Source organism: Oncorhynchus gorbuscha, linkage group LG10 (assembly GCF_021184085.1).
Source record: "Oncorhynchus gorbuscha isolate QuinsamMale2020 ecotype Even-year linkage group LG10, OgorEven_v1.0, whole genome shotgun sequence".
Taxonomy (NCBI): Eukaryota; Metazoa; Chordata; class Actinopteri; order Salmoniformes; family Salmonidae; genus Oncorhynchus; species Oncorhynchus gorbuscha.
This window is the reverse complement of record NC_060182.1, coordinates 44,090,913-44,379,270: the sequence shown is the minus strand read 5'-3', so window position 1 is coordinate 44,379,270 and position 288,358 is coordinate 44,090,913. Positions and strand designations below refer to the sequence as shown.

The 288,358-nt window shown below is 44.4% G+C and overlaps 3 protein-coding genes across 9 annotated transcripts in view; 2 read left to right on the top strand and 1 right to left on the bottom strand.

The window, feature by feature from the left end:
• The window catches only part of LOC124046166 (sterile alpha motif domain-containing protein 11-like), a 114,390-nt gene extending 62,715 nt beyond the window's left edge, over positions 1 to 51,675 (bottom strand). The window contains exons 1-4 of one of the 6 annotated variants that reach the window (XM_046366244.1): positions 50,737 to 51,675; positions 48,990 to 49,081; positions 32,162 to 32,337; positions 883 to 992 (exon numbers count right to left, since the gene is read on the bottom strand). In XM_046366244.1, coding sequence (XP_046222200.1) covers positions 883 to 992; positions 32,162 to 32,337; positions 48,990 to 49,081; positions 50,737 to 51,202 — 844 coding nt within the window. In that variant the 5' untranslated portion in view covers positions 51,203 to 51,675. Of the gene's footprint in view, positions 1 to 882; positions 993 to 9,877; positions 10,214 to 16,259; positions 16,448 to 32,161; positions 32,338 to 48,989; positions 49,082 to 50,455; positions 50,514 to 50,736 lie in introns of those variants that run through there. The other 5 variants (XM_046366243.1, XM_046366242.1, XM_046366245.1 and 2 more) reach the window with 5 other exon arrangements.
• Positions 51,676 to 162,422: 110,747 nt separating this feature from the next.
• On the top strand, positions 162,423 to 260,414 carry LOC124046164 (forkhead box protein J3-like). Of its 2 annotated transcripts, XM_046366240.1 has the most exons (13): positions 162,423 to 162,684; positions 193,239 to 193,342; positions 196,676 to 197,091; positions 215,047 to 215,121; positions 229,150 to 229,233; positions 233,902 to 233,994; positions 234,136 to 234,255; positions 246,153 to 246,345; positions 248,262 to 248,570; positions 251,621 to 251,722; positions 257,209 to 257,397; positions 257,673 to 257,774; positions 257,873 to 260,414. In XM_046366240.1, the coding sequence occupies exons 3-13, from the start codon at positions 196,774 to 196,776 to the stop codon at positions 257,983 to 257,985; spliced, it is 1,698 nt and encodes a 565-aa protein (XP_046222196.1). In that variant the 5' UTR covers positions 162,423 to 162,684; positions 193,239 to 193,342; positions 196,676 to 196,773; the 3' UTR covers positions 257,986 to 260,414. The 2 variants fall into 2 exon arrangements, with proteins under 2 accessions (XP_046222196.1, XP_046222197.1); XM_046366241.1 differs by lacking the exon at positions 193,239 to 193,342.
• Positions 260,415 to 267,513: 7,099 nt separating this feature from the next.
• On the top strand, positions 267,514 to 277,659 carry LOC124046163 (cytochrome c1-like). The gene is made up of 4 exons (XM_046366239.1): positions 267,514 to 267,935; positions 273,445 to 273,780; positions 273,993 to 274,101; positions 276,153 to 277,659. The coding sequence occupies exons 1-4, from the start codon at positions 267,869 to 267,871 to the stop codon at positions 276,157 to 276,159; spliced, it is 519 nt and encodes a 172-aa protein (XP_046222195.1). The 5' UTR covers positions 267,514 to 267,868; the 3' UTR covers positions 276,160 to 277,659.
• The last annotated feature ends 10,699 nt before the right edge of the window (positions 277,660 to 288,358 follow it).

Below are 288,358 nucleotides of genomic sequence, written 5' to 3'. Positions count from 1 at the left end.
CCCGAGTCGCGCAGTGGTCTAAGGTGCTGCATCTCAGTGCAAGAGGCATCACCTGGTTTGATTCCAGGCTGTCTCACAACCAGCTGTGATTGGGAGTCCCATAGGGCGGCGCACAATTGGCCCAGCGTCGTCCGAGTTAGGGGTTTGGCCGGGGTAGGCCGTCATTGTAACTAATTTGTGGGCAACTGACTTAAAGGTTAAATAAAGGTAACATAAAACATTTAAATGACTCAATATACCTTTGATGAAACACATACGTATGCATGGGCACAGATCACAATATACAAGGACGCAAATGAGAAAAGTTATCATCAGAATACCAAATCCACTCTATCACTTCATGTTATACAGGAATATACCTGAAAGTATAACATTCCAACATTCAGTCTAATTCTGAACGAAAACAGTTTTGATTCACTACTAAAACTGATGAAACAGTGGCTGGTGTTTTTAGGGCGTTTAACTGTCGGGCTGTAAACTGTCAGAAGGCTCTTACTGTAGCTTAACACACACCATGGTGTCCTTTACGCCCATGAAACTGGATTAATGGCAAACAAAGCTATTTATTTAGTGGTAATTTAAAACAGGGGGCTAAGGAAAAACCTGGAGTGCAATAGAATAGGCACACAAGAACCTGAGGTAATCGACTTGAGAGCCACCTTCAGGAATCAGTAATAAGCTGACAGTAAGTTCCCCAATCAAACTAATTACAGCAAATGAAGGGACGAATGCATAATGGTGATGAATTACTCATGTTGATGTAAAGAAAACGGAACCTTATCGCAAATTGGTGGAACACAGGGAGAAAAAGGAAGAAATACACAGACATATAGAAACACACACAACACCCAATCCCCCATCGCAGGTCTTGTAGTATCTTACCTGTCTGTCCTGTGTTGGTGCTGAGGTCAGTGGCTGGCGGGTCCTCGGGCATGCCGTGCTGTCTTGTGTGGTGGAGGTTGGAGATGATTTTAGAGAGGTCACTGTCACGACTGAAACACACAGAGTCAGGGGGTTAGAAACTAACACCCTGCTTTATATGGCACGTTATTAAGACACAACAAGGCACAAACACATAGTAACAAAAGGATAGCAAAAAAGACACAGAACATGAACCATGACGAAGGCACAGTGATGCCGAAACGTTGGTAAATACCCAAGAAATGACTGGAAGTTGATATATGGAGTGTGGGACTCTCTTTATTTTGATAGTAAAAAGACAAAACATAACATAACACAACATAACACATAACATAAGACAACATAACATAACACAACATAACACATAACATAAGACAAAATAACATAACACAACATAACACATAACATAAGACAACATAACACGTAACATAAGACAACATAACATAACACAACATAAAACGTAACATAACACAACATAACACATAAAATAAGACAACATAACATAACACAACATAAAACATAACATAACACATAAAATAACACATAAAATAAGACAACATAACATAACACAACATAACACATAAAATAAGACAACATAACATAACACAACATAAAACGTAACATAACACAACATAAAACATAACATAACACAACATAACACATAAAATAAGACAACATAACACATAACATAAGACAACATAACACGTAACATAAGACAACATAACATAACACAACATAAAACGTAACATAACACAACATAAAACATAACATAACACAACATAACACATAACACAACATAACACATAAAATAAGACAACATAACACATAACATAAGACAAAATAACATAACACAACATAACACATAACATAAGACAACATAACACATAACATAAGACAACATAACATAACACAACATAAAACATAACATAACACAACATAAAACATAACATAACACAACATAACACATAACACAACATAACACATAACACAACATAACACATAAAATAAGACAACATAACACATAACATAAGACAAAATAACATAACACAACATAACACATAACATAAGACAACATAACACATAACATAAGACAACATAACATAACACAACATAAAACATAACATAACACAACATAAAACATAACATAACACAACATAACACATAACACAACATAACACATAAAATAAGACAACATAACACATAACATAAGACAAAATAACATAACACAACATAACACATAACATAACACAACATAAAACATAACATAACACAACATAACACATAACATAAGACAACATAACATAACACAACATAAAACATAACATAACACAACATAAAACATAACATAACACAACATAACACATAACATAAGACAACATAACACATAACATAAGACAACATAACATAACACAACATAAAACACAACATAACACAACATAAAACATAACATAACACAACATAACACATAACATAACACAGCATAACACATAACATAAGACAACATAACACAACATAACATAACACAGCATAACACATAACATAACACAACATAACATAACACAACATAACACATAACATAACACAACATAACACATAACATAACACAACATAACATAACACAACATAACACATAACACAACATAACACAACATAACACATAACACAACATAACATAACACATAACATAACACAACATAACACAACATAACACATAACATAACACAACATAACACATAACATAAGACAACATAACATAACACAACATAACACATAACATAAGACAAAATAACATAACACATAACATAAGACAACATAACACATAACATAAGACAACATAACATAACACAACATAACACATAACACAACATAACACATAAAATAAGACAACATAACACATAACATAAGACAAAATAACATAACACAACATAACACATAACATAACACAACATAACACATAACATAACACAACATAACACATAACACAACATAACACATAACACAACATAACACATAACATAAGACAACATAACACATAACATAAGACAAAATAACATAACACAACATAACACATAACATAACACAACATAAAACATAACATAACACAACATAACACATAACATAAGACAAAATAACATAACACAACATAACACATAACATAACACAACATAACACATAACATAACACAACATAACACATAACACAACATAACACATAACACAACATAACACATAAAATAAGACAACATAACACATAACATAAGACAACATAACACAACATAACACAAAACATAACGTAACACAATATATCACAACAAAACATAACACATAACATAAAACAACATAACATAACACAGCATAACACATAACATAATATGACACATCATAACATAAACACAACATAACACAATATAACACATAACATAACATGACACAACATAACACATAACATAACACAATATAACACAACATAACACATAACATAAGACAACATAACATAACACATAACATAAAACAACATAAAACAACATAACATAACATAACACACAACATAACACATAACATAAAACAACATAAAACAACATAACATAACAAAACATAATACATAACATGACACAATATAACACATAACATAACACAAAACATAACATTACACATAACATAAGACAACATAACATAACACAGCATAACACATAACATAACACAGCATAACACATAACATAACACAGCATAACACATAACATAACACAGCATAACACATAACATAACACAACATAACACATAACACAACATAACACAACATAACACAATATAACACATAACACAACATAACACATAACATAACACAACATAACACATAACACATAACATAACACAACATAACACAACATAACACATAACACATAACATAACACAACATAACACATAACACAACATAACACATAACATAACACAACATAACACATAACACAACATAACACAACATAACACAATATAACACATAACACAACATAACACATAACATAACACAACATAACACATAACACATAACATAACACAACATAACACAACATAACACATAACACATAACATAACACAACATAACATTCATAACATTCGAGGTTAGCTAGCCAGCTATTTTTCGTCCTTAACGTAGGTGACTCTGCTAGCTAGCCAACGCTAGCCAACGTCTTCTGTATAGAACTCAACTACCCGGTCGCATTCACAGGTAGTATCACATTTTCACTTCATTTCATTACAGTACAACGGTTTGATTTGTTTGATCGTAGCTAGCTACTTAGCTAGCTACATAGCCGTCTTTGTATCAAAGATAATTGTGTAGTCTAGAGCGATTTTCTAGGTTCGCTAGCCATCTATTGTCGTTCTTTTAACGCAACGTAACGTAAACAACACTGCTAGCTAGCCTGCTAGCCCCCGAATAGCAACACTGCAGAAACTATTACACTCAACGGAACGACTTGATTAGTGTAGTGTCAACAACTGCCAGCTGGCCTACTTCAGCAGTACTGTATCATTTTAATCATTTTAGTCAATAAGATTCTTGCTACGTAGCTTAACTTTCTGAACATTCGAGACGTGTAGTCCACTTGTCATTCCAATCTCCTTTGCATTAGCGTAGCCTCTTCTGTAGCCTGTCAACTATGTGTCTGTTTATCCCTGTTCTCTCCTCTCTGCACAGACCATACAAACGCTCCTCACCGCGTGGCCGCGGCCACCCTACTCTGGTGGTCCCAGCGCGCACGACCCACGTGGAGTTCCAGGTCTCCGGTAGCCTCTGGAACTGCCAATCTGCGGTCAACAAGGCAGAGTTCATCTCAGCCTATGCCTCCCTCCAGTCCCTCGACTTCTTGGCACTGACGGAAACATGGATCACCACAGACAACACTGCTACTCCTACTGCTCTCTCTTCGTCCGCCCACGTGTTCTCGCACACCCTGAGAGCGTCTGGTCAGCGGGGTGGTGGCACCAGGATCCTCATCTCTCCCAAGTGGTCATTCTCTCTTTCTCCCCTTACCCATCTGTCTATCGCCTCCTTTGAATTCCATGCTGTCACAGTTACTAGCCCTTTCAAGCTTAACATCCTTATCATTTATCGCCCTCCAGGTTCCCTCGGAGAGTTCATCAATGAGCTTGATGCCTTGATAAGCTCCTTTCCTGAGGACGGCTCACCTCTCACAGTTCTGGGCGACTTTAACCTCCCCACGTCTACCTTTGACTCTTTCCTCTCTGCCTCCTTCTTTCCACTCCTCTCCTCTTTTGACCTCACCCTCTCACCTTCCCCCCTACTCACAAGGCAGGCAATACGCTCGACCTCATCTTTACTAGATGCTGTTCTTCCACTAACCTCATTGCAACTCCCCTCCAAGTCTCCGACCACTGCCTTGTATCCTTTTCCCTCTCGCTCTCATCCAACACCTCCCACACTGCCCCTACTCGGATGGTATCGCGCCGTCCCAACCTTCGCTCTCTCTCCCCCGCTACTCTCTCCTCTTCCATCCTATCATCTCTTCCCTCCGCTCAAACCTTCTCCCACCTATCTCCTGATTCTGCCTCCTCAACCCTCCTCTCCTCCCTCTCTGCATCCCTTGACTCTCTATGTCCCCTATCCTCCAGGCCGGCTCGGTCCTCCCCTCCCGCTCCGTGGCTCGATGACTCATTGCGAGCTCACAGAACAGGGCTCCGGGCAGCCGAGCGGAAATGGAGGAAAACTCGCCTCCCTGCGGACCTGGCATCCTTTCACTCCCTCCTCTCTACATTTTCCTCCTCTGTCTCTGCTGCTAAAGCCACTTTCTACCACGCTGAATTCCAAGCATCTGCCTCTAACCCTAGGAAGCTCTTTGCCACCTTCTCCTCCCTCCTGAATCCTCCGCCCCCTCCCCCCTCCTCCCTCTCTGCAGATGACTTCGTCAACCATTTTGAAAAGAAGGTCGACGACATCCGATCCTCGTTTGCTAAGTCAAACGACACCGCTGGTTCTGCTCACACTGCCCTACCCTGTGCTCTGACCTCTTTCTCCCCTCTCTCTCCAGATGAAATCTCGCGTCTTGTGACGGCCGGCCGCCCAACAACCTGCCCGCTTGACCCTATCCCCTCCTCTCTTCTCCAGACCATTTCCGGAGACCTTCTCCCTTACCTCACCTCGCTCATCAACTCATCCCTGACCGCTGGCTACGTCCCTTCCGTCTTCAAGAGAGCGAGAGTTGCACCCCTTCTGAAAAAACCTACACTTGATCCCTCTGATGTCAACAATTACAGACCAGTATCCCTTCTTTCTTTTCTCTCCAAAACTCTTGAACGTGCCGTCCTTGGCCAGCTCTCCCGCTATCTCTCTCTGAATGACCTTCTTGATCCAAATCAGTCAGGTTTCAAGACTAGTCATTCAACTGAGACTGCTCTCCTCTGTATCACGGAGGCGCTCCGCACTGCTAAAGCTAACTCTCTCTCCTCTGCTCTCATCCTTCTAGATCTATCGGCTGCCTTCGATACTGTGAACCATCAGATCCTCCTCTCCACCCTCTCCGAGTTGGGCATCTCCGGCGCGGCCCACGCTTGGATTGCGTCCTACCTGACAGGTCGCTCCTACCAGGTGGCGTGGCGAGAATCTGTCTCCTCACCACGCTCTCTCACCACTGGTGTCCCCCCAGGGCTCTGTTCTTGGCCCTCTCCTATTCTCGCTATACACCAAGTCACTTGGCTCTGTCATAACCTCACATGGTCTCTCTTATCATTGCTATGCAGACGACACACAATTAATCTTCTCCTTTCCCCCTTCTGATGACCAGGTGGCGAATCGCATCTCTGCATGTCTGGCAGACATATCAGTGTGGATGACGGATCACCACCTCAAGCTGAACCTCGGCAAGACGGAGCTGCTCTTCCTCCCGGGGAAGGACTGCCCGTTCCATGATCTCGCCATCACGGTTGACAACTCCATTGTGTCCTCCACCCAGAGCGCCAAGAACCTTGGTGTGATCCTGGACAACACCCTGTCGTTCTCAACCAACATCAAGGCGGTGGCCCGTTCCTGTAGGTTCATGCTCTACAACATCCGCAGAGTACGACCCTGCCTCACACAGGAAGCGGCGCAGGTCCTAATCCAGGCACTTGTCATCTCCCGTCTGGATTACTGCAACTCGCTGTTGGCTGGGCTCCCTGCCTGTGCCATTAAACCCCTTCAACTCATCCAGAACGCCGCAGCCCGTCTGGTGTTCAACCTTCCCAAGTTCTCTCACGTCACCCCGCTCCTCCGTTCTCTCCACTGGCTTCCAGTTGAAGCTCGCATCCGCTACAAGACCATGGTGCTTGCCTACGGAGCTGTGAGGGGAACGGCACCTCAGTACCTCCAGGCTCTGATCAGGCCCTACACCCAAACAAGGGCACTGCGTTCATCCACCTCTGGCCTGCTCGCCTCCCTACCACTGAGGAAGTACAGCTCCCGCTCAGCCCAGTCAAAACTGTTCGCTGCCCTGGCCCCCCAATGGTGGAACAAACTCCCTCACGACGCCAGGACAGCGGAGTCAATCACCACCTTCCGGAGACACCTGAAACCCCACCTCTTTAAGGAATACCTAGGATAGGATAAGTAATCCCTCTCACCCCACCCCCCCTAAGTTTTAGATGCACTATTGTTAAGTGACTGTCCCACTGGATGTCATAAGGTGAATGCACCAATTTGTAAGTCGCTCTGGATAAGAGCGTCTGCTAAATGACTTAAATGTAAATGTAAATAACACATAACACATAACACAACATAACACATAACATAACACAACATAACACATAACACATAACATAACACAACATAACACAACATAACACAACATAACACATAACACATAACATAACATAACACAACATAACACATAACACATAACATAACATAACACAACATAACCCATAACACATAACATAACACATAACATAAAACAACATAAAACAACATAACATAACACAACATAACACATAACATAACACAATATAACACATAACATAACATAAAACATAGCATAACACAACACAACATAACATAACATGACAAAACATAATACATAACATGTCACAATATAACATAACACAAAACATAACATTACACATAACATAAGACAACATAACATGACACAGCATAATACATAACATAACACATAACATAAACAAAACATAACACAATATAACACAACATAACACATAACATAAGACAACATAACACATAACATAAGATAACATGTTGTTCTTCTCAGACCATTTTGAAATTATATATATATTTTAAATGTGGTATATGATCACACTGATCATTTACCCTGAGCATCCTGCCCAGTTGCATCACCGCCTGGTATGGCAACTGCTCGGCATCTGACCGTAAGGCGCTACAGAGGGTAGTGCGTACGGCCCAGTATATCACTGGGGCCAAGCTTCCTGCAATTCAGGACCTATATAATAGGCAGTGTCAGAGGAAAGCCCGTAAAATTGTCAGAGACACCAGTCACCCACGTCATAGACTGTTTTCTTTGCTACCGCACGACAAGCTCCAAGTCTAGAACCAAAAGGCTTCTTAACAGCTTCTACCCCCAAGCCATATGACTGCTGAACAATGAATCAAATGGCCACCGGACTATTATATTGACCACTGGACATTTTGTACACTGCTGCTACTCGCTGGTTATTATCTACGTGTAGTCACTTCACTACCTACATGTACAAATGACCTCAACTAACCCATGCCCCCTGCACACTGACTCGGTACCGGTATCCCCTGTATGTAGCCTCGTTATTGTTATGTTATTGTGTTACTTTTTATTATTTTTTATATTCTACTTTAGTTTATTTGGTAAATACCTTCTTAACTCTTCTTGAACTGCACTGTTGGTTCAGGACTTGTAAGTAAGTATTTCACCGTAAAGTCTATACTTGTTGTGCATGTGACAAATAAAGTTGGATTGGATTGAATTTGTTATATTAGCCTACTAGCGAGGCCCAGCTGAGTGGATGGCCGCCATTTGATGGTCAGTCTGGGGGGAGGGAGCAGCAGTGAGGCTGCCGCTCACCCAACGTATCGTCCCTCAGCTCTCCCTCCTCTGAGAAAAGGGGACACAGTCTTCCAGCTGATTTGGCGAAACTCACGTCGCGCTGCATTGTTCTGCCTCACGCACCAATTCATGTTGTTACTCCTATGACTTGAGAAAGTGAAATACTCCTCGGAATGAAAAAAAGACCCAAGCTGCTAATAATAACAACGCTATCTTATCTGAACACTTTGCTGTACTCATTCATTGCATCTGCAGTGCTGGTTGTAGCGCGAGTGGAAGTAGGGAGAATGCACGTTTTATGGCTTTGAACAAAGTGATGACAGTGCTTAATAACAGCTTAAACATGAATTTATTCATTAAAATAGCAGCTCTTTGCTGTATTCATTAAGTCTCTCTCTAGTCATGGTTTTAAAAGTCTTGAAATCTCACAGTATCAACTTTGTTGTGTGTTTGAGGCTTCTTTTTACATTCTATGGCTCGTGGAAACTGGGCAGACACAGTGATCTGAGCTATCTGATTGGCCAATGGTAGGCCAATAGGTGCTCTTGATTTGCTCTCTGGGCCTGCCGAGTAGGCGGAGTTCTACCTTCAGACACATGAACTGGTTAAAAATGGGAAGAATTTGCCTTGCTGGTGCTAGGGCTGCTAAATGAAGCGTGCTTACCGCCAACAGCTGCATTCATTAGTTTTATTAACAAATGTCAATAAAAAATGAAGGTCAGCAACAACCTGATAAAAACAAATTTATATGAATGCTGTAAGTACAGAAATTGTTAGCTCACTGGGATATGAATATCCAACTAGTCAGTGACAACTGTGCAGAGTTTGTGACAGCAACTATGTGAGCTTATTACAGTATTACCGACACTATGTCCTGATACTTCCTATGATCTTCTATGTAGAAGAACCCCTTACCTTCTAACGACTCTTGTGTCACTTGTCAGCGTCATAGAGCAAAACATTTACATGTGCGTGTTCATGAGAGCCTCAGCTTTTCATAGATACGTTTGTAGCTCAAACCAGACTTTACAGACGTTTTTGCAAAAAGATCCGGCCTCGGGCACCTTCTCATAAACACCACTCTAGCTCAGCCCCGGTTAATCACACAGACTAATGGTTGGTATCTACAGATGCAAAAGAAATATATTAATCCAATGGTACAACCCAAAAGTTGGTTCATTTTCAACTGTAGTCCCTGGACTTTAAAGCCCTCTCTCCCACTGTGACACCACTGCCCTCGCCTCTCTTCAAGGCCAAACCATAGGAGGGTTTTAGAGATTAGGGCTTGGATCTGCCTGCCATGCACAGCTCCCTCTAATCCAGCAGCAGCAACTACGGACACAACTGTGTCATGGAGTTACTTCAACGCAATCTGATTAGCGCTCTGATCGCATTAAGCGGCATAACGATGGAAAATAGGCGCTTATTCATTTTGAGGGAATATCACAGACGAATCTCTCCGTCACTATATGGCTATGGGGCCATACGGTCGAAAAGGTTTGGTTTATTGAATGTTAAATTCTGCAAAAGTTATGCCTCAAGTCTTATTTTATTGCAGAAAACACAAAACACACATAAGGAAGATATGAATGAATGTCATTACATGTAATAGTTTTCCCCTGTTTCCTTAAATTTGGAGTATCAAGGTCAACTGAATATGTTCAAATCAAGTTTGGTGAACATACTAGTTGTCTTACATAAGAACAGGATCCAGAATTTCCCCCATATGTTCAGGGAACATTATTGCTAACCAGGAAGGGACAGTGGAGGGAGTCAAGGTGACAAGGCATAGTGGCTGGGGATGGTTCTGATTGGCCACCACTCTGAGGAGGCCACATGGTTTGCGGCTGCTGGATTCTGGATTTTTACAGCACTATGATTATAGGCTCTAGCTCCGTAATGCCAGGCTGCCGTTGCTCCGAGCTGTTTTCCAAATTGTACGGAACAGATGCGGGGGAATTTATTTTGTCTGATTCTGACCACGTTGGGATACCAGTTGCTTGTCAGTCAACGGGAATCAATGAGTCAAACTTAAAACAAGACAGAACGCAGAGAAAATAAGTCCTGCCTAGTTGCTAAGCGACAAATCATGCTTTAGTTGTGTCATGACGTCACACTTTCGGTGACACTACTCCAACCAAGCCCTAGACCTCAATCAAAATACAACCTGTAAAGAAGTTGAAAATCTCATTTCTATGATGTTTTTGCTACACGCAATTCAGGTCTACTTTGTTAAGGTTCATAGTCATACGGGCTAATTTAGATTACATCATGCAGAAAATCACAGATCCACAAAATTGAGATCCGCTAGCAACTAAACCCCCTGACCCTACCCGCTCCCTATCATTGAAAGTGATCGTCATAATGCTACTCTGAACATCTCACTGAGGCTACGGGGTCATTATCACATGGCAATGTTGCGGTGCTAAGCTGTGGTGAACAAGGACATCATTAGCGCTGGTAATTAGCACACTTTTCATGCGCAGTCCCTGCATGGTTGGCTAAAGAGGGAAGCTCCTCCCCCCTGCATGGGTGGCCAGGCCAAGGTCATAATCTGTGCTTGGGCTACAGGGGATGTGGGATGTGTGTGTGTGTGGAGGGGGGTTAAGTCCTAGCCGCCTGACTCAGCTCTCCCTCACGAGTTGGGTAGGTGGGTGGGGGGGGGGGCATAGGGTAAGGGAAGGGGGGTAGCGATTGGATGTGGTGGTGACAGCTAAGAAGAACATGAGATTCTGTCTTATGGCCTAGGCTGCACACCGAAGACAATCATCTCATCCTCGGGCTCATCCCTAAACTGATCAATACCACCCTCATCATCCCCAGTTGGTCTAGTCCACAGGACAGACTAACTGACAGACTGATAGAGATGCCATGACCCAGATGCTACTACTTTATTAGCCAGGCTCTAATGCAGGGTAACGTTGCCACGGATTGAGAATCAGAAACATGATCCATTCAATCCAATGAGCTCCAAATTCTACTCACCCATAACATAGAAAATATCAAACTTTTAGAGGAGAACATTGCTGATAGATGGTTTGTGAATATATTTCTAAAAAGACCCATCGTAAATCAGTAAAGTGTTCAGACAACTGACAATTTGGAGGCTATTTCTGAATCAGTTAAGGAGAAAAGAGTAAAATAACTAATGTACACTGCATCTCATTATCACATTGAAAGGAAACTAGTGGGTCCAGTCACATTTTTCACAGTTCCATTGACTCTCAGAGAGTGATTACCAAACTCAGTCTTTAGTTCGGTGTATAGAGGGGAGAAAAAAACCAGATGCGTGGGCCGGGCTGGTATTGATGACCATTAGACCAGAGAGACATTCCTGGTATCACTGTTTATGAAGTACATACATATAATGCAATAACATCCTTTACAAAGCCTTATAATACACATACAGAGCCTTCAGAAAATATTCACATCGCTTGACTTTTTCCACATGATGTTGTGTTTGTGTCACTGGCCTACACACAATACCCCATAATTTAAAAGTGGAATTATGTTTTTTAAATTAATAAAGAAATGAAAAGCTGAAATGTCTTGAGTCAGTAAGTATTCAACCCCTTTGTTATGGCAAGCGTAAGTTAGTTCAGGAGTAAAAAGGTGCTTAACAAGTCACACAATAAGCTGCATGGACTGTGTGCAATAACAGTGTTTAAGATGATTTTTGAACGATTGGCCCATCTCTGTACCCCACACAATTATCTATATTATCAGTCGAGCAATGAATTTCAAAACCAGATTAAACAAAAAAGACCTTGGAGGTTTTAAAAAGTCTCACAAAGGGCACCTATTGGTAGATGGGTAAAAAAAAACAGACATTGAATATCCCTTGGATCATGGTGAAGTTATTAATTGCACTTTGGATGGTGTATCAATACACCCTGTCACTACAAAGATACAGGCGTCCTTCCTAACTCAGTTGCCAGAGAGGAAAGAAACCACTCAGGGATTTCACCATGAGGCCAATGGTGACTTTAAAAGAGTTAGAGAATTTATTGGCTGTGATAGGAGAAAACTGAGGATGGATAAATAACATTGTACAGTACTAACCTAATTGACAGAGTAAAAAGGAGGACAGTAAAAAATATAATATTCCAAAATATGCATTCTGTTTGCAATTCACTTTTTGTTCTGAGTTCAAAGTGTTATGTTTGGGGCAAATATGATACATTACTGAGTACCACTCTCCATATTTTCAAGCATAGTTGTGGCTGCATCATGTTATGGGTATGCTTGTAATCGTTAAGGAATGGGGAGTTTTTCAGGAGAAAAAAAGAAATGGAACGGCAGAATCCTAGAGGAAAACCTGGTTCAGCTGATGTAAAAAGGGCTTTATATATACAATTGATTGATTCAGTCTGCTTCCAACAGACACTGGGAGATTTATTGACCTTTCAGCAGGACAATAACCTAAACCACAGAGCCAAATCTACACCGGAGTTGCTTACCAAGAAGAGCGTGAATGTTACCGTTTTTTCTTAAATCTGCTTGAAAATCTATGGCAAGACCTGAAAATGGTTGTCTGGCAATGATCAACAACCAATTTGACAGAGCTTGAAGAATTTTGAAAGGAATAATGCCCTTCGAGACTTACCCAAAAAGATTCACAGCGCTAATTGCTTCCAAAAGGTGCTTCTACAAAGTATTGATTCAGGGGTGTGAAAATGTAGGTAAATAAGATATTTCTGTATTTCACGTTCATTAAATGTGCAACATTTTTGTCATTATGGGGCATTGTGTGTAGATGGGTGAGAACCCCAAAAAACATGAACTCCATTTTGAATTCAGCCTGTAGCGCAACACAATATGTAATAAGGGGTACGAATACTGCATACTTTCTGGAGACACTGTATAATGTGTTGTGACACTGTCTATTAGTGTCCATAATAACTCACAAGTGACTATAAAACTTTCCTGAAACTACAGCGGCACTCAAACAGAAAATAGCCCCTACAGAAAAGGCTCACTGGGAAAGTTGCTGGAACTTCAACCAAAGGGAGTTAGCAGCTGCTGTTCCGACATTACCAAAGGAGAAACAAATGAGACTCTCCAAATGCCATGAAAAACATCTTCTCCTGGCATGGGAACAAAATAGCAGAGGGCAACCCCGCAGTGCCCTGCAGTGACATTGGCAAAGAGGAGCTGGACAAAGCTGGAGCTCATAGTGTGAGCTGACACTGGCTTGCACGGGTTGGCAGCCTGGGCACCCCGATGCCATGTCTGACACCACAGCTGACACTGCACTGACAGACAGGGGGACAGAGGGGACAATGGGAGATAGGCAGCTGCCATGGCGGGGCCATGGAGGTGTCATGCAGGTGTAGAGGGAGTTTGCATCCCAAATAGCACCCTATTCCCTATATAGTGCAACGCTTTTAACCAGTGCCCAATCTGGTCAAGAGTAGTACATTATATAGGGAGTAGCGTGCCATTTGGGATGCACCCAGAGAGATGACAGCCTGCTTGGAACACCTGCTGCCTGCAGCTATAGCGCTACTGCAGAGCCCTCCCTCCTACTCCGACCTCAAAACAAAAAAAACAGACCACACAGCTGGCTACAACCTGCACCTGCAGGTGATCCACATCCTTTTCTATAGATAGGCCTGACTCGAGTTCAAATGACCATCTGATATGGGCTCATGCGAATAAACAGCGGCAGTTAGAAAAAAGGATTTAATTACCATTGCTGAGTGATATCTTCGTTCTCTAGACCAAAATGTAATTATGTAAGGTCTTTTGGTGAGAAAAATAAATAATTGTCAAAAAACAAAGGCTTAATGCAAAGACATGGATTTCGACATACTTCGTGTTTTGTTGTGTTTTCAGACAAAGACTTGTGTTCCGTGTGCCATTCACATTTGGATGGAAAGACAGCCTGCAACTGGGGCCCGAGCAAAGCAGAGGGAGTCATAAATAAATCCATAAATAAATCCATAAATAAATAAGAACAGCCCGGGATATCTCTTGGGCTTTCCCTGTTGTTCCTTCCTTACAAAAGCTGATGTGGGGCCGATATGGCTGCAGAGGGAAGGAAAAGTACAATGAAATAAAAGATACGTCTGCCTCATGGAGACTTGGTAAGGTTCTCTCTAACTAAACCACTACACTGAGCCAGAAGATGGTGTCAGAATCCAATCTTGGAGATGTGAGTATGTTTAGTAATGGATCGATCCAAATATTCTCCCAAATGTCAAATGTCAGATCTCAGTATCTGATCTCAGATATTTGATCTATTATCATCTGTTATCTAATAGTCTCATTGCGTATTATCTATTGTCTCATTGCGTTGCCGCTCTCTGCAGAGGTGATATTGAGTTTTAGGAAGTAAATTACCAATAATAATTTGGGATTAAATTAAGCAATTCTTCAAACCAGGGACCGAGATTCAAAAGAGGACTTCAACTCTAAGAAAGGTAGGTTTCCTATAGTGCATAATCCAACAGCACTTTGGAACAGTACCCTGTTTAAAATGCAACCCTCCAAATGTTTTCATGGAGAGACAGTGACATCGTGAGCAATCTTTACTAGACCCTCCATGCAAAAGTCATCTTTTGCACAGAAAGAAGACAAATTCCACACTTCCGTGTATGTGGAAAACTGGATTCTTGCTGCAAGTACCTCCTAACCTGTTGCCATGGAGAAGCGTGTGAAAGTAGCAAATAGGTATTCAGCCTTTTTTTCCAGAAAGCTCAAATAGCTCCGTATTCAATAATTATAACTTTAGGAGAAAGTCCTTTCCAAAGAATTCCTCTGTCGCCATGATGCTTGCTGGCTCTAAGTTAAAGACACAATCTCACCAAAACCAGAAGTAAGAGAAAGGTTCTTGTTTTATTAACGTAGGTTTATCATACACGATCAAATGTAAATATAAAAAATATAGTACTATTATAATAGTAACTTATATCCATTGTTTAAACGGAAAGATTGCCGTCTATAAGGAGAGAACGACTGAGACACACAGGCCAACCTTAATTCTTGGACTAAAAAACGAAACTCAAGAAAACTGTCTGGACAATTTTAAGACAATTCTATGAATTAGTATTGGGCTCCTACCCATTCCTCCACTACACAACTGTAAACAAACATCTTTCAGACTTACCTCCTTAGCATAAAACCTCGAACAAACTTTGCCTCTGCTGAGCTGAGGTTTTTCCCTCAGCGAACATTACTATTGCATCAATATAAATAAATACACAACTTACATTATCTATTTCTACAGTACTAAAAACTGACTTAAGACAAAATGCTAATTTACACAGATCATAAATTCTACTCCAGTACATACCAGCATTGATAGAGTGAGGTATCGTGATTCTAGCAGAAATTGTGCGAGTTGGCCTCCACTGGGTTCAGCCTCTAGCATCTCTGCTTCCTAGAGAGGGGCTGGACACCTTGCAGGGACTACTTTCAGATACACAGAGCAATGTTGTGGTTGCTATGTTAGCGTCCAGCGGTGCCCAGTGGAAATAGGAATGGCTGCTTTGCACAGCACACCTCTCGCTTTGTCCCACAGAAGGGTCTACTACCAGCACCCTTGTGACAACCTCCCTCCTCCCATTTCAGACATGTAATCTACTTAGACTGTTATACTACACAAGCAATATTGCTATTTCCCCTTCCATAAGAAATATGGGAAACATTTTGCTTTTGAAAAGGAAACATTTTATGGTTGAGTACATGAAATAGAAAAATATGACATAAATGCTTGAATTAGTGAGTTTTCTAAGGCTATAAACGTATGTGTTGTGTGGCGTTTTTCCACAGGGTGCTCCTTAAAAGCCCAACGTCTGCAGGTGGAACTTATATAATCCGTGGTGGTTGCTCGGTAATTACCCAGACTCTCTGTCAGCACTTTGGAATCAAAGCCTTGTTATCTACACAACGTCAAACTCAAACAACACTCAGGTAGGCTTTGTTTTGCCCTTGAGTATAAGACACTAAACATATGCTACCACCGTCAAATATTTAGCCAGTATGATGGATTCCGGTAGCACTTTTCATAACTCCATGTAAGAAAACATTTATAAACATTTATAATGGATTAGTAGATAGTTTACTGAAAATGTATTAATCATTACTCACACATTTGTAAATGTTAGCAACCTAGTTATTCGCACATTTATAAACAACTTTCAAAGTATTTAATAATGATTCATAAGATCATTCATAATATGTTTAACCAGTTGAAGCTAGGAGGGGCGCTATTTCATTATTGGATTAAAAAAAACGTGCCCGTTTTAAGCGCAATATTATGTCACAAAAAGATGCTCGACTATGCATATAATTGCCAGCTTTGGAAAGAAAACACTCTGACGTTTTCAAAACTGCAAAGATATTATCTGTGGGTGCCCCAGAACTGATCTTACAGGCGATACCAAGATGCAACTTCAAACAGGAAATGAGCAGTATTTTTGAGGCTCTGTTTTCCATTGTCTCCTTATATGGCTGTGAAAGCGCCACGAATTAGCCTGCCCTTTCTATCGTTTCTCCAAGTTGTCTGCAGCATTGTGACGTATTTGTAGGCATATCATTGGAAGTGTCCTTTGTTGAAATTGTTGCGTAATCTCCAAGCTGCTCGCATTCATCCATGTGATTGAGACAGAGAGGAGACTTCCAGGAATGATATATCATGAAGAGATATGTGAAAAACACCTTGAAGATTGATTCTAAACAACGTTTACCATGTTTCAGTCGATATTATGGAGTTAATCGAAAAAAAGACCCAATAGTATAATATGGGACATCTAGGAGTGCCAACAAAGAAGATGGTCAAAGGTAATGAATGTTTTATATTTTATTTGTGCGGTTTGTGTAGCGCCGACTATGCTAATTATTTTGTTTACGTCCCCTGGGGGTCTTTTGGGGTGTTACATGCTATCAGATAATAGCTTCTCATGCTTTCGCCGAAAAGCATTTTAAAAATCTGACTTGTTGCCTGGATTCCCAACGAGTGTAGCTTTAATTCAATACCCTGCATGTGTATTTTAATGAATGTTTGAGTTTTAACTAATACTATTAGCATTTAGCGTAGCGCATTTGCATTTCCAGAGCTCTAGATGGGACGCCTGCGTGCCAGGTAGGAGCAAGAGGTTAATGTGGAAGAAAGTTTGGCGTTTGGATGAATAAATTTTCGATATTTTTTGGTAGCCAAACATGACGCAGAAAACCGATTTCTCCTGCACAACTAATCTTTCAGGAAAACTGAACATTTGCTATGTAACTGAGTCTCCTCATTGAAAACATCCGAAGTTCTTCAAAGGTAAATGATTTATTGAATGTTTTTGCTGGTTTTTGTGAAAATGTTGCTTGCTAATGCTAACGCTAAATGCTAATGCTAAATGCTAACGCTAAATGCTAAATGCTAGTTTGCTATGGTTGAGAAGCATATTTTGAAAATCTGAGATGACAGTGTTGTTAACAAAAGGCTAAGCTTGAGAGCAAATAGATTCATTTCATTTCATTTGCGATTTTCATGAATAGTTAACGTTGCGTTTATGGTAATGAGCTTGAGGCTGTATTCACGATCCCGGATCCGGGATGGCTCGACGCAAGAAGTTAATGTAGGTCCTTATAAACCATTTCCCAAGATGGACATGCAATTGGAAGACATTCCAGCATTCCAGACATTCCAGCAGTACATGATGCTTCTTAAAGGGATATTTCAGGATTTTGGCAATGAGGCCCTTTATCTACTTCCCCAAAGTCAGATAAACTCGTGGATATCATTTTTATGTTTCTGCGTGCAGTTTGAAGGAAGTTGCTAACTAGCGCTAGTGCAATTGCTAACTAGCGTTAGCATAATGACTGGAGATCTATTGTGTCTGCGAGCATGTTAGCATTGGCTCACGAAACTACCTCTAACTTCCTTCCAGTATGGACAAAGAAACATAAAAATGGTATCCATGAGTTCATCTGTAGATGAAGGGCTTCATTGTCAAAATCCCAAAGTAGCCATTCAAGGTCTCAAATGGCCTCTAGAACATATCAATGGTTAAACAATAGGCACACAATAGGCATACAGAGGATTTTTTGGAAAATATATTTATTCCAAAACTGTCACACTGTTGTAATAGTGTGATGTGTAAGTGTGTGATGGTGTCCCATGTAGCTCAGTCGATAGAGCGTGGCACTTGCAACGCCAGGATTGTGGGTTTGATTTCCATGGGGGACCAGTATGAAAATGTATGCATTCACCACTGTAAGTAACTCTGGATAAGAGCATCTGCTAAATGACTCAAATTCACTTTCGACACACTCTATGCTGAGTTAAATAATGATTTTAGTCTGAAAATGCCAAGCATCTCTCGGCAGTGGCTTTTCTACCAAAACCAAAGTGTGGATTGCAGTCAGTCCTTGTAGCGTTCTAATCTCGATTAACCCAAAACTAAAATCTTGCATAATTTGGTCAGCTGTGTGATCAAATTTTGGGTCCATAGGTGTTAGAAATTTGGAGTTGCGGTTTGCGAATTCTTCATCCTCGAAAAAGAAAACTCTCAGACAAAGCTAATTTCAGTCAAAGTTTAAGCACTGCCATTGCCCAATCCTGATACAGTGGTTCCTCCTTTAAAAATTGCAGCATATTGCATGATATTTAAGTATGAAACACTGGTACCATTAATGCTGGTTAGTGCTAGTTTGACCACCAGAGGGCATTGTTGAGAAGCATTTGATAGCCTTCAATAATGGCTGTAATAGAGAATGCAGGCATGTGTGAGACCGGTGTTCAATTCTCTGACGGGGAGGAAGGAGTAGGCTGTCCTTGTAAATAAGAATTTGTTCTTAATTGGTTCCATATGTGTTATTTCATAGTTGTGACGTCTTCACTATTATTCTACAATGTAGAAATTAGTAAAACTAAAGAAAAACCCTGGAATAAGTAGGTGTGTCCAAACTTTGATTGGTACTTGCTTAATTAATTAGATTAATATTATGATGTTTATATTCCAATGAAAATGAAAAACCCTCTGGGTTTCCGTGAGGATGGAATGGAAAATATGGTGCTGTACAACGTGAAGATCGGGAGTACAGGACTGGGCTATTTAGCTAAAGAATCCAGTGTCCTGAGGGCATGTGGGAGACTTGGGTTCAGTTCCCCAACAGGGAGGAAAGAGTAGACTATCCTTGTAAACAATAATTTGTTCTTAACTGACTTGCCTAGTTAAATAACAGTTACGCTAACAGCATAACATTTCTACACTCTAATTCTAGTCTAACTAATACCCAAATGGAGATTCAGTGAAAATAAAAATCTTGTTGATTTATCAAGACCATGCTTGTTTCAGAGCAGTGTAAAACGGTGCTAAAATAGTTGTAGGCGTAACCGATGTGAAATTGTTAGCTAGTTAGCGGTGGTGCGCGCTAATAGCGTTTCAATCGGTGACGTCACTCGCTTTGAGACCTTGAAGTAGTGGTTCCCCTTGCTCTGAAAGGGCTGCGGCTTTTGTGGACAGATGGGTAACGATGCTTTGAGGTTGACTGTTGATGTGTGCAGAGGGTCCCTGGTTCGAGGCGAGGAGAGGGACAGAAGCTATACTGTTACATAGGCTATTGCTTCAAATCCTACTGCTTCTAACTTCAATATGCTATTTAAATAAATAAGACCTACAGCACTTTTAACAGCACATTAATCAACATGAGACTCATGTTGCCTACGGTAGGCCTACAGTATATCGAAAAATATTATGTGACTGTCCTCCAATAATTACATTTAGAGAATTGAAGGATTGGAGGATATTACTGTAATTCAGTGATATTTATTCTCATAGTAATTCGTTATGAATCCATAACTACATAAACATTGTCATTTTGAAAGAGTATTTTTATCATTATTTTATTAATGACAGCATATATATGCCATTATTAGCTACATTGTTTTAGTTTGAACGTACAGACTGGCACTAAGAACAGAACAGCGGGAACGTTTCTCTAGTCAGCGCCATTATTAGTGCAATGCCCCTTAAAGTGTAATAAATCATAAAAACATCATAAAAACCTTAGCGGAACAACAGTTTTAGTAAGTAATATTGAAGTTATCAATTATCAGTTTCTATTTAGGTTTATGTCGCCCATTCAGTGTCAGTTTGAGACACAGTAGGACCCAAAAGCATAATCAGTGCTCTAACTCCCCCTTGCGCTGGTCTGGAGCAATGAGGTGCTGACGCAGGGTACCGTACTAAACCACAAATGACCTGAAAGTCCCGTGGCGTAAGCTCACAACTTTTAAAGGAGGAACCTCTGTATGTCCAAATAATCAATCAAAACCCAAACACCAGAACTACTGCTGCTCCGTATCTTATGCATTCCATCCCATTGAAACTGATGCTTCAGTTTACGCACAGAATTTGTCCACGAGAGATTAAGAGCAGTCCATAGACACATTTCTGAATAGATTATTTCACTGACCGACTACATACGTTTGAAGAGTTGAAGAGTTGCTACCTTTAAAGGCCCAGTAAATATGTCACCAAGCAAAGCCAGGGTGTAAAAATGGTCTGCGGTTAAAAGACTAAAGCACTGGAAATATTTAAAGGTTATATAGTACATGTAACGTTTCTACTTGTAAATCATACATGTACGTTATTCACATATCAATAGTAATGAAGGAATAAAGAAGGAAAAACTATCCGTTCCGTTTTATGATGAGCAACACATTTACAACTCTTCGTTAAGAGTGTTTGTGAATAAAATGTTTGATAATGTTTGACATATTTCCTGCAGTCAAACACGTGATTATCCTGTGTTTCATATAGTTCTACACTATGAGGTTGGAACAATACTTTGAAATGGTGAAAGTTATGATAATGCACTTGCAGTTTAAGAGCTGTTTATGAAGACAGCCTGAAAAGTTAATAGACCAATAAGAAAGATAGCTCCAAACCTCTCTGCCAATAACAGCTAGTTTTCAGTGTTTGCCTCATCACCCAGACCACTCAATCACAGTAAGATGATTGTTACCCAGAAAAGATTTGATATTGTGATAAAAACAACTGCATTGAACCTTTAACATCCTTATTTTGAGACGTTAAGCATGTCCATCGTTTTGTGAGAAGTTACACTGGTCACTCAAAAGATTTCTACATGATTTATAATGTATAAATAGCCCTCACTTTACATGAGGCCAAACAAAAAGACTTAACTAATTATTGGTAAATGGTTTATAAGGACTGACACTACACAACCAAAAGTATATGTACACCTGCTTGTCGAACATCTTATTCCAAAATCATGGACATTAGTATGGAGTTGGTCCCCCCTTTTGCTGCTATAAAAGCATCCACTCTTCTGAGGAAGGCTTTCCACTAGATGTTGGAACATTGCTGTGGGGACTTGCTTCCATTCGTCCACAAGAGCATTAGTGAGGTCAGGCACTGATGTTGGGTGATTAGGCCTGGCTCGCAGTCGGTGTTCCAATTCATCACAAAGGTGTTTGATGGGGATGAGGTCAGGGCTCTGTGCAGGCCAGTCAAGCTCTTCCACACCGATCTCGACAAACCATTTCCCAAACTGTTGCCACAAAGTTGGAGGCACAAAATCGTCTAGAATGTCATTGTATGTTGTAGCGTTAAGATTTCCCTTCACTGGATCTAAGGGGCCTAGACCAAACCATGAAAACAGCCCCAGACCATTATTCCTCCTCCACCAAACTTTACAGTTGGCACTATGCATTCGGGCAGGTAGAATTCTCCTGGCTTCCGCCATACTCAGATTTGTCTGCCGGACTGCCAGTTGGTGATGCGTGATTTATCACTTCAGAGAAAGTGTTTCCACCGTTTCCAATGATGGCGAGTTTTACGTGGTGTAAAGCCGACGCTTGGCATTGCGCATGGTGATCTTAGGCTTGTGTGCGGCTGCTCGGCCATGGAAACCCATTTCATGAAGTTCCCGATGAACAGTTCTTGTGCTGATGTTGCTTCCAGAGGCAGTTTGGAACTCGGCAGTGAGTGTTTATGCGCTATGTGCGTTATGCGCTCGGTAGTGAGTGTTATGATTTTTACACGCTATGTGCTTAATAAGCATTCTGCACTCTGTGAGCTAGTGTGGCCTACCACTTCGTGGCTGAGCCGTTGTTGCTCCTAGACGTATACACTTTTCAACAGTACTTACAGTTGACCTGGGCAGCTCTAGCAGTGCAGAAATTTGACGAACTGACTTGTTGGAAAGGTGGCATTCTATCACAGTGCCACGTTGAAAGTCACTGAGCTCTTCATTAAGGCCATTCTACTGCCAATTTTTGTCTATGGAGATTGCATAGCTATGTTCTCAATTTTATAAACCTGTCAGGAAACGGGTGTGGCTGAAATAGCCTAATCCACTAATTTGAAAGGGTGTCCACATACTTTTATATATATATAGTGTAAATTAAACATCTTAGGAATGGAGTAATGATCAATAAATGATTAATAAACTATTTACTAATCCATTAGACATGCTTTATTATGTGGAGTTATTATAAAGTGCTATCTGGATTCCGTACGTCACTTACCTATTGTCTCAATAGACTTGCAAACCACTCCAGGCTAAGAGAAAACGATTGGATATCTGGACTCTTATCATAAGATACCTTTATTTTTGCAGTATTGGAAGTTACTATTTGATTTCCTTTCAGATCACGATCTCGTCTCCTCCTTACTCCCTGGTTGTGTCTACACAGTTTGAGTAAAGGGAGAGGGACTACCCAACACATCAACACATCTTTAACTCCTGTTCCAAATGTGCCGTCTTTGTGACAACAGACCATTCATCATTTTCTTGGTTCTACCAGGTTTTTGTACCGGTTCTATCAAGCATTTGCCATGTTCCCCTTCGGCCCGGGCACTCTTTGCTTAATCAGCAGGAATGATACGCATCTCTCCTCACTGTTCTGGTGGCCTACTGAACTAATCACCCGTAAAGCCGTTGGCCATTAACATTAATCTGGTTAAAAGATATAGAGCCCTCTAATGAACTTGACAAGTCCTCTTTAAGGATGACAACACCTCCGAGGACCTTTCTGACAACTACGAAATCATGTTACCATGTAGACACAGTACCTGAGGCTGATCCAAGAGCCTATTACTCTGTGTTACAGCACATCCATGCGGTCATTTTAAAAGTGCTACAACAATAGCTGATCGTTCAAAATACTTTAGTTGTTTTGAAGGGAAAATTGAACGAATTTAACGTTAAATGGGTCTAGATCTAGGGTATTACAGTCTTGTATTCTTTCAACCTTCAATAATTAACTTTGGGTGACAGAGTTGAGCTCACATAAACAGTCAACTCCTAGTGAAAACCTAAATTGATGTAAATTGAAGCCTGCCAGCTTAGTGGAGTCTGCCACTAGCACAGTCAGTGTAGTCAGCTCAGCTATCACCATTGAGACCGTGTCTGTGCTTCGAACTAGGTTGGGCAAAACTAAACGTGCCCTTAGCAATCTCACTGGAATAAAGACTAATCACTGATCATAATCTTGATGTGACCATATCCCCCATGCATCCCACAAAGGTGGAGGTGTTGCTAACATTTACGATAGCTAATTTCAATTTACAAAACAAAAAGATGACGTTTTCCTCTTTTAAGCTTCTCGTCATGAAATCTATGCAGCCGACTCAATCACTTTTTATAGTTACTGTTTTACAGGCCTCCTAGGCCATATACAGCGTTCCTCACTGAGTTCCCTGAATTCCTATCGGACATTGTAGTCATGGAAGATAATACTCAAATATTTGGTGACTTTAATATTCACATGGAAAAGTCCACAGACCCACTCCAAAAGGCTTTCGGAGCCATCATCGACTCAGTGGGTTTTGTCCAACATGTCTCCAGACCTACTCACTGCCACAGTCATACTCTGGACCTAGTTTTGTCCCGTGGAATAAATGTTGTGGATCTTAATGTTTTTCCTCCTAATCCTGGACCACCATTTTATTACATTTGCAATCGCAACAAATAATCTGCTCAGACCCCAAACAAGGATCATCAAAAGTCACGCTATAAATTCTCAGACAACCAAAAGATTCCTAGATGCCCTTCCAGACTCCCTCTGCCTACGCAAGGACGTCAGAGTACAAATCTCAGTTAACCACCTAACTGGGGAACTCAATTTAACCTTGCGCAATACCCTAGAAGAAGTCGCACCCCTATTATCAAAAAATATTTGTCATAAGAAACTTGCTCCCTGGTACACAGAAAATACCTGAGCTCTGAAGCAAGCAACCAGAAAATTGGAACGCAAATGGCGCTACACGAAACTGGAAGTCTTCCGACTAGCTTGGAAAACAGTACAGTGCAGTATCGAAGAGCCCTCACTGCTGCTCTATCATCCTATTTTTCCAACTTAATTGAGGAAGATAGGAACAATCCAAAATGTAGTTTTGATACTGTCGCAAAGCTCACTAAAACCAGCATTCCCTAAGAGAGGATGGCTTTCACTTCAACAGTGATAAATTCATGAACTTCTTAGAGAAAAAGGTAATGATCGTTAGAAAGCAAATTACGGACTCCTCTTTAAATCTGCGTATTCCTCAAAAGCTCAGTTGTCCTGAGTCTGCACAACTCTGCCAGGACCTAGGATCAAGGGAGACACTTGAGTTGTTTAATACTATATCTCTTGACACATTGATGAAAACATAGATCACCATAGATCACCACATTCTTTTGGAGAGATTGGAAACCCAAATTGGTCTACACGGACAAGTTCTGGCCTGGTTTAGATCGAAACATGGTGAAGCTCCAAAATGAAACTCTATGGAAGCCTGCGTTTCAGACATAAGGAAGTGGGTGGCGGCAAATGTTCAACATTTAAACTCGGACAAAACAGAGATGCTTGTTCTAGGTCCCAAGAAACAAAGAGATCTGTTGAATCTGACAATTACTATTGATGGTTGTACAGTCGTCTCAAATAAAACTGTGAAGGACCTCAGCGTTACTCTGGATCCTGATATCTCTATTGACAAACAAATCAAGACTGTTTCAAGGACAGCTTTTTCCATCTACGCAACATTGCAAATATCAGAAACTTTCTGTCCAAAAATGTTTTATCACTTCTAGGTTAGACTACTGCAATGCACTACTTTCCGGCTACCCGGATAAAGCACTAAATAAACTTCAGTTAGTGCTAAACACGGCTGCTAGAATCTTGACTAGAACCAACATTTTGTATTATATTACTCCAGTGCTAGCCTCTCTTTACTGGCTTCCTGTTAAGGCAAGAACTGATTTCAAGGTTTTACTGCTAACCTACAAAGCATTACATGGGCTTGCTCCTACCTATCTTTCCAATTTGGTCCTGCCGTACATACCTACATGTACGCTACGGTCACAAGACGCAGGCCTCCTTACTGTCCCTAGAATTATTAAGCAAACACCTCGAGGCAGGGCTTTCTCCTATGTGAGAGACGCAGACTCGGTTTCAACTTTTAAGTCTTCATTGAAGACTCATCTCTTCAGTAGGTCCTATGATCGAGTGTAGTCTGGCCCATGAATGTGAAGATGAACAGAAAGGCACTGGAGCAACGAACCGCCCATGCTGTCTCTGCCTGGCTGGTTCCCCTCTCTCCACTGGGATTCTCTGCCACTAACCCTATTACAGGGGCTGAGTCACTGGCTTACTGGTGCTCTTCCATGCCGTCCCTAGGAGGGGTGCATGACTTGAGTGGGTAGAGTCACTGACGTGATCTTCCTGTCCGGGTTGGCGCCCCCACCCCCTCGGGTTGTGGGCTATACTCAGGCTTGTCTCAGGATGGTAAGTTGGTGGTTGAAGATATCCCTCTAGTGGTGTGGAGGCTGTGCTTTGACAAAGTGTGTGGGGTTATATCCTTCCTGTTTGGCCCTGTCAGGGGGTATCGTCGAACGGGGCTACAGCGTCTCCCGACCCCTCCTGTCTCAGCCTCCAGTATTTATGCTGCAGTAGTTTGTGTCGGGGGGCTAGGGTCAGTCTGTTATATCTGGAGTTTTCCCCCTGTCTTATCCGGTGTCCTGTGTGAATTTAAGTATGCTCTCTCTAATTCTCTCATTCTATCTTTCTTTCTTTCTCTCTTTCTTTCTTTCTTTCTCTCTGTCGGAGGACCTGAGCTGTAGGACCATGCCTCAGGACTACCTGGCCTGATGACTCCTTGCTGTCCCCAGTCCACCTGGCCTTGCTGCTACTCCAGTTTCCACTGTTCTGCCTGCCGCTATGGAACCCTGACCTGTTCACCGGAAGTGCTACCTGTCCCAGACCTGCTGTTTTCAACTCTCTAGAGACAGCGGGAGCGGTAGCGATACTCTGAATTATTGGCTATGAAAAGCCAACTGAGATTTATTCCTGAGGTGCTGACCTGTTGCACCATCGACAACTATAGTGATTATTATTATCATCTAGTTCCTCTCTAGGTTTCTTCCTGGGTTATGGCCTTTCTAGGGAGTTTTTCCTAGCTGCCGTGCTTCTACACCTGCATTGCTTGCTGTTTGGGGTTTTAGGCTGGGTTTCTGTAAAGCACTTTGTGACATCAGCTGATGTTAGAAGGGCTTCATAAATACATTTGATTGATTGATGTAGAAGTGGACCATAACACAACAATGTTTTTAATTGAATCAGGTATTTTTCTGCATCACGATGAGAATGACACAGTATAATTATCACAATGGAATTTTTTTGGCAGGAAGTAGCAAAGTGTGATGTGACACAATGCTAGCGAGAATCCTGATGATGTGTCGAGGAGGTAGAGAATAGACACACACCCATATATACAGCATCCCATCTTTTTCACCATCCATTGACCAAATCCAATTTGTTAAGACCCATCTACGACTCACTTACTGGGTCTGTGGTCAATAGAAATCAGATTTCCCTGATTGGACATCCCACTATCCCTTTCGCTCAGACCCATTGCATTTGGGTAAAGTAGGGCTGAGATGGATGCCCGGGACAGAGCGGAGCTGTGGCTCCAGCGAGTCCGCCGCCTTTTAAAGGGTAAAAGCCTGACATATTAGTCATAAGTGTTCTTTAAATTCATTATCATCTTAACACATGAGCGCCGCAAGTGTCAGTGGGGAAAGTAATTTAATGAGGTTAGTGGATCCATTTACAACTTTACAGTTGCTGTGCTGTCCTCCATGTCACAACCAGTCTTGAGACAGCACGCACGCACACACACACACACACACACACACACACACACACACACACACACACACACACACACACACACACACACACACACACACACACACACACACACACACACACACACACACACACACACACACACACACACACACACACGGACATGGATATGTTCGAAACAGGATATTGGGAGATTTTAATGCCCAATTCCTTTGATCATTTTTTACTAATACACACAAAAGTGGATTATGTCATCAGAGCCTCATCCTCATTTGAGCTCATTTGGTTAATCTTTTGTTCAATCACCGTGGCAAACTTTTCAGATGTAAGTGGTATATTTTCAAAACTCTAAATACAAAACAATTAACTGGTAACACGTGTAATCAGGGCTCTAAATTAAAAAATGTCATTGGTAGCACTGGTACGCCCAGCAAAAAAATGTTTCACTGAAAATTGTACACTGTCTCTTTAAAAATGTAAGGTTTGTGATGAGGACGTACAAAATATCTGTCACGCCTTGGTCATTGTAATTTGTGTTTTTGTTATATGTTTGGGTAGGCCAGGGTGTGACATGGGTTTATATGTTGTATTCGTATTGGGGTTTGTATTATTTGGGATTGTGGCTGATTAGGGGTGTGTCTAGTTAGGCTTGGCTGCCTGGGGCGATTCTCAATCAGAGTCAGGTGCTTGTCGTTGTCTCTGATTGAGAACCGTATTTAGTCAGCCTGACTTTCGCTTTGTATTTTGTGGGTGTTTGTTCCTGTCTCTGTGCTGTAGTCACCAGATAGGCTGTAATTAGTTTCACGTTTCGTTGTTGTTTTCTTATATCAGTTATTTCATGTACCGCGATACTTTCATTAAAGTCATGAGTAACCTACACGCTGCATTTCGGTCTGACTCTCTTCATACAACAGACGAACGTCGTTACAATATCTGTCAATCATTCATTATTATGATCATTGATCTCCTGAAGAAGCTATCTCTTTTCCTTTCTTTCTGTGCCCCCAACTATTTGCATATACTGGTAGGTTGTTAGGTAGCAAGCCAAAGAGGTAACATGACTGAACAAAGTGTAAACAAATCAACACACGAGTAGTTTTAGAACAGCCCACAACATGGTTTATGAATAAAATATGGTCCTGGCGAGCCACGATAGGAAGATGGAAATGTTGCGCTGGTAATATGGGTCAGATCTTCTGACCTGGTTGGTCTAGAAGCAAGCCGTTTTCGCTGTAGTAATGGTGCGACCATGATGCTACCGAATCTGCACTCGGAAACAACTGTACAGTGAAGTCTTATCATTACAACAATTACTATCTAGGATATTTTTTTTCTGCTCCCAAAACAAAATTCCTGCTCCTGGACCAAATTGATTGCACTTTAGACCCCTGCTTGTAATGCCCCCTATCTTATGTTTAGAACCTTTGATTGTGTATTCATTGGAGTTTAACACATATTTCACCCCTCATTCATTCATGCAAAGTTTTCCATCAAGTTTAGTCACCAAATCATTAGATAATGATAGGCTCACAATTGAGTCATTTAATTCAATAGCAAAAAATACAACATACAAATGTCAAAACTGTTCTTTTTGAAGTGCTAAATAAAAAGAATAGTAGATGGTAAATATTATGTTCCATACCATATTTGACTAGTAACTTGACATACAATTTTTTAAAATGAATTTTTATCCAATGACAAGTTATGAGCATGTTGAGAAATATGTCAGTGTTACAGTTTTCTTATCCTTATACGGTACAAACGTAGAACAACTCATCAGACATAGGGGTATTGCATAGCAGTTGGTTGCTGTAAAAACATAGCACCGTGTTGTATACCTTTTATGCCACGTAAGATTGGAAAAGATCACATTGTCTACGTGACTTGTCAACTGATACAGTATCGACTGTCTCTCTGCTCATCAGCTCATAGTGTATCAATGAAATTCAGATAAAGAGTGAAATATATTACTATTTATAAACGGGGTGGTTTGAGCCATGAATGCTGATTGGCTGAAAGCTGTGGTATATTTAAGCAATAAGGCCCGGGGGAGGGGGGTGGTATATGGCCAATATAAAGGCTGTTTTTATGCACTACGCGACACGGAGTGCCTGGACACAGCCCTTAGCCGTGGTATATTGGCCATATATCACAAACCCCCAAAGTGCCTTAATGCTATTATAAACTGGTTACCAACATAATTAGATCATTAAAAAAGCATGTTTTGTCATACTCTTGGTATTAGGTCTGCTATACTGATTGCTGTCAGCCAATCAGCATTCAGGGCTTGAACCACCCAGTTGTAATAGACCGTATACCACGGGTATGACAAAACATTTATTTTTACATTTATTACAATTACGTTGGTAATCAGTTTATAATGTCAACAAACCTTGGGGGTTTATGGTATTTGGCCACCTCCATGTTGCTTCGTGCAGAAGAACAGCCCTTAGCCGTGGCCACCCCCTCAGGCCTTATTGCTTAAATTACAACCTAGGTATTTCAGTTCTGCGTACACTACACTATCATTTCAAATGGTAGAACATACGAGTGAATCTTTCCACTTTGTCCTATTGAAGCACACTGGCTGATGGTGAATGATGATGTAGTATTTACAGCCACATCCATATATGATTTGGTTTTACCATACAACATAAGTTGATGTCAAATGAATACATTTACAAGGTAAAAATATAGAAATGTACAGTGTTCCGCAGTAATCAAACCAGTACATATACGTTACCTAGATACTACATCATTTGGGTTCAGTAGTCATCAGTTTGGAGCAGATGCTTAGATTGAATATGCATCCAAATTGAATGCTTGATTTGGTGCAGTGAACAAGTGACTTTGTGAATTAGTTTGTTGTACTCAGTCAATTGAAAATGTGCTTAGAGTTTTGAAACATTAACCATTTTGATTTTCTGTTTAGATTGTTGTGCTTAAGAGTTGTGAAAATGTACCACATACTTGTGAAAATTGCACCAAAGTGATTGAAAAAACTTGAATGGGATGACCTTGCCACGACCGTAACTATGTGTGTGTGTGTGTGTGTTTGTATGTGTGTGTGTCTATGGATGCGCGTGTGTACACGTGCAAATGCATGCATGTTTCCACATTTCTTACTGGATTATCTCATCACTTTCTACCCGGTCCAGGCATGAGTTGAAATGAGAGGGATGTAGAGCTTTGGAGCCAGGAAGAAAATCCCTGGCACACAACGATTTCACTAAGGTGAAACTACTCATGACGCCTGTTTAAGGCGACTGTCTGACTGTTATCTGAAGCTTGTAGGTAGGCTACTCAAACCTGAAACACATCGCATGGCAATGGTATTCAGTCTTCTAGCTTTTAGAAGAGATGGCTTGACAGAAGTATTTTTCACATAATGTACATGGTCCTCTGACATCAGAATCAATGCATTATCATGCTCTCATAAGCAGTGACAGCTACTACATCAGAGCATGTTTCAGCCTGTTTTTTTCTCTCCTTCAAGCCCTCATTTACCATTCTAATGAGAACCTAAATAAACTCACACAACGGCACGGACTGCATGTGTCTGTGTGTGCGCGTGCGTGCATGTAATGTCCACAGATGAGCTGACATTGACTTTGTGGACAGTGGAGTGCTACTCTTGCGAGTTGTGGTATCCATGTAACCCGGCAACTGTTGTCGTGTAAAAGACCACACCTTCTCTATCAGAACGTAGTGCGTGGTCTCGATGTTAATTATTTTATTGCACTTGTTTTATCCTGCACTTTACATTATTAGTATTTTGGTCCTCGCATAGTTGAATACACTTAAGGCTACTTTAATACTATTATAAAGAATATTCTTCTGTATGGGGCGGGGGGAGCTGTGTTTCAGTGACTCACAGAGTGCAGTGTAGACTGAACAAAGACGATAAGCAAGAAAACATGAATTTCTTATATGTTAGCACATAACATGTACACTTAATGTAAGCACAGAGCTTGTACACCTCTACACCACACAAAGCCAACAACCAGAGACATGTTGGGAATGAGGGTGAATAGATACTGTAGGTGATGATTTATTTGTATTGACAAATATAAATCAGATTAAGAAGTTCTCCCAGGCCTTACCCCTTTCTCATGATACTGTAATGCAGCTCGTCTTCCTGCTTGATGTGGGCATGGTCTCCGCTCGCGCGGTCGCTACCCTCGCTGTCGTCACTGCTGAAGGCGGAGGCCAGCTCCCTCTTGGGCACGCGGTTGGGGGGCAGGGGGATGGTCCGCTTCTCTGCCAAACGACCGCGGTTCTACAACAAATGGGGAGAAGAAGCTCTTAGAAACATGTCTCTCCATTTGCCAATGGCATTTTAATGCTAACATGCTAATGCTAAGAGCCTGCTAACACAAAATATGTGCTAAATTTGCTAACACTAAGCATGTGCTAACATGCTAATGCTAATGCTAAGGATGTGATAAGATGCTAATAGCTAGCGTTAGAAGCTCTCCACCACTCTAAACAGCAATCTTTGTGTGCAGTGAACACCCTAATATTCCCAATCAGTCATACACAGAATTCAATGCTGCTGCTGTAATTGGGGCATACATTTATATTAAAATGAGTGATCATTACATGAGATTAATTCATTCTACAACACATAATTTGTTCTAAACAGCATTTAGCATTATTCAGAGGCAACACTAAGAACATAGAAAGTTCCCACATAGGCTCAAGCTCCATAGCAAATTCAGCTTTCATTGGTCAGTTGTACTGACAGGAATAATGAAACATACTAATATTGAGGGAATTTATGAAACACAATACCACAGGAAAATGAACAACCACATTTAGACTGAATCAAGATGGAAACAAAGCATAAGAAAGTAAAACATTGCTATCTAATATGGGTGTCAATAAGTATTTACTTGTCTAGTGGGGAAAACAATTGAAAAATGTAATATGTAGTACTAATAAGTAGTATTTAGGAAGTTTTAGCACAAATATGATTGTACTGTTAGCCAGTAATTCAATTGAAATGGGAAACATGACAAGTGTGACCAACGATCCTGGCGATGTGTTTGAGAGAGGAAGCCATTTCTAGTGCTCTAGCCCACTTAAATGGGCTCAACCAACGAAGGCTGGACTCTGGCCTGGATTTCGACCATACAGGAAACACAGGAAAACATTTATGATCCAAAATGACATGCTGAAGAATAGGCTACATGTCCCGGCTGAGACAAGGCTGATACATGTAGGACTACTGTTCTATAGCGTTTATAACTATAGATGTGAGTAATTACATAGTACACGTTTGAATTTACATTCAACTCCCATACAGACATAATTATCGAATTTACCACAGCAATCATAATAGGGGAATCGACTAAAGAACCATAGTTTACCATTGCCAGAGTTCTGAGTGATAAGGTGGTCATGGAACGGGAGGACAGGAAATAATTCTGGTTGGTGTATTCAGTGTTTTTTTGCCACAAAGCTCTAACGAGCAGAGTGAAAGGAAAAGAAAGGAGGAGTGTGGCCCTAAGGGGTTCTGCGAGTGAAGCTGGGCGACCTTTAATGTGACCTGAAGAGGAGGCGTTTGGGAAGAGGTCACTGCAGATTAACATGGCTCTATGGAGAGAAAAATCAGGGGATGGAGATAAAGGGAGAGGGGGGATAAAGAGAGGATGAGACAGAGAGGCAGAGAGAGAGAATAGGAGGAAAGGAGGGAGAGAAACAGAAGAGGAACGAAATTGAGATAGAGAGAGAGAGTGAGGGAACTGAATTTGAGTACGAGGAGACACAGCAATGGAGAGAAAAAAGTATGGGGGTGGGGGCAATACAAAAACACTCTCGCAGTGCCTACATCTCCGCTCTGCTCTCCCTGACGCCTCTGAGCCCTCCAGCTATCCCTTCCACCACACGCACACCCCCTCCCTCTCTCCCTCCATCCCTCCATCCCATGAGGAGTGGCGGCATGAGTGGCAGGGGGGGGCAGAGGCGCCTAGCCAAGAGGCAAACAGGTGCAGCCCTTCTGGAGGCTCTCAAGTGGCAGACATTAAAACTAGGGAGGGGGGGGGGGGGGAGATGAAAACATCCCTCAGGATGAGCAGGGCCACATAGTTCTGCACATTCTTTCTCTTTTTCTGTCTTAACGAAATATGATTTTTCCTTTCTTCTTTCCACAGGCAGATCTGTGGAGAGCAGTCGCTTTGTATAAGTTATTCTCAACTGTGTGAGGACAGTGGAGGAGTTGCTGCTACTTCCACTCTACTCCCTCGGACTTAGCTACTTGGACTAGAAGTATACAGCATGCTCTCTCTCAGTTGCTCTCACTGTAAGACACACACACCTTTCATATTTACACACACACACCTGCTCTTGAATAATAATTCCCCTGCATGTGAAGATGGTGTTTTACTTAGCAGAAAAGCATTGTGTGCTGGTCTACTGCAATAGTCTGCCCAGGAAGAAGCACAGAGATTGTGGCTTGGTGTGTAGACAACCACCCACATGGCCCTGACATACCCAGGCCGCCAGCCCCCCCTACTACCCCCCTCTCCTCCCGGAAACCCCCCCTTTCCTTTCTTTAACACCACTGGCGCAGAACTAGGGGTGGGGGCTCCCAACGTTTCTGGCAACACTTCCGCAGCACGGACGGCTCTCCAAAACAAAACATGAAACAATACATACCCCTGGGAGCCCACGTAGGGTAAAAAGAAGAAGTACACACACACACACACACACAAACACACACACACACGCGCACACACATTGAAGGCAACCTTCCTGTGCGGTCAGCCCTCAGTCAGCCATTGAAAAAAGTATCTTATAATCATTCCTCTGAAAGCACCTCTATGAATATCCCCTCCTACACATTCTGTCTGACAGTCAGGGTCCGCCAGCCAGGAAAAATATCTGTATTTCACATTTACACACAAATAACACACAACACCCACAAACACAGATACACAGACACACACACACACTCACACACACACACACACCAATACAGTCTTAGTCAAGCATGATTCAGATGGGTTCCGTTAAATTAGAATGGCGACTTTAGTCAAGAGAGGCAACCCAAATGTTCAAACCACATGACATTTAGAATCATCATTGATTGCACCAATACCACAAGGTAATTGATTTCTGTAATGTTGCTTTAATGATTTTGTAATATTGACAAATGTACAACCATTCAATACATATTGGGCTCTTTAACATTGTTTCGTTGACACAACGACTATCTAGGTTACCCCATCAATTGTTCATCTCTATCAACTACAAACATAATGAAATGACACTTTCGCAAATCAAATGAAACTCACACGTAAAGATACACATCACTGATAATGACAGCATTTGAGATAACATGTGATGGTAGTATGAGAAGTGGCCATGGACCTGTCCCAAATGGCCCATATTCCCCGTATAGTCCAGAACCCTATGTGCTCTATGGGACACCAGTAACTTCAGTAGCATATGGCCTCTACATTCATTAAGGATAGAAGATTTGCTTTAAATCTGCAGACAAAAAAGCAGTTGTTGTTGTTCTGTAAAAATCACAGGACTGTATTTAATGCCAAACAATACTGGCAAACACAAATATTGTATTTTTAACATCAGCTAAGATTATTGAAGAAGCATTATTTTACTAAGCTTGTTCCAGACCTTAAATGAAGCCTCTGTGGAAAAGGATAGTAATGTGTTTTCTTCTCTCTGCCTTATTTCCTGAAAGGTGCAGTACCCTGCCGCTGGCTCACACACACACACACACACACACACACACACACACACACACACACACACACACACACACACACACACACACACACACACACACACACACACACACACACACACACACACACACACACACACACACACACACACACACACACACACACACACACACACACACACACACACACACACCCAGCAGTAGCCGCCCGTGACATTCCTGCAGCTGCGGCGCTCTCTCTCTCTTGCACGCGCCCCCCCAGCGTTCTCCCTGGGGGACGAATGCCTAATGAGTCACGCGCCTGTCTGCCGTTACCTCTCAGCGTGTGTGTGCGTATGTGTGCGGAGGCGGCATGGCGGGCCGACTTGGCGCGAACATTAGCGGAGGGGGAGGGGGAGTTGAGACGACAGGGGGAGAGAGGGAGAGAGAGTGAAGGGGGAGGGAAGGGGGCCGTCATTGCCACACTCACATAGGGCCAGTGAGAAGAATAAAAAAGAGTTAAAACCCCAGTGTGTTCGCGTGCGCTTGAGAAACACTCCACTATCCTTCTTATTTATGCCCCACGATCTCTTACTCACGTTCTCACCCGCTAAGACACTCTGACATTTCTATAAATGAATTCGTCTACAATTCTATACTTTAGATGTTAGAGGGGGGATTTCAAATTTTGCAACCCTTCCCACCACAACTGAATGAATCGATCAATAAAGAAGCATTCGCATTTTAGTTTCAGATAACAACCTCCTTGTCACCATATTGTACACCTGTACAAAACATTAACATTAGACTGACCAGGTGAATCCAGGTGAACGATATGATCCCTTATTGATGTCACTTGTTAAATCCACTTCAATCAGTGTAGATGAAGGGGAGGAGACATGGTTAAAGGAGGAATTTTAAGCCTTTAGACAATTGAGACATGGATTGTGTATCTGTGCCATTCAGAGGTTGAATGGGCAAGACAAAGATGTGCCTTTGAACAGGGTCTGGTAGTAACTGCCAGGCGCACTGGTCTGTTTCAAGAACTGCAACTCTGTTGTGTTTTTCATGCTCAACAGTTTCCTTTGTGTCAAGAATGGTCCACCACCACCCAGCCAACTTGACACAACTGTGGGAAGCATTGCAGTCAACATGAGCCAGCATCCCTGTGGAAAGCTTTTGACACCTTGTAGAGTCCATACCTTGACGAAGTGAGGCTGTTCTGAGAGCAAAAGTGGGGGCATCTCAATATTAGGAAGGTGTCCTTAATGGGAATATATAATGACAAGGCAACACTAAGGTTTTTCATTTGCCAGGAGATGTGAGAAAAACATTTGAGGGAAGGACAGGCATGCAACCAGGCGCGCCCCTTTCTCCGCCACATCCCTCAAACACACACCGCCCTCTCTGCCCCCACCCCACAAGCTGAGCTGAGCGGGCGGTTGCGGCCCAGTGGAGCGGCGCAGGGTGAGGGACAGGAGGGGGGGGGGGGCAGCGCTGGGAGGTCAGTGGTAGTGCAGCCAGGCATGCCAGCACCTCTCTTTTTCTCTCTCTCTCTCTTTCTCTCCGTGTGTGTTTGGATAGGCCCGCCAAGGAAGCCGCAGGAGAGCTTTATGGACAGGTAATGACTCCGCCATTCTCTCCCCAGACAAAAACAGAGGGAGGGTGGGTAGGAGGGAGAGGCTAACAGTGAGAGGGAGAGAGATGGAAGAAAGTGCAGCAAGGGTTTTGAGTTTTGCAGGATAAAACGAAAAGATGCCACTGAGAAGGTCTCATATCAGCATCAACGTCTGGAAATAATATTTTTGTATACAAACAAATTTACCCAAACCTGTATATTCATGTGTGTTTTTCTTCTAGCATGATATCTTCCATTCAATCACACTACTCTGCCATCTGTCATTTGAGAAACACTGAGTTGAGTGAGTAAAACACTCCCTCCCTCTCTCTCTCACACAGACACACATACACACGTGCACACACACGCACACAGTGTGTAAAGAGGCGACAGAGAAAGAGGATGATATCACTCGACCACTCTGCTATCAGATGAGGTCAGAAGTCTGCACACACACTGGAAGGAGAGAGTAGTTCCATAATTCTCTCTGCTGATAGACAGGCAGTCCACCTTATTTAGCTAACTCCCACAGTCCCACCCCAACAGATGCACAGACATTTGCACACACAAACATACACAAACACATCAATACTAAAAGTACAACTTATTGGCAAGTTTACACATAGTGTAACACAATCCGTCCCTCTCTCACACAGACGCACACAGCATAGCCTGTGTGTGTGTGTGTGTGTGTGTGTGTGTGTGTGTGTGTGTGTGTGTGTGTGTGTGTGTGTGTGTGTGTGTGTGTGTGTGTGTGTGTGTGTGTGTGTGTGTGTGTGTGTGTGTGTGTGTGTGTGTGTGTGTGTGTGTGTGTGTGTGTGTGTGTGTGTGTGTGTGTGTGTGTTGTGTATTGTCTGTGTTTGTGTGAGAGAGGGAGGAATTGCGTTACAGTATGTGTAACCTTGCCAATAAGTTGTACTTTTAATATTGATTCCTAGCACTGTGGCCACCCAAAGTGCAAGACTCCTAGTAGATAAGTAAATCATTAAAGATTCAGTCATTCTCTAATTTGGCCAATTCACTAAGAAACACACTAGAGTATAGAACCACGCATCGCTTCTGCCCTGAAAACAGATCCTGTGGTTGCCATGGTAGTATAGCCTCAGTGCCATGTGGGACACACACAGGGACTCACACACACTGCACACAGCAAAAGCACCTACACACACTCAAAAAAAATACATACACATGTTTGTGCATACACATGCTTGCACACACACACACGCACACACACCCACACATACCAGGGTTTCCATTAAACGGCAATAGCCGGCTTTTGGCCGCTAAAAAAATATTAAAGGCCGATGAATAAAATTGCCGCTGGCCAATTGCCTGGTAGAAGAAGAGAAAATCCCATTGCGAAATTATGCTTTTTAGCCAATTCGTTAATGGAAGTACCAGTCGATTAAAATATATTTGATTATTAGTCTATTGGTTAATTAAAACATTTAGTGGAATTAAATTGTCAGGTGTTTACAGTATATTCGTTATGTATCTTACTTATTACATGCGTACAGCTTACAGATACAGAGCCTTTGAGCTGAAAATCTGTCAGACAGTGCGAGACACATCACACCACTTTGCAATGATGTGGTGTGCATCTTGAAAACCTATACTTAATTGTTTAAAACCTGAACATTTGAATACATATTATGAGGCATGTCTTACCTTGCTTCAAAATAGCCTAGCCAAAATCAGACCATTTACAGTTTATATAAACTTTCTTTCATTGTCCAGTAGCCAAAAGCACAATCCTAGTCACATTTGCAACCCATGCTAGTGTCTGCATATTAGTTGCTGCATATCTCTCGTCTTTAAAAATTCCGAACTGACATTTTCATCTCTATCACATGAAACTGATCCCATGTGTGCGGTACCTTTTTGACAATGGTGTTTTCCGCTCATTTAACTATGGAGCGAACATTTGCGATTAGCGTACTGTCTTGTGTACATTGCTGCGCTTAGAATGTGGAAAAATGATATTTTATCAACATATTAAGCTAAACGACCTGATCTGTTTCATCAGGCTCATTGCTTTTTAACCTTTTTTTAATGTAGTCTAGGCCTTCTGGTTGTATGAATTTGGAATCTATCGTCCCACAACTCTGTAAGAGTCTGTTTAGAATAGGCTATTTCTTTATCGACAAGCTGACCAATAGAATAGGTCAACTTTTCATACTATGAGGGATAGTGGATTGACATAGGCTTGTGATTTTGCTGTTCGTTAGGCTACTCATGTCTTCAAAGTGCACATCAGAACATGGTAAAAATGACCTCACATAGTTGCATCCTTGACTTGCAAATTCTGTTAATATGAATGACCATAATCAAAATGTGATTTCTGCCATTCTGAGCACTGTGGGTGGACGGTGCAGGTTACGTACCAATGCATATGGGTCCGGTAAATGAAAATACTGCCGGTAAAATGTCCGGCGCCACATTTTCCAAACGGAAACCGTGACACACACAGATACATAGACACACACACTCTAACCCCCTGCGGAGACTGAGCTGTTGAGAGACACAGAGGCGTCAGCCCCCCAGCCCTGCTTATCCCCCTCATCACAGTGGCACTCAGCCAGTAGCAAGTCCCAACAAATAGCCACATCAACTCAGTAACCAGCTCTATGCAATATCTATAGCAATTTACTTACATTGCTACTGTACTGGTAACTTCCCATTCACTTGTCCATAAGCAAGGCACTAATATAGATTACTCCCTTATAACTACTGACTAGTCCAGATATCAATTGAAAGTCTACTGCTATGGCTTGGCAGAGTCACACGGGGTTACAATGTTAAATATATTGAAATCAACACTAAAATCAAACAGGAAATTTGATTTTGAAAAAGGAACCTATGGTTCTTTTAGTTTTCAACCACTCCAAATGACTGGTGGTAAAATAGATTCCTAGGCAGGGATGTATATGTAATAATAGTAAGAGAAATCTCCCACAGTCCCTAACATGGAGATGTGCGTGTGTTAGTTTGTGTGTGTACATCTGCGTGCCTGTGTGCATGTGTGTGTGTGTTGTTCATTCTCTCTCTGTGGTCAGGATGCAGGAGAGGGGGAGCCCCCTGATTGGAGGAGATCTTTACGAGCCGGAGGAGGAGAGTGTAATTTCCTGCCGGCCTCCTTTGGTTCCGCTGGAATAACACAGCGGAGGAAGCCCGGCTCTCCCGGGAGCACACACACACACACACAAGCTCAGACACACGCTCTCTCTCTCACACACACAGTCAGCCTGCCTGGCCGAGTGGCTTAAAGGGACATACACACGATTTACTACCCCTCTCTCACACATCGACCACACACACCGGAGCATGAAGAGCATGCTTTATTAACATGTTCTATTGTTCTATTTTATTTATGTTCATGTCCTAATCATGAATTCAAATCATGTCATACCTCAACACTACAACACACACAATATCATATACAAGCAGACAAACCAAACATATGTCATACCAGACACACTTTTGTCACATCTACACACACAGTGTTTCCATGCACATAGCTGTGGACGTATTACTTCATCACTCAATCACTAGTATCCTAACTCAACGTTAAGTCGGCCAGCATTACTGTTACAGGACACCACTGTTGAATGTAATCTAAGGGAGAGGCCTGCAGGTCCAGACAGAGATCATTGCGGAGCGGTCTGCATTTTTCATGCTACGGGCGAGAGCAGGCGGTCAGACCGGCAATTTGGGGATGAAAATATTGCTTTGTCCCGCAGCTGATTTGGAAACGGTCGTCTCCTGCTTTGTATCTATTGTATTAAAATCGCATTATTCATACACTTTCATTATTCGCTGATTCCAGTTAAGTAGCCTATTACCTCTCCTCTCCTAGTTAGGAATGCGAGGTCAAAGTGCGTCTATAGGCTATTTGTGTGGTCTCAATTAAATGCATGGGCGGAGAAGCACAGTGCAGTTATATTTCCAAGGGAATGAACTCAAATATGATTAGGCAACAGTACTACAGTGTCCATAAATAAATAATATCGTCTGCACTCAACCAACGTGAATTGTGCTGCAATCAAAACATTTGACTATGACTGGAAAGGAAAAGGCATAACGCCCGCATACCATGGTGTGCTAAACGTTATGACTTTTCAATAAATATGGATTATCCATTTATTTGTCTCTGCCTGCAAATCGTGCCCACTCCTAAAAGGTAGGCTATATCCTATATGCAAAATGTAGCTCCAGAGAAAGTGTGTCAGCCCTCATCATTCTGGGTGCTTCAATTTCTGTAGCCATACAACTCCTCTAGTTGGTCGTGCGAGACCAGGTGCACGTGTGATCTCAATTAAAAAGACTAGGCTATAGCCTTCATGGGCAGAGAAGCACGGGGCAGTTATCTTTCCCAGGAAATTCACTTCCTAAATATGACTAAGCTATAGTTTACTACATTGCCTAGAAATACATATTGATCAGCCATATTTGTCTGTTTGAAAATCATTCCGCTCCTAAAAAGTAGGCTATAAGTCAAATGTAGATCAATAGAAAGTGCAAGTGTCTGCTCTTGCTCCAACTCTGCTCTCTTCAAACTAAGTCTCTGCCGACACCGATAGCCTAATATAATGGGTCATGTGAGAATCTCTGGTAATTTAAACAGATACTTTGGGGTTTTGACCATGAGCATGCTAGCATATTCCCATAAACTTCCAGTCATTGCGCTAATGCTAGTTAGCATTGGCTCACGAAACTACCTCTAACTTCCTTCATACTGGACACAGAGACATAAAAAATAGTATCCAAGAGTTCATTTGACTCTGGAGAAGTAGATACATTGACTCATTTCCAAAATCCCAAAGTATCTCTTTAACCTATTTCTTAGGTTATTTTGCTCATTTTTATATTTCTTATAAGGCGCTACATTTCTGGGAACACAGCTAGCTAGCTCAAGGGCTCTGGCTACAGTTAGCCAGCTGGGTAGAAGGATGAAGTTAGAAAGTAGCGTTAAACAGAGCCTGACCTCAGCAGGAATAGTTGACTGAAATGAAGATACTATAAGCTCTCAGAACAAAATAACTAGTGAGTAGTGAGACAGACAGTGATGAGGAAGGCTGCAATGCAGGAAGCAAAGGAGACACACAGCGAGAGGAAGCTAGCAGAGAGAGAGGTTAGTGGTACAGTGGTTTAAATGGGGTCCCCTGAGAGAATCTGTAATCTTATCAAACACATGTTAGTCACTAGTGTACTTTAGTAGTTTACAACACAGAAAACTGCATTGCAGTGCAGCTCACATAAGATACTAAGAACATGAATATAATTGACAAGATATCACAGTTCAATATAAATATAAATGTTTTCAATATTTTGGGAGAGAGGACCTGATGTGCATTTTGTGTCATTTTTAACTATAGAAAAGGTACATTTGCCATTCCCTATAGACCTGCATGAAAATGCAATCAAACAATACAGTTCTAATCTTGATCGCCAAAATGGGGTTCATAGTTTACCCCATTTTTTTTTTCACCACTCATGGGTTTCAACCTGTGCCACTTTGTGCAACTTTCTGCTACTTGAATACCAAACAGGAGGCTATCTACAATGGATTGCCTTCTGTTGTGCCACAGATGACATAAATCAGATGATACGAGGTACGTGAGCTACAGGTAGACAGACCAACAACGTGTTTTTCTGCCAGTAATTTCAGGTTTGTTAAAATCACAGCCTTCCTTCGTGACAACAATTCACCGGAACCCGCACTGCTCACCAGGCAGTAGATAGAAGACAAGAAACCATCAGACAAGCAAGCACGTCTGTGGAGAGAAGAGCCTGCCACTTCTGGCTAAGCAAACAACAGGCACAGGCAACAATGGGGTGTGCACACGGCAACGAACAATAACATTACTATAGGCTTTTGTGTCAGGTCTCAGAAGGGAAACTCATGACAAGGTTCTTGAGTCATGTCACTCTATGACTGTACATTCAGCTGTCAGTAAAAATGACATACATTTAGAAAATGAAAAGACAATTTGCAGACAAACCTAACAATATATATTGTGCCTCTGTTTAACTGCAGCAGCATCTACATATTTAGCCAACAGAGTGAAGCCAACATGCTATAACTTCAGTATACCTAGTATATCCATATCTGAAAATGATATATGTTGAATTTCCCCAAAACTCATCTATTTCTATATTCTCCGCATTTTTTGGGCCAATGCATCCCATTTGAAATGTATTTTCTATGAACCCTATGTGGAGGTGTATATCTGTATTCTTGGCTTTGAAAAGCGTCCCCGGTTTACCTGTATCACTCAAACACCTCCGGCTTATCTAAACCGCCTTTGCCTTGCGTGCTTCGCACACTTTAATCACCAGTAGCCACGCTCAGTAGCTCGCTAAGCTTCTTACGCCCTTCCCTCAAGATTAGTGGTTGGGAACGACGACAGATGCGCTCCGTAGCGATAAATAAACCACACACACACACACTGCGCACCTGTGTGAACAGATTCACCGCCGGTGAAGAACTCACTCCAAGCTGGCACACTGGCACAGACGCCATGCCTGTGACGCCTGTGACGCATGGCATGATGTCGTTAGCTCAGCCAAACGGGCACCGCAGGGCAAACACAGCCCGGTGCAACAGCTAGGTGAGGGACAGCAGCAAAGGACATTAGAGCCATGACAATTAGATCAATCTAGCAAGGGGAGCCTGGCTAGTCACCCATTCATATTACTTATTAACTTTGTCTAGAATTGTCCTATTCATTCTGTGCTTCATGTAGTAATTTGAGCCAGTATTGATGTCAATGTTGTCTTAGCATCTGTGAGGAATGACAGAATGAATTTATATTGAACAGCGTTGTAGTCCAACTAGTAATTTCCATTTTGCAGTACTTGGTGATAGTTTAACTAAATGCCAGTTGAATAAAAACCTTGTATACACTAATTTTGACTTGAGTTTCTGTATATGACATGCTGTCGGGAATATATGATATGAAACTATCGGGACTCATCGCCAAAGCATTGAGCATTTAAGACCAATATTCTGAATAAGTTATGTCACAAAAGGCAGATCAGAATGGATCATCGAGTATATATTGATTGCACACTCATGCAGGCACACTCCCTCTAAACCAATGGTTCCCAAACTGTGGGTCGTGAGGGGTCGGCAGGAACAAACATATAAACACAACATGTAAAGTGTTGGTCCCATGTTTCATGAACTGAAATAAAAGATCCCGGAAATGTTCCAAAAAAGCTCACAAATATTGTGCACACATTTGTATACATTTCTGTTAGTGAGCATTTCTCCTTTGCCAAGAAAATCCATCCACCTTACAGGTGTGGCATAACAAGAAGCTGATTAAACAGCATGATCATTACACAGGTGCACCTTGTGCTGGGGACAATAAAAGGCCACTCTAAAATGTGCATTCTCGTCACACAACAAAATGCCACATATCTCTCAAGTTTTGAGGGAGCGTGCAATTGGCATGCTGACTGCAGGAATGTCCATCAAAGCTTTGAGCAGAGATTGCATACGCAGCCTCCAATGTAATTTTTGTGAATTTGGCAGTACGTCCAACCGGCCTCAAAACCGCAGACCACGTGTGACCACTCCAGCCCAGGACCTCCACATCAGACTTCTTCACCTGGACAGCCACCTGGACAGTTGATGAAACTGTGGGTTTGCACAACCGAAGAATTTCTGCACATACTGTCAGAAACCATCTCAGGGAAGCTCATCTGCACGCACATCGTCCTCACCAAGGTCTTGACCTGACTGCAATTCAGAGTCGTAACTGACTCCAGTTGGCAAATGCTCACCTTCGAGGGCCACTGGCACGCTGGAGAAGTGTGCTTTCACGGATGAATCCCGGTTTCTACTGTACAGATGGCAGACAGCGTGTATGGTGTCAGTGGGCGAGTGGTTTGCTGATGTCAACGTTGTGAACAGAGTGCCTCATGGTGGCGGTGGGGTTATGGTATGGGTAGGCATAAGCTTCGGACAACGAACACAATTATATTTTATCGATGGCAATTTGAATGCACAGAGATATCGGGATGGGATCCTGAGGCCCATTGTCATGACAATCATCCACCGTCATCACTTCATGTTTCAGCATGATAATGCATGGCCCCATATCGCAAGGATCTGTACACAATTCCTGGAAGTTGAACATTTTCCAGTTCTTACATGACCTGCATACTCAGCAGACATGTCAACCATTGAGCATGTTTGGGATGCTCTGGATCAACGTGTACGCAAGCCTTTCCAGTTCCTACCAACATCCAGCAACATTCCACAAGCCACAATCAACAGCCTGATGAATTCTATTCGAAGGAGATTTGCTGTTTTGCATGAGGCAAATGGTGGGCACACCAGATACTGACTGGTTTTCTGATCCACGCCCCTACCTTTTTTAAGGCATATGTGACCAACAGATGCATATCTGTATTCCCAGTCATGTTAAGTCAATAGATTAGGGACAAATGACTTTATTTCAATTGACTGATTTCCTTCAATGAACTGAAACTCAGTAAAATCTCTGAAGTTGTTGCATGTTGCGCTTATATTTTTGTTCAGTATATATGTATATTTATAAACTGGGTGGTTTGAGTCCTGAATGCTGATTGCTAACTGCCGTGGTATATCAGACCGTATAGCACTGGTATGACAAAACATGTATTTTTACTGCTCTAATTACGTTGGTAACCAGTATAGCAGCAATTCGACCATGAAGGCCTGATTGACGCAGTCTCTGCTGAACAGTTGATGTTGAGATGTGTCTGTTACTTGAACTCTGTGAAGCATTTATTTGGGGTGCAATCTAAGATGCAGTTAACTCTAATGAACTTGTCCTCTTTAGCAGAGGTAATTCTGTGTCTTCCTTTCCTGTGGCGGTCCTCATGAGAGCCAGTTTCATCATAGCGCTGGATGGTTTTTGCGATTGCATATGAATAAACTTTCAAAGTTCTTGAAATGTTCTGGATTGACAGACTTTCAAGTCTTAAAGTAATGATGGACTGTCATTTCTCTTAGTTTATTTGAGCTGTTCTTGCCATAATATGGACTTGGTCTATCACCAAATAGGGCTATCTTCTATATACTACCCCTACCTTGTCACAACACAACTGGTTGGCTCATTAAGAAAGAAAGAAGTTCCACAAATTAACGTTTAAGAAGGCACACCTGTGAATTGAAATGTATTCAAGGTGACTACCTCATGAAGCTGGTTGAGAGAATGCCAAGAGTGTGTAAAGCAGTCATCAAGGCAAAGGGTAGCTACGTTGAAGAATCTCAAATTTCTTCACACTTTTTTGATTACTAAATGATTCCATGTGTGCTATTTCATAGTTTGATGTCTTCACTATTATTCTACACTGTACAAATAAAGAAAACCACTTGAATGAGAAGGTATGTCTAAACATTTGACTGGTGCTGCAGATATATATACACTGTAAAGGGAACACTTAAACAACAAATGGTCAATCACATAGAAATCAAACTGTCCACTTAGGAAGCAACACTGATTGAAATTATGCTGTTGTGCAAATGGAATAGACAACAGGTGGAAATTATAGGCAATTAGCAAGACACGCCCAAAAAAGGAGTGGTTCTGCAAGTGGGGACCACAGACCACTTCTCAGTTCCTATGCTTCCTGGCTGGTGTTTTGGTCACTTCTGAATGCTGGTGGTGCTTTCACTCTAGTGGTAGCATGAGATGGAGTCTACAACCCACACAAGTGGCTCAGGTAGTGCAGCTCATCCAGGATGGCACATCAATGCGAGCTGTGGCAAGAAGGTTTGCTGTGTCTGTCAGCGTAGTGTCCAGAGCATGGAGGCGCTACCAGGAGCAGGCCAGTACATCAGGAGATGTGGAGGAGGCCGTAGGAGGGCAACAACCCAGCAGCAGTACCGCTACTTCCGTCTTTGTGCAAGGAGGAGCACTGCCAGAGCCCTGCAAAATGACCTCCAGCAGGCCACAAATGTGCATGTGTTTGCTCAAACGGTCAGAAACAGACTCCATGAGGGTGGTATGAGGGCCCGACGTCCACAGGTGGGGGTTGTGCTTACAGCCCAACACCGTGCAGGACGTTTGGCATTTGCCAGAGAACACCAAGATTGGCAAATTTGCCACTGTGGCCCTGTGCTCTTCACAGATGAAAGCAGGTTCACACTGAGCACATGTGACAGACATGACAGAGTCTGGAGACGCCGTGGAGAATGTTCTGCTGCCTTCAACATCCTCCAGCATAAACCGGTTTGGCAGAGGGTCAGTCATGGTGTGGGGTGGCATTTCTTTGGGGGGCCGCACAGCCCTCCATGTGCTCGCCAGAGATAGCCTGACTGCCATTAGGTACCGAGATGAGATCCTCTGACCCCTTGTGAGACCATATACCTCATGTGGCTGGAGTGTGTCAGCAGTTCCTGCAAAAGAAAGGCATTGATGCTATGGACTAGCCCGCCCGTTCCCCAGACCTGAATCCAATTGAGAACATCTGGGACATCATGTCTCGCTCCATCCACCAACGCCACGTTGCACCACAGACTGTCCAGGAGTTGGCGGATGCTTTAGTCCAGGTCTGGGAGGAGATCCCTCAAGAGACCATCCGCCACCCCATCGGGAGCATGCCCAGGCGTTGTGGGGAGGTCATACAGGCACGTGGAGGCCACACACACTACTGAGGCTCATTTTGACTTGTTTTAAGGACATTAAATCAAAGTCGGACCAGCCTGTAGTGTGGTTTTCCGCTTTAATTTTGAGTGTGACTCCAAATCCAGACCTCCATGGGTTGATAAATTTGATTTACATTGATAATTTTTGTGTGATTTTGTTGTCAGCACATTCAACTATGTAAAGAAAAAAGTATTTAATAAGAATATTTCATTCATTCAGATCTAGGATGTTATTTTTTTTATTTTTTTTTGAGCAGTGTATATATATATCAGTCCAGCTTTCAATTTACTCTTGAAAGTTTTAATAATAGAATGCACAATGTGCAATTTCAAAATTGGGTCGTGCATCATCAGTTCTCCTCTTGTCATGTCAGTCATTGCATACCATAGAGAGCAATTTATAACCTGTAAGAGATGTCCAGATCAACTGGCCCACGTCAGCTAATGTTTTTTAGTTCGATTTTTTAGCCCACAGATTTTATTGTAATGTTTTAGTCACTCAAATATCACAAGAATAAACATTAGACATGGCAAAATGTATGGAATTGCAAGAAAATTAAATGTAATGTAAATGTAAAATTAGCTTTAAAACTGAAACATTTTCTCCGCACCTCATGACAAAATGTGTATAATTGCTGGAAATCATGTGTGCCCACAGAAATATATGTGGTGTGTGTGTATGTGGGGGCTGCTCTAGAGCGCCTTTTAACTGTCAACAAATAACTCTATTTTCATTTAATAAGAGCTTATATCCTCTTTCCTTTTCCCTCTACTAACTATCAATAAAACAAGTTTAAAAAGAGCAATGCTGCTTACTCTGTGTCTTCAATTCAAATAAAACACAGCTGAGAGCAATCTTTTAGCCCATTCGTCAACACAGCCAATTGAGTTCAGCATGGCAACATACACATTTGAAACCAATGATGAATCAAGAAAACAGATGTAAGAATTGAAAGGCTGATGGAACCATAATCTTACCACTGGAGACGAAATTCGACACCCAGGGCAATCACAGATTGGAGGATGTACCTGTAAGATTCCTTTGGACATAAGGGTCTTCAAACTTTTCCCTGAGAGAGAGAGAGAGAGAGAGAGAGAGAGAGAGAGAGAGAGAGAGAGAGAGAGAGAGAGAGAGAGAGAGAGAGAGAGAGAGAGAGAGAGAGAGAGAGAGAGAGAGAGAGAGAGAGAGAGAGAGAGAGAGAGAGAGAGAGAGAGAGAGAGAGAATAAGCAATGAGAAAAAAAAGACTGTACTCATACAGCACCCACTGAATTCCGCAGCTGTAAATCAATTATACTATGGAGGTGATTATAAAATGACTCGATCTTCAGTAGCCTTAACTATATTTGTATAGTGAATTTAAGACTATGTTATCAGAGTCTACACCTGAAATGTACACAAAGGGAAATAGAAAAAACTTTTTAAATTTTTTTTTATTGTGCAACACTAAACTTGGGTCATTGTTGAATGATCACAACTCCAAAGCAAAACATGACATAAACATTACTTTTGGTATTGCCAGCTTGTCAAACCAAATGACCTTATTAGTTTTACTGATGAGTTCTAGTTGAGCCCCGTGTGGTAAAATAGGTCTACATATGTATACATAGGCTAGTGTCACTGTATCTAAAGTCATATGAAACTATCCATTATTGGGCTCATATCATTTTTACACCATCATCCAACAGAACTTGGGGCAATGCGTGTCAATTCCGTATGAGTAACCTCGGCTAAGGTGGGGTTCAAAAACAATTGTGTGTGCAGCCAGCGCAATAACACGTAATTAGTCAAAATAGGCCCATAATAAGTAAACAGCTAAAGCATTCATTATTCGTATTATAAATAATTTCATAAACATCTACTGATAACTGTCTTTAGCCTGAGCCACTGTAAAACTTTTCAAACCAAAATAGTAGCCAACTAATAATATCAAACATGTCATAGACCTACTCATTTGAGCGTCCCGGATTTTAGTTGACTATGTTACGTCTACCCCTGAGTCCAGGTTAATATTTTGGATAGTTGCAACTCATCCATAATCAACCTGAAATAACCAAAAGGGTCAGGGATAGGCTTCAACTTCGAGTAGAGTAGCCTAAAAATCATTAAATTCCCTGCATTCAACAGCATTATATTATATTGAGGCAGCGACACCCTTTTAATTTACTATGATACGTCTACCACTGGGACTAGGTTGATATCTCGGATAGTTGCAAATCAACCATAATCCACCTGAAATAACCAAAAGACTATGGAATAGGGTACAACTTCTAGTAGCCTAAAATAATTTAATTCCCTGCCAACATCATTCTATTCTGTTGAGCTGTCAACTGCCTTTTCGCCTGCTGTTACTCTCAACACTCAACAGAATGATACCCCCCAACGTCCACCAACTGTCATATAATGTTTTAACATTACTGAACCCTAAATATGAACGTTTTTCACCTGAGTCCACGACTCCTGACGCCCCGTTGTGAGAATGGTCGCTGCCTGTGAAGATACAGCGATGTATGCGCCTTTTCTCATCTCTCCTTACGCACGGTAGTTGGTGTATATTGCTGAGTATAACCCTTTAACTACAAAACGCAGAACCAACCCATGGAAACAGAATTTCCACTCACCAAAACAATGACAAAAACCTTCAATTAGGTATCACCCTTTAAAATAAATATAGGCCTACTGTAAAAAAAAAAAAACATTTAAATATGATATTTGCTGTTGCCTACCTTTGTGCCTTATACTTCGTTTCCAATCTTTGGCGGTCTCCCTTCCACTGACAAACTGGAACTCGTTCGGGGTGAGCCACTCGCCCCGGTATTTGATTGAAGGTCCCTTACTACCCTGGCACAGTTTGTTAATGTATAGCAAAGCCTTGTTCTCCCCGCATTCCACCTCGATGCATGGTTCCCCGTTGTCAAAAAATGGCTGAAAGTCGGGGATTGAAGAAAACCTCTCCAGCATTAAGTCGTCCGGGTGATGGTGAAGGTGCTGCTGCTGGTGATGGTGATGCAGCGCCGAGTCGCGGAGCCCCAAATACGCACGGTGATGGGCGAATAAATGGTCATATTGCGGTGGATGCGGGGTCACCACGGGGATAGTGGTGGCATTTAAAGGAGCCAGGTATTCGCTCTGGTTGAAGGCAGCCAATGCCATATCGTCCCCATCCAGTCTCTCCTTTTTGATGGCAGGCATGTTACTGGGAGCGAAGCGCCGGTAACAAGTGATTAACAGCTAGTCTGACCCAACTTGTGTGTCCTCTTTTCGGAGTTGGTCAGTCGCCCCAATCTTGAAGAAGCGCCACTTTGCTTTACGCAGGGCTCCGGTGTTGCTCTGTGACAGTGGTCTGTTGAACTTCCCCGAGAGATTGCCATTCACTAGTTAACAGCTCTTTTAGCCGCGGCGTTCTCATCCGCCACACTCACAGCTCCACTCGCATGGGGTTCTCGCAGTGCTCCTGCCTACCACACTTAATCGGACTCGCGCCACTAATACCTGACATGTTGGAGTGACCAGTCCTTAGCCGTGGACATCACATTATGTCGTTATCCACAATGATCATTGACACACTCCCATGTGCTCTTCAGTTTATTTTATTTTTAAACGGTATTGTTATGATGTTGGTATCTCTTGTTTGAACTTCCTTTATTTATTCATGTTTACAGTTGCTGTTGTCCTCCGTGCCTTCCACTGGGCTGATATTACGCAACACTTTCTACTTGAATTAATAGCCTGAACAACACAGGCAATAATGTATTGTATTGTTTATTAGCTGTGCTTGACTTGGGCATGTGCTCAACCGAGCTGAGTAGGCCTACCGGTACCACAAACGTTCTACTGCTTGAGCTCCGGTTCCTCTCAAATGTATTGTGAAACTCCTGTTGCTAAATATAAACAGTACTGTCACCCAAAATCGCTGTTATTCTTTGTGGTTAATTTGCTAGACTATTGTTGAATATGGGTCGTCTCATCACTTATACCATGCCTATTTCAAGTCTATAGTTCTAGAAAATATGAATTTATTTTAGAATATAATCACTATTTCAGTGCAAGTCAAGCACTGTTTATTGGAATATAGGTCTACATGAAGATAGTGTTTTCAACTATCTTATTAATTAACCAGCCACAGAACTAGGCTAGGCTATCTGAACATTGCAAAATGCCCTTTTTTCAAGATATTTCAAAGTATTTGCGTGGAACAAATTCAGCTGATGGGACTTTTGAAATAGTTGTTTTTAACCCTGTGTAGGCTATATCGTTAAAGTCACGCTGAAGTTCATAGAACCAGACCAAATAAGATTTGCACTCTCCACCGCTTCTCTACTTGGCCCATTTAAACAGCCGAGGCTTTGCGAACCCGAAAACTTGAAGGGGGGTACACGACGGACGTCATCATTAAGCAACAATTTAAACACAGTCACATATCCCTGAAACATATTCTAATATTTCCCTCTTCTATTATTATTCTATTTTTTTACACGTTGTATACAGAAATAAGAAGTATTGATACAACAAAAGACAATATCAGTCAATGGTTAGGCCTACACAGCTGCAGATAAAGTAGGTTCTAATCAAGTCTGTGCCTTCGTTAACAAAACAAAAATAAAAAATAATAACTTTAAAAACAACAACAGCAAATATGATATTGTATTATATTCCTTTAAATTCAACAATAGCTTTGAACCTGGATATGATCATCATTGTATTTGGTCTTTGCTCATAGATCTATCTGCTAGGACCTCTGAAGTTCAGAATGAAGTGGGCGTTGATGTTTGTATACTTTTTCTATGTTTTGCCCTCTGTGCTTGAAGTCAACCTTTTGTAATCATCCTCCCACTCCTGTAACGGTCACTCTCGTTTTCAGAAACCTAGCCGTCTATCCTAAACGTTTTAAAACTATCTACACAGCTACATTAGCAAACATGTGCATGACTTGCGCGCTCGCACACACATTTAGCGCCTGCGCACACACACACACACGCACACACGCACACACACACACACGCACACACACACACACACACACACACACACACACACACACACACACACACACACACACACACACACACACACACACACACACACACACACACACACACACACACACACACACACACACGCTAGCACACAAATGTCCACACAGACACACACAATGTACTCCCCTCACTGACATGATCTGGTCCATTCATGTCAATGAATCAGGGTGAATGAGGGGATGAGCAGCATTGGAGCTTTCATGACATTGGTGGAAGGAGACTAATTCTCTGCAGTGGCTCAAGTAAGCTGAAGTTAACAGTGACTTTCAAAGTAAATCTGAACCACGGATGGATCATGAATAGATCCCTTATCTGGTCTTTGAAGACTGTACATATCAGGCAATGGTTCGTAGCAACATCACAATATGATGTGGTCATTTCCCCACTGTCTCTAAATCTAAATAATAGTCAGTAACAGGCAGGAACAAAACCCTGCACGAATAACAGACCACGACCAACGACGGGAACTCCTGCGGTAGAATGAACAACTGTTTCTAAAGAAGGTGACGTTTTGATAGGTGTACATGTATTCTTCGTCCCCGTCGCCACACAAATACCTTGGTGGAAATGTTGTGCTCTTGTGTCGATGCGTAGGTGATGGGGCGCACCTTTAGGAAAGCCTTGGCGAGCCCTATCATCACTGTCAGAATGGGGATACCCCTGCCCCCCCTCACACCCTGTGACTCATGGGGCTCCATAGCAGTACTTCACCCAGACACCCACCATGGAGGGGTTCCCCCAAACTCTGACTGACATGACAACATCACTGCAACCTCCAGAAGTTCTCTGAAGAGGGTTGGCTGTTATTGGGTGTATGGTTTCGCTATTCTCCTACCACCACCACCCTCTTATTCTTTCTCTTTCATCCTATGTTGATGTGTGGGTGGAACCTGTTATTTTTTTTAAATCTCACATTTGATTTCATGTGCTATGAGGATACCCTCATTTTTCACAGAACCCCTCCGTCCACCTACACACGTGCACAAACACTTGCCTCAATATACAATCAGTGAGGAAAATATTGTTTTACCTGTATAGGGCTATATATTTAACATTATATTTTCTATAAAAAAACATTGTTCATATAAGATCTTTCAGTGCAACATTGAACAAAAGTGAAATTCATTTTTTGTTGTTGTTGTGAAGTCACATTAGTTGAAGTGGAAATACAAGTGTACAGACAATCCTGTGTGTTTCAGCAAGTTATTCAGTGAAGGGCGTTTTGTTTATCCCCTCAACGTCGGCCGTAGAGGGCCCCCCTGATGACGCTCCCGCCTCGGCGCGGTTGTTGGCAGCGGCCCCGGAGCCGCAGCGCTGCCGGCGGGGGAGAGAGGTAATAAATAACCCGGGGAGAGGAGAGGAGACCGCCGGGCGGTGCACAGTCTGACCTGACAAATACTCACTGGAAAACCATCAGAGACCGAGAGCCCACCCCTAATGCTTGGAGCCAGCCTTTCAAACACGAACTGCAAAATATAGCCTATGGGCCTGCTACCCTTATTGGAAAAAGCGGCGTCTCTTCCTCGGTCTCTCTCTGCTCTCTCGATATCCTGTCGGAGGCAAGGCGGGAAAGATTAACTATTTAGAGGAAATGTTTGAATTTCTTGCTTACACGATTTTAGCAGGCTCATATCTTATTGATGAAAACATTGTTTTGGTTTTTGAAAAGCCCCACCAAATTGTGTCCCCCAGACTTCTGCACCAATTTCTGCTGGATACCTCCATGGCCTACCTCAAAATTAGGCAAGGCCATAATAGTACTAGTTGATGACTTTATTCTCATCCAATGTATTTTCCACGTTGATTCCACATCACAATACCAATACCAGTGGGAAGTGTCCACAGTGGGAAGTGTCTCCAGTGGGAAGTGTCCCCAGTGGGAAGTGTCACCAGTGGGAAGTGTCCCCAGTGGGAAGTGTCCCCACAAGGTAAACTATTAGTGCAAGAAGAGTTCTAATTATAATGAACAAAAAATAAAAACTCAATATGCAACAATTTCAACGATTTTACTGAGTTACCGTTCATCAGTCAATTGAAATAAGTTCATTAGGCCCAATCTACAGATTTCACATAACTGGGCAGAGGCGCAGCCATGGTGTGGGCCTGGGAGGGCATAGCCATACCCACTTAGGAGTCAGACCCACCTACTGGGGAGCAAGGCCCAGTCAATCAGAATACGTTTTTCCTACATAAAAGCTTTATTACAGACAGAAATACTCCTCAGTTTCCTCAGCTGTCCGGGTTGCTGGTCTCAGACGATGCTGCAGGTGAAGAAGCCAGATGTGGAGATTTTACATTTACATTTTACATTTAAGTCATTTAGCAGACGCTCTTATCCAGAGCGACTTACAAATTGGTGCATTCACCTTATGACATCCAGTGGGACAGTCACTTAACAATAGTGCATCTAAAACTTAGGGGGGGGGTGGGGTGAGAGGGATTACTTAACCTATCCTAGGTATTCCTTAAAGAGGTGGGGTTTCAGGTGTCTCCGGAAGGTGGTGATTGACTCCGCTGTCCTGGCGTCGTGAGGGAGTTTGTTCCACCATTGGGGGGCCAGGGCAGCGAACAGTTTTGACTGGGCTGAGCGGGAGCTGTACTTCCTCAGTGGTAGGGAGGCGAGCAGGCCAGAGGTGGATGAACGCAGTGCCCTTGTTTGGGTGTAGGGCCTGATCAGAGCCTGGAGGTACTGAGGTGCCGTTCCCCTCACAGCTCCGTAGGCAAGCACCATGGTCTTGTAGCGGATGCGAGCTTCAACTGGAAGCCAGTGGAGAGAACGGAGGAGCGGGGTGACGTGAGAGAACTTGGGAAGGTTGAACACCAGACGGGCTGCGGCGTTCTGGATGAGTTGAAGGGGTTTAATGGCACAGGCAGGGAGCCCAGCCAACAGCGAGTTGCAGTAATCCAGACGGGAGATGACAAGTGCCTGGATTAGGACCTGCGCCGCTTCCTGTGTGAGGCAGGGTCGTACTCTGCGGATGTTGTAGAGCATGAACCTACAGGAACGGGCCACCGCCTTGATGTTAGTTGAGAACGACAGGGTGTTGTCCAGGATCACACCAAGGTTCTTGGCGCTCTGGGAGGAGGACACAGTGGAGTTGTCAACCGTGATGGCGAGATCATGGAACGGGCAGTCCTTCCCCGGGAGGAAGAGCAGCTCCGTCTTGCCGAGGTTCAGCTTGAGGTGGTGATCCGTCATCCACACTGATATGTCTGCCAGACATGCAGAGATGCGATTCGCCACCTGGTCATCAGAAGGGGGAAAGGAGAAGATTAATTGTGTGTCGTCTGCATAGCAATGATAAGAGAGACCATGTGAGGTTATGACAGAGCCAAGTGACTTGGTGTATAGCGAGAATAGGAGAGGGCCAAGAACAGAGCCCTGGGGGACACCAGTGGTGAGAGCGCGTGGTGAGGAGACAGATTCTCGCCACGCCACCTGGTAGGAGCGACCTGTCAGGTAGGACGCAATCCAAGCGTGGGCCGCGCCGGAGATGCCCAACTCGGAGAGGGTGGAGAGGAGGATCTGATGGTTCACAGTATCGAAGGCAGCCGATAGATCTAGAAGGATGAGAGCAGAGGAGAGAGAGTTAGCTTTAGCAGTGCGGAGCGCCTCCGTGATACAGAGGAGAGCAGTCTCAGTTGAATGACTAGTCTTGAAACCTGACTGATTTGGATCAAGAAGGTCATTCAGAGAGAGATAGCGGGAGAGCTGGCCAAGGACGGCACGTTCAAGAGTTTTGGAGAGAAAAGAAAGAAGGGATACTGGTCTGTAATTGTTGACATCGGAGGGATCGAGTGTAGGTTTTTTCAGAAGGGGTGCAACTCTCGCTCTCTTGAAGACGGAAGGGACGTAGCCAACGGTCAGGGATGAGTTGATGAGCGAGGTGAGGTAAGGGAGAAGGTCTCCGGAAATGGTCTGGAGAAGAGAGGAGGGGATAGGGTCAAGCGGGCAGGTTGTTGGGCGGCCGGCCGTCACAAGACGCGAGATTTCATCTGAGAGAGAGGGGAGAAAGAGGTCAGAGCATAGGGTAGGGCAGTGTGAGCAGAACCAGCGGTGTCGTTTGACTTAGCAAACGAGGATCGGATGTCGTCGACCTTCTTTTCAAAATGGTTGACGAAGTCATCTGCAGAGAGGGAGGAGGGGGGGAGGGGGCGGAGGATTCAGGAGGGAGGAGAAGGTGGCAAAGAGCTTCCTAGGGTTAGAGGCAGAAGCTTGGAATTTAGCGTGGTAGAAAGTGGCTTTAGCAGCAGAGACAGAGGAGGAAAATGTAGAGAGGAGGGAGTGAAAGGATGCCAGGTCCGCAGGGAGGCGAGTTTTCCTCCATTTCCGCTCGGCTGCCCGGAGCCCTGTTCTGTGAGCTCGCAATGAGTCATCGAGCCACGGAGCGGGAGGGGAGGACCGAGCCGGCCTGGAGGATAGGGGACATAGAGAGTCAAGGGATGCAGAGAGGGAGGAGAGGAGGGTTGAGGAGGCAGAATCAGGAGATAGGTGGGAGAAGGTTTGAGCGGAGGGAAGAGATGATAGGATGGAAGAGGAGAGAGTAGCGGGGGAGAGAGAGCGAAGGTTGGGACGGCGCGATACCATCCGAGTAGGGGCAGTGTGGGAGGTGTTGGATGAGAGCGAGAGGGAAAAGGATACAAGGCAGTGGTCGGAGACTTGGAGGGGAGTTGCAATGAGGTTAGTGGAAGAACAGCATCTAGTAAAGATGAGGTCGAGCGTATTGCCTGCCTTGTGAGTAGGGGGAAGGTGAGAGGGTGAGGTCAAAAGAGGAGAGGAGTGGAAAGAAGGAGGCAGAGAGGAAAGAGTCAAAGGTAGACGTGGGGAGGTTAAAGTCGCCCAGAACTGTGAGAGGTGAGCCGTCCTCAGGAAAGGAGCTTATCAAGGCATCAAGCTCATTGATGAACTCTCCGAGGGAACCTGGAGGGCGATAAATGATAAGGATGTTAAGCTTGAAAGGGCTAGTGACTGTGACAGCATGGAATTCAAAGGAGGCGATAGACAGATGGGTAAGGGGAGAAAGAGAGAATGACCACTTGGGAGAGATGAGGATCCCGGTGCCACCACCCCGCTGACCAGACGCTCTCGGGGTGTGCGAGAACACGTGGGCGGACGAAGAGAGAGCAGTAGGAGTAGCAGTGTTGTCTGTGGTGATCCATGTTTCCGTCAGGGCCAAGAAGTCGAGGGACTGGAGGGAGGCATGGGCTGAGATGAACTCTGCCTTGTTGACCGCAGATTGGCAGTTCCAGAGGCTACCGGAGACCTGGAACTCCACGTGGGTCGTGCGCGCTGGGACCACCAGAGTAGGGTGGCCGCGGCCACGCGGTGAGGAGCGTTTGTATGGTCTGTGCAGAGAGGAGAGAACAGGGATAAACCGACACATAGTTGACAGGCTACAGAAGAGGCTACGCTAATGCAAAGGAGATTGGAATGACAAGTGGACTACACGTCTCGAATGTTCAGAAAGTTAAGCTACGTAGCAAGAATCTTATTGACCAAAATGATTAAAATGATACAGTACTGCTGAAGTAGGCCAGCTGGCAGTGGGTGCGTTGTTGACACTACACTAATCAAGTCGTTCCGTTGAGTGTAATAGTTTCTGCAGTGTTGCTATTCGGGGGCTAGCAGGCTAGCTAGCAGTGTTGTTTACGTTACGTTGCGTTAAAAGAACGACAATAGATGGCTAGCGAACCTAGAAAATCGCTCTAGACTACACAATTATCTTTGATACAAAGACGGCTATGTAGCTAGCTAAGTAGCTAGCTACGATCAAACAAATCAAACCGTTGTACTGTAATGAAAATGAAGTGAAAATGTGATACAACCTGTGAATGCGACCGGGTAGTTGAGTTCTATACAGAAGACGTTGGCTAGCGTTGGCTAGCTGTTGGCTAGCTAGCAGAGTCACCTACGTTAAGGACGACAAATAGCTGGCTAGCTAACCTCGGTAAATTAAGATAATCACTCTAAGACTACACACTCTAAACCTAAACAACACAATTATCTTGGATACGATGATACGATGATACGAAGACAGCAAAGACAGCTATGTAGCTAGCTGACACTAAACTAATCAAGTCGTTCAGTTGAGTGTAACAGTTTCTCCAGTGCAGCTAATCAGTGGACGTTAGCTAGCTGGCTAGTGAAGACTAGTGAAGACTACGTTAGGACGGCGAAATACGATAATTGCGCAATTATCTTTTGATACAAAGACGGCTATGTAGCTAGCTGAGAAGAAATTGCTAAGATAAGACAAATCAAACCGTTGTGATATAATGAAATATAATGAAAAAGTTATACTACCCGTTGGAGCGACGTGCAGATGCGACCACTCGCTCCAACCGGAACCGGAACAAGATAGAGTGGTTACACGTGGTCTGCTGTTGTGAGGCCGTTTGGAAGTACTGCCAAATTCTCTAAAACGACATTGGAGGTGGCTTATGGTAGAGAAATAATATTTGATTCTCTGGCAGCAGCTCTGGTGGACATTCCTGCAGTCAGCATGTCAATTGCACACTCCCTCAAAACTGGAGACCAAATCAAATCAAAGTTTATTTGTCACGTGCGCCGAATACAACAGGTGTAGACCTTACAGTGAAATACATATTTACAGGCTCTAACCAATAGTGTGGAGAAGGGAAAAAGGTATGTGTGTGTGTGTAGGTAAGTAAAGAAATAAAACAATAGTAAAAAGACATTTGAAAATAAGAGTAGCAAGGCTATATACTGGTCAGTCAGGCTTATTGAGATAGTATGTACATGTGGGTGTGGTTGAAGTGAAGTGATGAACAATGCAGATAGCTTGGTAAGCCAATGTGCGGGAGCACTGGTTGGTCGGGCCAATTGAGGTAGTATGTACATGAATGTATAGTTATTGTGATTATGCATATATGATGAACAGAGAGTAGCAGCAGCGTAAAAGAGGGGTTGGGGGGGCACACAATGTAAATAGTCAGGGTAACCATTTGGTTACCTGTTCATGAGTCTTGTGGCTTGGGGGTAAAAACTGTTGAGAAGCCTTTTTGTCCTAGACTTGGTACTCCGGTACCGCTTGCCATGCGGTAGTAGAGAGAACAGTCTATGACTGGGGTGGCTGGGGTCTTTGACAATTTTCAGGGCCTTCCTCTGACACCGCCTGGTGTAGAGGTCCTGGATGGCAGGCAGCTTTTCCCCAGTGATGTACTGGGCCGTACGCACTACCCTCTGACGTGCCTTGCGGTCGGAGGCCGAGCAATTGCCGTACCAGGCAGTGATGCAACCGGTCAGGATGCTCTGGAGATATCTGTGGCATTGTGTTTTGTGACAAAACTACACATTTTAGAGTGTCCTTTAATTGTCCCCAGCACAAAGTGCACCTGTGTAATAATAATGCTGTTTAATTAGCTTCTTGATATGCCGCACCTGTCAGGCGGATGGATTATATTGGCAATGGAGAAATGCTCACTAACAGGGATGTAAACAAATTTCAGCCCAAAATGTTAGAAAAACAATATTTTTGTGCATATGGAACATTTCTTGGATCTTTTACTTCAGCTCATAAAACACGAGACCAACAGTTGTTGCGTTTATATTTTTGCTCAGTATATTTCTCCAGTGGAGAAATGTGACAACAAACACTTCATGTTCCCTTTCCTACTAGAAGTAGTATTGTTGACCAATCTCCGGCAAAGGCGCTTAGACTTCGGCAACCAAATTTCGACTTGCCTCAAGAAAAAACCTGTCCAAGATCAAAAACGAACAAAAGCGTCACACAATTTCGACATAACATATATGCACAAACTGTTTCGACTGGGAAGAATACGGTAAGCTGAAGGGTTCAGATGGCTGTCTGTTGTCCCACATGATGGCTCTTCCACATTTTCCCGGCATTGACAGCATCTGTAACTGTCAACGCTGACAGAGACGAACGGACACCTGATCCCGTGTATCGTCCCTACAAACTCCCTTTTCCCCCTGGACCCCCCTCCTCCCTTCACTGTAACACGCAACCACACACACATACATACACACGTGTGTGCAAGACACAGACACACTCAGGCATGCGCAAGAACACACACACAGACACTCAAGCATGCGTGCAAGAGCGCACACACTCAAGCATGTGTGCATGATTACACACACCAACCACAAACACATGTGCATGCAAGTATGCATGCAAGAACACATACACCAAACATACAAAAGTATCTGAACAGCCCTTCAAATGAGTGAATTCAGCTATTTCATCCACACCGTTACTGACAGGTGTATAAAACTGAGCACAGAGCCATGCAATCTTTATAGACAAAAAAACAAACATTTGCAGCAGAATGTTTCCATGTTCGAACATTCACACACACGCCTAAGATCACCATGCGCAAAGCCAAGCATTGGGTGGAGTGGTGTAAAGCTCGCCACCATTGGACTCTGGAGCAGTGGAAACGTGTTCTTTGGAGAGATGAATCACGTTTCACCATCTGGTGCATAGCGCCATCTGGAAAGTTTGGTGGAGGAGGAATAATGGTCTAGGGCAGTTTTCTAATGGTTTGGGATTGGCCCCTTTAGTTCCAGTGAAGGGAAATCTTAATGCTACAGCATACAATGACATTCTATATGATTCTGTTTCCAAATTTGTGGCAACAGTTTGAGGAAGGCCCTTTCCTGTTTCAGCATGACAGTGCACAAAGCGAGGTCCATACAGAAATGGTTTGTCGAGGTCGTTGTGAAAGAACTTTACTGGCCTGCACAGAGCCCTGACCTCAACCCCATCGAACACCTTTGTGATGAATTGGAACACCGACTGCGAGCCAGGCCTAATCGCCCAACATCAGTGCCTGACCTTACTAATGCTCTTGTGTCTGAATGGAAGAAAGTCCCCGCAGCAATGTTCAACTCCAATCATATAATTGAACAGGGAAGTTCAGACAAAAACATACATAAGATGCTTCACTAAATTCTTTAAGGCATTAAAGTAGATAATCTACTCAATGATCAAAATAGCAATAATTTGTTCTATGATTAGAAAATGTGATCGTTCCATAATGGCCTCATAACTGTTCTTCAACCAGCCTTCCACCTCAGTAGCAGCTCCATTAATCATTTGTGCAGTAAAAGATAGCGTGCCTCTCTTAGTTTGTGGGAGTTATTGGCACAACGTTTCTCACCATATTTGTGCAAAGCAGTGATATGAACATAAATTATTTCTTATCTCTTCCGCAATCCATTTTTCAAAGGGGTCACCGTGTTTGAAGGGTAGCAGCGCCAACAGCCAAATCAAGATGATAGTAGGCGCTATTATCCTTTAAGAGATTCCACTTACAGATTTGAAATGAAATGCTATTTCAAACAATGGAATAACCCTCAATAAAATGGTCAGCCTACCTCATCAACCACTAAAACCAAAGGAAGGTTATAGCAAACAAACATGCAATGTCTTGCTTGTTTCAAATGCCTATGAACGGTTGCCAGGATAGCCAATCAACACTGAAGGTCTTTGATCTACTTCCGGCGCCGACTGAGATGGCCGCCTCGCTTCGCGTTCCTAGGAAACTATGCAGTTTTTTGTTTTTTTACGTGTTATTTCTTACATTAGTACCCCAGGTCATCTTAGGTTTCATTACATACAGTCGAGAAGAACTACTGAATATAAGATCAGCGTCAACTCACCATCAGTACGACCAAGAATATGTTTTCCGCGACGCGGATCCTGTGATCTGCCTTACAAACAGGACAACGGAATGGATCGCATGCAGCGACCCAAGGAAACGACTCCGAAAAAGAGGGAAACGCGGCGGTGTTCTGGTCAGACTCCGAAAAAGGGCACATCGCATACCACTTCCCAGTATTCTTCTTGCCAATGTCCAGTCTCTCGACAACAAGGTTGATGAAATCCGAGCAAGGGTGGCATTCCAGAGGGACATCAGAGACTGCAACGTTCTTTGCTTTACGGAGACATGGCTTACTGGGAAAACGCTATCCAGGGCGGTGCAGCCAACGGGTTTCTCCACGCATCGCGCCGACAGAAACAAACATCTCTCTGGTAAGAAGAGTGGCGGGGGCGTATGCCTCATGACTAACGGGACATGGTGTGATGAAGGAAACATACAGGAACTCAAATCCTTCTGTTCACCTGATTTAGAATTCCTCACAATCAAATGTAGACCGCATTATCTTCCAAGAGAATTCTCTTTGATTATAATCACAGCCGTATATATCCCCCAAGCAGACACATCGATGGCTCTGAACGAACTTTATTTAACTCTTTGCAAACTGGAAAACATTTATCCGGAGGCTGCATTCATTGTAGCTGGGGATTTTAACAAAGCCAATCTGAAAACAAGACTCCCTAAATTTTATCAGCATATCGATTGCGCAACCAGGGGTGGTAAAACCTTGGATCATTGTTACTCTAACTTCCGCGACGCATATAAGGCCCTGCCCCGCCCCCCTTTCGGAAAAGCTGACCACGACTCCATTTTGCTGATCCCTGCCTACAGGCAGAAATTAAAACAAGAGGCTCCCACGCTGAGGTCTGTCCAACGCTGGTCAGACCAAGCTGACTCCACACTCCAAGACTGCTTCCATCACGTGGACTGGGACATGTTTCGTATTGCGTCAGATGGGAATATTGACGAATACGCTGATTCGGTGTGTGAGTTCATTAGAACGTGCGTCGAAGATGTCGTTCCCATAGCAACGATAAAAACATTCCCTAACCAGAAACCGTGGATTGATGGCAGCATTCGCGTGAAACTGAAAGCGCGAACCACTGCTTTTAATCAGGGCAAGGTGTCTGGCAACATGACTGAATACAAACAGTGCAGCTATTCCCTCCGTAAGGCTATTAAACAAGCTAAGCGTCAGTACAGAGACAAAGTGGAATCTCAATTCAATGGCTCAGACACAAGAGGCATGTGGCAGGGTCTACAGTCAATCACGGACTACAAGATGAAATCCAGCCCAGTCACGGACCAGGATGTCTTGCTCCCAGGCAGACTAAATAACTTTTTGCCCGCTTTGAGGACAATACAGTGCCACTGACACGGCCTGCAACGGAAACATGCGGTCTCTCCTTCACTGCAGCCGAGGTGAGTAAGACATTTAAACGTGTTAACCCTCGCAAGGCTGCAGGCCCAGACGGCATCCCCAGCCGCGCCCTCAGAGCATGCGCAGACCAGCTGGCCGGTGTGTTTACGGACATATTCAATCAATCCCTATACCAGTCTGCTGTTCCCACATGCTTCAAGAGGGCCACCATTGTTCCTGTTCCCAAGAAAGCTAAGGTAACTGAGCTAAACGACTACCGCCCCGTAGCACTCACTTCCGTCATCATGAAGTGCTTTGAGAGACTAGTCAAGGACCATATCACCTCCACCCTACCTGACACCCTAGACCCACTCCAATTTGCTTACCGCCCAAATAGGTCCACAGACGATGCAATCTCAACCACACTGCACACTGCCCTAACCCACCTGGACAAGAGGAATACCTATGTGAGAATGCTGTTCATCGACTACAGCTCGGCATTCAACACCATCGTACCCTCCAAGCTCGTCATCAAGCTCGAGACCCTGGGTCTCGACCCCGCCCTGTGCAACTGGGTACTGGACTTCCTGACGGGCCGCCCCCAGGTGGTGAGGGTAGTCAACAACATCTCCTCCCCGCTGATCCTCAACACGGGGGGCCCCACAAGGGTGCGTTCTGAGCCCTCTCCTGTACTCCCTGTTCACCCACGACTGTGTGGCCACGCACGCCTCCAACTCAATCATCAAGTTTGTGGACGACACAACAGTGGTAGGCTTGATTACCAACAACGACGAGACGGCCTACAGGGAGGAGGTGAGGGCCCTCGGAGTGTGGTGTCAGGAAAATAACCTCACACTCAACGTCAACAAAACTAAGGAGATGATTGTGGACTTCAGGAAACAGCAGAGGGAACACCCCCCCTATCCACATCGATGGAACAGTAGTGGAGAGGGTAGCTAGTTTTAAGTTCCTCGGCATACACATCACAGACAAACTGAATTGGTCCACTCACACTGACAGCGTCGTGAAGAAGGCGCAGCAGCGCCTATTCAACCTCAGGAGGCTGAAGAAATTCGGCTTGTCACCAAAAGCACTCACAAACTTCTACAGATGCACAATCGAGAGCATCCTGGCGGGCTGTATCACCGCCTGGTACGGCAACTGCTCCGCCCTCAACCGTAAGGCTCTCCAGAGGGTAGTGAGGACTGCACAACGCATCACCGGGGGCAAACTACCTGCCCTCCAGGACACCTACACCACCCGTTGTTACAGGAAGGCCATAAAGATCATCAAGGACATCAACCACCCGAACCACTGCCTGTTCACCCCGCTATCATCCAGAAGGCGAGGTCAGTACAGGTGCATCAAAGCTGGGACCGAGAGACTGAAGAACAGCTTCTATCTCAAGGCCATCAGACTGTTAAACAGCCACCACTAACACTGAGTGGCTGCTGCCAACACACTGTCATTGACACTGACCCAACTCCAGCCATTTTAATAATGGGAATTGATGGGAAATGATGTAAATATATCACTAGCCACTTTAAACAATGCTACCTTATATAATGTTACTTACCCTACATTATTCATCTCATATGCATATGTATATACTGTACTCTACATCATCGACTGCATCCTTATGTAACACATGTATCACTAGCCACTTTAACTATGCCACTTTGTTTACTTTGTCTACACACTCATCTCATATGTATATACTGTACTCGATACCATCTACTGTATGCTGCTCTGTACCATCACTCATTCATATATCCTTATGTACATGTTCCTTATCCCCTTACACTGTGTATAAGACAGTAGTTTTGGAATTGTTAGTTAGATTACTTGTTGGTTATCACTGCATTGTCGGAACTAGAAGCACAAGCATTTCGCTACACTCGCATTAACATCTGCTAACCATGTGTATGTGACAAATAAAATTTGATTTGATTTGATTTAGAAAGGTTGTGTGGAAGGCACTTAGTCTTTTGGGTCATTTCACAAAAAGTGTGCCTTTTGCATCCCTTTGATATTTTAGGGAGAAATTGTGGACCAATATTGCATGTTAGAAGCCTATTATATAAAAACAAGTGCCCTTTAAAGCTGCAATATGTAACTATTTGGGTGACCTGGCAAAATTTGCATAGAAATATGCATTATAGATCTTCTCATTGAAAGCATATCTAAGACGCGGTAGATATGTTCTATGTGCACTATTTCTATGCGTCCCGTGCTTAAGTTTCGTTTTTGCACCTCTTACTTTCAGTTTTGTATACCAGCTTCAAACAGCTGAACATAAAATATTTTTCGGCATTGAAAATATATTTCACAGCGATTAAGATGGTACAATGATTCTTTACACTTGCCTATTTTGTTACATAAACTGGGATTAGGCAAACTATAAAAATTTTAGCAACGAAGAAATGGCGGAGGGATTTGTGCATATTGCACTTTTAATATAGACCACATAGACAATTCAATAAATCAGATACATTTTTGTATACAAAAACTTGCTAAAGTGCCAAAAATTCAACTTTGAACATGTCCATCCATGCACCCTCTGTGACTTCTAGGGAGGTCCCTCCATGCACCCTCTGTGACTTCTAGGGAGGTCCCTCCATGCACCCTCTGTGACTTCTAGGGAGACCCCTCCATGCACCCTCTGTGACTTCTAGGGAGATCCCTCCATGCACCATCTGTGACTTCTAGGGAGGTCCCTCCATGCACCCTCTGTGACTTCTAGGGAGACCCCTCCATGCACCCTCTGTGACTTCTAGGGAGGTCCCTCCATGCACCCTCTGTGACTTCTAGGGAGATCCCTCCATGCACCCTCTGTGACTTCTAGGGAGGTCCCTCCATGCACCCTCTGTGACTTCTAGGGAGGTCCCTCCATGCCCCCTCTGTGACTTCTAGGGAGATCCCTCCATGCACCCTCTGTGACTTCTAGGGAGGTCCCTCCATGCACCCTCTGTGACTTCTAGGGAGGTCCCTCCATGCACCCTCTGTGACTTCTAGGGAGATCCCTCCATGCACCATCTGTGACTTCTAGGGAGGTCCCTCCATGCACCCTCTGTGACTTCTAGGGAGACCCCTCCATGCACCCTCTGTGACTTCTAGGGAGGTCCCTCCATGCACCCTCTGTGACTTCTAGGGAGATCCCTCCATGCACCCTCTGTGACTTCTAGGGAGGCCCCTCCATGCACCCTCTGTGACTTCTAGGGAGGTCCCTCCATGCACCCTCTGTGACTTCTAGGGAGATCCCTCCATGCACCCTCTGTGACTTCTAGGGAGGTCCCTCCATGCACCCTCTGTGACTTCTAGGGAGATCCCTCCATGCACCCTCTGTGACTTCTAGGGAGGTCCCTCCATGCACCCTCTGTGACTTCTAGGGAGGTCCCTCCATGCACCCTCTGTGACTTCTAGGGAGGTTCCTCCATGCACCCTTTGTGACTTCTAGGGAGATCCCTCCATGCACCCTTTGTGACTTCTAGGGAGATTTGAACCCAGCTAACCACAACATTTCTCCAAGTTTTCACCATTACTATAAAGCCCTAGTTAAATTGTTGCATTGACAAAATCATTTCTGAAGATGATTATTTATTTAATGTGATTAGTGATACGTTTATGTCTATCAATCATTTTAAGGTCAACAATGTTACGTGAACTGAACTCTCGTTTTAAAACGGTGAAACTATTCCTTAAAAAAAAGAAAGAAAGAAACATTGAACATCTAATAATAAAATCACAATGTAAAGCAGGTGAGCTGCTGCTCACTTAGCACTTCTTTTTGGCCATTTCCTGGTGTTTTGTGGTGGATAAGTGAGTGGGTTGAGCATAACACATCGACCCTGTTAGCCATAGACAGACAGGCTAGAATGTTTTTTTTTTGTGATGCTTGCATGCAATTGCCACTCCCTGTTACACACAACAAGCTTTAATTCCCCTGTCACAAGAGGATTCATGTCTGATTTAAGATGTTATGGTCAATCCTCTTACTTTATTTGGCACAGGTTCTTACTATGGTCATTATTTAATTCAACCTCTTGATGTGGGAAAACCATGTGCTCTTTATGACAGAATGTTGTGAAAAAAATGATGTGAAATCAAAGTTATATTTGACCAAGTTACACTACCCAAAAGGTAGAATTGGAACACCCTTTTACTGTCAATCGTAGTGGGCCCACAACCAAGCATCTCCATAACGCTTGTCTGACTAAAATATAGGCTAGCCCTGACTGTAATACAATATGCTTCAAACTCACGGACTGCATCCATTAGGTTAAAACAGGAATTAAAGGGATTAAAGGGATTAAAGGGAACATATACAAATGTAAAATCACTGAACTATCCCTTTAAGGACTGTGTCTTAAAATGAGACAACATCTTTAATGTTGTTCAATGCGCACACTACTAGTGTCATAAATGTATTGTCCCTACTTGAGCACCTCTCCAACCACCAACAAACATCAAACTGGCTTTGTAAAGAGTTCATATCTGCTTGCAAAGAATAAATCCCCTGATCTCCCGGCCCCTATTGATTTTTGTTCCGTGTGATGTGAAACCAGCAATCAGCACTGCAGTTTGAAATAGCCCTGAAACCAGAGCCAAGCAGTTGATGAGTCGCCGACATATTTCAATTAGCGAGCCACCTTGGCCGATCTGTCCCCCGGGACAGTCACACCTCATACCAACTCCACACTAGAAGGAGTTTGGTAATAATTGGTTAAATGATACCTGTGTTTTTATTTATACATTTAAAATTGTAGTAATTTAGCACACGCTCTTATCCAGAGTGACTTAGACGTCATAGGAAGATGGGCGGGGACTCAGATTTGGGTGTAGGGCTTGAGCTTAGCCTGAAGGTAGGGAGGGGCAGTTCCCCTTGCTGCTCCATAGGCAAGAACCATGGTCTTATAGTCGCTGCCCACTTCGACTGTTGTTCTCAAAACAATGCTATAAGATTCATTTAATTGTCAAAAGATGGAGGAATGGTTGCTTTTTGGCAGTGCGGGGGATCCTTTTTAATCCACATTAATTACAAAGTGGGCTAATAAGAGCCTCTGAATATTCCTATTGGCATTAATGAAAACACTCTTATACCATTAACAGACAGAATTTACTATATTTTGCCTGTAAAAAAAAAGAGAATGTTTTTTTAGAATCCAATTCATACAGTCCCATTTTTACCACTTCATTGCCGGGTAAGCGTTTTATATCCCCCCCGGCACATGCCGGCAAGTTTAGGCATGGGAGTAGATATGGGCTGATGTGGGTGGACGTCTATTTGAATAAATCCATTGAATGCACCATCACTAAGACATTCCTTATGAATTCATTTTAGGCAGGTCCCCTGGAAACATTATAAGACTAATAAAATACAATTTCAAAAGAATAGAATGGAATATTTTGAGTTTAACTATCTTACTGGTCTGTGCAGCCCATAGGCTACATGGCTTTGCTAAGCACATTAAATCAATTGCTATTTTGTTTTTAAACAGACAAGACACACTAAAGGAAACCCTGTTCATAGTCAGTTGTCATACAAAAGTGAATGAAATAGTTCATCATTCTTCAACCTCAAATGAAGGGGATGATTACGCAATCATTGCAAGAGTCTGATTTCATTGGTAGCAACTCACGGCTCAGACACTTCATTCAGGATAAGTTAAGTTATCCTAGTCTGGGTAACAGTCTCTACAGCAAATCTACTCCCTGTACTCCATGTCATGTGCCAAAGAGACTGGCCTTTCTGCCATCTTCTAATATAAACATTGTATCATTAATGAGCTCAAGGAACAGGGATTTGAATCCTGATTCGACTACCCTCACAGCTATCCTCCAATCACAATGAATATGCAAATAATGGAACTCTATCACTTTTTTCTCTCCACAGAACACATTGGTATCCGATTGCTAAGCAACCTCTTTCTGTTTGTCCAAATGAAACCAGTTTATCAAAAGTTGCTAGCTCACATCTAAATACATACTGCAATTCCAACCACAAAACGTCTTAGTTTAGATTATTTTAAGGCTCAAAATACAACATCTTACATAGCTAACAGCTAAATGTTTATTTTTAACTTTGTTATAAGTGTAATTTTGCACTACATGACCAATGCTCGTTGTACAGCTCATTCCAAAATAATGTGCATTAATATGGAGTTGGTCCCACCCTTTGCTGCTATAACAGCTTCCACTTTTCTGGGAAGGCTTTGCACTAGATGTAGAGGTTAGCAGTTATGATATAAAGGTTTGGCTGTGGGGACTTGCATCCATTCTGCCACAAGAGCATTAGTAAGGTCAGGCACTGATGTTGGGCGATTGGGCATGGCTCACAGTCAGTGTTCCAATTCATCACAAAGGTGTTTGATGGGGATGAGGTCAGGGCTCTGTGCAGGCCAGTCAAATTCTTCCACACCGATCTCGACAAACCATTTCTTTATGGACCTCACTTTGTGCACAGGGGCATTGGGGCGGCAGGTAGCCTAGTGATTAGAGCGTTGGGCGAGTAACCAAAAGGTTGCTTGATTGAATCCCCGAGCTGACAAGGTAAAAATCGGTTGTTCTGCCCCTGAACAAGGCAGTTAACCCACTGTTCCTAGGCTGTCATTGTAAATAAGAATTTGTTCTTAACTGACTTGTCTAGTAAAATTAAAATATACATTTACATGACTAAAAGGTGAGCCACATTCATATGACTGGTTATCCCGAGTTGAACTCAGAGTTGACCAAAGTTCCCATGCTGAATACGGCCTCCATAAACCAAAATATTGAACTAATATGATATAATATTATCACATTAGAAACGAAAGCGTATTCTTTAAACAGGGGCAGGCAAATGACAGGTCAAGGCAGGCAGGGGTAAATAATCCAGAGAGGGTGTAATGCACCGGAACAGCAGGTGGGCTCAGGGTCATGTCAGGCAGAGGTCGGTAATCCAGAGTAGTGGGGCAAAGGTACAGGACGGCAGGCAGGCTCAGGGTCAGGGCAGGCAGGAATGGTCAAAACCGGGAAACTAGAAAACAGGCACTTAAGAACAGACAGAAGCAAGGGAAAAATGATGGTAGGTATGAACGAACGAAGCGAACTGGCAGCAAACAAACAGAGAACACAGGTATAAATACACAGGGGATAACGGGGAAGTTGGGCAACACCTGGAGGGAGGTGGAGACAAGCACAAAGACAGGTGAAATGGAACAAATATGCCTAATCTTGTATGTTAACGTACATTTAGCATGGATGCTGTGTTTGCTGTCATGATGGAATCAGTTAGGGGGAATGGGGAATTTCAGTATTTTACAAATTAAAAGGGAAGTTCAGTTCCTCACCCTGAAAGTAGTCTATAGGCAAGGATAAACTGTAATTCATGGTTAGGTTTTCTTTAAACAGCCACTCTAAACGTCAGCTAACTTTAGCCACTACTAGCAAAAAATCAATGGGAGTGATGGGGGCATACGATGCCTGTTAAATCAGGCAACCCATCATTCTTCATTTATCAGAATGAATAAATAATATTGACAGTAATAAAAGGTATGTATCTGAACTCATTGTGTTCATTTATTTTGTGTGTTCATTTATTTACAACTCTAGAACACAGACGCTGACGCACACACACACTGTACACACACACGCTCGCACGCACTATGCGCAGACAACACACACAGTAAGGTACCTCGACAGTGAGTGCTGTATTGGGTTTTCTCCAGGAAGTGCGTCTCCTTCAAAGCTCTGGTCAGATGAAAGGTGAAGAGCCGTATCGATCAGCCAGTGGGGACGGGGACGTTGAGGATATGGGGGGAGCAGCATCTGCGGTGAGCCTGATGCAGGGCTGCCATCCAGCCAAGGAGCGGGAGGCCAGAGGCGAAGGTGGGGATTCAGGCGGTGAGGGTAAGGGAGATGTCACTTAGCCCCCATGGCTCCCTTGTGACTCACCGGTAACCACCTCAGCCCCCGTTGCATTCTTCTCCACAGTGGGCAGTCTACTGTTGTTGATGAGGACTGTCAGAGCCATGCAACATGGCTCAGGGTCAGCAAGGGGGCTGACCCCAAGGCTGCCTCACATCCATATTTACACACCTTGCACTACCGTTCAAAAGTTTGGGGTCTCTTAGAAATGTCCTTGTTTTCCATGAAAGTATACATGAAATGACGTTGACAAGGTTATAAAAAATAAGGATTTTTTAATTGAAATAATAATTGTGTCCTTAAAAATGTGCTTTTGTCAAAGAATCCTCCATTTGCAGCAATTACAGGCTTGCAGACCTTGAGTATTCTAGTTGTCAATTTGTTGAGGGAGTCTGAAGAGATTTCACTCCATGCTTCCTGAAGCACGTCCCGCAAGTTGGATTGGCTTGATGGGCACTTCTTACGTACCATACGGTCAAGCTCCTCCCACAACAGCTCAATATGGTTGAGATCCGGTGACTGTGCTGGTCACTCCATTATATACAGAATACCAGCTGACTGCTTCTTCCCTAAATAGTTATTGCATAGTTTGGAGCTGTGATTTGGGTCATTGTCCTGTTGTAGGAGGAAATTGGCTCCAATTAAACGTTGTTGCAAAATGGAGTGATAGCCTTCCTTGGTCAAAATCATTTTTACCCTGTTCCCACTTTACCAGCAGCAAAGCACACCCAGACCATCACATTGCTTCAACCATGCTTGACAGATGGTGTGAAGCACTCCTCCAGTATCCTTTCATTTTTTCTGCAGTCTTACGAATGTTCTTCTTTGTGAACACCTCAAACTTAGATTTGTCCGTCCATAACACTTTATTCCAATCTTCCTCTGTCCAGTGTCTGTGTTCTTTAGCCCATCTTAATTTTTTATTTTTATTGGCCAGTCTGAGATATGGCTTTTCTTTTGCAATTCTGCCTAGAGGGCCAACATCCCGGAATCGCTTCTTCACGGTTAACTTTGAGACTGGTGTTTTGCGGGTACTATTTAATGAAGCTGCCACTTGAGGACTTGTGAGGTGTCTGTTTCCCAAACTAGACACTCTAATGTACTTGTCCTCTAGCTCAGTTGTGCACCGGGGCCTCCCACTCCTCTTTCTATTCTGGTTAGAGCCCGTTTGGGAGTAGGGAGTAGGAGGGAGTAGTACACAGCGTTGTACGAGATCTTCAGTTTCTTGACAATTTTTTTGCATGGAATAGCCTTCATTTCTCAGAACAAGAATAGACTGACGTGTTTCAGAAGAAAGTTCTTTGTTTCTGGCCATTTTGAGCTTGTAATCGAACCCACAAATGCTGATGCTGCAGATACTCAACTAGTCTAATGAAGGCCAGTTTTATTGCTTCTTTAATCAGGACAACTGTTTTCAGCTGTGCTGAAATAATTGCAAAAAGGTTTTCTAATGATCAATTAGCCTTTCAAAATTATTAACTTGGATTAGCTAACACAACGTGCCATTGGAAGACAGGAGTGATGGTTGCTGATAATGGGCCTCTGTACGCCTATGTAGATATTCCATAAAAAATCTGCCGTTTCCAGCTACAATAGCAATTTACAACATTAACAATGTCTACACTGTATTTCCGATCAATTTAATTGTAATTTTAATGGACAAAAAAAATGATTTTCTTAAAAAAAGGACATTTCTAAGTGACCCCAAACTTTTGAACGTACATAGGCTAAACATAAAAACACACACACACCACACAAATCAAATCAAATGTTATTGGCCGCATACAAATATTGGTATTGCGGTTGTAGCGAAATGCTTGTGTTCTTAGCTCCAACTGTGCAGTAATATCTAACCATATACAGCAATACACACAAATCTAAATGTAAATGAATAGAAGTGAGAAATACAGAAATATTAGGACAAGCAATTTCAGAGTCTGGCGTTTACAGTGCATTTGGAAAGTATTCAGACCCCTTCCCTTTTTCCACATTATGTAACATTACATCCTTATTCTAAAATTGAATGAATTATGTTTTCCCTCATCAATCCACACACATTACCCCATAATGAACAAAGTGAAAACAGATTTTTAGAAACGTTTGCAAATGTATTAAAAGTAAAAACATAAATAGCTTATTTACTTAAGTATTCAGACCCTTTGCTATGAGATTCAAAATTGAGTTCAGGTGCATCCTGTTTCCATTGGCCATCCTTGCGATGTTTCTACAACTTGATGGGAGTCCACCTGTGGTAAATTCCATTGATTGAACTTGGAAAGGCACACTCTTGTCTATAGAAGGTTCCAGAGTTGACAGTGCAAGTCAGAGCAAAAACCAAACCATGAGGTTGAAGGAATTGTCCGAAGAGCTCAGAGACAGGATTTTGTCGAGGCACTGATCTGGAGAAGGGTACCAAAAAATGCCTGCAGCATTGAAGGTCCACAGGAATATAGTGGCCTCCATCATTCTTAAATGGAAGAAGTTTGGAACCACCAAGACTCTTCCTAGAGCTGGCCGCTCAGTCAAACTGAGCAATCAGGGGAGAAGGGCCTTGCTCAGGGAGGTGACCAAGAATCCGGTGGTCGCTCTGACAGAGCTCCAGAGTTCCTCTGTAGAGATGGGAGAACCTTCCAGAAGGACAACCATCTCTGCAGCACTCCACCAATCAGGCCTTTATGGTAGAGTGGCCAGATGGAAGCCACTCCTCAGTGAAAGGCACATGACAGCCCGCTTGGAGTTTGAACTCTTTGGCTTGAATGCCAAGTGTCACATCTGGAGGAAACCTGGCACCATCCCTACGGTGAAGCATGGTGGTGGTAGCGTCATGCTGTGGGGATGTTTTTCAGCAGCTGGTACTGGGAGACTAGTCAGGATCGAGGGAAAGCTGAACGGAGCAAAGTACACAGAGATCATTGATGAAAACCTGCTCCAGAGCGCTCAGTACCTCAGACTGGGGCGAAGGTTCACATTCCAAAAGGACAATGACCCTAAGCACACAGCCAAGACAATGCAGGAGTGGCTTTGGGACACGTCTCTGAATGTCCTTGAGTGGCCGATCGAATCTCTGGAGAGACCTGGAAATAGCTGTGCAGTGAGGCTCCCCATCCAACCTGACAGAGCTTGAGAGGATTTGCAGAAAACAATGAGAGAAACTCCCCAAATACAGGTGTGTCAAGTTTGTAGCGTCATACCCAAGAAGACTTGAGGCTGTAATCGCTGCCTAAGGTGCTTCAACAAAGTATTGAGTAAAGCGTATGTATAGTTATGTAAATGTGATATATATATTTTTTTAAATTTGCAAACATTTCTAAAAACCTGTTTTTGCTTTGTCATTATGGGGTATTGTGTGTAGATAGATGACAAAAAAAAACATTTAATCAATTTTAGAATAAGGCTGTAACTTAAGAAAATGTGGAAAAAGTCAAGGGATCTGAATACTTTCCGAATTCACCGTATATGTGATGGATGTATGGACATTATGGACGGCATGTGGATAGAATATGTAGTATATCTGAAGAATACGTGGATAGAATAGTATATGTACAGAAATAGTTGAATAGGGTGGCATTGACTACAATGCAGCATATGAAATGGGTAAAACAGTATGTAAACATTATTAAAGCGACCAGTGTTCCATTATTATAGTGACCAGTGTTCCATGTCTATGTACATAGGGCAGCAGCCTCTAAGGTGCAGGGATGAGTAACCCGGTGGTAACCGGCTAGTGACAGTGACTAAGTTCAGAGTAGGGTACTGGGTGGAGGCCGGCTACTGATGGCCTTGAGATAGAATCTGTTTTTCAGTCTCCAGGTCCCAGTTTTGATGTACTTGTACTGACCTCGCCTTTTGGATGATAGTGGGGTGAACAGACCGTGGCTCAGGTGGCTGAGGTCCTTGATGATCCTCTTGGCCTTCTGTAAAAGGCCAATATCATCAGAAAATATGGGTGAACCAATATATCGATAGGGCTCTACTAGCTAGTTATCTAGCTAGTTACAGCCAAATTACTTTCTACAATTTCTAGCTGGGTGGCTAGCAACATAAGTGAAGCTAGCTGCGCAGTCACATTGGCTAAATAGCAACATTACATAATTTCTCAATTCTGGAGGCATTGGAAATGCAATTTCAGCTAGCCCACCAAGGCCAGCCCAACCCGGGTTGACTTCAAAGTGCCAATGGAAACAAGTCTTTATTCATTCCACAGACAACCTAAGCTTAGCAGGCTAATACAGTATTGTGTATGGTCTCATTGTGTATGGTCATCTAATATTGTATTTGAGTATATATTGTATTTTGTACTGTATAACGGTTTAATGTTTATGTTTTGTACTCAGGTCTCATTCGAAAAAGAGATCAATATGATATCCTGAATAAAACATATGCTTAAAAAATAGTAGCAGTGTTACCAAAAAAACATGCTGTTCAATAATAAGGAATTTCCCTCTCAGGTACCTCTGGTACCTTCATACTATACTGGGTATATTCGTTTTTCTCTCAGAGAAGTTCACCGTTAGTTAAAGATCCTTCTCATAAATAGTCCAAAGCTGGAGAGACAGCATAATCCATCTCTCTTCTCTACTCCTGCATCCCCTGCAGTTTCCTGACTCTTGTTTGGCCATTCCTAGCCCTACCTTCCTGTATTAAAAGACACAGACTGAGCCTTTTCACTGTACAGCCAAAGTGCTAAACAGGGGGGACTGAATTGGTCGGGTCATATAGGGGTCAGGTATAAACTAACCAAGGAACGTTCTTCTGAGGAACGTTCTTCTGAGGAAATCGGGAAAACGCACACTTCTGCAGGCTGGAAGAACAAAACATGTAGGTCCCAAATGGTACCTTATTCACTATATAGTGTAATGCACTATATAAGGAATAGGGTGCCATTTGCGACACAGACTGAGAAAGCCTATTGCTCTAATGCAATATATTTATTACAGTAATTAGCTAAGCTGTCTTTACCAGGGTTTCTCATAAACCAAAAAACAACCACAGGGAACTAGGGCAACACTAGCTGCAGTAACCCATGGGGAGGTGGTCACACTCGGACATTCAGAGAGGGGGTATATCATTGTGGCCATGGTGGCACAAAATCAAAGGTCTGACTGCATGGAGATGCTTGGGAATATGGTCAATACGGGGGACCATGTGTGGGTGTTTAAGGGTTTCAGGGAAAGGGGGTATATCTGACCTCCATCACCTAGGACGTGACAATGATTAATCAAATCTCCTCCATTTTTGACCATTTTGTTGCTTAGTTTTGCAGGCCTTCTCATACAGCTGCAACTGTATATGCATTCGTAAATCAAGACCTTTCTTGAGTTGGGCTCTGGGATGGTGCAACTGTTGAGAATCTGAGTATATTGTTGTTGTGGGGGAAAGGGGTTGAGTGTGTATGAGTGTGTGTGAGTGTGTATGAATGAGTGTGCGTGTGTGTGTGTGCGCGTGCATGCGTGTGTGTGTGTGTGTGTGTGTGTGTGTGTGTGTGTGTGTGTGTGTGTGTGTGTGTGTGTGTGTGTGTGTGTGTGTGTGTGTGTGTGTGTGTGTGTGTGTGTGTGTGTGTGTGTGTGTGTGTGTGTGTGTGTGTGTGTGTGTATCCCACAACTGTTGGGAGGGAGTAAAATATGTTAGCGACAATATAGGATGAATCACAATAATTGCTTGCCATAATGTAATTTTGGTAATAGCGAGACTCGTGAGAGGTTAAAATCAATTGCATAAACTGCCTACATTACGACAAATATTAATAGCTAAATATGGTAAATAAGATAAACAGGATTATTCAAATATATATATATATACAGTTGAAGTGGGAAGTTTACATACACTTGGAGTCATTAAAACTCATTTTTCAACCACTCCGCAAATTTCTTGTTCACAGCTAAAGTTTTAGCAAGTTGGTTATTGGAAGCAACAATTCATCCTCAATATTAAAGCTGTTCCACCCCCAGAAAAAAATACATAAATATATAATAAATAAAAAACTAGGGTTAATCGCAATTGAAAGAGCTCTGTGCTGAATCTGTATATTTGTAAAATATAACTGAAATCCCATGGTTTTGAGTTAACATCATGGCCTTGTATCCTGCTCTTTATATAAAATGAGGAGATAGGTCCCTCTGGGTCCTGTCTGGCTCATTTGGTAGAGCATGGTGCTTGCAACATCAGGGTCATGGGTTCAATTCCTGCATCAGCCATATATACAGAAATATTTGTATGCACTGCTGTTGCTTTGATAACAGCGTCTGCTAAAGGACATATATCTTCAGTTACTGTTAAGCTGTTTCTGTGTGGGAAAGGCTGTAAACATATACACACACACCACCTCAAGGAGAAACTCAACTAAAACTCAGGATGCTGTCCAAACAGTTGTTTAGTCTGCCCAGAGCGGAGCAACCCATTGCCTCTTGTTTTTATTGGCTGCCCTGAATCCCCGCCTTTCCCGTAACCGTAAAGTCTCCGTCGTGTGGGTCGGCTCTTTCCATCCCACACGGCAGCACAGAGATGGGGCGGTAGCAGTGGAAGGGACAAGAAGGAGGAGGAAGGGTGGATGGAGGGCCACAGCTGCCAGACCCATGGGGACCAACCGAGCCCTGTCCGGTCCTATAAACATGATGCAGTGTGGCCATCAGGGACTCATCTTGAAAAACATCTCTCTGGAAAAAGTCTGCAACAGAGTGACTCACCCTCCGAAGAGGAGAGAGACTGTGAGGGGAAACCGTCCCAAACATTTCCAGACAATCCAAAATAGACACGGTTTGTCCCTGACTGATGGTAACCAAATGTCGAATTAAGGGGAGCGTTTTTCGCTGCTGAAATGTCTTACGTTGCCGGGGAAGAAAATCAGAGCTACTTTATGAGTTCCATCCCATGACCAGATTCAATAAATGTGTAATGAACATGTTTATTCAGCATTTAAGTACCCTGTGAGTTGGTCAGGGGACGGGATGGGATTTCATTGGAGTGTGTAGGTGGGGGTTCTTGTGTGAGTATGCGCCTGTGTGTTTGTAAGAAGAAGGAGAATTCGTGCCCATCACTCCTCTCAAAAATAATACTGACAACCGGCTGCCAGTCACATGAACACCAACTAATGGAGCTAAAAACACATAGCTAATTCTGTACACTAGTGAGAGAAGGTCAGTGGGAAGAAATGGCCCTAAACAGCATGTGGAATCCAATCAAGACAAGATGCCAGCAAGTACGATGCAGACACTTTAGTGAACTAGTCACAAAGATATTTACAAAATATATAAAGGTAGGAGCAGATCAGCATATTATGTTACAGCAGGTAGCCTTTTCTGTAGGCTGCTTGGTACACAGAGCCAGACGTCACCCTTGCTAACTCCAGCCAGTATATGTCAGATGTGAGTTAAGGACCTTGGTTCTCCCTGCGGTAAACGGGGAGTGGTCCAGGAATGCTCGGTGGGGCCGCTGCCTTGGCAGGTATATGAAGTGTGGATCACGCGGGGCGGTGTGGGGGTGATTAATGCACGAGAGAAAGCACTGGAAAGAAAACAGCGCCATAAATCAGCCTGCCCAGCAGTCATGCTAATTGTAATTGAAATGAATGTCTGCCGCCCGGTGCCGGGACTTGCAATTGGTATTGACCAGAAAAGGTCCACCGGTGGTCATGGGAAATGAAACAGTGACTGTGTCTCAAATGGAAAGCTGTTTCCTCGATCACGTCGAGAAAGTTGACCCATACCTTTGCAGTCTTAAATTGTGACTGCCTTAAAATTCAAACTAAAAAGGGATTACTTAAAAAAAAAAATATCCTACAGATCTACACAACCTACTCCACAGCTGTGAATAATTTTGAATAAGATTCTCTCAACTTTGCACAACTCTTAGAGTAAAATATATCCACTGTTTTTGTCAAAATTGCTCAAGATCAGTAAATATGGTTGGGAATCATTGATGGACAGCAATATTCAAACCTTCCCTGATTTTCAAGCAAATTTAAGTCAGGACTGGGACTAGACCACACAGGAACACTCAACACCTCCTGTCTTTGGCATTAATTTGTGTTATTAAAATAAAATTCTATCCCAGGGTTAGGTTTTCAGAAGAATGAGGCCAGTTTTCCTCTAACTTTTTACCTGGGCTTTGCTCCTTTCATATTTATTTTCATCCTGACAAACTCCCTAGTCCCTGCCGGTGACAAGCATACCCAAGCCTATGGGTCAGTAGCTTCAACCCCGCAGTACACACACAAACTTACACACACCAACTGAATGCTGAATGTTTTTTTCTCTCTTGCTTTGTTTGTTATTTTCCATATTATTTCTATCTCTGATAAGCTACACAGGAAAGGGCTGAAAATAGCCCATATTAATATATGGAGCCTTAGAAATAAGGTTTATGAAATCGCTAACTTTGAGATAACATTCATATATTAGCCAATTCTGAGACTCCCTTAGATCATTCATTTTATGATAGAGAAGTAGCAATAAAAGGATATAACATATATAGAAGAGACAGGAAAGCTTATGGCAGAGGTGTTGCTGTATATTTTCAGAGCCATATCATTGTGATGCTTAGAGAAGATCTCATGTCAAGTGTTATTGAAGTATTGTGGATGCAGGTTCACCTGCCTCTTCTAAAGCCTATTCTTTTTGGGGTCTTGCTATGGGCCACCAAGTGCTAACAGTAGGTATCTAAATAATGTGTGTGAAATGTTTGATAGTGTATGCAATGTAAAAGAGACGTCTACTTTCTGGGGACCTGAATATTAACAGGTTTTCATCAAGCTGTCTGCCCTAGAGGAAGCTTCTAACCAGTGCCTGTAATCTGGTTCAGGTTATTAATCAACCTACCAGGGTGTTTACAAACACTACAGGAACAAGATCATCCACATGTATCGATCACATTTTTATTAGTACTGTAGAACTTTGTTCTAGAGCTGTATCCGTACCCATTGGATGCAGTGATCACAGTATAGTGGCTATATCCAGGAAAGCCAAAGTTCCAAAAGCTGGGCCTAAAATAATGTATAAGAGATCATACAAAATATGTTGCTGTAAATCTTGTAAATGATAGTTATCAATCAATAATGACAAACCTCTTGGCATTGTCAACTTAGATGGAAAGCTCCTGAGGATGGTAGCTGACTCTATAGTACCTCCTATATGTGTTATATCTTTAAACTGAGCCTATACGACAGTGTTTGACCAATACGATGCTATTTCTCTGTAAACAAATTTAACAACAGACATTCAGCATGCATATAGAGAAGCACACTCAACATGTACTGCACTGATACAAATAACTGATGATTGGGTGAAAGAAATTGATAATAAGGAGATTGTGAGAGCTGTACTTTTAAATGTCAGTGTAGCCGTTGATATCATTGACCGTAACCTGTTGTTGAGAAAACGTATGTGTTATGGCTTTTCAAACTCTGCCATATCGTCTATTCAGAGTTATTTATCTAATAGAACTCAGAGGGTTTTCATTATTGGAAGCTTCTCTTATGTCAAACATGTCGAGTGTGGTGTACCGCAGGGTAGCTCTCTAGACCCTCTACTCGTTTCTATTTTTAACAATGACTTGCCACTGGTATTAAACAAAGCCTGTGTGTCCATGTATGCTGATGATTCAACCCTACACCTGTCAGAAACCACAGCTAATGAAGTCACAGTTACACTTAACAAAGAGTTGCAGTCAGTTTTGGAATGGGTGGCCAGTAATAAACTGGTCCTGAAAATCTCTAAACTAAGAGCATTGTATTTGGTGCAAAACCATTCCCTAAGTTTTAGACCTCAGTTGAATCTGGTAATGAATGGTGTGGCTGTTGAACAAGTTGTGGAGACTAAATTACTTGATAGTACCTTAGATTGTAAACTGTCATGGTCAAAACATTTAGATTTAATGGTTGTATGGATGGGGAGAGATCTGTCTGTGATAAAGAGATGTTCTGCTTTTCTTTTCTTTTTTTCACACCACACTCCACAAGCAAGTTTCAAGATTTAATGTCACATGCACAAGTACAGTGAAATGCCTTTCTCAAAATGCAATAATCAATAACAATATATTACTAGAAAAAATCACATAACAAATAAAAGTAGGAAATATGAAATACACAATAAAGTAATTAAGTAAGTAATTACAGGAAATATTTAAAAAGTCTGATCCAAAACCAAATGTACATGTGCAGGGACACTGGAGTGATGGAGGTAGATATGTATAGGGGAGAGAGGACTAGGCAACAGGATATAAGATAAACAAAGTAGCAGCAGCTTGAATGTGAGTGGGAGAGTCAGTATAAAATGTATGTGCATATTATGTGTGAGTAAGAAAATGATGGAGTGAGTGTTTGTGTGTGTTGGAGTGACAGTGAGTGTGTGTGTAGGGCCCTGTGAGTGTACATAGAGACAGTGCAAATACTGAAATAAAAGGTCAATAAAGATACAAGGTAAACTCAGTCCGTGTAGCTAATTTGTTAGCTATTTATCAGTTGTATTTATCACACCCTGATCTGTTTCAACTGTCCTTGTGATTGTCTCCAACCCCCTCCAGGTGTTGCCCATCTTTCCCATTATCCCATGTGTATTTACACCTGTATTCTCCGTTTGTCCGTTGCCAGTTTGTCTTATTTGTCCAGTCAACCAGCGTTTTTCTCGGCTCCTGCTTTTTCCCAGTCTCTCTTTTTCTCGCCCCCCTGGTTTTGAACGTTACCTGTCCTGTCTCTGAGTCCGCCTGTGAACTACTCTGCCTGTCCTGACCCTGAGCCTGCCTGCCGTCCTGTACCTTTACCCCTATACTCTGGATTATCGACCCCTGCCTGCCTGCCTTGACCTGTCGTTGCCTGCCCCTGTTGCTATAATAAACATTGTTACTTTGACAGTCTGCATCTGGGTCTTACCTTGATTCCTGATAGTATTGCTTGGGGATAGAAGCTGATAAAAAGCCTATTGGTGTCAGACTTGATGCACCGGTACCTCTTGACGTGCGGCAACAGAGAAAGTAGTCTATGGCTTAGGTGGTTGGGGTCTTTGACGAAGCCTGATGTCGAGGTCATGGATGGCAGGGAGTTCAGCCCCAATGACGTTGAGCGGGAGGTTGTTGCTCCGGCACCACACTGCTAGGTCACTGACCTCCTCCCTGTAGGCTGACTCATCGCCGCTGGTGATCAGGCCTACACCGTCGTTTCGTCAGCGAACTTGATAATGTTGCGAGTCTTGCGTGGCCACACAGCTGTGGGTGAACATGGAGTACGGGAGGAGACTATATGCATATATTGTGTTTTATACATCTATTGCATCTTGCCTATTGCCTATTTACTTAGACTTGTGTGTATTAGGTAATTGTTGTGGAATTGTTCAATATTGCTGCACTGTCGGAACTAGAAGCACAAGCATTTCGCTACACTAGCAATAACATCTGCTAACCATGTGTAAGTGACCAATACAATTGTATTTTATTTTACTTTATTTGACTAAGCACACATCCCTGTGTGGACCCTGTGTTAATGGTGGAGGTGATGTTGCCTACCCTCACCAACTGTGGTCGGCCCGTCAGGAAGTCCAGGATTCAGTTAAAGAGGGAGGTGTTCAGACCCAGAGTCCTAAGCTAGGTGATGAGCTTGGAAAGTGTTGAACGCTGAGCTGTAGTCAATGAATAGCATTCTCACATAGGTGTTCCTCTTATCTACAGTGCATTTGGAAAGTATTCAGACCCTTTGTCTTTTTCCACATTTTGTTAAGTTACAGCCTTATTCTGAAATTGTTTAAAAAAAACTGAAATGTTATATTTGCATAAGTATTCAGACGCTTTAGCCAGTACTTTGTTGAAGCACCTTTGGCAGCAATTACAGCCTTGTGTCTTCTTGGGTTTGATGGTACAAGGTTGGCACATCTGTATTTGGGGAGTTTCTCCCATTCTTCTCTGCTGACCCTCTCTGTCAGGTTGCATGGGGAGCGTCGCTGCACAGCTATTTTCAGGTCTCCCCAGAGATGTTCGATCGGGTTCAAGTCCGGGCTCTGGCTGGGCCACTCAAGGACATTCCGAGAATTGTACCGAAGCCACTCCTGCATTGTTTTGGTTGTGTGCTTAGGGTCGTTGTCCTGTTGGAAGGTGAACCTTCGCCCCAGTCTGAGGTCCTGAGAACTCTGGAGTAGGTTTTCATCAAGGATCTCTCTGTACTTTGCTCCGTGCATCTTTACCTTGATCCTGACTAGTCTCTCAGTCCCTGACTCTGAAAAACATCCCCACAGCATGATGCTGCCATCGCCATGCTTCACTGTAGGGATGGTGCCAGGTTTCCTCCAGGCGTGGCACTTGGCATTCAGGCAGAAAAGTTATTGATTTCATCAGACTAAAGAATCTTGTTTCTCATGGTGTGAGGATCTTCAGGTGCCTTTTGGCCAACTCCAAGCAGGCTTTCATGTGCCTTTTACTGAGGAGTGGCTTCCTTCTGGCCACTCTACCATAAAGGCCTGATTGTTGTATTGCTGCAGAGATGGTTGTCTTTCTGGAATGTTCCCCCATCTCCACAGAGGAACTCTGGAGCTCTGTCAGAGTGACCATTTGGTTCTTGTTCACCTCCCTGACCAAGGCCCTTTTCCCACAATTGCTCAATTTGGCTGGGCAGCCAACTCTAGGAAAATTCTTGATGGTTCCAAACTTCTTCCATTTAAGAATGCCGGAGGCCACAGTGTTCTTGGGGACCTTCAATGCTGCAGACATGTTTTGGTACCCTTCTCCAGATCTGTGCCTCGGCACAATCTTGTCTCTGAGCTTTACGGACAATTCCTTTGACCTCATGGCTTGGTTTTTGCTCTGACATGCACTGTCAACTGTGGGACCTTATATAGACAGGAGTGTGCCTTTCCAAATCATGTCCAATCAATAGAATTTACCACAGATGGACTCCAATCAATTTGTAGAAAGATCTCAAGGATGATCAATGGAAACAGGATGCACCTGAGCTAAATTTTGAATCTCATAGCAAAGAGTCTGAATACTTATGTAATTAAGGTATTTCTTTTTTTTCTTTAATATATTTGCAAAAACGTTTTTAAAAAATCAGTTTTCACTGTATCATTATGGGGTATTGTGTGCAGATTGATGATAAAAAAAAGGTATTTAATCAATTTTAGAATAAGGCTGTAACGTAACAAAATATGGAAAAAGTCAAGGGGTCTGAATACTTTCCGAATGCACTGTACGTAGGTGAGGGCAGTGTGGAGAGCAATTGAGATTGCGTCATATGTGGATCTGTTGGGGCTGTATGCAAATTGGAGTGGATCTAGGGTGGCTGCGACGGTGTAGTTAATTAATGTGTGCCATAACCAACCTCTCAAAGCACTCAATTACAGAAATTAGTGCTACAGGGCAGTAATCATTGTGGCATGAAGCCTTAGAGTTCTTAGGAACAGGAATGATTGTAGTTATCTTAAAACATGTGGGGATTATAGACTGGGACAAGGAGAGGTTGAAAATTACAGTGAATATGCCTGCCAGATGTTCTGCGCATGCTCTGAGAACGCGCCCTGGAATACCATTCGGGGCCCGAGGTGTTTATCTGATTAAAGATTCTTGTCACGTCAGCCTCGTGTCTGAGACGGTCCTCACACCCAGCTCGCTGTTGTTGTTGTCAAAGTTTGCATGAAACACATTGAGTTTGTCTGGTAGAGAGGCATCAATGTGCAGATGCGACGGGCATTGGAGCCTGTTTGATGACTGTCGGAGGTCATAGCAGGCCTTCTTGTACTTATTCCTGTCGTTGGAGGCACAGTAGCATCAGGGTTGTCTGCAATAGTTCTGTGTGCAGTAGCCCTGCTCTGTAGTTTAGCGCCAAACTCTGTGTTAATCCAGGCCTTTTGATTGGGGAAGCAGCGAACCCTCACTGTGGGTACAACGTCTTCGATGCATTTTCTAATGAAGCCAGTGATGGAGGTGGTGAGCTCATCGATGGTATTGGCAGAGTCTCTAAACATAGTCCAATCAGCATTAGCAAAGCAGTCCTGTAGCATACCCTCTGATGCTGGTGAATTGCGGCTACTTCCTGTTTCAGCTTCTGCTTGTAAACAGGAAGAAAGAGTACCCAGTCATGATCTGATTAAATACTGAGTCATGATTTGGACACAGGAGGCCCTTGTATGCTTGCTTGTGCGTAGAATAGCTGTGGTCTAGTACTTTATCGCTCCTAGTGGCATTGGAGACGTGTTGATGGAAATTAGGCATTACGTCTTAGGGATATCTAATTAAAATCACCGGCAAACAGAAAAGTAGCCTCTGGGAGTAGGGTTTCCTGCTAGTTTATAGCCTTGAACAGTTCGTTAAGCAGTAGCTTGTTCTTTTGTTGTCTTATATGTATATGTATACAGCAGTCATGATAACAGCTGAAAATTCCCTCAGGAGGTAGAAGAGTCGGCATTTGACCATCAGGTATTCCAAGATGGGTGAACAGTTGGTGGACACTTCCACCTCGCTGGAATTAGCACACCAGTTGGTTTTGATAAAGAGGCACCCCCAGATTTCCCAGACTCCACTGTCCTGGTGAATGGAAAATCCATTGAGTTAGATAGCCATGGGGGGTATCTTGTCCGAGGGCCAAGCTCTGAGAGTCCCGTTGGTAGAAAAGATTAAGGCGAATGTACATTCTACTGGAAAATGTAAAGTCACTTGATAATAAGCAGGATGATCTCTGATTGCGGATTTGCATCATCTATCTTATTATCAAGTGACTTTACATTTTCCAGTAGAATGTACATTCGCCTTAATCTCACCAGGATCCCCCCCCCTCTTACCTCTGTAATGCCGGCATTTGCTCTTGGGGTAAGTAACTGCTGATCTGATGTTCAAGAGTTTTTGTCAGTTGTAAGATATAATAGTGAAAACTTTTTGTGAAAATAAAGTAAAAATAAACAACAACATAATCACAAAATTGCAAAGTTGGGTCAGAGCTTGCAAAACGGTGGCCATCCAGTACGGCGCCATCTTGTCCAAGTCCTGCAGGCCCTAGTTTTACCTTATCTTGATTATTGTTCAGTCATATGCAGCAAAGAAGGACTTAGTTAAGCTGCAGCTTGCCCAGAACAGAGTAGCACATTTTGCTCTTCAATGTAATCAGAGGGCTAACATGCCACCAGGGGTCTCTTCACAGTCCCCAGGTCCAGAACAAATTCAAGGAAACTCACAGTATTATACAGAGCCATGATTGCATGGAAATCTATTCCATCTCATAAAGCACAAGTAAACATCAAACCTGGTTTCAAAAAACAAATATAGCAACATCTCACAGGCCCAACCCCCATGTGACCTACTTGTTGTGTGTATGTACTGAACTGCATGTGTAGCTGATGCATGCATACTTTTTGCACACTTTTGGCAGCTCACCTGGAATGCTTTCCAACAGTCTTGAAGGGTTTCCCACATATTCTGAGCACTTGTTGGCTGCTTTTCCTTCACTCTGCGGTCCGAGTCATCCCAAACCATTTAAATTGGGTTGAGGTCGGGTGATTGTGGAGGCCAGGTCAACTGATGCAGCACTCCATCACTCTCCTTCTTGGTCAAATAGCCCTTACACAGCCTGAAGGTGTGTTGGGTCATTGTCCTGTTGAAAAACAAATGATAGTCCCACTAAACCCAAACCAGATGGGATGGCGTATTGCTTTGGTAGCCATGCTGGTTAAGTGTGCCTTGAATTCTAAATAAATCACTGACAGTGACACCAGCAAAGCACCCCCAGACCATAACACCTCCTCCTCCATGCTTTACGGTGGGAAATACACATGCAGAGATCATCTGTTCACCCACACCGAGTCTCACAAAGACACGACGGTTGGAATCAAAAATCTCCAATTTGGACTCCAGACAAAAGGACAGATTTCCACCAGTCTAATGTCCATTGCTCATATTTCTTGGCCCCGTCAAGACTCTTCTTCTTATTGATGTCCTTTAGTAGTGGTTTCTTTGCAGCAATTCAAACATGGAGGCCTGATTCACACAGTCTCCTCTGAACAGTTGATGTTGAGATGTGTCTATTACTTGGACTCTTTGAAGCATTTATTTGGGCTGCAATTTTTGAGGCTGGTAACTCTAATGAATGTATCCTCTGCAGCAGAGGTAACTCTGGGCCTCCAATTACTATGGCGGTCCTCATGAGATCCAGTTTCATCACTGGTTTTTGTGACTGAAACTTTCAAAGTTCATGAAATGTTCTGCATTCACTAACCTTCATGTCTTAAAGTAATGATGGGACTGTCATCTCTATTTGCTTATTTGAGCTGTTCTTACCATCATATGGACTTGGTCTTTTACCAAATAGGGCTTCTTCTGTATACCACCCTACCTTGTCACAACACAACTGATTGGCTCAAACGCATTAAGAAGGAAAGAAATTCCACAACTTAACTTTTAAGAATGATTTATCTATTTTTTGAAACCAGGTTTTCTGTTGATTTGAGCAACATGAGATTGAAGGAAGTTCCATGCAATTAGGGTTCTATATAATACTGTACACTTTCTTGATTTTTTTCTGGTTTTGGGGACTGTGAAAAGACCCCTGGTGGTATGTCTGGTGGGATAAGTCTGTGTGTCAGAGCTGTGTGTAAGTTGTCTTTTTTATTTATTTATTTTTTTACCTTTATTTAACTAGGCAAGTCAGTTAAGAACAAATTCTTATTTTCAATGACGGCCTAGGAACAGTGGGTTAACTGTCTGTTCAAACCATTTGGGATTTTCAGCACATTAATGTATCTTATAAAAAGAAAAAGTGATTTAGTCAGTCTCTCCCCAACTCTTAGCCAAGAGAGACTGACATGCATAATATTTATATCAGCCCTACAATTAAGAGCAAAACGTGTCGTTCTCTTTTGGGCCAGCTGCAGCTTCACTAGGTCTTTTCTTGCAGCACTGGACCACACAACTGAACAATAATGAGGATTAGACAAAACTAGAGCCTGCAGAACTTGCTTTTTGGAGTGTGGTGTCAAAAAAGCAGAACATCTCTTCAATTTATGTTGATGTTTTCTAATTGAACTGTATGTAAATTGCAGGATTTTGTGTGTAATGTCTTTTGTGTTGTCACATAGTGGAGTTGGCTAATGGGGATCCTAATAAAATGGAATGTAAATAGCATGATGCTGCCACCACAATACTTGAAAATACAGAGGGTTTCACTCTGTGTTATATTGGATTTCACCCAAACCTGTAGTTTTAATTTAGGCCAACAAGTTCATTTATTTGAAATGGTGTCTTGCAGTATTACTTAATTAATGGCCATGTTGCAAACAGAATGGAAGATTTGGAGTGGACACAGGCTTCCTTCTTTTCACTTTTCATACAGGCCAGTAATGTGGAGTTAATGCAATGTTGTTGATCCTCTGTATTATCAAATATTGTGGTGGCAGCATCATGTTATGGGTATGCTTGTCATCCGGCAGGGATGGAGAGTTTATCAGAATCAAAAGAAATACGAAAGGAGCAAAGCAAAGGAAAAGAGCAAATGAAAATCTGCATGTAGACTTCTGAAAACCTAACCCTTTGACAGAGTTAAAAACTCAGCTGGACAATTACGTACGTTTTCATACCAAATCCACAACAGAATGGCTTTGCGATAGGTATTGAGTGTTCCTGAAATTGTCCAGCCTCAGTCCTGCTTTAAATCTGCTTGAAAATCAGAGCCAAATTTACTGAGCTTGAACAGTTTTGACAAAAACAACAGATATGAGCCTCCCGAGTGGCACAGCGGTCTAAGGCACTGCATGCTAGAGGCGTCACTACAGATCCGGATTTGAACCCAGGCTGTATCACAACCGGCCGTGATCGTGAGTCCCATAGGGAGGCGCAAAATGGCCCAGTGTCGTCCGGGTTAGGGGAGTGTTTGGCGGGGGTGGCTTTACTTGGCTCATTGCGCTCTAGCGACTCCTTGTGGTGGGCCGGATGCCTGCAGGCTGACCCCGATCATCAGTTGAACGGTGTTTCCTCCGACACATTGGTGCCGCTGGCTTCCGGATTAAGCGGGCGGGTGTTAAGAAGCGCGGTTTGGTGGGTCATGTTTCGGAGGATGCATGACTCGACCATCGACTCCAGAGACCGTTGGGAAGTTGCAGTGATGAGACAAGATCAAAATTGGGGAGAAAAAGGGGGTAAACTGTTTTAATAAATGGATATACATTTCTGTTGCCCTAAGAGTTGTGCAAGGTTTATAGAATCTTCTTCAAAATTATAAACTGGGTGGTTCAAGCCCTGAATGCTGATTGGCTAAAAGCCGTGGCATATCAGAGCGTATGACCAAAAATGTATTTTTACTAATTATGTTGGTAACCAGCATATAATAGTAATATGGCACATCGGGGGTATGTGGCATATGGCCAATATACCACATCTAACGGCTGTATCCAGGCGCTCCGCGTTGCGTTGTGCATAAGAACAGCCCTTAGCCATGGTATATTGGCCATATACCACACCTCCTCGTGCCTTATTGCTTAATTAATTATTCACAGCTGTATTGGCTGCCTAAGGTTCTTTCACCAAGTATTAGCTCTGGGTTGTGAGACATATGCAGTCAATACATATTTTATTAATTAGGAAAATGTTCTATAATTTTCCATTAACTTTGAAAATGTGAATTAGGTTGTATAGATCAGTAGGTAACAAATCAAATTTAATTATTTTTAAGATGAGCTTTTTAGGTAGCAAAATACGAAGACAGTGCAAGGGGTTTGTAGACTTTCACTAGAGACTGTATGTAGTAGTGCACTACCTTTGACAAGAGCCAAATAACCCTGGTCAAAGTAGTGCACTTCATAGGGAATAGGGTTCCGTTTGGGATGTAAACAGGTCTATATGAATTATGAATGATTGTTAAATAATGACGATTCAGATTTCATAAGTTGTTTTACCTGACAAAAATACTACCTGACTATATCTGACTAAGTCTATTTTTCTCCCGACCAAAAAACTTGTATCAGTCCCTCCTGCTGGCATGTTCAGCACTGTGATCCCTGGTCAAATGCAGTGCACTACAAAGGGAATAGGGTGCCATTTGGGATGTAGATTTATGTCCATTTGGGACTCAGAATATATATTAAGATGTGTCTGGTTCTAGCTCACACCGCACATAGCCAGGTACCCATGAATTAAATCAATCTCTCACTGGAACGTGAACGGACCCATGTGTGGACTTGAAATCAGCTAAAAGGAGAAGTGTAAAAGAAAAACCTATCGTAAACAGAGAGCTGGGGAAAGATCAGGCCTGTGTTCTGTTGTTTTTTAGCTCAGCTCTACCAGAGTAAACGGTAAGTGATACGAAAAGGGCACAGTTGACATTAGAGTGGTAAAGGAACTAAAAGTTGCATCATGTGAAACCCCCTCGCCCCCGCACATATCGACACAGCCGGTTTCAAAGGGAATCCTCTCACCCACCACTGTTCCATGGCACTGTGTGTATGTGTGTGTGTGTGTGTGAAATTGTGTCTGTGTGTGAACTTAACGCTCTGAGAGAACGGGAGAGCCTTTGAAAACACAGTTCTACAGAAGAAAGTATTTATTTTATTGGGACATGGTTTACAGCATTGCTAGCATTTCCTCATGTCTAAACAACCACGTGTTTGTGCAGGAAGACATGACCTATAAGCCCCAGATATCTAGTGACACACATTTTCCCTACAACTGCATAGGACCTTGCATCAACGATGTTACAGTGTATTGTTAGAGTGTTGAGAAATTGGCTAGGTTTCCGAGGAGAATTTTTTCCCTCTGTATTCAGCAGATGGAACCAACAGTATGATAAAATACTGAATTGTTTTTTTTTAGAGAATTTATTTACATTTTAGATTTTGGACATGTTCTCTCTGTCGCAAGGACTATGTGTAATGATTAGGGATGTGATCTCTAAATGAGTTACAGTATGAGTTAGCATGCTGCAAATTGACAAAACGCCTACAGCGTAAAGCCCACAAGACTCCACAGACTAGGAGAAGAAGACCCCCCACCCCCCACACTCTCCATCAGGGAATCTATATTTCATAAATGGGCTGTGGAGCTCCAGTGCCCAATTATCAGCAGATAAGTTGCAAGACGCCCTGCAGCAGTGGCAGAGCTATTTCGACGGGGGGAGAGAAGGGAAGACAGGCAAGCAGGCAGGCAGGCAGGCAGGCAGGCAGGCAGGCAGGCAGGCAGGCAGGCAGGCAGGCAGGCAGGCAGGCAGGCAGGCAGGCAGGCAGGCAGGGAGGAAGGCAGGCAGGGGACTCAACCCCCCCAGGGGCTCTTCACCCTTCCTCCCTCCCTCTCTCACCACACTCCCCCCCCTCCTTCCCTTCCTTCTCTGACAGCCTCCTCCCTTACCTTACTGCCAGGGTTCGATAAGCGCTGGTGGCGGTTACGCTAGCACCCCAAGCCCTCAGGCAGGGAGCAGGGAGGGAGCCTCTATATTACCACCACCACCACCATACAACACTGAACACAACCTGTACCCAGCTACGTCAGGGTTGGCTCTGGGGGTCGGCTCTGGGTTGGTCTCCCACACACACACACACCTTCTTATAAAGAAGCTGTGGATTCTTCCTCGGCCTGGAAAACAACAAGGTAATAATTCATACAAACGTGGATGGTGGTTCACTGTTTGTTGCGTGAAAACCACAGCTTTTGATTTAAAGCTAGGATAGCTTCTATTTATGATTCCTGCTTTTATTTTGCAGTTGATAAAAACAGCACAGTTCTCATAGTGACTAACACTGGGATAAAATTGTATCCCCTTTGATGAGGCTTTGACCTCTACCTTGACCTCACATTAAGTCATTCCTGTCTCTGCTAAAGTGCTTCATGTGGTCTTGTTTCCTACATATTATGGCGTCATTGGCTTTATCAGATAAACACTTTAATGTCAGGGTTTTTCACGCCGACAAAATGAATGAGTCTGGAATAAATGACTTTGAACCCAGAGTTGATTCGTTTGAGATAAAGCTTTAGGTTGTGTCGGCGTCACACACTTTATTTTGCCTCTGTCTACTCGGGAGAGCAGCTCCAGGCACCAATGCTGTGCAAGGTTAGACAGAGGTCAGGCTCGGCTCATGGATACGCAACGGATATCGATTCAGAGGGACAAATGACACACACACTGCGCAGGGCATCGCAGCCCAGCCCATAGATCAGCCAAGGGTAGTATGCCGGCTGTGTCAGAGGGACGGTTGTGTGTGTGTGTGTGTGTGTGTGTGTGTGTGTGTGTGTGTGTGTGTGTGTGTGTGTGTGTGTGTGTGTGTGTGTGTGTGTGTGTGTGTGTGTGTGTGTGTGTGTGTGTGTGTGTGTGTGTGTGTGTGTGTGTGTGTGTGTGTGTGTGTGTGTGCGTTTGCTTGTGTGTGCGCGTGTCTGTGTGTGCGCGTGCCTGCTTGGAATGAATAACATCACACACATACACACACAAAGCCTCTCACAAGGTACCTGTCTACATTTCATTTTGCCACCCAATACCCAATGACATTGTGGAGCTATCCACCTTTCTTTCATGAAGACGTAATATATGGGCACTAGAATAAAACTCATTATAGTGAATAATCCAAACTAGAATATCGCTTGGTCAAACACTAAAACTTATGGTTGACACTTGAGTTGTCCAAATAAAAAACATTTACTCAGGAGAAAGTCTTCTTTGTAGCTTCAGTTTAGGCTTCCATCTACCATAGCCTTTCAGAGAGACTGAGGGTGGGCCAGGGACAGCCTGGGTTTGGCTGGAGGCTGAGCTGGCACAATGCCCACTCCTGTAGCTAGCAGTAGTTGAGGGGTTATGTGTGTGTGTGTGTGTGTGTGTTTGTGCATGTGTGTATGTCACTCTCTCCCTCTCTCTCTCTCTCTCTCTCTCTCTCTCTCACTATCTCTCAATTTGTCTCACTCTCTGTCTCTGTCTCTGTCTCTGTCTCTCTCACTCTCACACACACACACACACACACACACACACACACACACACACACACACACACACACACACACACACACACACACACACACACACACACACACACACACACACACACACACACACACACACACACACACACACACACACACACACACACACACACACACACACGTGAGAGAGAGAGTGAGAAAAATAGAGAGAGAGAGAGAGAGAGAGCGAGAGAGAGAGAGAGAGAGAGAGAGAGAGAGAGAGAGAGAGAGAGAGAGAGAGAGAGAGAGAGAGAGAGAGAGAGAGAGAGAGAGAGAGAGTGGGAAGCAGTGAAGTGGAGAAGGCCAGGCAATGCTCCCGGGCATGGAAAGAAGGCCAACTCTATCCCCCACTACAGAGACCTCCAGAGTCCCTGCTGGACTGGAGGAGAGAGAGAGAAAAAGAGAGAGAAAAAGAGAGCAAGAGAGGGAGAGAGCGAGAGAGAGAGAGAGAGAGAGAGAGAAAGAGTGGACGGGAATAAGGGACACAAACACATACAAGTACATATACAAGCACACATACACACACACACACTACACATTCTTGCCAAGCGTGCCCAAAAATGAAATCGATACATAATGCATGACGAGTCAGTGGCCATGGCCCCCATCACTGCATCAACGTCGAGCTAACCACCATGAGGTTATGTTTTTTTTAGAACCCCCTAGATTTCAAGGCAATAAACTCTACTTTCACATATGCTCTCTCTCTCTTCCTCTCCCTCCCTGCCCCTCTACCTTTTCTTTAGCTCTTGTTCTCAATCGATGTCTGCAAAGGCATCTCTCAACTGCCTGGCGCTCACCATGTAGCCCTAATGACTGATGGCTTTGAAAATACTCTTCACAGAGAGAGAAAGAGAGAGAGAGAGAGATAGAGAGAAGTTTCCCTTTTTTGAAGCACAGGTTCCATTGCGAGAATCCCCCGGCCCCAGACATCTGGTTACAGTTCCACCGTGACGCGTTTCCAGTCCCGAGCCGGGCCCACGGTTCACTAGTCAAACGCCACAACAGCAACACTCACTCGCTGGCTCGCTGTCAGAGGTTGAGGCCCTGAGCACGCTATTTATAAACACTCCGACATGGGCTGAGGTCTAATGGCTTCCGATACCACTTTGACACTTTCCAAACACTGTTCCATAGTGCAAGAACAATAAAGCTATAAAAAAAAAAACAAAGAGAGTCGCACACTCCAGATGTATAACCTCCCAGTCATTTATTGGGTAAAAAAAACACCAACGTTTCAGTATCACTGTGCCTTCTTCAGGGTGCAAGAACAACCCATAATAACACCATTGCGAGAGACTTATCTAGAAGCACCACTGTATTGAGGCCCACTCTGTGGTGTAGTATAGCTGTCTAAAGATTGGTTCCTTTTTTCACTGCACTTTTTTTGTTTGTTCATTGCACCACTCGGCCCAATGTCAGTGAAGAACTGGACACTTACGCTCTGGGACTGTTACTCTGCACTGAAAGCGTGACCTTGATCAACCACATCTATTTCCCAAGAATGATGGCATGATATAAAACAGTACTAATGTCATGATACATAAACTGACTATCTAACGACTGGGCGGACCACGTTCTGTAGCATTGTGTCATTAATGTACGCTGGTAGATTCAAGGGCGGCGTCACGGATTGGTTTCACAAACACAGATTTGAAATGCTAAAAAGCTGTTTCAATGGACACTCTCCATGTGCTTTTTTAGTCCAGGAGTAGGCTTAATCTGTGTCTGAGAGCGAGTGTTGAGTTTGTAGAGCTGTGTCAAGCAGATATGCCCCCGTGCCAATAGTCTTTGTGTGAGGTGGAGGAGTGGAAAAGTGTGACCCCAGAGAGTGTCAGTGGAATGTGTAACAGAGGTGAGGGTTGAACCCACACACAGGCATGCTCTAGAGGGAAACCCTGTGTACTGACTGGGCAACGCCATGGCTTGTGGGTAACGAAAGTGAGAAAGGAGGGGGAGAGAACCAAGACAGAGAAACAAAAATATGAAGACGCGGAGGTGGAGAGAGAGAGAGTATAGGCCTCAGAAGGGCTTTCCTGTGTTGGAGGGACACCATTTTGACTTTGTTTTATATAACACAAATGTCAGTTACCTCAAAGTAAGGGTTAATAATTTGTAGGCTACTTCTCCAAATAGAAGGTGGTTCTTGAGTCCCGTTGGAAAATGCATATCGCATACACTGAGAAGACGACACAGAAACATATATGTGCCATATTGCCTCATGAATCCTTGTGTCATAAACTCTCATTCTAATGTAGTGTAACCTCTGAACTTTACTCTTCAAAGATCAGTTGAATTCGATCATCCCACTAAAATTCCAATATTCATATCATTGCCTAGATATTCAAATGATATATAGGGGGGAAATGGTTCTAACCAATCCAATCTGAGCTGAAAATTTACATTTAGGTTTGCAATTGAAATCAGAAGACAGGCAAGTGAGGACAAATAAAAGTTTAAGGGGAGTATTGATCTGGTGAGGGTCACGGTGAGGTCAGCGCTATATTAGGTTCAAAATACGGGTCTCGGTTCAGTCCATGACCTCCTGACCCGCTCTACAGTAACAATGGTGAATGACCCACAGCTGCACCTGCCCACCGGGTAGAATGTGGGTTAGCTGAGTTCTACTGACAAAGATGGCGGAGCTAAGCTAGCTGATGCTTTAGCACTGGAGCTAACTGATGGTGCATTTTATGTAGCCTCGTTTCTGTGTATGTTTCCTTGTCTATTTCTCTCTCTCTCTCTTTCCCTCTCTCTTTTTCAACTTAAATGATCCATCTCTCAGTCTCCTTTTTATATATTCCTACCGTTTCTCCCTCTCCACCCTTTCTCTCCCTTCATCCCTCTCTCCCTTCCCCCTGCATCCATCTCTCCCAGGCAGGCGGCAGTAACCTTCCTCCAGCCTAATATCCTTCAGGAACCCTCAGGTTCCAACCTGTCAATAACCCAGCGCCTCACTCCTCTGTGGCCCAGTTAACCTCCTCACCGGCTGCAACATCATAGGTCCCGCATCCAAAATGGCACCCTATTCCCTGTGTAGTGCACTACTTTTGAACAGGGCCCATAGGTCTTTATACCGATGTGAGAATGCTGTTCATCAACTACAGCTCAGCATTTAACACCATAGTGTCCTCCAAGCTCGTCATCAAGCTCGAGACCCTGGGTCTCGACCCCGCCCTGTGCAACTGGGTACTGGACTTCCTGACGGGCCACCCCCAGGTGGTGAGGGTAGGCAACAACATCTCCACCCCACTGATCCTCAACACTGGGGCCCCACAAGGGTGCATTCTGAGCCCTCTCCTGTACTCCCTGTTCACCCACGACTGGCCACGCACGCCTCCAACTCAATCATCAAGTTTGCGGACGACACAGCAGTGGTAGGTTTGATTACCAACAACGACGAGACGGCCTACAGGGAGGAGGTGAGGGCCCTCAGAGTGTGGTGTCAGGAAAATAACCTCACACTCAACGTCACCAAAACTAAGTAGATGATTGTGGACTTCAGGAAACAGCAGAGGGAACACCCCCCTATCCACATCGATGGAACAGTAGTGGAGAGGGTAGTAAGTTTTAAGTTCCTCGGCGTACACATCACAGACAAACTGAATTGGTCCACCCATCAGCGCCTCTTCAACCTCAGGAGGCTGAAGAAATTCGGCTTATCACCAAAAGCAATCACAAACTTCTACAGATGCACAATCGAGAGCATCCTGTCGTGCTGTATCACCGCCTGGTACGGCAACTGCTCCGCCCACAACCGTAAGGCTCTCCAGAGGGTAGTGAGGTCTGCACAACGCATCACCGGGGGCAAACTACCTTCCCTCCAGGACACCTACACCACCCGATGTCACAGGAAGGCCATAAAGATCATCAAAGACAGCAACCACCCAAGCCACTGCCTGTTCACCCCGCTATCATCCAGAAGGTGAGGTCAGCACAGGTGCATCAAAGCTGGGACCGAGAGACTGAAAAACAGCTTCTATCTCAAGGCCATCAGACTGTTAAACAGCCACCACTAACATTGAGTGGCTGCAGCCAACACACTGACTCAACTCCAACCACTTTAATAATGGGAATTGATGGGAAATGAATATATCACTAGCCACTTTAAACAATGCTACCTAATATAATGTTTACATACCGTACATTATTAATCTCATATGTATACGTATATACTGTACTCTATATCATCTACTGCATCCTTATGTAATACATGTATCAACTAGCCACTTTAACTATGCCACTTTGTTTACATAATAAACTCATATGTATATACTGCACTCAATACCATCTACTGTATCTTGCCTATGCCGCTCTGTACCATCACTCATTCATATATCTTTATGTACATATTCTTTATCCCCTTCCACTTGTGTCTATAAGGTAGTAGTTTTGGAATTGTTAGCTAGATTACTTGTTGGTTATTACTGCATTGTCGGAACTAGAAGCACAAGCATTTCGCTACACTCGCACTAACATCTGCTAACCATGTGTATATGACAAATAAAATTAGATTTTGATTTGATTTAGTGATAAATATTCCACTATCTAGGGAATCAGATGCTATTTGGGACACAGCCAGGGTCCTCCCGTTCCTTAGCCAACCCGCAGCCCCAACCCTGTGTCTCTCTGGCCAACTGCTAAGATCAGGGAAAGGGCAACACCTTGGCAGCACCATCGACCAATATGGCCAGTAATGTTTTTAGCTTACTGCTGAGTTAGATACATGGGATAATGGTCACGTCTATGGAACACTCACAGGCAGTGGAACTGCAGGAAGATGGTGAAATCATTTGGTCGAATCTTAAATGAGAGCCAAGTTGATCCACTAACCCTAAATGTTTTCTCTATACATTTGAGTGAAATACACTACAATAAAACATATTTTTGATTTGGGAGTAAGAAATAAGGCAGTTAAGGAAGATTGAAACAGTTAAATGTATCTATGGCACAGACATAGAGATATTCATAGAATTCCAAAACGAATTCCCATCCACAGAAACTAAAGACACAAACACATAGTCTACAGTATACAATACTGTGGTGTTTGCACCCCAGTAAGAACAGCCACTGCCTTGGCAGCAGCTAATTGGAGATCCTACTTAAATACTAAATACTAAACCTAAATCATGTTGGATAAACGCGTATGTACTTAAAGGAAACACACGCATACACCTGGTACACAACATTACAAACACACACACACACACACACACACACACACACACACACACACACACACACACACACACACACACACACACACACACACACACACACACACACACACACACACACACACACACACACACACACACACACACACACACACACACACACACACACACACACACACACACACAAACTAAAACATCCCTTCAACACACTTCACACATCATACACACAGAGGACACAAGTGCCGCATGGCACCAACGATCTTGTGAAGGCCTCACGTGAGACTACACATGTCATGTTTGTCATTTATTATCTTGTCTTGTCCCTGTGCTTCCCATTCTATTCGTTTCCCTCTGCTGGTCTTATTTGGTTCTTTCCCTCCTTCTAGCCCTCTCTCTCCCCCTCCCTCTCTCACTCTCTCGCTCTCTCTTCTCTCTGTCGTTCCGTTCCTGCTCCCAGCTGTTCCTATTCCCCTAATCATCATTTAGTCTTCCCACACCTGTTCCCGATCCTTTCCCCTGATTAGAGTCCCTATTTATTCCTTTGTGATCCGTTCCTGTGCCGTCGGTTCCTTGTTTTGTATTCCATGCTGTAATTGCGTTTCGCCCTGTCCTGTCGTGTTTTTTGCCGTGATTGTGTATCACCCTGTCCTGTCGTGTTTTGTGCCTTCTTCAGACGCTGCGTGTGAGCAGGTGTCTCAGTTGACTACGGCCTGCGCCTACCCGAAGCGACCTGCAGTCTGTGGCCGCTTCTCCAGTTGTTTTCCCCTCTACTATCTAGAGGATTTCAGTTATTCGGTTTTGAGCATTAATAAACTCTGTTTCTGTTAAGTCGCGTTTGGGTCCTCCTTCACCTGCATAACAGAAGGAACCGATCAAAGAATGGACCCAGCGACTTCTGACGCTCGTTACACTGCCGTCGAGATCCAAGGAGCCATGCTCGGCAGACACGAGCAGGAATTGTCCGCTGCTCGCCAGGCCGTGGAAAACCTGGCTGCTCAGGTTTCCGACCTCTCTGGACAGTTCCAGAGTCTACGTCTCGTGCCACCTGTTACTTCCTGGCCTGCCGAGCCTCCAGAACCTAGGGTTAATAACCCACCTTGCTACTCCGGGCAGCCCACTGAGTGCCGCTCCTTTCTCACGCAGTGTGAGATTGTGTTCTCTCTCCAACCCAACACATACTCTAGAGAGAGAGCTCGGGTTGCTTACGTCATCTCACTCCTCACTGGCCGGGCTCGAGAATGGGGCACAGCTATCTGGGAGGCAAGGGCTGTTTGCTCTAACGATTTCCAGAACTTTAAAGAGGAGATGATTCGGGTTTTTGACCGTTCAGTTTTTGGTGGGGAGGCTTCTAGGGCCCTGGCTTCCTTATGCCAAGGTGAACGGTCCATAACGGATTATTCCATTGAGTTTCGCACTCTTGCTGCCTCTAGTGAGTGGAACGAGCCGGCGCTGCTCGCTCGTTTTCTGGAGGGACTCCACGCTGTGGTTAAGGATGAGATTCTCTCCCGGGAGGTTCCTTCAGATGTGGACTCTTTGATTGCTCTCGCCATCCGCATAGAACGACGGGTAGATCTTCGTCACCGGGCTCGTGGAAGAGAGCTCGCTTCAACGGTGTTTCCCTGCTCCGCATCGCAGCCATCTCCCCCCTCTGGCTTTGAGACTGAGCCCATGCAGCTGGGAGGGATTCGCATCTCGAATAAGGAGAGGGAACGGAGGATCACCAACCGCCTGTGCCTCTATTGTGGAGTTGCTGGACATTTCGTTAATTCATGTCCAGTAAAAGCCAGAGCTCATCTGTAAGCGGAGGGCTACAGGTGAGCGCAACTACTCAAGTCTCTCCATCAAAGTCCTGTACTACTTTGTCGGTCCACCTACGCTGGACCGGTTCGGGCGCTACATGTAGTGCCTTGATAGACTCTGGGGCTGAGGGTTGTTTCATGGACGAAGCATGGGTTCGGAAACATGACATTCCTTTCAGAGAGTTAGATAAGCCTACGCCCATGTTCGCCTTAGATGGTAGTCATCTTCCCAGTATCAGATTTGAGACACTACCTTTAACCCTCACAGTATCTGGTAACCACAGTGAGACTATTTCTTTTTTGATTTTCCGTTCACCGTTTACACCTGTTGTTTTGGGTCATCCCTGGCTAGTATGTCATAATCCTTCTATTAATTGGTCTAGTAATTCTATCCTATCCTGGAACGTTTCTTGTCATGTGAAGTGTTTAATGTCTGCCATCCCTCCCGTTTCTTCTCTCCCTACTTCTCAGGAGGAACCTGGCGATTTGACAGGAGTGCCGGAGGAATATCATGATCTGCGCACGGTCTTCAGTCGGTCCCGAGCCAACTCCCTTCCTCCTCACCGGTCGTATGATTGTAGTATTGATCTCCTTCCAGGGACCACGCCTCCTCGAGGTAGACTATACTCTCTGTCGGCTCCCGAACGTAAGGCTCTCGAGGATTATTTGTCTGTGTCTCTTGACGCCGGTACCATAGTGCCTTCTTCTTCTCCGGCCGGGGCGGGGTTCTTTTTGTTAAGAAGAAGGACGGTACTCTGCGCCCTGCGTGGATTATCGAGGGCTGAATGACATAACGGTTAAGAATCGTTATCCGCTTCCCCTTATGTCATCAGCCTTCGAGATTCTGCAGGGAGCCAGGTGCTTTACTAAGTTGGACCTTCGTAACGCTTACCATCTCGTGCGCATCAGAGAGGGGGACGAGTGGAAAACGGCGTTTAACACTCCGTTAGGGCATTTTGAGTACCGGGTTCTGCCGTTCGGTCTCGCCAATGCGCCAGCTGTTTTTCAGGCATTAGTTAATGATGTTCTGAGAGACATGCTGAACATTTTTGTTTTTGTCTATCTTGACGATATCCTGATTTTTTCTCCGTCACTCGAGATTCATGTTCAGCACGTTCGACGTGTTCTACAGCGCCTTTTAGAGAATTGTCTCTACGTAAAGGCTGAGAAGTGCTCTTTTCATGTCTCCTCCGTTACTTTTCTCGGTTCCGTTATTTCCGCTGAAGGCATTCAGATGGATTCCGCTAAGGTCCAAGCTGTCAGTGATTGGCCCGTTCCAAGGTCACGTGTCGAGTTGCAGCGCTTTTTAGGTTTCGCTAATTTCTATCGGCGTTTCATTCGTAATTTCGGTCAAGTTGCTGCCCCTCTCACAGCTCTTACTTCTGTCAAGACGTGTTTTAAGTGGTCCGGTTCCGCCCAGGGAGCTTTTGATCTTCTAAAAGAACGTTTTACGTCCGCTCCTATCCTCGTTACTCCTGACGTCACTAGACAATTCATTGTCGAGGTTGACGCTTCAGAGGTAGGCGTGGGAGCCATTCTATCCCAGCGCTTCCAGTCTGACGATAAGGTTCATCCGTGCGCTTATTTTTCTCATCGCCTGTCGCCATCTGAGCGCAACTATGATGTGGGTAACCGTGAACTGCTCGCCATCCGCTTAGCCCTAGGCGAATGGCGACAGTGGTTGGAGGGGGCGACCGTTCCTTTTGTCGTTTGGACAGACCATAAGAACCTTGAGTACATCCGTTCTGCCAAACGACTTAATGCCCGTCAAGCTCGTTGGGCGTTGTTTTTCGCTCGTTTCGAGTTTGTGATTTCTTACCGTCCGGGTAGCAAGAACACCAAGCCTGATGCCTTATCCCGTCTGTTTAGTTCTTCTGTGGCTTCTACTGATCCCGAGGGGATTCTTCCTTATGGGCGTGTTGTCGGGTTGACAGTCTGGGGAATTGAAAGACAGGTTAAGCAAGCACTCACGCACACTGCGTCGCCGCGCGCTTGTCCTAGTAACCTCCTTTTCGTTCCTGTTTCCACTCGTCTGGCTGTTCTTCAGTGGGCTCACTCTGCCAAGTTAGCTGGTCATCCCGGTGTTCGAGGCACTCTTGCGTCTATTCGCCAGCGCTTTTGGTGGCCGACTCAGGAGCGTGACACGCGCCGTTTCGTGGCTGCGTGTTCAGACTGCGCGCAGAAGAAGTCTGGTAATTTTTTTTCTGCTTCTGCTCCTGGTCTTGCTGGGTCTCAGTCTGTTCCCTGCCATCGCATCTCTCCTGTTCTTGTCCCTGCCCTTGCTGTGTCTCAGTCTGTCCCTAGTTCTCATTTTTTTTAGAGTAGTACCCTAGTTTCCCTTTTTATCGTTTTTCGTTACGGTCCTGAGGAGAGGAGTTGGGTTCTTTCTCGGGACGTGCTGGACCGTTTGATCTATGATTTCCTCCGTTGCCGCCAGTGTTCCTCCTCGAGAGCGCCAGGAGGCGCTCGGTGAGTGGGGGGTACTGTCATGTTTGTCATTTATTATCTTGTCTTGTCCCTGTGCTTCCCATTCTATTCGTTTCCCTCTGCTGGTCTTATTTGGTTCTTTCCCTCCTTCTAGCCCTCTCTCTCCCCCTCCCTCTCTCACTCTCTCGCTCTCTCTTCTCTCTGTCGTTCCGTTCCTGCTCCCAGCTGTTCCTATTCCCCTAATCATCATTTAGTCTTCCCACACCTGTTCCCGATCCTTTCCCTGATTAGAGTCCCTATTTATTCCTTTGTGATCCGTTCCTGTGCCGTCGGTTCCTTGTTTTGTATTCCATGCTGTAATTGCGTTTCGCCCTGTCCTGTCGTGTTTTTTGCCGTGATTGTGTATCACCCTGTCCTGTCGTGTTTTGTGCCTTCTTCAGACGCTGCGTGTGAGCAGGTGTCTCAGTTGACTACGGCCTGCGCCTACCCAGCGACCTGCAGTCTGTGGCCGCTTCTCCAGTTGTTTTCCCCTCTACTATCTAGAGGATTTCAGTTATTCGGTTTTGAGCATTAATAAACTCTGTTTCTGTTAAGTCGCGTTTGGGTCCTCCTTCACCTGCATAACAACACAAGAATAACCTCCTCTCCTAACTCAGAGGCAGCGTGTCTCTCTCCTGTGATCTCCTGTTACTGCGGTTGGCAGCACAGACTTGATGAAAATCCTCTCCTCTCTAATGGAGGTGTCGGGTTGCCATCTTGTGATTGGCAGCAGGGCGGCGGCTTGATCTACAGTGCCTGCCTGCGTCATCCCCCGGGCCGAGGGGTTAAGGGTACCACCACACTATCCTTTCCAGGTACAGGTATGATTTACGCACTCGGCTACGTCCCCCAACTTTCCCTTTCTTTCTTAATCACTGTACTCTCTCTCTCTTAGTGTTTGTGATTTACTATAGTTCTGTATTGAATAAACTTCCTTGACTCTTTACTTACTTTAAATAAATTAGGTCAGTTGCTGCCTGTAATTACTGGTGTGTCCATGAGCCTGTTGAAATAGCATCGTTATTGGATGTTTTACAAGTTGATTGTTGCCATACTTACAGACAGGTCTTCCCACTATACCATACATCTTTGCAACAATGTTTCCCCTAACCTCCACAGTGGTTTGTCTCTCAGTGTGTCATGGCTTCTTCGATGGAACAGACCATCCTGGGGAAGCAAGGGGGTTTATTGCAGTGTCGCCCCGTCGAGGTGAGGTGCACTCGGGGGTCAGTGAATAGGACCCTCTAACTGCGGCGAGGGTGCATTAGCTCTCCCACCCGGTGTGGAATGGAACTCATGAATCATGCATAAGGGACATCTGCCACCACTGAATTATAGATATGTGGAGCCAAAACATATGGGAACAGTCTAGCGTGTGTTAATGGAAAACTCCCTACGACAAAAAATATGGGTTTTCCCACATGGTACATATCGCGTCAAACACAAACCGTACGTATCTACACATTGACATTTGAGTCGTTTAGCTGACGCTGTTGACGTTTTGAATGGTGGTGCGTGGAAAGATCCGAGACAGCGGCACACATTCTACACGGTATCAACCTGGGTTTTTTTTTCATTTGGCATTTACCCAATAATAGCGAGATATACAGTACATTGTTTATATAGGGAGGGTTACTTAACGACGATCAGCGATTACCCTTCGATGTTATTTAACACGACGTAACTGGTCACGAGCATTTACAAAACATTGGATGTGCCAATGAAAAATGCACAGGTGATGATGATTGCATTGCTTTTTGTTTGATCAATATGATTGAATCCATCTGAAGAGGTATGGCTCAGTGAATACCAAAGGATAGCGTCGATTCCATCTCAATTCAGGAACTAAACTGAACTTACACTTTCTAAACGTTGAGGAACATTTGAATTCCAGTTACTTCCTGCAATTGGTTTATTTGAAATGGAATTGACTGCAACCTTGGTCCAAAAAAAAAGGTGAACTCCAATTTCCTCATCCTGGTAGTTTGTAAAGGTTAATGTGATGGAGCTATTTTTCTAGGCCTCCCTCTCACTTCTCAACTCAAGCCTGCTTGAATAGTCTATACTCTCTGCTTACAAATCCGCCCGTCTTTGGAGAGGAGGATTTTCTTCCGGACCAGTTGAGCAGGAGGCCGAGTCCACCAGGGACCACTTCGATCTCAGCCTTTCTTCTGAGGATTATCCTCTTATCAGCGCATTAAAGCTGTGCTAAGAACTGCCAGTAATTAGCCTACCTTTAATTAACGAGCACCTCGCTCCAAACCACCCACATCTCACACTACATCTTGGAAGACTGCATGTTCTTTAAATCAGGCCTGTTTTCTGTTGGTGTTATTTCTGTTGTTTAAGCTCAGCTCTACCAGAGTAAACGGTGAGTCTTCAGAAAAGGGCAAAGTTGATTTCAGAGTAGTATGAACTGAAAGTTGCATCATGCGGAACCCCGCGCCCTCACACATATCTACACCGCAGGTTTCAAAGGGAATCCTCTCACCCACCACTGTTCCATGGCGACTTGTATGTGTGTGTGTGTGAAGGGTGTTTTGTGTGTCAAAACTGTGTTACCACTCGCTCACCGACTATTTTCATGCCCATTGATGCTTGCTGATATTCGACAGTGGAAACAGGTGTAGGCTGTAGGTGGGAGAGTGGTGGCAGGAAACACCAGGATGTTCTGAGAATGCTTCTCACAACCAAATATTTTGCCAACTACATAACCAGATCTATATGTGGTCCTTCTGTAGCTCAGTTGGTAGAGCATGGCGCTTGTAACGCCAGGGTAGTGGGTTCGATCCCCGGGACCACCCATACGTAGAATGTATGCACACATGACTGTAAGTCGCTTTGGATAAAAGCATCTGCTAAATGGCATATATTATTATATATTATATTACTATATGTACTATATGTACTACATACAAAATGACATTAAAATAAATACTGATGAACTTGTCTTTCTTGCATTCACACTCGCGCTCGTCTTTTCTCACTGACCATGGTATAGGGCTGTTAATTTGAATGCGCTGACTGCAAGTCATTTGACTAGAAGAGTGTCTGCTAAATGACTGAAAATGTCAAATGTAATGTAAAATGTACGTACGCTAGCTAGCTAAGTGTTCAGAGACAACCCAATAGTTTTGTTACACTGACAGTGGGCTAATTACTTGCTAATAAAATCCGAGAGCATGGGGTCATCTGAAGGCGAATGTGAGCACTGTGACAGCTGCACATGAAAAATATGGAGGGGAGGGAGGGAGCGGGCGGTGCCGCCGCTGTGCCCTGCCCTGGTGCTTGCCAAATGGAATGGGTGGGGGGGTGAAGGCCAGAGCATGCATACATTAGCAGGCCCCGGCACACTAATTGCTTCTCACTTAGACAAATCTCCCGCAAATCATGGCCGAGCCGGCAGCGTTGCTTGAGCCCCCGGGACGTCAGGCAGGCGGGCAGAGGAGGGGAGGGAGGAGGAGGGAGGAAGGAAGGGGGGGGGGGTTCCGAGTGGAGCGTGAGCACCAGAGCAGGAGGGAGGGGGAGGGACAAGGAGGGAGGGTTTTGCTCCCCTGAGACAGAATGGAAAAAAGAGCTTCAACACTTGAGAGCACCTCTCTCTTTCTCTCCACTCATCCACAGCCTAGGCTGCATGACCCTCAACCCTCAACACCCCCTATCCTCAGAACCCCCACCACTTCTCCACCCCCTCTCTCAGATCTCTGCTCGCACCTCTCTCACCTATCGCTCTCCTCTCTCTCTCTCTCTCTCTCTCTCTCTCTCTCTCTCTCTCTCTCTCTCTCTCTCTCTCTCTCTCTCCATCACTCCTCTGAAAAGAGTGGAGAGTGGAGGAAAGATGAAACTCCATAAAGAGGGAGCGAAAAAAATCAATAACGCAGATGGATAGCCGGATAACAGGGTCCGGCATGCTCTAGCATGGGGCAATACAGATGGTGCCCACACAACTTCCACATAGGCGGAGAGACGAGGGGGGAAGAGGAAAACAAGGTGGTGGGGATCTACCTGAGGATGCCTATAACACATGTACATACACACGCACAGCTAGGTTTAGTTCCAATTCAACCTAATTAGTGAAAACCATGTAAATTGAAGTTACCTGGTCAAATGATTACCTTATAAAATGTCAGTTAAAGATGAATACTATTGGGCCTGCCTCCTGACTCTGGAGATCATCTGAAATACTGAATGGCTGGAGGCAATAGCTTTCTTATTTTCTGTTGTATAACATTTTCTGTGGTATATTATACCACTCTTTAACATACCATACAATATTATATTGTACAAATACACTCGCTGGGAAGTATCCATAATTCCCACATATGTACCTGTTGGGATGACAGAGCCCACACTCATCAAATTAATTTCTGCTTATGTCATTGACATTTGTCACATTAGAGACATGGCAAGCTAATTACGCGAGGATTACGCGAGGAAATGTATACTAATGTGAAGTTTTGTTGTAATTTAGAACGTGGGATATGAGTATAGGTGTTATACACTAGTGGTGCTTAAGGTATGAACAGTTCTACATAAATACAATCAACTGTCACTTAATTTACATCCCATGACATAATAATCTATGGACAGTTACGGTTAGGCCCAGATTTTCTCGAAATTGTCCATGGTTCTAAATGGTCCTGATGATCTATGTTGGGTTAAATTCCCTCCTTGCTTTGTGTGAAACATAAAGACAGATTTGAACCAAATCCTGGTGATATAACAAATAAACTACAACAGTGTTGCTGTATGTTTCACCCACAAAGGCAAGAGATAACTTCTTTGAGGATGCTGCTCTCTTGTGGTAATACAAGATACCCCAAACAGAATATAATTCAACTTCAATGTGTTCCCCATTCCCACTCTACAATAACTAACTTATTACAATACTACACATAAGTCCATTTTGAAGACATACTATACTATAGAATATAGACTATAAGACACCGGGAAGTTTTAAGACCTTATCTCCAATACTTAAGAAAGTGACAAGTAACAAGTCTCTTTTAGAGACAATTAAAGCTTCCTATAAATAAAAATCCACGTAAACTCAGCAAAAAAAAGAAACATCCCTTTTCCAGGACCCTGTATTTCAAAGATAATTCATAAAAATCCAAACAACTTCACAGATCTTCATGCTTGTTCAATCAACCATAAACAATCAATGAACATGCACCTGTGGAACGGACATTAAGAGACTAACAGCTTGCAGACGGTAGGCAATTAAGGTCACAGTTATGAAAACTTAGGACCCTAAAGAGGCCTTTCTACTGACTCTGAAAAACAGCAAAAGAAAGACGCCCAGGGTCCCTGCTCATCTGCGTGAATGTGCCTTAGGCATGCTGCAAGGAGGCATGAGGACTGCAGATGTGGCCAGGGCAATAAATTGCATTGTCCGTACTGTGAGATGACTAAGACAGCGCTACATGGAGACAGGACGGACAGCTGATTGTTCTCGCAGTGGCAGACCACGTGTAACAACACCTGCACAGGATTGGTACATCCGAACATCACACCTGCGGGACAGGTACAGGAAGGCAACATCAACTGCCCGAGTTACACCGGGAACGCACAATCCCTCCATCTGTGCTCAGAATGTCCGCAATAGGCTGAGAGAGGTTGGCTGGTCCTCACCAGACATCACAAGCAACAACATCGTCCATAGGCACAAGCCCACTGTCGCTGGACCGGACAGGACTGGCAAAAAGTGCTCTTCACTGATGAGTCGCGGTTTCATCATCGGACTGAGCTTGTTGTCATTGCAGGCAATCTCAACGCTGTGCGTTAAAGGGAAGACATCCTCCTCCCTCAAGTGGTACCCTTCCTGCAGGCTCATCCTGACATGAACCTCCAGCATGACAATGCCACCAGCCACACTGCTCGTTCTGTGTGTGATTTCCTGCAAGACCGGAATGTCAGTGTTCTGCCATGGCCAGCAAAGAGGCAAGATCTCAATCCCATTGAGCACGTCTGGGACCTGTTGGATCGGAAGGTGAGGGCTAGGGCCATTCCCCCCAGAAATGTCCGGGAACTTGCAGTAGCCTTGGTGGAAGAGTCGGGTAAAATCTCACAGCAAGAACTGTAAAATCTGATGCAGTCCGCGAGGAGGAGATGCACTGCAGTAATTATGCAGCTGGTGGCCACACCAGTTACTTTTCATTTTGACCCCCCCCCCTTTGTTCAGGGACACATTAATCCATGTCTGTTAGTCACATGTATGTTTCAGTTGTTGAATCGTGTTATGTTCATACAAATATTTGCACATGTTAAGTTAAAATAAACACAGTTGACAGTGAGAGGACGTTTCTTTTTTTGCACAGTTTAGTATATTTTACTACATGGACTTTGGTGTGCACTGCAATGTTTTAATTAATTTACGCTGTGAGTACAAAACATTAAGAACTCCTTCCTAATATTGAGTTGCACACTCACTAACTTCCTTAAAGCATTCCCTTGACTGTTTTAATAATACTTTAAATAGCACTGCTAGTTTATTTTGGGTAAACTTGTTTGAACTCCAAGCACAGATCCGACACATGGAAATTAATTACTCAAGCAAACATTTTTTTTTAATTGTGATACGGCATCAGTGAGATTTAAACCTATAATCTTTTGTTCTTTAGCAACGGAATTAGTCCACTGCGCCACTAGAACAGAGCTAGCACAGCATGTTTTTCACACATACAAAGCTGTTCATTTTAGTGTATTCAAACCGACCCCATTTCAAAGGATACAAGCACTCACTAAGATCAGGTGTGGCCAATTGCTGGGCACGGCCATCACACCTGAACACACTTAACAAGATAGAGGATAGAGTTTTGTTGACGCTGAGAATGGAATGTACAGTACATTCATAAAGTATTCACAACCCTTGACTTTTTCAAAATGTTGTGCCCGGAATTTAAAATGGATTACATTTAGATTTTGTTTTGTCACGGGCACAATACGTCATAACGTCAAAGAGGAATTTAGTTTTCTTAACTAAGAAAAAATGAAAAGCTGAAATTTCTCGAGTCAATAAATATTCAACCGTTTTGTTATGGCAATCCTAAATAAGTTCAGGAGTTCAGAGAACGTTTGAATAATGTTATTTAAAAACACATACAGCACGTGGTCCAGGGGGTGCTTTTCCTCTATTGTTCCTCAAGCAACTGGAGAGGACAATGACATCACACATTTTTATGAGACCAACTCCTTGAAGTTTGCAGTTGTGTCTAAAAAATATTTTTTCGCTCAAAATATATTTTTGTACCCTTTAGTGTGTGTACTTTATTTGTACTTGGGATATTTCTTTACAACAGGAAAAGTACAAAAAATCCCTAGAGGACGTCTTTAAGTTGTGTTTAAGTTGTGTTTTGTTTAACACAAGTTGTGTTGTGTTTTCTTCTTGTTCTGATTATTAGATTTATTACCATCATGTGCATCATCATATAAAATGTTATTTATGTACCAGCCGTCTTTTACGCACTCTATTCAGATAGACATTATTTTATGCATCCCTTTGTATATACTGAATTACTTTAGTAACTAATGTTGACTTTATACACTTACGTGAGAACATTGTACATATTTTGCATATACTGAACAAAAATATAAATGCAACATGTAAAGTCTTGGTCCCATGTTGTATAATCCATAAACCTGACAGGTGTGGCATATCAAGAAGCTGATTAAACAGCATGATCATTACACAGGTGCACCTTGTGCTGGGGACAATAAAAAGCCACACTAATATGTGAGGCTTTATCACGCAACACATTGCCACAGATGTTTTGAGGAAGCATGCAATTGGCATGTTGATTGCAGGAATATCCACCAGAGCTGTTGCCAGAGAATTTAATGTTAATTTCTCTACCATAAATAACGTTTTAGAGAATGTCAGTACGTCCAACCAGCCTTACAACCGCAGACCTCTTGTGACCACGCCAGCCCAGGACCTCCACGTCCGGCTTCTTTGCCTGCGGAATCGCCAGCCTTCAGGACAGCTGATGAAACTGAGGAGTATTTCTGTCTGTAATAAAGCCCTTTTGTGTGGGAAAACTAAATTTGATAGGCTAATGCCTGGCTCCACAGTGGGTGGGCCTATGCTCTCCCAGGCCCACCCATGGCTGTGCCCCTGCCCAGTCGTGAAATCCATAAATTAGGGCCTAATTTATTTATTTAAATTGACTGATTTCTTTAAATGAACTGCAACTCAAACTAAAAGTATTTAAATTGTTGCATGTTGAGTTTATATTTTTCTTCAGTATAGTTTATTTTCCTGTCATGTGATGTTTACAATGGGCGCTTTTCTCTGCCAATGCAAGGTGACACAACAACCAACGGGCTACAGGGGGTATCCAGCCAGGACGGGTTGTGCAGGCTCGTTGCTCGAGACCTCCAGCGCGCCTCCACGGCCCAGTGCATCCGGTGCCTCGGCCAAGGAGGAGGCCGCCTGTATGTCTCCCCAGCCTGGTGAGTCCTGTGCCTGCTCTTAGAACCAAGTCGCCCTCCTGTCCGGAGCTGCCAGAGCCGCCCTCCTGTCCGGAGCTGCCAGAGCCACCCTCCCGTCCGGAAGCTGCCAGAGCCGCGCTCCTGTCCGGAGGCACCAGAGAAACCTGTCAGTCCAGAGCTGCCAGAGCCGACCTTCACTCCGGAGCTGCCAGAGCCGCCCTTCAATCCGAAGGCGCCAGAGCCGCCCTTCACTCCGGAGCCGCCAGAGCCGCCCTTCACTCCGGAGCCGCCAGAGCCGCCCTTCACTCCGGAGCCGCCACAGTCGCCCTTCACTCCGGAGCCGCCACAGTCGACCCTTCACTCAGGAGCCGCCATTCGCCCTTCACTCCGGAGCCGCCAGAGTCTCCCGCCTGTCCGGCGAGAACAGAGGGTCGCCACTCCAGAGGCGCCACATAAGTGGGCCAAGAATAAGGTGGAGTGGGGTCTACATCCCGCACCGGAGCCGCCACCGCGGTGAAATGCCCACCCAGACCCTCCCCTATAGGTTCAGGTTTTGCAGCCGGAGTCCACACCTTTTTTTGGGGGGGGGGGGGGTATTGCCACATCCTGACCTTACAGGAGTCAGGAGTCTCTATTTTGGTTTGGTCAGGGCGTGAGTTGGGGTGGGGAGTCTATGTTTTTCATTCTATGTTTTCTGTCTCTGTCTGCACCAGACATAACTGTTTCGTGTTGGTCTATTTATGTTACTTTGTCTTAGTGTTCTGAGTTAAAATCAATATTAACATGGACACTTACCACGCTGCGTTTTGGTCCGATCTTGACTACTCTTCATCAGACAAAGAGGACCGTTACAGCTAATCCAAGTTTTTGATCATTAGAGAACCCTTTTGCAATTATGTTAGCACAGCTGAAAACTTTTGTCCTGATTAAAGAAGCAATAAAACTGGTCTTCTTTAGACTAGTTGAATATCTGGAGCATCAGCATTTGTAGGTTAGACAGAGGGCAGTACATCACTGGGGCCAATCATCCTGCCATCCAGGACCTCTATACCAAGCAGTGTCAGAGGAAGGCCCTAAAAATTGTCAATGACTCCAGCCACCCTAGTCATAGACTGTTCTCTCTGCTACCACACGGCAAGCGGAACCAGAGTACCAAGTCTAGGTCCAAGAGGCTTCTCAACAGCTTCTACCCCCAAGACATAAGATGCTTGAACATCTAGTCAAATGGCTACCCAGACTATTTACAGTGCTTCCCTCCTCACCCCCTCTTTACACCACTGCTACTCTCTGTTGTCACTTTAATAACTCTACCTACATGTACACACTACCTCACCTAACCGGTGCCTCCGCACAGACTCTGTATCGGTACCCCCCTGTGTATAGTCTCGCTATTGTTATTTTACTGCTTCTCTTTAATTACTTGTTACTTTTATCTCTTATTCTTATCCATTTTTTGGGGCTCGTAAGTAAGTAAGCATTTCATTGTTGTATTTTTTAAAACTGTATTGTTGGTTATGGGCTCGGCGCATGTGACTAATAAAATCCTATTTGATTTGATTTGTTTACTATTTTGTTTATTATTCTGAGAAATTAAGGATTTTTCATGTGAGAAATTGCTAAGAAACTATAGATCTGGTACAACTCTGTGTACTACTCCCTTCACAGAACAGCGCAAACTGTCTCTAACCAGAATAGAAAGAGAAGTGGGAGACCTCGGTGCATAACTGAGCAAGAGGACAAGTACATTAGAGCAGTGGTCCCCAACCACCAAATTTCTAAGTGACCCCAAACTTTTGAGCGATAGTGTATATTTTTGATACCTAAAGGGATTGATACCTAAAGGGATTGATACCTAAAATTCTAAATCAAATAGCTAAATGATCCTTTCTATGACCGTCTTTAGACAATGCCATATATTAGTTTAGTAGAATCCCCCACCTGCCCCTCCTCCAGGCTAAGCCTCTAAGTCTAAGGGGATACATTATCAAGGCTATGACATCATTTGTGTTATCATGTAAATACTTCTACTTCCTCTTCCTCCAAACTGCTGTCCCTCCTCCACGCTGTCCATCTCTGGAGTCAACCACTCTCAACACAGGACTTTCAGGGAGGATGAAAATGTAACGGCCGTTGTTGGTTGAAGAAGGTGAGGACCAAGGTGCAGCGTGGTATGTGTCCACATTTATTAGAATGAACACGGAAAATAACGAAGAGACACGACCGAAAAACGTTCTGGCTGGTGCAGACACAATAGAAAACAGGCTACCTAAATATGGTTCTCAATCAGGGACAAAGATTGACAGCTGCCTCTGATTGAGAACCATACCAGGCCAAACACAGAAATAGCAAATCATAGAAAAACTAACATAGACAACCCACCCAACTCACGCCCTAAAACAAAGACATAATAAAATAACTAAGGTCAGAACGTGACAGAAAAGATGAAAGTGAGTAGACCTTTCCAAGAAGGAATCTCCACCATATTCTTTACACTACTCTATTATCTTTACAATACATGCGGTAAGTGTACATTGTCTTCACATAAGTGACAGAAGTGTACAATACAAAGAGCTTATATAGGTATGGTCATAACCATAGTTATGCAGGCTGAATCTTTAGGAGCTGTTGGTTCTACATAAAAGTTTGTGCATGTTACATTTAAAAGTTGCTGGACATGCGGGAGATATACAGGCTGCATCTCCCGTGCCATTGTGTATGAATGTCAATGTGGATAAATGGTGTCCCCAAACGTCCTCCAATGCTTCGTGGATGCCATCATCGATTCGCCTCGCAGCACCAGCACAGCTCACGAGCTCCGCTTCTGCAGGTGCTGGCGTCGCTGGAGGCCAGAGTAAAGGGAAAGAGTCAGGGAAGGGCAGGGTGCTTCAGTGGGCCCTCCTGATGGGCAAGCAGGACATACAGGAGGAGGAGTGGTGGGATGAGGATGAGGGAGTTCTGGGGTATGTGGATATCGGGGTTGGGATGGAGTGGTCTGAGCAAATGGTGTTGGCTTACATCACGTTCATGTTGATGTAAACCACCAGACATGCCACCAGGGGTCTTTTCACAGTCCCCAAATCCAGAACAAATTCAAGGAAGTGTACAGTATTATATAGAGCCACTATTGCATACAACTCCGTTCCATCTCATATTGCTCAAATAACAGCAAACCTGGTTTCAAAAAACAGATAAAGCAACACCTCACGGCACAACGCCTCTCCCCTATTTGTGTCATGTTTTGTCTTAGATTGTCTTGTCATTATGCTTTCCCTTCTGTTCGTTTCCCCCTGCTGGTCTTATTAGGTTCGTTCCCTTTTTCTATCCCTCTCTCTCCCCCTCCCTCTCTCTCCTCTCTCTATCGTTCCGTTCCTGCTCCCAGCTGTTCCTATTCCCCTAATCATCATTTAGTCTTCCCACACCTGTTCCTTATCTTTTCCCCTGATTAGAGTCCCTATTTCTTCCCTTGTTTTCCGTTCCTGTCCTGTCGGATCCTTGTCTATTGTTCACCGTGCTGTGTCTATGTATTGCCCTGTCGTGTCGTGTTTCCCTCAGATGCTGCATGGTGAGCAGGTGTCTGAGTCTGCTACGTTCAAGTGCCTTCCCGAGGCAACCTGCAGTTCTTGATCAAGTCTCCAGTCTGTTCTCGTCATTACGAGTAGTATTATGCCTTTTGTTTGTAAAGTAACTTTACTGGATTAAAAACTCTGTTTTGCCAAGTCGCTTTTGGGTCCTCATTCACCTGCATAACAGAAGGATCCGACCAAGGAATGGACCCAGCGACTACAGATGCTCGTAACACTGCCGTCGAGATCCAAGGAGCCATGCTCGGCAGACACGAGCAGGAATTGTCTGCTGCTCGCCATGCCGTGGAGAACCTGGCCGCTCAGGTTTCCGACCTCTCTGGACAGTTCCAGAGTCTTCGTCTCGTGCCACCTGTTACTTCCTGGCCTGCCGAGCCTCCGGAACCTAGGGTTAATAACCCACCTTGCTACTCCGGGCAGCCCACGGAGTGCCGCTCCTTTCTCACCCAGTGTGATATTGTGTTCTCTCTCCAACCCAACACATACTCTAGCGAGAGAGCTCGGGTTGCTTACGTCATTTCACTCCTTACTGGCCGGGCTCGAGAGTGGGGCACAGCTATCTGGGAGGCAAGGGCTGATTGTTCTAACAATTACCAGAACTTTAAAGAGGAGATGATTCGGGTTTTTGACCGTTCAGTTTTTGGTAGGGAGGCTTCTAGGGCCCTGGCTTCCCTATGCCAAGGTGATCGATCCATAACGGATTACTCTATAGAGTTTCGCACTCTTGCTGCCTCTAGTGACTGGAACGAGCTGGCGCTGCTCGCTCGTTTTCTGGAGGGACTCCACGCAGTGGTCAAAGATGAGATTCTCTCTCGGGAGGTTCCTTCCAGTGTGGACTCTTTGATTGCTCTCGCCATCCGCATAGAACGACGGGTAGATCTTCGTCACCAAGCTCGTGGAAGAGAGCTCGCGTCAACGGTGTTTCCCTGCTCCGCATCGCAACCATCTCCCTCCTCTGGCTCAGAGACTGAGCCCATGCAGCTGGGAGGTATTCGCATCTCGACCAAGGAGAGGGAACGGAGGATCACCAACCGCCTGTGCCTCTATTGCGGATTTGATGGACATTTTGTCAATTCATGTCCAGTAAAAGGCCAGAGCTCATCAGTAAGCGGAGGGCTACTGGTGAGCGCTACTACTCAGGTCTCTTCATCTAGATCCTGTACTACTATGTCGGTCCATCTACGCTGGACCGGTTCGGGTGCTACATGCAGTGCCTTGATTGACTCTGGGGCTGAGGGTTGTTTCATGGACGAAGCATGGGCTCGGAAACATGACATTCCTTTCAGACAGTTAGACAAGCCTACGCCCATGTTTGCCTTAGATGGTAGTCATCTTCCCAGTATCAGATTTGAGACACTACCTTTAACTCTCACAGTATCTGGTAACCACAGTGAGACTATTTCTTTTTTGATTTTTCGTTCACCTTTTACACCTGTTGTTTTGGGTCATCCCTGGCTAGTATGTCATAATCCTTCTATTAATTGGTCTAGTAATTCTATCCTATCCTGGAACGTTTCTTGTCATGTGAAGTGTTTAATGTCTGCCATCCCTCCCATTTCTTCTGTCCCCACTTCTCAGGAGGAACCTGGCGATTTGACAGGAGTGCCGGAGGAATATCATGATCTGCGCACGGTCTTCAGTCGGTCCCGAGCCAACTCCCTTCCTCCTCACCGGTCGTATGATTGTAGTATTGATCTCCTTCCGGGGACCACTCCTCCTCGGGGTAGACTATACTCTCTGTCGGCTCCCGAACGTAAGGCTCTCGAGGATTATTTATCTGTGTCTCTTGACGCCGGTACCATAGTGCCTTCTTCCTCTCCGGCCGGGGCGGGGTTCTTTTTGTTAAGAAGGACGGTACTCTGCGCCCCTGCGTGGATTATCGAGGGCTGAATGACATAACGGTTAAGAATCGTTATCCGCTTCCCCTTATGTCATCAGCCTTCGAGATTCTGCAGGGAGCCAGGTGCTTTACTAAGTTGGACCTTCGTAACGCTTACCATCTCGTGCGCATCAGAGAGGGGGACGAGTGGAAAACGGCGTTTAACACTCCGTTAGGGCATTTTGAGTACCGGGTTCTGCCGTTTGGTCTCGCCAATGCGCCAGCTGTTTTTCAGGCATTAGTTAATGATGTTCTGAGAGACATGCTGAACATCTTTGTTTTTGTCTATCTTGACGATATCCTGATTTTTTCACCGTCACTCGAGATTCATGTTCAGCACGTTCGACGTGTTCTACAGCGCCTTTTAGAGAATTGTCTCTACGTAAAGGCTGAGAAGTGCTCTTTTCATGTCTCCTCCGTTACTTTTCTCGGTTCCGTTATTTCCGCTGAAGGCATTCAGATGGATTCCGCTAAGGTCCAAGCTGTCAGTGATTGGCCCGTTCCAAGGTCACGTGTCGAGTTGCAGCGCTTTTTAGGTTTCGCTAATTTCTATCGGCGTTTCATTCGTAATTTCGGTCAAGTTGCTGCCCCTCTCACAGCTCTTACTTCTGTCAAGACGTGTTTTAAGTGGTCCGGTTCCGCCCAGGGAGCTTTTGATCTTCTAAAAGAACGTTTTACGTCCGCTCCTATCCTCGTTACTCCTGACGTCACTAGACAATTCATTGTCGAGGTTGACGCTTCAGAGGTAGGCGTGGGAGCCATTCTATCCCAGCGCTTCCAGTCTGACGATAAGGTTCATCCTTGCGCTTATTTTTCTCATCGCCTGTCGCCATCTGAGCGCAACTATGATGTGGGTAACCGTGAACTGCTCGCCATCCGCTTAGCCCTAGGCGAATGGCGACAGTGGTTGGAGGGGGCGACCGTTCCTTTTGTCGTTTGGACAGACCATAAGAACCTTGAGTACATCCGTTCTGCCAAACGACTTAATGCCCGTCAAGCTCGTTGGGCGTTGTTTTTCGCTCGTTTCGAGTTTGTGATTTCTTACCGTCCGGGTAGCAAAAACACCAAGCCTGATGCCTTATCCCGTCTGTTTAGTTCTTCTGTGGCTTCTACTGATCCCGAGGGGATTCTTCCTTATGGGCGTGTTGTCGGGTTGACAGTCTGGGGAATTGAAAGACAGGTTAAGCAAGCACTCACGCACACTGCGTCGCCGCGCGCTTGTCCTAGTAACCTCCTTTTCGTTCCTGTTTCCACTCGTCTGTCTGTTCTTCAGTGGGCTCACTCTGCCAAGTTAGCTGGTCATCCCGGTGTTCGAGGCACTCTTGCGTCTATTCGCCAGCGCTTTTGGTGGCCGACTCAGGAGCGTGACACGCGCCGTTTCGTGGCTGCTTGTTCGGACTGCGCGCAGACTAAGTCGGGTAACTCTCCTCCTGCCGGTCGTCTCAGACCGCTCCCCATTCCTTCTCGACCATGGTCTCACATCGCCCTAGACTTCATTACCGGTCTGCCTTTGTCTGCGGGGAAGACTGTGATTCTTACGGTTGTCGATAGGTTCTCTAAGGCGGCACATTTCATTCCCCTCGCTAAACTTCCTTCCGCTAAGGAGACGGCACAAATCATCATCGAGAATGTGTTCAGAATTCATGGCCTCCCGTTAGACGCCGTTTCAGACAGAGGCCCGCAATTCACGTCACAGTTTTGGAGGGAGTTCTGTCGTTTGATTGGTGCGTCCGTCAGTCTCTCTTCCGGGTTTCATCCCCAGTCTAACGGTCAAGCAGAGAGGGCCAATCAGACGATTGGTCGCATACTACGCAGCCTTTCTTTCAGAAACCCTGCGTCTTGGGCAGAACAGCTCCCCTGGGCAGAATACGCTCACAACTCGCTTCCTTCGTCTGCTACCGGGTTATCTCCGTTTCAGAGTAGTCTGGGTTACCAGCCTCCTCTGTTCTCATCCCAGCTTGCCGAGTCCAGCGTTCCCTCCGCTCAAGCGTTTGTCCAATGTTGTGAGCGCACCTGGAGGAGGGTGAGGTCTGCACTTTGCCGTTACAGGGCACAGACTGTGAGAGCCGCCAATAAACGCAGGATTAAGAGTCCAAGGTATTGTTGCGGCCAGAGAGTGTGGCTTTCCACTCGCAACCTTCCTCTTACGACAGCTTCTCGTAAGTTGACTCCGCGGTTCATTGGTCCGTTCCGTGTCTCCCAGGTCGTCAATCCTGTCGCTGTGCGACTGCTTCTTCCGCGACATCTTCGTCGCGTCCATCCTGTCTTCCATGTCTCCTGTGTCAAGCCCTTTCTTCGCACCCCCGTTCGTCTTCCCTCCCCCCTCCCGTCCTTGTCGAGAGCGCACCTATTTACAAGGTACGTAAGATCATGGACATGCGTTCTCGGGGACGGGGTCACCAATACTTAGTGGATTGGGAGGGTTACGGTCCTGAGGAGAGGAGTTGGGTTCCGTCTCGGGACGTGCTGGACCGTTCACTTATTGATGATTTCCTCCGTTGCCGCCAGGATTCCTCTCGAGTGCGCCAGGAGGCGCTCGGTGAGTGGGGGGTACTGTCATGTTTTGTCTTAGATTGTCTTGTCATTATGCTTTCCCTTCTGTTCGTTTCCCCTGCTGGTCTTATTAGGTTCGTTCCCTTTTTCTATCCCTCTCTCTCCCCCTCCCTCTCTCTCCTCTCTCTATCGTTCCGTTCCTGCTCCCAGCTGTTCCTATTCCCCTAATCATCATTTAGTCTTCCCACACCTGTTCCTTATCTTTTCCCCTGATTAGAGTCCCTATTTCTTCCCTTGTTTTCCGTTCCTGTCCTGTCGGATCCTTGTCTATTGTTCACCGTGCTGTGTCTATGTATTGCCCTGTCGTGTCGTGTTTCCCTCAGATGCTGCGTGGTGAGCAGGTGTCTGAGTCTGCTACGTTCAAGTGCCTTCCCGAGGCAACCTGCAGTTCTTGATCAAGTCTCCAGTCTGTTCTCGTCATTACGAGTAGTATTATGCCTTTTGTTTGTAAAGTAACTTTACTGGATTAAAAACTCTGTTTTCGCCAAGTCGCTTTTGGGTCCTCATTCACCTGCATAACAATTTGACCTAGATCGTTTGTGTGTATTGATATGTAGGCTACTTGTGCCTTTTGTATTACATTTGTTATTTTATTCATGTAGTTCTGTCCTTGAGCTGTTGTCTATTAATGTTTTGTATTATGTCATGTTTCATGTTTTGTGTGGACCCCAGGAAGAGTAGCTGCTGCTTTTGCAACAGCTAATGGGGATCCTAATGAAATACCAGAAAGTATAGGCTGATCTGCTCCTACTTATATGGATTATGTTTTATCTGTAAATAGTTCACTCATGTTTTCTACATGGTTCTTGTTTTCCTTCTTGTTCTACAGAAATACCATCAACACCTCCAGTGGTGTCAGATTACATACTGAGTGCTGCTGGTCCACTGTCCATCAGTTCAGTGTGTAAGAGAGTGGAGTTTGAGGATTATCATTGTAGCCGAGGGACAGGATGTAGTGAGGTGCGTATTGGCGGTAGAGAAGTCAGGCGCAGGAGAGCGGAAACTGATTTACAACGGTGTCGTTTAATATCCATAAACCACTGGAAACAGAACAATACAATAAATGGGTCAAACAAACCCGGTAATACCAGCATACCATGTATAAGCACTACAAGAAACAATTACCGACAAGGACATGGGGGGGGGGACAGAGGGTTAAATACACAACATGGAATTGATGGAATTGGAACCAGGTGTGATGGAAGACAAGACAAAACCAATGGAAAATGAAAAGTGGATCAGCGATGGCTAGAAGGTCGGTGACATCGACCACCGAACTCTGCCCGAACAAGGAGAGGGACCAACTTCGGCGGAAGACGTGACACAGGATATGATTACAGATTTGTCTGATAGTTACAAACCAATAATATCACAACAACCTGAAAGACTGTATGAAATACACACACAATTTAAAAATGACAATCCTAAAGGATTTATGCATTATAACATTAGTCCGTTTGCCCGGGTGCCACTTGGGCCAAATCAAGCACAGATTGAGCAGTGTCTGTTGTCCCCTCCAGAGATTGGACAGTTTGATGAGCTGAGCTGGTGATTTTCTCTGCGTCCTGAAGTATAGAGTCCATCAACAGGGGATGGATATCATCAGCCTGAGGAAGGAGGTGGTGGTCAGAGGGAGAGTTATTGGGTAATAAGGGATTTCCCTAGCCAAAATATATTGGATGGGAATTATTGTGACCAGACTGTCATTGTAAATCAAACACTTGTGCAATTAGAGAGATCACACATGAATACATTCCAGAGTTGTGGACCCGAGTCACATGACTTGGACGGGAGTCACAAGTTTGATGACTTGAGACTTCACTTTATAGAAAATTAAATAACTTCAGACTTCACATGGACTCACAAGACCCGGGACTCAATTTTGACTTATAACTGATGACTTGAAATTATCTGGCCAGGTTTTGTAATGTTTTTTTTTCACTCATTTTGCAGCACAGAGTCTACGTGGATTCATCTACACGCAGAGACAGTAGCCGCAGCATCGCCCTTACAAAAAAAACTGCAACAGATTGGCTAATGAAACGCACACTCGGCACTCTGAGTGGAACATTAAACTGTCAATCAACACAGGCTGGGTGAGGTAGCGAACAGACTGCTGATTTGCTGAACAGCTATATTATCGGGTCCAGCGCAAATGTCCAATTGTAGAGAGAGAGAATTGCCGTAATAAATAAATATGCAGCTCCAAAAATTGTTTGGTGATCAAATATATTAACTATTTACTAGGCAAGCTCACCAGCAATGGGGCAACAGTAACTAGAATTGATCTACTGGGCCCTGTTTCAGAAAGCAGGTTTAACAAACTCTGCATCTCTATACCAGACGGTGTCAGAGGCCCTAACATTGTCAATGACTCCAGACTTTAAATCTGAACTCTGGGTTGACTAACTCTGAGTATATATTTAAGAAAAAAAGCAATACACTAGGAGCAGCAAAAGAACGTGAGCTTGCGCGGCAGTAAATTGCTGACCAAGTCAAGTATTAAATGAAAAAAAGTTTTATCTTGAGTGTTCCACTTACTCAACATTTTATATAATAATTTCTCAGAACAAGAACAGACTGACGATTTTCAGAAGAAAGTCCTTTGTTTCTGGCCATTTTGAGCCTGTAATCGAACCCACAAAAGCTGATGCTCCAGATACTCAACTAGTCTAATGAAGGACAGTTTTATTGCTTCTTTAATTAGAACAATAGTTTTCAGCTGTCCTAACATAATCATAAAAGGTTTTTCTAATGATCAATTTGTTGTGCAGGTGAAGTGAGGACCCAAAAGCGACTTAACAGAAACAGAGTTTATTCAAGTCCACAACAGAAAACGACAAATCCCGAATCCATAACAGAAATCCTCTCGTCTGTAGAGGGGAAGGACAGGAGAAGCGACCACAGACTGCAGGTAGCTTCGGGTAGGCGCAGGCCGTAGCTGACAGAGACACCTGCTCACACGCAGCATCTGATGAAGGCAAAAACACGACAGGACGGAACAAGAACACAGTACAGCAAACAAGGATCCGACAAGGACAGAAGCGAAAACAGAGAGAGAAATAGGGACTTAATCAGAGGGCAAAATAGGGGACAGGTGTGAAAGAGTAAATGAGGTAGTTAGGAGAATGAGGAACAGCTGGGAGCAGGAACGGAACGATAGAGAGAGAGAGAGAGAGAGAGAGAGGGAGGGGGAGAGAGAGGGATAGAGAGAGGGAAAGAACCTAATAAGACCAGCAGGGGGAAATGAATAGAAGAGGAAGCACAGGGACAAGACATGACAATCTATGACAAAACATGACAGTACCCCCCCACTCACCGAGCGCCTCCTGGCGCACTCGAGGAGGAACCCTGGTGGCAACGGAGGAAATCATCAATCAACGAACGGTCCAGCACGTCCCGAGATGGAACCCAACTCCTCTCCTCAGGACAGTACCCCTCCCAATCCACTAAGTACTGGTGACCACGTCCCCGAGAACGCATGTCCATGATCTTCCGTACCCTGTAAATAGGTGCGCCCTCGACAAGGACGGGGGGAGGGAAGACGAACGGGGGCGCGAAGAAAAGGCTTGACACAGGAGACATGGAAGACTGGGTGGACGCGACGAAGATGTCGCGGAGGAAGAAGTCGCACTGCGACAGGATTAACGACCTGAGAAATACGGAACGGACCAATGAACCGCGGAGTCAACTTGCGAGAAGCTGTCGTAAGGGGAAGGTTACGAGTGGAAAGCCACACTCTCTGACCGCGACAATACCTAGGACTCTTAGTCCTACGTTTATTGGCGGCCCTCACAGTCTGCGCCCTATAACGGCAAAGTGCAGACCTGACCCTCCTCCAGGTGCGCTCACAACGTTGGACAAAAGCCTGAGCGGAGGGAACGCTGGACTCGGCGAGCTGGGACGAGAACAGAGGAGGCTGGTACCCAAGACTACTCTGAAAAGGAGATAGCCCGGTAGCAGACGAAGGAAGCGAGTTGTGAGCGTATTCTGCCCAGGGAGCTGTTCTGCCCAAGACGCAGGGTTTCGAAAAGAAAGACTGCGTAATATGCGACCAATCGTCTGATTGGCCCGTTCTGCTTGACCGTTAGACTGGGGATGAAAACCGGAAGAGAGACTGACGGAAGCACCAATCAAACGACAGAACTCCCTCCAAAACTGTGACGTGAATTGCGGACCTCTGTCCGAAACGGCGTCTAACGGGAGGCCATGAATTCTGAACACATTCTCAATGATGATTTGTGCCGTCTCCTTAGCGGAAGGAAGCTTAGCGAGGGGAATGAAATGAGCCGCCTTAGAGAACCTATCGACAACCGTTAGAATCACAGTCTTCCCCGCTGACGAAGGCAGACCGGTAATAAAGTCTAAGGCGATGTGAGACCATGGTCGAGAAGGAATGGGAAGCGGTCTGAGACGACCGGCAGGAGGAGACTTACCTGACTTAGTCTGCGCGCAGTCCGAACAAGCAGCCACGAAACGGCGCGTGTCACGCTCCTGAGTAGGCCACCAAAACCGCTGGCGAATAGAAGCAAGCGTACCCCGAACGCCGGGGTGGCCAGCTAACTTGGCAGAGTGAGCCCACTGAAGAACAGCCAGACGAGTAGAGACAGGAACGAAAAGAAGGTTACTAGGACAAGCGCGCGGCGACGCAGTGTGAGTGAGTGCTTGCTTTACCTGTCTCTCAATTCCCTAGACAGTCAACCCGACAACACGCCCTTCAGGGAGAATCCCCTCGGGGTCGGTAGAAGCTACAGAAGAACTGAAGAGACGGGATAAGGCATCAGGCTTGGTGTTCTTAGTACCCGAGCGATAAGAAATCACGAACTCGAAACGAGCGAAAAACAACGCCCAACGAGCTTGACGCGCATTGAGTCGTTTGGCAGAACGGATGTACTCAAGGTTCTTATGGTCAGTCCAAACGACAAAAGGAACGGTCGCCCCCTCCAACCACTGTCGCCATTCGCCTAGGGCTAAGCGGATGGCGAGCAGTTCGCGGTTACCCACATCATAGTTGCGTTCCGACGGCGACAGGCGATGAGAAAAATACGCGCAAGGTTGGACCTTATCGTCAGAATGGGAGCGCTGGGACAGAATGGCTCCCACGCCCACCTCTGAAGCGTCAACCTCGACAATGAATTGTTTAGTGACGTCAGGAGTAACAAGGATAGGAGCGGATGTAAAACGCCTCTTGAGGAGATCAAAAGCTCCCTGGGCGGAACCGGACCACTTAAAGCACGTCTTGACAGAAGTAAGGGCTGTGAGAGGGGCTGCCACTTGACCGAAATTACGAATGAAACGCCGATAGAAATTCGCGAAACCGAGAAAGCGCTGCAACTCGACACGTGACTTAGGGATGGGCCAATCGCTGACAGCATGGACCTTAGCGGGGTACATCTGAATGCCTTCAGCGGAAATAACAGAACCGAGAAATGTGACGGAGGAGACATGAAAGGCGCACTTCTCAGCCTTCACATAGAGACAATTCTCTAAAAGACGCTGGAGGACACGTCGAACGTGCTGAACATGAATCTGGAGTGACGGTGAAAAAATCAGGATATCGTCAAGGTAAACGAAAACAAAGATGTTCAGCATGTCTCTCAGTACGTCATTCACTAATGCCTGAAAGACAGCTGGAGCATTAGCGAGACCGAACGGCAGAACCCGGTATTCAAAATGCCCTAACGGAGTGTTAAACGCCGTTTTCCACTCGTCCCCCTCCCTGATGCGCACGAGATGGTAAGCGTTACGAAGGTCCAACTTAGTAAAGAACCTGGCTCCCTGCAGAATCTCTAAGGCTGACGACATAAGGGGAAGCGGATAACGATTCTTAACCGTTATGTCGTTCAGCCCCTCGATAATCCACGCAGGGGCGCAGAGTACCGTCCTTCTTCTTAACAAAAAAAAACCCCGCTCCGGCGGGAGAGGAAGAAGGCACTATGGTACCGGCGTCAAGAGACACAGACAAATAATCCTCGAGAGCCTTACGTTCGGGAGCCGACAGAGAGTATAGTCTACCCCGAGGAGGAGTGGTCCCCGGAAGGAGATCAATACTACAATCATACGACCGGTGAGGAGGAAGGGAGTTGGCTCGGGACCGACTGAAGACCGTGCGCAGATCATGATATTCCTCCGGCACCCCTGTCAAATCACCAGGTTCCTCCTGTGAAGAGGGGACAGAAGAAACAGGAGGAATAGCAGACATTAAACATTTCACATGACAAGAAACGTTCCAGGATAGGATAGAATTACTAGACCAATTAATAGAAGGATTATGACACACTAGCCAGGGATGACCCAAAACAACAGGTGTAAAAGGTGAACGAAAAATCAAAAAAGAAATGGTCTCACTGTGGTTACCAGATACTGTGAGGGTTAAAGGTAGTGTTTCACATATTATACTGGGGAGGGGACTACCATCCAAGGCGAACATGGGCGTGGGCTCCCCTAACTGTCTGAGAGGAATGTCATGTTTCCGAGCCCATGACAATCTATGACAAAACATGACACAATTAGACTTTTAAAATTATAAACTTGGATTAGCTTACACAATGTGCCATTGGAACACAGGAGTGATGGAGGCTGTTAATGAGCCTCTGTAATAATAATAATAATGAGCCATTTCCAGCTACAATAGTCATTTACAACATTAACAATGTTTACTCTGTATTTCTGATCAATTTTATGTTATTTTAATGGACAAAAAAATGTACTTTTCTTTTAAAAAACAAGGACATTTTTAATTGACCCCACCCATCCATTTTAGACAACTTGGCAAACTGATTTTCTTGTTGCGGTACAATTATTTGTAATTGACTGCTGTTCTTAGTGTTACGGTAAATTAGTGAAGAGGTGTGGAGTCAGGCGCAGAGAGCAAAAGATGTGGGAAAAACAACACGCTTTAATGTCCCGGAAACATAACATGTACAAAAGTGGAAACACAAATGAACAGAAATATAAACGGACAGCGTGAAACCCAAATGCCAACAAAAAAACACTCAAACAACAAAACAGACGAACAAGCCCGCACGAAACAGAATAATAATAATAATAATATATGCCATTTAGCAGACGCTTTTATCCAAAGCGACTTACAGTCATGTGTGCATACATTCTACGTATGGGTGGTCCCGGGGATCGAACCCACTACCCTGGCGTTACAGAAGCGGGCTGAACAGACTATATATAACCCTATCCTAACAACCAAACTAGAAACAGGTGCTACCAATTAGACAAAACTAAACTAACACAGAACAACGGATCGGCGATAGCTAGTAGACCGGCGACGACGACCGCCGAGCGCCACCCGAACAAGAAGGGGAGTCACCTTCGGTAATATTCGTGACACTTAGTTGTCCTTCAGACATCTATTTTAGGGTGACTCAGTTATATATTTGAACAATTGTGATATGGCCTGCACACTGTTGTAAAAACTAAATTTAAATTAGGTGGGGCACTTTTCTGGGTGCCTTTTAGAATTTAACTGTATAATATTCTTCATCTTCTACCAGTTACTGATGGTGTAATCTGTCTGGTGGAGCCTTCTGCCATTACAGACCTCCATGCAGTTGTAAGTACTCTTAATACTCCACAGATTTGTCATATCACCTCCACCCTACCTGACACCCAAGACCCACTCCAATTTGCTTACCGCCCAAATAGGTCCACAGATGATGCAATCCCAACCACACTGCACACTGCCCTAACCCATCTGGACAAGAGGAATACCTATGTGAGAATGCTGTTCATCGACTAAAGCTCAGCATTTAACACCATACTACCCTCCAAACTCATCATCAAGCTCGACACCCTGGGTCTCGACCCCGCCCTGTGCAACTGGGTACTGGACTTCCTGACGGGCCGCCCCCAGGTGGTGAGGGTAGGTAACAACATCTCCACCCCGCTGATCCTCAACACTGGGGCCCCACAAGGGTGCATTCTGAGCCCTCTCCTGTACTCCCTGACCACCCACGACTGTGTGGCCATGCACGCCTCCAACTCAATCATCAAGTTTGCGGACGATACTACAGTGGTAGGCTTGATTACCTACAACGACGAGATGGCCTACAGGGAGGAGGTGAGGGCCCTCGGAGTGTGGTGTTAGGAAAATAACCTCACACTCAACGTCAACAAAAAAAGGAGATGATTATGGACTTCAGGAAACAGCAGAGGGAGCACCCTCCTATCCACATCGATGGGACAGTAGTGGAGAGGGTAGTAAGTTTTAAGTTCCTCGGCGTACACATCATGGACATACTGAATTGGTCCACCCACACAGACAGCGTCGTGAAGAAGGCGCAGCAGCACCTCTTCAACCTCAGGAGGCTGAAGAAATACGTTACACGTGGGTCCAGGACACCGATTGACGGTCACCAAAAGCACTCACAAACTTCTACAGATGCACAATCGAGATCATCCTGTCGGGCTGTATCACCACCTGGTACGGCAACTGCTCCGCCCACAACCGTAAGGCTCTCCAGAGGGTAGTGAGGTCTGCACAACGCATCACCGGGGGCAAACTACCTGCCCTCCAGGACACCTACACCACCCGATGTCACAGGAAGGCCATAAAGATCATCAAGGACAGCAACCACCCGAGCCACTGCCTGTTCACCCCGCTATCATCCAGAAGGCGAGGTCAGTACAGGTGCATCAAAGTGGCATCTCCAGCCACTTTAATAATGGGAATTGATGGAAATTGATGTAAAATATATCACTCGCCACTTTAAACAATGCTGCTTAATATAATGTTTACATACCCTCATCTCTTATGTCTATGTATATACTGTACTCTATATCATCTACTGCATCTTTATGTAATACATGTATCACTAGCCACTTTAAACTATGCCACTTTTGTTTACATACCCTACATTACTCATCTCATATGTATATACTGTACTCGATACCATCTACTGCATCTTGCCTATGCCGTTCTGTACCATCACTCATTCATATATCTTTATGTAAATATTGTTTATCCCTTTCCACTTGTGTGTATAAAGTAGTAGTTTTGGAATTGTTCGGTTAGATTACTCGTTGGTTATTACTGCATTGTCGGAACTAAAAGCACAAGCATTTCGCTACACTCGCATTAACATCTGCTAACCATGTGTATGTGACAAATACATTTGATTTGATTTGATTTAATGGGTTAGAGTAGAACACCAAAATTGTTAATTTTCATTACAGGGGGATGATGAAGACACCTTGTCAGCGGCCACAGAGAGGAAAGATACAGAGAGGCCTATTGAGGTTTACACCTTAAAAATAACATCGAACAGTTGATGATAGTGTTGTACCATAATAAAACTTGCACCTTATTTTTCTCTAACAGAGCAATGCTGGAAATTACGAGGAAGAGGGTCCATCCACCTCCACAGCACAACTTAGCTCAGTAAGATGTTGTTCAGCATTGTCCCATGACTTACAATGAAACTAAGTAGACCTGGCACTGTGAAATTCAGTCATTTGTATGTGTTCCTATAGCTCCCTGTGAAACAGCTGTACAAGGTGTATTTAGAGAAACAAATTGAAAAATGTAATTCAGAAATTGACCACATAAGGCTGCAGATGCAACAAAATGGAAATACAACTACTGGAACATCCGTTAAAGGTGGATGATTTTACTTGTTTAAACAACATAAAAATAGTCAGTACTGTACTGCATTTGTACTTGCAGGAAATTAAGAAGACTTCCTACAAATAGTTTCTGTCTTTATTTGACACTGGGGAGGTGAATGTGTCAATCAGAAATGATGGTAGCATATTGTGTCTGACTTCCCTTCCATCTCGTGCGTCAGGATCTTTCACTGGTTGAGTATGACATTGTTCTCCTCTACTTGTGGCAATGTTGGAGAATCACACAAGCCACAACGTCACATGGCCTTTCTGGGGTGACCCTGAGCCTACGAAGGCACTGGAACGGGCCTTGAGCATCCCAATGGTCTTCTCTACCCTGGCTCATGTTCTGCAGTGAGCCAAGTTATAATGTTGCTGAGGGCCGGGCTCAGGATCAGGCTAAGGGGTTGGCAAATAGGGCTGGCAGGGGTACCCTCTGTCACCGAGCAGGCAACCATCGAACTCTTCTATGATAATACGAGGATACAGTTAAAATTTTCCGTTGCAATTGGAGGAAACAAAATATTGCTTATAATAGGATATAGCTATATATATAAACTCACCACGGGCAAATCTAGCACTCAGTGTACACTAAAAAAATGTGCGAGTCATGCACAGACCCAGGCCACTTTGCTTCCACGTTGCTGATGATGTGGGCTGCATCACATGAGCTTCACAATAATTAGCTGTATTGTGACGTATCTTTCATTTTATCACGTTCTGACCTTCGTTCCTTTGTTTTGTCTTTGTTTTAGTATGATCAGGGCGTGAGTTGGGGTGGGCAGTCTATGTTCCCTTTTCTATAATTTGGGATTCTGTGTTTGAACTGGTATGGTTCTCAATCAGAGGCAGCTGTCAATCGTTGTCCCTAATTGAGAACCATACTTAGATAGCCTGGTTTCACTTTTGAGTTGTGGGTGATTGTTTCCTGTGTCTGTGTGTTCCACACAGAACTATTTCACTTTGTTATTTTTGTATTTTTTCGTGTTCAGTTTGTTCTATTAAATATGGACACTTACCACGCTGCACATTGGTCCTCCTCTTCTCCTTCATACAACTACCGTTACACATTTGGAATGCTAAAGGCTACTATTTAGGCCTACCTGTCATGTTTTGTCTTATATTGTCTTGTCATTTTGCTTTCCCTTCTGTTCGTTTTCCCCCTGCTGGTCTTTTTAGGTTCGTTCCCTTTTTTCTCTCTCCCTCCCTCTCTCTCTTCTCTCTATCGTTCCGTTCCTGCTCCCAGCTGTTCCTATTCCCCTAATCAATCATTTAGTCTTTCCACACCTGTTCCCTATCTTTTCCCCTGATTAGAGTCCCTATTTCTCCCCTTGTTTTCCGTTTCTGTCCTGTCGGATCCTTGTATATTGTTCACCGTGCTGTGTCTTTGTATCGCCCTGTCGTGTCGTGTTTCCCTCAGATGCTGCGTGGTGAGCAGGTGTCTGAGTCTGCTACGGTCAAGTGCCTTCCCGAGGCAACCTACAGTTTATGATCGAGTCTCCAGTCTGTTCTCGTCATTACGAGTGGAATTGTTTTTTATGCTTCATTTACCGCTCCGATTTGTCTAGGAGTATTGCATATTTCCTTTACTGGATTAAAGACTCTGTTTTCGCCAAGTCGCTTTTGGGTCCTCATTCACCTGCATAACAGAAGGATCCGACCAAAGAATGGACCCAGCGACTACAGACGCTCGTAACACTGCCGTCGAGATCCAAGGAGCCATGCTCGGCAGACACGAGCAGGAATTGTCTGCTGCTCGTCATGCCGTGGAGAACCTGGCCGCTCAGGTTTCCGACCTCTCTGGACAGTTCCAGAGTCTTCGTCTCGTGCCACCTGTTACTTCCTGGTCTGCCGAGCCTCCGGACCTAGGGTTAATAACCCACCTTGTTACTCCGGGCAGCCCACGGAGTGCCGCTCCTTTCTCACCCAGTGTGATATTGTGTTCTCTCTCCAACCCAACACATACTCTAGAGAGAGAGCTCGGGTTGCTTACGTCATATCACTCCTTACTGGCCGGGCTCGAGAGTGGGGCACAGCTATCTGGGAGGCAAGGGCTGATTGTTCTAACAATTACCAGAACTTTAAAGAGGAGATGATTCAGGTTTTTGACCGTTCAGTTTTTGGTAGGGAGGCTTCTAGGGCCCTGGCTTCCCTATGCCAAGGTGATCGATCCATAACGGATTACTCTATAGAGTTTCGCACTCTTGCTGCCTCTAGTGACTGGAACGAGCCGGCGCTGCTCGCTCGTTTTCTGGAGGGACTCCACGCAGTGGTTAAAGATGAGATTCTCTCCCGGGAGGTTCCTTCCAGTGTGGACTCTTTGATTGCTCTCGCCATCCGCATAGAACGACGGGTAGATCTTCGTCACCAAGCTCGTGGAAGAGAGCTCGCGTCAACGGTGTTTCCCTGCTCCGCATCGCAACCATCTCCCTCCTCTGGCTCAGAGACTGAGCCCATGCAGCTGGGAGGTATTCGCATCTCGACTAAGGAGAGGGAACGGAGGATCACCAACCGCCTGTGCCTCTATTGCGGACTTGCTGGACATTTTGTCAATTCATGTCCAGTAAAAGCCAGAGCTCATCAGTAAGCGGAGGGCTACTGGTGAGCGCTACTACTCAGGTCTCTCCATCTAGATCCTGTACTACTATGTCGGTCCATCTACGCTGGACCGGTTCGGGTGCTACATGCAGTGCCTTGATAGACTCTGGGGCTGAGGGTTGTTTCATGGACGAAGCATGGGCTCGGAAACATGACATTCCTTTCAGACAGTTAGACAAGCCTACGCCCATGTTCGCCTTAGATGGTAGTCATCTTCCCAGTATCAGATTTGAGACACTACCTTTAACCCTCACAGTATCTGGTAACCACAGTGAGACTATTTCTTTTTTGATTTTTCGTTCACCTTTTACACCTGTTGTTTTGGGTCATCCCTGGCTAGTATGTCATAATCCTTCTATTAATTGGTCTAGTAATTCTATCCTATCCTGGAACGTTTCTTGTCATGTGAAGTGTTTAATGTCTGCCATCCCTCCCGTTTCTTCTGTCCCTACTTCTCAGGAGGAACCTGGCGATTTGACAGGAGTGCCGGAGGAATATCATGATCTGCGCACGGTCTTCAGTCGGTCCCGAGCCAACTCCCTTCCTCCTCACCGGTCGTATGATTGTAGTATTGATCTCCTTCCGGGGACCACTCCTCCTCGGGGTAGACTATACTCTCTGTCGGCTCCCGAACGTAAGGCTCTCGAGGATTATTTATCTGTGTCTCTTGACGCCGGTACCATAGTGCCTTCTTCCTCTCCGGCCGGGGCGGGGTTTTTTTTTGTTAAGAAAAGGACGGTACTCTGCGCCCCTGCGTGGATTATCGAGGGCTGAATGACATAACGGTTAAGAATCGTTATCCGCTTCCCCTTATGTCATCAGCCTTCGAGATTCTGCAGGGAGCCAGGTGCTTTACTAAGTTGGACCTTCGTAACGCTTACCATCTCGTGCGCATCAGAGAGGGGGACGAGTGGAAAACGGCGTTTAACACTCCGTTAGGGCATTTTGAGTACCGGGTTCTGCCGTTTGGTCTCGCCAATGCGCCAGCTGTTTTTCAGGCATTAGTTAATGATGTTCTGAGAGACATGCTGAACATCTTTGTTTTTGTCTACCTTGACGATATCCTGATTTTTTCACCGTCACTCGAGATTCATGTTCAGCACGTTCGACGTGTTCTCCAGCGCCTTTTAGAGAATTGTCTCTACGTGAAGGCTGAGAAGTGCTCTTTTCATGTCTCCTCCGTTACTTTTCTCGGTTCCGTTATTTCCGCTGAAGGCATTCAGATGGATTCCGCTAAGGTCCAAGCTGTCAGTGAGTGGCCCGTTCCAAGGTCACGTGTCGAGTTGCAGCGCTTTCTAGGTTTCGCTAATTTCTATCGGCGTTTCATTCGTAATTTCGGTCAAGTTGCTGCCCCTCTCACAGCTCTTACTTCTGTCAAGACGTGTTTTAAGTGGTCCGGTTCCGCCCAGGGAGCTTTTGATCTTCTAAAAGAACGTTTTACGTCCGCTCCTATCCTCGTTACTCCTGACATCACTAGACAATTCATTGTCGAGGTTGACGCTTCAGAGGTAGGCGTGGGAGCCATTCTATCCCAGCGCTTCCAGTCTGACGATAAGGTTCATCCTTGCGTTTATTTTTCTCATCGCCTGTCGCCATCTGAACGCAACTATGATGTGGGTAACCGCGAACTGCTCGCCATCCGCTTAGCCCTAGGCGAATGGCGACAGTGGTTGGAGGGGGCGACCGTTCCTTTGTCGTTTGGACAGACCATAAGAACCTTGAGTACATCCGTTCTGCCAAACGACTTAATGCCCGTCAAGCTCGTTGGGCGTTGTTTTTCACTCGTTTCGAGTTTGTGATTTCTTACCATCCGGGTAGCAAGAACACCAAGCCTGATGCCTTATCCCGTCTTTTTAGTTCTTCTGTGGCTTCTACTGATCCCGAGGGGATTCTTCCTTATGGGCGTGTTGTCGGGTTGACAGTCTGGGAATTGAAAGACAGGTTAAGCAAGCACTCACGCACACTGCGTCGCGCGCGCTTGTCCTAGTAACCTTCTTTTCGTTCCTGTTTCTACTCGTCTGGCTGTTCTTCAGTGGGCTCACTCTGCCAAGTTAGCTGGTCATCCCGGCGTTCGAGGCACTCTTGCTTCTATTCGCCAGCGCTTTTGGTGGCCGACTCAGGAGCGTGACACGCGCCGTTTCGTGGCTGCTTGTTCGGACTGCGCGCAGACTAAGTCAGGTAACTCTCCTCCTGCCGGTCGTCTCAGACCGCTTCCCATTCCTTCTCGACCATGGTCTCACATCGCCCTAGACTTCATTACCGGTCTGCCTTTGTCTGCGGGGAAGACTGTGATTCTTACGGTTGTCGATAGGTTCTCTAAGGCGGCACATTTCATTCCCCTCGCTAAACTTCCTTCCGCTAAGGAGACGGCACAAATCATCATCGAGAATGTGTTCAGAATTCATGGCCTCCCGTTAGACGCCGTTTCAGACAGAGGCCCGCAATTCACGTCACAGTTTTGGAGGGAGTTCTGTCATTTGATTGGTGCGTCCGTCAGTCTCTCTTCCGGGTTTCATCCCCAGTGTAACGGTCAAGCAGAGAGGGCCAATCAGACGATTGGTCGCATACTACGCAGCCTTTCTTTCAGAAACCCTGCGTCTTGGGCAGAACAGCTCCCCTGGGCAGAATACGCTCACAACTCGCTTCCTTCGTCTGCTACCGGGTTATCTCCGTTTCAGAGTAGTCTGGGTTACCAGCCTCCTCTGTTCTCATCCCAGCTTGCCGAGTCCAGCGTTCCCTCCGCTCAAGCGTTTGTCCAACGTTGTGAGCGCACCTGGAGGAGGGTGAGGTCTGCACTTTGCCGTTACAGGGCACAGACTGTGAGAGCCGCCAATAAACGTAGGATTAAGAGTCCTAGGTATTGTTGCGGCCAGAGAGTGTGGCTTTCCACTCGCAACCTTCCTCTTACGACAGCTTCTCGTAAGTTGACTCCGCGGTTCATTGGTCCGTTCCGTGTCTCCCAGGTCGTCAATCCTGTCGCTGTGCGACTGCTTCTTCCGTGACATCTTCGTCGCGTCCATCCTGTCTTCCATGTCTCCTGTGTCAAGCCCTTTCTTCGCACCCCCGTTCGTCTTCCCTCCCCCCCCTCCCGTCCTTGTCGAGAGCGCACCTATTTACAAGGTACGTAGGATCATGGACATGCGTTCTCGGGGACGGGGTCACCAATACTTAGTGGATTGGGAGGGTTACGGTCCTGAGGAGAGGAGTTGGGTCCCGTCTCGGGACGTGCTGGACCGTTCGCTGATTGATGATTTCCTCCGTTGCCGCCAGGATTCCTCCTCGAGTGCGCCAGGAGGCGCTCGGTGAGTGGGGGGGGTACTGTCATGTTTTGTCTTATATTGTCTTGTCATTTTGCTTTCCCTTCTGTTCGTTTTCCCCCTGCTGGTCTTTTTAGGTTCGTTCCCTTTTTTCTCTCTCCCTCCCTCTCTCTCTTCTCTCTATCGTTCCGTTCCTGCTCCCAGCTGTTCCTATTCCCCTAATCAATCATTTAGTCTTTCCACACCTGTTCCCTATCTTTTCCCCTGATTAGAGTCCCTATTTCTCCCCTTGTTTTCCGTTTCTGTCCTGTCGGATCCTTGTATATTGTTCACCGTGCTGTGTCTTTGTATCGCCCTGTCGTGTCGTGTTTCCCTCAGATGCTGCGTGGTGAGCAGGTGTCTGAGTCTGCTACGGTCAAGTGCCTTCCCGAGGCAACCTACAGTTTATGATCGAGTCTCCAGTCTGTTCTCGTCATTACGAGTGGAATTGTTTTTTATGCTTCATTTACCGCTCCGATTTGTCTAGGAGTATTGCATATTTCCTTTACTGGATTAAAGACTCTGTTTTCGCCAAGTCGCTTTTGGGTCCTCATTCACCTGCATAACACTACCTGCACACTAATGCTGTGGAAAGGCTTCATATTCACATAATCTCCTTCAGTTACTGAAGGAGCTGTGATAGGAATATGTGTGCCATCTATGCACCCTGGAAACCCTAAAATATATCAAATTAACTGATTAGTGCTTCAAGTCTCAAAGCTTCATACTAAATCAATGAATTATTGCTTAGACTGATACCTGCAATTCTGTGGAATTCTTCTTTGAGTCTTGTGGGTCTGTGACTTGAGAACACCACAAATGTACAGTTAAACAGGGCCCTGTTCTTTTGGTATGTAACAACTGCTTAATATTTGTCACACCCTGATCTGTTTCACCTGTCTTTGTCTCCACCCCCCTCCAGGTGCTGCCGATCTTCCCCAGTGTCTTTATACCTGTGTTCTCTGTTTGTCCATTGCCAGTTAGTTTTGTTTTGTGAAATCTACCAGCAGTTTTCCCCTTGCTCCTGTCTGTTCTAGTTCCTGTTTTCTAGTTTTTCCTGGTTTCGACCATTCTGCCTGCCTACCGTTCTGTACCTTTTGCACCCTATCTGTATTATTGACCAATGCCTGCTCTGACCCTGAGACTGACTGCCGTTCTGGACCTTTTGCACCCTATCTGTATTATTGACCAATGCCTGCTCTGACCCTGAGACTGACTGCCGTTCTGGAGCTTTTGCAACCTATCTGTATTATTGACCAATGCCTGCTCTGACCCTGAGACTGACTGCCGTTCTGGACCTTTTGCACCCTATCTGTATTATTGACCAATGCCTGCTCTGACCATGAGACTGATTGCCGTTCTGGACCTTTTGCACCCTATCTGTATTATTGACCAATGCCTGCTCTGACCCTGAGACTGACTGCCGTTCTGGACCTTTTGCACCCTATCTGTATTATTGACCAATGCCTGCTCTGACCCTGAGACTGACTGCCGTTCTGGACCTTTTGTACCCTATCTGTATTATTGACCAATGCCTGCTCTGACCCTGAGACTGACTGCCGTTCTGGACCTTTTGCACCCTATCTGTATTATTGACCAATGCCTGCTCTGACCCTGAGACTGACTGCCGTTCTGTACCTTTTGCATCCTATCTGTATTATTGACCTCTGCCTGCTCTGACCCTGAGACTGACTGCCGTTCTGTACCTTTTGCACCCTATCTGTATTATTGACCTCTGCCTGCTCTGACCCTGAGACTGACTGCCGTTCTGGACCTTTTGCACCCTATCTGGATTACTGACCAATGCCTGCTCTGACCCTGAAACTGACTGCCGTACTGGACCTTTTGCACCCTATCTGTATTATTGACCAATGCCTGCTCTGACCCTGAGACTGACTGCCGTTCTGGACCTTTTGTACCCTATCTGGATTACTAACCAATGCCTGCTCTGACCCTGAGACTGACTGCCGTTCTGGACCTTTTGCACCCTATCTGTATTATTGACCAATGCCTGCTCTGACCCTGAGACTGACTGCCGTTCTGAACCTTTTGCACCCTATCTGTATTATTGACCAATGCCTGCTCTGACCCTGAGACTGACTGCCGTTCTGGACCTTTTGCACCCTATCTGGATTACTGACCAATGCCTGCTCTGACCCTGAGACTGACTGCCGTACTGGACCTTTTGCACCCTATCTGTATTATTGACCAATGCCTGCTCTGACCCTGAGACTGACTGCCGTTCTGGACCTTTTGCACCCTATCTGGATTACTGACCAATGCCTGCTCTGACCCTGAGACTGACTGCCGTTCTGGACCTTTTGCACCCTATCTGTATTATTGACCAATGCCTGCTCTGACCCTGAGACTGACTGCCGTTCTGGACCTTTTGCACCCTATCTGTATTATTGACCAATGCCTGCTCTGACCCTGAGACTGACTGCCGTTCTGGACCTTTTGCACCCTATCTGTATTATTGACCAATGCCTGCTCTGACCCTGAGACTGACTGCCGTTCTGGACCTTTTGCACCCTATCTGTATTATTGACCAATGCCTGCTCTGACCCTGAGACTGACTGCCGTTCTGTACCTTTTGCACCCTATCTGTATTATTGACCTCTGCCTGCTCTGACCCTGAGACTGACTGCCGTTCTGGACCTTTTGCACCCTATCTGTATTATTGACCAATGCCTGCTCTGACCCTGAGACTGACTGCCGTTCTGGACCTTTTGCACCCTATCTGTATTATTGACCAATGCCTGCTCTGACCCTGAGACTGACTGCCGTTCTGTACCTTTTGCACCCTATCTGTATTATTGACCTCTGCCTGCTCTGACCCTGAGACTGACTGCCGTTCTGGACCTTTTGCACCCTATCTGGATTACTGACCAATGCCTGCTCTGACCCTGAGACTGACTGCCGTTCTGGACCTTTTGCACCCTATCTGTATTATTGACCAATGCCTGCTCTGACCCTGAGACTGACTGCCGTTCTGTACCTTTTGCACCCTATCTGTATTATTGACCAATGCCTGCTCTGACCCTGAGACTGACTGCCGTTCTGGACCTTTTGCACCCTATCTGTATTATTGACCAATGCCTGCTCTGACCCTGAGACTGACTGCCGTTCTGGACCTTTTGCACCCTATCTGGATTATTGACCAATGCCTGCTCTGACCCTGAGACTGACTGCCGTTCTGGACCTTTTGCACCCTATCTGTATTATTGACCAATGCCTGCTCTGACCCTGAGACTGACTGCCGTTCTGGACCTTTTGCACCCTATCTGTATTATTGACCAATGCCTGCTCTGACCCTGAGACTGACTGCCGTTCTGGACCTTTTGCACCCTATCTGTATTATTGACCAATGCCTGCTCTGACCCTGAGACTGACTGCCGTTCTGGACCTTTTGCACCCTATCTGTATTATTGACCAATGCCTGTTCTGACCCTGAGACTGACTGCCGTACTGGACCTTTTGCACCCTATCTGTATTATTGACCAATGCCTGCTCTGACCCTGAGACTGACTGCCGTTCTGGACCTTTTGCACCCTATCTGGATTACTGACCAATGCCTGCTCTGACCCTGAGACTGACTGCCGTTCTGGACCTTTTGCACCCTATCTGTATTATTGACCAATGCCTGCTCTGACCCTGAGACTGACTGCCGTTCTGGACCTTTTGCACCCTATCTGTATTATTGACCAATGCCTGCTCTGACCCTGAGACTGACTGCCGTTCTGTACCTTTTGCACCCTATCTGTATTATTGATCTCTGCCTGCTCTGACCCTGAGACTGACTGCCGTTCTGTACCTTTTGCACCCTATCTGTATTATTGACCTCTGCCTGCTCTGACCCTGAGACTGACTGCCGTTCTGGACCTTTTGCATCCTATCTGGATTACTGACCAATGCCTGCTCTGACCCTGAGACTGACTGCCGTACTGGACCTTTTGCACCCTATCTGTATTATTGACCAATGCCTGCTCTGACCCTGAGACTGACTGCCGTTCTGGACCTTTTGCACCCTATCTGGATTACTGACCAATGCCTGCTCTGACCCTGAGACTGACTGCCGTTCTGGACCTTTTGCACCCTATCTGTATTATTGACCAATGCCTGCTCTGACCCTGAGACTGACTGCCGTTCTGGACCTTTTGCACCCTATCTGTAGTATTGACCAATGCCTGCTCTGACCCTGAGACTGACTGCCGTTCTGGACCTTTTGCACCCTATCTGTATTATTGACCAATGCCTGCTCTGACCCTGAGACTGACTGCCGTACTGGACCTTTTGCACCCTATCTGTATTATTGACCAATGCCTGCTCTGACCCTGAGACTGACTGCCGTTCTGGACCTTTTGCACCCTATCTGTATTATTGACCAATGCCTGCTCTGACCCTGAGACTGACTGCCGTTCTGTACCTTTTGCACCCTATCTGTATTATTGACCTCTGCCTGCTCTGACCCTGAGACTGACTGCCGTTCTGGACCTTTTGCACCCTATCTGGATTACTGACCAATGCCTGCTCTGACCCTGAGACTGACTGCCGTTCTGGACCTTTTGCACCCTATCTGTATTATTGACCAATGCCTGCTCTGACCCTGAGACTGACTGCCGTTCTGGACCTTTTGCACCCTATCTGGATTACTGACCAATGCCTGCTCTGACCCTGAGACTGACTGCCGTACTGGACCTTTTGCACCCTATCTGTATTATTGACCAATGCCTGCTCTGACCCTGAGACTGACTGCCGTTCTGGACCTTTTGCACCCTATCTGGATTACTGACCAATGCCTGCTCTGACCCTGAGACTGACTGCCGTTCTGGACCTTTTGCACCCTATCTGTATTATTGACCAATGCCTGCTCTGACCCTGAGACTGACTGCCGTTCTGGACCTTTTGCACCCTATCTGTATTATTGACCAATGCCTGCTCTGACCCTGAGACTGACTGCCGTTCTGGACCTTTTGCACCCTATCTGTATTATTGACCAATGCCTGTTCTGACCCTGAGACTGACTGCCGTACTGGACCTTTTGCACCCTATCTGTATTATTGACCAATGCCTGCTCTGACCCTGAGACTGACTGCCGTTCTGGACCTTTTGCACCCTATCTGGATTACTGACCAATGCCTGCTCTGACCCTGAGACTGACTGCCGTTCTGGACCTTTTGCACCCTATCTGTATTATTGACCAATGCCTGCTCTGACCCTGAGACTGACTGCCGTTCTGGACCTTTTGCACCCTATCTGTATTATTGACCAATGCCTGCTCTGACCCTGAGACTGACTGCCGTTCTGTACCTTTTGCACCCTATCTGTATTATTGATCTCTGCCTGCTCTGACCCTGAGACTGACTGCCGTTCTGTACCTTTTGCACCCTATCTGTATTATTGACCTCTGCCTGCTCTGACCCTGAGACTGACTGCCGTTCTGGACCTTTTGCATCCTATCTGGATTACTGACCAATGCCTGCTCTGACCCTGAGACTGACTGCCGTACTGGACCTTTTGCACCCTATCTGTATTATTGACCAATGCCTGCTCTGACCCTGAGACTGACTGCCGTTCTGGACCTTTTGCACCCTATCTGGATTACTGACCAATGCCTGCTCTGACCCTGAGACTGACTGCCGTTCTGGACCTTTTGCACCCTATCTGTATTATTGACCAATGCCTGCTCTGACCCTGAGACTGACTGCCGTTCTGGACCTTTTGCACCCTATCTGTAGTATTGACCAATGCCTGCTCTGACCCTGAGACTGACTGCCGTTCTGGACCTTTTGCACCCTATCTGTATTATTGACCAATGCCTGCTCTGACCCTGAGACTGACTGCCGTCTGGACCTTTTGCACCCTATCTGTATTATTGACCAATGCCTGCTCTGACCCTGAGACTGACTGCCGTTCTGGACCTTTTGCACCCTATCTGTATTATTGACCAATGCCTGCTCTGACCCTGAGACTGACTGCCGTTCTGTACCTTTTGCACCCTATCTGTATTATTGACCTCTGCCTGCTCTGACCCTGAGACTGACTGCCGTTCTGGACCTTTTGCACCCTATCTGGATTACTGACCAATGCCTGCTCTGACCCTGAGACTGACTGCCGTTCTGGACCTTTTGCACCCTATCTGTATTATTGACCAATGCCTGCTCTGACCCTGAGACTGACTGCCGTTCTGGACCTTTTGCACCCTATCTGTATTATTGACCAATGCCTGCTCTGACCCTGAGACTGACTGCCGTTCTGGACCTTTTGCACCCTATCTGTATTATTGACCAATGCCTGCTCTGACCCTGAGACTGACTGCCGTTCTGGACCTTTTGCACCCTATCTGTATTATTGACCAATGCCTGTTCTGACCCTGAGACTGACTGCCGTTCTGGACCTTTTGCACCCTATCTGTATTATTGACCAATGCCTGCTCTGACCCTGAGACTGACTGCCGTTCTGGACCTTTTGCACCCTATCTGGATTACTGACCAATGCCTGCTCTGACCCTGAGACTGACTGCCGTTCTGGACCTTTTGCACCCTATCTGTATTATTGACCAATGCCTGCTCTGACCCTGAGACTGACTGCCGTTCTGGACCTTTTGCACCCTATCTGTATTATTGACCAATGCCTGCTCTGACCCTGAGACTGACTGCCGTTCTGTACCTTTTGCACCCTATCTGTATTATTGATCTCTGCCTGCTCTGACCCTGAGACTGACTGCCGTTCTGGACCTGCCTTTGCCCCTATCTGACCTTTTGCATTACTGACCAATGCCTGCTCTGACCCTGAGACTGACTGCCGTTCTGGACCTTTTGCACCCTATCTGTATTATTGACCAATGCCTGCTCTGACCCTGAGACTGACTGCCGTTCTGGACCTTTTGCACCCTATCTGGATTACTGACCAATGCCTGCTCTGACCCTGAGACTGACTGCCGTTCTGGACCTTTTGCACCCTATCTGTATTATTGACCAATGCCTGCTCTGACCCTGAGACTGACTGCCGTTCTGGACCTTTTGCACCCTATCTGTATTATTGACCAATGCCTGCTCTGACCCTGAGACTGACTGCCGTTCTGGACCTTTTGCACCCTATCTGTATTATTGACCAATGCCTGCTCTGACCCTGAGACTGACTGCCGTACTGGACCTTTTGCACCCTATCTGTATTATTGACCAATGCCTGCTCTGACCCTGAGACTGACTGCCGTTCTGGACCTTTTGCACCCTATCTGTATTATTGACCAATGCCTGCTCTGACCCTGAGACTGACTGCCGTTCTGTACCTTTTGCACCCTATCTGTATTATTGACCTCTGCCTGCTCTGACCCTGAGACTGACTGCCGTTCTGGACCTTTTGCACCCTATCTGGATTACTGACCAATGCCTGCTCTGACCCTGAGACTGACTGCCGTTCTGGACCTTTTGCACCCTATCTGGATTACTGACCAATGCCTGCTCTGACCCTGAGACTGACTGCCGTACTGGACCTTTTGCACCCTATCTGTATTATTGACCAATGCCTGCTCTGACCCTGAGACTGACTGCCGTTCTGGACCTTTTGCACCCTATCTGTATTATTGACCAATGCCTGCTCTGACCCTGAGACTGACTGCCGTTCTGTACCTTTTGCACCCTATCTGTATTATTGACCTCTGCCTGCTCTGACCCTGAGACTGACTGCCGTTCTGGACCTTTTGCACCCTATCTGGATTACTGACCAATGCCTGCTCTGACCCTGAGACTGACTGCCGTTCTGGACCTTTTGCACCCTATCTGTATTATTGACCAATGCCTGCTCTGACCCTGAGACTGACTGCCGTTCTGGACCTTTTGCACCCTATCTGGATTACTGACCAATGCCTGCTCTGACCCTGAGACTGACTGCCGTACTGGACCTTTTGCACCCTATCTGTATTATTGACCAATGCCTGCTCTGACCCTGAGACTGACTGCCGTTCTGGACCTTTTGCACCCTATCTGGATTACTGACCAATGCCTGCTCTGACCCTGAGACTGACTGCCGTTCTGGACCTTTTGCACCCTATCTGTATTATTGACCAATGCCTGCTCTGACCCTGAGACTGACTGCCGTTCTGGACCTTTTGCACCCTATCTGTATTATTGACCAATGCCTGCTCTGACCCTGAGACTGACTGCCGTTCTGGACCTTTTGCACCCTATCTGTATTATTAACCAATGCCTGCTCTGACCCTGAGACTGACTGCCGTTCTGGACCTTTTGCACCCTATCTGGATTACTGACCAATGCCTGCTCTGACCCTGAGACTGACTGCCGTTCTGGACCTTTTGCACCCTATCTGTATTATTGACCAATGCCTGCTCTGACCCTGAGACTGACTGCCGTTCTGGACCTTTTGCACCCTATCTGTATTATTGACCAATGCCTGCTCTGACCCTGAGACTGACTGCCGTTCTGGACCTTTTGCACCCTATCTGTATTATTGACCAATGCCTGCTCTGACCCTGAGACTGACTGCCGTTCTGTACCTTTTGCACCCTATCTGTATTATTGACCTCTGCCTGCTCTGACCCTGAGACTGACTGCCGTTCTGGACCTTTTGCACCCTATCTGGATTACTGACCAATGCCTGCTCTGACCCTGAGACTGACTGCCGTTCTGGACCTTTTGCACCCTATCTGGATTACTGACCAATGCCTGCTCTGACCCTGAGACTGACTGCCGTACTGGACCTTTTGCACCCTATCTGTATTATTGACCAATGCCTGCTCTGACCCTGAGACTGACTGCCGTTCTGGACCTTTTGCACCCTATCTGTATTATTGACCAATGCCTGCTCTGACCCTGAGACTGACTGCCGTTCTGTACCTTTTGCACCCTATCTGTATTATTGATTGACCTCTGCCTGCTCTGACCCTGAGACTGACTGCCGTTCTGGACCTTTTGCACCCTATCTGGATTACTGACCAATGCCTGCTCTGACCCTGAGACTGACTGCCGTTCTGGACCTTTTGCACCCTATCTGTATTATTGACCAATGCCTGCTCTGACCCTGAGACTGACTGCCGTTCTGGACCTTTTGCACCCTATCTGGATTACTGACCAATGCCTGCTCTGACCCTGAGACTGACTGCCGTTCTGGACCTTTTGCACCCTATCTGTATTATTGACCAATGCCTGCTCTGACCCTGAGACTGACTGCCGTTCTGTACCTTTTGCACCCTATCTGTATTATTGACCTCTGCCTGCTCTGACCCTGAGACTGACTGCCGTTCTGGACCTTTTGCACCCTATCTGGATTACTGACCAATGCCTGCTCTGACCCTGAGACTGACTGCCGTTCTGGACCTTTTGCACCCTATCTGTATTATTGACCAATGCCTGCTCTGACCCTGAGACTGACTGCCGTTCTGGACCTTTTGCACCCTATCTGGATTACTGACCAATGCCTGCTCTGACCCTGAGACTGACTGCCGTACTGGACCTTTTGCACCCTATCTGTATTATTGACCAATGCCTGCTCTGACCCTGAGACTGACTGCCGTTCTGGACCTTTTGCACCCTATCTGGATTACTGACCAATGCCTGCTCTGACCCTGAGACTGACTGCCGTTCTGGACCTTTTGCACCCTATCTGTATTATTGACCAATGCCTGCTCTGACCCTGAGACTGACTGCCGTTCTGGACCTTTTGCACCCTATCTGTATTATTGACCAATGCCTGCTCTGACCCTGAGACTGACTGCCGTTCTGGACCTTTTGCACCCTATCTGTATTATTAACCAATGCCTGCTCTGACCCTGAGACTGACTGCCGTTCTGGACCTTTTGCACCCTATCTGGATTACTGACCAATGCCTGCTCTGACCCTGAGACTGACTACCGTTCTGGACCTTTTGCACCCTATCTGTATTATTGACCAATGCCTGCTCTGACCCTGAGACTGACTGCCGTTCTGGACCTTTTGCACCCTATCTGTATTATTGACCAATGCCTGCTCTGACCCTGAGACTGACTGCCGTTCTGGACCTTTTGCACCCTATCTGTATTATTGACCAATGCCTGCTCTGACCCTGAGACTGACTGCCGTTCTGTACCTTTTGCACCCTATCTGTATTATTGACCAATGCCTGCTCTGACCCTGAGACTGACTGCCGTTCTGGACCTTTTGCACCCTATCTGGATTATTGACCAATGCCTGCTCTGACCCTGAGACTGACTGCCGTTCTGGACCTTTTGCACCCTATCTGTATTATTGACCAATGCCTGCTCTGACCCTGAGACTGACTGCCGTTCTGGACCTTTTGCACCCTATCTGTATTATTGACCAATGCCTGCTCTGACCCTGAGACTGACTGCCGTTCTGGACCTTTTGCACCCTATCTGTATTATTGACCAATGCCTGCTCTGACCCTGAGACTGACTGCCGTTCTGGACCTTTTGCACCCTATCTGTATTATTGACCAATGCCTGCTCTGACCCTGAGACTGACTGCCGTTCTGGACCTTTTGCACCCTATCTGTATTATTGACCAATGCCTGCTCTGACCCTGAGACTGACTGCCGTTCTGGACCTTTTGCACCCTATCTGTATTATTGACCAATGCCTGCTCTGACCCTGAGACTGACTGCCGTTCTGGACCTTTTGCACCCTATCTGTATTATTGACCAATGCCTGCTCTGACCCTGAGACTGACTGCCGTTCTGGACCTTTTGCACCCTATCTGTATTATTGACCAATGCCTGCTCTGACCCTGAGACTGACTGCCGTTCTGGACCTTTTGCACCCTATCTGTATTATTGACCAATGCCTGCTCTGACCCTGAGACTGACTGCCGTTCTGGACCTTTTGCACCCTATCTGTATTATTGACCAATGCCTGCTCTGACCCTGAGACTGACTGCCGTTCTGGACCTTTTGCACCCTATCTGTATTATTGACCAATGCCTGCTCTGACCCTGAGACTGACTGCCGTTCTGGACCTTTTGCACCCTATCTGTATTATTGACCAATGCCTGCTCTGACCCTGAGACTGACTGCCGTTCTGGACCTTTTGCAACCTATCTGTATTATTGACCAATGCCTGCTCTGACCCTGAGACTGACTGCCGTTCTGGACCTTTTGCACCCTATCTGTATTATTGACCAATGCCTGCTCTGACCCTGAGACTGACTGCCGTTCTGTACCTTTTGCAACCTATCTGTATTATTGACCAATGCCTGCTCTGACCCTGAGACTGACTGCCGTTCTGTACCTTTTGCACCCTATCTGTATTATTGACCTCTGCCTGCTCTGACCCTGAGACTGACTGCCGTTCTGGACCTTTTGCACCCTATCTGGATTACTGACCAATGCCTGCTCTGACCCTGAGACTGACTGCCGTTCTGGACCTTTTGCACCCTATCTGTATTATTGACCAATGCCTGCTCTGACCCTGAGACTGACTGCCGTTCTGGACCTTTTGCACCCTATCTGGATTACTGACCAATGCCTGCTCTGACCCTGAGACTGACTGCCGTACTGGACCTTTTGCACCCTATCTGTATTATTGACCAATGCCTGCTCTGACCCTGAGACTGACTGCCGTTCTGGACCTTTTGCACCCTATCTGGATTACTGACCAATGCCTGCTCTGACCCTGAGACTGACTGCCGTTCTGGACCTTTTGCACCCTATCTGCATTATTGACCAATGCCTGCTCTGACCCTGAGACTGACTGCCGTTCTGGACCTTTTGCACCCTATCTGTATTATTGACCAATGCCTGCTCTGACCCTGAGACTGACTGCCGTTCTATACCTTTTGCACCCTATCTGTATTATTGACCAATGCCTGCTCTGACCCTGAGACTGACTGCCGTTCTGGACCTTTTGCACCCTATCTGTATTATTGACCAATGCCTGCTCTGACCCTGAGACTGACTGCTGTTCTGGACCTTTTGCACCCTATCTGTATTATTGACCAATGCCTGTTCTGACCCTGAGACTGACTGCCGTTCTGGACCTTTTGCACCCTATCTGTATTATTGACCAATGCCTGCTCTGACCCTGAGACTGACTGCTGTTCTGGACCTTTTGCACCCTATCTGTATTATTGACCAATGCCTGCTCTGACCCTGAGACTGACTGCTGTTCTGGACCTTTTGCACCCTATCTGTATTATTGACCAATGCCTGCTCTGACCCTGAGACTGACTGCTGTTCTGGACCTTTTGCACCCTATCTGGATTATTGACCAATGCCTGCTCTGACCCTGAGACTGACTGCCGTTCTGGACCTTTTGCACCCTATCTGTATTATTGACCTCTGCCTGCTCTGACCCTGAGACTGACTGCCGTTCTGTACCTTTTGCACCCTATCTGTATTATTGACCTCTGCCTGCTCTGACCCTGAGACTGACTGCCGTTCTGGATCTTTTGCACCCTATCTGGATTACTGACCAATGCCTGCTCTGACCCTGAGACTGACTGCCGTTCTGGACCTTTTGCACCCTATCTGTATTATTGACCAATGCCTGCTCTGACCCTGAGACTGACTGCCGTTCTGGACCTTTTGCACCCTATCTGGATTATTGACCAATGCCTGCTCTGACCCTGAGACTGACTGCCGTTCTGGACCTTTTGCACCCTATCTGTATTATTGACCAATGCCTGCTCTGACCCTGAGACTGACTGCCGTTCTGGACCTTTTGCACCCTATCTGGATTACTGACCAATGCCTGTTCTGACCCTGAGACTGACTGCCGTTCTGGACCTTTTGCACCCTATCTGTATTATTGACCAATGCCTGCTCTGACCCTGAGACTGACTGCCGTTCTGGACCTTTTGCACCCTATCTGGATTATTGACCAATGCCTGCTCTGACCCTGAGACTGACTGCCGTTCTGGACCTTTTGCACCCTATCTGTATTATTGACCAATGCCTGCTCTGACCCTGAGACTGACTGCCGTTCTGGACCTTTTGCACCCTATCTGTATTATTGACCAATGCCTGCTCTGACCCTGAGACTGACTGCCGTTCTGGACCTTTTTGCAACCTATCTGTATTATTGACCAATGCCTGCTCTGACCCTGAGACTGACTGCCGTTCTGGACCTTTTGCACCCTATCTGTATTATTGACCAATGCCTGCTCTGACCCTGAGACTGACTGCCGTTCTGTACCTTTTGCAACCTATCTGTATTATTGACCAATGCCTGCTCTGACCCTGAGACTGACTGCCGTTCTGTACCTTTTGCACCCTATCTGTATTATTGACCTCTGCCTGCTCTGACCCTGAGACTGACTGCCGTTCTGGACCTTTTGCACCCTATCTGGATTACTGACCAATGCCTGCTCTGACCCTGAGACTGACTGCCGTTCTGGACCTTTTGCACCCTATCTGTATTATTGACCAATGCCTGCTCTGACCCTGAGACTGACTGCCGTTCTGGACCTTTTGCACCCTATCTGGATTACTGACCAATGCCTGCTCTGACCCTGAGACTGACTGCCGTACTGGACCTTTTGCACCCTATCTGTATTATTGACCAATGCCTGCTCTGACCCTGAGACTGACTGCCGTTCTGGACCTTTTGCACCCTATCTGGATTACTGACCAATGCCTGCTCTGACCCTGAGACTGACTGCCGTTCTGGACCTTTTGCACCCTATCTGCATTATTGACCAATGCCTGCTCTGACCCTGAGACTGACTGCCGTTCTGGACCTTTTGCACCCTATCTGTATTATTGACCAATGCCTGCTCTGACCCTGAGACTGACTGCCGTTCTGTACCTTTTGCACCCTATCTGTATTATTGACCAATGCCTGCTCTGACCCTGAGACTGACTGCCGTTCTGGACCTTTTGCACCCTATCTGTATTATTGACCAATGCCTGCTCTGACCCTGAGACTGACTGCTGTTCTGGACCTTTTGCACCCTATCTGTATTATTGACCAATGCCTGTTCTGACCCTGAGACTGACTGCCGTTCTGGACCTTTTGCACCCTATCTGTATTATTGACCAATGCCTGCTCTGACCCTGAGACTGACTGCTGTTCTGGACCTTTTGCACCCTATCTGTATTATTGACCAATGCCTGCTCTGACCCTGAGACTGACTGCTGTTCTGGACCTTTTGCACCCTATCTGGATTATTGACCAATGCCTGCTCTGACCCTGAGACTGACTGCCGTTCTGGACCTTTTGCACCCTATCTGTATTATTGACCTCTGCCTGCTCTGACCCTGAGACTGACTGCCGTTCTGTACCTTTTGCACCCTATCTGTATTATTGACCTCTGCCTGCTCTGACCCTGAGACTGACTGCCGTTCTGGATCTTTTGCACCCTATCTGGATTACTGACCAATGCCTGCTCTGACCCTGAGACTGACTGCCGTTCTGGACCTTTTGCACCCTATCTGTATTATTGACCAATGCCTGCTCTGACCCTGAGACTGACTGCCGTTCTGGACCTTTTGCACCCTATCTGGATTATTGACCAATGCCTGCTCTGACCCTGAGACTGACTGCCGTTCTGGACCTTTTGCACCCTATCTGTATTATTGACCAATGCCTGCTCTGACCCTGAGACTGACTGCCGTTCTGGACCTTTTGCACCCTATCTGGATTACTGACCAATGCCTGTTCTGACCCTGAGACTGACTGCCGTTCTGGACCTTTTGCACCCTATCTGTATTATTGACCAATGCCTGCTCTGACCCTGAGACTGACTGCCGTTCTGGACCTTTTGCACCCTATCTGTATTATTGACCAATGCCTGCTCTGACCCTGAGACTGACTGCCGTTCTGGACCTTTTGCACCCTATCTGGATTACTGACCAATGCCTGCTCTGACCCTGAGACTGACTGCCGTTCTGGACCTTTTGCACCCTATCTGTATTATTGACCAATGCCTGCTCTGACCCTTAGACTGACTGCCGTTCTGGACCTTTTGCACCCTATCTGTATTATTGACCAATGCCTGCTCTGACCCTGAGACTGACTGCCGTTCTGGACCTTTTGCACCCTATCTGTATTATTGACCAATGCCTGCTCTGACCCTGAGACTGACTGCCGTTCTGGACCTTTTGCACCCTATCTGGATTACTGACCTCTGCCTGCCCTTGACCTGTCGTTTGCCTGCCCCTGTACTAGCAATAAATGTTGTTACTTCAACACTGTCTGTATCTGGAACTTAACTGAAACGTGATGAATAATTTACTTATGAAGTTTGCATTTGGAATTTGTTCAAATCAAATATTACTGTGCGGAAGATGCAGCATAGGCGCTGCTCTTCACTTGCAGTCTCTAAACTTCCAACAGTGGACAGTGCTTTTTGTTCTCTTGTTGAAATATTTGCGGTTGCTTTCGCACATTTAAATGCATAGGCCCTGTGGTAAATCTATATTCCGTCTAATACTACAGTCGTGGCCAAGAGTTTTGAGAATGACACAAATATCAATTTTCAAAGTTTGTTGCCTCAGTTTGTATGATGGCAATTTGAATTGAATGAATTAAAGTCCCTCTTTGCCATGCAAATGTACTGAATCCCCCAAAAACATTTCCACTGCATTTCAGCCCTGCCACAACAGGACCAGCTGACATCATGCCAGTGATTCTCTCGTTAACACAGGTGTTAGTGTTGACGAGAACAAGGCTGGAGATATCTCTGTCATACTGATTGAGTTTGAATAACAGACTGGAAGCTTCAAAATGAGGATGGTGCTTGGAATCATTGTTCTTCCTCTGTCACCCATGGTTACCTGTAAGGAAACATGTGCCATCATCATTGCTTTGCACAAAAAGGGCTTCAAAGGCAAGGATATTGCTGCCAGTAAGATTGCACCTAAATCATCCATTTATAGGATCATCAAGAACTTCAAGGAGAGCGAATCAATTGTTGTGAAGAAGGCTTCAGGGCGCCCAAGAAAGTCCAGCAAGCGCCAGGACCGTCTCCTAAAGTTGATTCAGCTGCTACAGAGTTTGCTCAGGAATGGCAGCAGTTAGGTGTGAGTGCATCTGCACACACAGTGAGGCGAAGACTTTTTGGAGGATGGCCTCAAGAAGGGCAGCAAAGAAGACACTTCTCTCCAGGAACAACATCAGGGACAGACTGATATTCTGCAAAAGGTACAGGGATTGGACTGCTGAGGACTGGGGTAAAGTCATTTTCTCTGATGAATCCTCTTTTCCGATTGTTTGAGGCATCCGGAAAAAAGCTTGTCCGGAGAAGACAAGGTGAGCGCTACCATCAGTCCTGTGTCATGCCAACAGTAAATCATCCTGAGACCATTCATGTGTGGGATTGCTTCTCAGCCAAGGGAGTGGGCTCACTCACAATCTTTGCCTAATAACACAGCCATGAATAAAGAATGGTACCGACACATCCTCCGATAGCAACTTCTCAAAACTATCCAGGAACAGTTTGATGACAAACAATGCCTTTTCCAGCATGATGGAGCACCTTGCCATGAGGCAAAAGTGATAACTAAGTGGCTCGGGGAACAAAACATTGATATTTTGGGTCCATGGCCAGGAAACTCCCCAGTCCTTAATCCCATTGAGAACTTGTGGTCAATCCTCAAGAGGCGGGTGGACAAACAAAAACCCACAAATTCTGACTGACTCCAAGCATTTATTATGCAAGAATGTGCAGCCATCAGTCAGGATGAGGCCCAGAAGTTAATTGACAGCATGCCAGGGCGGATTGCAGAGGTCTTGAAAAAGAAGGGTCAACACTGCAAATATTCACTCTTTGCATCAACTTCATGTAATTGTCAATAAAAGCCTTTGACACTTGTGAAATGCTTGTAATTATACTTCAGTATTCCATAGTAACATCTGACAAAAACATCTAAAGACACTGAGGCAGCAGACTTTGTGAAAATTAATATTTGTGTCATTCTCAAAACTTTTGGCCACGACTGTACAATAATTGCTAGAGATTTATCATCCCATTACCTTACTGTTTATTGCAACACTTACAGTAGACATTTCTGTTTCATGTTTGACATGCCTACGATACATTTTAATTTTATAGCCACTCATTTCTTAACCTACTTTGAAGGGGTGTGATGTTTATAGTGCACATGAGCAGTCAACACCATACTGGGTCAGACAAAGTTAAGCCCAGAGTCCCTTTCCTGGTTAGAAGGAGAGGTGTGTGGATGCCTGATCACTCTGGTGGAGATGTCTGCTCTGTGTGGAACACCTCAGGAGGAAGTGATGCGTGAGACTAGCCACTGTGTATCTCTCTGTGACCCTGGAGTCCATGCTTCCCTCCTGGTCAATCCTGTGTGTCCACTCACTGATCAAGACAAAGGAGAGCTGGAGACCATCCAGAATAGGCTCACCTCAGGAGTCAATGACTTTGTCATGATTCCGTTGAATGATAGATCCAATAAAAAAAGCAGCTGAATCATGGGAGTAGTGTGGTGATAATCCACCATTGTGGGGGCGTTATCATGAGCCAAAGGCTACAAGCGCAACAAAGTGAAAGCAAAACTGAAAGCTATAGAGCAAATTAGGTCAGGAAAAACAGATAAACTCATCAAAAAAAGAAACGTCCCTTTTTCAGGACTGATTTTCAAAGATAATTTGTAAAAATCGAAATGGTTTTAAAACTATTTCCCATGCTTTTTCAATGAACCACAAACAATTCACGAACACTCACCGGTGGAACGGTTGTTAACACATTAACAGCTTACAGACGGTAGGCAATTAAGGTCACAGACACTAAAGAGGCAATAGGCTGGGAGAGGCTGGGCTGAGTGCTTGTAGGCCTGTTGTAACGCAACAACTGCAACAACTTTGCCTATGGGCACAAACCCACCATCGCTGGACCAGACAGGACTGGCAAAAAGTGCTCTTCACTGACGAGTCACAGTTTTTCACAGAAGGAATGAGCGTTACGCCGAAGCCTGTACTCTGGAGCGGGATCGATTTGGAGGTGGAGGGTCTGTCATGGTCTGGGGCGATGTGTCACAGCATCATCGGACTGAGCTTGTTGTCACTGCAGGCATACTCAACGCTGTGCGTTTACAGGGAAGACATCCTCCTCCCTCATTTGGTACCCTGCCTGCAGGCTCATCCTGACATGACCCTCCAGCATGACAATGCCACCAGCCATACTTCTCATTCTGTGCGTGATTGCCTGCATGACAGGAATGTCAGTGTTCTGCCATGGCCAGCGAAGAGCCCGGATCTCAATCCCATTGAGCACGTCTGGGACCTGTTGGATCGGAGGTTGAGGTTGAGGGTACTTTTTGAGATAATACTTTACATTAAAATGTGCAATTTGGGATTCAGAAAACAAGAAACAATAAACTGTTTTGTTTTGGTAAACAGCAGACGGATGGGGTTGGAGACATGTAACCATTCCCAAATCCATAGACAGAGCTGAGGCAATGACTGACCATCCAAGATATTAAAATATACAGATGTAGGCTCTTAATTTGAGCCAGTTTGCTACAGCAGGAAAATAATCCTGCATCGACAGGGAATGTGAATCATTATGTGAATCATAATTCATGGACATTTTTGTAGGGGTTGATATATTTTTTTCGTAAGGGAAAATCAAGTCTGAAAATTGAAAGTGGAAATTACAAACTTCAGAAGCCTTTTTAAACCTCAAATACTCTTCAAACTTTACAAAGTTGTCCTGCAACAAGGTGATCAAAGGAAGATCCTACGTCTGTAGTTTTAACCATGTTTTGAAAAGGGAAAGGGAAAGGGGAATACCTTCCCAGTTGTACAACTGAATGCCTTCAACTGAAATGTGTCTTCCGCATTTAACCCAACCCCTCTGAATCAGAGAGGTACGGGGGGCTGCCGAAATTTATCGTGTTTGCTTATATGTTTGGTTCTGATGGGTTTAGACATTTGAACGATAAGGACCATAATGTTCATAATTCTAAATATATGAATGAATAAATAAATAATTACAAATAAATAATTGTAAATACGAGTATTTAGTTATAACTCTAAATGTTATGTTCCTACATAAAACTAAGCTCATGGGGCATTTATATGTTATTTATTTTAGAATCAATGGCTGTATATCACACAGTCCGAAAATGGATGTACCAATCCTAGACTGCTCCTTTAACAGTAAAAGCATATAAAATCTGATGCTCTGGTTGAAACTGTTGAGGACATGAAAATGTTGATTATAGAAACCATTTTAGGAATGTTGACTGGGGATGTTTTTCAGAGGCAGGGACTGGGAGACTAGTCAATGATAGCTGAAAAGATAAACAGAGCGAAGTACAGAGAGATCCTTGGTGAAAACCTGCTCCAGAGCGCTCAGGACCTCAGACTGTGTCACATTCTGACCTTAGTTCTGTCTTTGTTTTAGTATGGTCAGGGTGTGAGTTGGGTGGGTTGTCTATGTTCCGTTTTCTATGTTGTGTTTGGCCTGGTATGGTTCTCAATCAGAGGCAGGTGTCGTTAGTTGTCTCTGATTGAGAATCATACTTAGGTAGCCTTTTCCCACTTGTGTTTCGTGGGTGTTTATTTTCTGTCTTTGTGTATTGTCGTGGAAAATTCAGAATTTGTTTGTAACATATGTAAGATGTTTAATATTCATCAAATGTGTGTAAGTTAATTCTCATCAGAATGGTATTTTTGTATAATACTGTGGCGGCGTTGCAGTTATCTGTTCTATGTAAAAACTAAGTTGCATGGGCCACAGAGAGGGGAGAGGTCAAAATGTCATCATGTGTAAACATATCTTTTACTCCCTACCTTTCCCAGTGGGGAAAGGAGGGTTGCAGTGTTGGAATCATTCTATGCTCCCTCTAATGTTGCTTTTATCTTAACCTATAGCCTCACTCTCCTCTCCGTGAGTTTGTCCAGGAGGTTGTATTTGGAGTTGGTTGTATCTAAATGACAATTTGATATATGCCTGTTGATATGGAGGATTTGGTTTATGGTTCTGGGGTTTGGGAAAGGAGACAAAGCTGAACGATGAATTATGTCTATGCTGTCTGACTATGTGTGTCTTTGCTATTAAAGGAACTCAGTTGCATTGTAAGGGGGCTCTCAGAGAATTCACTGAGAGACACTGAATTTATCTGAGAGTCACAGGATTGTGATAGAGCTCATATAATTAAAGATGGACTTTTATAACTAACTCTGACGTGTGTGTGTGGTTTGCTCCCATGATTTGGTAAATAGAGGAAATTTCCACGACAGTATGTCACCAGCCAGGACTGTTTTGTTTTGTATCATTCTCGTTGTTATTTTTGTTTTAGTGTTCTGAGTTGAATAAATATCGTCAAGAACATGTACCACGCTGCACTTTGGTCCTATCCTTCATACGACGACCGTTACAGACTGGAGCAAAGGTTCACCTTCCAGCAGGGCTGGCCCCAGGCATAAGCAACATAGGTGGTCTAGGGGGATCCCGACCAAAAATAACTCAGTTGGGGTCTCAACTTACTGTTGAACATTAGAATCGTAGAATACACAAGTTGCAAGTTAAACATTTGGTTGTGCATCACCAGTTTTTTTCTTGTTATGTCAGTCGCTGACAGACACTCAATTAGCCATGTGACCTAACAATATTTTCATTGGTAAGTTTCCCACAAAGGGTTCCAAAGTGGTTCTTGGGCTGTCCCCAAAAAGGTGTTTTCAAATGGTTTTCCAATGGGGACAGCCAAAGAATCCTTTTAGGCTGTAGATAGCACTTATTTTTGTAAGAGTGCAGTCTAGCCAGATATCTGAACTTGTACTATCATGGACGAAAAATGCAGGCATGTGCCCAAAGGCACTTAAATTTCCCCTTGCCCATTTACACTCTGAATGGCACACATACACAATTCATATCTCAATTGTCTCAAGGCTTAGAATGAATGATTTACCCATCTCCTCCCCTTCATCTACAATGGTTGAAGTGGATTTAACTAGTGACATCAATAAGGGATCATATCGTTCACCTGGATTCCCCTGGTCAGTCTATGTCACGGAAAGAGCATAATGGTTTGTACACTCAGTATATGGTGATATGGCAATATGTCAAATAACTACTTTTATATTACAAAAATACTTGTGTTGGGCTTGAGAAGTGGAACAACAGTTATCATGTTAGCTCCAGAGTTGTCAGATTAGCATGCTAGCTCCAGTGGTTAGGGTTGGGTTAGGGGTTTGATATGCTTGTCATTGGTTAGGATTAGATTAATGATATATTGTAGTGGTGGGCAACAATATTGATAATGCAATATGATATTGATATGAACAAGGCATGGATGTATCTGTCCTGTTAAACCACACTAATATGTAAAAAAGCACATGACTGTTCTTGCATGGACAAAACCCTCTCACAGACCTTCTCACAGGGTCCTATCTCAGAGTGTGGAGCAGGGAGAGACAGAGAGGAAAGGTGCTGCAGTCCACCTTTGCACGCCACCATGACACCCTCTAGTTGATCCTTCTTAGTAACTTTGTTTTGAAGTGAAACTTGGTTAGAAGTATATGGTAAAAGACTGACATTTTTCTACACTTACTTGCTATATTTTCAGTAATGACTAACCATGTTCATAACCATCTTTTATATATTTCAAAGATAAACAAATGACTTTACACATTAACACAATACATCTTGATCAAATCAAAATGGCTGCAGCAACTGTGCCTATCTCCAGCTGATGATGTCAAGGAGAAAATGAGACCTGGAGGAAGGTTGTGGGACGAAATGCCTCAAAGGAGAATGCTTTACCCATGTTCATCATGGAGAGAGAAATCCTGACAAAGGCCTTAGCCAACCCCATTAAGGAGGAAGAGCTCTACTTCAGTCTCATACATTAAATTAATTCAAACCACATGAGGTCAGTACAGACAGTATGTGAATATATATATATATTCTAAGTAAGGAAGCAAGGGCAAAGCTTCTGATCAGAAGAATAACAGTCAGAGCAAAACATAGTGTTCAAAGAGAACAATCCTTTCAGTTTGAAGTCACGCATGGCTGACCAGAAATCAATTCAAGTTGCAATTAAATAACTACTTGAATCAGCAGATGATAGTGTTGTGACTGAGTTTCTGGATAAAGCTGGATGCAAGGTGGTGGGGAGGGTGATGAGGCACATGAAACGATACAAGGGTCAACTCACAAACGGCTCAAATGGAGATTTGTATATGTTGAAGCAGCACCCATCACTCCCATAACATGTTCTGTAAAGATTGGCCCACACTGGGTCAAAGTATTTTGTGATGGACAAGGCCCTGCTCGTAGAAAAGACTGGCTGTCACGCCCTGGTCTTAGTATTTTGTGATGGACAAGGCCCTGCTCGTAGACAAGACTGGCTGTCACGCCCTGGTCTTAGTATTTTGTGATGGACAAGGCCCTGCTCGTAGACAAGACTGGCTGTCACGCCCTGGTCTTAGTATTTTGTGATGGACAAGGCCCTGCTCGTAGACAGGACTGGCTGTCACGCCCTGGTCTTAGTATTTTGTGATGGACAAGGCCCTGCTCGTAGACAAGACTGGCTGTCACGCCCTGGTCTTAGTATTTTGTGATGGACAAGGCCCTGCTCGTAGACAAGACTGGCTGTTACGCCCTGATCTTAGTATTTTGTGATGGACAAGGCCCTGCTCGTAGACAAGACTGGCTGTCACGCCCTGGTCTTAGTATTTTGTGATGGACAAGGCCCTGCCCGTAGACAGGACTGGCTGTCACGCCCTGGTCTTAGTATTTTGTGATGGACAAGGCCCTGCTCGTAGACAAGACTGGCTGTCACACCCTGGTCTTAGTATTTTGTGATGGACAAGGCCCTGCTCGTAGACAGGACTGGCTGTCACGCCCTGGTCTTAGTATTTTGTGATGGACAAGGCCCTGCTCGTAGACAAGACTGGCTGTCACGCCCTGGTCTTAGTATTTTGTGATGGACAAGGCCCTGCTCGTAGACAGGACTGGTTGTCACGCCCTGGTCTTAGTATTTTGTGTTTCTTTATTATTTTGGTCAGGCCAGGGTGTGACATGGGTTATTTATGTGGTGTGTTTTGTCTAGGTTTTTTTTGTAGGTTATGGGATTGTGGTTAGTGGGGTTGCCTGGAGTGGTTCTCAATCAGAGGCAGGTGTTTATCGTTGTCTCTGATTGGGAACCATATTTAGGCAGCCAGCCATATTCTTTGAGTGTTTCGTGGGTGATTGTTCCTGTCTCTGTTTGTTTGCACCAGATAGGGCTGTATTGGTTTTTTCACGTTACGTTTTGTATTGTTCGTTATTATCTTTATTAAAGATGTATCAAGATAACCACGCTGCATTTTGGTCCTCCTCGTCGTGTCTCCACCAGGACCCAATCCGTCGTGCCTCCACCAGGACCCAATCCCAAGCTAACCGTCGCCGTGCTTCAGCTCCAGTCTACACTCCAGGCCAAAGGTTATGGCTCTCGTGTAAGGACTAGCACCCCAATTCATTGGTACATTTGAGATTGATCATGTCATTAGTTAACCCCTCTGCTGTGCATTTGACTCCCAGACTCTCTCAAAATCCCGCCCCCCTTACAGCTGCTCCTCCACCCCCTCGGCTCATCGATGATATACTGTCCGGCGGCTTTTGGATGTGCGCCGTCAGGGTCGCGGTTGGTAGTATCTGTTGGACTAGGAGGGATACGGGCCTGAGGAGTGCTGCTGGGTGTCCCATCACATTCTGGACCCATCCCTCCTACAGGATTTCCATACCTCACACGCTGACAAGCCGGGTCCTGCGCCAGGTGGCGCCCATGGGGTGGGGGGGTGTACTGTCACATCTGCTCCTTCCACACCCCCTAGTGGACATCCGCTGTCTCCTTGACCTGCAGCCATTTCCCCAGTTCTCTTCCGAGCTTCCCTGGATCTGCACTTCATCTGTCCCTGTGTTATAATAAATATCTTGGTTCAGTCATTCCTGTTTCTTGGTCTGAGTCTGGAGTCTGTTCTTGGGTTCCCCTGTGCTGCTCCGCCTAACACATATTGTATTGGATGTAATGTATTGTTTTTAGTGAATATTTTAATTTTCATTATAGCTGTGTAACCTCACCAGGGACTATGGGTGCAAATGAGTTATTTGGTAACCACGGCACATTATATGGATTCTGTAATATTATGTTGCTTAATGTGCACTGTCCCTGTTAAACTTAACTGTTTTATTAAAAATGTCCAGTCCTGTATGAGTAGGCTTGCTTGATTGAATAATCCTGTTGTCCTGATCATAACTTTGCCCTTTAGCCTAGCCCCAGGAATGAAATACATTACTGTATACAGATATGTAGATAGTAAGGCAGATGGGCTATACTCGTTGCGAAGGATGGAATAAAAATAAAGAAATGGACATTCTAGGGAGCTATACTTGGAGTACCTCATTTCATGAACACGCAGGAACTTGGTACTTGTACATACATATTCAGGAAATGGTATTATACTGTATTTACATATGTTTCTGACATCTACAGGCACAGGGTGGTAAGATAGGACACATAATTCTCTATGGAAGTTAATTCAGTAAAATATGTTGACGACATAGATCACAGGCAATCTAGTTTGAGTCAGTCTCGACATTTTGAATGTGCTCCACACACACACACACACACACACACACACACACACACACACACACACACACACACACACACACACACACACACAGTCCCACTGCTCCAAATTGACAGCCTGAACTGTTTCTAAGAAACAACTGGCTGCCAAAGTCAATATCAAACTGTACACCATTTACAGTTGAAGTCGGACGTTTACATACACCTTAGCCAAATACATTTAAACTCAGTTTTTCACAATTCCTAACATTTTATCCCAGTACAAATTCCCTGTCTTGGGTCAGTTAGGATCACCACCTTATTTTAAGATTGTGAAATGTCAGAATAATAGTAGAGAGTGATTTATTTCAGCTTTAATTTCTTTCATCACATTCCCAGTGGGTCAGAAGTTTACATACACTGAATTAGTATTTGGTGGCATTGCCTTTAAATGGTTTAATTTGGGTCAAACACTTCGGATAGCCTTCCACAAGTATCCCACAATAGGTTTGGTGTATTTTGGCCCATTCCTCCTGACAGAGCTTGTGTAACTGAGTCAGGTTTGTAGGCCTCCTTGCACGCACATTCCTTGTTCAGTTCTGCCCACACATTTTCTATAGGATTGAGGTCAGGGTTTGTGATGTCCACTCCAATACCTTGACTTTGTTGTCCTTAAGCCATTTTGCCACAACTTTGGAAGTATGGTTGGGGTCATTGTCCATTTGGAAGACCCATTTGTGACCAAGCTTTAACTGATGTCTTGAGATGTTGCTTCAATATATCCACATAATTTTCCAACCTCATGATGATGTGAAGTGCAGCAGTCCCTCCTGCAGCAAAGCACCCTCACAACATGATGCTGCCACCCCCGTGTTTCATGGTTGGGATGGTGTTCTTCGGCTTGCAAGCCTCCCTGAGGTCTTGGCTGATTTCTTTTGATTTTCCCATGATGTCAAGCAAAGAGGCACTGAGTTTGAAGGTAGGCCTTGAAATACATCCACGGGTACACCTCCAATTGACTCAAATGATGTCAATCAGAAGCTTCTAAAGCCATGACATAATTTTCTAGAATTTTCCAAGCTGTAAAGGCACAGTCAACTTAGTGTGTGTAAACGTCTGATCCACTGAAATTGTGATCAATTATAAGTGAAATAATCAGTCTGTAAACAGTTTTTGGAAAAATGTCATGCACAAAGTAGATGTCCTAACCGACTTGCCAAAACTATAGTTTGTTAACAATACATTTGTGGAGTGAAAAACAAGTTTTAATGACTCCAACCTAAGTGTATGTAAACTTCCGACTTCAACTGTATGTCTGCATGTATCTGTCGGTTTCCAGAGTAGGCCCAACGGGGACTTGAGGTTTGGTCTCTAAGGGGGCCACAGAGAATTAAACAGGGACAGAGGAGGTATCAGAGACAGGAGGATGGAGGAGGAGAGAATATTTTTAGTTGTACAGGTTTCCTGTAATTCTACCAATTTTGCCATGGGGTGGAGGGAAATGTTTTAGTTTTACATCTAATTTTCTTTAATTCTACACATGCTGCCATGACTTATGCCATGTTAATTATATCTGAGTGAGAGTGACTTACAAAATCAATGGGGCCCCCCTGGAGGTCAGGGCCCCTGTGTATTCTCGAATACCAGACCTTAGGCAACCGGAGCATTTGAAAAAAGTAAGAAGCAATGCAGATGTCTAGAGAGAATATCCCCTGGGCACGTGACCTGTAAGCAAGGTTGGTATTCTGCCATGATTACGACAAGTTTAGATAGCTGGTTAAACTCATTTACCAATCGAAAAATTGTTAGCTGACATGGCTAATTCAGTGACTCTCAGTGACTGACATATGAAGAGAAAAACTCCTTATGCCTGGGGCCGGCCCTGAGCCAGGTTCTTTACCAAAGGGAGAGCAATAGCAGGACAACAAGAGAAACCAACAGAGGGGAGGGATTGTGTTGGACAAACCTAGCACACAAGTTATTCACACCACCCAGCATCAGTTTCCTGAACTATAAGGACTATAAACTATAACCCAGAAGCTACACAGCAAATGTACTGTATGTCTGTCTGATTATGTCTTGTGATATCCTGTGATATGGTGAAGTGATGTGTGTGCCAGATTCCCTATGGGACAACATTTTTCTTGCTTCCTTCGTTCCTTTCCTCCTTCCTTTCCTTCATACATTCATTGTACCACAGACTACTGGGACACACTACAGAAATAATAGGCTTTTCTAACTGGCTTTTGTTAACACAAACCGAAGAAGTGCCTCAAAAGGAATCTACATTGTATTTGTATTTTTATGGATATATATATATATATATATATATATATATATATATATATATATATATATATATATATATATATATATATATATATATATATTTTACTGTTTGTTATGTTTTTGTATTTATGTTTTGATGGTCTGTTTTCACCTGCCCAGTGACGATGGATGTGAATTAGCTTCCTAGTTACGTTAAAATAAATAAATAAACACATGAATAATGATTAACATATTATGATGATTATGGTTATTATTATTGTCACGTTATTGTTGTTGGCGACAATGAATTGGCTATGAACAGTTAATTAAGTATTGAATATGGGAACTAGTTATGTGATGTTGTCTGACCGTGGTGCATGGATTTGCCTTCAACGTGCTCCGTCTGGCATTGGAAGTAGTTCCGGTGGTTTTTGCAAGAGAACTGAGTCGGAGCGGGGAAACCCGGCGGGATTCTGTTGTTGGAGAAGCAAATGCGAATAGCCGGGTGAGGAAGTCTTCAAATCAAGGGACGCAACTGACCACAGAACTGGTCAATATGACACGAGTATCGCATGGAGCGTGCAACTTCAGTGACAGCCCTAGAAGGTGAAGTAGCTTCGTCCTCGGAGGAAATGTTCAAGTGCAGCACTGGAACAGCTGAACCTCTGAAATTTGAACCGGTTAAATAACCATCCACCGGGGTAAGTAAAGCGAATTTGGGAATGTCGTAACGTTAGGCCTAATATCTCACATAGGCAAAGAAATGTACTTGAGCTCCGGGGTTGCGCTGTGGACAGGCCCTGACAGGTTCTCTCTCCCTGTCATCATACTATGCAGATAGACAGCCCATGTTATTTCAGGATATTAACTTCAAGTTTCAAGCAATATCCTATATCTTTTTTTGCAGGGTGATCCTCGGTCGTGCTGCTCAGATAGATTCGGCTGTTTAATTGCCTTGCAAGTAGTAAAATGACTTTTACATTGAATTTCGATTGGTCGAAATTGAAACGGATGCTCAAACATTGACATGTAACGTTATGCAACCATACATGCGCTATAAGTTCTACTTTTTAGACCTGCTGGAACTTTTGAAGCGATGACAGTTGTGAAATGTCAAAGTAGGCTACTGGGGCTGCCTCTCAGTAACTGGTAAATTACAGAACAAATCTAGTGCAGTTTTAGTGTGGTAAGTAGCATTATTGTATTACGCTGTTGTCACTTCCCACCTATGTGTCAGTTAAATGGATGTGATGTTGTGTTTGCAACAATTGTTGCACGCTAAAATTCAGCAAATAGTTACAATATTTATATTTCGAAATGGTCCGTTGCAAAGTTTCCACTGATTTTTATCTTGTCGGAGAATTTTCTTGCTACAATTTAGCCGTGTACGAACTAATATTATTTAGTCATTTTATTGAAAGCGTTCAAACTAGGTGCCTGTCAAAAGGAAGGTACCGGAAATACAAGATTGATGGCTATATTCACTGGCAGCCGACTCATGTCCATGACAAATGCCATCTGTAGCCTACAGTATATTGGCGTGTTTTTGTTAGAATAATGAACATTGGCATATTCGGTCCATGGATTTTATGTATGCCTATGAATACAGACAGAACTTACTACCTCAAAATTTTTTTGCATTATGCTATAACTTCAGACATGCATTTGTTCTTTTGACCTTGTATCTGTAATCCATTTTTGGTGTTAATGCCTGTATTCAAGTCTCATAAAATCAGGTTTGCCATAGAGTTGGGAATGACTCCTTTCACAACACTGCAGTTTAGGTGTACTGGAAAAACTGAATGTTTAATCTTACCAGACCATTAAGTGAGAGGGTGAAAGAGAATTGTGTTTTTTTTATTTTTTATAAAGAGAGCACTGGTTCCTGATTTGGATACGTCCCTTACTCCTATCAAGATCAGAGTTGTCTGAACAGATTTTTCTCCACATTTTGTGTTCAGATTTACGTGCAGTCTTAAATGGTGTTGATTGAAGGTAATTTGGCATTTTAATTGTAGAACAGCTGCCACACACTCTCGGCTAATTGCCATGTAGACATTCTCAATAGATCTCTCATAGACCATTAAGTGCCTCATTAAGATATATTATGCAGATTCCCATTAAACGTGATTAAAAAGGAACCCTCCAAATGTTTTCTGATTTTGTATTTTAATCTGAGGTCAATATAATTACGGTCATTGTCAGCAAATGCATCGCTAATAAATTAGGGATTCAGCATCAACTCAGGAATTGAAATTGGAGGTTCCTTTTGGTTGCTAGGTGTTGGGAAATTGTGCCATATTTTCATGAATATTGTTTATTATTCACTCTCCATAATGCCATCGATGCTGTAGAGACTCAGGAGGCTCAAACTCAGGTAGCCATGACCAAAGGCAGCGACCTTTACCACTGCTTCAAGAAAGCTAGTTCCATTGAGTGAGCGGTTTGGTCTTATGAACAGCCACCCACTGGAGAGCTTGTCCCTCATGTGTACATGCATCTCTGATAGCCAAACCAGGTCATCCTCATTCCAACACTATTGTAGTGATTTTTTTTTTTTTTTGGGGGGGGGGAGTGTTGCTTCTCCTTGTACCTATGAACACAACATAGCATAGACAATACCTATGACCACACACAATAATTCACTCCCCCTCCCCTCATGTATTGATGCTTTAATCTACAGTGGCAAGAAAAAGTATGTGAACCCTTTGGAATTACCTGGATTTCTGCATAAATTGGTCATCAAATTTGATCTAATCTTCATCTAAGTCACAACAATAGACAAACGGTGTGTTTAAACTAATAACACACTTTATTCTTCTTGTCTATATTGAATACACCATTTAAACATTCAGTGTAGATTGGAAAAAGTATGTGAACCCCTAGGCTAATGACTTCTTGAAAAGATAATTGGAGTCAGGAGTCAGCTAACCTGGAGTCCAATCAATGAGATGAGATTGGAGACGTGGGTTAAGGCTGCCTTGCCCTATAAAAGCAATCACAAAATTTTGAGTTTGCTATTCACAAGAAGCATTGTCTGATGTGAACTGTGCCTCGAACAAAATAGATCTCAGAAGATCGAAGATTAAGAATGGTTGACTTGCATAAAGCTAGAAAGGGTTACAAAGGTATCTCTAAAAGCCTTGATGTTCTTCAGTCCACGGTAAGGCAAATTGTCTAGAAATGGAGAACGTTCAGCACTGTTGCTACTCTTCCTTGGAGTGGCCATACTGCAAGAGCACAGTACAGAATGCTCAATGAGGTTAAGAAGAATCCTAGAGTGTCAGCTAAAGACTTAGAAATATCTGGAACATGCGAACATCTCTGTTGATGAGTCTACGAAACGTGAAACACTATAATAAACAAGAATGGTGTTCATGGGAGGGCCCACGGAAGAAGCCACTGCTGTCCAAAGAAAACATTGCTGCATGTCTCAAGTTTGCAAAAGTGCACCGTGATGTTCCACAATGCTACTGGCAAAATATTCTGTGGACAGATTAAACTACAGTTGAGTTGTTTGGAAGGAACACAACACTGCGTGGAGAAAAAAATGGCACAGCACACCAACATCATCCCATCTGTAAAGAATGGTGAAGGGAGCATCATGGTTTGAGGCTGCTTTGCTGCCTCGGGGCCTGGACATCTTGCTATCATAGATGGAAAAATGATTTACCAAGTTTATCAAGACATTTTGCAGGGGAATGTAAGGCCATCTGTAAAGATGAATGGTCCAAAATAACTCCTGACCGTTGTGCAGGTCCGATCCGCAACTACGGAAAACATTTGGTTGAGGTTATTGCTGCCAAAGGAGGGTCAACCAGTTATTAAATCCAAGGGTTCACATACTTTTCCCACCCTGCACTGTGAATGTTTAAATGGTGTTCAATAAAGACATGAACATGTATACTTGTTTGTGTGCTTAAGCAGACTGTCTATTGTTGTGACCTAGATGGTCAGATCAAATTATATGACATATTTATACAGAAATCCAGGTATTTCCAAAGGGTTCACATACTTTTTCTTGCCACTCTGAACATTTCCCGTAAAATGAAACTACAAACTGCAAAGGTTTCAAAGTTGTATGCTGTTGTATGTATGCTTTACTGTAGAATGTATAGTGGATCCTTTCAAAGTTGCGTCATACTGCAGCACAGTTTGTGGTCTACCACAGAATTCTATGGCACGCTATTTAAGTGTCAGCTAGGGCTGGGCGATATGGAGATAAACTTAGCAAAAAAAGAAATGTCCTTTTACTGTCAACTGCATTTATTTTCAGCAAACTTAACATGTGTAAATATTTGTATGAACATAAGTTTTGACAATGGAGTAAGTTCCACAGACGTGACTACATTTACATTTACATTTAAGTCATTTAGCAGACGCTCTTATCCAGAGCGACTTACAAATTGTGGCATTCACCTTATGACATCCAGTGGAACAACCACTTTACAATAGTGCATCTAAATATTTTAAGGGGGGAGAGGGGGTGAGAAGGATTACTTTATCCTATCCTAGGTATTCCTTAAAGAGGTGGGGTTTCAAGTGTCTCCGGAAGGTGGTGATTGACTCCGCTGTCCTGGCGTCGTGAGGGAGTTTGTTCCACCATTGGGGAGCCAGAGCAGCGAACAGTTTTGACTGAGCTGAGCGGGAACTGTACTTCCTCAGTGGTAGGGAGGCGAGCAGGCCAGAGGTGGATGAACGCAGTGCCCTTATTTGGGTGTAGGGCCTGATCAGAGCCTGGAGGTACTGAGGTGCCGTTCCCCTCACAGCTCCGTAGGCAAGCACCATGGTCTTGTAGCGGATGCGAGCTTCAACTGGAAGCCAGTGGAGAGAGCGGAGGAGCGGGGTGACGTGAGAGAACTTGGGAAGGTTGAACACTAGACGGGCTGCGGCGTTCTGGATGAGTTGTAGGGGTTTAATGGCACAGGCAGGGAGCCCAGCCAACAGCGAGTTGCAGTAATCCAGACGGGAGATGACAAGTGCCTGGATTAGGACCTGCGCCGCTTCCTGTGTGAGGCAGGGTCGTACTCTGCGGATGTTGTAGAGCATGAACCTACAGGAACGGGCCACCACCTTGATGTTAGTTGAGAACGACAGTTTGTTGTCCAGGATCACGCCAAGGTTCTTAGCGCTCTGGGAGGAGGACACAATGGAGTTGTCAACCGTGATGGCGAGATCATGGAACGGGCAGTCCTTCCCCGGGAGGAAGAGCAGCTCCGTCTTGCCGAAGTTCAGCTTGAGGTGGTGATCCGTCATCCACACTGATATGTCTGCCAGACATGCAGAGATGCGATTCGCCACCTGGTCATCAGAAGGGGGAAAGGAGAAGATTAATTGTGTGTCGTCTGCATAGCAATGATAGGAGAGACCATGTAATATATAATATAATAATATATGCCATTTAGCAGACGCTTTTATCCAAAGCGACTTACAGTCATGTGTGCATACATTCTACGTATGGGTGGTCCCGGGGATCGAACCCACTACCCTGGCGTTACAAGCGCCATGCTCTGTGAGGTTATGACAGAGCCAAGTGACTTGGTGTATAGCGAGAATAGGAGAGGGCCTAGAACAGAGCCCTGGGGGACACCAGTGGTGAGAGCGCGTGGTGAGGAGACAGATTCTCGCCACGCCACCTGGTAGGAGCGACCTGTCAGGTAGGACGCAATCCAAGCGTGGGCCGCGCCGGAGATGCCCAACTCGGAGAGGGTGGAGAGGAGGATCTGATGGTTCACAGTATCGAAGGCAGCCGATAGGTCTAGAAGGATGAGAGCAGAGGAGAGAGAGTTAGCTTTAGCGGTGCGGAGCGCCTCCGTGATACAGAGAAGAGCAGTCTCCGTTGAATGACTAGTCTTGAAACCTGACTGATTTGGATCAAGAAGGTCATTCTGAGAGAGATAGCGGGAGAGCTGACCAAGGACGGCACGTTCAAGAGTTTTGGAGAGAAAAGAAAGAAGGGATACTGGTCTGTAGTTGTTGACATCGGAGGGATCGAGTGTAGGTTTTTTCAGAAGGGGTGCAACTCTCGCTCTCTTGAAGACGGAAGGGACGTAGCCAGCGGTCAGGGATAAGTTGATGAGCGAGGTGAGGTAAGGGAGAAGGTCTCCGGAAATGGTCTGGAGAAGAGAGGAGGGGATAGGGTCGAGCGGGCAGGTTGTTGGGCGGCCGGCCGTCACAAGACGCGAGATTTCATCTGGAGAGAGAGGGGAGAAAGAGGTCAGAGCACAGGGTAGGGCAGTGTGAGCAGAACCAGCGGTGTTGTTTGACTTAGCAAACGAGGATCGGATGTCGTCGACCTTCTTTTCAAAATGGTTGACGAAGTCATCTGCAGAGAGGGAGGAGGGGGGAGGGGGAGGAGGATTCAGGAGGGAGGAGAATGTGGCAAAGAGCTTCCTAGGGTTAGAGGCAGATGCTTGGAATTTAGAGTGGTAGAAAGTGGCTTTAGCAGCAGAGACAGAGGAGGAAAATGTAGAGAGGAGGGAGTGAAAGGATGCCAGGTCCGCAGGGAGGCGAGTTTTCCTCCATTTCCGCTCGGCCTTCCGGAGCCCTGTTCTGTGAGCTCGCATTGAGTCGTCAAGCCACGGAGCGGGAGGGGAGGACCGAGCCGGCCTGGAAGATAGGGGACATAGAGAGTCAAAGGATGCAGAAAGGGAGGAGAGGAGGGTTGAGGAGGCAGAATCAGGAGATAGGTTGGAGAAGGTTTGAGCAGAGGGAAGAGATGATAGGATGGAAGAGGAGAGAGTAGCGGGGGAGAGGGAGCGAAGGTTGGGACGGCGCGATACCATCCGAGTAGGGGCAGTGTGGGAAGTGTTGGATGAGAGCGAGAGGGAAAAGGATACAAGGTAGTGGTCGGAGACTTGGAGGGGAGTTGCAATGAGGTTAGTGGAAGAACAGCATCTAGTAAAGATGAGGTCGAGCGTATTGCCTGCCTTGTGAGTAGGGGGGGAAGGTGAGAGGGTGAGGTCAAAAGAGGAGAGGAGTGGAAAGGAGGCAGAGAGGAATGAGTCAAAGGTAGACGTGGGGAGGTTAAAGTCGCCCAGAACTGTGAGAGGTGAGCCGTCCTCAGGAAAGGAGCTTATCAAGGCATCAAGCTCATTGATGAACTCTCCGAGGGGACCTGGAGGGCGATAAATGATAAGGATGTTAAGCTTGAAAGGGCTGGTAACTGTGACAGCATGAAATTCAAAGGAGGCGATAGACAGATGGGTAAGGGGAGAAAGAGAGAATGACCACATGGGAGAGATAAGGATCCCTATGCCACCACCCCGCTGACCAGAAGCTCTCGGGGTGTGCGAGAACACGTGGGCGGACGAAGAGAGAGCAGTAGGAGTAGCAGTGTTATCTGTGGTGATCCATGTTTCTGTCAGTGCCAAGAAGTCGAGGGACTGGAGGGAGGCATAGGCTGAGATGAACTCTGCCTTGTTGGCTGCAGATCGGCAGTTCCAGAGGCTACCGGAGACCTGGAACTCCACGTGGGTCGTGCGCGCTGGGACCACCAGATTAGGGTGGCAGCGGCCACGCGGTGTGGAGCGTTTGTATGGTCTGTGCAGAGAGGAGAGAACAGGGATAGACAGACACATAGTTGACAGGCTACAGAAGAGGCTACGCTAATGCAAGGAGATTGGAATGACAAGTGGACTACACGTCTCGAATGTTCAGAAAGTTAAGCTTACGTAGCAAGAATCTTATTGACTAAAATTATTAAAAATGATACAGTACTGCTGAAGTAGGCTAGCTGGCAGTGGCTGCGTTGTTGACTTTGTAGGCTAGCTGACAGTGGCTGCGTTGTTGACACTACACTAATCAAGTCGTTCCGTTGACTAAAAAAAAATGGACTAATGTGTCCCTGAACAAAGTGGGGGGGGTCAAAATCAAAAGTAACAGTCAGTATCTGGTTTGGCCACCAGCTGCATTAAGTACTGCTTTGCATCTCCTTGTCATGGACTGCACCAGATTCACCAGTTCTTGCTGTGAGATGTTACCCCACTCTTCCAAGGCACCTTTAAGTTCCCAGACATTTCTGAGGGGAATGGCCCTAGCCCTCACCCTCCGATCCAACAGGTCCCAGACGTGCTCAACAGGATTGAGATCTGGCCTCTTTGCTGGCCATGGCAGAACACTGACATTCCTATCTTGCAGGAAATCACACACAGAACGAGCAGTGTGGCTGGTGGCAATGTCTGGCTCAAATTAAGAGCCTACATCTGTATATTTTAATATCTTGGATGGTCAGTCATTGCCTCAGCTCTGCCTCAGCTCTGTCTATGGATTTGGGTTACATGTCTCCAACCCCATCCGTCCGCTGTTTACCAAACAGTTTATTGTTTCTTGTTCTCTGAATCCCAAATTGCACATTTTAATGTAAAGTATTATCTCAAAAGGTAACCTCAACCTCTGATCCAACGGTTCCCAGGAGTGCTCAATGGGATTGAGATCCGGGCTCTTCGCTGGCCATGGCAAAACACTGACATCCCTGTCTTGCAGGCAATCACGCACAGTATGGGTGGTGGCATTGTCATGCTGGAAGGTCATGTCAGGATGAGCCTGCAGGAAGGGTACCACATGATGGAGGAGGATGTCTTCCCTGTAACGCACAGCTTTGAGATTGCCTGCAATGACAACAAGCTCAGTCCGATGAGGCTGTGACACTGCCCCAGACCATGACGGACCCTCCACCCCAAAATTGATCCCGCTCCAGAGTACAGGCCTTGTTATAAAGCTCATTCCTTCACGGTAAACACATATCCGACCATCACCCCTGGTGAGACACAACCGCGACCCATCAGTGAAGAGCACTTTTTTTCAAGTCCTGTCTGGTCCAGCGACGGTTGGTTTGTACCCATAGGTGACGTTGTTGCTGGTGATGTCTGGTGAGGACCTGCCTACAAGCCCTCAGTCCAGCCTCTCTCAGCCTATTGTGGATTGACCACTGATGGAGGGATTGTGTGTTCCTGGTGTAACTCGGGCAGTTGTTGTTGCCATCCTGTACCTGTCCCACAGGTGTGTTGTTTGGATGTACCGATCCTGTGCAGGTGTTACACGTGGTCTGCCACTGCAAGGACGATCAGCTGTCCTTCCTGTGGCCCCCAAGCGCTGTCTTAGACTTCTCACTGTATGGACATTGCAATTTATTTCCCTGGCCACATCTGCAGTCCTCATGCCACTTTGCAGCATGCCTAAGGCACATTCACACAGATGAGCAGGGACCCTGGGCATCTTTCTTTTGGTATTTTTCAGAGTCAGTAGAAAGGCTTCTTTAGTGTCCTATGTTTTCACAACTGTGACCTACATTGCCTACCGTCTGTAAGCTGTTAATGTGTTACCGACCGTTCCACAGGTGCATGTTCATTACTTGTTTATGGTTCATTGAACAAGCATGGGAAACAGTGTTTAAACCCTTTACAATGAAGATCTGTGAAGTGATTTGGATTTTTACGAAAAATATATTTGAAAGACTGGGTCCTGAGAAAGGGATGTTTTCTCTTTTGCTGTATGTATGCATGCATGTATGTATGGTAATGTTGGAAGGTTAGGTGGTAGGTAGGTAGGTTATGAATGGTAATGTCGGAAGGTTAGGTTAGGCTGGAGTCATTAACTCATCTTTTCAACTACTCCACAAATTTCTTGTTAACAAACTATGGTTTTTGCAAGTCGGCTAGGACATCTACTTTGCATGACCAAGTACTTTGCATTTTTTCCAACAATTGTTTACAGGCAGATTATTTCAAAATTCCAGTGGGTCAGAGGTTTACGCAATTTGTCACTGATGTCAATTTTAAAAAAAAAGTGTATTTATCACAAGTTTCTTTAACCAATTTTGGTCTTTAATGCAGGGCTGACAGACAAGTTCCTTATTTCAGTTTTTTGGAGCGAAAGAAACCAAAAGCCCACCATGGCTATTTTTCAAAAATCATCAGTCCACATGTCAAGTAAAATTCCCCCACTGTATTTACCCAAGTTCTCTCAACTCCAGGGACCACCAACAGTTATATTTTAATATTGTTATAATATATTTTTTGCCTGATGCGGGACTCTAGTGCCGGAGAAGAGAGACTCAGACTGAAAACGCCTCCATTAATTGCCACATTTTAGACTACCGATAGATCAGAGTTCTAACTCCACTTTGTGGCATTCTGTCATTGCACCACACTATCACAATCTACGGCTTACGGTCGCGCCATAATCCTAACTTTTAAAGGAAGAACCACTAACCACATATGTGGTTAAATACAATTTAAAAGTTTGGGTTAAGCAACATTAAATAGGAAAAAGACAAAGTGATAGTTGAGGATTTTGACACTGTCTACTTTCTGAGAGTCAGGTTAACTCGTTCATACAATTTGTATCTGTGTCCAGTATGACGGTAGTTTCACGAGCCACTGCTAAATAGCCTTAGCCCAATGACTGGAAGTCTACAGGAGCAGTTAGACTTCCAGTCATTGCACTAATGCTAGTTAGCAATTGCGCTGACGCTTGTTAGCAACTTCCTTCAAACTGCACACAGATACATAAAGTTGTGAATACCAGTTTTATCTGACTATGAAGAAGTAGATAAATGACCTCATTGCCAAAATCCCAAACTATCCCTTTAAAAAAACACTGTAGGCCCAAGTTCCAGTTTAGTGATTACAAATCCATGCCATATTTAAGTGATGAATCCTGAGAAGCTGGTGTTGGATATATTTCCACTGGTGGTGTTCGTCCTGAGACTAAGTCGTGGGCTGGCAAACCATGCCAATATATCCTCCAAACACCGGCTTCGAAGGCATTATCACTTTTATACAATGAGTTGCCAACATATTGACATATTTTCATGAAACATTGTATTTTGATTTCATTCATACTATTTCATCCTTCCACAAGATATAGTCAGGACACAAATCTAAGGTTGCTACCCACACCGGCTGGTTGTTTGTTCTATCGGTTCGGTTAACATACATTTATTTGGATACATCCATAACAATGAGCTAATCTGCGATTTTTGCCTGTCATAAAAGAATGTGCTCTCTTGTCAGGACACTGTTGTTCAGAAGATCTAGCCAACAACACAGCTAATACAATAACTTCAAACTGAAGAAGGAAAGACTAGCTGCATTTTGTTTAGTTTGACCTGTTTTTTGACCTGGCTGATGAGACTGGATTGCGCAGTGAGACTGAACAGAGTAAATAAGCATTTCAACAACATAGCTTTAGCCGGTGGTAACTTGTGGAATAGACACCAGCTGGAATGCAGTTTTAACCAATCAGCATCCAGGATTAGACCCACCCATTGTATAACATAACATCATTTGATAACCTCTTTGGTCAAAGAGTAATGCTGTAATATTACTGACTATTATTTTCATAGGAGTGTAGATGTCTGTAAATTGTGCATTTTAAATTACAGCTCCACATCAGACGATATGCTCTGAATTTGTGCAATCGTTTCTCCAGTGACATTCATCCAAGGGAATATTCCCACCTTTGCATACCAATTTGATCATTTGGAAATCCAGTCCTTTGCCCTGAGAGCATTATTAATGCCCCCTTGTTAAAGTGATTATTCAAATGATCTGCCATTAGGTGGAGTCATGTGCATTTAAATCTCCATTCTGCTTGGGCTATTCCCAACATGTAACTAACTTTTTTTATATTGGACGTTTTCACAGTAAATTTATACCTACTGTGCTGTATTTTATTTTTCAGAATATAGCCTATTTTGTTGGACAGACTGAAGAGAGACAGGAAAGGGAGGAGGGGAGATGGTGTGCTAGAAGGTCATAGGCTGGATTTGAACCCACACCAGCACTGGCATATGTGTTTCGAAGGCCGTGGCAGTAACCGTTACACCACCCCAGGCCACTAGTGTGCTGCACCTTTTAAATGCATTCTACCTCTTGTGCATCACGATGGAGAGGAATTTATATTACTGACAGCGTGTACCTTGTGTTATTGCTCTGTGACCACTGCATTTGAGACCAGGTACTTCTAGATGAATCTGAACATCCATTCTGTGAACCTGGGCTGTGTACTCTGATTGTGGTCTGGGCCCTCAAACTGTTGCACATCACCCGAATTGAAGAGATTTTCAACTGTTAGAAAGACCTTTCTGATTTCCATTGAATAGTGTGTTCTGTCATTTCAAAGCTAGGGAAAGACATCAGTGTGGGACTCATTACATTGAAAAAGTAGGACGCATGAGTTTTTACTCGCCAATGTAAAACAGTGTGGTCAAATACTTAGTAGCATAGTTGTAGTCACGATCTGGTTACATTACCTACCTAACACAGTTCCTTTTTTGAGTTATTACATAGTTATTAACTTATTTCCGGATATCTTCTAAACTACCCACTATGCCAAATTTGTCAACGTCATATGGAGGACCTACTCTGTGCTACCGAGTTCATATGCTAGCACAATAGCTGGCTAAAGTTAGCCATGCAAGCATGTAATTACATTCCAGATCCAAGTGTTGGTGAGTTACAATCCACCAATCACGCGGAAGTGTGATGTAAACAAAGAGCAGGCTCTAGTGCTTTCTTGCCGTGGGTTAAAAATTGAAAATCATACCTGCTTGCTAATTGTGTAGTACCTCTTTGGTTCTTATTTTTGTTTTGTTAACATTTCGGCATGTTCTCTGAAGTAGTTGTCGTGTCTTTGGCTATGCCGGATGAAATGATATGACATGCTATTCTATAAAATAATATATCCGTAATTAATATCACCTGATTGAGCTAATCATGTAAATGTAATTAACGAGAGTCGGGCACCACAAAATAATATTTAGAGCTGTTACCTTCCGAATAAACTTCTGAATAAAAGACCTAGTAATATTTTACATCAATAGCAGTCAATATCAATCGTCACCTCTTCAGTCTCATCTGAAAGTTGTAAATTCTTTTATCTGCACGAACCCTGGCTAAGAAGTTGAATCATCAATACAAAATTGGATTTATTTACTAAATACCTAGCTAATCACACAGGATTACACACACACAATTAATAACTTGATTACAAATTACATCATAAAGGAAAACGTACCTAGCTGGTGGAACCGATATGCCAGCTTGTTACACAAAGGAAAGGGCTGGGTTGAGTGAAAGAGCGGGAAGACTGAGGAACGAAGGGCGAAGCTGTGCTATCATAAATACAGTATCTTATGCATTCTAAATTACCTCCCATTTGGAAAAGGAAAATGCAATAAATATTTACTCTGAGCTGCGCTTCAGTAGGTTGGTGGTAGATGGAATACCGTGTTGCCAAACCGAGCCCTCTGTCCTTTGAAGAATGTCTCTGGTGGTCAATTGGATAAGTTTTAGTAATGTTGTTGTGTGATAGATGGGATACTCTGTCTGTTCCTTCCTAACCCTTGTTTGCAGCAGCTGTTGCTAACTCAACGGCTAGGAGGTATCACTTCTGTAGTGAATAAGAGTTCAAAGTCCATACCATTCGCAACCAAAGCTCACGCTGATGTTGGCTTCGTTCTGTAGTTATTCTGACATAGGACCGTCGTCCTACCTCCCCGGAACAGGAAGTTCTATTGTCGTCAAGGGCTTATATAGGAAGGGAGAGGAGGACGTGTTTGAAAAGTTTTATAGCCCTTGTCCCTTCACAGGGCAGGGCCACTGATTGAGGAGCCCTTTCTTATGAAAACCCAAATGTCACATTTTAGAAGCTAAAATCACATTTCATACCATCACAAATCGAATCAAATTTTATGTCACATACACATGGTTAGCAGATGTTAATGCGAGTGTAGCGAAATGCTTGTGCTTCTAGTTCCGATAATGCAGTAATAACCAACAAGTAATCTAGCTAACAATTCCAAAACTACTACCTTACTGTCTTATACACACAAGTGTAGGGGGATAAAGATATATGAATGAGTGATGGTACAGAGCGGCATAGGCAAGATACAGTAGATGGTATCGAGTACAGTTTCTACATATGAGATGAGTATGTAAACAAAGTGGCATAGTTAGTGGCTAGTGATACATGTATTACATAAAGATGCAGTAGATGATATAGAGTACAGTATATATGTATACATATGAGATGAATAATGTAGGGTACGAAAACATTATATAAAGTGGCTAGTGATATTTTACATTTCTCATCAATTCCCATTATTAAAGTTGCTGGAGTTGAGTCAGTGTGTTGGCAGCTGCCACTCAATGTTAGTGGTGGCTGTTTAACAGTCTGATGGCCTTGAGATAGAAGCTGTTTTTCAGTCTCGGTACCAGCTTTGATGCACCTGTACTGACCTCGCCGTCTGGATGATAGCGGGGTGAACAGGCAGTGGCTCGGGTGGTTGTTGTCCTTGATGATCTTTATGGCCTTCCTGTAACATCGGGTGGTGTAGGTGTCCTGGAGGGCAGGTAGTTTGCCCCCGGTGATGCGTTGTGCAGACCTCACTACCCTCTGGAGAGCCTTACGGTTGTGGGCGGAGCAGTTGCCGTACCAGGCGGTGATACAGCCCACCAGGATGCTCTCGATTGTGCATCTGTAGAAGTTTGAGTACTTTTGGTGACGAGCCAAATTTTCAGCCTCCTGAGGTTGAAGAGGTGCTGCTGCGCCTTCTTCACGATGATGTCTGTGTGGGTGGACCAATTCAGTTTGTCTGTGATGTGTATGCCGAGGAACTTAACTTGCTACCCTCTCCACTACTGTTCCATTGATGTGGATAGGGGGGTGTTCGCTCTGCTGTTTCCTGAAGTCCACAATCATCTCCTTAGGTTTGTTGATGTTGAGTGTGAGGTTATTTTCCTGACACCACACTCAGAGGTCCCTCACCTCCCTGTAGGCAGTCTCGTCGTTGTTGGTAATCAAGCCTACCACTGTGTCGTCCGCAAACTTGATGATTGAGTTGGAGGCGTGCGTGGCCACGCAGTCATGGGTGAACAGGGAGTACAGGAGAGGGCCCAGAACGCACCCTTGTGGGGCCCCAGGGTTGAGGATCAGCGGGGTGGAGATGTTGTTGCCTACCCTCACCACCTGGGGGCGGCGCGTCAGGAAGTCCAGTACCCAGTTGCATAGGGCGGGGTCGAGACCCAGTGTCTCGAGCTTGGAGGGTACTATGGTGTTAAACGCCGAGCTGTAGTCGATGAACAGCATTCTCACGTAGGTATTCCTCTTGTCCAGATGGGTTAGGGCAGTGTGCAGTGTGGTTGAGATTGCATCGTCTGTGGACCTTTTTTTGGCGGTAAGCAAATTGGAGTGTGTCTAGGGTGTCAGGTAGGGTGGAGGTGATATGGTCCTTGACTAGTCTCTCAAAGCACTTCATGATGACTGAAGTGAGTGCTACGGGGCGGTAGTCGTTTAGCTCTTGAAGCATGTGGGAACAGCAGACTGGGATAGGGATTGATTGAAAATGTCTGTAAACACACCAGCCAGCTGGTCTGCGCATGCTCTGAGGGTGCGGCTGGGGATGCCATCTGGGCCTGGAGCCTTGCGAGAGTTAACACGTTTAAATGTTTTACTCACCTCGGCTGCAGTGAAGGAGAGGCCGCATGTTTTGGTTGCAGGCCGTGTCAGTGGCACTGTATTGTCCTCAAAGCGGGCAAAAAAGTTATTTAGTCTGCCTGGGAGCAAGACATCCATGTCCGTGACGGGGCTGGTTTCTTTTTTGTAATCCGTGATTGACTGTAGACCCTGCCACATACCTCTTGTGTCTGAGCCGTTGAATTGAGATTCTACTTTGTCTCTATACTGACGCTTAGCTTGTTCGATTGCCTTGCAGAGGGAATAGCTACACTGTTTCTATTCAGTCATGTTTCCGGTCACCTTGCCTTTATTAAAAGCAGTGGTTCGCGCTTTCAGTTTCACGCGAATGCTGCCATCAATCCACGGTTTCTGGTTTGGGAATGTTTTAATCATTGCTATGGGAACGTCATCTTCAACGCACGTTCTAATGAACTCGCACACCGAATCGGCATATTCGTCAATGCTGTTGTCTGACACAATACGAAACACATCCCAGTCCACGTGATGGAAGCAGTCTTGGAGTGTGGAATCAGATTGGTTGGACAGACCTCAGCGTGGGAGCTTCTCGTTTTAGTTTTTGTCTGTAGGCAGGGATCAACAAAATGGAGTCGTGGTCAGCTTTTCCGAAAGGAGGGCGGGGCAGGGCCTTATATGCGTCGGGGAAGTTAGAATAGCAATGATCCAAGGTTTTGCCAGCCCTGGTTGCGCAATCGATATGCTGATACAATTTAGGGAGTCTTGTTTTCAGATTAGCCTTGTTATAATCCCCAGCTACAATGAATGCAGCCTCAGGATGTATGGATTCCAGTTTGCAAAGAGTCAAATAAAGTTTGTTCAGAGCCATCGATGCGTCTGCTTGGGGGGGGATTATATACGGCTGTGATTATAATCGAAGAGAATTCCCTTGGTAGATAATGCGGTCGACATTTGATTGTGAGGAATTCTAAATCAGGTGAACAGAAGGACTTGAGTTCCTGTATATTGTTGTGGCCACACCACGTCTCGTTAGCCATAAGGCATACGCCCCCGCCCCTCTTACCAGAAAGATGTTTGTTTCTGTCGGCGCGATGCGTGGAGAAACCAGCTGGCTGCACCGACTCCGATAGTCTCTCCAGTGAGCCATGTTTCCGTGAAGCGAAGAACTTTAGTCTTGATGTCCCTCTGGAATGCTACCCTTGCTCGGATTTCATCAACCTTGTTGTCAAGAGACTGGACATTGGCGAGAAGTATACTGGGGAGTGGTGCGCGATGTGCCTGTCTCCGGAGTCTGACCAGAAGACCGCTTCGTTTCCCTCTTTTACGAAGTCGTTTTTTTGGGTCGCCGGCTGGGATTCATTCCGTTGTCCTGGGTGAAAGGCAGAACGCAGGATCCGCTTCGCGAAAGTCATATTCTTGGTCGTACTGATGGTGAGTTGCTCTTATATTCAGTAGTTCTTCTCGACTGTATGTAATGAAACCTAAGATGACCTGGGGTACTAATGTAAGAAATAACACGTAAAAAAATAAAATAAAAATAATATTCAAACATTTAAATTGAACAACAATTCCATTTGAATCCGATAACTCTGATGTGTAGACTTCCACTGTAGAGTTTGTCATCTTATCATTGATAATGTCTCAGATGACAACCAAACTGACATCATATTCATTAAGTACCACCGCCTATGTTCCATTGGTCAGATTTCCAGAATATAGTTCATTCCCCCCCCATATATTTTTTTGCCTTGGCTTGTTGCTAGTGCTCTAGCTGACTGACATCTGGAATCTATCTATTTTGGATTCTGACCTGGTGAAGCGCCCGACTCCCCCTTGCTTTGGTAGCTAACTCACCTGCCACTCTTTTAAAGGTTTTACCATTGATGGGCCCCAACCATCAATCTGTAAGTCTCTGCTCTCTCCTTTGCTTATAATCTGCGGTTATGTTTCGGTTGTGTTCTAGCTGGTCTTCAGTAGTTGGGCTCCAGCTTTCCGAGAGTAACTGTGGAACATGGCTGGCTAGGCTAATAGCTAGTTGACTAAATAGCTAACGTTAGCTGGCTGGCTAGCTTGCTGACTTAGATAACATTCTTTCATAACTGGTGAGGTGGTGTAATGTATTTGGAAAACATTTGTTTACTGATGATAGCAACTGGGGCGGCAGGGTAGCCTAGTGGTTAGAGCGTTTGATTAGTAACCGGAAGGTTGCAAGTTTAAATCCCCGAGCTGACAAGGTACAAATCTGTCGTTCTGCCCCTGAACAGGCAGTTAACCCACTGTTCCTAGGCCGTCATTGAAAATAAGAATTTGTTCTTAACTGACTTGCCTAGTTAACTTCTTGCGTCGAGCAATCCCGTATCCGGGAGCGTAATCATAGCCTCAAGCTCATTACCATAACGCAACGTTAACTATTCATGAAAATCAGAAATGAAATAAATATATTGGCTCACAAGCTTAGCCTTTTGTTAACAACACTGTCATCTCAGATTTTCAAAATATGCTTTTCAACCATAGCTACACAAGCATTTGTGTAAGAGTATTGATAGCTAGCATAGCATTAAGCCTAGCATTCTGCAGGCAACATTTTCACAAAAACAAGAAAAGCATTCAAATAAAATCATTTACCTTTTGAAGAACTTCGGATGTTTTCAATGAGGAGACTCTCAGTTACATAGTAAATGTTCAGTTTTTCCAAAAGGATTATTTGTGAAGGAGAAATCGCTCCGTTTTGTTCATCACGTTTGGCTAAGAAAAAAAACAGAAAATCCAGTCATTACAACGCTGAACTTTTTTCCAAATTAACTCTAGAATATTGACAGAAACATGGCAAACGTTTAGAATCAAACCTCAAGGTGTTTTACACATCTATTCGATGATAAGTCATTCGTGGCAGTTGGGTTTCTCCTCTAAAGCAAATGGGAAAATACACGCAGCTGGAGATTACGCAATAATTGCAACGGAGGACACCAAGCGAGCACCTGGTAAATGTAGTCTCTTATGGTCAATCTTCCAATGATATGCCTACAAATACGTCACAATGCTGCAGACACCTTGGGGAAATGACAGAGTGTAGGCTCATTCCTTGCACATTCACAGCCATATAAGGAGACATTGGAACACAGCGCCTTCAAAATCTGGGGCATTTCCTGTTTGCAATCTCATCTTGGTTTTGCCTGTAGCATCAGTTCTGTGGCACTCACAGATAATATCTTTGCAGTTTTGGAAACGTCAGTGTTTTCTTTCCAAAGCTGTCAATTATATGCATAGTTGAGCATCTTTTCGGGACAAAATATCTTGTTTAAAACGGGAATGTTTTTTTTATCCAAAAATTAAGAGCGCCCCCTATATCAAAGAAGTTAAAGGTAAAAAAAAACACAAACTGGCTGACTCAATAAATCAACTTGCAAGGTTTCTAGCCAACTAGCCTGCTAATGTTATCCCTACTGGCTGGCTAACATTAAAATATGTGCTTGTAAATTGGCTGAAAAATGTAAATTAAATTTGAAAAGAAACCAGTGCAAACGATTTGGTTTAATTTGAAGTTATACATTTGGAGTTTACATTATAGGGAATAGGCTGGCTTGCCGGGTCCTCCAAATTGCATCCCACCCCGGAAAACAAATGTTCCAACATGACTTCAGCATTCTTTGAAATTCTGGTCATTTTATTTAACTTGGAACAGTTTAACTTTGCATTGGGACTTTTGATGTGTGTACTAATGCAAATCCATATGCTACATGTCATTTACGTTTATGCTACCTACATTTTAAGTGTCTCAATATAGAACTGGTTTGGCAGAACTGAACTGACATTTACTAACTTCTTATTGCTGCCATCTATCTAAGTGAGAAGAACACAAAGCTCCACTTCGGAACATTGTGTAAAACCTTGGGTTGACACAGTAGTGTATTGAATTGTACTGGTTGTGTTTTTAATGAGTAACAATTGTCAGCCTATTTGCATGTGAAACAATGTTATTATAAATAACCAAACCATCAAAAAGCTGTGATACTTCTAAAACATGTAAATTTCTCCCCATTTTTAAAGTGCAACAAAACCAAAGCCGTTCCTTCAAGTGAATGCCTCTAGGTTTTGGGGGTTGTTCCATTATTAATGCTATTCAGAAGCCAAACTTTTAGGTTGGGCGATTTAATCTATTTTTTGCTGTAAATTGATGCATTTTTAAAGAGGACAACTGAACATGGGTGGATGTGGGAATGCAGTTGATTTCTCAGTGATGCAGTGCTGTATCCTTTACTGTGCTGAGCCAGAGTTCACAAACAGCCTCCTTCCCTCTCCTGGGACCTCTCGTAGGGGGAGTGCCCAAATACTGCACTCACATATTTTATTTATGGAAAAATACACCTTTTTAACTTTGCTGTTCTCAGGATTTTTTCGGGTTGTTGATGGGTTGCAATCTCTTCTCTCCTGTAAGCTGTTTTTAGGTGTATCTGTGTAGGCTAGATATTTCATTCTAAGTTCTCGAGGGCCACAGTGTGTTGGCAGTTCATTGGCTATTGGTTGAGATCCGAAAAGCAGTGCTGGGGTCAATCAATCAATTTCTCCTGTTGATTTGGGATGTGAATTGATTTCATGAATAATTTGTATTTTATTTTCTCTGAAATGAAAATTAAATTTCACTTGTTTAATGAATTTGAAATGATTAAATCAGCATGGATTCAACCAGAATGTATGCACACATGACTGTAAGTCGCTTTGGATAAAAGCGTCTGCTAAATGGCATATATTATTATTATATTATTATTATAATCTCAGAACCCAAAACCAAATCTTGGGTTTACAGTCGGCCCTGCTGAACTCCGTAGCCTACTTATGGCCCCATCCTTTCATGGGATGTTTATTCCAAACCATGCAGAAATTTTCCATTGATCAATGTAAGATTCAAATTGAGTTATGGCGCATGCATCTCAAGTCAGGATTTGACCCAAAGTGGACACCTACATTTACATTTTAGTCATTTAATAGACGCTCTTATCGAATTAGCGAGTGCATACATTTGAATTTTTTTAAACTAGTGAGGTATCAAACAGTAGTTACAGTCAAGAGGCTTAACTCAATTTTATTGAAAGATGAGCAAGAACCTTCAAATGAAGACATCGGCTTTGGCATCGAGGTGGAAAGTAATTACAATTTTGGCTTTGGCTTTTTGGACCCTTTTCTCCCTCTTTTCAATGCCCATTACTCCCAAACATGACACGCCGACAGGCTCCTTTTGAGACATTAGGTTACCCACACAACGCAGTCCTCCCCAGGAAACCCCCTTAGCTCGTCAAACTCTGGGAGGAGGGTGTATTTTGTCATAACTTCCAATTTTTCTTCTGAAGATATTTGGATTCCTCCTTACTCTTGTCCTCCACTCCATTAAAATGCAGAAGTGTAAAGCCGCTCCGTCTAAAAGCCTGGCGATCAGTGGGTGGCTGTTAGCAATCCATTCAGCAGAGCGCGTGCATCCCAGCCACCCAAGTCTAATCGGTGAATACATTCAATCACACAGAGACCCAAACTCTTTTTTTTTAAAGGGAATATGTGCCCAGTTATGAAAGCCTCATACCCTTTTCACATGGGTGTGCAACTTTAAAGGGCTTTTTGAACAACGTTCAAATTGAGTTTTTCAGTTTCAATCAAAAAATCTTGACCAATATTTTATTGGTCATGTTTTTTAAATGTAGGCTATTAGTTGATAATAAATGTAAAACTGCTCTATTGCTCACTATTCTCTCTTGAAGGTACTCCCTCTTCCCTCCCTTATGGCAGGTGTGATTTTAGCTTCATTTGGGGGGGGGGGGAGAAAGAATAGCATATTTCAGAATTTATCTAAAGTTGTTCACCAATATATGCACAACTTGTATTCAGTTTCGGGACATTTTCTGAATAATGAGCATCACGATATTAAAGATTTATAGGAAACAATGCAATTACCAAACTCCTGCTAATCTAATCCTCTTTGGGATCCCCTTTCTCTGCCCTGAGTGTTATAATTCTACTTAGTGTCATGCATAGGCAGTGGCTGCTAGACTGGCAATAATTTGTTTATTTTCAAGGAACATAAGTTAAAGCATGGTCTTAAGATGTAAATCCTGGGATTATATTGGTGTCGTTGCTGTGTGACGAGGGCTGGGCAATATATCGAATTAGACAAATTAGAATTAATGGTTTTGCGCGGTATTGCAAGAAATCAAGCTTTTTGTTAATTCTTATGAGCGTTTTGTCCCCTTGTTTTCATGTCGTATTTTTGGTCTCGTCTCCTTCACTCCTCTGTGCTGTGTGCAGCTTCCCATTTTACACCACGATCTGTATATAATGACGAGATGCACTTCTCCGCCCTAACAATGGGAGATGTAAAAATGGCAGGAAGGCAAGCGATAAGCTTAGGTCCAAAATAAGCCCATAGAAAAGCAATGGCCTTATTTTAGCAGCATTTTAGCCAAACACTGTTATACTAGCTGCCTAGTCCGTGTTTTGTAAATGTGCAATAAGCATAAACACAATTTTATATAAGGAATTGGCATTCTGAGAAGGTAAGCCACTTATTTCAATATCTGAACAAGTGGACTGGCTAACATGCTTTTCAAACAGTTGGAGACAAGTGTGTGTTCGTAACAATTCAACTTTTCAACCTTCGTCGCCAGCAAATAGATCCAAGTTGGCTAAACTTGAAATCACGGCCGGCCTGCTCATTAGGCAGGATTAGGAGGCCCCCCTATGGCGGCAGATTGACGAGGGCGGCATTTTCTGAGCTAGACGGACCAAGACGCACTTCCAGCAACACATAAAATCTAACATAATTCTGCCCAAAAACAATTACAATTTCTTTCAACCTGTGTCATATTGGCTTTTTAGGTGAGCGCTGATGCCACCCTATGATCAGCAGTGCCCACTTTGTCAAAGGCAGGACTCAATATTTATCTTGTCCATATCCCAGCACTCCTCTCTAGGGTGCTGTTGGAGAGACGCGGCGCTCCACGTTCCATCCTAAAAATGATTGCATATCGTAGAAAGTGTATGCGACCTTTGTAGCCTACAGGCTGGAGATGCAATCTATGACAAACTTTTTGCATCATGAAGATTTTTCTGATCAAATAGCCTAACCTAAATGGCAACCAATCAAAAAATAAAGTGCAGACATGTTAACAAACAACATACGCTACCGGTCAAAAGTTTTAGGACACCCACTCATTCAAGGTTTATTTATTATTATTTTTTACTATTTTCTACATTGTAGAATAATAGTGAAGATATCAACACTATGAAATAACATATGGAATCATGTAGTAACAAAGTGTTAAACCAATCAGGATATATTTTGAGATTCTTCAAATAGCCACCCTTTGTCTTGACAGCTTTGCACACTCCATATCGCTCCTTCTTGGTCAAATAGCCATTAAACAGCCTGGAGGTGTGTTGGGTTATTGTACCTGTTGAAAAACAAATGATAGTCCCACTAAGCCCAAACCAGATGGGATGGCGTATTGCCTTGAATTTAAATAAATCACTGACAGTGTCACCAGCAAAGCACCCCCCACAACATCACACCCCCTCCTCCATGCTTCACAGTGGGAACCACCCATTTGGAGATCATCCGGTCACCTACTCAGCATCTCACAAAGACACGGCGGTTGGAACCAAAAATCTCACATTTTGGACTCGGAACAAATGTCTAATGTCCATTGCTCGTGTTTCTTGGCCCAAGCCAGTCCCTTCTTATTGGTGTCCTTTAGTGGTTTCTTTGCAGGAATTTGACCTTGAAGGCCTGATTCACACAGTCTCATCTGAACAGCTGATGTTGAGATGTCTGTTACTTGAACTTTGAAGCATTTATTTGGGCTACAATTTCTGAGGTGCAGTTAACTCAAATTAACGTATCCTCTGCAGCAGAGGTAACTCTGGGCCTTCCTTTCCTGTGGCGGTCCTCATGAGAGCCAGTTTCATCATAGCGCTTCATGCTTTTTGCGCCTGCACTTAAAGAAACATTCAAAGTTCTTGAAATTTCCCGGATTGACAGACCTTCATGTCTTAAAGTGATGAACTGTTGTTTCTCTTGGCTTATTTGAGCTGTTCTTGCCATAATATGGTCTTGGTCTTTCACCAAATAGGGCTATCTTCTGTATACCACCCCTACCTTGTCGCAACACAACTGATTGGTTCAAATGCATTAAAGAAAGAAATTGCACAAATTAACTTTTAAGAAGGCAATTGAAATGCATTCGGTGCATTCCACCTCATGAAGATGGTTGAGAGAATACCAAGAGTGTGCAAAGCTGTCAAGGCAAAGGGTGGCTACTTTGAAGAATCTCAAATATATATTTTGGTTTAACACTTCATTTTTTTCTGGATTCTTGCACAGTCTCAATTGAATAGCTTGATCCCCTTCTAGCCTCTCTGGATTAAAACCTAATTATGACAAGTGTACCATATTACGTATCGGATCGTTAGTGTTTACACTACCGTGTAGTTTTCCAATAAAATGGGTGGATGGTGAAGTAGACATACTTGGTATTCACATCTCAAAAAATATAAATGAACTTACAACAATTAATTTGATAGGCTACTCGGCAAGGAAGAAGCCACTGCTCCAAAACCGCCATAAAGCCAGACTACTGTTTGCTACTGCACATGGCGACAAAGATCGTACTTTTTGAAGAAATGTCCTCTGGTCTGATGAAACACAAATAGAACTGTTTGGCCATAATGACCATCGTTATGTTTGGAGGAAAAAGGGGAGGCTTGCAAGCAGAAGAACACCATCCCAACCGTGAAGCACGGGGGTGGCAGCATCATGTTGTAGGAGGGACTGGTGTACTTCCCAAAATAGATGGCATCATGGATGATGGCAATTTGTGGATATATTGAAGAAACATCTCAAGAGATCAGTCAGGAAGTTAAAGCTTGGTCTCAGATGGGTCTTCCAATTGGACAAGTACCCCAAGCATACTTCCAAAGTTGTGGCAAAATGGCTTAAGGACAACAATGTCGGGGTATTAGTGGCCATCACGAAGCCCTGATCTCAATCCCATAGAAAATGTGTGGGCAGAACTGAAAAAGCGTGTGCGAGCAAGGAGGCCTACAAACCAGCTCTGTCAGGAGGAATAGGCCAAAATTCACCCAACTTATTGTGGGAAGCTTGTGGAAGGCTACCCAAGATGTTTGACCCAAGTTAAACAATTTTAAAGGCAATGCTACCAAATGCTAATTGAGTGTGTTAACTACTGACCCACTGGGAATGTGATGAAAGAAATAAGCTGAAAAAAATCACTATTTTTCTGACATTTCACTTTCTTAAAATAAAGTGGTGATCCTAACTGACCTAAAATGGGATTTTTTTTACTGGATTAAATGTCAGGAATTGAGAGATGGAGTTTAAATGTATTTGGCTAAGGTGTATGTAAACCTCTGACTTCAACCTTGGGTCTGAATACTTATTTAATATTTCAATTATTATTGTTAATTAATTAGCCAAAACTTCTTAACTTGTTTTTGCTTTGTCATTGATATTGTGTGTATATTGATGAAGGGGGGGAAAAAAACTTTCATCAATTTTAGTAAGGCTGTAACTTAACAATGTGGAAAAAGTCAAGGGTCTGAACTTTCCGAATGCACTGTGTATAATTGAATGTATAGACAATATAGAATATGTAGTATATCTGAAGAATAGTATATGTGACCAGTGTTCCCTGACTATGTAGGGCAGCAGCCTCTAAGGTGCATGGTAGAGTAACTGGGTGCTAGGTGGCTAGTGACTAATGTTAATGGCAGGGTACTGGGTAGAGGCTGGCTAGTGGTGACTATTTAACATGCTGTTGATGGCCTTGAGGTAGATGCGGGTTTTTCAGTCTCTCGGTCCCAGCTTTGATGCACCTGTACTGACCTTCCCTTCTGGATGGTAGCGTGGTGATCAGGCTGTGGCTTGGGTGGCTGAGGTCCTTGATATTTATTCTTGGCCTTCTTGTTACACCGAGTGCTGTAGATGTCCTGGAGGGCAGGCAGTGTGCCCCCGGTGATGAGTTGGGCTAACAGCACCAACTGCTTCCCTTCCTCATCACATTTTAATTTACCACTCTTAATGAATGCATTTGCGGACTTGGCACAAACCCTTTCTATCCAAGGTCTCCGGGTTCCTACTAGTCTTGCACTATTGTCTGTAATTCCTGTGTCAAGTCATACTCTTGACAGGCAATTATTCTATGGATGGCTGTGGTTCAAGGTGTGGTTGCATTCAGAGATTTGATTTTGGCGCTTGCTTCATCATGGCTGAGCTGTGGTTACAGAAGCTAAATACCTCTGATGGTATTAACACGTAACCACAAATCAGACATGCTCTGAACCCTGTGTACCAATCAAACCTGTGGTAAGGACCTCAGTGCTTCTCAATAGCTAGCCTATTTAGCTGTTTTACTCAGCAAAGCACAGTAAGGCTTGCCTCTGCAGACTTGAAAGAAAACAAAAGAGCTTTGATTTTGTAATGGCACACTCTCTTCAGATACAATAGGGGAGTGCTCCCAGATATGGGTTAGGCCACTGTGGAACTGGTTGACTGGGGTAATCATCGTCATTTTGCCCCCCTTTCCCCAGCAGCAGTGCTATGACCTCTCTCTGTTGTAACGTATTACTCATCCTAGCACCTCCACTACTCTAACGCTATGCCACCACAACATTCAAGCCCACACTCTCAACTGCAACAACAACCGCAACAGTAGATCGGAGCTTGTGGCTGCTTGATTTGCAGCTAAAGACTACTCTTAATGAGGGAAAAATAAGGACTTGTGCAAACGCTCACCTGGCATTTTCCCTCTTCCCTTTTTGTTTTGCCATGCATGTTGGACTAGATGAATGTGTTAAACATTTGAGTTTTTTTCAACTGAAAAATAAACTGGTTTGCGGGCGGAGTATTATCTTTGTTTTCTCCTCTTGTATGTTGCTCTCCAGGGGGATCCGCAGAGACAGAGTTTTGTATTTCTGTTAGATCGGCTCGTTGAAGTTTCAGGAGACGATAGTGTGTGTGATTGCGTGGGCTGGTGTGTGTTTCTGTTTTAAGGACATTTGAAGGTTGTTTTAATTACTCAAAGATGTGCAGGTATCCTTTGGAGGCTTAGCTCTACTACTGACCAGGTTTAGTCAGGAAATTGTCTTTACAGGGTTCAAGCAGGATTTTGGTCCACACTGAAATGATCCTATACTCTGAAATAAATATTTCCGATATTAGTTACTGGCTTTGATTAATATATAAACTGCTATTTTAGGATCTTAATTGTGTACAGCATCATTTAGCCTGGCTTGTGTTCTGACAATGAATGTTATATATACTGAGTGGACAAAGCATTAGGAACACCTTCCTAATATTGAGTTGCACCCCTTTTTGTCCTCAACAGTGTCGGGGCTTGGGTCGAAAGTGTTCCACAGGGATGCTGGCCCATGTTGACTCCAATGCTTCCCACCGTTGTCTCGGTGTCTCTTGGGTGGTGGACCGTCGTTGTCGTTAATACACACGGGAAACTGTTGAGTGTGAAAAACCCAGCAGCGTTGCAGTTCTTGACACACCTAAACCAGTGCGCCTGGCACCTACTTACCATACCACGTTCAAAGGCACTTAAATATTTTGTCTTTCCCTTTCACCCTCTGAATGGCGCACATGCACGCCTGTTCTCAAGGCTTAAAACGACTAACCTGTCTCCCCCCTTCATCTACACTGATTTGAAGTGAATTTAGGTGACTTCAATAAGAGATCATAGCTTTCATCTGGTCAGTATGTCATGGACAGAGCAGGTGTTCCTAATGTTTCGTACACTCAGTGTATACAGTGCCTTCAGAAAGTATTCACTCTTTAGTTAAGACAACAAAATCTTGTGTCTTAACTAAATCCATTTAAATCCCATTTATCTTTTTTGTCAACGATCTACACACAATACTTTAATACCCCCCCCCCTTGCTTAAGTTAACTATCGAAGCTGTTCCAAATCAATTATAACCAGCTGAGGGCTCCAGCTATGCATTTGGTTTGCTAACATGCCAGCTATGTAGCTAAATGGCAAGATTAAGCTTCTTGGTTAAACAGAGACCATCAATCCCATCCTGGAGGAAGACCCATGTTGCCTAAATTGTTTGGTGTTTATTTAATTCTTAAAACATTTTTTTTTACAAATAGCGCCCCCTGTGTGCACTTCTGGTAATACAGTATATCCCGGTATGGAACAGAAACTATGAAAATCTGGATACTGCTCAACCCTAATCACTATAATGATTCAGAGGTATTCTCTATTAATCTCCAATGGCATTAACATTAAAAAAAAATATTCTTTACACTGTTGGAGGTATGATTTGAAAACAGTCCTTCAATATTTCTTAGTCTAACTCAATTTTGTCAAAACCTTCCTGAAACTCCTATTTTCTGTTAACAAATTAACAGTAGAGCCTTCTCTTCTGAAGCACTCTGGTTGTTTTGTAGCAGAAGCTGTGCTGTGTTCAAGTCTGAAATGGAGAGGCGGTCCTTGACAGCAGAGTGCGGCACGTTGACAGAAAACAGCGTGGTTTCTAAGCTAGGATTGAATGGCGGGAACCCACTTACCGGGATTTAACAATCAAAACCACTCCCTTCTCTCGGGATAAATGACTGCGAGACACCAGTAAATCATCATAAATGATTTATATGAACAGCATAGCATGAAATGGAACCGCTAAATTATATGCAATGTCTTAATCTGGCTTCTCTACGGCCTCTGCATGATGAATCGACACTCTGGGGGAGGTAGGGGGGGGGGGGAGGAAGAGAGAGAGAGAGAGACACAGCCCATCTCAGTATGCAGCACAGTTCACAACGCATGTAGACCCATTAACTCATGGCATCTTTTTTTTTCTTGTGACAGGTAGGCCTCATTTGCTGCAGCATAACCTATGCTACAGTAATATAAAGAACGAATGCCTGTAATCTCTCTGGCTTTCGGGGGTCACCTTGTTTTTTAAAAATTGCAGCTGCAGTGTTTTAAAACCGCCTGTCACTCGAGTATTGTTGCTTTAAATCAGTGCACGCGCAAGCACACTCTCGCAGTCTCGCACTCGCTCTCTATCAACTCCATTCAAATTGCATCCAAAATAGATAATCTTGTTCTAGATTGACGCTGTATATACAGTTGAAGTTTACATACACTTAGGTTGGAGTCATTAACTTTTTCAGCCACTCCACACATTTCTTGTTAACAAACTATAGTTTTGGCAAGTCTGTTAGGACATCTACTTTGTGCATGACACAAGTAATTGTTCCAACAATTGTTCAGACAGATTATTTCACTATCACAATTCCAGTGGGTCAGAAGTTTACATACACTAACTTGACTTTACCTTCAAATGGTTGAAGGTAAAGTCCAGAAAATCATAGGCTAATTGACATCATTTCAGTCAATTGGAGGTGTACCTGTGGATGTATTTCAAGGCCTACCTTCAAACTAGGTGCCTCTTCGCTTGACATCATGGGAAAATCTAAAGAAATCAGCCAAGACCTCAGGGAAAAGTCTGGTTCATCCTTTGGAGCAATTTCCAAATGCCTGAATGAACCACGTTCATCTGTACAAACAATAGTACGCAAGTATAAACACCATGGGACAATGCAGCCGTCATACTGCTCAGGAAGGAGACATGTTCTGTCTCCTAGAGATGAATGTACTTTGGTGTGAAAAGTGCAATTCAATCCCAGAACAACAGCAAAGGACCTTGTGAAGATGCTGGAGAAAACCGGTACAAAAGTATCTATATCCACAGTAAAACGAGTCCTATATCGACATAAACTGGAAGGCCGCTCAGCAAGGAAGAAGCCACTGCTCCTAAAACCGCCATAAAAAAGCCAGACTACGTTTTGCACCTGCACATGGGGACAAAGATCATACTTTTTGGAGAAATGTCCTCTGGTCTGATGAAACAAAAGTAGAACTGTTTGGTCATAATGACCATCGTTATGTTTGGAGGAAAAAGGGGGAGGCTTGCAAGCCGAAGAACACCATCCCAACCGGGAAGCACAGGGGTGGCAGCATCATGTTGTGGGTTTGCTTTGCTGCAGGAGGGACTGGTACACTTCCCAAAATGGATGGCATCATGAGGATGGAAATGTATATGGATATATTGAAGCAATATCTCAAGACATCAGTCAGGAGGTTAAAGCTTGGTCTCAAATGGGTCTTCCGAATGGACAATGACCCCAAAAGCATACTTCCGAAGCTGTGGCAAAATGGCTTAAGGAGAACAAAGTCAAGCTATTGGAGTGGCCATCATGAAGCCCTGACCTCAATCCTGTAGAAAATGTGTGGGCAGAACTGAAAAAGCGTACAAACCTGACTGTTACACCAGCTCTGTCAGGTGGAATGGGCCAAAATTCATCAAACTTATTGTGGGAAGCTTTTGGAAGGCCACCTGAAATGTTTGACCCAAGTTAAAACAATTTAAAGGCAATGCTACCAAATACTAATTGAGGGTATGTAAACTTCTGACCCACCGGGAATGTGATGAAAGAAATAAAAGCTGAAATAAATCGTTCTCAACTATTATTCTGACATGTCACTTTCTTAATATAAAATGGTGATCCTAACTGACCTAAGGCAGGTAATTCTTTTTACAGGAATTGTGAAAACTGAGTTAAATGTATTTGGCTAAGGTGTACGTAAACTTCCGACGTCAACTGTAGATGTCCTAACCTACTTTTTTCAGGTAATGCATTCAAGCCTAATTTCTTGCTAATTTTGTGTTATGCATAATAAGCTTAACTTATCCTCGGTCTTTCGTGCAATACGCAAGCACCTGTGCTCCGCTGGCCTCCTTAAATGCTCTTGGTCCCATGCAGTAACATCTTGACTAGAATAGCTTGCTGGACATTTCTTTTGTTGCATTTCCTACACCAATGGACTACTTGAAGAGGGACGCATGCTTTTGGGGGGTAGGCTGTAGCAGTTATTTATTCAGAACCATAACCATTCAATCAATCTTCGCAAAGAAAAGAAAGCCTTCTGCATATAATTCCAGTCACATATTATTCAAGGATGTCATTAGAATGATGAAGATAAGGAAAACTGTTGAAAGCGAAGAAGGATAGGCTAATAAGATTAGTGGAAAAAATGTCAGCCTACTAATTATACAATTATGCCCCATTTATATTTTATTATCCGAATCACTAGCCTATACTTGTGACTTTGTAGGCTGCATCTGCTGCACCAGAATCACTTTCTTCTGCTTTATCATGGTTTAAATCATGTGTGTAATTCCAGTCCATATAATTCAATAGGCTACACTCAAATAGATGAACCTACTGGAGCTAGTGTAATTTATTTGCCCAAGATACCATATAGCCAGCAACATCTATGGGCTTTTCATCAGGCTCCGGTAGCATCAGGTCTGAATTTATGCTAATCAAAGCTCTTATGAAATGCAGACATTTCCAGTTTCGTCAGGAAATACGGGGTTACCAGGGAGAAAAGTCATTTTCTTGGGATGGAACATTTTCTAAAATACCGGGAAAATATTCAATCCTATTCTGTCCTTCCGGGTTCCGCTGAAGAATTGGAATTGCTCTCGAGCTGTTCCCCCATTTTGGCAGTCAGTTGTGAAAACAATTCCCAAGCTTTTAGTCACTCCAGATTAAGTTGCCATTTCTACTTGGTTGGATGGAGAATGATCGAGGGAAGCTGGATAGACAGAACTCTGAGGAATAGTTTTGCTGTTGTGGTGGGTGGCTTTGTGATATTGCGAAGGCATTTATTTATGGGTCTCTGAGTGTTGTCAGCCAGGACTTGACAAACTCCCCTTCTTGCTTTCTGTTTTACAGCATTGGATCCTGAATGAACATGTACCATAGCACTACTCTACCTTTGGATACAGTACATTCCACAGATGCGTGAGCCAGAGGAGAGATGGCAAGAAACGAAAAGAGTAAGAATTGTTAATATGTTAATGTTTGCAGTCTTTACAATTGACCATACTTTTTTTATAGGTTTGAGTGAAGTTCAGACTTAGAGGAAACAGTTGCTCGGCTGTATAAAATATATTTTTTAAAGCTGTGATATGTAACTTTTTGGGCGACCCAACCAAATATACATATAATTGTAAATTATAGATCTGTCATTCTAATTGAAAGCAAGTCTAAGAAGAAAGGTAGATAATAATAATAATATAATAATAATAATTATTATATAAAGGTAGATATGTTCTATGTGTGCTATTTCTATGCTTCCTGTTAAGTTTCGTATACTTTCGGTTTTCTACACCAGCTTCAAACACAATGTTTTAGATGGTACAATGATTCTCTACACCAGGTATTACCAAACTGGGCTGCGCACAATGCCGCTGGGTGTACGGCAAAAAAATGTCTTCACATTTTCAAACAGTCCATTTAGAGTTTTCAATGAGGCTATATATTTGGGTGAAGTTTCTTTCTCAACTGACTAGCCTCGTTTCACTGCCAAAAACTCTTGCATGAATAGCCAAACGTAGCTGCTGCTCATTCCGTTTGCTTGAAAATGGATTTATGGTTAAAAAAAGGCCCGAGTCCATAGACACATACCAGCTCTACTGGTAGTACTGCTACTACCAGCACTACTACACATGCACCTGTTGACGACACAAGTTCTGCTTCCACGAGCACATTCAATGCTAGCATCAGTAATTCTAAATTTCTTGTTAGCCAAGCTAGCATGGACACTGACAATCTGATGCAGCCGAAGAGCTACTGCTACCTTACCCGGGAAAGCACCGAACAACAGACGGGGACGTTGGACCTTCGAAGACGCGCAAAGATGATGAGAACATCATTGATTTGGGGTTCACTTATATTGGGGGTAGTGCCTTTCCTCAGCCACTGTGTGTTTATATGTACTATCTCACAACTCGATGAAACCTTCTCTTGCGTAGACATTTAGATGCAAACATGTCAATTTGAAAAATAAGCCACAGGAGTTTTTTGAGCAAGAATTAAGATGACTCTTGAGTAGCAAGACATTTATAAGAGCAACAGATCCCATTAATAAGGGTCTGGAAGCGTCTTATATGGTGAGCTACCGAGTGGCTAGGACAGGCAAGCCTCGTACTATTGTGGAGGACTTAATTCTCCCTGCTGCTGCAGATATTGATGGGACAATGCTGGAGGGAAAGGCCCAAAAAAACTATACAGACAATGTCTTCATCAAACGACACCGTTTCACGACGCATCAGTGACATGGCAGGAGATGTTTTGAAACAATTACTGCTTTGAATACAAGTCAGTGAATTCTATGCATTACTGCTGGATGAGTCAACAAACGTGTCGGGCCTGGCACAGCTCCTGGTATATGTCTGTTATGTTTATAGGGGGTCAATAAAGGAAGACACCCTCTTCTGCAAACCACTGGAAACTAGGACAACAGGAGAGGATAGTTTTTTAAAAGTACTGGACAACTTTGTGACCTCAAATGGACTTTGGTGGTCAAGATGTGTTGGTATCTGTACCGGTGGCACAAAAGCCATGACAGGGAGACATAGTGGAGTGGTAACGCACGTGCAAGCAGTTGCTCCTGACGCTACTTGGGTACACTGCAGCATCCACTGAGAAGCTCTTGCTGTCAAGGGAATGCCTGACAGCTTGAAAGATGTTTTGGACACTACAGTGAAAATGGCAAGTCCCCTGAACTCTGTATTTTCTGCATTATGCAATGAGATAGGCAGTGACCATGTAACACTTTTACAACCTACAGAAGTGCGCTGCTTATCAATGTGCAAAGTCTTGACAGGTTTTTTAAAATTGAGAAACAAGCCTAAAGTTGGCCTATCTGGGTGATGTTTTTTCCTCACCTGAATGATCTGAATCTAGGATTACAGGGACTCTCCGCAACTAGATTGAATGTGCGGGACAAAATTGAGGCTATTATTAAGAAGTTGGAGCTCTTCTCTGTCTGCATTAACAAGGACAACACAAGTCTTTCCATCATTGTATGGTTTTTTGTGTGCAAATGAACAAGCTTACGGACAATGTCAAATGTGACATAGCGAAGCACCGCAGTGAGTTGGGTGCGCAATCACGTGGGTACTTAACTGTTGACGCACAACTGGATTTGTTATCCCTTTCATGCCTTGCCTCCAGTCCACATTTACGATATCTGAAAGAGCTTCATTTAAAATGGCGTCAAACGGTTCTGTGAAAATAATTTAATCAGAAGCTACTGACAGATTTCTGGATTGTATCCTGCCTTGGAAAATCACGTAAGACACTGATGCCATTTGCAAACACGTACCGATGTGAGAGTGGATTCTCGGCCGTCACTAGCATGAAATCTAATTACAGGCACAGACTGTGTAGAAAATGATTTAAGACTGAGACTCTCCAATACATCATTGCAGAGTTATGTGCATCCTTTCCAGCACACCCTTCTCATTAACCTGTACTGAGTATTTCACCATTTTCATATGTAAGATGGCTAAATAAAGAGCACAATTGATTGATTATTATATTTGTGCCCTGGTCCTGTAAGAGCTCTCACTTCCCACGAGCCGGATTGTGACGACAACTCGCACTCATTCTTATGTTTAATGGTCCTTCTGTAGCTCAGTTGGTAGAGCATGGCGCTTGTAACGCCAGGGTAGTGGGTTCGATTCCCGGGACCACCCATACATAGAATGTATGCACACATGACTGTAAGTCGCTTTGGATAAAAGCGTCTGCTAAATGGCTTATTATTATTATTATTATTATTAATAAATGTATTGTATAGAGTGTGTGTTTGGCAGGCTTGCAATGATGGCAAGAAATAATATTTGAGAATGCGCTGACCCTGGTGCTAGAGGGGGTACGCAGCTGGAGGTTGAATGCTAGAGAGGATACGCAGCTGGATGTTGAATACTTGAGGGGGTACAACGTTTGGGAGCCACTGCTCTACAGTATACTTGCTTGTATTGTCACATATGGAAATTAGGCGAACTATTAGAATTGTATCAACCAGGAAATGGAAGGGCGTCTTTAAATTGGGGGAAGCTATGCCAGACACAGTATTTGCTGTGCTGAAATCTGGACCATTCCATGAAAATAACATAATGAACTATATCTGATCTCCTGACACATCTGTTAGCCCAGTCAGCTGCAAACCATATCTGTATGTTTATTCTAGTGTTCTCCTTTATCCACCCAATACGGTTGTTGTTTTTTGGCTATGATAAAAAAAGAACAGCATATCTGTTATGCAGTTTGTTCTGTCAAAATGAGCAGTTGTATAGCAAACATCCTCCTTTTTCCTCCAGGATTCAGCCGGGACTGCAGTGCAACAGCAATCCAGTGAGCCAAAGGAGAGAATCCCCCTGAGTCCCTCCCCTCCCAACTCCCACAACCCTTCACCACCATGACCACTGAACTAGGGAGCAGCCTGACCTCCATGGACTGGCTTCCCCAGCTCACCATGCGGGCGGCCATCCAGAAGTCCGACTCAGGGCATCATGGCCACGGGCCGGGCAAGAAGAGCACCCCGCTGGACCCGGGCACAACACTGGACCAGGAGGAGGCGGCCCAGCACAGGGACGGCAAGCCACCCTATAGCTATGCCAGCCTCATCACCTTTGCCATTAACGGCTCGCCACACAAGAGGATGACCCTCAGCGAGATCTACCAATGGATCTGTGACAACTTCCCCTACTACTGGGAGGCAGGCAGCGGCTGGAAGGTAAGTTGTGGAAATGGAGGAGTAGAAGTGTGAGGGTGCATTAAAGGGATGGTTAACTTAAGAATCAGTTTGTTTGGGATTGACGTCTGCAGTTTTTTGTGAACTCATGAAAGGTGTGATAACATTGAACTATTGCGTTAAGGAACTTACTTTACTAAATATCCTAGAAATACAGGCACACTGTATTGTGCATGTAAATTTGGTTGACTCCAGACGATGAAATATACAGTATAATCTGGCACATGAACTAATAGGTCCACTTCTCAGCCTCAAGCTGTAAACATTTGCTCCCAGATGTACCTGGCCCAGTGCAAAGATGCTGTGGTTGAAACGGTGAACTGCATCAAAGGGAACATAGTAATCACCTCGACTAATGAATTTACTATCAGCTGCACACAGTGGGAGACAGACATGAAGCCCAAGCAGTCTCTGGGTTCTTTGATTTGGAGAATATACTGTTAATGTACAACTAAAAGAGCTTGTACTACACACACACACACACACACACACACACACACACACACACACACACACACACACACACAGATGCACAGTCACTCACACTCACTCACGCACAGTGAGTAAGAGCGACTTCCAGCTCAGGTAGGCATACGTGTGCAGTCTACAGATTAGTGGGCTGGCTCAGCTAGAGAAGATGGGTATCGGAGTTTACTACCCAGTTCAAGCACACGTTTTCTTTGCATGATAATGTGGCTCAGGCAGGAGAGGCTGGAAACCAATGCTAACTCCTCTCCCATTTTGAACACAAGCGCTTTAGCCACAGGATGCACTGAGTGTAATCAGATAACTCGTCAAGGTCATAACACGTCCACATGGTATGAGGGAGCAGGACATGGGATGCATCCAAAATGGTCCCCCTATTCTCTTAACAATGTCGATGCTTTTGAAAAGTAGTGCACTACAAGGGAATAGGGTGCCATTTGGGATCTCAACAGCTTGTTTGATACCAGCTGTTATGGAAAAAGGTGCTCTGCTGCAGCTTTATAAGCCGCAATAAATGTTTTGTTTCATGTTACTATGAGCTATGATGACGTGTTTTTACATGCATACCTGCATATGTACTAGTGAAAGGGGGGAAAGAGTTACAAATCAGGATATTATTTTTGACTAAATCACAAAACTCCTGTTTTTTTCCTTCCTAGCTTGGTCTGCATCTTTTTAAACAGGGAGACAATTTGTTTTCAGCACTTCTATTTCTATGACTGATCAAATCTTGTTTTCTCATGGCTCTTTTTTCCCTCTGCAGCTGACCTATGGTGAGCAATATGTTTGAAACACTGATTTTATTGTGATTCAGAGTATCAAGTACCTATAGGTTCCGATACGATATGTATTGCGACTAACTGTCATGATATCATATCGTGAGATCCCTGGCAATTCCCAGATCTAATATGTACTTAGAAATATGTATATTAATAATAAAAATACATACACGCACTACTGTTCAAAAGTTTGGGGTCACTTAGAAATGTCCTTGTTTTTTAAATAAAATCACATTTTGTCCATTAGAATAACATCAAATTAATCAGAAATACAATGTAGAAATTGTTAATGTTGTAAATGACTATTGTAGCTGTAAACGGCAGGTTCTTTTTTTATTGGAATGTCTACAGAGGCCCATCAGCAACTATCACTCGTGTTCCAATGGCACGTTGTGTTAGCTAATCCAATTTTATAATTTTAAAAGGATAATTGATCATTAGAAAACCCTTTTGCAATTGATAGCACAGCTGAAAACTTTTGTCCTGATTTAAAAGAAGCAATACAACTTGCTTTCTTTAGACTAGTTGAGTATCTGGAGCATCAGCATTTGTGGGTTCGATTACAGGCTCAAAATGGCCAGAAACAAAGACCTTTCTTCTGAAACTCGTCAGTCTATTCTTGTTCTGAGAAATTAAGGCTATTCCATGTGAGAAATTGTCAAACTGAAGATCTCGTACAACGCTGTGTACTACTTCCTTCACAGAACAGTGCAAACAGGCTCTACCCAGAATAGAAAGAGTGGGAGGCCCCGGTGCACAACTGAGTAAGAGGACAAAGTACATTAGTGTCTAGTTTGAGAAACAGACGCCTGAATTCCTCAACTGGCAGCTTCATTAAATAGTACCCGCAAAACACCAGTCTCAACAGTGAAGAGGCAACTCTGGGATGCTGGCCTTCTAGGCAGAGTTCCTCTGTCCACTGTCTTGTGTTCTTTTGCCCATATTAATCTTTTATTTTTATTGGCCAGTCTGGGATATTACTTTTTCTTTGCAACTCTGCCTAGAAGGCCAGCATAAAATTATAAACTTGGATTAGCTAACACAACATGCCATTGGAACACAGGAGTGATGATTGCTGATAATGGGCCTCTGTACGCCTATGTAGATATTCCATTAAAAATCAAGCGTTTCCAGCTACAATAATCATCTACAACATTAACGTCTACACTGTATTTCTGATAAATTTGATGTTATTTTAATGGACAAAAAAATGTGCTTTTCTTTCAAAAACAAATATTTCTAAGTGACCCCAAACTTTTGAACGGTGGTGTACATTTCAACATCAGTGCCCTCAGGTGATATCCTAACAAAGCTACCAAGGTAACCCCTGCTACAACTAACACTGCCCATGAAGCACACTTCAAAATACCCCTCATTTTGTGTTGTAGTCCTGTTCCATTTGGTTACTATAGCATCCATCACCACGACTACTGCTTCTTCAGTTACTGTCCATACAGAGACTGCCTTGAGAATAGCTTTTGCATTGATTGTGTCTCCTGCACCTGATCTCCTATTGCCTTTGTTTCACTGATAGAGCGAGGACAGGATCTTTCAGATACCCCCTTACCTGTCTCCATATTCCTACCCGGTTTTCTCGCCAGCAACATCTCCAATGACATCCTATGTTCTGCTGCAGTCGGTATCTGTTGGATAATACTTCCTTGTGCTCTGGTTAGGTACGCATCTCGCACCCCAAGCGTGATCTACACCCCTTTTGTGAACACCCTCGTTAGTGTAAACATTTGAGTCCCGACGGTTGCTAAGCAGCCAACTTCTGATGCATTCCTGTTATCGTCACTCAGTCCCACTGCTGGTGGTTAGGAATGAGGGAGAGATTAGTGGGGTTGGAAGAGTGTCCAACCGTACAAAACTCTGAGTCACATGTTTCTTAAGCACACTCTTCAGGAGATGTGACTATTATTAGAGCAAATAACCCCTCACTGAACTTTGACAATTTAGTGTCTGAAATGACAACTCTATCTCTGCTACTCAAATCAAATCAAAGTTTATTTGTCACGTGCGCGTGCGCCGAATACAACGGGTGTAGACCTTACAGTGAAATGCTTACTTACAGGCTCTAACCAATAGTGCGGAGAAGAAAAAGTGTGTGTGTGTGTTTGTGTGTGTAAAGAAATAAAACGGTAAAAAAACATTTGAAAATAAGAGTAGCAAGGCTATATACAGACACCAGATAGTCAGGCTTATTGAGTTAGTATGTACATGTGGGTGTGGTTGAAGTGACTATGCATATATGATGAACGGAGAGTAGCAGTAGCGTAAAAAGAGGTGTTGGCGGGTGGTGGGACACAATGCAGATAGCCCGGTTATCCAATGTGCGGGAGCAATGCTTGGGTCAGGCCAATTGAGGTAGTATGTACATGAATGTATAGTTATAGTGATTATGCATATATAATGAACAGAGTAGCAGCAGTGTAAAAGAGGGGTTGGGGGAGCACACAATATAAATAGCCAAGAGTCTTATGGCTTGGGGGTAAAAACTGTTGAAGCCTTTTTGTCCTAGACTTGGCACTCCGGTACCGCTTGCCATGCGATAGCAGAGAGAACAGTCTGACTGGGGTGGCTGGGGTCTTTGACAATTTTCAGGGCCTTTCTCTGACACCACCTGGTGTAGAGGTCTTGGATGGCAGGCAGCTTTGCCCCAGTGATTTACGGGGCCGTACGCACTACCCTCTGAAGTGCTTTGCGGTCGTGCTCGGTGCTCCTTTTCCTGTAGTCCACAATCATCTCCTTAGTCTTGGTTACGTTGAGGGATATGTTGTTATTCTGGCACCACCCGGCCAGGTCTCTGACCTCCTCCCTATAGGCTGTCTCGTCGGTGATCAGGCCTACCACTGTTGTGTCGTCAGCAAACTTAATGATGGTGTTGGAGTCGTGCCTGGCCATGCAGTAGTGGGTGAACGGGGAGGACAGGAGGGGAATGAGCACTCACCCCTGGGGAGCTCCAGTGTTGAGGATCAGCGTGGTAAATGTTTTGCAACCTACCCTCACCACCTGGGGGCGGCCCGTCAGGAGGTCCAGGATCCAGTTGCAGAGGGAGGTGTTTAGTCCCAGATTCCTTAGCTTAGTGATGAGCTTTGAGGGTACTATGGTGTTGAACGCTGAGTTGTAGTCTATGAATAGCATTCTCACATCTGTGTCCTTTTGTCCAGGTGGGAAAGGGCAGTGTGGAGTGCAATAAAGATTGCATCATCTGTGGATCTGTTTGTCATCGGAAGAATCCCGGAACATGTTCCAGTCTGTGATAGCAAAGCAGTCCTGTAGTTTAGCATCTACTTTATCTGACAATTTTTTTATAGACAGTCACTGGTGCTTCCTGGTTAAACTTTTTGCTTGTAAGCAGGAATCGGGAGGATAGAGTTGTGGTCGGATTTACCAAATGGAGGGAGAGCTCTGTACGCATCTGTGTGTGGAGTACAGGTAATCTAGATTTTTTTCTCTCCCTCTGGTTGCACATTTAACATGTTGATAGAGATTTGGTAGAACTGATTTAAGCTTCCCTGCATTAAAGTCTCCGGCCACTAGGAGCACCACCTATGGGTGAATGGTTTGCTTATTTTCTTATACAGCTGGCTGAATGCGGTCTTAGTGCCGGCATCTGTCTGGTGGTAAATAAACAGCCACGAGAAGTATAGCTGAGAACTCTCTAGGCATGTAGTGTGGCCTGCAATTTATCATAATATACCCTACTTCAGGCGAGCAAAATCTAGAGACTTCCTTAGATTTCGTGCACCAGCTGTTGTTTACAAATATGCACAGACCACCCCCTCCCCCCCCCGGTCTTACCGGAGTGTGCTGTTCCATCCTGCCGGTGCAGCGTGTATCTCGGCCGTCATTCAGCCACGATTCCGTGAAACAAAGGACATTACAGTTTTTGATGTCCCGTTGGTAGGATATTCATGATCGTACCTCATCTAGTTTATTGTCCAATGATTGCATGTTGGCGAGTAATATTTACGGTAATGGCAGCTTTCCTAGTTGCCTTCTGCGGGTCCGGACGAGGCATTCGGCTCTTCTTCCTCTGCGTTGCTTCCTTTTGCGAATAATTGGGATGTCTGCCCTGTGGGGTGTTTGGAGAAGTCCTGCTTTGCTGCGCTTGGTGTTTCAACAATCTTTGTCTAATCCGAGGTGAGTGATCGCTGTCCTGATATCTAGAAACTATTTTCTGCCGTAAGATACGGTTGCAGAAACATTATGTACAAAATAATTTACAAATATCTCAAAAAAACCCACAACAGCACAATTGGTTAGGAGACCATAAAACGGCGGCCATCTCCTCCGGTGCCGTTTTTATCGCCGGACACACCATGATCTGGGTATGTGTGACGTTCAACTTGACTTCGTAGTAGTCTCTGTTGTGCACAGTTGGCTGTCCTTGATCTACTACGCGCTATCCCCTGTATCACTATACACAGAGGAGTGATATCGTTCCCCAGAGCCTCTGATACCCACTTCCGTAATCTATGACCCTTACAAATCTCCGCCCAAGTCTTATTCAATTCTGCTTTCCCAATTCCCTGTGACGTTAATACCTTGTTTTTACTCCATCGAATACACCAATGTCGGTCCTGCCAGAGTCTGCAACTAACGCCATTTATGCAAACATTCTGTCTCAAACACAGGCCCCGCCCGTATGTCCTTGGCCTCTAGCCACAAATACATTTGCACATCAATCATTCCATCCAAGCCATAACTACTGCTAGGCCACTTATATACACTGCTCAAAATAAAGGGAACACTAAAATAACACATCCTAGATCTGAATGAATGAAATATTCTTATTAAATACTTTTTTCTTTACAGTTGAATGTGCTGACAACAAATCACACAAATTATCAAAGGAAATCAAATTTATCAACCCACGGAGGTCTGGATTTTGAGTCACACTCAAAATTAAAGTGGAAAACCACACTACAGGCTGATCCAACTTTGATGTAATGTCCTTAAAACAAGTCAAAATGAGGCTCAGTAGTGTGTGGGGCCTCCACGTGCCTGTATGACCTCCCTACAACGCCTGGGCATGCTCCTGATGGTCTCCTGAGAAATCTCCTCCCAGACATGGACTAAAGCATCTGCCAACTCCTGGACAGTCTGTGGTGCAACGTGGCTTTGGTGGATGGAGTGAGACATGATGTGCTCAATTGGATTCAGGTCTGGGGAACGGGCAGGCCAGTCCATAGTATCAATGCCTTCCTCTTGCAGGAACTGCTGACACACTCCAGCCACATGAGGTCTAGCATTGTCTTTCATTAGGAGGAACCCAGGGCCAACCGCACCAGCATATGGTCTCACAAGGGGTCTGAGGATCTCATCCCGGTACCGAATGGCAGTCAGGCTACCTCTGGCGAGCACATGGAGCTCAAAGAAATGCCACCCCACACATGACTGACCCACTGCCAAACCGGTCATGCTGGAGGATGTTGCAGGCAGCAGAACGTTCTCCACGGCGTCTCCAGACTGTCACATGTGCTCAGTGTGAACCTGCTTCCATCTGTGAAGAGCACAGGGCACCAGTGGCGAATTTGCCAATCTTGGTGTTCTCTGGCAAATGCCAATGTCCTGCACGGTGTTGGGCTTGTAAGCACAACCCCCACCTGTGGACGTCGGGCCCTCATACCACCCTCATGGAGTCTGTTTCTGACCGTTTGGAGAGACATGCACATTTGTGGCCTGCTGGAGGTCATTTTGCAGGGCTCTGGCAGTGCTCCTCCTCGCACAAAGGCGGAAATCGCGGTCCTTCTGCTGGGTTGTTGCCCTCCTACGGCCTCCTCCACGTCTCCTGATGTACTGGCCTGTCTCCTGGTAGCGCCTCCATGCTCTGGACACTACGCTGACAGGCACAGCTCGCATTGATGTGCCATCCTGGATGAGCTGCACTACCTGAGCCACTTGTGTGAGTTGTAGACTCCGTCTCATGCTACCACTACAATGAAAGCACCGCCAGCATTCAAAAGTGACCAAAACATCAACCAGGAAGCATAGGATCTGAGAAGTGGTCTGTGGTCACCACCTGCAGAACCACTCCTTTATTGGGGGTGTCTTGCTAATTGCCTATAATTTCTACCCGTTGTATTTTCCATTTGCACAATATCATGTGAAATTTATTGTCAATCAGTGTTGCTTCCTAAGTGGACAGTTTGATTTCACAGAAGTGTGATTGACTTGGAGTTACATTGTGTTTAAGTGTTCGCTTTATTTTTTAAAGCAGTTTAGTTATAAACATCCTAAAACATGCTCGTGTCAATTAGAACAATCACTCAAATTCCACGCCACCTAGAAAAAAAATTGACTTGAACAGGGAAGAGAGAATACATGTTTAATAATTTCACACCACCCTTGATGAGATTGGGACCAGGACCATCCATCCGATCTGTTCTATGCCAATGGGATGCTAGTCTCCATGCCAGTCTCCTTCATCCTCATCCTTGGGTGTCCAAGTGAGACGCAGACTACAAGCCTTGTAAGTAGTTAATTGTACTGTATCATCCAGAAAGTCATATGTATTGATGTACTTTAACATAATTTTGATGACATCGTGAAACAAAACCCCCTACTATCAAGATCCCCATCATGGTTAACCCAAACTACCCTCTAGTGCAGGGGTGGGCAATTTCTAGTCCTCGGGCCTGATTCCAATAATCACCTAATAATGATCTTCAGTTTAGAATGCAATTTGATAAATTAGCTGTGTTTTGCTAAGGATGGAGAAAAAGTGGTACACCAATCAGGCCTTTGAGGACAGGAGTTGCTGGGGTCTCTGATCACCTCCTGCTTGAAGACACTAAAAGATTAGGTTTCCTGAGAAGAAACCCTCCCTAGACTCACTAGATTCTAGCAGTGCACTCTCCCCTCTCTTTGTGCTCTCCCCACAGCTTAGGGGTAGTGCTCTCTCTCTCTCCTTCTCCCCTTTCCTGAATCATAATTAAAACAATTGATCAATTATCCAACCCAAATTTAGAGGACCAGTCCTTAGTGCTTCATGTTGAGTCTATCACTCGGATTTAAGACTCCCAATTTAGCACACACCGACACTGTTAGAATGTACATTTACAAAAAGGGGACAATATATAGACATTTTGTAATATTTATATTACCAGCAGTAACCTTTCATCACAACCACCATTTATCCCTGTATTACACTGTCGTGAGTGGCATGTTAAATGACAGATCGGTATCTCAATGCATTTTTATCTAAATTACAATACATTTCTCAGTGTGCAGACCAACACAATCAACCTGATACCCCAAATAAACAGTTAGGGCAACCCTAAATAATCTTACGGGCACAGTTGACCACCCCCCTCCTTCCCGGGAGTCATTCTTCTGCCGTCTCTTAATTTTCTTCCTCAGACAGCATTGCAGTTCATCTCCCAATGGCACATATGTAACTCATGCCTTTTGATATCCCAATTTCAAAATCAGGGGAATAATCTGAATCTCTCACCTGAGCCTCCACCTCCACTGTGTCTCGTCCATTTTCCCACCAGCGCATCAGCAGCATGATAAGAGTTTGAGCATTATCTCTCTCCATGCTCACTTCACAAGTGCACTCTCAGGACCCATGCCGCACTCCTGACACTTGTACATAGGTTGCTGGTTCGGTCTCGGGTAGGAGTGGTGAAAGACGAGGCTGTAGTGAACACCTTTGTCGCCATTACTTCAGCCGGTTAGAGGGTGTGAAGCTCACACTGTCCTCACTAGTTATTATCTAGATACCATCTGGAGTCACTATCGCCTCAACTTCGAGAGGACAGACCAAAACAACACTTTAAGGCATTTCAAATTCAGAAAGTCCAAACAACTATTCACTGTATGACACTTATTACATTCCCAATGTTCTCAATACAAAATTCCGAAGACAAATGTCAGTGTACCAACACACTGTTGAAACCATTTTTCAAATTGGCTTACACTCCCTTATCATATTGGTGACCTCACCGTATAGTTACAGGGTCAGGGAGGTAGAGGGCTAACACTTAGGGAGAAATCCTGTCCATACAGCAGACCCAATCTGGTGAGATTTGTATTGAAACAAAACTACAAAACAGCAGCGATACACTCATTCATATTATACTTAAATCTCTCCCAATGTCTCTATCCTTTCTCGTGAGGGTCAGGCCTCGCCAGAAAGTCAAGACTAAGGTTATTCAACACCAAGTATTTTCTTTTCCCTTTCTTTCACTGTACTTCAAATGTCTGGTTTACATTGTATTATTCAGTGCCTTATCATTACGTGGGTGCAACCAACATTTGAACAATAGATATCCTTTGCCCATTAACCTGTGAAGACCCTACTAAAACCAAATTAAAAGACCCCACACAATTAAATCAGACACGGTATTAAACTTTTCACATGTACCAACAAACGGGTGTGATTCTACAGTGGTCCCTGCAGCTTACGCTCAAACAAGTTTGACTAGAACACTTATTTAGGACGTCCAGCTTTGATCAGCGTTTGACCTAAGCCCCCCCCCCTATTTTTCACATTTTGCACAAACACAGTCCTTACAAAGTTATGTCCTGAATGTGACCAGTTTTATTTTTGGATGCAATGTTCAGACATTCACAGAAGTAGCAACAGCAGCAGCAACCCAGTCATCCAAACCAGAAAATGTAAGCTATATTTGTCCTAGCGCTAACTGAGGAAATATTGATGTAACACATATTTAGAAAACTCTCAGCTGACAGAAACCACAATCTGAATTAGCTAATAGTAATTACTATTTTATAATTCATCACATCACGGTTGAGCTCAACATTGATGGAAATAGTTGCGTAAAAACACTTTCTAGATATTGAAAGTAATCCGATGATGGTTAGTTTGTACGCACCGCCATGTTAGTTTTTCGCATCAACCAAAGATGAGAGGAGACCAGATGAGTTTGGGCTGTTTGCAGTATGCATGTTGAAGGGGGTGTGTGGTCTACGATCATTCACTTCCAGAAGTTTACCCGACTGATCAGTGAACCATTATAACATATTTAGTCTGACAGGCGTTTACGTAACACCCATAATGCAATGTATGATGTCAGCAAACATGGCACCACACATAGCTGGCAAATAGCTTAGCATTAGCTCATTTGTCCATTACAATCTATGCAATAATCAAAATGCATTATTTGTCACCAGTACTTAAATGTGAATTATACTGTAAATGCATACGTAACGCTACATTAGAAATGACAACACAATTTACAGAATATAAGGAACGCACACATGTCAAGTTATTATTTGTAAGAAAAAAACAATGGAGGCAAAACGAGCACCAGCCAGAAAATTTGCCAGTTCGTGCAAGACTGTGCAAATGTCTGCATACTTGATGTGCGGAAATGGGGAAGGGCTCTCCTCGAAGAGGGAAGTTTGTCCTTCTCAGTAAAGCCTCAAACAAACATAAAATTGTCCAACACTGAAATGGACTATTTCTATGTGAATTAACGAGGCAGAACACCCCTCAATTCAAACTGTTAAAAATACAACTTGTTAGAAATAATTTGAAATTGGCAAGTTGAAACAGCCTAAAGATGATTAGCAGGCAGCGCGGGTTAACTGCCCTGTTGCGTAACAATCACATTTTGGAACAGTTGAGTGCATTCTGACATCACCTGCATAAAACAACTCATGCTGGAGCAACCGTTAGCGATATTAGGGAAACTCTCATATGAAAAGGTTAACACCACTTAACAAATATTCCTAAGTTTTTGGCTTGTGTGTGTGCTGGTGGGTGTGCTGGTGGGTGTGCTTAAATTAAAGCTCCCTTTACAACCGGATCTGGGTACTTTTGTACTTTATAACACTGCAGAATTTCACTAACTGCTCTCCAAAGACGACAGCCTCGGGAAGAATTTCAACGAGAGAGATGAGGACACCCCATCCTCTCCTGGAAGAGAAAATGTAAATGTCATTGGTATTCAATATGCTAAATCTTAATCAACAACACACAGGTTTTTAATTCCAAACAAAACAGAAGCAATTCTGTTCACCAGGTGTCCACTGTCCTCCCTCCATTCATGAATACTTTGTTTTAATCCATCCCAACGTTTATGTAGCTTAACTACCCTTCGACATGGCGACATTCCTCTCACCACCGAGTAACAATTTACTCCCGTATATGACCTATGTCTCTCTCTTCCCCATGATTTTGCGTAACCACAGCACTACAACATTTAAGTAATTTTAGGTTTGGTAACTCGAATACTGTCGCTTGACAGAATTGCTTTTTCAAAATTCTACAAACAATTACTCAATATTAACTCCACTCTCATTTCTCGTGACCCCTCCTTCCTTTCGTCAATTCTATACAGCTATATCAGAAAAAGACAGAATAAAGTGTCTCATGAGATAAAAAATACGGTTTTCTGAGTTTGCAAGGAGTGTTTGGCTGTGCCAATTTGAACTTGTTACCTTTTTTAGAATCCATTCCCCTGTCATTTCGTATAAACATGGATAATAGTTGTATTGCTTTCGATTCTGCCCCTGTTACCTTGCTGAGTGTCATACTTTTTCCTGTTGTAAATGTTGCCTATTTCGAGCTTCCTTGAGCCTTGCTCTCAAGTGTCTGCTGTTTTTCTTCTGCTAATGTGGCAAACGCCTGAATCACAGCATTCCCTCCAGAGGGAGCGGGTGCAGTAGGTTCCCCTGCTGCCCTACACTCACTTTTCCAATGACCCACGGCCCCACACCTAAAACAGGGCTCTGACGCCTATAACGCCGTGGGACTGATTCACTGCCCTTTCCTCCTTGTTTCTTTGTCTTACCTTGGTCATTGAAACCACTGTTAGTGACTTTGACTGTGGCTGTATTAACCACACGCGCGGTTGTGAAGTGAGCAGAATTAGATTCCACTCTTAAGGCCGGCTGTACTATTTCATCCCAGTGAAAATGTTGATCCACCACCCCCGCAATAGCCGATCCGATAACAGATTTACTTGCTGGTCTATTGCACTTTTGATTTTTCCTTTGTCATTGTGCCAACTCACAACAGCATCTCTGAATTCATTATTAGATTTGAATTTTTCGTCCGCATGGAAGTGCTGACCAATTTTATCCACTTTGCTCAATTTAACCATTACTTGAGCAGAATTGCTAGTTTCATTGTGCACTTCTTTTAGTGCATCCATGGCTTTACTATAGTTTTCCTCTTATATTCCCCCTTTTCGGGAGTGTCAGAAACCACGGATGCCACTCCAATGGTGGCTATTTCTGCACCTCCCTCAACGTTGTTTATGATGTTAGGATTTCCTCATTCACGGCTCTAATACACACCCTCTGCTAACTATTTTCAAAGATGGTAATACCCACTTCCCCGGAGAGTAGTTAGGGTATTTGTGCATATTAATTAGTCACGGCACCTGATACCTTGTATTTGAACCAATACTGAAGCATCTGCTAATTTACTACTGGTGAATACGGCTGACCTAATGTCTTACACCAGTGTTACACCTCAAATATGACTGTCAACACACAACCACAATTATTCACAGTTGTCTCCCTATTTCCACAATCTGCATAAACCTACCTTACTCATTGTTATCGTTTTGCTTTTCTAACCATGAATGTGAAACCTTTTGTCACCATCCACATTCCCTCCTGTTGACTTTCTCATGGACTACTTCTCTACAACCTACAGGGACCACCCTGTCCGGGACGACTTGCCCTGTCCGGGACTTCTTGCCCTCCACAGGGACCGCCCTGTCCGGGACTTCTTGCCCTCCACAGGGACCGCCCTGTCCGGGACTTCTTGCCCTCCACAGGGACCGCCCTGTCCGGGACTTCTTGCCCTCCACAGGGACCGCCCTGTCCGGGACTTCTTGCCCTCCACAGGGACCGCCCTGTCCGGGGACTTGCCCTCCACAGGGACCGCCCTGTCCGGGGGACTCTTGCCCTCCACAGGGACCGCCCTGTCCGGGACTTGCCCTCCACAGGGACCGCCCTGTGCCCTCCACAGGGACCGCCCTGTCCGGGACGACTTGCCCTCCACAGGGACCGCCCTGTCCGGGACGACTTCCTGCCCTCCACAGGGACCGCCCTGTCCGGGACGACTTGCCCTCCACAGGGACCGCCCTGTCCGGGACGGACGACTTGCCCTCCACAGGGACCGCCCTGTCGCCACAGGGACTTCCTGCCCTCCACAGGGACCGTCCCCTGTCCGGGACGGACGACTTGCCCTCCACAGGGACCGCCCAGGGACCACCGAGTCCGCGACTTCTTGCCCGCCACAGGGACCACCGGGTCCGCGACTTCTTGCCCTCCACAGGGACCGCCCTGTCCGGGACGGACGACTTGCCCTCCACAGGGACCGCCCTGCCCGCCACAGGGACCACCGAGTCCCGACTTCTTGGCCACAGGGACGGACCGAGTCCGCGACTTGCCCTCCACAGGGACCGCCCTGTCCGGGAGGGACGACTTGCCCTCCACAGGGACCGCCCTGTCCGGGACTTCTGAATAAACTCAAGCTTTTAGATTTGTATCCTATAATTAGTTATTTATCCTATGACTCACCTCCCCAAGTCAGACTGAGTGTAGGAACTGTGCCTACCTTGTTTATTTTTGCGCCCGCTCCTGCTCCACTGATTTGGACTCTCCAGTTTGTTTGACTGTTAATCGTGGAAAATCCTGCTGACAATGCCAACTGTTTGGTTCAGACAGAGTGAAAAACTGACAACTAGTCAGAGCTCAAACCAGGTTTATTCACCCACTGGGTCAAACATTTGAAAAGACAAAGATATGGTTCCACCAGCACAACTATTTATACCCTCCTATTAGTCTTCTCCTAGCACACATAGGCAGCCAATACATCTCTGGTGCTAGGCAGGAAATTACGTTGTGTGTGTGTGTGTGTGTGTGTGTGTGTGTGTAATAGAACTGTTCCTTGTCACTTCATCTGACCTGACCTGACCTCAGCCCACCTTCTCCCTAATCCACGGCTATCCAACCTTATCAGCGACTGAAACCAGACTGTTGCCCTTTTGTCCTCTCCTTTTGTCCTCTCCATGAGATTTAACAACTACATTATACATGAATAAGTATATATTTAAAGTTAGAATCCAACACCTTGATTAACCAGGTCAATCGATGTCATGGAAAGAACAGGTGTTCCTATTGTTTTGTACACTCAGTGTAGACCCTTTATCTTCACCATAGCCCACACATCACTCTCTTAGACCTATTCACTTTGACTAGGTTAGGGCCCTATAAAATCTGTGATAAATAGATGGACGGAATCACAGAATCCAGACAATAAAACGGAAATCAACAATATTCAAAAATGTATTGAACTTAGTAGGGAATCAACTAAATGTATTAATTTGCCCAGTTGATCACAAGACATGAACAGAAGGCAGCAGTGATTTTGTATTTCTTGTAACTTTCTGATGAGGCAATGACAATTCCCCGTCTGTATGTGCAGTGCACGCAGCTACCACTTTGTGTAGCCATTAGCGATGATGCTAATAAAACATCTTGGAATAGATGGAAAGGCTTCCCCTTAAACCTTGTCAATGAAATGTTAACTACAAAGTATAGTATCTATACATACCTGGCAGAATGATACAGTATCATGATTATTTGCATCAATCCAATTGCTGTGGACTTAAAACATTGAATTTAGTTGTTTTACTATTTTAAAAAGTGTGATTTGAGTGAACCTGAAAAAACAAGGGACAATGGAAACCTGGGAAAAAAATATATACACGTTTTATAGGGCCCTATTACTGTCAATCCCCCAAAAGCACTGTCACACATTGCACTCTTAGCTAATAGCTCCAGCACGCTTATGTCACCTTCTGGCCTATATCCTCTAGCCATCTGCAGAAAAGCTCCAGCCTCTCTTTTTGTGTATCTGAAAACCCCACATTTTTCAAACTGGCTCTTGTCATGCTTCAGCATAAGCCTTACGTAACAGCCTGCAACCCTTTACTCTTCATAGATATTACTAAAGCAGAGTTCTAACTAATAATAGTCACAATGATTATAATCTTGAATCCCCACAAACCCAAATGTATCCAGAGAACGAGGAAGTAGTCTATGATGTAAATTCGACAATCTGCTTTTCCACCTTATGCGGTCTTACACCAAGATTAATTTAGAAGCTGGGCAGTAGCAAAGCCCCAGGTGTGCCCAATAAGCTACTTATTCACTCAACTCCATCATGAATGGGCGGATGCGGCAGCGAATCACATTAGCTCTATTCCCATTGTAGCCACTCAGTGCATTATTGTCAATGCCATCGTGTCGGGTTATGACAAAATCATCCCATTCCGCGAGAGCGGCACGGTCTCTCGTCGTGGTAACGGTTTATGCTCTGGTACAGCTGGGGGGGGGGCTGGCTTACTACAGTAAAGTGACTGGTGAAGAGGCCTCATTGTGGAGAGGTGCTCAGTCTTCAGCTTTCTATATCTGTCTTCTGGGAGACCAATGATGTCACTGCTTGGAGTAGTAGACAAAGCTGTCGTCTTGTGTGTGAGAAGCCTGGTGGTTTTTAATACAGGGATATGTGTGTCTGTGTGTGTGTGTGTTTTGGATCATGGTTTAATCTCTTTGGAAAACTGTCCAGCATAGGATGCCATGGACATAAATTCATTTATTTCAGGTAGTCCCTCTGCTGCATTCTCAAGTAAAGGACACATACTTCACTCTCAAACTCAGCCCTACTCCGACTCCTTTTCCTCTTCGTACCATAGGCGTTCAGCTCACATAAGAGGTGGGGAGAGGATTGAGACAGTGAGGAGCAAATGAAGACCCAACTGTTGATAGAGCGGGAGGGAGAAATGGGAAATAGAGCGAGAGCGCAGTACTCCGTCGTCTTCTCTCCCCAGTGGTATTATTAGGAGCCCTGAGGGAGAAGACCGTTCATGACAGCCCCTCTGGAGCTTTACTGTGTTATAATGTAGGTACAGGGGCTACACACCAACAAATGCACATCTTGTTTGATATAAACTGAGTGTAGAAAACGTTAGGAACACCTTCCTAGCATTGAGTTGTGCACCTTTTTACCCCCAGAACAGTCTCAATTTGTTGGGGCATGGGCTCTAAAAGGTGTCAAGCGTTACCCATGTTGACTCCAATGCTTCCCAAAGTTGTCTCAAGTTGGCTGAATGTCCTTTGGGTGGTGGACCATTCTTGATGCACACGGGAAATTGTTGAGCTGGAAAACCCCAGCAGTGATTCAGTTCTTGACCCACTCAAACCGGTGCGCCTAGTACCATACCCCATTCAAAGGCACTTAAATCATTGTCTTGCCCAGTTAACCTCCTGAATGGCAAACATTCACACTCTGTCTCAAGGCTTAAAAATCCTTCTTTAACCTGTCTCCTCTCCATCTAAACGGATTGAAGTGGATTTAACCAGGTCAGTCTGTCATGGAAAGAGCAGTACCTAATGTTTTGTACACTAAGTGTGTTTTTTAAATTATATATATATATTATTTTTATACCCAAAATCCAATTATATTCAATGATGTTAGCCATGGCATGCTTTATGTTTAGTACTGCTTAATCACATACTGTATCACAAATGCACTGTCACCATTTCATAATCAACCATCTAATACTGTTAGACTTTTCTTGACCTGGAAAACAATAGAGCACAGCGAAATAGTTCTAGTTGGCCTAACAGGTGCCTGGGAGGGTGTGTGGCAGGTAATGTGCCCTGAGGTAAAATATTTACTTGTTTTAATCATACAGACAGAGTGAAAAATGATACTGTCCTATTTCGCAACAAAGCCTCCTTCACTCACGCCGCCAAAAACAGCCTCGTAAAACTGACTATCCTACCAATCCTCGACTTCAGTGACGTCATTTACAAAATAGCTTCCAATACTCTACTCAGCAAACTGGATGCAGTTTCTATCACAGTGCCATCCGTTTTGTCACCAAAGCCCCTTATACCACCCACCACTGTGACCTGTATGCTCTAGTCGGCTGGCCCTCACTACATATTCGTCGCCAGACCCACTGGCTCCAGGTCCTCAAAGTCTATACTAGGTAAAGCTCCGCCTTATCTCAGCTCACGAATACAACACCCACCCGTAGCACGCGCTCCAGCAGGTATATCTCACTGGTCATCCCCAAAGCCAACACCTCCTTTGGCCGCTTTTCTTCCAGTTCTCTGTTGCCAATGACTGGAACGAATTGCAAAAATTGCTGAAGCTGGAGACTTATATTTCCCTCACTAACTTCAAACATCAGCTATCTGAGCAGCTAACCGATCGCTGCAGTTGTACATAGCCCATATGTAAATAGCCCATCCAATCTACCTACCTCATCCCCATAGTTTTTATTTACTTTGCTGCTCTTTTGCACACCAGTATTTCTACTTGCACATCATCTGCTCATCACTCCAGTGTAAATTTGCTAAACTGTAATTACTTCACTACTATGGCCTATTTATTGCCTTACCTCCATTTGCACACACTGTATATGGACTTATTTTTTCTTCAATTGTTATTAACTGTACACTTCTTTATTCCACGTGTAGCTCTGTGTTGTTGTTTGTGTCACACTGCTTTGCTTTATCTTGGCCAGGTCGCAGTTGTAAATGAAAACTTGTTCTAAACTAGCTTACCTGGTAAAGGTGAAATCATTTTAAAATAACAATGTTGCTGTGAAGACATGCCTAACAGCCCTCCCTGTTCTCTTCTCTCTCTCATCCCTCCCAGAACTCAATACGGCATAATCTGTCCCTGAACAAGTGTTTTCTCAAAGTACCTCGCTCTAAAGATGACCCTGGAAAAGTAAGTATTCCCTGACCACTATAGTCTGAGTACATATTTCACCTTAAATGACCACATGTTTTGGTAGGAGAAAACAGTCAAGTGTGTTTTCTATCAAATCGCCCACAATTGAGGTTGAAAATGATGCGTCATTTTGACATGCTCACACTCCTCCATGCACAATGAGAAGAATGAGGAAAACCAATGGAAAGAGGAATTGTTTGAGGATTTCTGGAGGAAAGACTGTACAGGCCGTGATTAGAAGAAAAAAAAAGCACAAAGGTGAGGTAGAATAATTCGGGACATTGTAACTGATGTGGACAGTGTTAATTACACTAAAATACACATTTAATAGCTAAAAAGTGCATTGTTTAAAATCTGTGCATTATTTGAATAAGTGCATGCATTAATGATGATCAACTCTAATGAAAACAAATTCTAAAAATAATATTGGCAGCAGTTGCAGGAGCTTTCCATTTGATTTACCAGCTGAAAAGAACTCTGAACATTCTAAACAGCAACGTTTGTTTGTGATGCTAAGGGACAACCCAGAGACAATTGCTGATTATACCCTAATTGGAGACCAGAATTAAATCTCTGACCTGCTCTTCTATACAATGCATACTGCTGCTTGGTATTCTGCCGCATGTAGGTACTTTGGCCATGCCAGAAAGGGAGGAATCACTAATGGTTCGACAGATCTTGGTATATGAAGAAGAGCCTGATAATCAACTATTCACCAGTAACCCTTTGACGCGTACAATCACATATTTGTGATCATTGTTGAGTGATCCCTGCAGCTTACGATCTCATATGTGATTGGAACAGTAGTAACATAACGTATGATGCAACAAATGCGCCTAAACACCATTGTCTGAACAGCATCTAAATATGTTTTGGTACTGATGGAAAATAGGTCTTAAAATGTATTCCTCAATTTTACACTTTATTGTAAAAGATAAATGCATCATCCATGCATCACATGGAACACATCAACAGCCAAACTCATTCCATAAACTAGTCTAAATAACAGGGAACCTGTTTTTTTGTTGTGACTTAGATGAAGATCAGTTCTAATTTTATGACCAATATATGTAGAAATCCAGATAATTCCAAAGGGATCACATACTTTTTATTGCCACTGTATAATGTGAAGAAAATAGCCTAATAGTTTATCAATGTTTTAAGTTATGCGTACAGAACTGTTGCGTCAGCCTCATTGCATACATTTTTTTTATGCTAGTGGCTGTATTAATTTGATCTATCGCATCCAACAACTGTTCCAGACTATGTTTGGAATATTTATTAGACTGACATAGGCTTGTGCTTTTGCAGTTCGTTAGGCCTACTCATCTTGTTGGCTGACAAAGTAAATGTGGACAGTTCTTCCAATATCTTCAATATGCACCTCGGAATTGCATAAGGATGTGCACAGTTGCGCCCCCGATGTGTCTGTCTTCACTTGTAGCCTGTGAGAAAGAACCCGATCACGTGATGGAGAACCGTGTGCGTGAGAGGTGCAGGAGCAGGCAGCACTCAAGGAGAAGGGCTGCAGAAGGCATGGATTATTTTAGGGTGAATTACAGCCACAAAGCGGATGCCGCCAGGAAATTCAAGACATTATCAGGAGCTTCTCAAATTGTGAGAGACTGACGAAGTGCGTACAAGCTGTGCAATAAACAAAGCAGAGCTCATGCCTTTCAAGTGACTTTTTTCAAATCATCATTAGTCCCATCATACAGCCTTACAATGTATTCCAAATTAAAACATGTAGAACAACTAAAGTTAAATTACTTACAAATTAAGCGTATAGGAGAACCTATTTCTTTGTTAACCGCTCAACACAGAATAGCCGCATGTGCACTCATTTGGAGATAATATCCTTTATTTTTTTTCAGCATTGTTCAATTTTATTCTTCATACTATAAAATAATGCTACCAAATTTAAGCAAATATTCTCTGCTAAATGAACTAGTGTAGCCCACAGCCATATGGCATAGCCAGATCAGGACCTAACATAAGGACAACTCCGAGTATGCTATTCTGTTCTTCTGAAATAGTCTACATTTTCTTCACATGTGTCTTTAGACTTGTCTAAAATAAATAATGGATTTATTGTGAAGGTGTAAGCTATATTATATGGATTTATTAGAGATTTGAAAATGTAGATGCGCCAAAGGTCTGCATCAGTGGCATGTATGTGGAAGCCAGGATATGCTTTGTTTGTTAATTAACGGTCAATAACCGTGAGACTGACAGTTATTTCCTTGACAACCAGCGGCTGACGAAATATTTGACTCCAATGGGGAAATTTCTCTGAGATCAACTGCTATTCCCTGGCATGTCAATCAGTAAGCCACTGTATTGTGCCCAACAACAGCAAATGCCTTAGTCTGTCAAGCAACAACTTAAATGGGTCTGAACATATTGTAATTCACAAATGATTGAGGGCAATGAGAGGACATGTAGCTCCTGCAAAGCAGCAAGTGGCAGCCAGAGCTGCAGAGAGATTTCCTAATACCAAAATCACAATGTCTGCCGTGTTGCCCGTGTTGTGCCCTTCCACATTATTCAGAGCAACAATGCTGAGGTGTCTAGATGCTGTACGCTCTCAGACAATGTTTACCTAGCAAACCACCGTGACATTCACCCCCAGCTGATGTATGACCTAGTACACTTTGAACAAACAGGGTGTCAAGGTGTTTGCTAGGAAACTGAAAGTGCTCTGGGACAAAGCAAAACCCAAATAAGAGGAACTCAGTCACGATCTTGGAGGATGTATGGCAATCAGCCCCCACCCAGAGAGACCACTATATACCACCGGGCCACATCCAGAGAGACCAGCTCCACCCTGCACCATTGGGCCCCTTCCAGACAGGCGAACTCCACCATCGGGCCCCTTCCAGACAGACCAGCTCCACCCTGCACCACCGGGCCCCTTCCAGAGAGGCCAGCTCCACCCTACACCACCGGGCCCCTTCCAGAGAGAGGCAAGCTACACCATTAGCCCCCAACAAGTGGTCAGCACCTCGCTACCTACCCCCCATGCTAACAGGACAACACCCCAATCAGAAAACCAACAGTCCAGAAGTGGCACGAAGAATAGAGCACCCTACTGCAGCTGACCTAAACCAGAGAAGGCATCTGCAGAACATAATATTCAACAAATCCATGAATTCCTTTTTTGTAAGTATCAGAAATAGACTTATTAGAATTACATCCTATTATCATTGAGTTCAGTTTTAGATAAGTTACCCTGGAAAGGGTTAAAGTTAGCTCATGTAAATATATTTAGCCTCAAAAACAAAGTTCATGAGATTAGTAATTTGCTAATTGAGACACTCTTAAGCCTGTGTCAAAAAAGAAATTTGGACACAATTTGTGTGACATCTTAAGCAACATTGCTGACACACGAAGAAATTCAAACACAATTGCATGCAACACTCAATTGTGTCATACATCATGGTTTCATCAAATAAAACAATGTATCACATGCGCCGTATACTGGTATAGACTTTACAATGAAATGCTTGCTTACGAACCTTTCCCAACAATGCAGTTTCTAAAATAATAATCCCAAATAAAATAGCAACCAACGCAAGAGTAATACATAAAATACACAAGAATGGAGCTATATACAGGGAGTACCAGATCAGTGTGCAGAGGTCCTTCTGTAGCTCAGTTGGTAGCTCAGTTGGTAGAGCATGGCGCATGTGACGCCAGGGTAGTGGGTTCGATCCCCGGGACCACCCATACGTAGAATGTATGCATACATGACTGTAAGTCGCTTTGGATAAATGCGTCTGCTAAATGGCATATATTATTATTATATATTAGGTAGATATCTACATGAAGACAGGGTAAAGTGATTAGGCATCTGGATAGATAAGAGTAGAAGCAGCAAATGATGTTTGTGTGTTGTGTTTGACTGTGTAAAGAATTTGTGTGCGTGTGTGGGCGTCGGGGCAGTGTAGGGTCAGTGCAAGATAGTTTGGGTACAATTAATTGACAATTTAGCAGTCTTATTGCTTGGTGGTAGAAGCTGTGTCGGAGCCAGTTGGTCCGAGAGCTGATGCTCCGGTATCATTTGCCAGACTGTAGCAGAGTGAACAGTCTATGGCTTGTTTTCGGGCCTTTCTCTGACACCGCCTGATATAAAGGTCCTGGATGGCAGGGAGCTCAGCCCCAGTGATGTACTTGGCTGTCCGCACAGACCTTTTGGAAGCGCTTTGCGGTCAAGGGCGGTGTAATTGCAATACTAAGCGGTGTTGCAGTCTGGCATTATGCTTTCGAAGGTGCAGCTGTAGAACTTCTTGAGCCTCTTGAGAGCGAAGAGGCAGTGCCGTTCCCTCTTCGCGACTGTGCGGGTTTATGTGGACCATATTAAGTCCTTAGTGATGTGGATGTCAAGGAACTGAAAGCTCTCGACTCGCTCCACATCAGCCATGTGGATGTGGGCGTGCTCTCCCCTCTTTCTCCTATAGTCCACGATCAGCTCCTTAGTCTTACTGATGTTGATGGAGAGGTGGTTGTCTTGGCACCACACTGTTAAGTCTCTTACCTCCTCCCTGCAGGTTGTTGACTCATCGCCGTTCATTTGCTCACTTATTATTGTGTCACTCGTCCACCTAATGCCCGCATTCTCCACCAATGTGAGCAAGTAATGCAGGGGTGTCAAAGTCAAATGGACGGAGGGCCAAATAAAAAATTTAGCTACAAGCCGAGGGCCGGACTGTTCGAATGTTCATTGAAAATTTTTTAAATGATGCATATAGTCTAGTGAACCTAATTGAACCTACTGAAAACCTAACAAATATATTCCAATATGATCAGATAAATAAAGCAATATTTTCTTATGGCTCTGTCAGTAATCTTTAATTTTCAACAGACACAAAAGACAAATTTCCTTTATATAAAAATCCCCATAACATGAACATTAAATGAAAGAAACCGAGTATTCAAGGCACCATCAGTAGCCTATATTTTCTATTTTAGCAAAAAGTGGGCTAAATTTACTTCAAAGAAAAAAACAATAATAGCAATTTTCTATCATCCACTCAACTGAAATATTTTTAAAATATAATTGGATTGAAATACAATAAAATAAAGTGCAAAAATCTATTAATCAAAAACAACACTTTGTTTAAGGAGAAGTAACATGCAGTGAAAACAAATATTAAACTTTAACTTTTAAACTTGAACTGAGTAAAAACTCTAAATATGTGATTGCACAGTAATGTTCACTTGTTTGAGGTTGAGGGTGATACTTGGTGGTGTCCCATCTTTTCCACAAGTTCATCAATGTTCGGGGTAAGGCTCTGAGCTGAGGAAATCCTCAGAATTGAGTGGAGGTGTTCAGCAGTAAGTCGACTTCTGTGTGATGTTTTGTTCAAGTTCATCAAAGAAAACAGTTGTTCACACAGGTATGTGCTGCCAAACATAGACAACGTTTGAGCAGCCTGGATGCAGCTGGGGCATTGTGTCGGGGAGGAAACGGGCGAACTCCGCAGCACCCACTGCCGCATATTTTGCCCTCAGTGCATCATTGCATTGGAGGTCAATCAACTCCATTTGGAGGTTTGGTGGTGAGCTTTCCACGTCAACAGCAAATGGGTTACCGAGCAGTTCCAACCTGCTTTTTTGTGCTTCAAAGTCAGCAAATCGGCGTCGAAAGTCAGCGGCAAGCGTACCTATTTTATCAGCCAACTGTGCGCTCGGGAACGCACTGGTAGAGAGCTTCTCTTTCATGGTCTGGCAGCTGGGAAAGTGGCTCAAATTTTCTTTCCGCATCTGCGTCTCCCACAGAGTCAGTTTGGTTTTAAATGCCTTCACTGTACTGTACATATCAGAGATGACACGATCCCGACCCTGCAGCTGCAAGTTCATTGCATTCAGATGTAATGTCACACAGAAAAGCCATTTCACACAGAAACATTTCGTCTCGGAGTTGTGTTGTGTCTTTCCCTTTGCTGTCCAAGAACAGACAAATCTCCTCACGAAGCTGAAACATCTTTGAAGCACCTTTCCCTGGCTTAGCCATCGCACCTCTGTGTGATAAGGCAAATCACCATGCTCCGTTTCTAACTCCGTCAGAAATGCCTTGAACTGGCGGTGATTCAAACCTTTGGCTCTAAAGTTAACTGTGCGCGTGATGATGCTCATTACATGCTCCATTTTCAAGGCTTTACCGCACAACGCTTCCTGGTGTATGATACAATGATAAGCTGTCAGCTCACCTGTCGCGTTTTCCTCTTGCATCTTTTCCCGTATCTTAACCACCAGTCCGCTCCTGTGTCCACACATCGCAGGTGCTCCGTCGGTTGTCAAACCCACAAGTTTTTCCCAAGGCAGCTCCATCTCATTTACACATCTTGACACCTCTTCATACAAATCATGCCCCGTAGTTGTGCCATGCATAGGACGTAAAGCCAAAAACTCCTCTGTCACGCTTAGGCTGGAGTCCACTCCGCGGATGAAAATTGACAACTGGGCAATGTCAGAAATGTCGGTGCTCTCATCCACAGCCAAGGAATATGCAATGAAATCTTTTCCTTTTTCACAAGCTGCTCTTTTAGATTGATGGACAACTGGTCTACTCTCTCGGCAATGGTGTTTCTGCTCAGACTCACATTTAAAAAGAGTTGCCTTTTTTCTGGGCAAACTTCGTCACAAACTTTAATCATGCAGTTTTTGATGAAATCCCCTCCGTAAATGGCCGGCTGATTTAGCGATCTCTTCTGCCAAAATAAAACTGGCCTTGACAGCAGCCTGGCCTTGTGATTTGGCTTTTTTGAACAGAGCCTGTCGAGATTTGAGGCCTCGTTTTAATTCCTCTGCCTTTTGTAGCCTTTGTTCCATGTCCATATTCTTGTTTTTGTCCGCGTGTTTCGTTTCATAATGTCGTCTCAGATTATACTCTTTCAGTACCGCCACACTTTCTCCACACAGAAGACACACAAGCTACCTCCGTGAACAAATACTCCGACTCCCACCTTGTTTGAAACCCCGGTTCTCAGTGTCCACCTTCCGTTTTGCCATTTTTGATGGGTATCTGAAAGTTAATTTTACTGTGATGCTGACAACTGCTGTGCCAATAAATATTGAAATGAAGCAGCCTACTGCTCGGTGCGTCACCGTTGCATTGTGGGAAATGTAGTATTGGTGCGTGTAAAAGATCTGCGGGCTGCCGGCTTGCTGCGGTCTGCGGGCCGGTTCTAATAATAAATCAAGATCATCCCAGGGGCCGTAAAAAACCTTCTCGCGGGCCGGATGTGGCCCGCGGGCCTTGACTCTGACATATGTGAAGTAATGGGACCAAGTCCATTGGTGTCACTCTAAAGCGGAACGGTGGAATAAACGAGTCAGGAGTAGGTTTTCTTGATTGAACACAGTTCTCTATTGAGAGATTTCTGACAATACAAACACTCCAACACAATCAAATGAGAATCTCCCAAGGAACAACGTACCTCTTCTTTAGATGACACAGGAACACAAGACTATCTTTGAACTATAACAACAATCACAGATTTGTCACAGTCTTAATTGCTTACCTTGTCTCACATGCCTTGTTGGGCTACTATCCGTGAGCCCAGCCTTCCCTCTAGTGGTCCTTCCACACTAGGCAAGTCAGTTAAGAACAAATTCTAATTTACAATGACGGTCTACCAAAAGGCAAAAGGCCTCCTGTGGGGACGGGGGCCTAGGATTAAAATAAATGCAATTTAAATAGGACAAAACACACATCACAGCAAGGGAGACAACACTCCATAAAAATAGACCCAAGACAACAAAATAGCAACACATGACAACACTGCATGGGAGCAACATAACAACAACATGGGAGCAACACAACGTGGTAGTAGCAACAAACATGATACAAATATTATTGGGCACAGTCAACAGCACAAAGGTAGAGACAACAATACATCACACAAAGCAACTGTCAGTAAGAGTGTCCACGATTGAGTCTTTGAATAAAGAGATTGAGATAAAACTGTCCAATTTGAGTGTTTATTGCAGCTCGTTCCAGTCGCTAGCTGCAGGGAACTGAAAAGAGGGACCCAGGAATGTGTGTGCTGTAGGGACCTTTAATGAGGGCTGCAGTAGGATGAGGGCTGCAGTAGGTATCTCAGAGGCCTAAGAAGGTTTTATAAATAAGCATCAACCAGTGGGTCTTGCGACGGGTATACAGAGAGGACCAGTTTACAAAGGAATATAGAGTGCAATGATGTGTCCTATAAGGAGCATTGGTGGCAAATCTGATGGCCGAATGGTAAAGAACATTTAGGCGCTCGAGAGCACCCTTACCTGCCGATCTATAAATTATGCTTCTGTGATCTAGCATGGGTAGGATGGTCTCAGGATTTGGCAGCTGGGGTGAAAGAGGAGTGATTACGGTAGAGGAAACCAAGTCTAGATTTAACTTTAGCCTGCCGCTTTGATGTGCTGAATACTTACAATATTTTATTTATTGAATACAGAGTCTTCTGTGGTGGGTAAATGAGAGTGTGAAAACCCCATCAGCATTGCAGTTCTTGACAAACTCGCACCAGTGCGCCTGGCCCCGACTACCATACCCCATTCAAAGGCACTTCAATCTTTTGTCTCACCCTTTGAATGGTACACATACGTAATCCATGTCTCAAGGCTTAAAAATCATTCTAGAACATGTCTCCTCCCCTTCAGAGAGGATTTAACAAGTGACCTCAATAAGGGATCATAGCATTCACCTGGTCAGTGTATGTCATGGAAAGAGCAGGTGTACAGTGGAGTTGCATACCAAGACTACATTGAATGTTCCTGAGTTGCCTCGTTCCAGTTTTGACTTAAATCGGCTGTCTAGCAATGATCAAGATTATTGTGCAATCCAGGTGTGCAAAGCTCTTAGAGACTTAACCTGAAAGACTCACAGCTGGATTCAGTGCCAAAAGTGATTTGAACATGTATTGACTCAGGGGTGTGAATACTTATGTAAATGAGAGACTTTTTGTCATGTAGTGTATGTGAACACCTTGTCTAACATCTCATTCCAAAATCGTGGGCATTAATATGGAGTTGGTCCCACCTTTGCTGCTATAACAGTCTCTACTCTTCTGGGAAGTCCTTCCACTAGATGTTGGAACATTGCTGCGCGGACTTGCTTCCTTTCAGCCACGTGCATTAGTGAGGTCGGGCACTGATGTTGGGGGATTAGGCCTGGCTCACAGTCGTTTTTCCAATTCATCCCAAAGGGGTTGAGGGGTCAGTCAAGTTCTTCCACACCAATTTTGAGAAACCATTTCGGTATGGACCATGCTTTTTGCACAGGGCCATTGTCATGCTGACACAGGAAAGGGCCATTCCCAAACTGTCGCCACAAAGTTGGAAGCACAGAATCATCTATAATGACATTGTATGCTGTAGCGTTAAGATTTCCCTTCAATGGAACTAAGGGGACTAGCCCGAACCATGAAAAACAGCCCCAGACCGTTATTCCTCCTCCACCAAACTTTGCAGTTGAAACTATGCGTTCGGCCAGGTAGCGTTCTCCTGGCATCCGCCAAACCCAGATTCGTCCGTCTGCCATATGGTGAAGTACGATTCATCACTCCAGAGAACGTGTTTCCACTCCAGAGTCCAATGGTGGTGAGAATTGCACCACTCCAGCCGACGCTTGTCACTGCGCATGGTGATCTTAGGCTTGTGTGCGGCTGTTCGGCCATGAAAATCCATTTCATGAAGCTCCCGACGAACAGTTTTTGTGCTGACATTGCTTCCAGAGGCAGTTTGGAACTCGAGGACACTCTATGTGCTCCTGTTCTGTGAGCTAGTGTGGCGTCCTACTTCACGGCTGAGCTCTTGTTGCTCCTAGATGTTTCCACTTCACAATAACAGCACTTACAGTTGACCGGGGCAACTCTAGCAGGGCAGAAATTTGACGAACTGACTTGTTGGAAAAGTGGCATCCTATGACGGCCATTCGGTACCGAGATGAGATCCTCAGACCCCTTGTGAGACCATATGCTGGTGCGGTTGGCCCTGGGTTCCTCCTAATGCAAGACAATGCTAGACCTCATATGGCTGGAGTGTGTCAGCAGTTCCTGCAAGAGGAAGGCATTGATGCTATGGACTGGCCCGCCCGTTCCACAGACCTGAATCCAATTGAGCACATCTGGGACATCATGTCTCGCTCCATGCACCACAGACTGTCCAGGAGTTGGTGGATGCTTTAGTCCAGGTCTGGGAGGAGATCCCTCAGGAGACCATCCACCACCTCATCAGGAGCATGCCCAGGCGTTGTAGGGAGGTCATACAGGCACGTGGAGGCCACACACACTACTGAGCCTCATTTTGACTTGTTTTAAGGACATTACATCAGTTGGATCAGCCTGTAGTGTGGTTTTCCACTTTAATTTTGAATGTGACTCCAAATCCAGACCTCAATGGGTTGATAAATTTGATTTCCATTGATAATTTGTGTGATTTTGTTGTCAGCACATTCAACTATGTAAAGAAAAGTATTTAATAAGAATATTTAATTCATTCAGATCTGTGTGTTATTGGATGTGTTATTTTAGTGTTCCCTTTATTTTTTTGAGCAGTGTATGTTTTCACTTTGTCATTAATTTAATCGATTTTGAATTCGGGCTGTAACACAACCAAATATGAAATCTGCCATTCTGCCCTTGAGTAAGGCAGTTAACCCCCCCAACAACTGTTCTCTGGGCTCCAGGTGCCGACTACGTGGACATCGATTAAGGCAGCCCCTGCACCTCTCTGATTCAAAGGGGTTGGGTTAAATGTGGAAGATACATTTTGGTTGAATGCATTCAGTTGTGCTACTGGCTAGGTATACCCTTTCCATGTCATCGTGAATGCTCTGCCACCAGAGGTTACTCAGGCAAAAAGCGAAAACGGATAAAATCCTATTTTATCTCAGCACCTCTCCTCTTTCTAAAGATTTGATTTAACAGTCCTGTATATAAGAATATGAATTTGTATATACTGTAGGAATAGTATATGACTAATATTTTCGTTCTTTCCAATGTAGAACTCTTATTTTCTTATGTATGTAATGTTCTTGTCTATGACTGTTCTGTACTTTGTCTTGTATTTGTACATTTTATGTAGACCTCAGGGAGAGTAGCTGCTGCATGTGCAGTAGCTAATGGGATCCTAATAAAGTCAACTCAATCAACTCCTGCTCTTGGATTAGGGTAGTCCTGATCAGAGTTAGACAAGCACACACCGGTAAGAGGAGGAGGAGGATGGAAGGTGTTAAGCCCCCCAATCCTCAGAAGGCTCACAGCCCAAGTCTCAGGCTTCAGTCGAACGTCCAGATCTTCTAGATATGCTGAGCAACATAGACAATGGGCAATTGCTTGCAGCGCACAAGGGCCCAGGATACAGGATGGAAAGCTCTGCCTAGGTACCTGTACGAGCAACCCCTCCAGATGCCACAGACCTCTATGCCCACACATGGACACGGTTCCCCTTCCAGGGAAAACTTCTCCCCGCCACCCTGCTGTGGTATCTGGCTACTCCGCTTGTCCCATGTCGGCAATCTACCTGGACCCGGCTACTGGCTACTCATCTCCAGCTTACTCAGCTACAGGTCACCCTGCCCTGGCTTATCCGGCTCAGGAGTAACCAGCCCTCAATGTACTACTCAGGGCCGGACCCAGGGGTGTACTCTTACCAGCCGGATGCAGCTGCTGTGGTCTTCACATATCCACCTAAGCTAAGCATCCAGTACAGCCCCTGAGCCAGCAGCAGCCCCAGCAGAGACTGGCAGCACCCGAGGCCAGCAGTTTTATCCAGTGCCGCAGCCTACACATACTCACTTCAACAGCCAGTGTTCCCGCCGTAACCAAGCTCTTCTGCGTTGAGTGTCTCAGCTCCCCTCACGGAACAATGCCAAATTCAAAAGCCATATTTACACCACATAGCCACAAGCTCACCAAACTGTGCTGTACCTAGCACAATGGCTGAAGATGGCAGCAGAGTGCCAGAGCAGCTGCAGAGCAGCCGGTGCCCATACCAAACACGAGAAGCTTGCAGCCTTTCAGCAGAAACGCTCTGGGGCAACAGAGCCTCTTCCACAGGAACTACCACCTGCAGGGGCCAAGTCAGAGGCTTTACTGCTCCCTGTACGAAATCAGGGACCGCTACCTCAACAAGTGTGAGATTCACCTCAATGACTGTCAAGCAAAAGCTCAAGTGGCTGAAGGACAAGAGACCTCTGTCTGCGGTGCGGCTGGTTGCACCCTGATGCTGGTTGCACCCTCAGGAGACTGTGTGACATCTGATGGCCAGCACCTCCATTGTCTGCTCACCAGTATCCTGACTCGAAGACGGATGACCGCATCCACCAGACATGGATGCCCCACAGAAAATGAAACGCACCCTGCTACCCTTTCACATGGCAGCTATCCAGGCAATGGACACCAGCATGTGGTAACCCCGATCACACAGGGCGATGCAGCGCTTCCAGAGATGCAGTCAAGTAACAAGTAAAATTCTAACGCAGTAAATCCGACAAAGTAAAAAATTGGGGTGTCTGTAGAAAATTGTCCTTATATTCAGGAGACTTGTTTATTCTTTTGAGGTGCAAGGCCTGCTAGAGGGGTGATAAGCTGCCCTCTGCTCTAATAACATGTTAGGGCATGTCTCCCCAGTGATCTTTCATTGGACCTCTTGATCTGTCCATCACCACCTTTGACCTGGCCAATGGGCAGGGACAACTATAAAAACATTGTTCCACCCTAACCTGTCTTTAGTGCAGAGTTCTTCCAACAGAGATGTGGATTCCAATTTTAACTGAGTAGTGCATACCGGACTGCAAACTTACTGGACACTCTTCCTAATGTGGTATGGTGCTGGTGGGTCAATGCAAAAAAAAAAAAAGTATTTCAACTACTACTTCTATGATTCAATGCTGTGTGTGTTTGTGGCAATAAATGAGTGACTTGAGTATATCTTCTGCTGCGTCATTGTCTCTAGTTTAAACCGGCACTTCTTTTCAACATGAATTATGAAGTGGTTGGAAAGGTAAAGTGAAATTGCTGTGCCAGGAAAAGTGTTTGGTAGGTTTCTTTAGACCTAGTTTGTGCTGTGTTTTTAAGAAATTGTATATGTATCTTTTTTTTTACTGTGACAAGTGTACTGTATCTGTCCTCGTAATTACTGTGATCTGCCTAGTGCTGCGCTTTGAGTCTGAATTCCATGCTACCATTCTTTATAGGTTTTTACCAATTTTGTTTTCACCAGAGTGTTTCTCATGGCCATAGGGATGTGAACCGTTGAAAAATGAATTGAGAGGAAATCGACTCAATAATTCAGCTGGAATCCGCAGCCGAGGCCTGTAGTTTGACACGGAGGTTCTCACCTGATTAGCTCTACGTGGACCTGACCAGAGCCTTAACTCGCACAACAGGTCGAACCAATCAATAAAACTGCAGGGGAAACCCAATGTGCAACATGAGGATAGCCATACATTTATCCTGTTATACACTGTGGAGAACCTCCGAGATATAACGATAGCTACATCATGTACTCACGTTATCAACTTGTTCTGTAGCCCACCTCCCTGGGTTGTGATACTGAGGGGAAAAAAAGAGGGTTAGAAAGAGAGAGGAGATTCACAAGGAGACGAGTGCAGATAATCAGTGTTTGTGTTCCTATATGAACTTCATTCTGTCAGGCGCAGTGGGCCTCCTAGGGAGAGAACAGAGGGAAAGATATAGGGGCACGCTATGCTCTATATAGTGCATTACTTTTGGCCCTTATGGACGATGGTCAAAAGTAGTGCACTATATGGGGAATAAAGTGCCATTTGGGATGCAGACAGTAATTGATTTACTCCACTTATGTCTTGTTGCTATTGGATGCTGCTGGGTTGGTGTAGAAAATAAGTGATGTATTTTTGCTATATGTAGCAAACTGATTTTTGTGGGATGACTATTTACTATTTAACATCAAGTGGGTGGATTGTCATGCAGGGAATCTGGTAAACCACTAATAGCATTTGTATGGCCCTAGTGTTAATATCTGGTTTGTTGTCGTCTTCAGGGTTCCTACTGGGCTATAGACACCAACCGTAAAGAGGACACACTTCCCACCAGGCCAAAGAAGAGGCCACACTCTGGGGAAAGGGTGAGTACTGGACTGGTGTCAAACCTTGCTTTCGGCACCGCCGACCTTTTCCAGCATGGGCCGACATACAATTTACACTGTTCCGATTTAATGGCCACCCACGGCGTGCACAAATGTTGCGGGATAGCAGGTTGGGCAACAAAATATCCCAGATTTACCGGGGGAGTCGGCTAAAATAAAGCATCACATCACGGCCAGACTGCTCTGAACTATGTCATTGAGCATTGCATTATTGGCTTAATTTTAAACGACTAATGTTGCTGTCTCATCTCGGCCTACAGTCATCCCCTATCTTCTTTGAGATGGTGATGACATGCCATGAAAAATCACGTCTCTCCTGCCACTAAAGAATTAGCACTACACCACTGGTGTTCAGTGATCTGAGCGCCTGACTGAGCAGCAGACCCATTCTCCCCCTACGTATCTACCACTGCCTCTGCCCTACCCATCACCACGGAAACAAAGGATGCATGGAGCGGCAAAGTGCACAATCATCGCAGCCCAACGAAAAGAGGAAGAGGGGTGGGCAGGTATAGGGAAGGGAGGGAGGGAGGGAGAGAGAGAAAGGGAAGGGAGAGCTAGCAGAAGAGGGTGAGAGAAAAGGAAATGGGGGAGAGAGAGTATTCTAGGCTTCTGTTCTAGTTAATTACCCCACACTAGGCCCTAGGCTGTCATTTAGACATACAGTATTTTCTTTTGGAATTATTTTTTGATCACAAACATTCATTAATTCAGAGCCTTGTCATTTTTTTTCTACATGCAAGCCCTTCAAATCTCTAATTACGCTTCGGTTGCATTTCTGGGCAGACTTGCTTGTTACATTGTCTCACAGGAGGAGTACTTTGCTTTACTCAGAAATATATCTTTCTTTCACTGTCAAAAGATAATGTGTATTGTTACTGGTTTTCTCTTGACCACTTGGCCACAGACAAAGCCTTTAGTCTGGTTTCCAATTTAATACATGTACACTACTGTTCAAACGTTTGGGGTCACTTAGAAATGTCCTTGTTTTTGAAAGAAAAGCAAATTTTCTGTCAATTTTAAAATAACATCAAATTGATCAGAAGTACAGTGTAGACATTGTTAATGTTGTAAATGACTATTATAGCTGGAAATGGCTGCTGAGAATGGGCCTCTGTAGATATTCCATACTTTTATTATTTTTTAAATCAGCCATCACCCCTGTGTTCCAATGGCACGTTGTGTTAGCTAATCCAAGTTTATCATTTTAAAAGGCTAATTTATCATTAGAAAACACTTTTGCAATTATGTTAGCACAGATAAACTGTTGTGCTTATTTAAGTAAGCAATAAAACGGTCATTCTTTTAGACTAGTTGAGTATCTGGGACATCAGCATTTGGGTTTGATTACAGGCTCAAAATGGCCAGAAACAGAAACTTCTGAAACTTGTCGGTCTTCTTGTTCTGAGAAATGAAGGCTATTCCATGTGAGAAATTGTCAAGAAACTGAAGATCTCGTACAACGCTGTGTACTACTACTAAATGGTACCTGCAAAACACCAGTCTCAATGTCAACAGTGAAGAGGCGACTCTGGGGTGCTGGCCTCAGAGTTGCAAAGAAAAAGCCATATGTCAGACTAGCCAATAAAAAGAAAAGAAAGATGGGCAAAAGAACACAGACACTGGACAGAGGAACTCTTCACTGTTGGCGTTGAGACTGGTAGGGTATATATCCAGAACATGCATGTCCTAACCATCGTTTTAAAATAAGGTGACAAGTCTATAGTAACATGTCATTGTTTTAATATAAGGTTACAAGTCTAACTGTTAAAATGGTGTATTCAAAGTGTTAAAACTAAAACTGACAGGTTGTCAAAAGTTGTTGCGCTTGAGGCACCAACTGTTAAGTTCATGTTTTAAGTATCCCTATATTTCTGTTATAACGGGGCTATCACTCTGTTATTAATGCGTCTGCGCCTTATGAAAAGGACGCATTAACAGACACAAACCTACCAGATGTCGCATCCAAGGATATGGACACTGAAACTGACATCTAAAATGGAGGAGAGACCTTCAACCATGACACAAGTAATACTGTTAAGCGTTCAAATGAGGAAAACATTCAACAACTGCCACATATGTTAGAGATTCTGGGTTCGAGTCCAGGCCCTCTCACCTGGCTTTGACCGGGAGACCCATGGAGTGGCGCACAATTGGCCCTGTGCCATCCGGGTTTGGTGAGGTTTTGGCCAGCAGGGATATCCTTATGCAAGAATGGGCTGCCATCAGTCAGGCTGCGCCCCAGAAGTGAATTGACAGCATACCAGGGCAGATTGCAGAGGTCTTGAAAAAGAAGGGTTGACACTGCAAATATTGACTCTTTGCATCAACTTCATGTAATTGTCAATAAAAGCCTTTGATATTTATGAAATGCTTGTAATTATACTTCAGTTTTCCATAGTAACATCTGACAAAAATATCTAAATATATTTGTGTCATTCTCAAAACTTTTGGCCACGACTGTACAGCAACCTTCATTGGACGAGCAGGAAAAGCCAAAGGAAACCACCAGAACTGGTACTATTTGCAGTACTCTGAACCAGCTACACTTTCTGGTACAACCGGGTCAGCTGACCTTTCACTTGTAGATCATCTCAGAATTGAACCAATGGAAAATTGAGAAAAACAGAATGACATTCAAAATTGAATGAAATAAAGGACGTGTCATTTGACTCAGCTAAGCTAGACGAGCTCAGTAATTGGAGGAAAAAATTGAGTGTTTGAGGAAGTCAAAGACATTGGCCAAAAATGTGTCTCAACAGGGTGGGTTTGCACCCTTAAAGAATCCTTAACTGGAATAGTGCCAAAAGCACTTTAGAGATTTTGAGGAGCTGGCTGCTAAAAGATTCACTGACACGCGCCGCTTACCGTGATCTACCAGAAAAAATTTAACCTTCATTCCATAGACATCAAATCTGCATTTTTGCAGGGAACCGAGCTTGTCAAGGGACATTCACATCGGACCTCTGCCTGAAGCTAAGAGTGAAGGAACACTGTCGCACCCGGCCGTGACCGGGAGACCCATGTAGCGGCGCACAATTGGCCCAGCGTCGTCCGGGTTATGCAAGGTTTTGGCCAGCAGGGATGTCCTTGTCCCATCGCTCACTAGCGACTCCTGTGGTGGGCCGGACGCAGTGCATGCTGACATGATCGCCTGGTGCACTGTATTTCCTCGGACGTGTTGGTGTGGCTGGCTTCCGGGTTAAGTGGGCATTGTGTCAAGAAGCAGTGTAGCTTGGTTGGGTTGTGTTTCGGGGATGCACGGCTCTCGACTTCTCCTGAGTCCGTACGGGAGTTGCAGCGACGAGACAAGACTAACTACCAATTGGATACCACGAAATTGTGGCAAAAAAGGGGTAAAGTTTGTCTGCAACTTGGCATCCAACACAAAACACGCCACTGTACAAACCATTCATGAGGAAAACAAAGTTGTTCGTCAACTGAAATCACAACATGTGACTAAAGTTTCAGCATGTTGGTAAAGGTGACTCTCTGAAATTAGTTGCCTTCAGTGATGCTTCCCTAGGGAACCTTGCAGATGGGAGGCACACAAGGTGAACATCTAATCGTGTTAATAGATTCTCACCGATCAGTTGGCAGTCAAAAAGCATCAGAAGGGTTGTCCAAAGCACACTTGCATGAGAAACACTTGCTCTTGCGGATGGAATTGACATTGCTACTCTGTTCTGAGCTTACCACTGGTGAGACAAAACGGCACATTCTACCTGTAGTTTGTGTCACTGACAACTACTCCTTAGTTGATGCTGTGAAGTCAACCAAGTCTGTCACAGAGAAAATACTTTGTCTTGAGATTAGCAGCATCAAGGAATTTATTCAAGCACAAAATCCAGCGGATTCTGTGGTCGGCCACAAAGGAACAGCTTGCTGACTGTCTGACTAAAAAGGGAGCACCCGGTCTTGTGCTCCTAAAGGCATTCAGTAATGGAAAGTAGCAGCTTGAGTAATACAAATAAAAACTTTGTCACACAACCCATTTTGTAATGGGTAACTTAAATAATACTTGTGACATTTTAATTATGTTTTTAATGTTTTAAAGTGGGAGATTGTTAAGTTCATGTTTTAAGTATCCCTATATTTCTGTTATTACGGGGCGATCACTCTTATTAGTGTGCCTGCGCAGCAGTCTCGTTGTAGATGAGTGCAATGGCAACCATGTTGTGCTGATACGGTAGAGTAAACGTTGTTAAACTGGAACCTTGTCGTCGTTATTTTGAATACCAACTGCCATCCTCTCGCAAATGTACAGTAGCACTAATTCTCACTGTCTCCTTTCTTCTTTCCTCCTGCATTGCTCCTATGTTCATACAACTTGAGTCAAGCCGTTCCCTTAATTCTATATACGCACCTGTCAGGGAAGCTTCAACCCGCTCCTCTCTTTTAGAGTTTATCATAAAGATTGTTTTGCAACAATGCAATCTTCTTTCGGTTAGCAGTTTCAGGAGACAACTGACTGTCGGTCTGTCAGATTTTTCCCTTATGCACAAATGTATCTAAATGTACTGTATGCGATGGTTTACTGTATAACACAGCCTCAGACTCTGAGGGTGGTACCTACTCCAGATTAGATGCTATCCCATTCCATCAATGTTCTGCAGAGCTCTCTCATATCTCTCTTCTTCTCTCCAGGCGTACAGCCTAGAATCGGAGACCCTGCGGATGGACTGTATAATGTACGGAGATGCCTCTCCCACTCTGGCAATCAACACAGTAACTAACAAGGTAATCGTCTGTCATAATGACATGAAAACCTCTTTGTCAATATGTTAACGGTGGCCATCGTTGTACCAGCAAGTGATTTAACACATTGTCCCATCTGTGTTCCAGCAAGTGATATATTAACGTCGACCATCTTTGTTCCAGGTAGCGTTGTACAAGACAGAGAATAAGGACAGCGATAGCCCCCGGAGCAGCCTCAATAACAGCCTCCCAGACCAGAGCCTTGCCTCCGTCAACCTCAACAGCATGCACCGCTACACACCGGTACGTCACGTCTCCATTCAGTCACCACTAGCCACTGCCACAACAGGATGTTTCATGTACAACGTCTTGAGGAGGAGGTAGATATACTGAGAGAGTACTCCCAAATGGCACTCTATACCCTTCATAGTGCACTACTTTTGACCAAGGCCCATCTAAGGAATAGAGTACCATTTGGGACACACATAAGTGTTGTCAACTTGTAGAGGTAGGGAACATGTGTGTGTGTGTGTGTGTGTGTGTGTGTGTGTGTGTGTGTGTGTGTGTGTGTGTGTGTGTGTGTGTGTGTGTGTGTGTGTGTGTGTGTGTGTGTGTGTGTGTGTGTGTGTGTGTGTGTGTGTGTGTGTGTGTGTGTGTGTGTGTGTGTGTGTGTGTGTGTGTGTGTGTGTGTGTGTGTGTGTGTGTGTGCACCGTGCGTGTGTGTGCACCTGCGTGTGTGTGCACCTGCGTGTGTGTGCACCTGCGTGTGTGTGCACCTGCGTGTGTGTGCACCTGCGTGTGTGTGCACCTGCGTGTGTGCACCTGCGTGTGTGTGCACCTGCGTGTACGTGCACCTGCGTGTGTGTGCACCTGCGTGTGTGCACCTGCGTGTGTGTGCACCTGCGTGTGTGTGCACCTGCGTGTGTGTGCACCTGCGTGTGTGTGCACCTGCGTGTGTGTGCACCTGCGTGTGTGTGCACCTGCGTGTGTGTGCACCTGCGTGTGTGTGCACCTGCGTGTGTGTGCACCTGCGTGTGTGTGCACCTGCGTGTGTGTGCACCTGCGTGTGTGTGCACCTGCGTGTGTGCGTGCCTGCGTGTGTGTGCACCTGCGTGTGTGCGCACCTGCGTGTGTGCGCACCTGCGTGCGTGCGCACCTGCGTGTGTGCGCACCTGCGTGCGTGCGCACCTGCGTGTGTGCGCACCTGCGTGTGTGCGCACGTGCGTGTGTGCGCACCGTGCGTGTGTGTGTGTGCGCACGTGCGTGCGTGTGTGCGCACGTGCGTGCGTGCGCGCGTGCGTGTGTGTGCGTGCGTGCGTGTGTGTGCGTACGTGCGTGCGTGTGTGTGTATACGTGCGTGCGTGCGTGTGTGTGTATACGTGCGTGCGTGCGTGTGTGTGTGCGCGTACGTGCGTGCGTGTGTGCGCGTGCGTGCGTGCGTGCGTGTGTGTATACGTACGTGCGTGCGTGTGTGTGTATACGTACGTGCGTGCGTGTGTGTGTATACGTACGTGCGTGCGTGTGTGTGTATACGTACGTGCGTGCGTGTGTGTGTATACGTACGTGCGTGCGTGTGTGTGTATACGTACGTGCGTGCGTGTGTGTGTATACGTACGTGCGTGCGTGTGTGTGCGCGCGTGCGTGCGTGCGTGTGTGTGCGTACGTGCGTGCGTGTGTGTGTATACGTACGTGCGTGCGTGTGTGTGTATACGTACGTGCGTGCGTGTGTGTATACGTGCGTGTGTGTATACGTGCGTGTGTGTGTGTGTGTGTGTATACGTGCGTGTGTGTGTATACATACATACATGTGTGTGTGTGTGTGTGTGTATACATACGTGTGTGTGTGTGTGTGTGTATACATACATGCGTGTGTGTGTGTGTGTATACATACATACATGCGTGTGTGTGTGTATACATACATGCGTGTGTGCGTGTGTATACATACGTGTGTGTATACATACATGTGTGTGTGTGTATACATACGTGTGTGTATACATACATGTGTGTGTGTGTATACATACGTGTGTGTATACATACGTGTGTGTATACATACATGTGTGTGTGTGTGTGTATACATACATGTGTGTGTGCATGCGTGTGTGCATGCGTGTGTGTGTGTGTGTGTGTACGTACATGCGTGTGTGCGTACGTGCGTGTGTGTACATACATGTGTGTGTGTGTACGTACATGCGTGTGTGTACATACATGTGTGTGTGTGTACGTACATGCGTGTGTGTACATACATGCGTGTGTGTGTGTGTGTACATACATGCGTGTGTGTGTACATACATGCGTGTGTGTGTACATACATGCGTGTGTGTGTGTGTGTACATACATGCGTGTGTGTGTGTGTGTACATACATGCGTGTGTGCATACGTGCGTGTGTGCATACGTGTGTGTGTGTGTGTACATACATGCGTGTGTGCATACGTGTGTGTGTGTGTGTGTGTACATACATGCGTGTGTGTGTGTGTGTGTACATACATGCGTGTGTGTGTGTGTACATACATGCGTGTGTGTGTGTACATACATGCGTGTGTGTGTGTGTATACATACATGCGTGTGTGTGTGTGTATACATACATGCGTGTGTGTGTGTGTGTATACATACATGCGTGTGTGTGTGTGTATACATACATGCGTGTGTGTGTGTGTGTGTATACATACATGCGTGTGTGTGTGTACATACATGCGTGTGTGTGTGTGTGTGTACATACATGCGTGTGTGTGTGTGTACATACATGCGTGTGTGTGTGTGTACATACATGCGTGTGTGTGTGTGTATACATACATGCGTGTGTGTGTGTGTATACATACATGCGTGTGTGTGTGTGTGTATACATACATGCGTGTGTGTGTGTGTATACATACATGCGTGTGTGTGTGTGTGTGTATACATACATGCGTGTGTGTGTGTGTATACATACGTGTGTGTGTGTGTATACATACGTGTGTGTATACATACATGTGTGTGTGTGTGTGTATACATACATGTGTGTGTGTGTGTGTATACATACATGCGTGTGTGCATACGTGCGTGTGTGCATGCGTGCGTGTGTGCATGTGTGTGTGTACGTACATGCGTGTGTGTGTGTGTGTGTGTGTACGTACATGCGTGTGTGTGTGTGTACGTACATGCGTGTGTGCATACGTGCGTGTGTGTACATACATGTGTGTGTGTGTACATACATGTGTGTGTGTGTACGTACATGTGTGTGTGTGTACGTACATGTGTGTGTGTGTACGTACATGTGTGTGTACATACATGCGTGTGTGTACATACATGTGTGTGTGTACATACATGTGTGTGTGTACATACATGCGTGTGTGTGTACATACATGCGTGTGTGTGTGTGTGTACATACATGCGTGTGTGTGTGTGTGTACATACATGCGTGTGTGCATACGTGCGTGTGTGCATACGTGCGTGTGTGCATACGTGCGTGTGTGCATACGTGCGTGTGTACATACATGCGTGTGTGTGTGTGTGTACATACATGCGTGTGTGTGTGTGTACATACATGCGTGTGTGTGTGTGTATACATACATGCGTGTGTGTGTGTGTATACATACATGCGTGTGTGTGTGTGTATACATACATGCGTGTGTGTGTGTGTATACATACATGCGTGTGTGTGTGTGTATACATACATGCGTGTGTGTGTGTGTATACATACATGCGTGTGTGTGTGTGTATACATACATGCGTGTGTGTATACATACATGCGTGTGTGTGTGTGTATACATACGTGCGTGTGTGTGTATACATACGTGCGTGTGTGTGTATACATACGTGCGTGTGTGTGTATACATACGTGCGTGTGTGTGTGTGTATACATACGTGCGTGTGTGTGTGTGTATACATACGTGCGTGTGTGTGTGTGTATACATACGTGCGTGTGTGTGTGTGTATACATACGTGCGTGTGTGTGTGTGTATACATACGTGCGTGTGTGTGTGTGTATACATACGTGCGTGTGTATACATACGTGCGTGTGTGTGTGTATACATACGTGCGTGTGTATACATACGTGCGTGTGTGTGTGTGTGTATACATACGTGCGTGTGTATACATACGTGCGTGTGTGTGTGTGTGTATACATACGTGCGTGTGTGTATACATACGTGCGTGTGTGTATACATACGTGCGTGTGTGTGTGTATACATACGTGCGTGTGTGTGTGTGTATACATACGTGCGTGTGTGTGTGTGTATACATACGTGCGTGTGTGTATACATACGTGCGTGTGTGTATACATACGTGCGTGTGTGTATACATACGTGCGTGTGTGTATACATACGTGCGTGTGTGTATACATACGTGCGTGTGTGTATACATACGTGCGTGTGTGTATACATACGTGCGTGCGTGTGTGTGTATACATACGTGCGTGCGTGTGTGTGTATACATACGTGCGTGCGTGTGTGTGTATACATACGTGCGTGCGTGTGTGTATACATACGTGCGTGCGTATACATACGTGCGTGCGTATACATACGTGCGTGCGTATACATACGTGCGTGTGTGTATACATACGTGCGTGTGTGTATACATACGTGCGTGTGTGTATACATACGTGCGTGTGTGTATACATACGTGCGTGTGTGTATACATACGTGCGTGTGTGTATACATACGTGCGTGTGTGTATACATACGTGCGTGTGTGTATACATACGTGCGTGTGTGTATACATACGTGCGTGTGTGTATACATACGTGCGTGTGTGTATACATACGTGCGTGTGTGTATACATACGTGCGTGTGTGTATACATACGTGCGTGTGTGTATACATACGTGCGTGTGTGTATACATACGTGCGTGTGTGTATACATACGTGCGTGTGTGTATACATACGTGCGTGTGTGTATACATACGTGCGTGTGTGTATACATACGTGCGTGTGTGTATACATACGTGCGTGTGTGTATACATACGTGCGTGTGTGTATACATACGTGCGTGTGTGTATACATACGTGCGTATACGTGCGTGTGTGTATACATACGTGCGTATACGTGCGTGCGTATACATACGTGCGTATACGTGCGTGCGTATACATACGTGCGTATACGCGTGTGTGTATACATACGTGTGTATACATACGTGTGTATACATACGTGTGTATACATACGTGTGTATACATACGTGCGTGTGTGTATACATACGTGCGTGTGTGTATACATACGTGCGTGTGTGTATACATACGTGCGTGTGTGTATACATACGTGCGTATACATACGTGCGTGTGCGTGTGTGTATACATACGTGCGTGTGTGTATACATACGTGCGTGTGTGTATACATACGTGTGTATACATACGTGTGTATACATACGTGTGTATACATACGTGTGTATACATACGTGTGTATACATACGTGCGTGTGTGTATACATACGTGTGTATACATACGTGTGTATACATACGTGTGTATACATACGTGTGTATACATACGTGTGTATACATACGTGTGTATACATACGTGTGTATACATACGTGTGTATACATACGTGCGTGTGTGTATACATACGTGCGTGTGTGTATACATGCGTGTGTGTATACATACGTGTGTATACATACGTGTGTATACATACGTGTGTATACATACGTGTGTATACATACGTGTGTATACATACGTGTGTATACATACGTGCGTGTGTGTATACATACGTGCGTGTGTGTATACATACGTGCGTGTGTGTATACCTACATACATACGTGCGTGTGTGTATACCTACATACATACGTGCGTGTGTGTATACCTACATACATACGTGCGTGTGTGTATACCTACATACATACGTGCGTGTGTGTATACCTACATACATGCGTGTGTGTATACCTACATACATGCGTGTGTGTATACCTACATACATGTGTGTGTGTATACCTACATACATACGTGTGTGTGTGTATACCTACATACATACGTGTGTGTGTGTATACCTACATACATACATACGTGTGTGTGTGTGTGTATACCTACATACATACGCGTGTGTGTGTATACCTACATACATACGCGTGTGTGTGTATACCTACATACATACGCGTGTGTGTGTATACCTACATACATACGCGTGTGTGTGTATACCTACATACATACGCGTGTGTGTGTATACCTACATACATACGCGTGTGTGTATACCTACATACATACGCGTGTGTGTATACCTACATACATACGCGTGTGTGTATACCTACATACATACGCGTGTGTGTATACCTACATACATACGCGTGTGTGTATACCTACATACATACGTGTGTGCGTGTGTGTATACCTACATACATACGTGTGTGCGTGTGTGTATACCTACATACATACGTGTGTGCGTGTGTGTATACCTACATACATACGTGTGTGCGTGTGTGTATACTTACATACATACGCGTGTGTGTATACCTACATACATACGTGCGTGCGTGTGTGTATACCTACATACATACGTGCGTGCGTGTGTGTATACCTACATACATACGTGTGTGTGTATACATACGTGTGTGTGTGTGTGTACATGTGTGTATGTATATACATACATGTGTGTATGTGTATATGTATGTATGTATATATACATACATGTGTATGTATGTATGTGTATATGTATATGTATATGTATGTGTATATGTATGTATATATGTATGTATATATGTATGTATATAGCAATACATGTGTATGTATACATACATGTGTATATGTATACATCAAATCAAATCAAATCAAATTTATTTATATAGCCCTTCGTACATCAGCTGATATCTCAAAGTGCTGTACAGAAACCCAGCCTAAAACCCCAAACAGCAAACAATGCAGGTGTACATGTATGTATATGTGTATGTATACATGTATGTATACATGTATGTATATGTGTATGTATACATGTATGGATTTCGTCACGCTATCTCTGTGCATTCAAATTGCCATCAATAAAATGCAATTGTGTTCCATTGTCCGTAGCTTATGCCTGCCCATACCATAACCCCACCGCCACCATGGGGCACTCTGTTCACAACGTTCACATCCGCAAACCGCTCGACCACACTACGCCATGCACGTGGTCTGTGGTTGAGGCAGGTTGGACGCACTGCCAAATTAACATTCAATTCTCTGGAAACCGCTCTGGTGGACACTCCTGCAGTCTGCATGCCAATTGCATGCTCCCTCAGAACTTGATACATATGTGGCATTGTGTTGTGACAAAACTGCACATTTCAGAGTGGCCTTTTATTTTCCCCAGCACAAGGTGCACCTGTGTAATGATCATGCTGTTTGATTAGCATCTTGATATGCCACAACTCTCAGGTGGATGGATTAACTTGGCCAAGGAGAAATGCTCACTACCAGGGATGTAAACAAAGTTGTGTTTTTTATTTTATTTTATTAAGCTTTTTGTGCGTATGGAACATTTTGTGATTTTTATTTTATTTATTTTAGCTCATGAAACATGGGACCAACATTTTGCATGTTGCGTTTATATATTTTTTGTTCATTGTAGCTTTAAGAGCCCCCTGCTCATTTTATTTTATTTGTCCATTGTTGCTATAGAGCGCCACAGTGGTTGTGTCCCAGAAAATCTAGTGGTCAAACAGCGAAATGTTTCCAATCGTTTTTCCATCGTTAATTTTTCCCATAGAGAATTTTAGAAACACTTAAAATATGGGCTGTGTTTCATGTAGGCTTACCATGGCATGAAGTTTTGATAACCATGTAAATCTCTCTCGGACAAGGAGACTTTAATCAATATAGTCGGCTCTATTTACTCTCTGATTGAAAAATGCTAATTGGTATCAAAGCAAGACTACAAATCCCTACCAGCTCTTGCACTTCATCTCTAGCTTGCACAGGACCGTTCACACAATTAGTTATTTAAATAAATGTTGCCAGTTTATTCATTACAAAATGTAGCTAATATTAGTTAGTTAATCCAGAGATTCTTAACTTTGCCTCAATTCGGCAATCTCGTCCAGATCATCATGGCATTTGTAGTTCTTTATGATGCCACATTAGCAGTTAATTAACATTTAATTTTTGGAGGGTAAATACAGGAACATAAATTGATAAATCACCTTGTCCTAGATAGATTGACACTTATCAAAACGTCACAAAACACAGCCCTTGTTTTAAGTGTTTCTTAAATCCCCTATGGGAAAATGTATGATGGAAAAACGATTGGAACCATTTCCTTGTTTGAATGCTAGGTTTTATGGGTATTATGATTCATAATGTAGTACTATATTGGTCGACCTTTAGTGCTGTACTTGACCTTCGTCTTGAATCAGTGTTTGCTGACTCACCACCTCAGTGGTAATTGCGGCAATGCTGCTTGTCTGAGGCTGTGTTATTGTTTGTCTGAGGCCACGGCATTGTGACAGTCACTACACACAACCCCTGATCTATTCCAGGTCGCACACACCATGTGGCAATACCTACTGAGGCAAAGACCATTTATTTAGGGAATTACGGGGTAGAAAACATACAGAAAAAATGCTCTTGAGCCTGTGTTTTATTCTACACCGGGCACCCGGTGGGTTCCCGGTGGGAACTTGAATCTTCAGTAGGCCTAATGTTCTTCTGCCTTACCAGCACGGAGCACTTATGGTAGGGCCGGTTTCCGGGAAACCATTCCCTAATACCTGCCCCAGTATTTTGTGTTCTTGAACGTGTTTAAGACGCAACTTTATGCCGTTGCTTGTCTCCTCTTTCCCCTCACACTCTACAGATACTTTCCAGCACCTCAACTCTTCGGTGCCCTCAGGATTGCCACAGGCAGTTTATTTATACTAAGGCACTCCTGTGGCATTGTGGTGTTTGTCTACTGTGACTGTCTCGTTGCCTGTAGTGTCAGCCAAAGAAAATAACCCCAAAGACGTAGTACATAATAGACTATTTTTGCCACCATGTGGAAACCAATCTGTTTTTTGGTTTTCAGAAAAGGTCATTGGGTCTGTGTGACTGAGTAGACAATGTGGACCTGACTGAATTCTTTGCTTAGGACCATTGGAAGAGACTGCTCAAATTGACATTTTTTTGAGTGGACGAGGTAGCTGCGCACCTTTTTTGTTTACCAATCACTGCCCCCCCCCTCCTAAGCCTGGTTGCTGTTTCTGTTCAGCTATTATATTCCACCTCTTGCCATTTGCCAAAGACACTGGCCTTTCTGCAATCTTAAATTCTGAACATTCTATCATTAATGAGCTCGAGGAGTTTAAAGGATTTGATCCTGATTCGATAACCCTCACATCATCCAATCAATGTTTATGCAAAGTAGACTGATAAGAATACGTTCTAACTTAATTTGAAACATTTTAACATTGGTTGTGGGGAGAACAGAGGATTCCTGTTTATTGCATTTTTACCACAGCACATCAGAGAAGCTCTCGCCATTCAAACTTCCCTGTCAGTTCATTATGAACACTGTAGCCTACTTTATAAGTGGCCAAACTATATTGCTACTACTGGGACGTGCTTTGTGCTAGGCTACTGATTCAAGAGTTATAAGAGGAATAGGGAGACGATGGAAAAGAGGCCATTGGAGTTGCCAGCTACGGTTGGGCGGTAATCCAGCTAGACACACGACCCAGTCATTCAATTTTTGTCCTGCTTCTATGGACGCGACCGAGTCGTTGACTCTAAATGTTCCATTGCCATACTGGCTGTTAACGTTCTTAACCCTTGCTTGCTAGCTAGCCATAGTTGGCTAACTTAGTCACGTCAAAAAGTGCAGCCAGAATAACAGCGAAGTAGCTGCATTTGCATTTGTTTAAGCTGTTTTCAAGCTAATGAGGCCCAATTTCACCTGGCATAGACAATGTGCTCGGAGATCTACTGTCCTGTAGGTTTTTATATATATATATACACACACACACACACACTATTTTCCACCATAATTTGGAGATTAATTCCTATAAAATCCTACAATGTGATTTTCTGAATTTCTTTTCTCTTATTTTGTCTGTCATAGTTGAAGTGTACCTATGATGAAAATTACAGGCCTCATCTTTTTAAGTGGGAGAACTTGCACAATTGGTGGCTGACTAAATACTTTATTGCCCCACTGGTATGTATGTATATATATATATTTTATACCAGGGCTGCCCAACCCTCCTCCTGGAGATCTACTGTGTGTGTGTGTGTGTGTGTGTGTGTGTGTGTGTGTGTATTGCTCAAAAAAAAGAAAAGGGACCACTAAAATAACACATCCTAGATCTGAATGAAAGAAATATTCTTATTAAATAGTTTTTTCTTTACATAGTTGAATGTGCTGACAACAAAATCACACAAATTATCAATGGAAATCAAATTTATCAACCCATAGAGGTCTGGATTTGGAGTCCCACTCAAAATAAAAGTGGAAAACCACACTACAGGCTGATCCAACTTTGATGTAATGTCCTTAAAACAAGTCAAAATGAGGCTCAGTAGTGTGTGTGGCCTCCACGTGCGTAGGACCTCCCTACAACGCCTGGGCATGCTCCTGATGAGGTGGCAGATGGTCTCCTGAGGGATCTCCTCCCAGACCTGGACTAAAGCATCCCGCCAACTCCTGGACAGTCTGTGGTGCAACGTGGCATTGGTGGATGGAGTGAGACATGATGTCCCAGATGTGCTCAATTGGATTCAGGTTCCAGGGCCAACTGCACCAGCATATGGTCTCACAAGGGATCTGAGGATCTCATCTCGGTACCTAATGGCAGTCAGGCAACCTCTGGCGAGCACATGGAGGGCTGTGCAGCCCCCCCAAAAAATGCCACCCCACACCATAACTGACCCACCGCCAAACAGGTCATGCTGGAGGCTGTTGCAGGCAGCAGAACGTTCTCCACGGCGTCTCCAGACTGTCACGTCTGTCACATGTGCTCAGTGTGAACCTGCTTTCATCTGTGAAGAGCACAGTGCGCCAGTGGCGAATTTGCCAATCTTGGTGTTCTCTGGCAAATGACAACCCCCACCTGTGGATGTCGGGACCTCATACCACCCTCATGGAGTCTGTTTCTGACAGTTTGAGCAGACACATGCACATTTGTGGCCTGCTGGGGGTCATTTTGCAGGGCTCTGGCAGTGCTCCTCCTGCTCCTCCTTGCACAAATGCGGAGGTAGCGTTCCTGCTGCTGGGTTGTTGCCCTCCTACGGCCTCCTCCACGTCTCCTGATATACTGGCCTGTCTCCTGGTAGCGCCTCCATGCTCTGGACACTACGCTGACAGACACGGCAAACCTGCTTGCCACAGCTCGCACCGATGTGCCATCCTGGATGAGCTGCACTACCTGAGCCACTTTTGTGGGTTGTAGACTCCGTCTCATGCTACCACTAGAGTGAGAGCACCGCCAGCATTGAAGTGACCAAAACATCAGCCAGGAAGCATAGGAACTGAGAAGTGGTCTGTGGTTATCACCTGCAGAACCACTCCTTTATTGGGGGTGTCTTGCTAATTGCCTCTAATTTCCTGTTGTCTATTCCATTTGCACAACAGCATGTGAAATTTATTTACACACTGGATTCTATTAATTAGCTGCTCAACAAGACCTTAACTAGTAGCATCAGATAAGCTAAATTAGGGTTGGAATGAACCTACAAAACAGTAGATCTCCAGGATATATATATTTTAATAGAATCCAGTGTGTTGAATTAGGTTTCAACTGAAAACCCACAGGATGGTAGATCTCCAGGAAGAGGGTTAGGCAGCCCTGGTGTGTGTATATACACTGCTAAAAATAAATAAAGGGAACACTTAAACAACACAATGTAACTCCGTGTGTGTGTGTGTGTGTGTGTGTGTGTGTGTGTGTGTGTGTGTGTGTGTGTGTGTGTGTGTGTGTGTGTGTGTGTGTGTGTGTGTGTGTGTGTCTTTAGTAATTTGTTCCCTGTAATAGTTATGATAAATTAGGCATTTTTTTATGGACTAGATTTTTTTTGAGTACTCTATTTCAATATAATTTGTGGCAAACCCTAAAAATAAAAAAATATATATTTGTATCACCACTTTAAGACAGTCAGGCGCCCATTACTATACTGTAGGTACAATCGGCCTGGGCGCTCGGGTTAGAAGGGTGAATGACCATCAGGAGACGGGGATACTGAACACGCGTTTACCATTACCATGCCCAAAACAGACAGTGTGGATATCTCAAGTTAGAATTCAGCCTTTTTAGTGATTGGACCTAAAGTAATGAAAATAAGTGACTCTCTCTTTCTCTCTGTAGGTCAGTAGTAACTTGGAGCCCTCCCAGTCTCTGAGTCTACAGCAGCCTCCTCCCCCTCCCTCTCCTCCTCCCCAACCCCAGTGCAGTGTGGCCGAGCAGGACAAGCAGCTCCTCTTCTCTGATTTCGAGGACCTCAGTGTCTCGTTCCAAAACCTCTATAAGTCTGTCTTTCAGCAGTCCTTCAGCCAGCAAGGTGGGTCATGGGAAACAGTACTCTGAAGCGGACCGGGGTTGAAATAGTGTTTTCGATGAGCCTGCTTGGTGTGACAGATGGGTGCATTTTGCAACCAATCAAGCTCTATCAAACGTCTTCAAAAGTATTTGAAAGCTGTGCACGTGCTTGTTTTCTAAAATCATATCCGGTTGATAGGAAAACAGTATGGCTAACACCAGTGGGAATGATTACCTTGTGCTTTTAGCTAACCTATAAAACAATCTCCTACACCACAGATTGGACACTTATGTTAATAAAAGCATTTGTGTGTATTCCTCTTTTGTACTTACATATACAAATAATGAATTGTGCCATATATCTACAATCGTTGCGTTACTCAGTCAAACGGGTGAGGCGAATTTTGAGAAAAACCAAACATTGTATTGACACTTGAGTGGAGAAAAGTGCAGTGGCTGTGGGAGTAGCTTTGAAACTTGCTAATTAGATTGACGCTTCTCTGTAATTGCTTCCTGCAGCTTCCTATTAGGTCAACAGCCTTCCTCCTGCTTCTATTACGACCCACCTTTTTAACCCCAGACATGGACACTGTCTGTCGATCGTCTCACTGTTGCCTTGAAATCAACCTTTTAGTCGCAGCAACGAGCTGAATTGTGTACAGCAATACAATTATGAAATATCAAAACTTAACAAATATACATCACTACGAGAATAAATAACACTGACACATTCTAGGGAGCATTGAAACCCAATGGCTGGAATGGCACTGCAACGATAGCGCTCCATCCTGCAGTGTATAAGGTCCAAGCCCCTTTTTTATAAATTGGCAGTTTGCTGTACTCCCACCATACAATATGGGGAAATTTATCATGCAAAAGACACATACAGTGAGGTCCAAAAGTAGTTGACACATTTTGTTGTTTTGGCTCTGTACTCTAGTTGCTTGGCTACCCAAACTCCTTGCTCGGGCCAAACGCTACACTACGCCCATGGACATTAGTGTCTTCTCCACAGTGAGTCTGCCTTCCAGGCTATTTCTAGAATGGAAATCCTTTCTAGATGTGATTGGTCCCAGAAACGAATGTGTTGGGCCAGAGCCATAACACACTTGACTAAAGCAGCATTTTGAACGTTAATCATTGGCTTTGATACTCTGATTGGTTAGAGATCATCCAATCGCTGATTACTTTTTTTTTGTACAACACCCCTCATTTTGACGGAACGTCAAACAACTTCAATTATGGCAGTCTCAGACTGAAGTATGTAGCGAATGATAGAGCAGAGGATAAATTCAGTTTGAGTTGTCAGGTAAGTACTCCAGCACTTTTAGATGATACAATGACTGGGGTTAAAGGCCCAGTGCAGTCAAAAAATGTATTCAGAATATAAATATGTGTACCGCTACACCCCTAGCGTTAATGTGCATTCATTTAAGGAGGCAACTATTTATGCATTGCACGGTTTAAGTGAACTTTGGTCGAGTTAAATAAATCGCCTCCTTAATTGTTACATACATTTAAATGTTACAAATTAAATCACGATTTGGTTTATGGTATTTTTTTCCCACCAATCTGTGCACTTTTGTGTGAAGAAATTGTCGCTCTGTGTTCCATTCTATTTTAAGAGTAAATTCCTTAAACCATCTGAATGAAATCCCTCTGGTTTGCTTCAGTATTATTTATTGGAGGTAACATCTCTGCAGCTGTCAGTCACCTGCTGCACTATAGTAGCATTTGTTTTGTTATGAACATAGTTTAAAAGCTGGAATCCGTAATGGTGAAACTGCCATGTCTGTTTGTGATTTTACAACAAAGACGTTACTGCAAACAACAAACACTAAAGAAAAAAAGTAAAATGCATAAGCAAAATGTTTTACAGGTAGGCAGAATGGTTAGTTAATTGTCTGTCTGTCCTTGTGTGTGTGTTTGTCCCTGCAGGTATCACTGGTATGCCCAGTGAATTGAGCCAGCAGCCGCGGACATCGTGCTCCTATCAGCAATCCCCCTGTGTGGGCAGCAGCAACAGTGCCCACAGCCACCAACACAACCACGGTCACGTTCATAACCACCCCCACCACCACCCGCCTCTCTCACAACACCTCTCTCCCCACTTGACTCACAACCAACATCAACCTCATCCGAACACTCAACATGGGCAGCACCCTCAACACAGCCAGCACCCCAACAGTGGGCAGCAGTCCCAGCACCATACTGGCCAGCCACCACAGATGACCTGCACTAACACTTGTAAGACACGACAGTACAGTGCACACTACACACTACTGTACTATCAGAGCGCAAACACGCCCAAATGATGGACAGCAGAGTGCCTCTGGCTAGACTATTGGTCATAGTTTTCCGTTAATTTCCCGACGATTCTATATGTTGAATCATCAGCGCAAACAACCACCACTTGTCGTCACCCAGCAGGTGGTTGCTATAACATATATGTTGCGACTACAAGCGATAGGACGGTCACACTCAGCTTTTAGCTGTTCATCGTTGCGGTGTAACTGGAGTTACAGGCAGGCCTCAGGAACAGTGACTATCCTTAAATGCTAGTCCCTTACTATATATAGCATTGCTATCTACTTGGAATCCTTTATATTCAGTGTTGGGGAAGATACTCTGAAAATAGTTTATCAAGCTACCAATTACTTCACACTGTAAGAAGTTAAACTACACTAAAGCTAATTCTACATTGCCCAGATTAATTTTTTTTTTGGTGCAAAAACAGTTTATTTATTTATTTTATTTCACCTTTATTTAACCAGGTAGGCTAGTTGAGAACAAGTTCTCATTTAGTAGTGTAGTTCTAGTCGTTCTCTACACTGCTACATGGTAAAACAGTAGTGTGTAGTTCCAGTAGTTAGCTACACCGCTACATGGTGGGGAAAAAAATCATTAACTACTTAAAACAGGACCTAGATTTGATTTTAGTTTAACTACCATCAAGCTACTGCATAATGTAGCAAGTTGAACGAAATGTAGTTCCAATACTCTCCAACACTGATTATATTACAGTGGCTTGTGAAGGTATTCACCCCACGTGGCATTTTTCCTATGGGAATTATAGGAATTAAAGGAATTAAAATAGGAATTAAAATTACCTTTGGGGGGGGGGGTTGTATCATTTGATTTACACAACATGCTTACCATTTTTTTATTGTGAAACAGCTAAGAAATAAGACAAAACAGAACTTGAGCGTGCATAACTATTCATCCCCCCCAAAGTCAATATTTTGTAGAGCCACCTTTTGCAGCAATTACAGCTGCAAGTCTCTTGGGGTATGTCTCTATAAGCTCGGCACATCTAGCCACTGGGATTTTTGCCCATTCTTCAAGGCAAAACTGCTCCAGCTCCTTCACATTGAATGGGATCTGCTGGTGTACAGCCATTTTAAGTCATACCACAGATTCTCAATTGGATTGAGGTCTGTGCTTTGACTATGCCTTTCCAAGACATTTAAATGTTTGCCCTTAAACCGCTCTAGTGTCGCTTTGGCAGAAAGACTTGGGGCATTGTCCTGCTGGAAGGTGAACCTCCGACCCAGTCTCACATCTCTAGAAGACTGAAACAGGATTCCCTCAAGAAATTCCCTGCATTTAGCACCATCCATCATGGCTTCAATTCTGACCAGTTTCCCAGTACCTGCTGATGGAAAAACATCCCCACAGCATGATGCTGCCACCACCATGCTTCACTGGGGATGATATTCTTGGGGTGATGAGAGGTGTTGGGTTTGCGCCAGACAGTGTTTTTCTTGATGGCCAAAAAGGTACATTTTAGTCTCATCTGACCAGAGTACCTTCTTCCACATGCCTTTTGGCGAACACCAAAGCAATGGCTTTTTTTCTTGCCACTCTTCCGTAAAAGCCCAGCTCTGTGGAGTGTACGGCTTCAAGTGGTCCTATGGACAGATACTCCAATCCCTGCTGTGGAGCTTTGCAGCTCCTTCGGGGTTCTTTGGTTTCTTTGTTGCACCGCTGATTAATGCCCTCCTTGCCTGGTCCGTGAGTTTTGGTTGGATACCCTTTCTTGGCAGGTTTGTTGTAGCTCCATATTCTTTCAATTTTTTAAAATAATGGATTTAATGGTGCTCTGTGGGATGTTCAACGTTTCTGATATTTTTTTATAACCCAACCCTGATCTGTACTTCTCCACAACTTTGTCCCTGACCTGTTTAGAGGGCTCCTTGGTCTCCACGGTGTCGCTAGGTTGGTGGTGCCCCTTGCGTAGTGGTGGTGCCCCTTGCGTAGTGGTGGTGCCCCTTGCGTAGTGGTGTTGCAGACTCTGGGGCCTTTCAGAACAGGCGTGTGTGTGTGTGCGTACATATGTATACTGAGACCACGTGACAGTGACACTTAGATTGCACACAGGTGGACTTTATTGTGACTTCTGAAGGTAATTGGTGGCACCAGATCTTATGTAGGGGCTTCATAGCAAAGGGTGTGAATACATATGCATGCACCACTTTTCAGTTACATTTTTTGAAACAAGTAATTTTTTCCATTTCACTTCACCAATTTGGACTATTTTGTGTATGTTCATGAAATTCAAATAAAAATCCATTAAATTGCAGGTTGTAATTTTTAAAAAAATAGGAAAAACGCCAAGGGGATGAATACTTTTGCAAGTTACTGTAGCTATGTCGTTTTTTTCTGCTACTCCCCAAACTCTCATTACGCTGTGTGACGCTGACAAATTCAGAGACAGGCATTTCTGAACCTCGCCGACGTCTTTCATTTGCCTAGACTTTGTTTTTCCTGTGTCTCTTCACTTTGCTTTCGGCTCCGAGAAATGCCCTATACAAATAGACGCTCCATTATCTGGGTTAGTTCTCCCTCCACAGTGGCTGGGATGAATAAAAGCAATCCCCGTCTTAGATCCACAGCTTCAAATGTGTTGCCATTTGAGTTTGTGATGAAAGGCAGAAAATCATTCCTCTTCACTAATGCCTGTGACATGAAATTACATCTTGTGGTCCAAAGCATCACTGCATCTGACTCAAACAGGAATTTACTTCTGTTGGTCCTTGAATGTCACTCTGTTGATTACAGCACCGTGCTCTTGTCAACATTTCCCTAACCTCGTCCCCAGGGTAAAATGCTACAATGTTATAGAGAGCTGGCTGGTGGACAAGACTAACATTTCCCCTACCGTTACTTAGTTGGGTCTCCCTGCCTAGCCCGTTTAGCTCTATTACCCACTCCCCTTAACTAAAATCATTTGTCTTAGAAGAAATCAGGAGGAATCACTGCAGGGTATGTGTGTTTGTTTCTGCCTGCCTCTGCAGGCCTGTCCGCCAACTGGTACCCCAACCTGGACTGGCTGAAGGAGAGCTGTCGCATTGCCAGCAGCTACAATTGGGCTGACGTGGACCTCTCTCCATTCCAAGGTAACAAAGACTTGCATTATCCTAAAGTGAAGAAATGGTGGTAACTCTTTCTTTGGACCACCATGTGTATAATGCTCTTATAACGTCTACTGTCACACTCAAGAGTAATAATAATAATGCATTGAATTTATAACTCACTTTTCATTGAAAAACTTCTCAAAGTCCTATAGTGACTGCATTACAATAAATAAAAACAAGACATAGACACAGGACACAACAAGGCAGGGCATCTTACACAAAGAACATATCTGACGGTACAAGGGTCAAGGACAACCAGGAACACAGCAATATCTAATGAAGGGCTTCCTAACGAGGAGGGTTTTTAAGGGAGTCTGATGCCTTCAGGTGGTCCGAGAGTGCATCCAGAGGCGGGGGCAGTCGAGCAGGAAGCAAATGTTTAATTTTTTTCCCATGGAGCAAAGCTTGAACGTAGAGGAGCAGGCTATCGCTCTGAGATTACAGGTGGGGTTATGGGATACGAACAGTTCTTTGAGCTATGGAGCGGCATTGCCATGGGTAGGACGTCAAAATAATAAAAAATAATTTGTAAAAATATTTTTTCTTAACTGACTTGCCTAGTTAAATAAAGGTTTTTAAAAAATGATGCAATGTCAGCAGGAGTGGTTTGAACTTGATTCTGATTGAGAAGGGGAGCCAGTCCAGAGATGCTTTGTCTCCTCAAGCTGGACTATTGTTACACACTTTTCATCGGGATCACTGGCAGGAGTCTCCAAAAACTCTAGTATATTCAGAATAGTGCTGCCAGGATCCTGTTAAGTGCATGAACACTAACACTTCACCCCCATCCTGGCATCTAAAGATGTGGATGATCTTCTCAGCATAAGACGGAGTAATGGTGTGACGGAGTTTGGCAATGTTATTAAGGTGAAATAATTATGCTTTGCACAGATGTTTTATGTGCTCGTCGAAGGTCAGAGAGTCGAGCTTAACACCCAGATTTTAGACTGAGGATGAGATCAATATTCTGGCCTGCAATGGTGAGGTGGGTTATGGGTGAGTGCTGGACCGCATGTACAGTAGCTTATTGTTGGAACTGGTCAGAGGCTCCATGTGTAGCAACATGACTTGGTAGATCTCTAATCAATGCAGCAGAGTTAAAATTATGGCATTAGCTAGTTAGCTAAATGGAAGGAGTATGCTACAATGAGCAACCGAAAGGTAGGCTGTTTAATCTGAATGGAGTTGCTGTAGACAAGGATGGGGAGTGCAGCCAAATAGCCTCAACTAGCCGGCTAGCTATCTTAGCTAGATACTTTACATCGATTTGAGTAACCGGGTATCTGAAAATGTTGTATTAAATTATTTCAAATTGCCATCCCTACTCAAGGCAGGTGTTCAGACAGGCACACGCAGCAGAGGGACTTGGGGAAGTTTTTACATACAGCTGAGTGTCATCAGCATAGCAGTGGAATGGAAGGAGGAGGAAGAGGAAATGGCCGCCGTTTTACGGTATCCTAACCAATTGTGCTATTCTGTGGGGGTTTTTCGCGATATTTGTAAATGATTTTGTCCATAATGTTTCTGCATTACGGAAGAAAAGAGCTTCTGGATATCAGTTCAGCGATCACTCACCTCGGAGTACATGAAGATTTCTTCAACAGCAGCAAGCAGGACACACACGATATTCTCAACACCCCACAGGGCAGACATCCCAATTATTCGCAAAAGGAAGCGACACAGAGGACGAAGAGCCGGATGCCTCGTCCGGACCCGCAGAAGACAACTAGGAAAGCTGCCGTTACCGTCAATATTACTCGCCAACGTGCAAACATTGGACAATAAACTAGACGAGGTACGATCATGAATATCCTACCAACGGTACATCAAAAACTGTAATATCCTTTGCTTCACGGAATCGTGGCTAAATGACGACATGGATAGTCAGCTAGCGGGATGCACGCTGCACCGGCAGGATAGAACAGCACACTCCGAAAAGACCCCGGGGGGGGGTCTGTGCATATTTGTAAACAGCTGGTGCACGAAATCTCAGGAAGTCTAGATTTTGCTCGCCTAAAGTAGAGTATATTGTGATTAACTGCAGGCCACACTACGTGCCTAGAGAGTTCTCAGCTATACTTCTCGTGGCAGTTTATTTACCACCACAGACAGATGCTGGCACTAAGACCGCACTCAGTCAGCTGTATAAGGAAATAAGCAAAGAGGAAACTACTCACCCAGAGGCGGCGCTCCTAGTGGCCAGAGACTTTAATGCAGGGAAACTTAAATCAGTTCTACCAAATCTCTATCAACATGTTAAATGTGCAACCAGAGGGATTTCTTTTTTTAGATTACCTGTACTCCACACACAGAGACGCGTACAAAGCTCTCCCTCGCCCTCCATTTGGTAAATCTGACCACAACTCTATCCTCCTGATTCCCGCTTACAAGCCAAAATTAAAGCAGGAAACACCAGTGACTCGGTCTATAAAAAATGGTCAGATGAAGCAGATGCTAAACTACAGGACTGCCTTGCTATCACAGACTGGAACATGTTCCGGGATTCTTCCGATGACATTGAGGAGTACATCACATCAGTCACTGGCTTTATCAATAAGAGCATTGAGGACGTCGTCCCCACAGTGACTGTAGGTACATACCCCAACCAGAAGCCATGGATTACAGGCAACATTCGCACTGAGCTAAAGGGTAGAGCTGCCGCTTTCAAGGTGCGGGACTCTAACCCGGAAGCTTACAAGAAATCCCGCTATGCCCTGCCAACGAACCATCAAACAGGCAAAGCGTCAATACAGGGCTAAGATTGAATCCTACTACACCGGTTCTGACACTCGTCGGATGTGGCAGTGCTTACAAACTACTACAGACTACAAAGGGAAGCACAGCCGCGAGCTGCCCAGTGACACGAGCCTACCAGACGAGCTAAATCACTTCTGTGCTCGCTTCGAGGCAAGCAACACTGAGAGGCATGCATGAGAGCATCAGAAGTTCCGGACGACTGTGTGATCACGCTCTCCATAGCCAACGTGAGTAAGACCTTTAAACAGGTCAACAAACACAAGGCTGCGGGGCTAGATGGATTACCAGGACGTGTGCTCTGGGCATGTGCTGACCAACTGGCAGGTGTCTTCACTGACATTTTCAACATGTCCCTAATTGAGTCTGTAATACCAACATGCTTCAAGCAGACCACCGTAGTCGCTTTTGCACTCCACACTGCCATTTCCCACCTGGACGAGAGGAACACCTATGTGGGAATGCTGTTCATTGACTACAGCTCAGGGTTCAACACCATAGTACCCTCAAAGCTCATCACCAAGCTAAGGATCCTGGGACTAAACACCTCCCTCTGCAACTGGATCCTGGACTTCCTGACAGGCTGCCCCCAGGTGGTGAGGGTAGGTAGCAACACATCTGCCACGCTGATCCTCAACCCCTTGAGCTCCCCAAGGGGGGTGTGCTCAGTCCCCTCCTGTACTCCCTGTTCACCCACTACTGCATGGCCAGGCACGACTCCAACACCATCATTAAGTTTGCTGATGACACAATAGTGGTAGGCCTGATCACCTACAACGACGGCACAGCCTATAGGGAGGAGGTCAGAGACCTGGCCGGGTGGTGCCTGAATAACAACCTATCACACAACGTAACCAAAGCTAAGGAGATTGTGGACGACAGGAAAAGGAGCACCGAGCACATCCCCATTCTCATCGACGGGGCTGTAGTGGAGCAGGTTGAGAGCTTCAAATTCCTTTGTGTCCACATCAACAACAAACTAGATTGGTCCAAACACACCAAGACAGTTGTGAAGAGGGCACAACAAAGCCTATCGGTTGCATCACTGCCTGGTACGGCAATTGCTCGGCCTCCGACCGCAAAGCACTTCAGAGGGTAGTGCATTCGGCCCAGTACATCACTGGGGCAAAGCTGCCTGCCATCCAGGACCTCTACACCAAATGGTGTCAGAGGAAGGCCCTAAATATTGTCAAAGACCCCAGCCAGCCCAGTCAGACTGTTCTCTCTACAACCACATGGCAAGCGGTACCGGAGTGCCAAGTCTAGGACGAAAAGGCTTCTCAACAGTTTTTACCCCCAAGCCATAAGATTCCTGTACAGATAACCAAATGGTTACCCAGACTATTTGCACACAATGCAAATACTGGAATTTCTCACAGGTTGTTTCGATTGGGATGATCCTGGAGCTATACGGCAACCACATTTTCCAACACCTTGGAGTGGTTCACAATGTTGACATCAGCAAACCGCTCGCCCACACAACACCATACACGCCATCTGCCCTGTACAGTTGAAACCGGGATTCATCCGTGAAGAGCACACTTCACAAGTGTGCCAGTGGCCATCAAAGGTGAGCATTTGCCCACTGAAGTCTATTACGATGCCGATCTGCAGTCAGGTCAAGACCCTGGTGAGGATGACAAGCACTCAGATGAGCTTCCCTTTGATGGTTTCAGATGAGCTTCCCTTTGATGGTTTCAGATGAGCTTCCCTTTGATGGTTTCAGATGGTTTGTGCAGAAATTCTTTGCTTGTGCCAACCAACAGTTTCATCAGCTGTCTAGTTGTTAGAGCATTGGACTAGTAACCGAAAGATTGCCAGTTCAAATCCCCGAGCTGACAAGGTACAACTCTGTCATTCTGTACCTGAACAGGCAGTTAACCCAATGTTCATAGGCCGTCATTGAAAATAAGAATTTGTTCTTAACTGACTTGCCTAGTTAAATAAAGATTTAAAAAATATATTTAAAAAACACATGGTCTGCTGGTTGGATGTACATTCAAGTTCTCTTATGGTAGAGAAATTGACATTAAATTATCTGGCAACAGCTCTGGTGGAGCTGGAGATTCCTGTAGTCAGCATGCTAATTGCACGCTCCCTCAACTTGACATCTGTGGCATCATGTGACAAAACTGCACATTTGAGAGTGCCCTTATATTGTCCCCAGCACAAGGTGCAGCTGTGTAATGATCATCTTTTTGACCAGCTTCTTGATATACCACACCTGTCAGGTGGATGGATTATCTTGGCAAAGGAGAAATGCTCACTAAGAGGGATGTAAACAAATGTGCGTACAAAAGTTGAGGAATAAGCTTTTTGTGCATATAAAAAAAATAGTCTGGGATCTTTTATTTCAGCTCATGAGACATTACATGTGGTTTTTGTTCAGTTAAAAAAAATCTTCATTTTCTCAATCGCAACTTTGACACTGAAAGTATGATAGATAATGACAGTCTTAACTTCAATGTGAATTGTCTCAGTGCATCTTGATATTGTTCTAAACAAAGTACAAGGATGTGAATTGGCTAAATTAAAAACTACAGGTTTGGATCAAATACAACCGAGTGAAACACTTGTGTTTTCAAGTATTGTGGTGGCAGCATCATGCTATGGGTATGATTGTCGTGCAGGTGGGGGAAAGGAGACTAGGAGAAGAGGAAACCACTAAGGTCTATTGAAATGAGAACGACCCCCTGTCTGTGTATCTATGACAGGACTGAAGGAGAGCATGAGGCAGGCGGAGCTGAACAACTGGTCCCTGGACCTGGCCCAGATAGCAGACCTATGCTCCTCCATCAACCAGTTCTTCACACGCACCGGGATCATCCCACCACAGGGGCCACCCATGCCCACCTGCCACAACCCCATGCACACCAGCAAGCCCAGCCAGCACATCAACACGGGTAAGTGGCCATTAGGATGGTGTTGCCTCACTAGACACTGATCTAAGTTCAGTTTAGCTGTTTCCCCTATGGTAACTGTCAGGTTTGAGGACGGTAGCTGATCCTATGTCTATGCCTAAGGGCAACCTCTAACGTGCGTCCCATAGATCTGAAAGGGTTGGATTGCTTAACGAAGTCTCCTTTTACTGATCTTATCACAGTGTATAGGTCAATGGAGTTGTGAGGTAAGAACTGAATGACTGTTGCTTCCTGTTGGATGTCTTCATCTCCTGTAGGTAATCTGTACATGGACTCCAGACAGAACATGTCTTCAATGATGGGACCCCCGGGTTACCCCCACATGCCCCCCATGAGCAATGCAGGCTCCACGGTGACAGGTACTACTGCTAACTACTCAGACCCTCTTGTAAGTGTGTGTGTGTGTGTGTGTGCGTGCATGCGTCCAGCTACCTTACACGTCTACCTCCATTCTCAGGGCACCATGACCAGATGAACCAGCAGCACATGATGCCACCCGGGCACTACCAGATGAGGAGGCTGCCCACCAACGACATCCAGGACGACTTTGACTGGGACGCCATCGTTTAGGATCATCCTGAAGAGAGGAAGAAAAGGAGGGATAGGCAGAGGGTGTGAGGAGAGGAAGTGACCACCTGCCCAGAAAAAAAGACATCCTCCAGAGGAGGAATATCAATCCCATGATCTTGGTCTTGTTATACGAGAGTATAGAGAGTGACTTTGACGACAATCATACACAGAGGGAAACAAGTCAACGTTTGCCAGTCGACAAGTTGGATGGTCACGCGAGGAAAAAAACACTTTTGGAATGGTTTGCATTGTCTCATCTCAATGTTCCGAGTGCCAACAGTTTTACAAGTGTCGGTGAAGTATATATTTTTTTATTCATGCTTCTATTCTCGTTTCTTTCCACTGAAGACTGACAGTGGAAGAAGCTAGGGTTTGATTCACAATAACTTTTTTTCAAGGAACGGTCCACCTGCCACAACTGAAAGGAATGGGCGTGGATGAAAAAGATAGTGCCATTATACATATGAACAAGACTAGCCTCAAAGTGATACATTTTTGTTCCATCGCTACACAAACATCTGGCATCTTGCCAGTTAGCCCTGGACAGTATTGCAATTACTTGTCCCTCAATGTAGCACCCCTCACCTATCTGACAGAAGTGATCCATGGAATGATACTTTTGCCAATTCCAACAAATAAAGTTAGTTCGAAATTTGATAAGGGAAGACCAGATAAGGATGCTCATTCCAACAAGTGTCTGATCTCTGCCTCAAACAATGCCAACTGTATGGAATTGAGCACCATCTTGTGGTTGTAGGCTTATATTGCAGAGGGAATTGACCGTATTTGGTCAGAGGAGAAATCACATTGCACCAGACGTCGGTTCAAATGCTTTTTGAAATCATTCAAATTCATTGAGCATTTGTTTCAGCCTGCCTTGAGTGCCAGATGGGCGGGGCTTGCACTTTAAGGACGGTTCTATTGGTTCCATCGCAAAAGGCATGCTCAATCAAGCACAGCTGAAGTTTTATATATTTGAATCCATGTATGAATTGCACCCTTATATTTTTATTTTTTATCCTTAATGTCTACGTAACTTGCTTTAACTTTCAATGGTTTGATGAACAAAACTCTTCCACTGTAGTGGTTATTTTGTGCTTTGTATGTCACCACTTAACTCTGTGCTCATGAAAACAATTGTGACGCTGGGCCAATGCTATGTATGTATCGCCTGTCAATCCCTTACCGGTGGTGTTATGGTGTCTACAGTTTTATCTATCTCGGTGTCTGTGTGCGTGCATGCGCCTGTGTGAGAGTGTGCAAGTATGTGTTAGCGTTCATCAGGACTGTCCTGTTACTAGCTCCATGGCACGAAGCCCTCCGGGTCCCTGTCTCCTGTTCTTTCAGAATAATGCATAACCCCCATTTCCTTTCTTAGCATCACCAAAACGCCAAAGGTGAAATGGGTATGTGTGTAGTTTAATGTACCTGTTGGCAGGTGCTTCGACAACTGTGGCGGAAAGGTACACTCAATGTACTACGTTATAAGTGAAGTGAAATCATGTGGATTTAGGACTTGGACTCGTGTGCCAGGTGAACTGGTGAACGAGACTACTATAACGTGACTTTATTCTTTGGCCTGAACAATAAATAACATGTTCAAAATGATCACATGGTTACAGATTGGCTACATTCCGATTCTCCCGAAGTGTGCAATCGTATCCTTGAATTGCCCCTCATAGATTTAAAAGGAATTAAGGGGGTGAATGAGTGTACACTTTTGGAGGGTAGAGAATCGGAATGGACGGGCACACAGATGATTCCAAGGTGCCTAGTCATAGGATGGGAGAGGGTAAGCCGTGGACAATGCAGTAGAAACAATAAATAAACACACAAAATGATCTAATGAGCTGCATTTGAACTGTGATACTTACTATTTTCAGGGTCTTGTTCTCTCTGTAACCCTTTAGTATACCTACAGTTCCATAATTGAAATCATATCCATTGAACAATGTAAATCAGTATTTAACTGAATATATACAGGGATGATTATTAAACGGGACCCAAAGTGCTCGTGTCTTTTAAAGAACTCAAATGATTTATAAATGCGGTAAAGAGGCCAATGGAACAGATGCCGGATTGCCTCACGTTCAACAAATCTGTTCTAACAAAGTGGATATTCGTCAAATCTGCAATGATGGATTTATTGTAACAGGCCCACAATGTGGTTACTAAAGTCAGATTTAGATATATTTGGATGTATTTACATACCATTTAGAAGTAGTCCCTTTTTAGGGTTTAGAAGAAGTGACTGCTAAATGCTAGCTCACGTTTGAGTGAAATCGGTGGTGTTAGTCGTTTTTAACTACACTGCTCAAAAAAATAAAGGGAACACTTAAACAACAATGTAACTCCAAGTCAATCACACTTTTGTGATATCGAACTGTCCACTTAGGAAGCAACACTGATTGACAATAAATTTCACATGCTGTCGTGCAAATGGAATAGACAACAGGTGGAAATTATAGGCATTTAGCAAGACACCCCCAATAAAGGAGTGGTTCTGCAGGTGGGGACCACAGACCACTTCTCAGTTCCTATACTTCCTGGCTGATGTTATGGTCACGTTTGAATGCTGGCGGTGCTTTCACTCTAGTGGTAGCATGAGACGGAGTCTACAACCCACACAAGTGGCTCAGGTAGTGCAGCTCATCCATGATGGCACATCAATGCGAGATATGGCAAGAAGGTTTGCTGTGTCTGTCAGCGTAGTGTCCAGAGCATGGAGGCGCTACCAGGAGACAGGCAGGTACATCAGGAGACGTGGAGGAGGCCGTAGGAGGGCAACAACCCAGCAGCAGGACCGCTACCTCTGCCTTTGTGCAAGGAGGAGCAGGAGGAGCACTGCCAGAGCCCTGCAAAATGACCTCCAGCAGGCCACAAATGTGTCTGCTCAAACGGTCAGAAACAGACTCCATGAGGGTGGTAATGAGGGCCCGACGTCCACATGTGGGGGTTGTGCTTACAGCCCAACACCGTGCAGGAAGTTTGGCATTTGCCAGAGAACACCAAGTTTGGCAAATTCACCACTGGCGCCCTGTGCTCTTCACAGATGAAAGCAGGTTCACACATGTGACAGACGTGTGACAGTCTGGAGACGCCGTGGAGAACGTTCTGCTGCCTGCAACAGCCTCCAGCATGACTGGTTTGGCAGAGGAAGGCATTGATGCTATGGACTGGCCCACCCGTTCCCCAGACCTGAATCATCCAATTGAGCACATCTGGGACATCATGTCTCGCTCCAACCACCAACAGTTGCACCATAGACTGTCCAGGAGTTGGCGGATGCTTTAGTCCAGGTCTGGGAGGAGATCCCTCAGGAGACCATCCGCCACCTCATCAGGAGCATGCCCAGGCGTTGTAGGGAGGTCCTACAGGCACGTGGAGGTCACACACACTTCTGAGCCTCATTTTGACTTGTTTTAAGGACATTACATCAAAGTTGGATCAGCCTGTAGTCTGGTTTTCCACTTTCATTTTTAGTGTGACTCCTCCATTGATAATTTTTGTGATTTTGTTGTCAGCACACAACTTTATAAAGAAAATATTTAATAAGAATATTTCATTCATTCAGATCTAGGATGTGTTATTTTAGTGTTCCCTTTATTTTTTTGAGCAGTGTATAATGCACTTAACTGGTGACGATGAATGGACATGTATTGGGCTTGACATCCATACAAGCATTGTACTCCAATTTTTACCTCGACATAGGCTATTGTTTACATGTGTATTTCACACTTAAGCGTAGTATCATTTTGCTGGGGGGTAATGATGAGATTCGGGAATGTTCCCCATATGTTTACATGGCATTTCCATTGACCTCTTTACCGCATCTATGGTCAAGATTTCTGATTCCTGATTTCTGTCACATGCTGGTTTTTGATGACTAGCAGAAACAATATATTGTATGGCAGTGTGTTATTGTGCTGACTTGACTGTATGTCATTTCAAATCATCAGTGAATGATGACTCATGAATGAAACAAATGGAGGGAGGGGTAGTATTTTGTTCTTTCAAGAGAGAAACCTTGTGTGTATATATAAATGTGATCAAATGCATTGGCTTTTTGTGACACTCTTCCTTGTACTGTGTCTTAGTTAAATGTTTATTAAAATGGTATTGATCAATTTTACTTCAATTTTGTTGTCTTTTTGGGCCAATTTTTTTTCTCTCCCCTTTTTCTCCCCAATTCCGTGGTATCCAGTTGGTAGTTAGTCTTGTCCCATCGCTGCAACTCCCGTATGGACTCGGGAGAGGCGAAGATCGACAGCCGTGCGTCCTCCTTGACACAACCCAGCCAAGCCGCACTACTCCTTGACACAACGCCTGCTTAACCCAGAAGCCAGCCACACCAATGTGTCAGAGGAAACGCCGTACACCTGGAACCGTGTCAGCGCGAACTCCGCCCGGCCCACCACAGGAGTCGCTAGTGCGCGATGGGACAAGAACATCCCTGCCAGCCAAACCCTCCCCTAACCTGGACAATGCTGGGCCAAGTGTGCGCCGCCCCATGGGTCTCCCTGTCACGGCCGGCTGCGACAGAGCCTGGAACCAGGATCTCTAGTGGCACAGCTAGCACTGCGATGCAGTGCCTTACACCACCGCTCCACTCGGGAGGCATAGGAATGATTCTTGCTCACAAGAAATTCTCCAATACAGTCCATTCAGAAAGTATTCAGACCCTTTTGACTTTTTCCACATTTTGTTACATTACAGCCTTATTCTACAATTGTATGTAATCAATCTACACACAATACCCAATAATGAGGTCGAAGGAATTGCGTGTAGAGCTCCGAGACAGGATTGTGTCGAGGCACAGACCTGGGGAAGGGTACCCAAGAATACAGTAGTGTCCATCATTCTTAAATGAAAGAAGTTTGGAACCACCAATACTCATCCTACAGCTGGCCGCCTGGCCAAACTGCACAATCGGGGGAGCAAGGCCTTGGTCAAGAAGGTGACCAAGATCCCGATGGTCACTCTGACAGAGCTCCAGTTCTCCTGTGGCGATGGGAGAACCTTTCAGAAGGACAACCATCTCTGCAGCACTCCACCAACCAGGCCTTTATGTTAGTGGCCAGACGGACGCCACTCCTCAGTAAAAAGGCACATGACTGCCCGCTTGGAGTTTCCCGAAAGGCACATAACTCTCAGACCATGATAAACAAGATTATCTGGTCTGATGAAACTAAGATTGAACTCTTTGGCCTGAATGTGCAAACCTGTCAAGGCAAAGGGTAGCTACTTTGAAGAACCTCAAATATAACATATTTTGATTTAACACTTTTTTGGTTACTACATGATTCCATATGTGTTATTTCATAGTTTTGATATCTTCACCATTATTCTACAATGTAGAATATAATACAAATAAAGAAACTTTGGAATGAGTTGGTGTGTCAACTTTTGATTGGTACTGTATGTGTTGGCACAGACTGGAATATGTTCTGGGACTCATCCAATGGCATTGAGGAGTATATCACATCAGTCACCGGCTTCATCAATAAGTGCATCGATGACGTTGTCCCCACAGTGACTGTACGTACCCCAAACAAAAGCCATGGATTAGAGGAAACTGCTGCTTTCAAGGAGCAGGACTCTAACCCAGGCACTTATAAGAAATCACACTATGCCCTCGGACAAACCATCAAACTGGCAAATCCTAAATACAGAACTAAGATTGAATCCTACTACACCAGCTCTGATGCTCGTCGAATGTGGCAGGGCTTGCAAACTATTATGGACTACAAAGGAAGCCCAGCTGTGAGCTGCCCAGCGACACAAGCCTACCAGATGAGCAAAACCACTTCTATGCGCGCTTCGAGGCAAGCAACTCTGACGCATACATGAGCGCGCCAGCTGTGCGATCACGTTCTCCGTAGCTAATGTGAGTAAGACCTTTTAAACAGGTCAACATTCACAAGGCCGCAGGGCCAGATAGATTACCAGGACATGTACTCTGAGCATGCGCTGACCAGCTGACAAGTGTCTTCACTGACATTTGAATGGCTGGTCAACCAACTCCAATTTGCATACCGTCCCAATCGATCCACAAATGACGCAGTCTCTTGCACTCAACACTGCCCTTTCCCACCTGGACAAAAGGAACACCTACGTGAGAATGCTGTTCATCACCCTGGGAGTAAACACCTCCCTCTGCAACTGAATCCTGGACTTCCTGACCACCCCCAGGTGGTAAGGATAGGCAACAACATCTGCCACATATCCTCAACACGGGGGCCCCTCAGGGCTACAGGCTTGGTCCCCTCCTGCACTACCTGTTCACCCATGACTGCGTAGCCAAACATGACTCCAACACCAAGTTTGCTGACGACACAACGTTGAGAGAGCCTATAGGGAGGTGGTCAGAGAACTGGCAGTGTGGTGCCAGGATAAAAAAACCTCCCTCAACGTGATCAAGACAAAAGAGATGATTGTGGACTACAGGAAAAAAGGTCGGAGCACGCCCCCATCCTCATCGACGGGGCTGTAGTGGAGCAGGTTGAGAGCTTCAAGTTCCTTGGTGTCCACGTCGCCAAACTATCATGGTCCAAACACACCAAGACAGTTGTGAAAAGGGCATGGCAACACCTATTCCCCCTCAAGAGACTGAAAAGATGTGGCATGGGTCCTCAGATCCTCAAAAAGTTGGACAGCTGCGCACCATCAAGAGCACCGCCTGGTATATCACTGGTGCCAAGCTTCCTGCCATCCAGGACCTATGCTAGGCGATGTCATAGATAGGCCCTAATAAATTGCCAAAGACTCCAGCCACCCAGTTCTGCAAGCGGTACCGGAGCGCCAAGTCTTGGTCCAAAAGGCTTCTTAACCGCTTCTACCCCCAAAACCATAAGGCTGCTTAACAGCTAATCAAATGGCTACCAGGACTATTTTTTACACTGCTGCTACTCGCTATTTATTATCTATGCATAGACACTTCACCCCTAGCTACATGTACACTACCATTCAAAACTTTTAGGACACCTACTCATTCAAGGGTTTTGCTTTATTTTTGCTATTTTCTACATTGTAGAATATTAGTAAAGACGTCAACTATAAAATAGCACATATGGAATCATGTAGTAACCAAAGAAGTGTTACACAAATCAAAATATATTTCATATTTGAGATTCTACAAATACCCACCCTTTGCCTTGCTGACAGCTTTGCACACTCTTGGCATTCTCTCAACCAGCTTCACCTGGAATTATTTTCCAACAGTCTTTCTTCACTCTGCAGTCCGACTAATCCCAAACCATCTCAATTTAGTTGAGTTCGGGTGATTGTGGAGGCCAGGTAATCTGATGCAGAACTCTAATTTTTAATTTTTATTTAACTAGGCAAGTCAGTTAAGAACAAATTCTTATTTTCAATGATGGCCTAGGAACAGTGGGTTAACTGGCTGTTCAGGGACAGAACGACAGATTTGTACCTTGTCAGCTCGGGGATTTGAACATGAAACCTTTCGGCCCCAATCACTCTCCTTGGTAAAATAGCCCTCACACAGCCTGGAGGGCTGTTGGGTGTTGGGTCATTGTCCTGTTGAAAAACAAATGATAGTTCCACTAAGCGCATGCCAGGTGGGATGACGTTTCGCTGCAGAATGCTTTGGTAGCCATGCTGGTTAAGTGTGCCTTGAATTCTAAATAAATCAGACGGTGTCACCAGCAAAGCACCCCCACACCATAACACCTCTTCCATGCTTTACGGTGGGAAATACACATGTGGAGTGATTACGTTCACCCACACCACATCTTACAAAGACAGAGGTTGGAACCAAAAATCTCACGTTTGGACTCCAGATCAAAGGACACACTTCCACTGGTCTAATGTCCATTGCTCGTGTTTCTTGGCCCAAGCAAGTCTCTTCTTATTGGTGTCCTTTAGTAGTGGTTTCTTTGCAGGAATTTGACCACGAAGGCCTGATTCAGTGTCTCTGAAAAGTTGATGTTGACATGTCTGTTACTTGAACTCTCAAGCATTTATTTGAGTCTGTTAAGTCTAAAGAACTTATCCTCTGCAGCAGAGGTAACTCTGGGTCTTCCATTCCTGTGGCGGTCCTCATGAGAGAACGTTTCTTCATATCGCTTGATGGTTTTTATGATTGCACTTAAAGAAACATTCTTGCCATAATATGGACTTGGTCTTTTACCAAATAGGGCTATCTTCTGTATACCCCCCTACCTTGTCACAACATAACTGATGGCTCAAACACATTAAGAAGGAAATTGCACAATTTAACTTTTAAGAAGGCACACCTGTTAATTGAAATGCATTCCAGGAGACTACCTCATGAAGCTGGTTGAGAGAATGCCAAGAGTGTGCAAAGCTGTCATCAAGGCAAAGGGTGGCTATTTGAAGAATCTCAAATAAACAAATCCAAATATATTTTATAACACTTTTTTTGTTTACATGATTCCATATGTTATTTCATAGTTTTGATGTCTCCACTATTAATCTACAATGTTGAAAATGGTCAAAAATAAAAACCCTTGAATGAGTAGGCGTTCTAAAATTTTGACCGGTAGTGTACATATTACATCGATTAACCTGTACCCCCGCATATTGGCTCAGTACCTGTACCCCCTGTATATAGCGTTATGTTATTGTTGCTCTTTTATTTAGTACATATTTTCTTAACCAACAATGCAGAAAAATAAGAGTTATGGGCTTGCAAGTAAGCATTTCACTTTAAGGTCTACTATACCTGTTGTATTTGCTGCATGTGACAAATAAAATTTGATTTGATTATTTATTTCCTACATTTTACACACCATGCTGCTTTTTCCTCCAACAGATGTCACCAGTGTGCAAAGCTGGAGCATGTTTGCACTTTCGTCAACTCTTTGGACCACCATGACCGCATGTGTTAGTCACATAGTGTTCCAACTGCATTTACTGTGGAGGCCACTCTCAACAATGCCTGTATGTTAACCTAAACCATTTAGTGAAACCACAAGATACATCTATTAAAACAGTAGTGTAATGCCTATAGACTTCTCTATAGAACTAATGGGCACTCCTTTTAGTCAAATGTATTTATGTATATTGGGGAAAACTCACCATTAGCTGAATCTAAAATCACAATCTGATTAAGTACATGGTCATTTATTTCCTGGTGTAATTTGATCCAATTGGATTGCTTGCATATCATTAAATGTTGAATTCAAACAAACAAAAACATTTAAATGTTTTTCTCCACTCACTGTAAAGGTTTTGTGTTGGTAGGTGTTTGTTTTGAGGGTATATTTGTATGTAACATATTGCTTATTTTTTTGTGGTGTCTACCTTGTGTGTATAAATATATTGGTGTGTTTATTTACGTACAGTATTTGTGTGTATGCTGCTGGTATTGCAAGGCAGTCAGCAGCCTCACAGTGGACTGGAGAGGGGTGGACTACATGAAGATTGGGGCTCACTCAGGACTGGCCTGTTCAAGTAGGGAGGCAGGACCGGGGCTGAGACCACCTTACACTGCTCAGCCCCCCCCACCCACCCATCACACCCCCCACCAGCACCCCTCCTCCACTCGACACACTCACACTCTCTCTCCTTTGCCCTGTGCCTGTCTCTCTCCATTCTACCAAGCAGCCAGCCAGACCTCCTCTCTCTTCTTCTGCCCTGTCGACATCCCTCGCCTTTCCACGCCTTTCTCCCTCAGCCGTGCCCGTCTGCCCTCGCCGCCTCTGACGGTCCAAGTCTATCTATCTACAACAAGTTCCCTGGGACTTTTTCAGAAACTTTTTCCTCAATTACTTTTTTTTTTTGCTACCTCCCTTGAGACTCCAGTGCGGGTTGTGCTGTGTGTGATAGGGGCTAGTGTTGCTCTTCGCCCTCGGGGTCTCTGTACGCTGTTGACCGGAGGAGAAGACTACTTGTCACCATGATCAAAGTTCAGCTGCTGCTCTTGCTGGGCCTGGTCGGCCCCTTCTGTGCCGTCGCACACGCAAGTAAGTCAACATCCAGGGCTCGAGCCCTTCTAGCACACTGTGTCCTCTCTGTCCGGTCACTCTGCTCGGCTCTCACACTTACTCACACACACCACACCTCTCTTCCCATACTCACACACCCTTTGTCTGTTTGGCTTGTATCCGGGAGCGTCCTGAATTTGAATCTCTGGGCTGCTCTTAGCTCCTTGTCCTTAGGTCAAAAGTTCCACTCTCAAGGAAGACTTACACATGTTCTCTTTGGTTTGTTTGATGCTGGTTTTATTTTATTCTTCACAGTAGTTCTTTGTCATTTAACATTTGCTCAGCTATGGTATAGGACTCATGTATTCTCCTCTCGGTTGAAGTTCATTTAGCAGTGAATTTATTTTGCTCATCCTGGATGGAAAAAGACCAGCCTTGGCTGAGAGTGATAATGTAATACAGAGAGCCGACTGGGAGGATCGTCTGTCGATTCTATTCCCCCCTCCTCAAGCCTCGCTGAGGAGGAAAAGTTTGATTTGGAGACTAGGGGGAATGTGATGTAATGGTGCTAGGTCTTGTGCCTCGTGCACATGAGTTCTTGGCTGCCGGCAGGGAGTGAAAGGAATATCCTTTGGAAGGCTCCCAAATAGTGCTCTGTCTGACTCGCCAAATATACACGCTGTACACGTTTATCGGAAAGCTTACACCTCTCCATCGCTCTCCCTTTCCCACTCTCCCTCGCCAAATCCTGGGTTCCAAAGACCTTCCCCATGGTGTGGGAGGGAAGGAGAGGAGGGGGCAGAGACTGAGTGCAGCAGGGCAGGGCCGGTTTGCGTGTGGGTATTAATAGAGGGTGGCTCTATATTTTAAGACTGTCATATGGATGGGACCGGGAGAGCGAACACGTGAGGGCTTAACAGTGAGGGCTGCTGCTGCCCCACCCCTTACCACATGTTGTTAGACTGCCAGGACCCACCGCCCCCTCCACATTTACCCATCTTTGTCAGGGTATCAAGCTTTACAGGCCCCCTTCACCCCTCATTCCGGCCGCCCCCTGATTCTATTCCCCCTACTCCCGGTTGATAAGTCTAGGGGCGGAAGAAGTTGGTGGGATTTATTTTTAAACGGCAACCTTTACCGTCCAGACGTGCCTCTTACAAACAGGCCTTCATGGGAAAGAGTGTTAACTCCTCAAGCTTCTCCTCTCTGCTCCATGCCCTGACAAAAATAAACAAATATAACAACTTGCACACGCTCCGAACACAGCCTGTTGATTCTTGACTCTCCTACATTCCTCACCGACGCCCCTCCCAGCCCATAATGAGCTTTGTCTGAGCCACTCGCCTTTTTTAAAAGACTCCATCCAGCACATCTGGCTGCAGACACGGGTCAATGCTCACTGTCCGTGCCGGCTTGTAAAGTGACTCAAGTGTGTGCTCATTCGCCAAGGCGAGGCGTACGACGTGAAATCCACTCAGGAAAAGCATTGCTTACATTGATAAAAAATGAAATAATTGCCATCCAAAATGTAGGGTTGAAAGTTGTAAGCCTACCTCTGTAAAGCAAAATCTGTGTGTTGAGAAAACAAACATATTTGAGTCAGCCCAGGCGGAGGCCATTTTAGCTCACGAACGAGATAGCCCCAGACGTAGTTGTAGGGTTGGTGTGGCAGGCACAGACAGAGAGGGTAATTCAGCCCTGCCATTAAATCAAGGGGTCACTCCCACAACATGGCCGAACCAAGGGTGTGTGCGTCTTCACTGTCAGCATGAACGTCTCTAGCACCTACGCCACCGTGCCAGACAAGGAGCGAAGAGGAATAATTTGATATATTACTAATGTTCCATGATATTTATTGTGGCTCCCTTTTTTAAGTCATCTCAATTCATTTTTGCTGTAATGAATAATAGATGGAGTTTCACGGAATATATTTTTCGCTATACACTCAGTGGCCAGTTTTAGGTTCACTCATTTAGTACCAGGGTTGGACCCCACTTTGCCTCCAGAACAGCCTGAATTCTAAGTGGCGTGGGTTCTACAAGGTGCGGCAGGAAAACATTCCCCAAACCATTACACCACTGCCACCAACCTGTACCGCTGACATCAGGCAGGATGGGGCCATGGACTCATCCTGCTTACTCCAAACCCTGACTCTGCCATCAGCATGATGCAACAGGAACCAGGATTTGTCGGACCAATGTTTTTCCACAACTCAATTGTCCAGTGCACCGTTGATCGTACCATGCTCAAAGTCGCTTAGGTCACTTGTTTTGCCCATTGTAACGTTCAATCAAACTGTAACTGAACGCCTGTCTGCCTGCTTAATAAGCCACGGCCACGTGACTCACTGTCTGTAGGAGCGAACATTAGTGAATGGGGTGGTGTATCTAATCAATTGGCCTATTTCTGTGATGAACTGATATTTCACAAGTCTGTTATTGATGATTATTGTTTGCCCAATATATTGTTCAAGTACATTTCATATAGGCCCATCGCGTCGAAGAAGTCTTGCGCCATTGGTTGCCTCAGTGATGTTGTCCAGAAGATAAATGTTTAATGGCCTGTATCTCCACTCATGGGAAAATAAACGCAGCCTGTATGTGGACACTATTGTGTCTAAGATAAGAGCCAGTTAGCCAGAGTGGAATATTCTATGGGACCTCTCCCACTCAACTCAAAGTACCAGGCAGCGAGGTGCCGCGCTACATGTTTATGCGTGACTCCTACAGCTAGCGTGGGAGGCTAGCTGTGCTGCATACTGTGATGAGATGGGCAGATGCCTCCCTCCCCAGCTAAGGAACAACATTCTTGGGCTCCGGGGCCACAGCAGACGCACACTCCCTCACAAGTCTGAGATGGGCCCTTCCTGTCTACAGACAGCTTAGCACAGACTTACACACACACTCTCATATGCACACACAGGGGAGCCTCAGTGGCAGCTGATTGTGATGGTGATGGATGTGTCCTGCTCCCTCCTTCGCTCTCACACTATCTTTCTCTCTCCCCCTCTCTTCTCTCTCACGATGCCATTACTGTCCGACAGGCAGGGTCTCCACCCCATACGGGCCCCACCGCTTCTCCTGGCCCTTTGCTGTATTCTCACTTTTCACTCTCGCCCCTTTGCCTGCCTGCCTTGTATGCCCCCTTCTCTCCAAAGAGCTTGTTTGAGAGAAATTTGAATGCAGGGCGATTGAGACTTTTAATGCCCAGTGGTGGTTAAGGGAGCTGATGACACACTCAAACTCAAGCATGCACACATCTGCTCTGAGGTCAGGCTATCATGGGACATTAAATCAGAGACAGACTGGGACTAGGCCCCTGTTCACGAAATAGCTAGAGAGCGAATAAACGGCCGCTGAGCTCTCCCCTCTAAGTAAAAAAACATACCGTTCCATTTGGGCTTCCCTTCACCCTTTTACACCACTCTCCTCTTGCAGAGCTACAGCATTCCCAAAACCTTTATCAGGACAACTTAATCCACGGGGTGAGGCGGGGCAGAGAGAAGATAGGGGGAGAGTGGTAGGGAATGGAGAGAGAGAAGTATGGTGGGAGAGAGATGTCGTGTTCTCTTACTCACTAGCGCATCTGTATTAGCCAACACAGTGGAAAGGAAATAGTACTTAGAGCTAATTGTGAGCACAGCAGACATAATGAAGCAATTGTTAGCGGTCTGGGGGGGACATGAATACATATAGCGCAAGGCACTTTGTTTGTTTGGAATGTCTGTGATGATAAACGTTGCAGTTTCAAGTGCTTCATGATCCATAGTGGGAGAACAACTGTTTTGTTATATTTAAACCTGCTTGTTTCTAATGAACGATAGAGCAAATAGGGAACTAAGAATAATGAGAGAGTGAGATCTCTATTGAATGTTATTTAACTCGTAAAGCATTCTCTATTACGAACGGTCTCGAACAGTCAGGGAAAAGGACGAAGAAATGTCGTCAGGTTCTAAGTTTAGACCGATCACTCAGCTTCTTATTTCTGGAGTTGGGAGAAGTTTTGAACTGCACATTCGAAAAGGGCAAAAAGTACTTTCAGGAAAAAGGAGGGATTGCAAAAGGACATGTTGCCAGTTTGCAAGTTAACCATAATTTCAGTCCTTCACTGAAATTGACTTCTTAATTTCGAAGCTGCGCTGTCCAAGCAAAGCTTTCAGTTGTGGTGTGGAGGGGCATATTTCCAACAGGCACAGATAGGACGGGTTGTAGAGCACAACATTAAGGTCTCACTCAGCTTGTACTTTGCGGTCCAACCCTTTGATCAAATAGGCTATTCTTATTACAAAGAGGGTTTCATTCAATTATAGGATAGATGATGGTAGATTTCACTTCAAGCATTGACAACAGCATACCACCCTGCATCCCACTGCTGGTTGTCCCTGAAGCTAAGCAGGGTTGGTCCCTGGATGGGACACCAGATGCTGCTGGAAGTGGTGTTGAGGGCCAGTAGGAGGCACTCTTTCCCCTGGTCTAAAAAAATATCCGATGCCCTAGGGCAGTGATTGGGGACATTGCCCTGTTTAGGGTGCCGTCTTTCGGATGGGACATTAAAAGGGTGTCCTGATTCTCTGGTCACTAAAGATCCCATGGCACTTATCGTAGAGAGTAGAGGTGTTAACCCCGGTGTCCTGGCTAAATTCCCAATCTGGCCCTCATGCCACCGTGGACACCTAATCATCCCCAGCTTCCAATTGGCTCATTCATCCCCCTCTCCCCTGTAACTCTCCCCAGGTCGTTGCTGTAAATGAGAATGTGTTCTCAGTCAACCTAACTGGTAAAATAAGTGTATTTTTAAACAGTCCACTGAACTCAGAGCTTCCTTTACAACTCTTAATGCCATCCAAAAATGGCCTGATGAGGATGTTTTGAAGTTGAGATCCATGTTGGTCTTTGGTCTCTCGTAATATCACGAACAACCAATTTCAACACATCCAAGTCATTTGGATCCCGTTATATTATACACCTAGTTGTGTTTTACCCTGAATTGTCCATTGTTGCCTCGCCCTTTTTCCTCTCTTAGTGACTGTTTTAATGGTATGGCCTCATGCTGACTTCCTGCCATCCCCATCCAGGGGCTGTTATGGCGGAGACTCCATGAACAGGAAATGAGGCAGTGGATGAGGCATGCGAGTGCACAAACACGGCCCAAGACAGGATGTAAAGGGGCAAGGTGGATGGGACTGGGGAGGAGGAGGGAGGACCAACATTTGTTTAGTCATGGGTTGTGGCAGCCATGTTCTTACTGCTACTGATGTGTCAAGCTATGGGCTGGGAGAGAAATAAAAAAATGTCAAGGAAGAGCTAATATGTTGTTTTTCCTTAGTTTTCCCACAATGCCCTTGCAATGGGGGACTTTCTAACTTCCCTCTTTCCAGCGAATACATTTCAAAACGATTGTGAAATGACAGTGAATGTTTATGGTCATACTCAAAGTAATTCACCTCAGTTGTCATGTATCCAATCACAAGTGGTAGCCCTTCTCTTCAGCGTGAGTGAATATTGTTAATTTGCCTCTAGCAGTCTCTGACCTCTTTGCTGCCCCTCAGGCACACTGGTGACCCCATTAGAAAGGGTGTCGGATATCCCTGCTGCCACCGATATCCTCGAAGGCGCCACCAATGCCCCCACGGCTGAACCCAAGACTGCGGCCGATGAGGTCGTAACGAAAGCCCCTGCCACCGATAAACCCGTCACTACTCAGGTCGATGAGGCTGCCCCGAATGTGACAGAGGCCGCTCCCACGGAGACCGAGGCCACTGAGGCTGCCGGGCAGGAGGCGGCCACAACGGAGGCCCCTGCTGTTGCCACCATGGCCCCGGCGAATCCCGAAGCCACGGCAGCTGCAGAGGCTGAGGAGGAGGAGTTGGTGGTGGAGGAGGAGGGTAAGGATATGTGTAGAGCTCAAGACTAGATGAAATTGCTCTGCCCCCCCAGTCTCTAAATTTCTATCCTTGCCTTTTAGTCAATTGTCTCTCTCTCCATTTCCATAATTTTTTCCCCTTCTCTGTTTCCTTCCTGTTTCACCAAACGGGTTGTTGATTCCCTATCAAGGTCAGTCTGGTTGGGTAACTTGGTCTTTGTGTTCCTTCCACAGAGGGCACTGGCTCTGGACAAGTGGTGGGTATTGTGATTGGCGCATTGGTGGCAGTGATCATTGTCATCGCCGTGGTGATCGCCTTGGTGAGGAGAATGGGCAAATACTCGTAAGTTCCTCCAAGGGATACACCCATTGAACTAGAATTGGTCAATTTATTTCTATGGATATATACATACACACACACACACTCATGTGCACATGTACACACACTCTGCATGTCCTGTTTGCCTTGTGATCTTAGAGGACCTTGCATGCTGTAGAAGCATGAAGCTACTACTGTATAAAACTATACTCTCATTTTCACAACTTATACATGTACTTTAAAGGGCTAGTTTTGGATTTTGGCAATTAAGCCCATTATCTACTTTCCCAGAGTCAGATGAATCATTTTTGAACCATTTTTTTCCCTCTGCATCCAGTATGAGGGAAGTTAGAGGTAGTTTAGCAAGCCAATGCTAACTAGCTATGTGCAAACACTGAGTCTACGGGATCAGTTAACATCCGTAATACTGGATGCAGAGAATTAATATTTGCTATAACAGGAGGTTGGTGGCACCTTCATTGGGGAGGATGGGCTCGTGGTAATGGCTGGAGTGGAATGGTATCAAATGCGTAAAAACGTGGCTTCCGTGTGTTTGATGCCATTCCGTTTGCGCCATTCCAGCCATTACTATTAGCCGTCCTGCCCTCAGCAGCCTACACTGTTTGCCATCCACGTGTTCATCTGACTCTGGGGAAGTAGATAAAGGGCTTCATTGCCAAAATCCCAAAATACTATAGTGAAGTGGGTGCAATGGGTGTTACGAAGCACATGGTTTAATAGATAAGACAACCTGCATCTCTTGTCAACCATAATTGGTCCTCTGAACAATAACACATTTGAATCATAGATTCAAATAGAAGTGTCTGTATTTCTTTAAAAAATATGTTTTGGCCTCCCGAGTGGCGCAGTGGTCTAAGGCACTGCAGTGCTAGCTGTGCCACTAGAGATTCTTAGTTCCGAGTCCAGGCTGTCGCAGCCAGCCGGTAATTTTTCAAATGTATCTATAGATGTTTTAAATGGGAACAAGAAGTGTCTTCCAATATTGGACACAACAGCTGCTGTACTCCTTACCACACCGCACACCTTTTCCTCTGAAAATATTAGGTTTGGGGATGTGCTTGCCTGCTAACAGGGAACTTTTTTTTATGCCATAGGGCTGCTGCTAAGAAAAAGGCTGCCACCTACGAGAGCATCTTGGTTTCTGTCATTTTCTCTTTGATTGTTCTCCCAGTTAATCATCTTAACCCCATGACTCTCTGTGGTCCAAAGTCACAGACACAAAACAAATGATGCGTTTCATATTGAACCCTAATTCCTTTTTTAGGGCCCTGGTCAAAAGTATTGCTCCATAAAGGAGAATGCCATTTAGGATGCACACTTTGTGTCTGTCCATCGCCGATCGACAGGCTGTCGGTTGCTACTGCTCTCTGACATCCACTCATGGGCCAATGAGCCATCAGGCATTGTTCATTCAGTGAAACAAGTGGCTGTATTTGCACTTCAATTTCAGTCAAAGGGCTTAGTGGGTCCATTGACAAATGGTTTCCCAGCTGTTTGGCTTTACATCAGTTCTGATTGATTAGGCTGGCTGTCTCAATGGCATAATTGTTCGAAGCGGAGTAGCAACGCAAGGCTGTCATCTTGAATGAATTAGTTATCAGGATAACACACAGATGTTGTTGGTCTGTTTTGAATCACTTATTTTATTGTACAAACTTGACCTAAACTGTGTGAACTGAGTACAATGTATTAAATGAATACCATTATGTCAAGTATGTTTCTCCTTTAAACCATTCAAAACTAACTATATCCTTATACTTCCCGAATGGCTGTAGTGCCCATAACTAAGATAGCATGCAGTATATGAGTGACTGGAATTAATTCAGTTACAATCACCCATGTTTTTATTTACTTATTTTGGGGTCATTATCACATTTCATGAAACATTTACTAAAAGTAATGTTCTCCATGTGCTGTGGTATCGTTAAAATCATAAACCAAGCAGCTTTTTAGATCTCATTTATCCAAACCATTTTTTCAATCATCTGAAATGTATGAGCCGTGAGCAGATTTTGTTGTGTGTTTTACTCTTTCTCCTTCTCTTCATCCCTCAGCCCCTGAGGAGAAAGGCTGCAAGACAGGAAGTCCCAAAAAAGTTCTGGCAATTCTGAACTGCTGAACTACGTAATTTCCTGTCATTAAACAAGCATGCTACCAGCACGAACCTAACCAAGATCTTGTACTGTTGCCAAAAGGAGGGGGAGGTGTGGGGGAGAAGAATGTTTCTCCCCCAACCCCCAGACAGAGCCATTGATATCAATGGTCCTGCCCAACCACACAACAACCCTCCACGCTAATATCCAAACAGGGGGTGACCCCCCCCCCCCACTGACATCCACAGTGACCCACAGGATGTCAGTGAATTTCAGGATTTTTCATATGTGTTTGTAAAAAGAAAGGAAGTAAGGGATTATTTAACTTGTGGTAGAAAACGCTCTCTCCTATGCAGTGGCGTGTACATTAATTCCAATTTGCATTTGAGTTGAAGACGACCTAGAAACACGACGACACAAAAGAAACAGAAAATTCAAATAAAAAGTTGAATACAGAGGGGGGAACAGGCGGAAGAGAATGTGGTGATTTTAATAGGGTGTATATACCATGCAAAGGGTCTACAGTTATTACTTGATTATATGTTGCAGTTGCTCACTATAGCATTCAGTTAATGGAACATTGGAAAGCAGCCAAAAACATCCACATAGTATTTTCTCACCTTAACACCTAGCCAATGAGTCCCTACCTACCAAAATGTTCAACAACTATATTAAGCACTGTATGCAGAAGTTGTCTCGACATTGTGCTCATGTTCTGAGGGTTAGCGAGGGGCTAATGAAAAGACGCCTCATTTGCAAGTGTAACGTGACATTCTGCCAGCTTTAACACTGACATAAAAACCTAATACAGATCTGTGAGATTTTCCAGAAGGGTTTGTGCCACTGCCTCTGGTATTCCCTGGATAGTTTGGAGATTTTACTTTTTAAAGTGCATTAATGTGAATGGACTGTACTTTAACTGTCACCCATTCCAATAGGACAGCGTTGACGACTTCAGGTTCTCACAAAATCATGTGTTCCGTATACAGGTAGAAGTCATCAGCCCCCCATTCTGCTAGCATTGTCCTTTACAATGTATTCACTGTACTTCTGCTTACTTTAGTCTGGATGGAGTATACCAAGCAAGCACACATAATCTTCGAATACAGGTTCCCCCCTGAATGCATGCAAAGGATGTTTTGACTTTCATGGTTGCGCCCAGTTTTAGGCACATTTTCTTCATAATTGTTAGTGGACATTAATGGGTGTAAAAATGATTCAGTCTCAGCTTAGCTCCGCTTGCTTTAAGAACTCTGTTAATAAGTGCACTGAATGAGGGATGACAGTTGTTTAATGGATCCGCTTTAGACACTGCAATCGTTTGCAACGATGTTTGTTTCTGCTTTTGCTCCATATTATCAAATCTAGGTCTTTCATTTTATTGTCAGATTTTTGTTGTCCTTTTTATTTAATTGCAGTGTTTTTCTTAATACTGTTTCAATAAACAAGTGAAAACACTCCAAATATACACTGGCTTGAGACGTGTTTTTATTTGTGTGTGTTGGTAGAATTCAGACGTTGTATTGTCTTTGTTGCTCATCAAATCACGTTTTCATGACACTGCCTAAAGTCAGATTCCCTAAGTAATTTTCCCAAAAATCTCAAGCCAAACAAGAAGTTCTGACACAGGAAGTAACATTATCTCATGACACTGCTTTTTACACAATTGTTTCCCCACAATCTTTAGTGTAAAATTAGCACACACCACTACCCAGCATGCACTGGGGTAGAAGTCAGTGGCGAAAGCTGATTGCTCCAGTCAGGTAATGCACAAAATGTAAACACCCCTCCACTGAAACACTACAAACTATGGACAAATGCGGTACTGTATGGGCTGGTGAGTCCGTTAGCTCTCTCCGGCTGGGGTGTTTCTCTGACAGTTACGTGTGTCTTTTTTTATGTTGTGGAGTTTTTCGTACGGCACTGTTAACCTGGGGCAGCTCTCCAACAGTGAGCTGTGAGGCACACAGAGCTGGCCTGTGTCTTGCTCTCTCCTCCATGTGGCTTTAGGCAGCGTCCCAAAACCCACTGCCCTAGACGCCCCCAATATGCCAGCTTCATCCCCCTTTTGCTCTGCTCTCTCCCTCCACACAGGGAACAATGGAGTCTTTTGAGAGGGAGAAGATGGAGAGGCTATGGGCCGTTGTGACGCTCACCCAGCTCTGGTCTCCTGTCAATACACAGCCTGCATGGACTCCCCACCCACCCCACAGGAGGTGCTAGGGCAAACTCTGTACATTGCCCCAGGGTGGAGTCACTTCCTCCATGCTCATGCAGATGTACACAACACAACTGTATACATTATTATTTACAGGTACATACTGTACACATGAATGCACGCATGCAAGACTACAAGCATCACCTTCACACTGATGCAGAAGCCCGGATAGGCACACAGCCACACTCAGGCTGCCCAACTCACAAATTGGTATTTTGACCAATCAGATCAGCTCTGAAAAAGATTGGTTTAAAAAAATGAATTAGGCTGCCTGTGTAAACACAGCTTCAGTCTTATCTGTCAACGCACACGTTCACAGACTGCAGCTACCCACACACACAAACAACTCCCTGCCTCACATGTACAATACCTCCCTCATAAGCTCCCACTTGTGCAGTGTGCAGGCGTAAACATGAGCTTGGTGTGTGTGTGAAATAAATCCTTGTGCCGGTGTCCTCCTGCCTGGGTTTTTATGGCTGCTTCCCCCAGCCTCCCTGCGCACACGTACACACCCCTGTCCTGCTCAAGAGGTGACGGGCTGTTTCATAGGCCTGTCGACTCAGGAAGGCCGAGCAGAGGGAAAACGCACAGCACTACAGTAACTCAGGCAAGTAGACAAATTCCAAATAGAAAGTCCTAAGAGATCTTGTAGGTCATGTCCATGGAAAAGGACCAATGAGTACCAACATGTGAAGTTCATAGGAACATGTCAAATGAAAGCTAAGAGTCTAGATTTTTTTTAAATGAAGGCATAACATTTTCAACCATTTTCCACCCCCCAAAAAATTGTAATAAGCAATGGCTTTGATTTCTGGTCAAACAGATGAAAAAGTCTTAAAAAGTACATCAAATCACAATACTGGTCAAATAAAGACCCCTGCCAACTGACATCAATATTTCCATATAGTTTGAGAAAATGTTCTGCCTTCTGTAAGTTAAAGAACCATTGCCTTGTGCCGTGGAATTCCATTACCAAAAACCCACATTCTTAACATATTTTCTCATTTCTCTCCCTCATGAGGAGAGGATAAAAGTTCACTGAAGTAACAAGTAAAAGGTAGACCAATCAATTAGTTTGTTTTTACTGATATCAATTTTGTTAAAACTCGAAATTCAAATTTAACAGAATTTCTGCAATTGAATTGGCTACGATGGTAAATCATAGTAGTCACAAAGTTAGGTTCACAAGTTTGGACAGCACAGGAGAGCTCAGTACACTAATCTACTGTACTATACTGGGCTGTACTTATGTCCAAACTTGTGAAACATCGACATCTATGCTTTGTTCAGAGTTGATCTTGTTTTGGGTGCAGAGCTCAGTGAAATAACAGCCAGTGTGTAGAATAGCTATTTAGGATACATCACATGAAGAGAATCACATTCACACCCATCATTATGCATTTCTGTGTAGTACAGATCAGCGAATCATGATGAAATTACGTTACTGGGGTGTAAATCCACTTCACTTACTGTAGTTTAATAAACAGAGTAGAGTCAATGTGTCATGTTATCGCTGGCACCCCATTCTTTCTGCCAACATCGTTGAATCTCTATTCAGAGCAAATATTTGGCAATTGTGGACACCAAAAAATTAGGGTCAAATCTCCAAAATTCTGTTACCAAACTTTGCATCTGCATAGTTCTTCAAGTAAATGTGCTTTTGTTAAACTGTAAAAAGTAGTCCTTGTACATAAAATGGTATGGTTTGTTAAACTTTGAAATTAATGGCATACATTTTAAGTGAAAAGAGCCACTCCATTAACATGAAAATGCCCTGTAGCAAAACAATACGTGTAACCTAGCTTATCCAGAACCCACTACACAGACGTGAGTTAATTTGTGACTGGAAATGTGATATTATTATATGCCGGGATTTACTTCGACAATGTCCCTTTTAAAGACAATGTTCCTGTGATCGCAGAGACCACATTCACAGTCAGCTCAATCAGAAATTATTTTAATGTCAAATGTTCTACACTTCGGGTTGAATTCCAATTCTGTCAATAATGCTAGAACATGCGTACATGAATGTTTGCAATTTAGCTAGTCCAGCATCAACTACACAAGTCGGATGAATTTAAGTCATATTTCTCCAGACATTTTACTGTAAGAACTGCTTAATTCTGCAGGATTATATTAGGCTATGGGATATACTATTATATTAGGCTATGGGATATACTATTATATTAGGCTATGGGATATATTATTATATTAGGCTATGGGATATACTATTATATTAGGCTATGGGATATACTATTATATTAGGCTATGGGATATACTATTATATTAGGCTATGGGATATACTATTATATTAGGCTATGGGATATACTATTATATTAGGCTATGGGATATATTATTATATTAGGCTATGGGATATATTATTATATTAGGCTATGGGATATACTATTATATTAGGCTATGGGATATATTATATTAGGCTATGGGATATACTATTATATTAGGCTATGGGATATACTATTATATTAGGCTATGGGATATATTATTATATTAGGCTATGGGATATACTATTATATTAGGCTATGGGATATACTATTATATTAGGCTATGGGATATATTATTATATTAGGCTATGGGATATATTATTATATTAGGCTATGGGATATACTATTATATTAGGCTATGGGATATACTATTATATTAGGCTATGGGATATATTATTATATTAGGCTATGGGATATATTATTATATTAGGCTATGGGATATACTATTATATTAGGCTATGGGATATATTATATTAGGCTATGGGATATACTATTATATTAGGCTATGGGATATACTATTATATTAGGCTATGGGATATATTATTATATTAGGCTATGGGATATATTATTATATTAGGCTATGGGATATACTATTATATTAGGCTATGGGATATATTATATTAGGCTATGGGATATATTATTATATTAGGCTATGGGATATACTATTATATTAGGCTATGGGATATATTATTATATTAGGCTATGGGATATATTATTATATTAGGCTATGGGATATATTATTATATTAGGCTATGGGATATACTATTATATTAGGCTATGGGATATATTATTATATTAGGCTATGGGATATATTATTATATTAGGCTATAAGATATACTATTATATTAGGCTATATAATAGTCAGTGTCCAGATTTCAGTTACTATTCCATTTAATCCATCTGAACAGTAGGACTACAGTTCCCTTGATGTGCCATATATGAAGTCCCGGTCTTGTGACTGTCGAATTTCTATGGCGCCTCACAATAATCACACAAAACATATTACCCAAACATAAGGCTACTGTTCTGGCCTTCTTCCATATTTTCAACTCTCCATTTTGCAGCTTTTTTCTTATCGAACTAAACTCAGTGTTTGCCTCAGTGGATCAACGTTAACTTTTTCTGCCCAAGTTCCCAAAAATATTTACCAATTGGCAGGGTTGGGTAGGTTACTTGATAAATGTAATCCATTACAGTTACTAGTTACCTGTCTAAAATTATAACCAGTAAAGTACCTTTTCGATTACCCAAACTCAGAAAAGTAATCTGATTACATTCTATTACTTTCCTGTTAAGAAGCAATAGAAGAAGCCCAAAATGTATGTCACCAAATGAACAACATCTATTGCAGGATAAATCAATGTTAAAGTTTACATAGCTGGCCATATATGGATGTTAAATTTTACTTTATAGGTTGGTTATGTAGGCTTCATCTAACCCATCGCATTCTACTACATATAATATGATTCAATTAAAGCTTTACATTAAAAACCAAAGTCTATCAGAATTCCAGTCATTCTAATAAATGTTATACCCCTTGATATTCAAGAATAGAACTTTGAAATTATGGAAGTATTGATTACCCAAATTGTTTACCTGAGCATAACCCCAAAACAGAGGACTTATTAGCCAGTCCTACTCTGTTCTTTATGATTTTGTTGTTATGGAGGACTTATCGGGCTCATTGATTTGAAAAATAAATCATGCGCTCATGGAATGGCATGCGTTGAGCACTACTGAAAAGTGCTATTTACATGTGAAAAATGAACGCCATATGGAATTTGCTATAGGCCTATTGTTTACCTTTTTGTTGGTGACACTTTGATATCTTGATAATATACAGCTGTTTAAAGGGCAAATCCATCGATATAAAATATATTTTGATTTGTTTAACACTTTTTTGGTTACTACATGATTCCACGTGTGTTATTTCAAAGTATACAGTATCAGTCAAAAGTTTGGACACACCTACTCATTCAATGGGTTTTTCTTTATCTTTACTATTTTCTACAGTATGAAATGACACATATGGAATCATATAGTAACCAAAGTGTTAAACAAATCAAAATATATTTTAGATGCTTCAAAGTAGCCAACCTTTGTCTTGATGACAGCTTTGCACACTCTTGGCATTTTCTCAACCAGCTTATGAGGAATGCTTTTACAACAGACTTAAAATGAGTTCCCACATATGCTGAGCACTTGTTGGCATGCTTTTCCTTCACTCTGAGGTCCAACTCATCCCAAACCATCTCAATTGGGTTGAAGTCGGGTGATTGTGGAGGCACAGTGATTGGAACCAAAAATCTCAAATTTGGACTCATCAGACCAAAGGACAGATTTCCACAGGTCTAATGTCCATTGCTCGTGTTTCTTGGCCCAAGCAAGTCTCTTCTTATTATTGGTGTCCTTTAGTAGAGGTACCTTTGCAGCAATTCGACCATGAAGGTCTGATTCATGCAATCTCCTCTGAACAGTTGCTGTTGAGATGTGTCTGTTACTTGAACTCTGAGGCATTTATTTGGACTGCATTCTGAGGTGCAGTTAACTCAAATGGACTTATCCTCTGCAGCAGAGGTAACTCTAGGTCTTCCTTTCCTGTAGCGGTTTTCATGAGAGCCAGTTTCACCATAGCACTTGATGGTTTTTGCGGCTGCACTTGAAGAAACTTTCAAAGTTCTTGAAGTTCTCCGTATTGACTGACCTTCATGTCTTCAAGTAGTGATGGACTGCCGTTTCTCTTTGCTTATTTGAGCTGTTCTTGCCATAATATGGACTTGGTCTATCACCAAAAATAGGGCTATCTTCTTTATACCGTCACAACATAAGTGATTGGCTCAACTGCATTAAGAGGAAAGAAATTCCACAAATTAACTTAAAGCACACATGTTAATTGAAAAGCATTTCAGGTGATTACCTCATGAAGCTGGTTGAGAGAAAGCCAAGAGTGTGCAAAGTTGTCATGGCAAAAGGTGGCTACTTTGAAGAATATAAAATATGAAACATTTTGGTTACTACATGGTTCAATATGTGTTATATCATAGTTTTGATGTCTTCACTATTACTCTACAATATAGAAAATAGTAAAAATAAAGAAAAACCCTTGAATGAGTAGGTGTGTCCAAACCTTTGACTGGTACACACACACACACACACACACACACACACACACACACACACACACACACACACACACACACACACACACACACACACACACACACACACACACACACACACACACACACACACACACACACACACACACACACACACACACACACACATTTGAAGTCAGAAGTTCACATACACCTTAGCCAAATGCACTGCTCAAAAAAATAAAGGGAACACTTAAACAACCCAATGCAACTCCAAGTCAATCACACTTCTGTGAAATCAAACTGTCCACTTAGGAAGCAACACTGATTGACAATACATTTCACTTGCTGTTGTGCAAATGGAATAGACAACAGGTGGAAATTATAGGCAATTAACAAGACACCCCCAATAAAGGAGTAGTTCTGCAGGTGGTGACCACAGACCACTTCTCAGTTCCTATGCTTCCTGGCTGATGTTTTGGTCCCTTTTGAATGCTGGCGGTGCTTTCACTCTAGTGGTAGCATGAGACGGAGTCTACAACCCACACAAGTGGCTCAGGTAGTGCAGCTCATCCAGGATGGGACATCAATGCGAGCTGTGGCAAGAAGGTTTGCTGTGTCTGTCAGCGTAGTGTCCAGAGCATGGAGGCGCTACTGGGAGACAGGCCAGTATTTCAGGAGACGTGGAGGAGGCCGTAGGAGGGCAACAACCCAGCAGCAGGAAGGCTACCTCCGCCTTTGTGCAAGGAGGAGCAGGAGGAGCACTGCCAGAGCCCTGCAAAATGACCTCCAGCAGGCCACAAATGTGCATGTGTCTGCTCAAACGGTCAGAAACAGACTCCATGAGGGTGGTATGAGGGCCCGACGTCCACAGGTGGGGGTTGTGCTTACAGCTCAACGCCGTGCATTTGCCAGAGAACACCAAGATTGGCAAATTCGCCATTGGCACCTTGTGCTCTTCACAGACGAAAGCAGGTTCACACTGAGCACATGTGACAGAGTCTGGAAACGCCGTGGAGAACGTTCTGCTGCCTGCAGCATCCTCCAGCATGAACGGTTTGGCGGTGGGTCAGTCATGGTGTGGGGTGGCATTTCTTTGGGGGGCCGCACAACCCTCCATGTGCTCGCCAGAGGTAGCCTGACTACCATTAGGTACCGAGATGAGATCCTCAGACCCTCCTAATGAAAGACAATGCTAGCCCTCATGTGGCTGGAGTGTGTCAGCAGTTCCTGCAAGAGGAAAGCATTGATGCTATGGACTGGCCCGCCCGTTCCCCAGAGCTGAATCCAATTGAGTACATCTGGGATATCATGTCTCGCTCCATCCACCAAAGCCATGTTGCACCACAGACTGTCCAGGAGTTGGCAGATGCTTTAGTCCAGGTCTGGGAGGGTATCCCTCAGGAGACCATCCGCCACCTCATCAGGAGCATCCCCAGGAGTTGTAGGAAGGTAATACAGGCACGTGTAGGCCACACACACTACTGAGCCTCATTTTGACATGTTTTAAGGACATTACATCAAAGTTGGATCAGCCTGTAGTGTGACTCCAAATCCAGACCTCCATAGGTTGATAAATTTGATTTCCATTGATCATTTTTGTGTGATTTTGTTGTCAGCACATTCAACTATGTAAAGAAAAAAATATTTAATAAGAATATTTCATTCATTCAGATCTAGGATGTGTTATTTTAGTGTTCCCTTTATTTTTTTGAGCAGTGTACATTTAAATTCAGTTTTTCACAATTCCTGACATTTAATCCCAATAAACATTCCCTGCCTTAGGTCAGTTAGGATCACCACTTTATTTTAAGAATGTGAAATGTCAGAATAATAGTAGAGAGAATGATTTATTTCAGGTTTCTTTTCTTTTGTCACATTCCCATTTGGTCAGAAGTTTACATACACTGAATTAGTATTTGGTAGTATTGCCTTTAAATTGTTTAATTTGGGTCAAACATTTCAGGTAGCTTTCCACAAGCTTCCCACAGTAAGTTGGGTGAATTTTGGCCCATTCATCCTGACAGAGTGTAACGACGTTCGTCTGTTGTAAGAAGAGAGTCAGACCGAAATGTAGCGTGTAGGTTACTCATGACTTTAATGAAATTAATCGCGGTACATGAAATAACTGAATAAATACAAAAACAACAAACGGAACGTGAAACCTATTACAGCCTATCTGGTGAACACTACACAGAGACAGGAACAAACACCCACAAAAATACAAAGCGAACTCAGGCTACCTAAATACGGTTCCCAATCAGAGACAACGACAAGCACCTGACTCTGATTGAGAATCGCCTCAGGCAGCCAAGCCTAACTAGACACACCCCTAATATTACACAATCCCAATGCTAATAAAACCCCAATATGAAACACAACATATAAACCCATGTCACACCCTGACCTACCCAAACATATAACAAAACACAAAATACAATGACCAAGGGGTGACAGAACCCCCCCCCCCCCCCCGTAAGGTGCGGACTCCCGGATGCACCACAAGAGCATAGGGAGGGTCCGGGTGGGCGTCTGTCCATGGTGGCGGTTCTGGCTCAGGACGTGGACCCCACTCCATTAATGTCCTAGTTCCTCCCCTTAGCGTCTTGGGATCATCCACCTTCTCCGCCGACCATGGTCTAATAGTCCTCACCCAGATCCCCACATAACTGAGGGGCAGCTCGGGACAGAGGGGCATCTCAGGACAGAGGGGCATCTCAGGACAGAGGGGCAGCTCGGGACAGAGGGGCAGCCCGGGACAGCGGGGCAGCTCGGGACAGAGGGGCGGCTCGGGACAGAGGGGCATCTCAGGACAGAGGGGCATCTCAGGACAGAGGGGCATCTCAGGACAGAGGGGCATCTCAGGACAGAGGGGCATCTCAGGACAGAGGGGCATCTCGGGACAGACGGGCAGCTCGGGACAGAGGGGCAGCCCGGGACAGAGGGGAAGCCCGGTACTGAGGGGAAGCCCGGTACTGAGGGGAAGCCCGGTACTGAGAGGAAGCCCAGTACTGAGAGGAAGCCCAGTACTGAGAGGAAGCTCAGTACTGAGAGGAAGCTCAGGCAGGTAGTAGGCTCCAGTAAATCCTGGCTGGCTGGTGGAACTGGATGATTCAGGTTGTCTGGCCGATATAGAAGATCTTGGCAGACTGGCACTTCTGGCTGATTCAGGCAGACTGGCGACGTTGGGCAGACTGGCGGCGCTGGGCAGACTGGCGGCGTTGGGCAGACTGGGAGCACTGGGCAGACTGGGAGCACTGGCGGCGCTGGGCAGACTGGGAGCACTGGGCAGACTGGGAGCACTGGCGGCGCTGGGCAGACTGGGAGCACTGGGCAGACTGGGAGCACTGGCGGCGCTGGGCAGACTGGGAGCACTGGCGGAGCTGGGCAAACTGGGAGCACTGGCGGCGCTGGGCAGACTGGGAGCACTGGCCGCGCTGGGCAGACTGGGAGCACTGGCCGCGCTGGGCAGACTGGGAGCACTGGCCGCGCTGGGCAGACTGGGAGCACTGGCCGCGCTGGGCAGACTGGGAGCACTGGCCGCGCTGGGCCGACTGGGAGCACTGGCGGCGCTGGACAGACAGGAGACTCCGGCAGCGCAGGAGAGGAGAATGGCTCTGGCTGTGCTAAACAGGCGGGAGACTCCGGCAGCGCAGGAGAGGAGAAAAGCTCTGGCTGCGCTAAACAGGCGGGAGACTCCGGCAGCGCAGGAGGGGAGAAAAGCACTGGCTGCGCTGAACAGGCGAGGCGCACTGGAGGCCTGGTGCGTGGTGCTGGAACTGGTGGTACTGGATCGAGGACACGCACAGGAAGCCTGGTGCGGGGAGCTGCTACCGGAGGACTGGTGTGTAGAGGTGGCTCTGGATAGACCGGACCGTGCAGGCGCACTGGAGCTCTTGAGCACCGAGCCTGCCCAAGCTTACCTGGCTCGATGCCCACTCTAGCCCGGCCAATAGGAAGGGCTGGTATGTGCCGCAGCTGGCTCTGCACCCGCACTGGAAACACCGTGCGCTCCATAGCATAACACGGTGCCTGCCCGGTCTCTCTAGCCCAACGGTGAGCACAGGGAGTTTGCGCAGGTCTCCTACCTGGCATAACTATTCTCCCTTCTAGCCCCTCCCCAAAAAATTTTGGGGCTGTTTTTCCGGTTTCCAACCGCGTCGCCGTGCTGCCTCCTCATACCTGCACCTCTCCGCTTTAGCCACGTCTATTTCTTCCTTGGGACGGCGATATTCTCACGGCTGCGCCCAGGGTCCTTTACCATCTAATTCCTCCTCCCATGTCTAAATCTCCAAGTGGTGCAGCCTCTCCCACTGCAACTGCTCTTCACGATTAACAGGGAGAGTAGGCTCAGGTCTTACTCCTGACTCAGCCACTCTCTCTCTGCGCTCTCCCCCGTTACTTTCGGTTTTCGCTCTGCGTCGCCGTGTTTTCCTTTTAAACTCCATTAGCCTGTAGCCCTCTTCGCACTGCTGAAGCGAATCCCAGGCGGGCGCCTGCACTCTCTCTGGGTCGGCCGCCCACCTGTCGATTTCTTCCCACGTCGTATAATCCATGCTTCTGCTGTCC

What these genes read in the sequence shown, in the direction of transcription:
- LOC124046164 (XM_046366241.1), top strand. Translation starts at nt 196,774, where the DNA reads ATGACCACTGAACTAGGGAGCAGCCTGACCTCCATGGACTGGCTTCCC. An exon ending in AGGCAGGCAGCGGCTGGAAG is followed by an intron (nt 197,092 to 215,046) that starts GTAAGTTGTGGA and finishes CATCCCTCCCAG; the next exon opens with AACTCAATACGGCATAATCT. An exon ending in GGCCACACTCTGGGGAAAGG is followed by an intron (nt 229,234 to 233,901) that starts GTGAGTACTGGA and finishes TCTTCTCTCCAG; the next exon opens with GCGTACAGCCTAGAATCGGA.
- LOC124046163 (XM_046366239.1), top strand. Translation starts at nt 267,869, where the DNA reads ATGATCAAAGTTCAGCTGCTGCTCTTGCTGGGCCTGGTCGGCCCCTTC. An exon ending in CTGTGCCGTCGCACACGCAA is followed by an intron (nt 267,936 to 273,444) that starts GTAAGTCAACAT and finishes GCTGCCCCTCAG; the next exon opens with GCACACTGGTGACCCCATTA. An exon ending in GTTGGTGGTGGAGGAGGAGG is followed by an intron (nt 273,781 to 273,992) that starts GTAAGGATATGT and finishes TTCCTTCCACAG; the next exon opens with AGGGCACTGGCTCTGGACAA.